At 56.4% G+C, this 205,228-nt stretch overlaps 3 protein-coding genes and 1 long non-coding RNA gene across 16 annotated transcripts; 2 read left to right on the top strand and 2 right to left on the bottom strand.

Annotated features, from left to right (window-relative positions):
* Nucleotides 1–14,903: 14,903 nt before the first annotated feature.
* LOC136792850 (uncharacterized) lies at nt 14,904–19,302 on the bottom strand. Of its 2 annotated transcripts, XR_010837355.1 has the most exons (4): nt 18,635–19,302; nt 17,552–17,793; nt 16,501–16,770; nt 14,904–15,026 (listed from the first exon to the last, which is right to left on the bottom strand). It is a non-coding gene; the product is annotated as an uncharacterized lncRNA (long non-coding RNA). The 2 variants fall into 2 exon arrangements; XR_010837354.1 differs by lacking the exon at nt 14,904–15,026 and having other exon boundaries at nt 15,064–16,770.
* A 1,778-nt stretch (nt 19,303–21,080) lies between these two features.
* GPR20 (G protein-coupled receptor 20) lies at nt 21,081–36,405 on the top strand. 3 transcript variants are annotated; one of them, XM_067018111.1, is made up of 3 exons: nt 21,094–21,172; nt 32,397–33,508; nt 33,751–36,405. In XM_067018111.1, exon 2 carries the CDS (start codon nt 32,456–32,458, stop codon nt 33,503–33,505), a length of 1,050 nt encoding a protein of 349 aa, XP_066874212.1. In that variant the 5' UTR covers nt 21,094–21,172; nt 32,397–32,455; the 3' UTR covers nt 33,506–33,508; nt 33,751–36,405. The 3 variants fall into 3 exon arrangements, with proteins under 3 accessions (XP_066874211.1, XP_058899013.1, XP_066874212.1); XM_067018110.1 differs by having other exon boundaries at nt 21,081–21,172; nt 32,397–36,405; XM_059043030.2 differs by having other exon boundaries at nt 21,081–21,177; nt 32,397–36,405.
* Nucleotides 36,406–64,308: 27,903 nt separating this feature from the next.
* Nucleotides 64,309–142,840, top strand: SLC45A4 (solute carrier family 45 member 4). Of its 2 annotated transcripts, none has more exons than XM_067017587.1 (8): nt 64,309–64,382; nt 104,876–105,533; nt 127,333–127,521; nt 128,872–129,051; nt 129,658–130,688; nt 131,459–131,558; nt 132,667–132,878; nt 142,756–142,840. In XM_067017587.1, exons 2-8 carry the CDS (start codon nt 105,290–105,292, stop codon nt 142,774–142,776), a joined length of 1,977 nt encoding a protein of 658 aa, XP_066873688.1. In that variant the 5' UTR covers nt 64,309–64,382; nt 104,876–105,289; the 3' UTR covers nt 142,777–142,840. The 2 variants fall into 2 exon arrangements, with proteins under 2 accessions (XP_066873688.1, XP_058899012.1); XM_059043029.2 differs by lacking the exon at nt 142,756–142,840 and adding an exon at nt 134,245–134,656.
* A 7,483-nt stretch (nt 142,841–150,323) lies between these two features.
* Nucleotides 150,324–204,461, bottom strand: DENND3 (DENN domain containing 3). Of its 9 annotated transcripts, none has more exons than XM_067017584.1 (23): nt 204,290–204,461; nt 195,410–195,689; nt 194,785–194,900; nt 192,831–192,973; nt 192,499–192,610; nt 186,676–186,795; nt 186,193–186,411; nt 182,922–183,037; nt 179,955–180,110; nt 178,331–178,427; nt 177,837–177,940; nt 177,098–177,297; nt 175,509–176,030; nt 170,269–170,528; nt 168,980–169,150; nt 167,570–167,699; nt 164,716–164,823; nt 162,658–162,797; nt 159,096–159,256; nt 157,691–157,824; nt 152,300–152,426; nt 152,089–152,223; nt 150,324–151,967 (listed from the first exon to the last, which is right to left on the bottom strand). In XM_067017584.1, the coding sequence occupies exons 1-22, from the start codon at nt 204,389–204,391 to the stop codon at nt 152,106–152,108; spliced, it is 3,636 nt and encodes a 1,211-aa protein (XP_066873685.1). In that variant the 5' UTR covers nt 204,392–204,461; the 3' UTR covers nt 150,324–151,967; nt 152,089–152,105. The 9 variants fall into 9 exon arrangements, with proteins under 9 accessions (XP_066873685.1, XP_058898979.1, XP_058898980.1 ...); XM_059042996.2 differs by having other exon boundaries at nt 152,089–152,226; nt 152,308–152,426; XM_059042997.2 differs by having other exon boundaries at nt 150,324–151,964; nt 152,089–152,226; nt 152,308–152,426.
* Nucleotides 204,462–205,228: the final 767 nt, after the last annotated feature.

Here is a 205,228-nt window from a genome sequence, read left to right as displayed (position 1 = left end):
TCCTCCTCTCCTGCCCCAAGTCTCAGAGAGGTTTCTCCCCATGCATGTGGCCTTCCTCACGGGCTGGGGTCCCTTTCACGTCCACATTCTTGGCATCTGTATGGGGACCCGAGGAGGAGGATCCAAGAGTTCCAGTCCCTAAACATTCACTGAACTCCAGCCTCGTACCAGACACTTACGCCCACTGTCCCACCAAGTCTGCACCGCGCCCCGCAGAGGAGAGGCCACCACCCCTATTTTGCAGATAAGGAAGCTGAGGCTCAGTTAAGGCAGAGCCGGGATTCGAACCCAGGTCTGGGGAGGCCAAAGCTGGCACCCCTGCTGTGAGTGGACTGGGCGGGGCAAGAAGGGGTGAGCTGAGTGGTGATCTCCTAGCAGGAAGGGTTGGCTCACAACCGATCTCCTTTACATGGGAAACGGGGCCACAGAGATGATGGCCGAGTGAGGGAAGAACAGAGTCAGAATCCAGACCTGAATTCCAGATGACCGAATCCTCCCTGGGATTGAGGGCCCCACCCCATCTACTCCCAGTCTCTGGACCTGCCCACCACCCCCCAGCATGGCTGAGAGGAGGCCCCCAGCTGGGGAAGAGGGCCCGCGGGGGGAGGTGGGTTAGGAGGATCGGACAGGGGAGCGCCCCGCCGGGGTGACAGGATTAGCAGATTAGCTCCAAGGAGGACAAAGGCGAGGTCAGTGCTAAGTGGATTTCCAGAAAGCAGCCTGGGCCCGGCAGGCCTGGGCCCAGCGGCAGTAGGGCCACAAGCAGGGACCCGGCGCCAGCCGTGGGCAGCAGGCAGCTGCTTCGGAGCCCCCAAGGCCAGGCTGCGCGCCTTAACCTCTCCCTGCCTCCACCTCCTCATCCATAACGGGGTCAGAGTGACAGCTCCAGCCTTGGGGGATGAGACTTGACACCGGCTTGGTTCCACCTGTCGCTGAACACGTGCCCAGTAGATGTTCTTAGGACTGTCCTTCCAGAATCATCTTCAGGTCCCAGCGTCAAACATGAGCGAAGGGAAAAAGAACCTCTGGTTGTCTTTTGGGTTTTTTTATGGCTGTGTCGCGCAGCATGTGGGATCTTAGTTCCCTGACCAGGGGTCAAACCCGTGCCCCCTGCGGTGGAAGTTCAGAGTCCCAACCACTGGACCACCAGTGAACTCCCCTTAAAGAGTTTCTAGTTGAACGTTAAGTCAGGTAAACACAAAAGCTGGGTGCGAGGTACAGGACGAGAAGAGGAACCTCAGGGACTGACTCCCAGTGGCCACGTTACACCCATTTCAGCCGCAGAAGCAAAGGCCCATCCTGAGCGCGGTGGGACCCTCCTCCCCCCGACAGTGCCCCACCAGGGCACCGGGCCCCGAAGGTGTGAACCAGGACAGCCCTCACCTGTGTGCTCACCCAGCCTCCCTCCTGCAGACAGAGGGTGTCTGGAACACCTCCAGAGGCCCTGGTAGCATCGAGAGGTCTCCACAATGCCCCCATGTGTTGGCTTTCTCACCCTCACCTGGGATCACCCGAGTAAACCCCCTGCACCCAAGTCCCGATCTCAGGCTCTGCTATCAGGGGAGCCAAACGCACAACTGTGTTCCAAATAGGAAGAGGAAACTGGGCTTGGAGAACAAGGCCTTGGGGGTTCATCACTCTCTTTCCCAAGTTTCCAATAACACAGTCAAGTTGCTTAGACGATGATTTTATGTGCGCTCGCTGTGCTGCGAAACAGTCACCTCAAACTTAGGAGCTTGAAACAGCAATGACCGTGTGTCCTCTCTGGGCACCTGTGGGGCAGGAGTTCTGACGCTTAGCTGGGCAGTTCTGGCTCAGGCTCTCATGGCAGCTGCAGTGGTGGCCTGGCTGCATCATCTGAAGGCCCAGCTGGGGCGGGAGGACCTGCTCCAAGCTCGCTCACCGCCCCAGCTGGCCAGCTATGCAGGCTGTTGGCTGTGGCCCATCCCTCCTCTTGAGAGCAGGTCTCCCAGGGGGGTGTCCTCACCAGACAGCGGCTGGCGTCCCCCAAGTCAGCGACCGCAGAGAGAAGCTACCATGCATTTGTAACCCAGCCCCAGGAGTCGCTCATGCCCCCGCCACCGTTGTGCATCCGTCACGGGCCAGCCCTGCAGTCAGCGTGGGAAGGACAGGACCCCTTCACGGGCCTGCAATCTGATCAGGAGGCAAAGGCAGCGCAGGATGAGCTCTGGTCCCCACGGGGGAGGCGGGAGTCCTCCCTCCCAGTGCCAGGGTGGAGGAGGGGCAGTTCTTTTTTTTTTTAAGTTTATTTACTTATTTATATATTTGGCTGCATTGGGTCTTCGTTGCTGCGCGCGGGCTTCCTCTAGTTGCGGTGAGCAGGGGCTACTCTTTGTTGTGGTGCACGGGCTTCTCACGGCACTGGCTTCTCACGTCGCGGAGCACGGGCTCTAGGTGCGCAGGCTTCAGTAGTTGTGGCACACGGGCTCAGTAGTTGTGGCTCGCGGGCTCCAGAGCGCAGGCTCAGTAGCTGTGGCTCACGGGCTTAGCTGCTCCGCGGCATGTGGGATCTTCCCAGACCAGGGCTCGAACCCGTGTCCCCTGAATCGGCAGGGGGATTCTTAACCACTGTGCCACCAGGGAAGTCCAGAGGGGCAGTTCTTCAGCCCAGACTTCTGAGACTGCCGATGGGGGTGGGGGTGGGAGCCCCGGGGGCTATTGGAGCCGGAGCACCAGTGGAGCGGAAGGTCCCCAGCTAAGCCTGGAAATCCCAGCCCTTTCACCAATTGCTGGCTCTGACAACCACGAGTGCTATGCCAGGCTGTCCTGGGGGTGCTGCAGGCTGGAGTGGGAGAGCCCACCCAGGCAGCTCCCCAGTTACGGTGGCCAGGAACACCTGGGGAGGCCGCTGGGCCAGGGAATTGGGAGGGTGCGTTCCAGGCATCATCACATGAGGGGGGCCTGCAGGCCAAGCAGCCATTAGGCAAGCAGGTCCCGAAGAGTGATCCGGTGTGTGCCAAGGCCTCCCTGAGGACGGCCACGGCCGGCTGTGTCCCCCACCCAGCCCTGCTGACCCCTGGGTCCATCTACACCCACTGCTGCTCTTGGCGACCTCCGGCTCCATCCCTGGAGCCCCCAGGGCACCAGATCAAGCCCACCTCCTGGCCTTTGCACAAGCTGTGCCATCCACCCGGGATGCTGCAGCAGAGAACTAGCAGCCAGAGGACCCAGTCGACTAGGGCTCCCACCAGTGAGGAGGCCTGGACACCGACACAGCCTGCATTCCCGACACCTCCTGGGATGGTTAGGACCAGAAGGCTTGAGGTGGACACCTCCAGGCGCCAGCCCGGAGCGGGCATCGGGCATGCCTCGCGAGCGCCCCCTCGTGGTGACTGTGAGAAGGGCCAGCTGCTCGCGAGTGAGACCTGGGCCGTCACAGGCCGGAGCTCAGCCACCGGTGCGATGCTCTAGCGTCCCCATCGGGCAGCGCTTATGAAACAGGTGGCCCACAGTTTGGTTTCACGCTGGGCCCAGGAATTACGTAGCCGGTCCTGCCTGGCCCTCCACCCAGCCCCAGTGACCTGGGTTGCCAGGGAGATGGCAACAGGGAAATGTGGGAGCGGGAGCCCCCCCCACTCAGTTCAGAATGAGGCGCAGAGGAGGCAAGCCACACACGCAGGGGCTGGCTCCTAACCCCTCCAGGGACCACCCTGGGGAAGGGAGAAGGGAAGGGACTGGGACGGGAAGAGCAGGGCGTGCCACCACCGCCAGAGCCCGCTGGCAGCCCCACTGAGCTTCTGCACAGCCCTGGGGTAGGTCTCTTATCTCAGCCCTCTGGGGTCCCCAATATATCTGAATCTGTCCCCACCTCCTGTGGGCCCACGGAGGACAGGGTCCCTCCTGCTCGGTCTCCTCTCTGCACCCCAGGGGCCAACAGGAGCCTGGTATAGGCATTGGGGACAGGGGCCAAAACTGTGCCCCAGGAGCAGGGTCTTGGGGCTCCAGGGCCGGGGGTGCCCAAAGGGGGTAGCAGGAGGCTCAGGTTCTCACGGAACCACCTGCAGCCACCCTGGCCTTTCCACCCACCGAGACTGTGGTCCTGGGCGAGGCCTCTGAGTGTCAGAACCCCTGCCACACAAAGCCCCAGAAGTCAGCCCAGGAGGGTCCGTCCTTTCACCCCGACACCATGAGGAGAGCTTGTTTCGGTGCATTGCCCCCCTCAGCAACCGAGGCCCAGAGTGGATAAAGTGGGAACCCTCGCGGGTGCGGTCCACGGTCAGGGGGCCTCAGCGGGCACCGAAAGGGTCATTGCACCCCTCACAGAAGTTTGCACCCAGGAGGTGGGGGTACAGTACTTGCGGAAGGCCGGAGGGCAGTCTCTCCTGGGACTAGGCCAGGAGGCTTCCTGGGGGAAGAAACACCCCCACCGGGCCCTGCAGTGGGAGTGGGGTTAGGGTTTGTCCCGATCGGGATGGGGGATTCAAAGGCCCAGGGGAGGGAGGGACAGCAGGACACCAGCAAGACAGGAGTGACAGGCGAGGGTCCTGCAGCAGGACCACCAGCTGTGTCTCAGCAAGCTCACCCCCAATGCAGAATAACCCCAGTGTAGGTCCCCCCAGCCCCCTACCCTCAGCACTGGACTCCAAGGTGGGAGCTGCTGACCGTCTGGGGAACAGCAGGGCTGACAGCTCGGGAGGGTTGAATGGTACAGAGAGGGTCCAAGGAGACCCCAGGAGACCCAGGGGACGGCAGGGGCAGCTGGCTGGCCATCCAGGCATCCGGGATTGGGTAAGAGCTGTGTGGTGGCCCCAGGGCAGTGGGGACTGTCCGGCCAGGTCTCCCCAAGTCTGGCATGTTCTGACTCTGCATAGGGAGTCCCCTCTTGGGGAGCCTGTAGGGGACAGAGGGCAGCCTCGGAACAGGTGACCCCATGCCAAGGTCATGGGGCCCCCAACAGTGACACTTCCCAGGAGACAGCGGGTCCAGGCCAAGCAAACCTGATGGGTCTGAGCGCCCCTAACCCTCCCATCCACAGGACAAGGCCCACATGGATCCAGGGACTGTGGGCGGCTACCATCAGGCCTCCCCGAGCCTGAAGATACCACATCCTCCACATTGATGTGTGTGTCTGTCTTCTCCAGGGGGTCTGAGATACCCTTGCTGCCCTGTCCTCTGCCTCCTTAGTGGTGGACACTCAGGGACAGGAGCCCTGTGGGCAGGAGAGCTGTGAACCACAGCCACCAGGGGGCAGCACAACTCTCTGTAGCCTGAGCTCCCTGCTGGAGAGTCCCAGGAGGTGGCCGGAGAGAGACCCCACGACTCATCACACACACCATCTCGGGCTGCTGACCGCCGCACGGGAGACTTTGTGGGGAGACTGAGCCCTCGTTCCCAGGAAGCTCCCAGTGCTGAAAATATGGCCTAACAACGTAGTGAGCTCCCTCTCACAGGAGTGTCCAAATATAGGCCACGTGCTGAACCTCTACAATGCTCTGAGCTAGAGGGTACAAACTGCAGAGCACATTGGAGCTGCCCATGCCTCAAGAGTCTGCACCCCACAGAAAGACAAATATCATATGATATCTCTTATATGTGGAATCTAAGAAAAAGGGTACAGGGCAGGGGACACGGGTTCGAGCCCTGGCCTGGGAAGATCCCACATGCCGCGGAGCAACTAAGCCCGTGCGCCACAACTAGTGAGCCTGCGCGTCCGGAGCCCGTGCTCCACAACGGGAGAGGCCGCGGCAGTGAGAGGCCCGCGCACCGCGATGAAGGGTGGCCCCCGCTCACCGCAACTGGAGAAAGCCCTCGGAGAGAAATGAAGAGCCAACACAGCCAAAAATAAATGAATACATTTTAATAAATAAGTAAAATTTTTAAAGGGTACAAATGAACTTATTTACAAAACACAAGTAGAGTCACGGATGTAGAAACCAAACTTATGGTTACCAGGAGGGAGAAACTGGGAGATTGGGATTGACATATACACACTACTATATATAAAAGAAATAACTAATAAGAACCTACTGTATAGCACAGGGAACTCTGCTCAATACTCTGTAACGGACTATATGCAAAAAGAATCTAGAAAAGAGGGGTTATATGTATATGTATAACTGATGTACTTTGCTGTACACCTGAAACTAACAACATTGTAAAGCAACTCTACTCCAATAAAAATTTTTTTAAGAAGGGACTTTCCTGGTGGCGCAGTGGTTAAGAATCCGCCTGCCAACGCAGGGGACACGGGTTCGAGCCCTGGTCCGGGAGGATCCCACGTTCTGCGGAGCAGCTAAGCCCGTGCGCCACAACTGCTGAGGCTGCACACCTAGGGCCCCTGCTCCACAGCAAGAGAAGCCGCCGCAGTGAGAAGCCCACACATCGCAACGAAGAGCAGCCCCCGCTCGACGCAACTAGAGAAAGCCCGCGCGCAGCCACGAAGCCCCAACGCAGCCAAAAATTAATTAATTTAAAAAAGAAAAAGAGTTGGCACCCAGTACCATCCCTTACCAGGGTATAGGCTACGGGTCCCCGGGCTGAAGGAGTGGCTGCCCTCGGCCGGGGCCCCAGTCTGTACCCCCGCCCCAGCATCTACAGGTTCTGCAGGCGATGCCAAAGGCCCCGCCCTCCAGGGGCAGCAGACAGACAGATGCTCACGGTCCGGGTGACATCAGGAGGGTGCCGCGGGCCCCCGGGGTGGGCAGGGCAGCGCAGGCAGAAGAATGGCATACGCAAAGGTGCAGAGGTGCAGAAGCGCGTGGCAGGTTGGGAGCACGAAGGCAGCCGGCAGCACCAGGACCGGGGCGCGCTGTCAGGTGTGCCCAGATGGCAGAGGGTCTCAGATGCCATGCGACATGCCCGGGCTCCGCTCTGCGGTGCAGGACGTCCTTCCTGGGCTCGGCAGGGGCTCATTAGGCACGGTTAGGGCTGCAGCTGGCGTCTACTGAGCACCCTTCACGTGGCAGGCCCTGGCCAAGCACGTTTCCTGCCGCATCTGCTTTATCCCCATTTAACAGAGGAGAAAACCAAGCCTCGGAGAACAGCGGGGGGGCGTGCAGCAGTGGAGGAGGCAAGGCAACCCAGCCCCCACTGCCGATGCTCTTAGCCACCCACCTGCTGAAGACACACTTGAGTGTGGAAGACACATGGGGGGGGCACCCTGTGAGAGACGGGGGAGAGAGCTAGGGCGATGGCCAAGGCAGTGGGGGACAGAGCGGGTTCATAACAGGATGCTGGGCTGAGGAGACTCGCACGTCCCTCTAGGACTTAGAGAAGAACAGTCAAAAGTGGACCCCGCGCTTGGCGCGGCGCTGAGGTGACCCACCGGAGGCCCCTCCGGCAGCAGATGGCCGGGGAGACGCCCCCCGTGTGGGGGAGACCAGCCTGCTGTCCCGGGCACAGCAGCATCTGAAACTCCTTTTGGGGAGTTTTCTTCAGAGCGATTTATGAGGCACAGGAGGGACCAGGCGCCACCCAGCCCCACCTCGCCTGTGCCCAAACACGGGCGTTTGGCAGTGGGCGCCCTCGCTTGGCTCTCGGCCCAGGGGGAGGGGCTGCCCGCCAGTACATGGACCCCACCCCCAGCCCGGGTGCTGGGGGCGTCTGGGCGGCGATGGCAGAGGAAACAGACCAGTACAGTGTGGGGCTCATCACTTCTCTAGCAGCGGATTTCCTTCTGCAAACAGAACTCCCCAGGAAGCCCAAGTTATCGTTCGCAACGAGCTTCAGTAGAACACCTGCTGCGTGCCAGGCCCGCGCCAGGAGGAGCCGGTGACAGGAGGATGCCAGGCAGCTCGGTGGGCAGGAGCCGGGGGCGGTCCCCCCCCCACGCAAAAAGCAGAACGCGTCTCGGCTCGGACCCGCCCTGGGGAGGCGGGGGTTGTGAGCGTCCGAAGGTCTCAGGCAGGAAGTGACTGCGGCGGAGAGCCAGCGTGATGCAGGACCTCTGAGTGACGCCCAGGTACGCGCCCCAAAGCCCGAGCGCAGGGTCTCAGACCAGACCTGCTCGGGAAGCCAAAGGTGGAAGCTGCCCGGGCGTTCACCGTCTGCTCAGAGGACAAGCCCGGCTCCGCCCGCCCTGCGGCGGAGTGTCCTTCAGCCCCAGGAAGGAGGAGACCTGACACAGGCCACAACGGGGATGAACCTTGAAAACATCATGCTCAGCGGGAGAAGCCGGATACGAAGGACTACGTGCTCCTCTTACCTACGATCTCCAGAACAGTCAAACCCACGGAGACAGACAGTGCACGCGTGGTTGCCAGGGGCTGGGGGAGGGGAAGGGGAGTGACTGTTTCATGGAAACCTTTTGGTGGTGGAAACGTTCAGGAACTAGATAAAGGTGATGGTTGCATGACACTGAGTGAACCAAATACCACCGAACTGAATTGTACGCCTTAACATGGTTGACTTTACGTTATGTGAATTTTTCCTGAATAAACACAGAGCGACGGGGTCTCTTGGAGAGACCAAGCGGCCTGGGAGCCCCGAGGCGGAGGTCACTGCTGTGCGTGTCCTCCCTCCCACGCTCGGGGGGGGTCACTGTCCCACCCCCTGGTGTGAGGCGTGGCCATGCCACCGACATCAGCCCTGGGGAACAGGAGCAGAGCTACGGGGGCACTTCTAGGCCAAAGCATTTAAGACCCTATGAGTGATGCTTCCGCCTCCCAATGGCAGTGGATCCTGAAGCCTCATGTTGGGACCGCAGAGGCTTCGTGTGAAGATGGAGTCTCTGTCACTAGGGTCCCCAGGCCAGCAGGGAGCAGGAGCCCCACCCCCACTCCCCTGACCTGCAATGGACACGTGGTGTGAGTGAGAAACATATCCTCACTGTCTGGGCCCCTGGGACTCAGGGCTGTGTGTTGCTATACTGACCTCTCACCCACTCTGGACAGGGGACATCTGAGCAGGGCCCTCAATGAGGCTAAGGGTGAGACTGTGCTGGGAACCTGAGCGAACAGCCAGAGCAAAGGCCCTGAGGCAGATGTGTGCCCAGTGTGGTCAAGGACAGGCATGGGTGGAGCCCAGAGGCCACAGTGGGAGGCCAGAGCCTATGGGACGTGGGGCCTTTGGGGCCTGCAGGAAGCATAGGCTGTCACGGTAAAGGGATGGGAGCCCCAAGCCATTTTAAGCAGGGAATTGTAAGGTTGGATTTAAGCTCTAGGAAGATGCTCTGGGCCTTGTGGAAAACGGGCACTTTGAGCAGCAAGTGATGGAAACCAGGACTACACGGCCTTCCCCAGGAAGGAAGGTTATCTCACATAACAGGAGCCACAGAGGGAATGTGGGCTCCAGACGCAGGTCGATCAGGCTCTGGCTGTGCTTCTCTGACATTCTTCCCCAACCTCGTTCTCCGCTGGGCTCCCCTCACGGTCACAAAAAGGCTGCCTGTTTATCCAGGGACAGAAGAAAGCACAGAACCCACAAGGCCGCCTCTGGTCACCTTTCACTGGCCTAAATCAGCCTAGACTTGCCCACCCCAGAACCAATCACTGGCTAGGAGGGAGGACGGATGATCTGTGATCGGTCAGAGGGTTGCACTGTAAAACCCCCAACCCAGCCACACAGAAAAGCTCCGGGAGCTCAGATCCATGCACTGTCTGGAAGCCTGGCCAGAGCCTCAAGAATCTATCCAGCTCTGGCCCTGCTCAGCCACCTGCCATGGCTCCCCGTCGTCTGCAGGGCGGAGCCCAGACTCACGAGCGTGGCTCCCGCCTGTGTTCCTAGATTATTTCATCCCTACAATGACCCTGCAAAGTCAATACAACTATTCCCTTCCCTCTAGAGGTGAAGAAACTGAGGCACAGAGAGGTCAGGTAATGTGCCCAAGGCCACAGAGCAGGTAAATAAATGGTGGAGCCAGGATTCACAGCCAGGCAGCTGGTCCAGAACTTCCCACACTGCCTGCTTTCTGGCCACTCCTCCCTTGGACGGCCACAGCCCAGCCTCCTCTCTCTGCTAGCGATGCCTTTTTCCCTCCACAGACCATCGGTCTGCACCCCCTCCGTTTTCCCAGACAACCAATTCCGATGTCACCTCCTCCAAAAGGCTTCCTGGGCTCTACTTCTGAGAGAGTAGGGACCTGGTAGCCTGGGGCCAGGACTCAGGTGTGACTCTGGCCTGCTGGGTGAGTCTCTGAGGACTCACCTGTGAAACGGGGATGGTGACACAGCTAGGTCACTGTGTGGAGGGTGTCCTGAAGCCCCCTGCGGCCCCCGCCCTGTCTCCAGCCAGCATAAGCTTGAGGCCTCCCTCCTGCACCTGGAGTTTCCGCGGACACAGCCCCAGTGTAAACACAGGGAGGCTCAGGAGAAGAAGTGTCAGCCGGCCTTAAACAAACCCGCTCGGCGGACCGGAGACGAGGAGCAGGCCAGCAGGCGGCGGGGGCCCTGGCTGGAAGGATTGAAGTGGGATTTAAACAGGATCTGATTTACAAATAGGAAAAAATAATTATCTACAAGGCCCCAGACAAAGTCTGTTCTTGAATGGATGGACGGATGCAGGGAAGGGGGGGGGGGGGCAGGCAGGCGGATGGATGGGAGGATGGACGGATGGACGGAAAGAGATCGTGCCAACCTGAGACTAGCCTCAGGTAGTAACTAAGTGTCGGCCAGGGTCTAGGCTGGAAACTGGGAGCTAAGAGGGCCGACCACCCAGTGCCCACTCTGACCAACGTCTCAGCGTGCTGGCAGGAGCCAAGGCTGGCCGAGCGATAGTCACCCCTGGCTGCAGATCAGAGTCACTGGGGGAGCCTTTAAGATGCTGATGCCCAGGCTCCCACCCAGACCACTGAGGCCAGCCTCCTCGGGGCCTGGCCTGGGCCTCTGTATCGGATCCAAACCCCCAGGTGACCCTCGCCCCACCCACTCAACCCCGCACGACCATGAGGTGGACCCCAAAACACATCTCTCATCTGCTCCTCACTCTAGCAGCGAGCGCTGCTGTCCTCCTCGTGCGGATGGGGAAACGGAGGCACGGGCAGGCTCAGTGACTCGGGGAGGAGGCAGCCGGGCTAGGATGAGAGCCTAAACGTGTCATCACAAACTGTCCCCATCACCTCACCTGAGGACCCATCTCAGTCCCTCCAACCTGCGCGGGAGAGAAATGAGCCCCAGAAGGGGGTCCAGAGCGTCGGGGCAGACGCCCTCCCCAGCAGCTCCCCCAGCCTGTCCTGGCTCCGACCCTCCAACTCTCAGTGTGACCGCGGGGGCCGCCTCCCCGTCTCCAGAGAGGGGCCGGACCACACCCCGCCCCCAGCCCGCACGGGGCCTCGGATCCCTGAAGGCTCTGGCAGACCCTCACGACACAGACAGACAATTTCACGCACAAATTCTGGGGCTTCGTGGATCCACCGGAGCCACCCAAGACTCTGGATCCAGAACCCGGGATCAGCTAAAGGAACCAAAGAGTCTCAGAGCTTCCCCTTACGGAGCATGTTTTTGAATTACCTGATTGTCCACCTGCCCGTGCACACAGGTGCCGGGGGGACGCAAAGGCTAGGCCGGTGGCCCCTTCCTGCCGGTCGGAGAGAGCCACACCCACTTCCCCCTCCCCGGGGCCATATGCCCAGCCTGCCCCCTCCCAGTCACCCACAGGAGGGACAGAGTAGCATCCACTTCGAGACAGGGGGCCTGCTGCAGCCCATCCTCCACCTTTCTCCCGCCTCAGGTGACAGGAGGCCCCACCCGGACCTGGCTGTCAGCTGTGGCCCCTGGCCGGAGCCCTAACCTGAAACCCCACCGCACCAGCGGGGTTCCTCCTCCCTCCCCTCTCCAGGGGCTGACTGGGGCCCATGCAGCCCCAGGGCTCTGCCCAGCCCCTAGGCTATGGCTTATGGAAAGGGGGGCTCTGGTCCCCGCCCCCAGGGCCTCCAGGGCAGCCCCCCTTCTCTGTTTGGCATAGCAATTTCTTCCCACAAAACGTGCCCGACGCTCAAAGCTTTGGGGGACGGTGGCGTTGGATCCACTCCCTTCCTGCTCGGGCTAGGGGTGAGGGGGTCAGTTCTGTCACCCGAGGGTCCTGACGCTGCGGGTCTCTGAGGTCCTGCCTTCCCGGCGGCCTTCCTGTCCCGAGTCAACGGAGAAGAGCCTGGTGGCTGTGAGCTGCTCCTGAATCAGGCCCGTTCCCAGCCCAGCCCTGCCCCATGGTGGCTGGCACTCCGCCATGCTTGTTCCAGCCACAGGGCGGCCGGGGGCGGGGATGGGGGGGGTGGGCGGTGGGGGGGTGTTTTATTTGCCGCAAATGCATTCCTAACCGCTCCACCCGCCACGTTAGGGCTCCCTGTGGAGAGCCAACCCAGGCCCGGCAGCTGGTCCGGGCTCTGTCCACGCCCAACAAACTCGAGCTGCCGCTGCAGTTTGGTCACCGCCTTGATGGTCATCTTAATGCCATTACCGTCAGCACCGTCACCGTCATGTCCACTGGTGCCTGTGGCCCTGACGACCAGTGTCCCTGCCAGATCCAACGCTCTCCCACCTCCCCACAGACGAGAGCCTGAAGTGCAGGGCCTGGGACAAGTGCCCAGTAGGGACACTTGGCTCACGGCCTGAGAGCAGGTGAGGGAGGGGCCCGAGCCCAGAGTCCCCCTCGTTGGAGGGAGAGCAGGCTGGGGGCCCCAAGAGTCAGCCCCACCCTCGTCCCCTCCGCTGACTTGCCCAAAGGTCACCAGCTGGAGAGGGGAACCAGATTCTCAGGCACCAGAAAACACCCTTGACCATGGGCACAGCCATCCCGACAGCCGGAAAACAGGCCTTGGCCCCCGCCCTGGCTCTCTCACTCCTACCCCAAGTTCAACCCACGCCCAACCCCTCCCACCCGTCTAAACACCTTCTAGGTCTGGCATCTGTCCTCCTGACAGGACTCGTAAGCAGGAAGTAGCCAGCAGGCCCGCCCAGGCGGATCCCAGACACCACCAGCTCCACAGGGAGAAAGAGGACAGCTTGGGAAGGGCCTCCCATAGGACCCAGCAAGCCCCCCCGTTCCCCATCGAAAGAGAGACCTCCCTGGTGCAGGGACAGGGCAGGGCACGGAGGTCACAGGGTCACTCGTGATGTGTGAAGACCTTTCTTAAGAGATGCCAGGGTCAGGTGGTGGGGTGGCATGTACCCAGGCTGGGTGCCCTACTACTGACCCCAGCCAGCAAATGAGCCCTGGTCCCACGCTGAGCCCCGACCCCTCGGCCCATGAGCTGGGAGGGTGGAGGGCTCACTGGTCCTCTTCCTGCAGGTGAGCGTATGCCGAGGCTCGAGCCGTGAAGCCCCAGCCTTGGCTCCCATAGCTGTGGTCAGTTGCCGAGCTGGGACCCGAGCCCGGGCCTTGGACTCTGAGTCTGGCACTGTCATCTCCCACCAAATAAAGCTCCTGAGGACATGACCAGGGCCCTGGGAGGGTCACATGAGCCTCTCCTGGGCAAGTGCCCTGAGTCCGGGGGCAGAGCAGGTCTGTGCCCAGCGCTGACAGAGGGCAAGACCCGGTGGGGTTGGGAGCCGGAGGCCTCTGAGAAGACAGCACAGGACAGAACAGCCTGATCTGGGGGGCAGGTGCTTCCTTGGTGGGAGATGACCTCACACCGCACCCCATCAGCAAAGCCAGGGATTCTGGTCTGGCAGGGAGCAGACGTCCCAGCCCCCCATGTAGCCCCCACCCACCCGGGGTCAGTTCTCTGTAAAACGGAGGAGGCTGTCAGATACACGGCTGCTCCTGTGAACCTTCCGGGGCTGCGTGCCTTTCTGGTTGCAACTTGAGAAAGACACTGAACTTACGTACTGTCTATATGACACGACGCCCCAGTGGGGCCCGGGGCCGCCCCTTCGACCAAACACTGATCGTTCTGCAGCGGGAAGTATCAAGCTCACTCTGAGCGGAACCCGTAAAGGTCTCCCAAGACGCTCTGGCTGCTTGTGGCCGAGGGGGTTGGAGCGCCTTCAGCTGTAGCTCACCTGCTGCTTTCCCATCTCGGAGCTGTTTGGTCTTCGGGGCCTTGAGTGGGGGCTCTGGGGACCATCCAGCCTGCACCTCCGCGTCGCTGCCCGTCGGCCGGTGCCTGCCCACTCCCCGACGCCCCACCCCAGCGCCCTCCCCACCCACCAACCCAGAGAACTGGCGCCAGCTTTCCAGAAAGCTCTGTCCTAGCCAAAAGAAACAGCAGCCCTCCCCCCGTTCCCACCAGCTGCCGGCTCTTCAGGGCGGTGGGCAGGGGGTGGGGCTCCATGGACGGGGACCCAGACATCCTCCCACCCCCCTGATCTGGGCTTTGCCCCTACCGCCCAGATGGACGGACCAAGGTCAGGGAGGAGACAGGCTGGGACGTGTCCAGGGCGCCCTCGGGAGGCAGGGGCCAACCCAGGCTCCCGCCACCGACCGCGCCCCATCAGCTGGAGAAACGTGGGGATCCCATCCCCAAGTGCCTGCTTCAAATCCTCGCCCCACAGCCCGTTAGCTGGGTGGCCTCGGGCCCCTGCCCTCTCTGTTTCCTTGCCTATGAGAGGGAGGGGTAGTACTGACAGTGCATCCCCCGCCACCCAAGAGGTGGCTGCCTGGCCCCCGGAGGAGAGGGCAGGGGGAGCCGCCCTAAAACTCAGCAGCAAGAATGAGGAAGCTGCAGCAGGAGGGGAGGAGGTGGGCCACCAGGAAGAGCGACCTGTTTGTAAGAGGGGTAGGAAGCACACTGGAAGACTGTCTGGGGAAGCCTGGAAAGGCAGGAAACGGGTCCGCGTGCCTGCGACGCGGCCATGCCAGGCTGCCTGCCCATTTTCAAAATGAGTGGGCAAGGACTTCCCTGGCAGTCCAGGGGCTAAGACTCCACGCTCCCAATGCAGGGGCCCGGTTCGATCCCTTGTCGGGGAGATAGATCCCACGTGCATGCCTCAACTAAGAGTTCGCGTGCCGCAACTGAAAGATCCCGCATGCCCCCGTGAAGACCCGGCGCAGCCAGAATAAATAAGTAATTTTTTTTTTTTTTTTAATGAGTGGGCTTCGGAATTCCCTAGTGGCCTAGTGGCTAGGACTCCACGCTTTCACTGCCGTGGCCCGGGTTCAACGCCTGGTCGGGTAACTGAGATTCCCGCAAGCTGTGCAGCGCAGCCAAAAAAAAAAAAAAAAAAAAACTGAATGGGCATTTGCATTCGTTGAGCTCCTACTGTACAGCCTCACATACACTGAGCATCAGAGAGAGAGAAACAAGTAAAATTCTGGCCCTGTCTGTGGGGACCTAAACATCCAGTTAGAGACAGAGTTGGCCTGGGGAGATCCAGACAGGTGACCAGGGCCCAAACTTCCCTCAGAATCCGGGGCTAAGAGAAGCCAGTCAAGGCAGGCCTCGTGGAGGAGGTGGCCTCAAAGCTATAGGGTGGATTTGGATCTGGAGAGAAGTGGCGAGAACAGTGGGGCCAAAGGTGTGGTTATGGCAAGGAGCTCAGCCTCCCCCAGAGACAGTGGGGAGAGGCCTCAGGGTGGCATCTCTGTCTCCAGGAGGGGTGTTGGAGCCTGGGGAGAGCCTGTCCCAGAAACTTTAACCCCAGACTCTTAGAAGTGACAACATCTTAGCAGTTTGGAATCGCAGAATCCTAGAATCAGTGATGTTTAGAGTCTGGGGTCTCTGCGTCCCACTCCTCAGAAGTCATCAGTCTTCCTGTCCACCCAATGCTGATACCCACTCAGCAGCTCTGGAATGCGCCCATCCAGGCTCTATGTCGGCCACTTACAGTGACGGGAGCTCACTACCTTCTGGGAGGGAAGGCAGACAGGGCTGTGCAGAGACTAGCGGCGGCCGCGACAGTGTCCCTGCATGGCTGCTGCCCCCTTGCCGGTCCTGCTCCCACTCCAGGGTCGGCAAAGAGAGCCCAGGCACCCGGAGGCACCCCTCTAAGTCCTGCCGAGCGGACAGAGACAGACAGAGCTATTCCGGTCCCGTGGTGCCTTCCAGAGGCCAGGAAAGGCTAAAATAGAAAGCAGGTCCCAAGGCCCTGCAGGGGATGTGGCCAGCCCTTGACCTGAGTGGGCCACTCTGGTACTGCCAAGGGAGCCACAGCCCAGGCCAGCCTGGGGCAGCTTTTGGAGGCCGGCCCGGGCCTCCAGGGCTTGGGCAGAAGGCTGCCTGCGGACAGGGCCCTCGACCTGGGAGAGACCTGGAACCAGCACTCCCCGCCCCGGGTGCGGGGCTTCCAGGATGTGGGGAGCTCTGCACCGGGCCTGGCAGGTGGGTTCCTGAAATTTCCTCAGAGGAAGCAGACCGGCTCAGCAGGGCAGTTTCAGGGCTCTGCAGGCCCCGGGCCGCTGCTGCCTGGGTTCAACCCCCGACTCCGCCCCTTCCCAGCTGTGTGACCTCAGGCCTCGCTTCCCCTCCATCAGACCAGGACGGTTACCAGGGTGGCGCCCCCACGGAGGGCCGTGTGGGGAACCCCGAAATGCACCCCTGCCCCACCTGGCCAGTCGCAGGTAAGCTGTCAGGGGAGCACCTGCCCAGACCTTGGGGAGGTCAGAGTGGGCTGAAGCAGCAGCTGAGCTTGGAGAGCCGAGCCCCACTCCTGGCCTCAGTTCACTCACCTGTAAGAGGTCGGGCCACCTGGGTGGGCGGACTCCACAGCCGAACTGGGCAGAGCCGGTGCGAATCCCAGGAGGGCCGGTGGGACCGGCGACAGGCTCCTGCCCCTCCGCCAGGCCAGGCTGAGATGTTTGACACAGGGAAGACGGCGCTACCAAGTGAGTGCTTCCTGTTCGGAAATTCTTCCTCCTCCGGCCGCCACAGCCCAGCCGGGACACATGCGAGGGGGTTGTACACACGCCTCCCAAGGGGACTCGACGCTAAGCAGGAAGCTGGGGAGAGGCATGTGTGTCACGCGTGAGCGTGCGGGGGTGAACCTCAGTGTGAGTGTGCGTCTTGTGCCCGTGTGTGTACACGCAGGTGCGTGTGTGCGTGTGCGTTGCACTGCGTCCTGCACGTGATACGTGTGCATACACACAAGTGCATATAAAAGCATGCAAGGGCCGGAGCAGGGCTGGCCCCAGGGTCTGGGTGTGCCGTAGGGATGGGGTGAAAGCGGACACTTGTATTTCAGGGCTGGGATGTGGAGAAAATGTGCCGTGGGGTTGAGAGGTCGGCCAGCTCCTCTCTGGCTGGGGACTGGGTCAGTGGCCTAGCTCTGGGCAGCAATTCCCACATCTGTAAAGTGGGATCGTAACCGCACCTACCTTTCAGGGCTGTGGTGAAAATGAGGTGATGTACTTGGAAGCCCTGAAACAGCACGTGGCAGGGGGTAGAGCAAGAGCTCAGGGTGCGACCCTGATGGGGCCACGGTTCCCTCTGTGAACGATACTCTGACTTTCTTTCCCTGAGACCTGCTACCTGGAACCGTGGCTCCTCCAGGCCTGCAAAGACTGCTGACAAGGCCTCCTCCTCCTGCAAGCCCTCCTGGGTTGGACCCACCCTTCAAAAACCTAGGGCTTCCCTCGGTTTCCTCAGGGATGACCCCAGCCCCCCCCATACCTCCCTGCCATTCCCACAGGGTCCCCTCCCCTCACTCCGTGGGGCCTCGGGACCTCTGCCAAGTCCCCAGGCCCCCCTTCAGCAGCACCAAAAGCCCCTCCTCCGTCTCACCCTAGGCTCGCCCAGGGTCAGGTCCACAGTCTCAGCGGACCCATGAGGACGGCTGCTCTCACAGTCCCAGACGCTGTGTTGAACAAATGATTAAAAAACCCTGCTCCGGTCACTCAGGCGGCCCAAAAGTTAGGGCTGCCACACGGAAGCCCAGGCCTGGTTCCCACCAGCATCTGCAGCTATCCATTTGCTGTGTGGCTTTAAGCAGGTCTCTGTCCGTCTCTGGGCCTCAAGTTCTCCACCTGTAAAAGTTGAAGGTGGCACAAGATGAGCTCGGAGGGGCTTCTGGGTAACAGATGAGACCTGGAAGAGTGGCTCAGGGAACTGAGGAGACAAAGCCCAGGGGCGGTGGTCCCCCGAGCTTCAGAGCAAAAGCTCCCACCACAGCTATGCTCTAGGCCCGTCCTCAGGGCCCTGGACATTTCCCCACAATGCAGGTTCCAGCTCTAGTTGGCCCGCCCAAACTAGCTCTGTGCATTTAAGGACACAGGGGTGAGGGACGGGTGGGCATCTGTGCCCATCTGCACCTCCTTCACTCTCCAGAGAGCCGGCCCGGGTTTCTCCAGCTCTCCCACTGGCGGCTGTGGGCCTAGGCTGAGGCCCCACCTGCGGCCTGTTCCCCACGTCTGCTGGGGCTGAGCGCTCCTGTGAAATGTCCCACGTGCAGTGGGCCGGACTCGGCGCTTCCTGAGAGGAGGGGACTTGGCCTGGGGCCTTTCACCGGCCACGCTGCCCCCACTTTATGGGGACACTCTGAGGCTCAGAGCACGCGAGCGAGGGGTCCAACCGGGCTCGAGCACAGGGCTGCCCAAGGGCCCTGCAACCCAGACACACAACACACACACACACACACACACACACACACACACACGGTACCCCAACAGCCTCCCCGGGCCTCCCCTGTGGGTGCCGGGCCCTGCCAGGGAGTCCGGAGCACAGGAGGGTGTGCGTGGCCATTGAGCCACCCACCCAGCCCCGGCTGCCACCTGTTTTGCCAGGATCACCCCTTCTGGGGGCGAGTCTTCCCCCACCACCCAGCTGGCCCGCGTCCCCTCCCCCGCAGCGCCCGTCGCCCCGCCTCACCCGGGCAGACTGTGTGGCCTGGGTCCCAGCACTGTTTACATCCTCCAGCGGCACCGGGATGAGGGAGGATGGATGAGGTCTGGCGCTGCAGGCACCAGGGTGGTGACAGCAGCGGCCTGGCTGTTGCCGCATGTCCCCCGCCTGCCCGCGGCCTCCCTGGGCTGCTCTGCAGCTTCTGTGGTTTAGTCCCTCAGAGTGGCAGGCCGCAGGGGAGGTGCATCCTGAGACACGAACGGTGGAGCCTCACAACCCAGCCGTGAGCGTGGGGGCTTCTGCGGGCTCGGCGGCCTCTCTGCCAGGCTGGGCTCCGGGAGGGGCAGCCCCACCCCAAACTGCTTGCGTCAGACCCACGGGAAGGGGTCTGACCCCGGACCCCAGACACAGACAGCCTGGCCTGACCCAGCCTGTGGAAGTGACAAGGGTGAAATTGTCCCTGTGCCCCTGTCTCCACTGAGGGCCACGGCTGGGGGTGGTCACCCCGAGCCTTGTGGGCTCCGGCACCCACCCCAGGCCCCCTAGGTCCTACAGAGAAGAGCCCCCTAGGGTGAGAGGTGCCCCCCGGCAGTACACGGCATCTGCTGCATTCCAGAGAATCTCCCCGAGGTTTCTTTGGGAACCAGCCTTCCTGTGCCAGCCTAGAGCCCCGCGGCCCTCAGAGTGAGTACGAGGCCTGGCGAGCCCTGCCAGTGACTCAGCGGCCGTGGGCTGCCTCCAGCTCATAAAACCTGACCCTCAGGCGGCCCAGCCCTCCGGCACCCTCCCACATCCTGGCCGCCTCCGGGCCACCCCCACCCCTTTCCCCCCTCCCCACCCCGCACACAAACAACACTGAATCCACACCCCCCCAGCGAGACCCGGGCTGCCCCTGCCTTGCCAGACAGGAGCCAGTGCCAGCCTGGGTCAGGACCTGGACGGGCCAGGGGCTCCTGCACCCCTCTGGGCCTCAGTTTCCCCTTCTGGGACAGATACGACAGTGTTCTAAGGAGACGACGGTAGCCTGTGGGCTCAGCCCCGCATTAGTGGGGAGCCCGGTTGAGGGGGGCGACGAGGCTGCTCCAAGGAGCGCCCTCCCCCAGAATCTTCGATGGCTCCCCACGGCCCTCGGGTCAAGTGTCCCATTCTGGCCCCCACGAGGGCAGCTATAACCCGGTGTGGCAGCCCCCCGCTCCCGCCCAGCTTCGGGGCTCCCCTGCCTTCCGCTCACGGGGACCCTGGCAGCTCCCGCCGCCCGAGGGCCTCCCCTGCCTCTGCCGCCCAGGCTGCCTCCTCCTGCCACCCCTGCCTCGGCTGGCTTGTGCCGCCCTCCTGACCCCACCCCCCCAGCAGGCTGGCCGGCGCCCTGCGGCACCCCGCTCCCTCCCGCTCGTGCACTGCAGCCACGTCCCCCCCGAGGCTCAGAGCGTGGAGGCCAGGGGCCTGTCTCCGGCCCCGTGTCCTCAGTGCCCAGCCCCGGGCCAGCTCGGTAGGTGCTTGGTCGAGGGGTCTAGGGTGATCCAACCGCATGAGTGGGTAGGAGCACAGAGATGGGAGACCAGAGGTGGCACTCAGGCCCAGGAAGCGGCATGTCACAGACTTGGCCCTGAGCCCTGCCTGACCTCGACCGTAAAACCCTGACCCCCAAGCCTCCACCCTGGTCAGGGTGTCTGTCTGGGGAGGGATGTCCCTCTCAGCCGCCACGTGCAGAGCAGGCCTGGGCAAGTGAGGTTTATGACCCACCGCCCCACCCTCCTGGGCTTGGTCACGTCCAGGTCTTTCCTGCGCACCCGACCCTCTGTGTTCCCACACGGTCACCAGCACTCACAGAGGTCATGCTAGGTCATGACGTGGCAGCAGGCCGGAGCATGGCGTCAGGCATGCGTGTGCCCCTCCGAGGCCACATCCACCCCAGGGACACACACGAGGGGACGCAAACAGAGACCCAGACAACACACGTTCGAGACCTCGGTCACGGGCGCACACCCCCACCCCCCAGGGCCAGAACAGGCAAACGGAACCGGAACCGGAGAGCAGCGCGGCAACCCAGACCTGCATCGGGCAGCCAGGATGGCCAGAGGCAGCCCGGGACGCCTTTGTCCCCCCCCCAGGCAGAAAACCGACGTGCGTGTGCCCCCAGCTCCTACAGCACACGTTGAGTGCCAGCCGAGCCCTCCAGGGCCCAGGCAGCCTCCCCGCAGAGGACATTGTGGGGGACAGAGTGCCAGGCTGGAGCGGCTGTACCCCTTCCCCTTCATGGGTGGTGCAGCTTCGGCTCTGCCCTCCGTGCCTCAGTTTCCTCCTCTGCCCGGCCGGGCCTGTGGGCTCCGCTGCCCCACGGCTCCCTCCCCCGGGGCCCGGAACCACGCTCCTCAGGGGGCCGGCGGGGGCGGGGAAGACGCCCGCCCCGCCCCCACCCCGCCCCCACCCCCGCTGCCTTTGCCCAAAAGGAGCCCCGAGCGCGGGCCTGACGTCAGCCCCCAGGAAGGCGAGGTCCGTAGGGAAGCTGCAGTAAGTGGCCCACAGAGCCGCAGCCGCGGCCGTCTCCTCTCCACGCGGGCGAAGGTGCGGTGAGTCCCCCACCCCCACCCCGAGCTGGCCGGGCCTCCCCTCCCTGAGATGAGATGGTCGGTGCCGGGGTCCTCACACCGCAGGCAGGCAGGCAGGCAGGCAGGCAGGCAGGGGGCAGGGGCGGAGAATGACCCGAGCTGGAGAGAACTCAGAGCCCCAAAGTGGCTTTGCGGTCCCACCCTGCAGGGAGCCATTGTACAGATGGGAAAACTGAGGGCGAGGGTGAGGGCAGCTACAGCTGACCAGGCCAAGCGAGGGGTAGGGGAGGGAGAGCGCCGCAGGGCTCGAGGGGGCATCCCCCCACCTGTGCTGCAGCGCTCCAAAGCCCCCTCCTCTGGACTTCCTTCCTTCCTTCATTCATTCAGCACTCTCACTGGTCATCTGCTGGGTGCCTCGATTTCCCCGTCTGGGCGGCCCCAGAGGTCAGGGAAGGGGCTGCGGTACCCCAGTGGCACTTGATGAGCTCTGGGACCTTGGCCACCACCATCCCCCAGGCTGGGGCAGGGCCGGGGGGTGAGGGATTTGTGGGGACAGGCTCTGACCAGGGCACACCTCCTGACATCCCATAGCTCAGGTCTAGGCCCCAGCCTGGCCCTTCCCCACCCCTGTAGGGCCGGAGAAACTGAGGCCCAGGGCCCACCCAGCCCCCTACGTGGACCTCGCAGCTGGCACTGCCCCCGCCTGGCTCGCTGGTGGTGCCGGCCCTGAGAAGGCAGCAGGAACAGGGTCCCGAGGGGGTGGAGGACCAGTTGGGAACTGGCCTGTGGCCAGGGTGCTGGGCAGGGCAGACGAGGAGCAGCTGTGTGTCCTGGGGCAGGACTGGGAACGGAAGGGACTGGAGGCGTGGTGGCAGCGGCTCACAGCCCTCGGACAGGCGGCTGTGGCCCTAACAGTGGCCGCCATGTTCTTCTGCCAAACTGTGGTCGCTCCCAGCCAGAGGGTTACCAGGGCACCACCTCCCCTCATGGCTGTGTGGCCATGGACAAGTTGCTGCCCATCTCTGAGCCTCAAAAAAAGCAAAGTCTGCTGCTTCTACAGCCCCGTTGTGTGGGGGAGGGGACCTGGGAGCCTGCGGGCTGGTCTCCTTTCGTCCTGCGGTAACCTGATGCGATGAGGTGGGTCTCAGCACACCCACTTTATAGGTGAGGAAACTAAAGCTTGAAGAGGCCAGAGGGGGGTCTCAGAATCATTCGTTTGTTCATTGAGCCCCAGCCCAGGCCTTGGCCCTCACGGCACTGCCGGTCCAGTAGGGGAAAAATCAGAAACAAATAAATATGGAGCTGTCAGGTGGTGGGAGGGCTGCAAGGCAAAGAAAGCAGGTGGAGGTGAGGGTGTGCGGGGAGCTGGGTGATCCGGGAGGGCCTCCCTGAGGAGGCAGCCCTGGGGCCTGAAGAACACTGGTGGACCCCAACTCTGCTCTGCCCTGCTGTACTCTGAACACAGAAGACTGTTCCCGCCTCAGGACCTTTGCACTTGCTGTGCTCGTCCCACTGCCTGGAGCACTGTTCCCCCAGGCCCTCCTGCTCCTGAGCAGCCAAAGTGGTCCCCCCAGTCACCTTCTAGCCCACTCCCCCCATCCTGCCCCTGACTGCGAGCTCCATAAGCTAGAGCCAGATCTGCCTGAGACCCTCTGTGCCCCCAGCACCGGGTTCAAGGCCAGGTCTGATGCCTCCAAAGCATGCGGTCCTCATTGTTCCTCTGACCTTGCCACTGGGCTGTGTGCCCTGGACCTCTGAGTCCTCCTCTGTACAGTGGCACATGGTAAACTTTCACTGACGTGGTGCAGGCAGGAGGGTCCACAGAGCAGAGTTCAAATCTCAGCTCCTCCGCCCCCAGCTGGGTGACCCCAGACAGGCCACTTAACCTCTCTGTACCTCAGTTTCCTCCCAGGCAAAATGAGGACAGCAGCACCAATGTGGAGCCTCTTGGGAGGAGTCATGAGACCCTGGGAGGGGTCCTCTCGGATGCAAACTATGAAGTGTGGGATTAGGGCTCTGCCCCAGTGGAGGGGCGTCCAGGGGCCCGGGGAGGACTGTGGGCGTGGGCACTGTTGGTGCCGGGGGCCTTCAGCAGGTGACGCAGGCAGAGGCGGCATGGCAGGCCGAGGCAACGGGCAGAGGCCAGGCAGGGGCAGCCGCAGATCCATGACCTGTGCCCCTGGGGAGGCTGGGTCGGGGGAAGCGCTCAGGTGCTGCAGCAGCTGCAACCATCAGGACCAGGTGAGGGATGAGCGAGGGTGGCAGGGTCGCCGTCTGGCCCCTGGCAGGACCCGCATGTGCGGCGACGCCTGAGGTTGCCCCTCCCAGGAGAGCTTGCGTTTCCATCAGAGCCCGGATCTCAGCCAAGGGCTCTCAGATGGTGGAAGGTGATGCCGAGTCAGCCACGGGGGAGCCCAGGTGCCCGGCACTCCACCCACACCCACGAGTGACCCCTCTCCCTGAGCCGGGTGGAGGGAGCCCTGGCCAGGGTGGGGAGCTTGATTCCAGCTGGCGCCACCTGGGACCTGCTGGGTGACCACAAGCCAGACTGGCCCCCTTGGGGGCCTCAGTAAGGTCCCAGCTGTCCCTGGATGGAACAAGCAGAGACTCAGACTAGCCAAAAACAGCAGGCAATGTTCTAAAGCAGATGCCATGAAACCAAGAATAATCAGAAAAGTAAACACGCAGACGGTTCCCCCAATAATGGCTATTTTGGCCTTGGAAGGCTGTGAGGGTCACCCCAACAGGGGCACAGGCATATGCAGGTACTCTGCGTACCCAGAATCTGATCGCCCACAAACCCCAGGTCCAGAGATGCTCACCCCTCCCTGGTCCCACCCCTGCCTGGGCCAGGAGCCCGTGGACCGGGGTTTGAGTCCCAGCTCCATCGATTTCACGCTGGGTGTCCTAGGGCCTGTCACTCACCTTTCTGGACCTCCACTTCCTTGTCTATAAAACCCACGACTGCCGTGTGGACGCAGAGTGCCTGGCATGGCGGCTGGTTCACAACAGATGCTCCAGGCACCTTGGTCAGGAGAAAGGCTGGGCCTGTCCTCCATGCCTGTCCCTCCCGGCTCCTGATGCAAAAGCAAAACACGGGATCTTGGGCCACACTTCCAGGCAGGTACCTGTTGCCCAGGGCTGAGGCCAGGCCCCCTGGCTGCCCTGGTCCTGTACATGGCAGCACAGGAAGCAGCCAGGCTGCGGACTGGGGGTCTGCCAGGCAGCTGGGCAGCCACAGAGGACACACTGGGGCAGCAAGGTGGTTTCAAGAGAAGCCAAGGAGAGGTCAGGATGCACCCCGACCTGACAAGGAGGGGAGTCAGTGTGGCCCGGGCCCCCCTCGCAGTTCGTGGGCAGGTGCTGGCACCCCGAGCCTCTGGGTCTTGGCCTGTGTCTCCGGGCACACAAGGACCCGAAAGCTGCAGGCGGAGGCAGCAGGGCATGATCCCCCCTCAGTGTTCAGTGGGGAGCTGGTGCGGCCCTCAGGCTGGATGGAGAGGGAGCCCCGGGAGGGGACAGGGTCAGGGGACTTGGGGACGGATGCTCATTCCCAGGGTTTGAGAGCTTCACAAAGGCTCTGAGAAGTCCTGCACTGAGCACCCGTGTGACCCGGGCCCCTCCCCAAGAGGAGCAGGCGGGCCCAGGCAGGCCTCCGTTCAGGCGGGAAAACAGGGGTCTCTAGCACTGCTGCTGTTGTCATTACACACCTTCTTTTGGGGGGGCACCTGCGGCCGTTTGTCCACCCAACGCCCCCAGCTGTTCTGAGCATTTCATTTGTTGGTTTGCTCGCTTATCCATTCAACAGATATCAATCCCAGCATCACAGATGAAGGAACTGAGGCCCTGAGACTTGAAGCAAACACCTCTGATGAGCCAAGGGGAGGGGGAGGGGGAGGAGAGGGGGGACCAACGGACCCCCGACGAGGTCAGGGTGACTGGGCGGGTTTCCCGGAGGAGGTGTTAACCCTGCTCAGCTGGGAAGCCTGGTGGGCAGCGAGGGTGGAGCCGAGGGCGGAAGCCAATTCCAGGTGCAGGGCCCTGGGACACTGGGTGGGCTGTAAAGGGGCTGGGCCAGGCGGGGAGGGCACCGAATGCCTGGGTGAGAAACGGGCCTCGCCCTGCAGGCCCTGCGGGGCTCACTCAGCGGTTCACTCAGCCAAAGAGAAAGCTGGATGCTGCTCTGCGCCCGGCTGTTCTGGGTGTGCTGGAGGAACAGACAGGAGCTCTGCCCCAGCCCCGACCCCACCAGGCCCACCCTGAGATGGAGATGCTCGCAGTCTGACGGGGAGGCACTGTGGGACGGTCCTGGGCTGGACGCTGCTGGGGGAGGAACACCTGGGAGAGGTACTGGGCCAGCCGCGGTGGAAAGAGGCTTCCTGAGGAGCTGAGGCCAAGAGGAATCCCTAAAAGCGGGCAGGAACACTGCAGTGGGGGAGGAGAAACAGCTTGGGCAAAGGCACGGAGGTTGGAGGGTGCCTGGGGCGTCGCCATTCAGTTGGGGCGCGAGGAGACTGGGGAGGGGGCTCCCCCAGCCTTGCTCAGAACCTGAGGCTTTTCCCAGCTAGGACCCCCGCCCCAGCAATCCCACCTCTGAAGACTGGTTGCGACCAGACGCCTGTGAGGAGAGCATATTAGGGAGGGGAAGACATCCTTCACCCCCCCATGCCTCCCCTAGAGGGTCTTGGAGCTCCAAGTCTGCACATCTGGGGGGGCAAGGGGAGACATGCCGCCCTCACCAGGCGCCAGGTGGCAGCAGTGGACCCCCACCACACCCTCCCGCACCTCTCCACACCTGCACCAGGTCCTCCATCTTAGCTAAGTCCCGCAGCAGCCCTGAGGGGCAGCATAATACAGCCGTGCCAGTCCCCACTCCGCACAAGTGGAGACTGAGGCTCAGCGAGAACCCCTGCAGGGTCAGAACCCTCACTCCAAGGCCAGGTGGGGCAATGGGAGGGAGGCCCACAGGTTACCTACGGCCAGAAGCCCCAGGGCCCAGCTGGGGGACCCCAGGCTAGTTGCTGAAGCTCCCTGTCTCTGCATCCTGCATCCTCGTTGATAGAATATGGATTGTGACCCCTCCACAATGATAGGAGGAATCCAGATGTCTGCCCCCAGGACCCCATGGGTAGGGGGCAGAGAAAGCAGACATATTTCTAGGGAGGCCAGGGGCTATAATCTTGTGTCAGAGAAAGCTAATTTATGCTACAATATAGAAAGACCTTTCTTATTTTCAGAGAGTTTTGCATTACAGTGGGCTAACTTGTTAGGTAGTGAGTTCCCCGTCCTTGGAGGAGTGCAAGCTGAGATTTTTTTTTTTTTTTTTTTTTTTTTTTTTGGCTGTGTTGGGTCTTTGTTGCTGCGCACGGGCTTTCTCTAGTTGTGGTGAACGGGGGCTACTCTTCGTTGCGGTGCACGGGCTTCTCACTGGGATGGCTTCTCTTGTTGTGGAGCATGGGCTCCAGGCGCACGGGCTTCAGTAGTTGTGGCACGTGGGCTCAGTAGTTGTGGCTCGCAGGCTCTAGAGTGCAGGCTCAGTAGTTGTGGAGCACGGGCTTAGTTGTTGCACGGCATGTGGGTTCTTCCCGGACCAGGGCTCGAACCCGTGTCCCCTGCATTGGCGGGCAGATTCTCAACCACTGCGCCACCAGGGAAGCCCCACAAGCTGAGCTTTTACACATTCATTCACTCACCCACTTGACGTATACTGAATGTGAATGTGCAGGCCTGTCCTCCAAAAATTCACAGGCTAGTGGGGAAACTGGACAATTGGCCAGGCAATGACAGAGCCACGGGTACAGTGAGGGCCCAGAAGTGGCAGCAAATCTACTTGAAGCAATCAGGGAGGGCTCTCTGAAGGAAGAGGCATCTGAACTGAAGAAAGCTGACAGGTGAATAAGAGGGTAGAGTCAGAATTATTTTAGTCACAAGTGACAGAAACTCCAAAGTAACTTAAGCCAAAGAGAGAGAGAACCAAGTCCCAGACCTCTGGCTTCAGGAAGGGCTGGATCCCGGTGCTTGAACCACCCTGTCAGGACTTAGTCTCTCCTCCTGGTGGGTTTCTTCTAGAGGAATACGGCCATCAGCTGACTGAGTCTCATAACCAACTAGTGTGGCAACCCCAGGGAAGAGAGCTGCCAGCAAAAGTCCCAGGGCTGGTAGTGACTGGCTGGGCTGGCCTCATGAGGCCACCTGTGACCAAGCACTGTAGCCTGGGGTTCCGTGTTCCAGGAGTCCATGTCTGAGGCTAGGAGCTGAGCAGCGCCAAGCCACTGAAGGACTTTATCCCACACATGGTGGAGGGAGGCTGGGACTTCCTGCCCAGAGGTCCCAAGGGCTCCTCCTAGCCTGGGAAGCACTGGGCCTGCGTCTCGCCGCAGTGCCCAAGCTGCTAGGATTCCACGACCATCCCTCTGTCCTGCTCCCTGGAAGAGCCCTCTAGAGCAGTCTTGCGGCCAGGACATTCCCAAAGGCGCAGGCATGTTCAAGCCTTGAAGTGCTTCAGAGCTGGAAGTACCCTCAGAGCCACCTGCCCATTGCGTAGATGGGGTAACTGAGACCTGGGCAGTGGAGGAATTCCTGACCGTTCCTCCCAAGACCCTAGTTTCCTCTGAGAAGGGCGGGAGGGGAAAAAGGAAGGAAGAGAGGTGCAGGAGGAGGGAGGCCCCCAGGGGCCCAAAGCCCTGGGCCCCACCTCCTCCCCTCCCGCACAACTGCACTCCAGCTGTTCAGTCCACCCAGGACCAGCACTCGCCCTTGGGGCCTGGGGCTGTGCAGAGTCCACTCTGCAAGGCCTGCCTGCCCGCCCTGCCGTCCACCTGCTGCCGTTCTCCACAGGACACCCCCCTTCCCTAACCCTCACCTTTGTTTCTTATACTCAGCCCATCTCCCATCCCCCCACCAGCCGAAATCTTCTCAGGACCCTTCCAGGGCCACGTCTTGACAATGTGTCGGTACAGCCTCAGAGATGGATTCCAATTCTGCCCACTTTACAGATGAGGAAACTGAGGCTCAGAGACTTTTAAGGTCACAAGCCGGTTCTGAGATGGGGCCAGGCGTTGGGTGGGGCATCCAGGCCAGAGTCGAGACCCTCAGTGGCTCTGCTCCAGTCCCCCCAACCCACTGTGTGTCTCCCCCTCTGACCCTGAGCCCCCAGAGAGCAGGTCCGCGTGCCCTCCGCTCTGCCCAGGGAAGGGCCTGAGCGTGGGTGGGCGGAGCAGGCCAGCATAGTGGCTGGTAGATGCGTAAAGGCTCCCAGCCTGGGGCAGTTTCCAGACCCTGCGCGCAGCACGGTGCTGGCACTACGAGGACGTGGTCCCCGCCCACTGGGATCCAGCCAGCTGACCCCCGCTGCAGGGTTCGCTGCCCCTCAGCCAGGACCAGGGCACTTGCCAGGAACGGCGAGGGGACAGGGCCACGCCTCCACCCTCAGACTGGCTTCCTCAGGCTGTGGAAAGCACCAGTGACCCCATTTAGCAGATGAGGAGAAGGCTCACTGGCTGGCCAAGGTCCAGGCTCGAACCCAGGTGTCTGGGACTCTTCTGCTTGCCCACCGCCTGGGGCCCATCGAAGGGCCAGGTCTGTGCCGCCCCACTCAGACGGGGTGTGAGGGCCAGCGTCCGGCTACCCCCACAGAAGAGCAGAGGCTTCTCTCGTTTGCCCTCATTCCAGGCTACATTTAGAGGGGAGCAGGGCGGAAGGCAGGCGGGGAGTGGGTGCCCGCCGGGCACCTGCCGGGGGAGGGGACCGTTGCCTGGGTGCCCGCCCTCCCTCAGGCCCAAGGACCCCAGCTGTGGGCTCGCCCTAGGCAGACCCAGGTTCGAGTTCTGGCCCGTCCCTTCCAGAGCCTCGGTTTCCTCTGAGTGAGTGGAGGAGGCCAGGAGCCAGGTGGGTAAGGAGGTACCATCACCAGTGCCTGGATCTGCAAGGGAACCCATGCCCTGAACCCGCTCGGAAGCTGCAGAAAGAAGGTGCTGTTGTTACATCGCTTTGCGGGCAGGGGGGCCGAGGCTCAGAGAGGTCAATCAACAGCCAGGGTGACCCCTCGTGGGTGGGGACCAGCCCCCAGCCCGCACCTCCGCTGGTTACTCTCACCGTTCAGGCGCTCCCCGCAATGCGGGCCGCCCCCAGCCATCACCGGCTGTGACACCCCACACCACACTGAGCCCCATCTCCCCACGGGCGTGTGGACAGGCCCAGCCCGGGCTGGCAGGTGCGGGTATGAGGCCCTGGGCGTAGACAGGGGGAGGAGCGGACACGGAGGACGCGAGAGCCTGTCAGCCCCAGACCGGAGGGCCGGCGGCACCACGGAGGGCAGGGCTAGTGCTGAGAGCATGGAAGGCGGGCGCTCTGCCAGGGGTCGGGGGCCCGCGGGAGACCTCGCGCTTGACCAAAGCAGATTCAGGGGGTGGAGCCTCGAGGAGGACCAGGAGCTGAGGCAGTGGAGACCACGGGGGAAACCGAGGCCCAGAGAAGGAGTGTCCGCCCTGAGGCCGTGTTGGGTGGAGGCAGCTCAGCCCGGACACTCCCAGCCCAGTGCCCTCCCGGGCCTGGATAGCCGAGCGCCCTGGACCGCGGATCCCCGAGGCCATCAGCAGGCCCACCTCCACAGGGCCCAGGGTCTCACGGTTTGAGTTCCTCATCTTGCGAAACAGAAGGGGTTGTGAGTAGATGCCCCCAGAGAGCGGTCAGTGAATACTCAGATCAGTGTGTTATCACCGCGAGAGGTGAGGGGCGTGCTGGGGGTGGCGAAGCAGGGTGGGGTGGCGGGGGTCTTATCATACAGACAGAGACGGCCCGACTCAGCAGAGAGCAAAGGGGAAGAGGTGGTGGTGTAGAAAGCAGGGGGATGGGAGGGCCCGGGCTGTGGCCGTGACCTGAGCTCGGCCTCGTGAAAGATGCCAAGGTTCCTTGTGTTCCGGGACCGACCTCAGTGTGTGAGCAGGGTCGGTGCCCGGGGTGGGGACCAGATCGGGCTCAGACTCTCGGAGCCGAGAGTCACGGTGTGCTCGGCTGACGTCCTCTGTCTTCACCTGCCTGGCCTCTGGGGCGTCCCGCGCACCCCCCTGCTCTGGAGCCCCAGGCGCGCAGCCCTGGCCCGCAGGCCCCTGCAGCGAGGTGCCGGCCAGCGTGCGAGGCTGTCCCCGGGGGGTTTCCTGGGAGGGCAGGCTCCCCCGGGCCCGCCTCATCCTGGGACTGAATGCCAGGGGAAACCTTCTGTGGTGTTTATTATTTGTCTCTGATTGTCACTCGGACGCAGACCTCGCGCAGACACATTGGAAAACCGAAAAGCACGCAGAAGGAAATTCAAAAACCTGTTTGCGCGTGTCTGGCGTCAGCTCCTCTCTCCCTGGGCCCTTCCTCCCGGGGTTTTGCCGGGGTTTTGCCGAGGCATCGTGTTTTCCACAGTAGAGCAGGGACGCGGTGGGAGGCATCCCTCTCCTTCCTGGGGGACCGCGGGGGCCCACGCTGGCTGAGGACGGAGCCCACAGCCCCGAGGCACCAGGATGCCAGCCCCACAGCCTAGCCTCGTCACCTCCCATCGCCGCTCCCAACCCCTCGCGCCCACAGGTCTCTCCCTGCCCCGGCCATCGCTCTCGCTCCCTGTCTCCCTGAGCTGCCGTTGGACAAACGCATCCGAGGACCTGTGTGTTAGGGGCTGGGGACACCGGGCAGAGGACAGCCCTCCCAGAGGACCCCGTGAGCTGAGGCCCGGGACCACTTGCACTGGAGGTGGCCAGAGGGCCCGGACACAGTCTGGGGCAGCATCCGACCCTTCCGCAGCCTTGAGAGTTAGCAGACGCCCAGGGCCGGTGTCCCAGAGACAGAGGCTCAGCCGATGCCACCCTCTCTGAGCTGGAGGATAGAGGCAGCCGCCTGCCCTGCCAGGGGCTCCCTCCCGGCCGGGTTGGGACCTGAGCCTCAGCTAGCAAGAGGTCCCCTGCTGTGCCCACCCCCTCCAGGCTGGCATTCAGTCCCCAGCCCCCCAGCAGGCACGACTTCCACCGGGTGGAAGCTGCCAGAAGGAGGAGCCTGTTGCTCAAGGATGTGCAGTAGCCGTCCAGCGGGGGTGGGCGTGAGGCCCGTTCACAGCAGACGCCTCACTTCGCTTGGTCGCCAGGGAGGGGGAGGGGTCTTCCCTCCCCTTGCGGGTGGGGGAGGGCACACGGTGCCTGGGATGTCCCATGTGCCCTCCCCTCCTCCCTGCTTCTCCCCAAAGCCTTCTCCTTTATCCTGAAAAAGACAGAAATGTCCTTATTTGGAGGACCAGCCTGGCCCAGGGCGGGGGTGGGAGCCTGTTAACCCTTCGTTGATAAACAAAGGGATAAATCTCGCTCGGCAGGAACAGAAACAGGGTGGGCGGCCCCAGCCCCAACCTGCCCCCACCGCAGGGTCTGGGCCACCAGGCCTGGACCAGGCAGGGAGCACAGTGTTTATTTAACTCACATCTGCTGTGCTGCTGCAGCTGGGACCTGGCTCCAGGCTCGAGCCCCACAGAGCCACCCCAGTGAGCCACCCCACGTGGGCCTCCGAGACAGCAAATGTGGCCACCTCTCAGGGCTGGGGAGAAACGCGTGACCAGGGGGCTGACTCCCAGCTCCCCAATCCCAGCCCCTTGGGCCCTTATGAGGACCTTCACCCAGGGCATTGACCTGGTGCCAGCCTTGCAGGAGGTGAGAACAGATGGGTGGCCTGGAGGACAGGGGCTGTGTCGCACCGGTGCGGGAGCTGTGGGCCGGGGTGACCGTGGGCACGGCTCTGTCCTAGCAGAACTGTGGTTTATTTGGCACCAGCTAAGGGTGCGCTGAGCACTGCTGTGCTCGGTTAATCCTCCCAGCAGCTCTCTAGTCCCAATGATATAGATTAGGACGTGAGGCACAGAGAGGTTAAGCGACTTGCGTGAGGTTGCACAGCGAGTGAGGAAGAAACTGGGATTGGAGCCCAGGCTCAGACGCCACACACTTGGCCCATCATCTTACCTGTGCCACACCAGTCGCCTTTGTCATCTTTCAGTCCCGGTGACAGTCTTGCAAGGCTTTTCACCTCCCATTACAGCAAGGAGCAGGCTCAGAGCACTAGCGTTCTGCTAAAGCTCCACACTGGCAAGTGCCAGGGCCAGGCCAGGCAAAGGCACAAAGGTGGGAACATTGGGGTGCTGGGTGGGCCGACGAGCCAGGTGAGGTCCAGCCTCGGGGCAGGGCTCCAATAACCCCAGGGTAACCCTGTCTCCTTCCTTCCAGGCCCCGGGCGTGCGCTGGCCGCTGTCACACCCTCCGCGTCTTCCGCAGGGCCCTCGGCCATGGCTGCCCCCAATGCCACGGCGGCGGCAGCAGCGTGGGCTAACGTCAGCGTGCCGGAGATGCCCCTGTTCCACCTGTTTGCTCTGCTGGACGAGGAGCTGCACGCTGCCTTCCCAGGCCTGTGGCTGGCGCTGATGGCAGTGCATGGCGCCATCTTCCTGGTGGGGCTGGTGTTCAACGGGCTGGCGCTGTACGTCTTCGGCTGCCGCACCCAGGCCAAGACGCCGTCGGTCACCTACACCATCAACCTGGTGGTGACCGACCTGCTGGTGGGCCTGTCCCTGCCCACGCGCTTCGCTGTCTTCTACGGCACCCGCGGCTGCCTGCGCTGCGCCCTCCCGCACGTCTTTGGCTACTTCCTCAACATGCACTGCTCCATCCTCTTCCTCACCTGCATCTGCGTGGACCGCTACCTGGCCATCGTGCGGCCCGACGGCTGCCGCCGCTGGCGCCAGCCTGCCTGCGCCAGAGCCGTGTGCGCCTTCGTGTGGCTGGCCGCCGGCGCCGTGACCCTGTCCGTGCTGGGCGTGACGGCCAGCGGCGGGCCCTGCTGCCGCGTCTTTGCACTGACCGTCCTGGAGTTCCTGCTGCCGCTGCTGGTCATTAGCGTATTCACCGGCCGCATCGTGTGCGCGCTGTCCCGGCCGGGGCTGCTGCGCCAGGGCCGCCAGCGCCGCGTGCGGGCCATGCAGCTGCTGCTCACCGTGCTCGTCATCTTCCTCGTCTGCTTCACGCCCTTCCACGCCCGCCAGGTGGCCGTGGCGCTGTGGCCCGACGTGCCACACCACACCAGCCTCGTGGTCTATCACGTGGCCGTGACCCTCAGCAGCCTCAACAGCTGCATGGACCCCATCGTCTACTGCTTCGTCACCAGCAGCTTCCAGAACGCTGTCCGTGGCCTCTTCCGCCGGCGTGGAGCGGAGTGCGAGCCCAACAGCTGCGACGTGGTCGGCATGCGCAAGAGCTCCAAGGACTCGGCTCACCACCACATCCTGGGCGCCAGACCTCGAGCCCTCACCCAGGCCCTGGCTCACGGGCCTGAGGCTTAGCTGGTAGGACTTTGCAAGGGGGCCAAAGGTCAGGGCTGGACTGGACATGCCAGGTCAGGGACAGCACAGATATCTGCTCTACCCGGGTGGCAAATTGGGTTCACCTGATCCATTGGTGATGGCTGCCCAGTGCACTGCGTGGAGGAAATGTCTAAGGCCACTGTGCTATGATTGATTAGCAAGGTCTGCCATGGGCTCTAGATAGGATGTGGTGGTCTGAACGCTGATAATTTGCCATCCCTCAGGTAAATATTGTGTCCATTGAAAACTCAGAGGGGTAGCCAGGAGCTGCTTCTCACTTGGACCGCTCGGCCTCTAGAAGGGCTTCCTGAGAAACATGGACAAAGATGTTTCAGACACTGGGAATTTCAAAGAGGGTTAAAAAGATAACCTGAAGAGGTTCCCTCCCCACCCCTCCCCCACAAAGAGAGAAGAACAAGAACAGAAAGGAAGTGTTAGAGGACACAGATGTTATGTGAGCGGACGTGAAGGGTTCACGTCTGCAGGGCCTCCATTTGAGGCATCCATAAATCACACAGAAAGACAGCCTGACACCGTGGGGTGCTTTGCTGTGAGTACTGTGATAGCTGGGCTGACACTCGAACCGGAAACTACCCTACAAAGGGGAGACTGTTTTCCACCCACCAGCCACGAGGAGGAGGCTGAGTGGCACGTACAGGTGCCATGAGTGGGAGATGGCCAATCAAAACTCAGCCCCACCTCCTCCAACATCCCCTTGCCTGCCCCACGGGGACCGCTCAAATCTCCCCCAAGCCCCCCACTTTAGGAACCATCTTGGAAGACCCTGCCCGCTGGCCCGGGAGGGCAGCAGGCTCACAGCCCATCCGATGGATGAGAAACCAAGGGCAGAGACACAGAGACTGGACCCCAGGCCTGCTGGCCCAAGGCCACCGTCTCCCCACACTCAGATCCCTTCATTCTCCCTCTCACCTGGCTCAGCATGCCTCCCTGCCTTTCCTGGGGAGGGAGCATTTCACTGGCTTGGGCCTCTGCTCACCTCCTCTGAGCTGGACTCCAGGATAGCCTCTGCGTGCCTTCTAGTCGAACATTCAAGCTCCCATGAGCCCTCTCTAGACTGCTCATGGGGGGAGGGCGTCTGTTGTGAGAGAGGGGCTCTGGGCGTCCCAGGCACCTCTAGCAACCAGGCTCCACCCTCTCACGTGGCAACCACCACTGAAACTGGTGAGATGGCATCTGGGCCCCAGGTTTGCCCTTTGTCTGCAGGAGGAATGCCCTACATGGGACTTCCCTGGTGGTCCAGTGGTTAAGACTCCGCAGGGGACATGAGTTGGATCCCTGGTCAGGAAACTAAGGTCCCACATGCCGCACGGTGCAGCCAAAAAAAAAAAGTCCTACATGCTCGGTGGCTCCAGGCAGAGTATCCTGGCCCCGAGTTCAGGGCCCTAGTGCAAGGCCTGGTTGGGAGGCAGAAAGGCCATTTATATCCCCATGTTACAGACAAGGAAACTGAGGCTCAAAGAGGGAAAGGACCTTGCCAGGGTCATAGAGTACCCAGGTACTGCAAGACAAGTACTATCTGCTGGAGCCTTGTTGGGGGGGCCAAGGTGGGAGATGCTGGAGCCCGGGGGAGTCCAAGGCCTGCTCAGTGAAGTGGTAGGGAAGCTGGACCCAGGGTTGCTTCCTGGGCCCGGGTGCTCAAGAAGCAAGGGGTGTGGTTGTCAGCATCAGGACCACCATCCTTGGCCTTGACTGGGTGCCGGGCACAGTATGGAGCCACCCCCCACCTCCCAGCTCAGAGACGGGCCCAGAGCTCCACGGAACAGAGGACGGGCCTGGCTCTTGGGAAAGGAGGGTGCGGGAGTGGGTTGTCTGTGCCAAGAAGCCCACGGTGACAGCGATGCTGACCCCAGGGAGTGGGACTTACGGTGGGTTTTCAGGCAGGGAGGCTCTGACTGAGCTTTGTCTCCCCCCGGCCTGCAAGCTGGCACCTGGGCAGTCACACAGCGGAGGAGGGAAAGTCAGTGGGAGGCGTTTGTCCCAGCCCAGCACCACGTGTGGGCTTTCCTCCAGGGTCAGCAGCCCTGATTCTATCCCAGGTTCTCACTCTAATTTATACTAAAGAGTGAGTGGCTGACTTGAGCTGACTGCTGTGCTTGGGGATGGAGGGGTTGCAATTCTTCTGGAACAATCCCTTCCTCAAGGAGGAGGGCGGTCTCTAAGGTAGGTGAGCCAGCGTGGATCTCGGCAAACATTGACTGGGCACCTGCTGGGTCCCAGGTCTGTTGGGCCCCGCTTCACACCCAGCGTCTCGTTCATCCCCACCATTCATGGAAGTAAGAGCCCAGGGCAGAACTGGGATCCAGATCCAGGGTGGCCAAGCCCCCTCCCCTTGTCCCACATGTGAAATCCCACCATCCAGCCTGGGTTCCTCAGGGGCTGGAAGAGCCGTGGGGATAAAGGAGGCCAGGGCCCGAGGGAGCCTTCCATCACCCCCCAGAGCTGTCTGATGGCCCCCATGCAGAGCCCTCGCTAAGTGGGCCTCAGTCTCCCCCACTCTCCACTCCTCTCCCTCCTCTCCGTGGCCTTGCAGCTGGTGGGCAGGGGGCTGGGTGCAAGGGATTCACCACACGTGACCCCACAACTTCCCCAGACACTTGCTTCCTCCTCCTGACGGCTGGCTCCTCCCCACTCCCTCCATGGGGACACAGGCCCAGGAGCCTCCAGAGGCCAGACTGGGACTGTCTTTGTTCCCACAGGGGCCAGAGTGTGAAGTCTCTGCAGTCCCCTCCACATGGCCTCCCTTCCCAGATTTTTGAAAAGCCCAAGTGATGTGAGGTGGCTTTTGTATTTATATCTGATGTAAACATTCTCCTTGACGAGGAATCCTCGTCCTGAATTAAAACTGTTTATTCCCTTCATGCCCTTGACTCAGCGCCCTGGCTGGCGGGCAGGGGTCGCCGTGGGGCACTGAGCCAGGTGGGGGCCCCCTCGTCCCCCCAACTTCGCTCACCATCCTGTGGTTGGGGACAGTGGGCTCCACTGTCGTGGGGTCGTGGTTCTGCCATCACTGCTGGGGGCAGGCACAGGGGCCTCTGAAGGGCGAGGGTTGGAGGGGATGCAGGTGGTAAGGTGTGGGCCGTGGGTGGGCACAGTAGCCGGTTAGGGGCACAGACCAGCAGAGTGACGGGTCCTCGCCCCAGCCTGGTCCCAACTCCGCCTGCCCTGGGAGAGAACATAGGCGTGGGCAGGGCAGCCAGCCTGTCCACAGCATCCAGTCAGATCACCCAAAGGTATGATCTGGAGGGAGAGGGAGATGTGTCAGCTGGTAGCCGCCGAGGGAGGGACGATGGCACCTCTACAGGGCGGGCTCACGAGGCAAGCGCCGCCGAGCTGTCCGTCTTCTGAGCTTCCCCATAAGCCTGGGTTGTCACCCCCATCTCCCAGATAGGGAAACTGAGGCTCTGGGCATCCGGCAGGGGCCTCAAACCTGAGCCCCCAGGCCCCCAGTTCCTGCCTCACACGCGGCCCAGGAAGCATGGGATAAGAAAGGCATTGCCTGGGTGGGGCTCGTCACTCTCGCCGTACGGCACCCTCAGAGGCCGCAGGCGCCTAGAGGTAAATATTAGGGCCTGGGCTTCCCTGGTGGCGCAGTGGTTGGGAGTCCGCCTGCCGATGCAGGGGACACGGGTTCGTGCCCCGGTCCGGGAGGATCCCACATGCCGCGGAGCGGCTGGGCCCGTGAGCCGTGGCCGCTGAGCCTGCGCGTCCGGAGCCTGTGCTCCGCAACGGGAGAGGCCACAACAGTGAGACGCCAGCGTACCGAAAAAAAAAAAAAAATTAGGGCCTGTTTAGATTAAGCTCCATTAATAGCAGGAAACGTCCCTGGGCGCCCGCCCCGGCTTCCTGGACGCCTCTGATGCCTGAGCAGAGGTGGCGGCTCTGCGAGATGGCTGTCCCACCCTCCTGTCCTGGTTTACACCCCACACTTTTGCCCACCCCCTGCCTCTTCACACTTCTGCCCTCACCGCCTCCCATTTCTCAGCCCCTCGGGAGGCTCTCAGTGCCCCTACCCCCGGACGCAACCCCCCCCAGCCCCAGACAGGGGAGCTCAGGAGGCAGGTGTGAGAGGGACCCTTGAATGAGGTGAAGACCCCCATGGGACCAGTCACCCCTCACATCCTCCCACCCACTGGGGCCGACCCCATGCCCGAGGGGTCCCTGTTCCCAATTCACAGAGGAGAAAACTGAGGCTGGGCGATGCAATGGGACCAGTCCAAGGCTACCCCATGCCACCTGAAAAACGGAGCTAGAATGCCCCACCCGGACCTGCCTGACCCCAGGGCCAGTGCCACCCCCAACCCCTGACCCCTGGACAGCAGCCAGGAAAGCCGTGGGCCAGGGAGGTCAGGGACCAGTCAGCTGAGTGTCAGCCAACAGGAGGGCGCCCCCAGGTGCAGGAAGGGGGCATGGTGGGGGGACTGGGGAAATGGCCCCCGCCTTCCCCTGCTACCGGCCTGGGCCGCTGCCGTCTCCCCGGCTTGCCCACCACCCCAGCCCCGCCATTTCCACTTGACCGCTTGCCCCTTGGGGCCTCCCCAGCCTCCACTGGCAGGAGGAAGGCACAGGGCTCCCCAACAGCCTCCCCGGGGGTGTCCTGTTCTCTTCTGTGTCTTGGTCTCAGCAGGTCCACCGCCCAGCCAGTCTGCCCAGGACCAGCCCTGACTGTCCTCCTTGCAGGTCCCTCCCTGTCTGCCCGGCTCCCCTGGGGCCAGCACCTACCCCACTGCAGGACAGACCACATGGCCCAGCTGTGCCCTCCGGACTGGATGCCTGCCCCACCGGTGCCCTTGGTCCCTCGCTGATCCCTCAGGGACTCCCCACCCACCCACCTACCCACCCCCATCATCCTGGTTCTTCAGATGATGTTGACGCCCTGTGCTTTGCACTGAAGCATCTTCTCTGCAGGCCCCCGGGAGTCTGCAGCCTGGGGGCACAGCTGGGCAGGTGGGAGCTCAGAGCCCCCCACCACACCATGTGGGACCAGCCACGTAGGGGCATCCGGGAGGACTTCACGGAGGAGGAGGCGTTCAAGGCTCTCCCCTCCTGGTCCTCACCTTATCCACCTGGCTTCCAGACCCCTCGGGCTGGGCCTCTCCTGAGGTTGTGGTGCTGGGAGCTTTTCAAGCATCCAGTGCCCGATGGGATGGCAGGGCCAGGGCATTTCACCCCCATTTTACAGATGAAGAAACTGAGGTCCAGTGGGTGCGTGGACACAAGCCCATGCACTGGGACCATGCACGCAGGTCCCAGACTAGCTCATCTGCTGATTTGCTGACTCTGGGACCCTTCCGAGCATTGGCTCTGCCACTGCAGATGCCCCCCAAACTGAGACAGCCCCCATCCGGCTAGAGACGCAGCCTAGGAGTCCCTCCAAATCCCCATGAGACCGCCACACCCCTGCCCCTCTCTGGGCTCCAGTTTCCTCATCCGTAATCCAGAGCTCAGAACGGCTCCCTGCGCTGTTAGACCCTCAGTACCCAGGTCAGCAACGACTGAAATGTGGGATATGCTCTGTGTGTGTTTATGAACCAACCTGGGGCTCTGTTCCCCCTGCCCTGCAGCCCCTCGGCTTCTCGGGCCCCAGTCCTGGGCAGGGAGGTGTCCTCACAAGGCAAGGGGTCCCCAGTCACACCACAGGGAGGCCTTCCTGGGGCACCCCGGCAGAGTGGGGCCCTGACGGCAGTCAGGTGTGTACCCCAGGGGTCCAGGCTGCACCAGTGGCCTGGGAATCGTTTCATGGAGGAGTCCTGGGACCTCCAAGGGTCTTCTTGCCCCACCCACCCCCACGGGTACGCCTCCGAGTGTCCTGCCGGGGATTGAATGTCAAGTTCTAGTCCACAGGGGTGAGGTCCTCCAGCCTTGAGCAAGTCACACGCTGTCCCCGAGACTCAGTTTCCTTCCTCTCTGTCATGGAGGATAATTACACCCTCTGCCTTCAGGTGCAATTGTGAGAAGTAAACAATTGTGTGCGTGTGTGTGTGTGTGTGTATGTTATGTGTGCATGTATTGGGACATGTGTGTATTTGTTGTGTGCATATATTTGTATGTGTGTGCACATGCGTATATTGTACATACATATATGTTGTGTGCACGTATACATATTTGTGTATTGTATATGTGTGTATGTTGTGTGCAAGTGTATATGTATTTGTTGTGTGTGTTGTGCACATATGTGTATGCATGTGTTGTGTGTGTGCATTGTGTTCTATGTGTGCGTGTATCTGTGTACAGGTATGTTGTGTGTGCATACATTGTATGTATTTGCGTCTTCCCACGGTGCTCCACGGCATATGGGATCTTCCCGGACCGGGGCACGAACCCGCGTCCCCTGCATCGGCAGGCGGACAGACTCTCAACCACTGCGCCACCAGGGAAGCCCAATAAGTACTGATTAAAGTGAGCTAATGAGAGCAATAGGGCTTCCCCGAGGAAGGTCCCAGCACGTTCATTCATTTTCCTTCATTCTTTCAACAGCGTCCTTTACCTTCTTGTGCCAGGTATGACCTGAGGGTCTCCCTCCCAACAGGACATCTGCCCTCCCCTCCCGGGCACACACGCACACACTGGTCACAGTGACTGAGACCCCTCCATCCTCACTCATCCCTCTGGGAGAAGCCCTGTCTTTGAGCTTCCCCCTGATGCCTGCACCCATGGTTGGGGGGGGGACACATCTGGTCTCAGGCGGGCAGGATGCCTGCGTTCTCTCTCGGAGCTGCCAGTGATCTTAGGCCAGCTCCTCCCCGCTGGCGCAGCCCCTCTGGCTGATCCCCTGGCAACGCCGGTTGGATGGAGGCGTCTGGGAGCCTGTGGCCACCAGGTGGCGCTGCTGTCCCGGAAGAGGCGCCCGAGGTGTCTGCCGCCAGCCAGGACCAAGGAGGGCAGGGACCCTCCTGATCACCGCTGCCACCCGCCCCTCGGGGCGGTGGCCCCAGAGCTGGCAATCCTGGAAGGCTGCTCAGAGGAGCTGCAGCTTCCTGACCCTCCCGGAGAGAAGAGTGACACTGAGTCAGGAAGCCCCTGACCCCTTCAACTCGGCCACCTTCTGGGCAGCCCCTCACGCCAGGTCTGTCTCCCCACCCGCCAGAGGGGAGGCCAGGCGGGGTGATCGCAGAGGGACAGCAGCAGACAGTGAGCCAGCCCCTCCCTGCGGGCTGTGGAACGAGGCCTACGACTGACTCCATGACGCGCGGGGACGGTGGGCTCTGTGGGCTGCTGGGGCTCCCCTGAGATGTGCCTCCTCTTCTGGTGCGTGATCTAGGGGAGCTGAGAGCCCCCCACGGCCATACTAGGGCCCCAGGTGAAGAACCTCATTCACCATCTCACGAGCCCAGAGAGGGTCGGACAGCTGCCCTGAGTTACACAGCCTGGCAGCGGAGACTGCTGTGTGGCAGGAGAGAGAAACGCGCCCAAGGGCTGGGATGTCCAGACAAGCGGTGCTCTGTGTTTCCAACAGCAGCGCTGGCACCAGCTCCAGGCGTCAGGGAAGCAGGAGACAGACAGATGGACAGGCGGAAGCCAGGGAGACACTGCCCTGGGCATGAGTCGCTTGGTGGTCCCTGGACCCTCTGCTTACGCAGAAGGGACAGGTCCTGTACTGGACACAGAGGGGAGTGACCAGCAGGCACTGGCCCGCCAGCTGAGGCGTGGCACTGCCCATGCCTCACCTGCGCACCAAACTTCCACGCAGTGGTCCGCGTCGGGGCGGGCTGCAGCCCCCAGCCCGGCTCACAGGAGGGCAGTGTGTTCCCGGGGCTGGCACAGGGCCTGGATTCCTGGAGACGTCAAGTGGGACCGGCCTCCCCCGACGTTCCCCACCGGGAGCCCCAGGAAGCTCAAGTCGAGGGCCCCGGGGCCCAAGACCCCCAGTGGGCCTCCCGGAACAAGGGCCGACCACCCCTCCCTCAGAGGTGCTTCCCCTTCCAGATATTTCCTCCCATCTAACCACCCACTCGGCCTGTGTCCCCTTCCCGGAGCTCCTTGCATTCCCCCAAATATCAGGTGTTCGCTGGGCTGGAGAGATGGACACATCCTAGGACCCTGAACCTCAAGTCTGTACACCAGGACCTTGACATCCTCCCTGCACATCCATCTTCCTTTACTGCGATGGCTCTAGAACCTTCCAGCTGCTCCCGTGTCCCCTGCCTGTGGCCTCTGCCCGCCCCAGCCTCTCACAGGGGTAGCCTCAGACCTCGGTGCTTGCCAAGGAGACAAGAAATGGGGGACCGGGCTGAGGGAGGTGAGAGAGGGAGGTTTGTGGTTCGCGGGTGTTCCCGGAGGCCCCTGAAACGCGGACTTCTTGTCAGTTCACCAAGCACTTGTCTTCCTGTGAAAATCCACCTTTCCTGGTCCCCCTGGTGGCTGCAGGCGGCACCTCACAGGGTCCCTGCAATGCTCTTGGGGCAGCATGGCCCCCCACGCCTGGGAGGGGCCCCTCAAGAGACAATCCAGACCCCACAGAGGGGGTGCTGGCTGTGAGGAAGGGCGTTCAGACGCCACACGTGAGAGCCATCCCAAGGGACGGTGGGCCACAGGGTGCAGGAAGGGAAGGGAGCTGGCAGGCGGGGCAGTCAGAGGCCCGCCCGAGCACAATGCCAGGCACACAGTGGGCTCTCCGGAAAGATCCGTGCTTGTGGGGCCGCCCTCAGTCGCTGTGTGACCTTTGGGTAGGTGAGTTGACCTCTCTGAGCCTCATCAGTAAAGTGGCTGTGTTCATGCTAATTTCAACTTCTCAGGTTGTTGTGATGGAAATGCAGGGGAGGGGATGAGGGGTTTAACTGACGTCCACCCACACGTTAGTAGGAACAATCCATCGTTGAGCCAACTCAGCAAGCACTTACCGAGCACCTGCCACCGTGCTGCCTGGCGCAGAGTGAAGGGGGCAGCCGCAGTCCCTGCCTGGCGGAGCCCACCGTCTGCTCCAGGGTGGCGAGGTCCTGGTGGAGACCGCAGAGGGCTCCACTGCCAGCCAGGGGCCGGGGAGGCTTTCCAGAGAAAGGGACATTTTGCTGCGTTTTGGGGGATGCATAGGAATCTGGCTCTCAGAGAACCAGGCTAGGGCATCTCCAGGGGGTAGCAGAGCCCCGGGGGCGGGGTGGGGTGGGGTGCAGCCACGTAGTGGGAAGCACGGGGTCAGAGGCCAGCTGCCCAGCAGAAGGCCCTCAGGCGGGTCACTTCCCTCCCCAGCCTCGTCTATAAAATGAGGATAAAAATGCTGTCTCCCCGTGAGATAATGGCCATGGAAAGGGCCAGGCGAATGCTAATGTTCCCTGTTTAATTTTCCATGTTCTTTTTTGAGGCCAGGGTTATTTCTGTACACACTTGGCTATTTCCAGGCCAGAGCTCGCCCTTTCCCACAAAGGATCCCCACTCCAAGGCTGTGGCAGGAGGACAGGGCCAGAGGCACAGGGAGGAACAGAAATGGAATCTGTCTTCCCACAAGGGCAGCACAGACCCCCTAATGCGCAGGAGCCCAGGGCGCCAAGAGCCCAGTTTGAGAGCCCCCAGCGCACAGCTCCAATTCCAAGCCCCCCTTTAACAGAGGCGGTGGGACTCATGTCCACAAGATGTCGGGAGGAGGAGACGAGAGAAATTACCAACACCATGTGTGACCTCATCACCCCCCGCCCCAGGACCCCCCCCACCAGCCCATCCCCCACCCAAAGGACAGACCCAGGGGCTGACGCCTGGAGGACAGGTGGGCAAGGAGGGAGCACAGGGTGCCACGTCACCTCCTGGGGTCTTCCCCTGCCCTCCAGCCAGGTTCTCTGCTGCTGGCCAGGGAGCCTGGGCACCCTGGGCCGCCTCCCCCAGCCTCTGGAAAGCCCCCGCTCCCCACCTCCTCTCCCCACAGGAGAGCCTGCAGGACCCTCTCTCGGGGTCCACCCCGGCTGTCCACAGGCCCTGCCTCAGGCACAAGATGGAGGGGGGCAGGAAAGACCAGGGTCCCGCAGGCTAGGAGGGGGCAGGGAGGAGCCTGGGGGCATGAGAAGGGGGGTGGGAGGCCAGGAGGGAGGGAATGGTCAGCTGGAGATGAAGTTTGCTGGAAGCAGGGGCCAACAGGCCTCACCCCAGTTGGGTGGAGGTCCCCAGCCCAGGCCCTTGCAGGGACCCTAAGGCCCAGCTAGCTCGATTAGTGATGTCTGCTGTGGGGCTGGGGGTGGAGACAGGTATCTGCTCAGAACTCTCCAGCTCCTGGAACCTCGGAAGCTGAGTGTTTAAGAATCTTCAGATCCAAGAGCTCTGAGACCCTGGAATTGTAGGATTTGCCAATTCTGGAACCTCAGGCTGAAAAGTTATCTGCAGAATATCTCCTGTGCTCAATCTCAGTCTGGTGGGACCTCACACTCCCCACCCAACCCCTCCCCAGCCCAGCCTGACACCCACCCTGGAGGGGGCAGAAGCCCCCAGCCGCTAGGGGAGGGCAGGCCTGGGGTGGTGAAGCCTGTAGGAGACAGCACAGCCGGGACTCTGCAAAGAGGAGTTCAAACCCTGACTTCAGCACAGTTAAACAGCCATGTAGTGGAATATTATTCAACCATCAAAAAGAAGGAAGCACTGACACGCGCCGCAACACGGATGAAACGTGAAAACATTATGCTACATGAAAGAGGCCAGACACACACACAAAAATCATAGTGCATGATTCCATTTATAGGAAATGTCCAGAACAGGAAAATCCACGGAGACAGAAAGGAGATTAGGGACTCCCCTGGTGGTCCAGTGGGTAAGACTCCACGCTCCCAATGCAGGGGCCCGGGTTCGATCCCTGGTCTGGGAACTAGATCCTGCATGCATGCCGCAACTAAGACCCAGCACAGCCAAAATAAATAAGTAAATAAATAAAAAATAAAATCTTTTAAAAAATAAAAGAAAGGAGATTAGTGGTTGCTGGGGGTGGGGGCAGGGAATGGAGAGTGACTGCTTAATGGATACAGGGTCTCCTTTTGCGCTGATGGAAATATTCTGGACCTAGGACTTCCCTGGTGGCGCAGTGGTTGAGAGTCCGCCTGCCAGTGCAGGGGACATGGGTTCGAGCCCTGGTCCGGGAGGATCCCACATGCCACGGAGGAACTAAGCCCGTGCGCAACAACTACGGAGCCCGCGAGCCACAACTACTGAAGCCCGCGCGCCTAGAGCCCGTGCTCCGCAACAAGAGAAGCCACTGCAGCGAGAAGCCCGCGCACCGCGACGAAGAGTAGCCCCCGCTCGCCGCAACTAGAGAAAGCCCGCGCGCAGCAACGAAGCCCCAACGCAGCCAAAAATGAATGAATTAATAAAAAATATATATACTCTGGACCTAGATAGAGGGGGTGGTTGCACGACATTGTGAATGTGCCAAATGCCACCAAACTGGACACTTTAATGTGGTGATTTCACGATATGTGAATTTCACATCAATAACAAACAAAGAAAAAAAAACTACTAAAAAATCCTTATCTGAAAAACAGGGGTAACAACACCCCACAAGACCGCTGACAGGATTAACCAGAAGTACCATCTGTACTGTTTGTGACCCGCCTAGCACTGCCTGCAGCCCGCCTGGTGCTGGGACAAGGCCGGCCGAGGTGAGTCAGCATGGGGAAGAGCAGCCCTCACCACCAGCTCCAGAGTCTCCAGGGAGACCCCAGGGTACCCCAGAGAGTGGCTAGGAGACTCCAGCCACTTCCGTACCACCCGCCACCCCACCATTCCCATAGGGACCCCAACACCCCAACACAGGGGCGGGGGGTGCCTCCAGAAGGGCCTGCATGTGGCCCGAGGGCATCACAGCCCTGCACCAGTCTGAGCCCAAGCCCACCCCTCCCGATAGGCCTGCGGGCGGGAGACTGCTTAAGGCTCCCGGTGACCGCCACTGGGGGTCCGGGGATTGGCCTGACCCACCCCTGCTCCATGATGGCCACTGGACAGGGCCTGGGGCCTTGGCTGGCCTCTGGGCCTAGAAAGGCAGGCAGCCTTAGTCTCCTAGGGCTGCTGCACCACACATTTAGTGGCTTAAAACAACTCACATTTAACCTCCCACAGTTCTGGGGGTCAGGAGTCCTGCGATCCAGGTGCCAGCAGGGCTGGTTCCCTCCGGAGGCTCCAGGGGAGAATCCCTTGCCCTGCCCCTCCTGGCCCTTCCAGCCAGGACCGCTCCCCTCAGGGCCCCTGCAGGGGCCCCGCAGCCCGGCCCAGGGCCCATCATCTCCAGGCACACTCCCTCCCTCGCCTCCCCCAGCGGACTAGTGCTCCGTGTGGGTGGCCCCCTCGTCCCAGCGCTGGCCACAGGGCCTGCTGCCCAGCAGACCCTGGGGACGGCGACCAGGTGCCCGAGAAGGGACATCCCAGGCGCCGTCCCTGCCCTCACCCCAGCACCCTCCGCCCAGCCTTGGCAAAGCGCTCCTGTCTTCCAAGGCCTCGGCTGCGCCAGCCACTCATGTAAATAAATATTCCCATCACCACTGACTCACGGGTGAGAACTCCGAGGCCCCTGCCCGTGGCCACCCACCTCCGGCCAGCCTGGGAGCAGCCCTTCCCCCGGTGGGGACGGTGCCATGAGCCCGAGAAGCCACGAGCCGTCCGCATCAGGGCCACCTTGGCGTCCTTCCTATTAGAGTTCAGGGTCTTGGTGATCTTGTTCCAGACCGGGGGCCAAGTTCCCTCCTGGCTCTGACCCTGTAGGGAGCTGGAACCGGCTGCTAAGCTGGAGGAGGCTTCCTGGCTCTCCCACCCCGTCCCAGTCCACCTAGTGAGGGAAGCTTCAGCTCAGCCTTCCAGGCCTGGGAGGACCTGAAGGACCCGTCATGGCTCCTCATCTTAGAACAGCCCAGGGGACCTCGGGGACCCCATGTTCCAGGAGACCGCCCCCCCAGCCACGGGGATCTCAGAGACCCTGTGGTCCGGAAGACTGAGACCACACAAAGAACTCAAGAGAGCAGCAGAGCTCCGGACGGCCCCCTCCCCTGGGGGCCGGGCAGCCAGGAGGGCCGGGCTGCAGCCCTTCCTGAGCGAGCGGGGAGGGTGAGCTGTGCTAGCTGAGAGCCCAGAGCGGGCCCAGGCACGGAGGCGTGCTCAGCGGTGGCAGGGCCACGTCTGTTCTGAGGAAGCAGGACGAGAGGGAGTGTGGGGACACCCGGGGCTGACCAGCTGCTGCTCAGACACGGCTCTGGGTCTCGGCGGGGACCTCAGTGGGCCTCCATTTCCCCCTCCATAAAATGGGCGGAAGTGGAGCCGGCGGCACTGAAGGTTCAGAGGGGTGGGAGAGGGCTGGGATGCCTGGGGCTTGACCACCACCAGCAGCAGGAGCCCTCCCTCAGCGGGTCGGCTCCGAAGGTGCGGCTCAGGGATTGAAACCCAGCTCCGGCTGAGCGCAGAGCCCACCCCGAGATGGACGTGGGAGAAAAGTATTGCTACCCAGGCCACCCGGACCAGGGCCTGGGGACCTGGGTCTTTCAGCACGTTTTGCAGACTGAAAACTGGATTAAAAAAAAATTCATATTCTATGAAAATCTATTTGGGGTATGCTCTCATTTTTAATAAGTATTTAAGATCTACAATAGCACAGGACATCTAGGAATGTCTGACTCGGTTAGTTTTAGCAAACATTTTGTATGATCACCTTTGGAATGAAAAGTTCCTGAACATTCAGCAGCAGCAGAGAAGGTGGGACAGGGAAAGGAGAGGGCAGGGAGAGGTGTCTCCCTCCTAATCAAGGTGTGGCTAAGGTCAGGACATCACTTACAAACAACAGTGGATTAACCGGGAGAGGGAGAGTCCCGGAGACAGGAAGCTATCAGGGTTGCTGAAGTGTTAATTACAGCCCTGCCCACTGCTCACTGACGGAGGGTGCTCTTTATCTCTGCAAGCCTTCTCACCTCCGCTCTTCCCAGGCAAGCCTCACCAGGAGGGGGGGGGTGCTGTTTCCTAGGTCACAGAGAGTAAAACAGGCATTAGCACACATGGGTCTCAGGAAATCCCGCCAAGGACAGGGTGGGATGTTTGGCCCGAGAGTACCTACTCTTGGGCTAAGCATTGCCCTCCATTAAAAAAAAACAGAAGTGGGCTTCCCTGGTGGCGCAGTGGTTGAGAGTCCGCCTGCCGATGCAGGGGACGCGGGTTCGTGTCCCGGTCTGGGAGGATCCCACGTGCCGCGGAGCGGCTGGGCCCGTGAGCCATGGCCCCTGAGCCTGCGCGTCCGGAGCCTGTGCTCCGCAACGGGAGAGGCCACAACAGTGAGAGGCCCGCGTACCGCAAAAATAAAAAATAAAAAAACCAGAAGAATCACAGAAGACCACCAACACCCTAGCGATATCACCGTGAAATCCAAGAGGACCAAGTAAGTGTAGGGAGATTTGAGTGTGGTGTGAGGCTGAAGCCCCCAGTCGAAAGGATCGCCTTGATCCGGCTGCAGCCATAGCGGTGAGCCGCTTTTCCCCATCTCTCGGCTTCCTCTGCTGTGCCATGCAGGGTGAGCCTGTGCCCTCCCTGGGCTCAACTTGCTCCCCGCAGAATGAGAGAATGGGCCCCCCTGCCGCAGGGACACGGGCCCTTCCTCAGCTGGCTGGGGTCAGCCGGGATGGTCCTGCCTGAGGCACCTCCTCCTGATCCCCACCCCCTGTTACACTGAATTCTCACAACATATTTTTATATCATAGCTTAGTAAGCTATTTGATAGAGGAGGACACCGTGACTCAGAGAGGTGAAGTAACTTGCCCAAGGGCACACAGCTCTTTCATGGCAGAGTATGAATCCAGGACTGTGGGACCCCCACCCCCACCCCAAGAGCAGACTCCCTTCCCCTCCATGTCAGCTGCCTGGTTAATCAACTTCATTCAGCCTGTTTTCAGGGCTCTGCTGCTCCCATCAGGGTTACGGTGGAGGTTCTAAGGATGAGTCAGGATGCTCCCAGCCCCGCGGCACATTCGGCCACCCCCCCAGCAGGATGGCCTTGGGCAAGTTACCTAACCTCTCTGAGCCGCTGTTTCCTAGTCTGCAAACGGGCTGTTAAGAGGATTTATTTCCTGTATAAATAAGAGATAATGCAAAAAAAGAAAAAAACGAACAAAGCCTGCTACACAGGACACCTTTAATAAGTGTCGGATGCTGGCAGACTCTCATTAGTGTTTGCTTAATGCTGGAAAATCCAGGAACGTTATAGGATCAAAGGGATGGGACCCCAGGGGTGGCGTGTCAAGGCTGTGACAGCAGTCGGGGGAAGGGAAAGCCTGCAAAGGCCCAGGGTCCACGTCAAGGCCCCTCACTGTCTGCTCAGTCACCAGAAAGCTAGCCAAGGGGATTACGGGGCGCTCAGGACAGATCTTATCGGATCAAGTGCTGCCCTCCACTCAAGAGAATTTAGAATGAGTTCTCATTTCTGCTCAGCATGGCCTGTGTCCCAGCGCGGCGTGACACCCTGCCATCCCCCCAGAACTTTGGCTCTGAGCGCCGTCGCCGCCCAGTGACCCCCTCTTCCTTCAAAGTCCTGGTACTGTGGTCGGAACCAGGTGCCGGCTCATAGCCGCACTTGACGCTCATCCCACCCCAGTCCCCTGGTTCCAGCCTCACGCCCATCTGCCCACCTGGGCCCTTGGCCACAGGCCCCAGTGAAACTGAGCAGAACCTGTTGGGCCCTGCTGGACACAGAAGCCTTTCTGTGACCCCATTTCTTCTTCTTTTTTTTTTAAACATCTTTATTGGAGTATAACTGTATTACAATAGTGTGTTAGTTTCTCCTTTACAACCAAGTGAATCAGTTATACATATACACATGTTCCCATATCTCCTCCCTCTTGCATCACCCCACCCCCACCCTCCCTTTCCCACCCCTCTAGGTGGTCACAAAGCACAGAGGTGATCTCCCTGTGCTATGCAGCTGCTTCTCACTAGCTATCTAATTTACATTTGGTAGTGTGTATATGTCCCTGCCACTCTCTCACATCGTCACCGCTTACCCTTCCGCCTCCCCATATCCTCAAGTCCATGCTCTAGTAGGTCTGTGTTTTATTCCTGTCCTACCACTAATCTCTTCATGACATTTTTTTTTTTAGAGTCCATATATATGTGTTAGCATACGGTATTTGTTTTTCTCCTTCTGACTTACTTCACTCTGTATGACAGACTCCAGGTCTATCCACCTCATTACAAATAACTCAGTGTCATTTCTTTTTATGGCTAAGTAATATTCCATTGTATATATGTGCCACATCTTCCTTATCCATTCATCTGTCGATGGACACTTAGGTTCCCCCATTTCTTGTTTGTAGGAAATAGGCTTCATTCAGCCTCCTTGACCTTCCCTGAGTTCCAAAGGGCAGATTCAAAGAGTTGCTAATCAGGGAAGGGAGGGAATGCAGTCAAGAAACAATAGTGCAGGCCCTGGGTAGGGTCCTAGTTCCTCCTCAGGGAATATACATATCAATGCCTGTGAGTTCCTCCTCAGGAGCTAAGGCCCCACCTACCCAGGTTGACGAAGGTAACTTCAGGCGGGAGATCAACATTCCCGGAGCTCCGCGCTGTGACCTCACCACCAACCAATCAGAAGAAAGCCACACACCCTGCAGCCCTCACTCCAAATCCCATCTGTAAAAACTTCTCCCGGAAAACATCGGGGAGTTCGGGGTTTTTGAGCAGGAGTCGCCAGTTCTCCTTGCTGGACTCTGCAATAAACCTTTCTCTGCTCCAAACTCCAATGTTTGGGTTTGCTTGGCCTCACTGTGTGTTGTGCACACGAACTGGTAACACCTGGACCCACAACTTGAAGGCTAAGCTGGTCTGGTTGTTCCGCAGAGTCCCCACCAGGCAGGCAGCTGGGGAAAATGAGGCCGAAGCGGGTGCCCCTGGCCTCACAGGCACAGGAGGACAGGCCTATGGGGCTCCTCCCCTTCCCTAAACGTCCAGCCCTTTCTACCCTATGCCCACAGCCCAGCTGCAGCCAAACCCTGTCCCCCATCAAACAACAGCTCTCCATTGGGTGGTGGATCCATTCTCCTCCACTTTTCCCAAAAGGGCCAGCCTGGCAACAGATAGCTCAGGATAGGGGAATGGAGATGAAATAGAGCCTGATATATTTGAAACTGGAAGCAAAAACCCCAGGGGGAGGGAGGGGCGAGAACGGGGGGTCGGGGGAGGCAGGGCCTGAAGGATGCATCAGGGGTCTACCAGCTTCTAGTCCCAACCTGTAGAATGAACTCTGGAACCTCAGGAGGGAGACAAAGTCCTGGAGAGTAACCCCCATCCCGCCACCACGCTCCCCCTCCAGCCCACCTGCCGCCCAGGTCTGGACCTAGACTTCGGCTCCTCCCCACCACCACCCACCTGTGCGGAGAGCAGATGATGCGCCCCCAGCTGCCCCAACTTAACTCTCAGTGAGCAGATAAAAGAGTAAGGCAGAGAGGCCAATGCCGCCTTTATTCCTGAGTGAGCGGATACTGGAGAGGGTGCTCAGGCGTACGGCCACAGCGGGCTCCCTCTCCCAGCTCCATCCCAGAACGGGGCAAAGGTTGGACCGCGGGGGCACAGGGTAACTGCGCTGAAGGACCGCCGCTTGAGGCCGAGGCTCCCTTGGCTGGGCATGCGCAGTGGGCGCGCCGCCGGTAGAAGGGGGCTCCTGGGCTGGGCATGCGCAGAGGGCGGGCCACCTGCCGGCGGGGCTCCGGGGTTGGGCATGCGCAGAGGGTGCACTGCCTGTGGGCGGGGCTCCCGGGCGGAGGCTCTTGCGTGCCGCACTACCCACTTCTCACTTTTTATGCCCCTGCTGTCGTATCCAGCTCGGCCCCACCCTTGCTCCCTCCAAGCACTGTCCCAGGAGCCGGGCTGATCTTTTAGATCAGAACACACCAACCCTTCTCAGTCCTTCCACGGCTCCAGCCTACCCTAGGAGGCCTGCCAGCTCTGCCCTGCCCTTGCCTTCAGCTCCTCCCCACACCCAGCAGTGGAGATCCGGCCACAGGGCCTTTGCATTCGCTGCTCTTCCCCCATACCTGCCGATCCCACCTGCTTCTCCACGCTTCTTCCAGCCCTCAATAGTCAGTCACTTCCCTGTTCCATCCCTCTGGTCTTCACAATTTTGTGCTTACTCTTTATTTAAGTGACTAGTGTCTGCCCCCAGGCTGTCAGCTTCAGGAGGGCAGGGCTTTGTCTATTTTGTTCCCAGGGAAATCCCCAGTGCAAGTGAACTCCCAGAGCAGCGTAGGGCTCAGGTCCTGGGAGCACAGTTCAGCTCAGGTGAGAGGAGGCCTCACACCAGAAGTGAGGAGGGGCCTGAAACTTCCATGATGTGGCCACAGATAGCTCTCTTGTGGGGACCCACATGCTCACACATGAGCTCATTGAATTCTCACCCTGGCCCATGAGCGAGGCGTCCCAATGCCCCCATTTCACAGAGGAGCAAGCAGAGGCCAGAGAGGTGAAGGGCCTCATCCAGGCCCCACAGCGAGGATGTGCTCCGGACCCCATTCTCTGGTTCCCCGAGTCCTGGGGCAGCTGGCCTGCTTGCATGTTCCCTGAGAGCCCCAGCTGTCTTGTGGGGTTAACCCTGGCATACCCCCAGACCCGGGTGCTGTGGCAGTTCCTCAGGAGCCCCGGGAGCTGGTGCTGGCCCTCCCTCCCTGCTCCCAAGGCCCTTGCCTCCTGCAGCTGCTGGGGGCCGCCCTGGCCGAGCGCCCACCAGCGTGTGAAGTGCTTCCCGAGGGAGTCCCCAGGGAAGCCCCCGCCAGCCCAGCACTCCCCACTTCGGAGTGCATCAAGGAGGAGGCCTTCCTTCCGGGCTCATCCGCCAGGGCCGCCAGGGTCAGGCCTCGGGTCACCCTCCAGCTGCGACAGGAAGCCTCACATTAGTCTGGAGTGGGGGGTGACCTGGCCCGCTGGGGACACCAGCTGTCTGGGCTGGAACCAACTTGTGCTACTCTGTGACCTGCCCGCTGGACACTCGACAGAGATCAGACCTGATGCTGCCTTCTGTGCAATCTTGGACCAGTCATTACCAGTCCCTCCTTGTGTGCCCTGCCTAGGCTGGTGTCTGAGGGTGGAATCCAGAGCCAGCGGCAACTTTCCCCCGGACGGTGGCCTCCCATCGGCCTCCCTGCCTCCGGTCCCCACAGCTCCTCGCCTACACCTGCACTGTCCAAGACGGTGGCCACCAGCCTCAGGTGGCTGCTGAGCACTTGAAGTGCAGCTGGTCTGAACTGGGATGTGCCGTAACTGGGATTTCGAAGACTGAGTGTGAGAAAAATAATGTAAACTATGTCAGTAATTTTTATTATATTAGGTCAAATAAAATATATTATTAAAATAAATTGCATGATTTCCAAATAAACACACCACGTGATTCTAAAAAAAATTGCATGATTTCCTTTTTATAAGATTTCCTTTTCCTTTTTTAAAGTTGCTTATGTGTCTGGCATTTGATTTCTCTGGGAGACCACTGTCCACACCACCAACAGAGGGAACTTTCCAAATCTAAATCAGTCTCCGACTGAAAAGGACTCAGAGACAGTCCTTCACGCCCCGTGTGGACTTTTCTTAAGACTCAGCGTCATTTCTAGCTGCTAACCCCAACTTCCATCTGCCCCACTGTGCCACAGCCCCACCCACCTTGGGGCTGCAGGAGCCATTCCCTCTCCTGGGAATGCCCTTCCCCCTTTGTCTGGAGTGTCAGCCCTTCCTGGACGCTCCCCTGACCACCTCACTTGTCCACTCCAGCCGCCCCTGATGGCTTGGGCGTGAAGCCTAGGTCAAGGCAGGGTACGCGGTGTCAGGGTCAGGCAGGGTCGGGCTGAATAACACACCTCCGAGCCTCAGTTTGCTCATCTGTAAAATGGGAGCACACGAACAGGTCCCACTTCACAGGGCCGTGGCACAGCTCAGAGAGTGTGCTAAGGCGCCCGCACGGGACCGCACACGGTAGGTGCCTGGGAACCTTTGGTTGGAGGTGTTAAAATGGGGAGATCACTGAGGCAGCCACCCTCCCAAATGCAGCCAGGAATTTCACAAACTTCCTGAGTCCTGTGCTGGGCTCCTGGGTGGTGGAGCTGATCCCACCCTCCCCCGCCGCCGCTGCTGCCGCCTCCGCGACCCCCCCCCCAACCCCAGTGTCTCAGAGGTAAACCCTGAGCCCTGCTTTCCCCCAGGGCTGAATACAGGTCTTAACAGTTCTTTTTTGCTTCGTCAAAGGTGTGATGGGCTTTTTGATGTTAATGGAAGTCTCCCACACTTATTGGAGGCCCGCATCTGCCAGACATTGATGTAAATGATCTCAACTACCTGCCTGTATTATCAATAGTTTGCTGGGCTACGCCAGCGAGGGGGTGGGGCTGCTGAAAAGGCTGACTTTTATCGTCTCAGGGCTCTGGAGGCGGAAGTCTGAGATCAAGGCTCCTTCTGAGGCCGAGAGGGAGATTCTGTTCCAGGCCCTCCTCCTAGGCTTGTAGACAGTGGTCAACACAGCGTTCTCCCTGTGTAGCTCTGTGCAAATTTCCTCTGCTTAGAAGGACACCGGTCGGATTGGATTAGGCTCACCCTGCCTCACTTTAACTTGATGGCCTCTGTAAAGGTCCCGTCTCCAAACTAGGTCCCACCCTGAGGTCCCGGGGGTTAGGACTTGGGCGTATGAATTTGGGGGGCACAACTCAACACATAACACCCCCGTTTCCCAGGGGAGGGAGGCCCAGGTGGTTAGGAAGTGGGCCAGGACCACAGCGGGGCGCGCGCAGAGGGGCAGCTGCGTTTCTTGGAGGCAGGGAGGCTCCGGAGAGGGTGGTTCCCAGCCTGTGGGTGGATCAAGTTCACCAGGGCGGTTGTCACAGTCACATTTCAAAGTCTGGGCCCTTGCATCAGCTTCCTCCTCCTCCTCCTCAACTAATTGGCCGTGGGTGCCCAGGGGGCAATCGACGTTTCCCCTCCAGGTCGCAGGTGATGGTTCCCACAGACAGTGTGGGTCCCGGCCTGCCCGTAGAGCAGCCTGGCACCTTCCCTCCTGGCCACCCGACCCCAGGGCCGGGATGCTGTTTTCCTCCCAGCCACGACCCAGGCAGGCATCTTCTCCCCGCACTGTGCCCGTCTGTAAAATGGGCTGTGATGAGGGTGGAGGAACAGGAAAGCCTGCAGTAGGTGCCCCAAGGAGCTTTGTGGGGAGCGGGTCGCTGGAAACCCCACTGCGGACAGCGGTCTCCACTCTGCTGAGCTCGGGCAGTCTCTCTAATACTCAGAGAAACTCCGTGGGGACCTGACCAGCTCGGTTAGTGATCAGGCTCAGAGAGGAGCAGGGGAGGGCAGAGCGGGACTGGACCTTTAGGTTAGGCTGAGCCTAACCTAAAACATTCTCACCCTCTGTCCCTCTTTGTCCTCCAGGCTCTTCCTGGCCCCAAGTCCCAGCTGTGGAGTCGCTCCCACAGAAGCCTCTCCAGCCAGCCTCCTCTCTGTGGATTTGGAGCTGGTCCAAGCCTCTGGCATTACACTCCTGCTCTTGCATCTTGATGGTGGAGAGGAAAGTCCTTGAGAGCAAGGCGGCATCCTTGTTTAGTTTGGACGCAACGTGGTGGAGAGGGTGGGCAGGGCCGGGTGGCACCATGGCAGAAGAACAGCGTGTGTGATTGGGAGTGTGGCTGACCGCTGATCACTGCTCAGGGCACCCTCACAGTGCAGGTGGGGAGCCTCCGGCAGCCCCCTGACCCTTGCCCCGCCCCCACCCACCCTGGCTCCAGGCCTCCCAGGGGCCTGTCTGGCCTTGAGCGGATCTCCAGGCCTCAACATTTTTGCACATGCTGTTCCTTCTGCTGGAATGCTTTTCCCTATCCTGTCTGTTAATAGAGACCAGCCCCTCCTCACCACTTGGCCCAAACACCACCCATGCCAGGAGGCCTCCCTGAGCCCCGGTCACAGTAACACAAGCAGCAGCAAGCTCTGGCTGTGCCCTTGCCCACGCTACAACCCTGCCCCGTTTCCCAGGTGAAGAAACTGAGGCATGGAGACCCAGTCACTCTCACACGGTAGCTAAGAACCCACGTGAACGCAGGCAGGGCCCCACGACTTGCTCTGTGAGTCTCACCTCCTGGAGCTCAGTTTCTTCATTCTCCTGCCCCCCCTCGTCCCAGGAGGTTGTAGGGCCGGGGGAGGGGGGCTGTGGGAGTGGAATCGTCACCAATGGCAGGTCCCACACTCTGCCACTGGATGCTCAGAGCCAGGCCACGGCCAGCGGCAGGGGCCCAGGGTCTCAGACCCTATGGCTATGGCTACTCTGGGAAGCAGGGAATCACACAGAGGACCCCTGGTGTGTGAGCGGGAGGGGACGGGGGTGGGGGGAGCTGGAACCAGGGTGCTTGGTGTTGCGGGTGGGTTTCCTCCACTCTTCTCTTTTTAAAAAATTTTTATTTATTTATTTATTTATTTTTGGCCGCGTTGGGTCTCCGTTGCCGCGCACGGGCTTTTTCTAGTCGCGGCGAGCGGGGGGCTACTCTTTGTTGCGGTGCGCGAGCTTCTCACTGCAGTGGCTTCTCTTGTTGTGGAGCACGGGCTCCAGGCGCGCGGGCTTCAGTAGTTGTGGCTCGCGGGCTCAGTAGTTGTGGCTCGCGGGCTCTAGAGCACAGGCTCAGTAGTTGTGGCGCACGGGCTTAGTTGCTCCGTGGCATGTGGGACCTTCCCAGGCCAGGGCTGGAACCTGTGTCCCCTGCATCAGCAGGCGGATTCTCAACCAGTGCACCACAAGGGAAGTCCCTGAAAGACCTTTGAAAACGTTAAGTTCCCTGTGTCTCCCCGCCCCCCCACCCCCCGGAACTCCCTCCCTCCTGCTTCTGCCCAGCGTCTGCCACACCTCCTCACTGTGTGTTGCCTGTTCACTGTCTTTCTCCCATCTGGGGTGCAGATTCCAGAAGGAGGGATTGTGTTGGTCTGTTTCCTTCACTGCGGCTTCCACAGCCTCTAAGACGGTGCCTGGCACAGACCAGGTGCTAGTCCACATTTATTGCAGGAATGAACGAAAATACGTGGGCCAGCCCTTGGCACCCAGGGAGGTAGCAGTAAGTGGTAGCCATTCGTGCAATTACCCCCCACTTGAGCTCAGGCCCTTCCCTTGTCTCTTAGGTCTCCATCTGCAAAATGCGGACAAAAAAATCTGACTCCGTAGGGCTCCTGTGAGGCTCCAATGAGACCCTGGACAGGAAAAGTGCCTTATAAAGTGTGGATTGCACTGTAAATGGTGATTCAGGACACAATCAAAGCCCAGCTTTGTTTTTTTGTTTGTTTGTTTTTTTTGTTGTTGTTTTGGCCACGCAGCTTGTGGGATCTTATTTCCCCGACCAGGGATTGAACCCGGGCCTTTGACAGGGAAAGCGCCAAATCCTAACCACTGGACCACCAGGGAACTCCCAGCCCAGCTTTATTTTTGCTGTGTGTCGGGGGAGGCAGGGATGACTGTGTGCTGCGGTGGTCTGGGAGGGCTTCCTGGAGGAGGCATGCATGGACGGGCAGGCCCAAAGAGGAGGAGGGAGGGCACTGCTGACAGGAGGAATAAAGGCAGGTGGAGAGGGGAGACCCACGGGACTGAGGGAGCTGCCGACCACGCAGGCGTGAGGGTGGGAGTCCTGGCTGAGGACGGTGACCTGGCTGGAGCACCCCAGAGGCCTGCCCTGCCCTTGTTGACATCAGCAGCTGTGGCCTGTGCCAGAGGCTCTGGGTGGGGTGGCCCCACGCATCACCTGCCTTCACCCTTCGTTCTGACAGCTCCTGCCAGGTGCCCCACTCTCCACCTGCCGTGGGCAGCTGCCTCCCCCCTCCTCTCCAGGTCACCCTGGTCACTTGGTTCATGGCTGAGCTGAAGGCACTCTGACTGCCCCTCAGTGTCCCGACAAGTGGACTCGAGATGCTGAGCGGATGCGGCACGAGGACTCAGAGCCAGGCAGTCTGCGTTCAAATCCGAGCTCGGCCACGTGACCCTTGTGTGACACCGGGCCTGCCACCTTACCTCCCTGTGCCTTGGTTAGACAGGGACGCTGGCATGCTGAGCACAGGGCCGCTGTGGGCGTGAGGGGACCGCGACCAGGCAGGGCCTGAGCTGGCGTTCATCAGCCTTTATTATTCCCCAGGCTCTCGAGTCCAAGCCAGATGAGCACTAGTACTGAGCCCGTGCACCCAATTTACAGAGGAGAACACGAAGGCGTGGAGAAGCAGAGAGACTCCTTCACAGCCACGACCAACTACACAATTTTTAGGCCCCCAAGTAAAAGGAAAAATCGGGTCCCCGTGTTCACAAGTTATTAGGAATTGCAAAATCGAGGTGGCGGCAGCACGTTAAACCAAGTGCGGGGTCTTTCTGAGCGTAGGGCCTGGGTGAAACTGGCAAGGAAGGGCTAAAGCTGGGACTGGAACCCAGATGGGCTGGCGCCCAGCTGTCCCCTCCTGAGGACTCCTGGGTCCCTTTCTGCCAGAGCCCAGGCTGCCCAGGTGTACCCGGGGATTCCTGCAGTAACTACAGGCCCCATAGGGATTTGGACAGGAGGGATCACTTAATAAGGACACCAGTGATTCCTTAGGCCCGGGTGGGGAAGGGGATTGAGAGGCTGGCATTCCAGCTATGGTGTGTATGTGTCTGTGTGTGCTCACCCAGGACACAGAGGCAAGAGAATGGTCTGGAAGGAGCCTGAACTTCCAAGGAGATGCACGTGTGAGCCCAGGTGTCCATATGACCCCGGTAGCTCTATGACTCATGACTATGGGTCACCCTATGACTGGGTAGCCATATGACCCCTGGCAAATGTCTGACCACAGGTGATCGTATGACTCCAGGTAGCCATATGACCCCAAGAAGCTGTATGATCCCAGATGGCCATATGACCCCCAAGAAGCCCCGGGAGGCTGTATGACCCTGGGCAGCCATAGGACCCCAGGCACCTCTATGACCCTAGGCACCTAGATGGCTCCGGGCAGCCATATACCTCTGAGAAGCTGTATGACCCCAAGCACCTCTGTGACCTCAGGGAGCCTGCTACTCTCCTGTCGGTTCCAGCACCTGGAGGTCCTGCCATGGATTTGTCCCCCTTGGGGCTGGGCAGGCACTGTCCTTTCAGGTCTCAGGTTCCATCAGGGGCAATTGGGGGACTTTGCCTCGCTTAAGATCTGGGACCTGTAGGGTGTGGGCCCACCTACCCTGCATCCCTGGAAGTCCACACCCCACTCCCTGGGGGCTCCCAGCTTCTGCTTTCACCTCTGGGCTCAAAGAGATGAGGTCTTTCTCCCAAGGTTACACAAGCAAGTGGCAGAGTGGGGGAGCCTGCTGCTACGCTCTCGGTTCTGGAGGGAGGGTGGCTGTCGGGCAGACAGCTGCAAACCAGCACCCTGAGAACCTGGCCTGGCTCAGAGCAGGTGCTCAGAAATACATAGTGATAAATGAGCTTATTAACTGAGATCTTGGGACTCTGCAAATGAGTCTGTTTTTAAAAGTGTTTGTTGCTGAAAAAAAACAAAGGAGAGGGGACTTCCCTGGTGGCACAGTGGTTAAGAAACAGCCTGCAGATGCAGGGGACGCGGGTTCGAGTCCTGGTCCGGGAAGATCCCACACGCCGCGGAGCAACTAAGCCTGTGCGCCACAACTACTGAGACTGTACTCTAGAGCCCGTGAGCCACAACTACTGAGCCCACGTGCCTAGAGACCGTGCTCCGCAGCAAGAGAAGCCACCACAATGAGAAGCCCGTGCACCTCAATGAAGAGTAGCCCCAACTCGCCGCAACTAGAGAAAACCTGCACGCAGCAACAAAGACCCAACGGAACCAAAAATAAATAAAGTAAAAATAAATAAAATAAAAAACAAAACAAAACAAAGGTGAGGTTTTCAAAGGAGCAGAGGAGGCGTCCACTAAGGGTGTCCAGCTGGCACACGTCTGTGTCAGCACGTAGACCGCAGTCTCAGGAGAGAGCTCCTTGCCTCAGTTCCCTAAAGAGATCTGGTAGGTAGGGAAGGGGCCAGGAGCACAGTAAGCCCACAATTAATGAGCAGGCTTATTGTCTCAGTCACAGTGAAATCTGAGCCATCCCAGGCTACAGAGCTCCAGGAACACCAGCTCCCTTCCCGTCAAGACCCTGGGAAGTGCTTCTCAGGCACGGAGATGCTGCTCACTGACGCCAATGGATGCTAACTCATCCACTTCTCACAACAGCCCTCGAGGCAGGAACTGTCACTCTTGCCTCCTGGAAGCTAAGAATACCCAGGTCCAGGGAGCTGAGGGCAGAGCCAGGCTTTCAGCCCAGGCAGGCAGCTCCCAGGTGTGCTCCTGACTGCCACCTTCTCCAGGTAAGGTCCCCTCCATTTCACAGACTCAGGCTCATTTACAATGAGGTCAAAGTTCCAATCCAGGCCCCATGACCCCCACTGAGCCTGTCTGCGGATCACGGATCACCCCTTCCCTTCCCAAACCCTGACCTGCCCCGAATCTTGCCCCTCCCTCCTACCTCTCCCAGGCCCATGCTCCCATCCCCCCCTGCCTAAGGGTCACAGGGGCCCCATGCCCTCTGCTGCAGGTGTCCTGTACGTGAACTGGGTGGGGTCACAAGATGAAGATGAAAGCTCCTGACCCATGTAGGCATGTGACTGTGGGAAACACACAGAGTGCTGGGTCCAGTCCTCAGCAAGTGCCCAGTCAAGGTTGGCTCATGTTGTTTCAGGGGTGAATGGACCCCCAAGAGTCTCTGCATGGGCCCTAATTAAGAAATTCCTAGGGCAAATTCCCTGGTGGTCTATTGGGTAAGACTCCGTGCTCCCAATGCAGGGGGCCTGGGTTTGATCCCTGGTTGGGGAACTAGATCCCACATGCATGCTGCAACTAAGAATCTGCATGCCGCAACTAAGAAGAAGTCCACATGCCGCAACTAAAGATCCCACATGCTGCAACGAGGATCTCCCGTGCCGCAACTAAGACCTGGAGGAGCCAAAATAAAGAAATTTTTTTAAAAAAGAAATTCCTCTTCTCTCTCTCATCTGTCACCCTCTCCATCCAAACATGTCTGCAGCCATACTGTGGGCAGGCTCTGGGATGTATCAGTGAACCTGGCCTGGTACCCGTCCCTTGGACAGGGCTCACAGACCACTAGAGAGGCAGACAATCCCAGTAACAGTTGGGAATGATTGGTGAAGGGGCAGAGTGCCTCAGAGCTCATGGGAGGGAGCCACTCACTCCTCCACAGCAGGGCATCCTGGTGGGCTTCCTGGAGGAGGTGATTCCTGGCAAACTTCCAGAAATGGTCAAGGTTACAGTTTTATATTGATAGTTCTTAGGTCTTGCGGGGGGGGTGTCCATGGATGAGAGGGACATAGCCCTGCTCCAAGAGTCCCCAGGTGAGGTGGGGAGAAGGCAAGATGTTGTCATGCCCCAGGTTCCCCACAAGTGTCCCTGCAGGTCAATGTGCTTACAAATGAGAACACAGGACTCGCTGCATCATTTGTTTAAGATGATTCAGAATGTACAGAGTGCCAGCTGAGCAGTAAAGCAAAGCAGGTGTGAAGCTCTTCTGAGCACAAGGCCTGTGCAACTGCCCAGGTTGCACACCTGTGACAGGTAGGTGCCCACACACACCCTGCTCTGGAGCCAGGCCAGAGTCCAGGGCAAGAGGGGGTCCCATGTGTCCAGCTCTCTCCCTACACGACTGGGGGGCCAGCCATTCAGGGAGAGTGAGGAGAAGCTGGGTAGGGGCCCTGTTGGCCCCATTCCCAGGCCACACTGGGCAGCTGGATGGTGGGGCCACAGGCCATCGACACATTTTCTGCTCCATCTCGGTCAGCTCAGGCTGCTACAACAAGAATACCATAGACTGGCCGGCTTTAACAGCAAACATCTATTTCTCCCAGTTCTGGATGCTGGGAAATCTGAGATCAGGGTGCCAGCATGGGATTCTGGGGGGGTGTCCTCCTCCAGGTTGCGACCTCACCCAGCCTCCTTTGGTGCGCGCACGCAGAGAGAGTGGAAGAAAGCTCTCCCCTGTCTCTTCTTACAAGGGCACTAGTCCCGTCAGGAGGTCTCCATCCCCATGACATTATTACCGCCCAAGGGCCCACCTCCAAATATCATCCCATTGTGGGTAGGGCTTCAAGATGAATTCTGGCGGGATACGAGCATGCAGTCCACAACAACCTTACTTGGTGGTAGCACCCGGATGAGGACCCAGCTGGTTAGGCTGGGATGGAGAGTTGGCAGAGTGGCCCTGTCCCCGGTCCTCACGCACATGCACGCACGTGTACACGCATATACACACGTACGTGCACACATGCAGTGTTGGGCACGTGCACAGTGGAGCTGTGCTTTTCTTTGACTTTGCTCTCTGTCCAATCTCTGTGTGGAGCTCTGGATTACAGAAGGCAATTCATCTGATGTTTCAGTATCTCATGCATTTATTTACACTTTCAGAAACATTTATGGAGGGTCTGCTGAGGGTCCTATGCTAGGCTCCATAGCTACGGCGGCTAGAAAGCTGCATTGCCATTGCTATCGTTCCATTGCGTGACTACCTCACAATTTATGTATCTATTCTATGGTGGATGGGCATCTGTGTTTCCCATTCCACTATGGGATCCTTAAGGATAGCAGCAGATCTTGCTGCCAGCTCTTGTTCTAGAACCTGGCATGGTACACAGCACATAGCAGGCACTCAGTAATTATTTGACGAATGAAGGAAAATAAAGAAGATTCAATAAATACCAGCATTTAGTGAGTAATTAAACGAAGTTATTAAGTCCTTATGCTGTGCTCCTTATATATCAAGTCTTCTTAAAAAGCATTATTTAATCCTCACGATGACTTGTGAGCTAGGTATTATCAGAAGTCTCATGAACAGATGAGGACTGTGAAAGGTGAAGTAAGGTGCCCACAGGTGGAGTTGCTTCTGCCTCCATCCTCTGGCCGTAAGAGCCAAAACCCAACAGGGCAGGTCAATAGATAGTTATGAGCACTCACAACGTGTCCGGGGCCACTTTGGGCTCTTTATATATACACTCCTGATGTTCTTAGTAACCCCTCATTGAAGTATCACATACACACGCAAAAGCACACACATGATGAATGCGCAGCTGGAGAACATTTCACAAACAGAACACATCCATGTAACCAGCACCCAGATCAAGAAACAGAACCTCACCAGCACCCCAGATACTCCATCTGTGTCCTGGCTCTGGCACTCCCTCCTCCAAGATTAATCACTATCCTAATTTCTGCCACCATTTATACATTTCTACCAATTTATCTACATGGAATTCTGCATGCTTTAGGGTCTGGCTTTTTTCCCCCCTCAAAATCCTGTGTGAGAGTCATCCACATTGCTGTATGTAGTAACAGATTATTCATTGTCATTGCATTATGTGAATATATCACAATTTATGTATCCATTCTATGGTTGATAAGCATTTGGGTAATCTCCACTTTCTGGCTATTACAAACAGTGCTGCTGTGAACAGAAAAAGGATCATATAAGATACGCATCTAGGAGGTCATAGGGTTTACATAGAATCCAGTACTTCTAAACAGATTTCCAAGATGGCTGCACTTTGCAGCCCCACTAAGTGGGGTATGAGAGTTCCAGTTGCTCCACTTCCCCGCCAACACTTAAAGTTATCAGATTTCCCCATTTTACTGCTCCGGAGGCTGTGCAGTGTACTCTTTATGTCTCAATCCCTTCAGCAACCCCATGAGATGGATTTTATGATCTCTATATTACAGATGAGGACACCCAGGCTCTGAGAGGTGAAGTAATTTCTCCAAAGCCACTTAAATCCTGGCATGGGCGCACGGCTGTCTGACCTCAGCCCATTATATCATCTGTTTCTCTGTTTATCAAGCTGCCTTCCCTGACCTTGTCCCCAGGAGTTCCCATTAGCCTCATTCTAGGGGTTACAGCCACTCTGCTTGCTGGCTGATACCGGACCGGTGCCCACGCCATGAGTCAGGCTGTGCAGTGGAAGGCCCCAGGTCCGGGGTCCTCCCCAGCTCTCCAGGGCGCTCATCGACTGGAAGGGGCAGGGGGTGGGGAGCAGGGGCGCACTGAGCGTGGGAGATGGGGGTGGCGCGGGGAGGGGGAGATGGCTCAGGGCGAGGTAGGGACAACCGAGTGGAGGGTAAGAGGAGGGTGTTTGCCGTCGCACCTGGCGGCGGAGCCCACCCTTCCGGTCAAGGGCCGGGGGCGGGGGTTGGGCTGGGAGGAGGGAGTTTGAAGAAGGCTAGTCTGGTGGCGGGCCAAGGGGCTCTAGAGGCCCCTCTGCGAGGAGGGCGTTTGGGGAGAGGGAGGAGCGGGGTGAGCAGGGGAGAGACGGGGGTTGCAGGTTCTCCCTCCCGCGGCTACCGAGAGGCACGCGGCCGGGGTCGGGGGTCAGGGCTCTAGGTTAGGGTCTGGTGCTCAAGCCTCGAGGAGCGGGGACTGGGGGTGGGGTGGGCACGGCAGCCCCTACCCAGAGGCCGGAGGCTGGATGCGGCCAGGGGCGGGGCCGGTCCAGGGGCGGGGCCTCGGCAGGCAGGGCGGGGCAGAGCGGTGGGCGGGGTGCACAGAGACCAATCGGCGCGCGCGACGCGGGCCCCGCCCTGACCCCCGCGGCGGCTGCTGCATAGTCATGAGCGCAGGCCGGCGCTGCGTCAGCGGAAGCGGCGCGCGGCGGCTGTTTCCGACCTGATAAAGCGGCGTTGTCCCTGCGCGCCGGCCACAGCCTCGCAAGCGCTCCCTCCGACCCCGCGTCTATCGCTGACTGACCGCCTGCCCGGCCGGCCGGCCGAGGAGCAGCCGCCGCCGGGTCCCGCCGCCGCCGCCCCCGGAGCGCCGCGCCCCCGCCGCCCCTGCCCGGCCCGGCTCGGCCGCCCCGCCGCGCCGCCGCCCCGCGGCCCCGGCCGGAGGAGACAGGTGAGCGGCCGGCCAGCCGCCCCCGACCCCGCACCTGGGCACCCGACACCTGCTGCTTCCCATGCGCACCCCACCCCCGCGCTGCCGCGGCCTCGAGCTCCGGGTCCCGGTCCCGGCCCGCCTCAGCATCTCTTCCCCGGGGAGGGTGCTCCCACGCTACGGCCGGGAGCCTTCTCCCGCCCAGACTCCCGCCCCCGTCCTTGGCCCTCTCCCTTCTCCCCGACTGCACCTGCCCGTCCTCGTCTCCGTTCCCCCAGCCTCCTGGAATATCCCGGGCCCCTCGTCGCGGTGTGCACCTTCCCACGGACCCTGTCCCGGTCGCATCCCTCAGCGTCCCCCACCCCCGTCTTCTCGGGTTACTCTACCCAGAGGAAGCCTGGCGCCTCGCCCCCTAGGTCCCGACCCTTCCCTGCGCCCTCGGTTTGATGTCGCCAACTTCTGAGAGTTCAGCCTCTGTTTCCTTTGCCTGAACCCCTCCTGCTCCCAGCGCACGCACGCCCTCAGCACGCCTAGCCGGGCTTCCACACTTGGGGCTCCGAGCTGACCCCCGGGGCTGTGCCTGTGTTTTTGTCTTATCTGCAGTGTCCTCTGGTCTGTCCCTTTGAAGACACCTCTATTTCCCGCAGCCAAGCTGTGCCTGGAGGAGAGGGGCCAGTGCCCCGGTGCATCCAGGTCCAGAGCCCCTGCCCTGCAGAAGTCCCCGCACGTTTATCTGCATCTCTGCACCGCTTTCCCTTTTCCGTGCTGCCTCCCCCTCCTAGAGCTCTTGAACTTAACCCATTCCTCCCCAAGGTGTGTTGCTCTTGACTGGGCTCCGGGGGAACACAGTCCAGCAAAGGGCATTTTCAGAGGAGGTATGTCAAAATGGGAGGGGCGGTGGTTTGAAAAAAAAAAAAAAAAAGCATAGCCTCCTGATTAACCATTCATAGTGATTCTAGGTGTGAGTGTGTGTGTGTGGGAGGTGGGACACACACTTGATCTCCTAGGGAGTGTGAGATTTTTTTCCTTTCCAGTGGGGGCACTGATGGGTCAGACTGAGCCACCCAGCCCCACCGGGTACCCCAGTTGACTCCCGCAAAAAGGGGCCTTGTCGCTTCTGGTTTGGGGGGCATCTCGTAGCCTAAGGCCTCGGGCGGCAGGAGGGTGTCGGGGATGAGTGATCGAAGCAGTTGTTGTGGGTTCACATGATTGTCCGAATCGAAGCCTGTTTCTCCTGGGAAAACCCAGGCCGATCTTTGCGGCATTACGTGAGAGAGCCCTGCCCTTCCCTGCACCTCAGCGTCTCTGCTTCTCCAGTCAGTGACGGACAGGTAGGGTTACCCACAGGGGGAATCTTTCATCTCTTCCCTTTTGTGCTTGTAGTAGGAGAAAAAGGAAAAATATTTAAAAACTGGAGCATTGGTTTGCCGATGAAGTGTAGTAAATGGCTGGGCATCAGAAACAGTGACCCCAGCCTCCTTTTTTAAAAAAAAGGAATAATCTTCTCACTTTTCTGCTAGATCTGAATTATGTATTAAAAGAAGGAGTAAGAGTTTATTCAGTGCTTGAGAGATTTTGCAGCATCCACTTGAGGGTGGGGAGGTGCAGTGACTGGCCTGGAGCTATGTAGGCCCCAGGTGGGAAGACCCAGGCAGACTTAAAACGCCAGGGCTTCTGGAGAGAGGGTGGGGAGGAGGTTGTCTTAAAAATCAGGACTTTCAGTCCCATTCAGGCTAATTGTTTTTCATGGGCAGCAGCTGTAAAGGGAAGAAGGGGATCGTTCGAGATGCATTTGAAATGCATATGAGGTATTTAGTGTCGGGTGTTGTGTGGACTGGGTGTCCCCCCGGGGAGGCTGCCCAGGGGGCTCCGGGCCTGTGAGAGTTGCCAGCTTCCCTTGCAGAGATGCGTGCTGCAGCCTTGGCCCTTGTCGCATCGTGAAAGCAGAGCAGAGATTGGACTGGGTGATCTCCAAGGCGGCTTGCAGTTTTTAACGTCCTGGGGCCCTCTCTGCCTTCAACTTTGCTTGTTGGAGAGTGGGACGGGGCGGGAGGAGCCTCGGAACGGGACCCTGCCCTCTCGGAGCCGGGAGATCCCGCCCCGCAGGTCTGCAGGGGAGGAGGGGCTGCGGCTGTGGCAGCTCCCCCAGCCCCAGTGGAGGAAGGGAACCCGGGAAGGTATTTTAGCCAGCGTTTAGGCTATTTGGTGTTGGATTGGTTTTATCTGTGTTATCAGAGGGACGGGTGGGGAGGAGAGTGGACGGGCCTCCCCGGGGTCTGGGCTTTGCTCTCATTTGCTGCCTGTGCTGCCGGTTGGTCCCCGTCCGTCGTCTGCACCCTCTGCCCTCTCCCGCTCGTCCTGTGGGGCCCGGAAGCCCGGCCCTATGTAGCCGGCAGGGGTGGTTCGTGTGACCAACAGCCTGGCACGGAGTGAGGGTGACTGGTGAGCGCCGTAGGTGGCAGACAACCCCAAATTGCTGTGCCCTCCTCGGGAGCACCCCTGGCAGAGCCGTGTCTGTAATTTGTGGAGCCGGAATGCGCTGGAAGCCGCGTCCCTACTGAGGACGGGCGAGGAGGCTGCTCCACACTCGCTTCCTCTGGTTTCCTAGATTTTTTTTTTTTCATCACAACAGAATTCCGTTGATGAAGGTGTACTCAGCAAAACCCCGTTAGGAGGGCCGCTTCGACTCCGAGCCAGGAAACATGAGAGCGTTTTAGCTCTGCTGAGTGGAAATCTGACCAGAGGGAAAAAGCCTCCCAGACGAAGAGAGGCCACATAGAAAGAGGGGGTGGGAGAGGACCCCCCGCCCCCCAGCCAGGGGCTCCCAGGCCAAGGCCAGGCCCGCCGCCCCTCCCCCACCCATGCCTGGACAAGGTCCCCTTGTTTAGATCAGCTTAATTATCCCACCAAAATCAATGAACAAGGATCTTTTTAAACATGGAACTTTCAAAATGTGCTTCGAGTGGCTTTTTTTTTTTTTTTTTTTAAGGGTATCAAATGCTAACTAAGCCTTTGTGAAATAAGGCACTTCCGCGAACGGGGAGATTGTGGACCTTTTCAATGTGGGTGCAAAGGGGAGGCTTCCCTGCCTCTGTTCACGGCAGTCATTTCCAGCCCGCTGCCACTTGGGCAGTGGTGACATTGCTTTGTGTGGCTGCTCCTTTGGCAAGTGACTTTTAGAGGAGGCATCTTAAGAAGATTAAGACCCACAGGCTTGTGGCTCAACAGCATGATCCCCGCTGTTTCTGTGGCACTAAAGTGTTCCTTTCACACCCGGGTCCTGCAGCAGGGCCTGGACACTTGTCGTCCCCACCGTAGCCGGCATGGATGTGCTTCCCGGATGCACGGGCAGTGGGTCTGTCTGGGTCGCTTGTTGGGTGCGCTCATCTTGGGTTAAGCCCGCTGGTAGCTTTTTGAGAGAGATGACGGGAAAGGAAACAGGTTCTGGAGAGAAGGGTTCTGGGTTCTCTTTGGCTAGTTTGGAACCTCACGCAAGACAGAGGTCACCAGGGTCCACGGCAGGGCCCGCAGGGAGCCCCCAGCGAGGGCGCACGCTGTGCTGGGCGTTTTGCCCTCCAAGTGCAGGGTTGGGGTGCCTGGCTGTCCCAAGGTGGGGTCCTCCCACAGCCGGAGGATTTGCAGAGTCTTTTCAAGTTACTGAGCGAGGCTGCCTTGCCCTCACCCCCACCCTTTGCTTGGCCCCAAGCCCAGGTGAGGGAAGCTTTGTTCCACCTGGGTCGTGGGTGTTTGCATCCTCCCAAGCCTGTTGAAGGATTTCGCCGGCAGTGAGGAAACCTGCATTCCTGAAGCAGTGCCCGAGAGGCGCGTTATAGTGCCGCCTTCAAAAAGTACTTGCCAGCGTGGGATTATGTGGCGCAGTTGGTTTTGAGTTTTTGGAGTTTGCTGGAGGGTCTCCTGCGGTTTTGCCTTTAAATCCTGGAGCCAGGTGAACTGGTTGGCAACAGAGTTCTTCCCATTTCAAAGAAAGGAAAACCTTGAGTGCGAAACTCATAGCAAACCCTTAGAAGAGATAAAGAGAGCGCGTTTCTGGTCCAGATGTAGCGGTTGCTGTACTTTTACACGCAGCTCTCACTGCACAATTGTAAGCGACCACTTGGATGTTGCAAGGCCAGAACCCAATAAATAAGCCCCTCGTTGCCAACATTTTAGTCACCGTTTTAAGAAAATGTATTTATCCAAGAGAGTATGAGTTTTGGTTTGGAAAGAGAAAGGAATATTTTCGCATCAATTATTATGAGGGGGGAGGGGTTTGGGATGAACTTGTTTATCCACTGGGCATGGAGGGAGGGGAGAGCACCAGCTGAGGGTGTGGAAGGCTGCGCTTTCACCATTGTGATCACCTGTTAAGTTGGGACTCTTTCAGAGGTATATTGCCGCCTTAAAGCAGAGATCTTCAGACATTTTTGCCCCCGTTCTGTAAAATAACTTTGAAAAACTATGGGCACTTTTTTAAGTTGACATCTAAACTTTTTCCTTGTCGTTTAAAATAATGAAACACTCTAATGACTTGAAAGCCTACCATCACCCTTTGAAAAAAGGAGCAAACTGTTCTGAACAGTTTTAACCTGTGCGTCTTCGTTTCTTCCTGAGCTCCTGTGTTTGCTCCACTTTCCCTCATGGATTTTACTCTGAGGCCACGCACTTTGATACTTGAAGGCCTTTTAGCAATCATTGTTCACCCTTCTCTGTCACCAGAGTACACATAAACCGCAATTTAAAACATTTCTGTGATCGTGAAGCTGTGTTAATCCAGAAGAATTTTTTGTCACTGTAAATATTGTCAGTGCAAAAGTGGTCACAGAAGCAGAAATGTACCTTTGATCTTGATAATTACTGGTTGTACAAAATGAAAACATTGGCAGAGCGTGTCTTAAAGAGCTAGCTGGGTGTGTGGGGGGAGGGTCCCTTTAAGGTGCCTCAGTTAAAGGAATTACCCACCTGTCCTTGATGCCAGGTACAGCCCACCACGGGGACTGAGGAAGGGAGAGTGTGAAGGTGACCTTGGTGGAGGGGGCGGGCACTGGGGCTGCGACTTCAGCACCGGCCATGTCACAGGCAGTTCAGCGCCGCGGATCTGTGAACTCAGACTCTCCAAGTCACCCACGCCTGAGAACCCTGAGGACGCCTTTGCGTTTGCACACCTTACTGTGCTCCGTGGATGGAGGGGTGGAGTATCCGCCATCACTTCCCTAAATGGGGGCGTCCCTGCTGGTCCATGTGTACTTGAATATTTGATTGCATTTTTCCTAGATGGACTGTGTTAAAGGGCCAAAGACAATACAGCTCATAAGTGTGCACATTTTGGTTAGTGGCAATGCGTTTTTATTTGGTTGGGTTAAAATTTAAGCCTATGGAATAGTGCTTTGAGTTGAAGAGGTTTTCGTTCGCCCTGCGGGGATCCTGTCAGCCTGCTCTGCCCGGCTCCCTTCTCCGGCTGCAGTGAGTGTGTCTGCAGGAAGGAGAGCGTGCTCTGCGTGCTCTTTGCTGGTCTCCAGGGCGAGGGCCCCTCGGCTGGGGGAGGGCCCCCGGGGGTGCAGAGGAGCCTGACAGGTCGGGGTTTGTGGAAGTGGGGCCTCTCTCCCTGAGAAGCGGGTGAGATTGGTGTTAGTTCCCAAACCTTCCTCAGAGCTGCTTGGAAGTCCCGGCCTGGTGTTCTCTTAGCTAAGCTGGAGATGCTCTCAAAGCATGGACACTTACTGTGTTTAGCCTAAAAGCCAGTTGAAATTGGATATGAAAGTAAGTTTAGTAATTAAACAACAACAGATTGCTCTGCCTTCACGCCCTGAAACAGGAAGTGCTTTGGCTCCAGGGCTGTAGATCTAGCGCGGTGTTGGGGGGGGGGGCGGTAGCCTGTGACTTACGAGAGATCCTGAGAGTAGCCGGGGGTCTCTGCTAATGCACGTGGTGGGGAGGAGGGCGAGGCTGCTCTCCCAGCTCTGTGGACTTTGCTCATGGGGGTCAGCCTGAAGTCCTACCATCTTTTGTCCTCAGATCCAGCCTTTAGCAATCCACTTAGGAACGCTTCACGTTGAATGCGGTCCTCAGATTGTGAGGCAGAGCCTTTGTTTCTGGAGATAAGTGAATCCTACGTTCCAGGGATCCTGGGGTGTATCCAGGTAGTGAGGAGATGGGCCGCACCGTGCAGCTTCACCCGCCCTGTGGAGGGGGTGGTGGTGAGAAGCCTCCATTTAGCTCTGCGCACAAATCCCAGTTTACACTTTCTTGGCATTTTGGGCCTTGATGCTAAAATCAAGGATTAATGCCCTTACAACAAGGGCTTAGAGACAGGCCTGTGCTGCTCACGGGAGATCAGGGTGCCCAGGTGACCCTGCACAGCGAGGTCCAGTATGCATGTCGTGCTGGGGGAACTGGGATACTGGAGTCACCGTTAGTGGCTTTTTCATATCACTTACGTAAAACTGTCGCATTAAAAGCTTGGTGGACAGAAAGCCTCCCCATCAGGCCCTCTGCTGGTTAGAGCTGGGCCTTCCGGGGGCCTCCAGCGCTGCTTCTCTGTCGTTCCGGGTGCCCACCGAGGGCAGCTGTGATTTGGTGCTGGGGAGGATTGTGGGGCTGAGGCGGCCCTTTTCTTGGATCTGCCAGACGGTGGGCCGGGTTCTCCGCGAGCCTAGTGGGACAGGGCAACTGAGACAAAGCTCAGGGCTGTCTAAAACATGTCTAGCTAGCTCATCCTTGAATTATTCAGATGTTGAAAGTGTTCTTAATTCTTGAGAGGATCCGGAGGGGCCCTGTGCCGTATTCTGCAGCAGAAATGTCGTAGAGCCCGGGGCTGTGCCATCCCTGGCTTGGTGACCTTGGCCCAGAAGCCGCCCACGGCTCGGAGCTTCAGCCTCTGCGTTAGAACCTGGGGAGCGTAAGGCACATTTGTTCCGGGCGCCGAGCAGGCTCGGAGAAGTAACACACGCGGGGCTGGGTCCTGTGCGGAGCGCTCGGCTCACTCTCTAACAACCCTGCCAGGTCTGTGCTGCATTTTGGAGAGGAGAAGGCACAGCGAAGGTTAAGCGACTCGCCTGCAGGCACGCAGTGAGCGGCTGAGCCCTGGAGCTCACCCGTGGGGGCGCAGGGCCCGGGGTCCTGGGTCTCCTCCATGGCACCGTGAGCCCTGGGGGTGCGGGACGCCTCCACCCAGATGAATACACGTGTTTCTGAAGTTTGGGGATCGTGGTTTCCTCTTCAGTGCTGTGACTACGTGTGGAAAATATCAGTACATTTCCACAGAGTGAAATATTTAACACTCACCAAATGTGAAATAAAATTGGGACCGTTTTTTCAACAAGTGAACAAGCCGGTGGCAGTCGCGCTAACACGGCAGACGGTGAGAAGAGACGGAAGGCTTGTGCGGCGTCCTGGAGGTGCAGGTAGACGGGGCACCGCTGGCCAGGGCTCAGGGACGGGCACCGGCTAGTCACCGGCTAGCTATCAGTCCTGGGTTAACTCCTGACCGTTTGAGCAACTTCTGCAGAGGGGCTGTGCGCCGATAAGCGGAGCCCTGTGCCCAAGGCCCCGTGGAAGGTGGCAGTTTGTGGTTGTGAAGTTCAGATAGGCCTTTCATTCAGTCTCGAGGGGCTGGGAGAGCCTGGAAGCCCAGTGAGTGCAGGCCGTGCCGTCTGCCTGGCTACCATATGGTTTGGGGAGAGTTTTAACAATTTTAATATGGACTTCCTCCATATTACGGAGGCCCCCTCAGAACCTGTCCATCCGGGGATTTATTCCTGTCCACACAGCTGGGCCTGGGCTTGGAGCGCTGCGGACGTGGCCTGGGGTTCCAGGCCCGCCCCCCGCACAGCACCACCTGCCCCACTGCCAGGCGGGCTCCCGTGAGGGCTGCAGGAACGTTCCCGCCCCTCTGCCGACCCGTTTGCTTTTGCTGGGGGTCCTGGGTGCACTTGACCCAGGTAGGGACGGGGGCACCTGCAGCAGGCACGCCTTCTCAATCGCCACATGGGTTGTACAGGGAAGAATCCGCCTTCTTAGCGAGGCCACCGTGTGAGCTGAGCCTGGGGGGCTCTTGTCATTAGCTCTGATGAACGGGTCGCCTTGTGGCCCTGGTGTGCCGCGGCATCACCCATGCCCTCTGAGTGTTTATGGGGTCCTCACGGCCCCGGGATCCCCCCAGGCATCTTGGTCAGGCACCTGTGAGTATGGACAGTGGGCCGGGTTCTGTGCGAGGTGCCACCTAGATTCCGAGTTAACTTCTGAATTTGCTGGTCACTCTGCACGGGAGGGGTGGTATCCCCGGGGTATAGATGAGAAAACTGAGGCCCAGAGGCCTTAGGGAGTCCATCTGGAGTTCTATCTCGGGATTGAATACCTCTGTTAGAAAATCTACTAGGGACGGTGGGAGATGCAAGAGCAGTTTTAGCCTAAGCAGAGAGGTGGCAGCTGAAGAATAACACACAAACGAGTGATGACCGTGCTGGCCGAACACACAAGATAATTATCGTCATCCTCAGGTGAGCCTGTTCAGGGAGGGCTTCTTGGAAGTGGAGGCTCTTACAGCTGGCTCAGGAAGAAATAAAGCCTGACTGTCAGGGCCTCAGGACGCAGTTGCTGCTCTGGATGGTGGAGATGGGATGCCCCTTCAACTACATCTACTTTAATCAGTGACGGCCCCGCCCGGGTGGCCACAGTGACGTGACCAGGGAAGGGGCACCGCCAAGCTCGGATGGTGCTGCCCCTGCCGGAGCCTGACCGCCTGGACTGCTGGGAGGGGCAAGGCCTCTGCACCAGAGCCGGGGGCCGGGGCAAGACGTGCTGCTGGCCGGCCTGGAGCCCTTGAACTTCTCAGGTCCTTTCCTCTGTGCCGCGAGTGGCGTCTGTGGGGCCCCGCGGTGCCCTGCCCGCCGCCGTTCGGCTGACGGGAAGGAGCTGCCTTCGGCACGTGCCCGTCGAAGCACGTGGATTGGACGTGGCTTAAGTGCATGTGCTCGTGGATCGACCAAGCCCCCTGCCCCGGTCAGTGCGTGTCCCTCCCCACTCACCCAGCTGCTCTCCTGGCCTGGTTTCCAGTCTCCCCTCCTCAGGGTCCCCGTGTTTTTGCTGCGGCCGGGGCTCCTGGGCAGCTCAGGAGACGGGACTGAAGTGGCATCTGCTTGGTGAAGCCTTCCCCACGTCCCCGAGGGAAGGTGGCTGCTCCAGACCAGCCTCTCTACCACGGAACGCATCGCAGGGTAGCAGGTGGGGGTGATGAGAAAGGGGCTCTGTCCGACCCGGCATCTGCTGTGAGTGCTGGGCCGCTTTCACACACAGCTGCTGATGACATTTAAACTTAAAACAGCCCTTGATGAGTCGTTATCCCCATTTCGATTGATTGATTGATTGCTGTGTTGGCTCTCCGTTGCCGCGCGCAGGCTTTCTCTCGTTGTGGTGAGTGGGACCTACTCTTTGTTGCGGTGCGCGGGCTTCTCACTGTGGTGGCTTCTCTTGTTGCGGAGCACGGGTTCTAGGTGCGTGGGCTTCAGTAGTTGTGGCATGCGGGCTCGGTAGTTGTGGCTCTGGGGCTCTAGAGCACAGGCTCAGTGGTTGTGACGCACGGGCTTAGCCGCTCCGCAACATGTGGGATCTTCCCAGACCAGGGCTCGAACCCGTGTCCCCTGCATCGGCAGGCGGACTCTCAACCACTGTGCCACCAGGGAAGTGAGATATTCTTTTCTTACCTTTTTTTTTTTTTTTTTTTTTTTTTTTTTTGCGGTATGCGGGCCTCCCACCGCCGCGGCCCCTCCCGTTGCGGAGCACAGGCTCCGGACGCGCAGGCCCAGCGGCCACGGCTCACGGGCCCAGTCGCTCCGCGGCATGTGGGATCCTCCCGGACCAGGGCACGAACCCGCGTCCCCTGCATCGGCAGGCGGACTCTCAACCACTGCGCCACCAGGGAAGCCCTCTTTTCTTTAATAATGGGATCGAGGGGCTGGCCGTGGCCCACCTAACTGGAAACTGGTGACTCAGGGAATTCTGGCCGAGCACCAGCCTTGGGTGGTACCTGCCAGTGGATTGCAGTGAGGAGGCTGAGGCCCGAGGCAGTGAGGCACCAGATCCTGCAGAGACTGGACCCCTCAGCCTCCCTTAGGACTCTTGGACTCGGGACACCCTACTTAACCTCTGTGAGCCTCAGGGCCCCTGCCCGGAAACAGGTGTGATTGTCATGGACCAGTGGGGCTCAGGATGTCCGTAAGCCCTGGAGCACCCGAGGGCCCTCTGTGGCCAGTCCACACCCCCTGGTTGCTCCCAGGTGGTGCTGCCCAAGTGCTGTCTCCCCGCCGCCTCGTGCGGCTCACTCGCACTCCGACCGGAGGCTTGTCTCCTGGCTGCTGCGCGGGGGCCCAGGTCTGCTTCGCTCCCTGGGATGCCCGCCCCTTTGCCAGCAGAAGACGGGCTTCTAGGCTTGGTGGCGCCCCTGAAGCCCACGTGCGAGGCCTCAGCGCGGAGCCTGCGGGCCTGTGCCCTGCTCTGCGGGTGACCTGGGTCCCTGCCCACCCCTTACCCTGCTCACACTCCTCACCTGAGAACCGGGCTTCCGGGGGCCCTGGGAGATGAAGCCACGGGGGCCTGGGGATGGCCCGGCCCCTGCGGGGTGCTCAGCAAACAGCTGGCCAGCCTGGCGGAGTAGCTGGCATCCTGCGGATGCCTGGGTGTCCTTGGAGTCTTTGGAGCAGGTCCACACAGGGCCCTGTAGTGGCCCTCCTCTCCAGGCCAACCCGTCCTCTTCTAAACCAGGGCCTTGGGGGCAGTCCTGTTCACCTCGTGTGTGCCATGCGGTGTCTCTTGAGGTCATGGCTGGTGCAGGCTCACACTCAGGCAGCTCCCACGTTAGCGCAAGTCCAGGTGCCCTACGCACAGTCAGGCCAAACAGACTGAAACGTCCGAGTCTGGAGCAGAGAAAGGTTTATTGCAGGGCCATCCGTGCAAGGAGAACAGGTGGCTCACACCTTACAAACCCCGAGCTCCCCAATTCAGCAAAGCATTTTTCTTTTTTTAAATTTAATTTATTTTTATTTATTTTTTTGGCCATGTTGTGTCTTCATTGCTGCACGCAGGCTTTCTCTAGTTGTGGCGAGCCGGGGCTACTCTTTGTTGTGGGGCATAGGCTTCTCACTGCAGCGGCTTCTCTTGTTGCAGAGCACGGGCCCTAGGTGCGTGGGCTTCGGTAGGTGTAGCACGTGGGCTCAGTAATTGTGGCACGCGGGCCCTAGAGCGCAGGCTCAGTCGTTGTGGCACACGGGCTTAGTTGCTCCGCGGCATGTGGGATCTTCCCGGACCAGGACCAGGACTCGAACCCATGTCCCCTGCATCGGCAGGGAGATTCTTAACCACTGCGCCACCAGGGAAGCCGCCAGCAGAGCATTTTTAAAAGCCAGGTGAGGGAGGGGTCACAGGGTGTATTATCGGCTTGTGCACAGTTCTCTGATTGGCTGATGGTGAGGTGACGGGGCAGGGTCACAGGGGTTCACATTATCAGTCCTTAGGCTCTTAGGAGGCCTGGGGGCTGTGTGCTCATGGTCATCAGGTCGTTGACATCTTCCATTTGGTGGGGTGTTTTCACATCTGTAAAACAACTCGGGAAATGTGCATCAGATGCTGTTATCTAGGTAGGTAGAGAGGAGCTACAGCAGAGGATATGGTGCTAGGCCAGCCGCAGGAAGGCCCCCATGGAGTTCTGCTAGGTTCCACGCCTTGTGTGGGGTGTGGATTGTCATATCACAGCATGGCTGTCCCCGCAGTGGGAGTCCTAGAATCATGGCTGGTCACTAAGAGGACCGGTGCCGATGAGCGCTTTAGCTGGAGAAGCCCCTCGGGGCTCCGCAGGTCCCGCCTTGGACCAGCGGGGACCTTGTGCCCTACCTGCCTGTCGGGCCCAGCCTGTCCTGCCCTCTCTCTGCTGCCCCTTGGGACGGCGTCTCAGGACTGGCTCTGGCAGGTACCTCCCCTCGCTGCCTGTGCTGTGTGTCCTCTTCCCTGGCCACCTCCTCAGTCCACGTCCATGAGCTCTTGGGCCGGCGAGGGAGGTGACGGCGGGCAGAGGCCGACAGGTCCCTATCTTTGTAGTGGGCGCGTGAGGCGTGTGTCCAGCGACACTGACCCACTTGCCCACTGCCCGTCTTTGGGGGTGGAAGCAGGCCCGTGCCTGTCGGCCTGGTGGAACACCTTGCTGGTGGCTGGGTGCGGGGGACGGGCCCCCAGGCCCTCGGGCTCAGGGTCTGCCTGGTCAGAGCCTGGCCTGGACGGTTCTTATTTTTACCACAGTCTGGCCTTAAGCCCCAGACCAGGATCTCTCGGCTTTTTTGCAGATCATTCATTCTCACTTTTTCTTCTGCGGATTTTCACCTCAGGAAGATCTTGTCTGGGTTTACGTGTACTTTTTTTAAATTGCAAGACTGTTTTATGCCTGCAGCACCGTGTTCCTTTCCCAGCATAACTGCCTCCCCACCCCTGGAAGCCAGAGGGAAGTGCGCGTGGCCGTCGGCAGTGGCGCCTTTGTGGTTCCATCCTGTACTCTGCAGAGCGTCGTGCGTTTTTTCCAGGTTGTGGGTGTGATATAAATAAATTGCCGTCTTTACAGTGAATTGCTAATTTGCATTAAATAGGGCCTACAAGTCCAGTTTATGTGGAGTTGCCTTTGGGTTCTGTTTTCCTCGCCACTGACCTGAGCGGCTGCGTGCGCGCGCGCGCGCGCGCGCGCGCGCGTGTGTGTGTGTGTGTGTGTGTGTGTGTGTGTGTGTGAACCCGGCTCTGACGAGTCACGTGTAACCTTGGGCCCTTAGGGCGCGCAGGCCTCGGAATCTGCTTGCACTTCCTACTTACTGTCTTGCAGCTGAGGTCAGTTTCAAGGCTGATGGGTTTTGTCTTGATTTGATAGCAAATCGACCAAGAACTTCAGAGAGTCCCTCCTTCATACTTGTGTGGAGGTTGCGGGATTTGCCGTTGCCAGCTTCCGTGCCGCGGGGTCACCTCATGTGTGTCAGTGTCATGGAGGGGTACGCTGGCTGTATCGTTCTCATCTTCTGGTGGCAGGAAGCAGGTGGCCTCCCCAGGCAGAGCCCATACAAAGGGGGGGTGGGCAGGGCTCCGGGACCACAGCAGCCCCCCTGGAAGCCACCCCTGGGCCGAGGGGCACCAGGAGGAGCAGAGACCAGAGCCATGCGAGGGGAGGGGTCTGCAGGAGACAGGGTGGCCTTCCACAGGGGGCCCTGGTCAACCAGTGGTGACCCGTCAGGGCGGGCGGGAGCCTGGGAGCCCAGTGCCCTCGGCTCTCCTGCTCTGCCCGTGGGCAGGGCACGCCTGCATGTGGGACCGGCCTCCTGCCTTCTGCCGCCTGGCCTGGGAGCTGACAGCTGTGGGTTTTATGGCAAGTTGGGGTCCTGGCAGTGTCGCTGAGAAACCCAGGCCCCCGGTGGGCTTGCAGGGATCAGGCCCCTTGTGCACAGGCCACCTTCTCCTTTGCTGGGGCTGCAGACGGGCTCCGCTGTGTGCAGGGCAGCTTGAGCCCCGTGGTGCACGTGCGCTGAGGGCACGGTGAGGGGCTGGAAGAGCGAGGGGAGCCTGGGCTGGGTCGCGGTCTTAGGCCCGTGGTCCCAGCGCCTGAAGGACGGCTCTGGAGCCGGGCACCAAGGGAAGAGCAGGACTGTTCTCTGGGTCTGAGGGAGATGGGCAATGCCCAGACCCCACGTTTAAGTGCAGGTCAGATTAAGGTATTATCTGGAGTACAGCTCGTGTTTGGTTATGAAATGTGAGACCAGTGTTTTGCTGACCTGTTTTTTCTCACTCGTGCCTCCCCAGCTCTCCCTGTCCTGGGTTACTTTTCAAAATGAATGAGCTAATACAATATACAGAAGGTTCAAAAGAAGCTCGTTATCGCCCTGGCGAACCGAGTAAATAACATTTATCCAGGACTCCAGTCCAGACATCAGGGCTTGCCAGGCTGACTTTATTTCATTTGACAGAATGACAGTCATTTTACTTACAGTGGTTTGTATTATTGTCTCTTCCTTTAGGGTCAAGTGTAGAAATTGTGGTTTGATCTTTACTTTCTGATGTCACTGTGCGTGTGTGTGCGTGTGTGCGCGTGTGTGTGCGTGCTCCAGAAAATTCTCAGCTCCACAGTAATCTGGGCTGGCCCTTGTCGGTTTTCCTAAATTTAGAATTGATCTTTCTACTTTTCTTTGTTTCTACCTGCCTTTTTTGTTTGTTTGTTTGAACCTAAATTGCTCAACTGAATTCTAAAGGAAATTACAAAAGGAAGGACTGACTTTAAAAACTCATGAAAAGATGATGTAACAGCCATATCACAGTGACTCTACTTCCCTCCACCTGGTCGGGGTCATAGATTCCTTTGAGACTCTGCTGAAAGCTATGGACCTCTTTCTCTCAAAAATGCAAAGAGACACCGTCTTTTGTGTGTGTTAGGGAGGATTCGGGGGTCCCCTGGCACCCCTGAGAATGGTCGCCCGGGCCCTGCTGGAGGGCCCTGCATGGTGGGCCGCCTGGTCTGTCACATGGAGCGGCTGGCGCTCCCCGATTGGCAGTGCCAGAGATCAGCCCCGAGGGCGGTGGCTCAAGGTGGTTCCCGGCTGCTGTGACTGGGGTGCGGGGCGACGGCCCACCGCACTCGGGGGTCCGTCAGTGGCACTGGAGAGTCTGAAAGCCGTGGTCCGAGCGCCAGCTAGAGCGGCTGTGGGATGCTGTCCTGGCAGTGACACTGGGATGCTCCAGTTCACTTTGTGGGGAATGTAGCCTAGTTAAAATTAGCAGCAAGAGCCTCCGAGAGTCAAGTTTGTCAAGTTTGTCGAAGAGAGCTGAGCAATGTCACAGTGGGTGGCGGGTGGAATTCCCAGCCCAAGCTAAGCCGAGGCGGAAGGGTCAGGCTCACAGCTGCCACTCGCGGGACCTTGGTGTTCGTGCCGAGAAGTCCTCAAGAGGGGCGCTGGGTTAGACCTCTGTCTGCGCTGCCCCTTGTGTGGTTAACCCCAGAGGTGGATGTGGCCGTGGCTTGGGGAGCGGCCGCCCCGCACCTGTGGGTCTCCCGTCCACGGATATGGAGGGCCGAATACACCGTGCAGTTTTATAGTGTAAGGGACTCGAGTACCTGTGGGGAGTCCTGGAACCAGTCCCTCGTGGGTACCGCGAGATGGCTGTATTCATTTACATAAGGTGTAACGTTATAGTACAATATACTCTCTCGTGTGTGTGTATTATGTTATGTTATAGCCAGTTATCTATTATGATATTATTTAACTGTATAGTATAACGTACTGTACATAATACACATTATATGTATGTAACGTGTATAGCAGAGTCTAATATCGTAATATGTACATTTTTTTAACGTTTTGCTCTTTTCTTTTTTGGCCGCATTGGGTCTTCGTTGCTGCGCGTGCGCTTTCTCTAGTTGTGGCGGGTGGGAGCTACTCTGCGTTGTGGTGCGCGGGCTTCTTGCTGCGGTGGCTTCTCTTGTTGCGGAGCACGGGCTCTAGGTGCGCTGGCTTCAGTAGTTGTGGTGCGTGGGCTCAATAGTTGCGGCGCACGGGCTCAGTAGTTGTGCCTCGCGGGCTCTAGAGCACAGGCTCAGTCGTTGTGGCTCACAGGCTCTAGAGCGCAGGCTCGGTATTTGTGGCACACTGGCTTAGCTGCTCCGCGGCATGTGGGATCTTCCCAGGCCACGGCTCGAACCTTTGTCCCCTGCACTGGCAGGCGGCTTCTTAACCACTGTGCCACCAGGAGTGTGTATTTTATTTCAAGTTCTTTGGGGGGATGTCTAGGATTCCAGTCCCCCACCAGCTCCTTTTCATTGATAATGTGAGGGACAGCGTGTTTCTTAGGTCTGAAGCTGCAGTGCCAGGCTCCCCTTGGTGCCCCTGTGTCCTGGGCCTGCTTTGCCCTGAGTCTGTTTGCCTGGCAGAGCAGGAGGGCCTGGGGGGTTTCCTCCGGGCCCCCCCTGCAGAGCCCAGAGCCACCCAGGACCCCCCCCGAGCCCCCCCCCAACCCCAGTCTCTGCCACTGGTCCAGTTAGTTTTTCGTGAGACAGGACGTGTGATCCTTTCCAGCCCACCTCCTCTAAGTGGGGAAGAACCCAGAGTCCCGTCCGTTCCCGCCCCCACCCCCTTATCAGATCACCTCTGCATACTCTTCAGAAAAGGAAGCACAGCAGTTCCTGATAATTCTCAGCAATCTCTCACCCCATCTGCAGCCCTAAAGATTAGAATGATGGGAAAAATCACAAGTCAAATCACATCTTTGTGACTTTGTGCTTCACTCTGATGGTTGTTATTGTGTGTGAAAGGTGAAGTAAAGGTTGTTTTAAACTAAAACTTTTGATCAGGCCAGGTTTTAATTTCTTCCTTGAAAGGAGCAAGCACAGCCCTCGCTTGCTCCGCACCTCCCTCCCAGCAGCCGCTCTGCGCCGTTTCACGCCGCGTTTCCAAAGTGTGCCACAGTTGTAGACACCGGTGTCCAGCTGTCTGCCTGACCTCTTCGTTTGGAGGAGGAGGATTCCCACGAAGAAGCAAGACCAGGATGGGGCTCTCGCCTCTCCCCTGTGATTCCTGGTGTCCCTCCCAGCCCATTAGCAGCAACACTGTTGATTGGCTCATAACAGCACTGGGAGGCGGCGCCGCTGGCAGGGCTGCTGTTCCTGTGTGCCCGCCACTTAGCATCCTTCTGGACAAGTGACCTCTAGTGCCTCAGTTTTCTCGTCTGTAAATTGGGGCTAAGAATAGTATTTACCGCGTTGAACCGTTGTAAGGATGGAGCGAGTGCACATATAGAAAACATCTGCAATAGTAATTGGCGCCTAGGAAGTACTTGCAGAGTTTCAGCTGCAGTTTTGCACCCGCACGAAGCAGTTGAACACCCAGTGTCTGTGGAGAGACTTGCCGGCTCCCGAGAGGAAGGGAGGAGATCGTGTGGGAAGTCGGGCCTTCCGGGGGCCATCCACTCCTGGGCTGGGTGTTGGAGCGCGAGGGCAGAGCCGGCACTCCGGGGCGCAGGGGCGCCGGGCCGAGCTGGGCGGGAGCGGAGGGAGGCGGTGCTGGAGGAGGCCCGCAGGGGCACCGGCAGCTGCTATGCGGCACGCTTGGCTCCGCGTGCTGGAAGCGGCCGTGGAATAGGGCGGGCTCTGAACAGAAGTGAGGTTCTGGTTCCCCAATGCGGCGGGGGGGGACTAGCTCGGGGTCGGGGCGAGGGAGTGGCTGGCCTGTACGCACAAAGTTTTGATCCAGTTGGGAGCGTTGGAATTCTGGGAGCTGGGAGGGGCCCGGGCCTGCACGGGGTGGGGCAGCACTAGAGCCCAGGGGCCCATGGCTTGCCCCCCATGGGACCCTTAGGGCGCTGGTCTGCTGCTGCCCATCTGAGCCCCCAGCCCAGTGGCCGTTGGCCCAGCTGCGCCTGCTGCAGCCCCTGGAGGGTGGTGTGATGGGAGGTGGCACAGTGAGCCTTTTACGGCCTGAAGTCTTTTCTTGATAGACTTATCAGATGCCCCAAAGAAAAAACCTCTTTAACCAAATACACAATTTTCCTATTTGTAGTTAACTGCCTGTAACTGGCTGTTCAGCCAACTCGGCCATCCTGGCCTTGGGAATGTTCCAAGTTCCTTGGGAGGAATTTGGAAATCCAGATGCACCATGCAGGGTTAACAAGGGGGCCAGCCCCGGGGTGGTCAGGGGGCTCGGGGGGGCTCAGGGGGCTCGGAGGTGGGAGGCCGGGGAGGGCGGGCCCGGGCGAGGTGTGCATCCGGCTCTCCTGACCCTGTTTGATGGTGGCTCACTCCTGAAAACACCCATGACACACCCAGGTGACCTCACCTGTCAGGCCATCAGTCAAGGCAGCTGAGTCATGATGCTGTAAACTATATCTCCAAGGGAAGGTTTGTAGCTGTGGTTATGTCTTCTCCCTGTTAAAATTAGTCTTGAGGGGAGAGTGAGGTGTGCTGAGTTCATAGCTTGTCTATTACAGGCTTCCTGCCAGCCCTGCAGGCCTTTCTCCTGTGATGACAGCGCTCTCCACGTGTGGTTTTAAGCGGGATCCGAGCTCGTGGAAGTGGGAGAGGAGGGACGGTGCTTGCGGCCCGGAGAGGACAGTGGCTTCCTCAGATCGGGCAGTGGTCTTGGGACCTGGTTTGCCACTTTGGTGTTCTGGCATCCTCAGTGTAGGGTGATGGGTACTGAAGGCGGAGCCCGACAGCATCACGGGGAGCTCCCCGCCCCCTGCAGCGGGCGGGGAAGGTACCTCGCGTGGGCGGGGCCGGCCACACGCAGGTGTGAGCAGTTTGCAAAGGGCAGTGACTTCCGTTTTGCTGGGGGCAGGTGTGCACAAGCGGGTCGACAGCGGTGTGGAGGGGAGGGCTGCTGCTAAGGCGTGGAGGGCTGGGTGTGGAGGGGAGGGCTGCTGCTAAGGCGGGGAGGGCTGCTGCTAAGGGACGGCGGGAGCAGGAGCCCTGTCAGGTGCAGGATAATGCAGTTTCCTGTGCTCACTGTGCCTCAGTGGGGAAACGCTTGCTTTTCAGCTGTAACTTATTTGGCTTCTAGTTGCCTTATTCCGGAGAGGATTTGAGATGGCTTAGGTAGAGAAGGTACTTCAAAGGCGTTTTTCCAGATGCAGCAAAGGTATGTCTGCAGCCCTACATGCTCGTACCTCGCTCTGCCTTGGTCGGTTTGCAGCGAGCGCACGGGGCTCCGCGCCGGGAAGCATCCCGGGGGCACAGAGGGGCATTTGCTGCAAGCCACCATCGTTCCTCCTTGTCTGTTGCCAAGTCCCATCTTCCTGTCAGGGAGCTGGAAGCGGAGCGACCGAGAGGTCAGGCTCCCGCCTCCCCGGGGGCTGGGAAGGGGGCACAGGTGGAGGTGTTGGGGCCCCAGCCCAGGGGCTGCCAAAGGGCTGGAGCCAGGCCTGTCTCCCTTGTGCCTTTGAGGCAGCTCTCGCTCAGGAGATGCCCAGAAGGGGGGCCCGAAGTGCCCCCCACGGCCCTCCCTCCCTGTGACCCCCTCGTGCCCTCCCTCCCCACTGCCCCTTCCGGCTGACAGCCCTCATATGTGTCCTGAGAAGCAGCGTCTTGTGGACCCCCTGCTTGTGGACTGACGTCAGAGGGTGAAAAGCCCCCTCACTGGTTCTAGGAGCGTTGCTAAAACTCCTGATGGAGCGTCTTCAGGGACTGTTTGGGGAAGACTGAAATCTCACGTTCGCACACACCCTGGGCTCCCTCGGCGGTGGGGGTGGGGGCTCAGGAAGTGTGTACAAACCTGTGCGTTCAGTTGCGCCTTCCTCCGCCTCTTGAGCGTTTGTACCAGCCTCCATCATGGGCCTTCAGCCGAGCGTCCCGTCCCTGCCTCTCCCTCTCCCCCTCGCCTTGCTGGCCTTGTTTCTGGGGCTGTGCAGGTCCTCGGCACATACCTTCAGTGAGCGTGGGCGCAGATGCGCTGCGGGAGAGGCGGGCTCGCAGGGGCTTAAAGACCAGCTGCTCGGGTGGGGATTTACACCCTGGGAGTGTGTGCCCACCCCTCTGAATTGGGTCCCTCTGCGGAAAACTGGGACACGCTGTGGTCCGGGCCGAGCACAGGGCCTGTCACCCCGGAGGGGGCACTCAGCGGTGCTTCAAGTGAAGCTTGAACAGACGTGGGTAACTGCCGGTGTTGCATGCAGCCCAGGCAGGGACCGGCCGTGGCGTGAGGCTGTGGCCCTCAGCTCGGGGTGATAAGTGGGATCGTGACCCAGGAAGGCCTGTTGAGATTTGGGGTGTCGGGTGTGGGCCCAGCGGTTGCCGTTGCAGAAGCCCTCAGGCTGAGGACCCAGGTGCAGGCAGGGACTCGCGCTTCCTTCTCCCTCGCTGGAGGTGGCGAGACCCAGGCGCTGGAGGGGGAGCCGGCCTGGGGGGTGGAAGGAGCCCTGCTGGGGAGGCACGCTGGCCCTGAGCCCCACTCTCAGTCCTCTTCTCGTGCTTCTCAGGCCTTTCTTTCTAGTCACGCGTTCTCCGGAGTTGGCCTTGCTGGGGGCCGGTGCGTGGGGTGGATGCCCAGGAGAGATATGGCGAAGTGGGCACTTACTTTCTCCCGTGTGAGGCCCCGTGGGGACACAGGGGAGTCCCTGGGCGGGGGAGGGGGCAGCGTCCAGGAGGACCCGCCAGAGGGAGCGAGAAGCTTCCTGCATCTCAGCCTCTTTACAGAACTTAGACGGACAGGGGCTGATTTGGTATATTGGATTAGGTTTTTATCCCCAGGAGAGAAACCAAATAAACAGAATAGAGTTACTTTGGGCCACTGGCCAAACGAGAAATATTTTGGATCTGGTGACCTTTTTCTTTGGGTCACTATTCACTGGAGAAGGTTTTGACCCGTATTCCATTTCAGAATAGGAAGAACGGCTTATTTTTCAGAGCGGCAAATAAGGAAAAGAATGAAAGTATCTCGGAGTCTCTGTTTCTAGAGGCTCCCCCGGGAGGAATATTTTTATAGACACCAGACGTCCTCACCAGCCCCGGCCAACTTTCCATCCCGGGATGATGGGCTATGCTGTGAGCTGGCTGGCGCCTGCCGGGCCCCTCCGCCCGCCTCTAAAGCCAGCACCTGCCCCTCTTGTCGCTGCGGCCGGCCGGCCTCGTTGGGGCCCGCGCTCTGTGCCCCTCAGCTCCCCCGTGACTGCGAGCTCTCCTGGGATCTTCGCAGATCACAAACCTCAGCATTTTCACGATTGAGCTGCAGAAGGTCACTGGCATCACTGAATCTCGGGGTACAGCAAGTGCTTATATAGCTGTCGTCAAAAGCCGGGGAAGAGGGGCTTCCCTGGTGGCGCAGCGGTTGAGAGTCCGCCTGCTGGTGCAGGGGACGCGGGTTCGTGCCCCGGTCCGGGAGGATCCCACGTGCCACGGAGCAGCTGGGCCCGTGAGCCGTGGCCGCTGCGCCTGCGCGTCTGGAGCCTGTGCCCCGCAACAGGAGAGGCCACAGCAGTGAGAGGCCAGCGTACCGCAAAAAGGGGGGGAAAAAAAAAATCCAGGGAAGGTGGTGTGACCTCAGCCCTTGTTAAGGCAAGGCTGTGCTGTGAAGACCACACAGAGACGTCCCACGGCTGACTTCCTCAACCTTGGTAACGGGCACAGGGTCCGAGCAGCACGTGTGTGACTTGTACAGCGGAGGCTCTGCCTCGCGTAGACACACGCGTGGCTGGCACGGACTGTGGTGCTGGACCACCAGGCACTGTCGCCTTTGCGTATCCGCCTGCACCCTGACTTCATGCTGCCATCGGGGTTGGAACCGCTCTGCATCTCGGGTCTCGACTGGGGGGCAAGTCGGGGTCTGCGTTGCCCTCCCTCTTCTGTGCCTTTAAGCTACGGAGCGGTCGTAATGGAAGGATCCCTACAGCTGTGCGCTGAGGGACCGAAGCCCCTTTGTTGCCCTTTGTCCCGTGGCCCCGGGGTCCCCCTAAAAGTGTAGGAGGAGCTGGGAGCAGTGTTGACCTGGGTTTTCTGGAGAAGCTGAGATCTTGTAGGCTTCCTCGTCTGTGTTCCGCCCTGCCTGCCTCCCCCGTGTGTCCCTGGGCACTGGACGGAAGCCGGGGGGCGGGGAGGCCCAGAACTTGGGGGCGGGGGCAGCTCCTGTGACCTTAGACACCGACCTGCTCGGAGGGGGCTGCTGCTGGCTCCCCACGGGGAGGAGCGCCAAGTGCCCCCAGCTTTTCTCAGCATAGAGGCCCTTGATGTCCTTGGGGGTCCTAGGCTGGCCCCCCTCGCCCCCGCGGAAGGCTCTGCACACAGCTCAGGACGTGCCGGTTCGTTTGGTGGTGAGGTTGTGGAGTTCGGATGTAACAAGCTGTGAAGTAGCGGAGCTCGGGTGGTTGGGTGGTTTACCGATGATCCCCTGTACCTGCAGCCTGGCCAGAAATGCCTGCTGTCCACCCGGCGCTGGTTCCATGTGCAGCCGGACCCGGGCCCCCTGCACCAGGCCCCGCCCCGCTGGACTGGGCGGAGGCCATCTGAACTTGTGCAGACCCTGTTCTGCCACCTCTCATTCCGGCCTCATCCAGCTTGTGCCACTTGCAGGCGGCCAAACGGTAACCCTGGAGCCTTAGGAGGGGAGGAGACTAGCGCAGGCCCCAGACGTGTGGCCGCTTGTTCAGGCTCAAAGGCGTAGCCACCTCCACAGGGAAGGAGGGCGTCTGTTGTGTGCAGCATGGGCCCTGGGCGATGAGGGGTGAAGCTGGCTGCTCTGGAGGGCGAGGAAGGCGAGATCAGAGGGACGGCAGAGGGCAGAAGTGAGGGCACGGCACCAGGAGGGCTGAGCCGAGACGATGCCCGAGGTGTCCCTCAGTCTGGCTACGCCTTGTGCCGGGGACAGAGGAGCAAAGGGGCTGGAAAGTCAGCGGGAGAGCGGGGGGTGAGTGATGCCCCGAGTGGGGGCAGGACAGCCTAGGGAGGGAGGGGGGCCGCCGGCTGGTCACAGGCTGCATGGCATGTGGCACGCCTGTAGAGTCTTCCTGTCCAGACAGGTGAGCACGCAGATCGGGCTGCTGCGAGATCCCAGAGCCCTCCTCCACGTCCGTTCGGGACAGATGGCCGGGCGTCAGAGCTTTGAGGAAGCCCCGGTATGGGGGCACCTGGGAGGGCAGGAGGGACCGGTGTCTCTGTCGGGCGCCCCTGGCCCCATTTCTCCTTTGAGGGTGGGGGAAGGGCGGCACCATGTCTGGCTCCTCCAAGCCACCACCGTCTCTGACCTGGAGCCCAACGATTGTGGATCCTTGTCCTGCTTCCAGAGGAGTTTCGTGTCCGTCCTCACATTTGCTCCAGGCTCCTTGAAGCCCCACGGCCCACCTGGGTGAATTCCGAGCTCTTGCCCTCCCATCCCTGCGCGCCCTCGGTCTGCCTTGGGGCTCTGGACGGCACGCCTGACCCCCTCCCAGGCCTGCCCGCTGGGCTGTGCCGTCCACACGTGGGTGTCCCCGTGGAGGGTTAGGGCGGGTCGCGGTGGAGGGAGTGAACCCTCCTGCTCTGGCTGGAAGCCCCGTGCCCCGTGGCTGCTGGGGGGCAGGCAGTGCGGACACAGGATAACGCGTGGTCTGGACCAGGGCGCCTCCCCTCAAGGCACCTGAAAGTGGGGGTGGGAGGGTCAGAGGGGAACCCTCACCTCGACGCCCAGTTGCCCGCCCTGCTGTCAGGCACGCCCGCTCTCCAGCACCTGTTTACACACCTCCTCTCTGGTCATCCTAGCGGTGGGGCAGGTACTGCGCAGGAGGCAGCGCTGTGGGGCAGCGGCTCGGGACCTTCCTTGACAGAGAGAGGCTGCACTTGGTTCTGATAACTGAGTGGGACCCTTGACCTAAATTGTTTTTCTAATAAATATTTATCTTTTCCAGTGACCGTTCTGGGTAAAAATCCTCAGAAAACTGACGGTGTCATCATTATTAGATTACTTTTTTATTCTTCTGGGCCATCCAAACCAAACTTAAATTCTCCGTCAGCTGGTTCCCGGTTGTTTTGGTGGTTTGTGTCCTTGAGGGCTAAGTACCTGAACAGTGCATCCTCTGCAATGGAGGCGGGCGAGGGGTTCCGTTCGCCAGGGGGTTTTCAGCGCAGTCTCCTCCGAATGCAATCAGAGGTGCCCGTCCTGCTTCACAGCCCTGAAGCAGCAGCGTTCTTCCGCATCATTGCATTATTCTGCATGATACATCGTGGCATTATTCCATCCCCCAAACCGTGTGTCAGTGTGGCCGCCACCTCCAGGTGTGGGATCTGCAGGCAGAGTGTCCGAGTCACAGATGTTACTAGCGGCTTGGCATCCACATCTCTGCACCGTTTCCTGCCGTCGAGTTCAGAAGCTCAGCTTGTTTCCGGAGCATTTTGAGCTAACTCGTGGGAGGCTGAGACTCTTAAGCCTGCCCTGCTCTGTCTCGGAGGGAGCATGGCATCTGAGGAGCCAGGATGTGGGGGTCCAGGCCTGTGGGACCCCGGCTGAGTCTTCTGTCCCACACCTTTTCCAGCCACTCCCTGAGCCACCTGCTTCCGGGGAGGCTTTCGCGTCCCCTGGCGATCCCTTCGTCCCCTGTGCTGCGGCCGCTGTTGTGAGTTTGCATCCAGTTCCTGCTGAGTTTTAAGCTAACAGCCCCCCGGGGGAAGTCGGGGTGAATAACATCTGGAGCCAGTCTTGGGCACTGGCCGCACAGCTGTGCTGCGCGCCCACCCGACTTGGCCGTGGGGGTGCTGACCGACCGGGACCCCTGGGTGTTGCGTTGGCCTACCCTCCCCTGGCTGCCTGCATTTGGCCACCCAGGCGACCTACCTGCCTGTCAAGAAATTAAGTTTAAATCAAATTTAAGCTGTAACGCTCTTTGTTCACTTTCATGCCAACAGCCGTCCTAAAATCTCTCCTTTTAATTAACTCCATTGTCGGGTCCTTTCTGTCTGCCGGGGTGGTTTGCAGACAGAGTACCTGTCAGGGGCCCAGGAGGGGCGGGCAGGGGCCCCGGGGCCCGGGGCCGGGTGGCTTGCTCTCCCCCAGTGGCCGCTGTTCCTTCTTTTTTTCTTTGTAAAACTGCTTCTTTGGCAGCTTTCACTTCTCATGTAGGCAAGTCCCAAGCTAATATTTATCCTGCGAAGTATCTTAAAAATGCTGGAGGGCGAGTTATTTGCTGAGAGCTTTATCAATCTTTGAAAGAGAGTCTTTGTTACATTGATAAACTGAGGCACTGCTTACAATGGCCAGATTGTGTTTGAACTTGCAACCTTTAACGCAACAGTTAGTTTTTGTTAACAGATGGAATCGTGTTGGCTCTTCTTGTAAAGAGGTCTTTATCCTTGTGTTTTTTGTTTGTTACTGGCGTGCGCTGGGAGAGGGGAGACCTGGCTCCGGGAGCTGGCTTTGTAATACATTCGGGTGTTGCTCATTTTATGATTGGCAGGCTTTTTAGGAATGCGGACTCTTTTGTACTCGGAGCCCTCACTTTTTATGAATTGTCGCTTTTAAAGCGGAGGTGCCTCCTTCCAGAGGGAAAACTGGCCTCGCCGTGCAGTCTTCAAAGACTTAACAGCGTGCAGGAAAGAAAAAGTGATATAAATAACAAGAATGTTCAGTAAGTGGTATTATTTATGAGTGGTCACGAGGTTTCAGGTCTAAAGGAAAGCACACTGAGAGTGAACTTAAATAAAGAGCCTTCCTGAGGGTGTTATTTGTCAGTAAAAGGAACCACATCTGGGTCTTCTCCAGAGCCCGTTTCCCCTCCCTGGCAGCCCCACTCGACTCCGGACTGGGTGGACTGGAGGTGGGGTGCTTCCTGGGGACAGGACGGCGCCAGGGGGCCCCATGTCCACGCGCCCGCCCGGTGGTCCAGGAGTGAGCGTTGGGTGCAGGGGCGGGCGGGCAGAGGTGAGTCCGGAAGTGGGTCCTGCAGCTTGGGCACAGGGACAGACGTGGGGACTCGAGCGTGGCTGGTGGGAGGGTGGGTGGACAAAGACCGGAGACAGAGGTCCGGAAGCGGGTTTAAAACGTAGTTGCGGGGGGCTGGGCCCGGTGAGGGGGCGGGGCCGGGCCGGTGCTGGCCGAGGGGACTCAGGTGGGCTGCCCTGGGGGCCGGAGGCGGGGACATGTGAGGTGGCGCCCGTCGCTGATTGCATGGGCCCGAGCGGCCCTGCCCTGCCCGAGTGGGGCGCCCGTGGTGCCCTGACCTGCGGAGGTCTTAGTCAGCACCCAGCACTTCCTCCTCCTGGGTCAGCCGACTCGCCGCTCCTCCTTTGTCTCTGTCTCTCTGTCTGCCTCTGTCCCTCCCTCCCGACTCCCCCCCTGAGCTGCACGCGGAGCTGCCGTGGCCTGGCCTGAGCTGGGCCGGGAGGCAGTGTGTGTCCTGGGTCTCCCTGCTGCCTCCCCGCGGTCACACAGGGGTTCATCCCTGCCCACGCCCCAGCGTCCCTGTGGGTTCAGCCTCCACGTTTAAAACACTGATGGTTGGCCGAATTATTTGGGTGATGCACGGAGCTTCTACAGGGGAAAATCTGATTTCTTGCTCACATAACTCTCCAGGTCATTTTCTAGGTGTCTCTCAAGCACTATACATCTCCTGAACTCTTTCTTCTCCCCCAGTGGAAACTCTGTACCCCCTTAAATCAATCAATCTACCTACCTATCTATCTATCTATCTATCTATGGAGGGATTCCAGCTTTTCATTTTTCCCCTTTTACACAAAACAAAGTAGAAGAGATAAAGTAGGATTAAAACCGCAAAAGTAGTTAATTGGTAGAACACATATACACAGAAAAAATCCGGATAGGAAGACAAACTTATTTACAATGCGGAAGCACTGTGCCTTGCGTTTATGTTGAATACATCTGGAAAGTCATCGTAAGCAGTAAGGTCCTGTGGTTAGTGCTGTGTGTTCTTAAATTTAACGCCTGTTTCGAGAGGTTGAAACACAGGTCCTGGTATCGGGACGCTGTGCCAGGCTGACCTGAGGGAGGTGTGTGTGTGTGTGTGTGTGTGTGTGTGTGGGAGTCCAGGGTGCAGTGTAACTGATTCATGGGTGGGAAGTCAGTGCTGTGTTTAAAAGCAGTGACTTCTAAGAACATTATCTTTTGTTTTCAGTAGAGGTAAAAAATCTAATCTGTTTTGATCCCTCTCATCTTACAGGCACCTGCGGTGACTGTAATACACGTTCAGGTCATACTGTCATGTGGAGTTTATTACATAAACTAGATACAGTATGTTTATGTATTTGAGGATTCCAGTGTGCCCAGGGAGGCTTGATTTTAACTATTTCCCCAGGTTTTAAATGCTCTTGCGCTTCCCTCTCATGAACTTTTGTCCAGCTTAGTGGAAGGGTATCGCTCTGTGGGTGGTATTGGTGGTCATGCTTTGTATTTATTTATGGTCTTTCTTACCTGTGGCTTCCTGACCCTATTTACATCCCAGTCACCACTGGACTTGCGTCAGCATCAGGCATCCAGGTGGGCGAGCCTGGTGGAGCTTGCTCGTCCCCCAGAACTGTAGAAGGAAGCACTTGCAGCCACATTTGGCAGCCCCTGTGTGGATTTGCACTGTGTGGTGTGGGGTATCGTTTTGCAGAAGGCAGCGTATGTACTTGTGGCCCTTGTGTTAGGTGTGCTAGGAGCCGTCTAGCCCTTCTTCCACCGGTGCTGGCGCTCACCTGGCTGGCAGGTACCTGGGACTCCTGGGCCCCCTTTCGGGCTCAGACTCTATTTCCCGCTGCTGTGGGTTTTTTAAAAAAATAAATTTATTTATTCATTTATTTATTTTTGGCCGCGTTGGGCCTTCTTTGCTGCCCGCGGGCATTCTCTAGTTGCGGCGAGCGGGGGCTACTCTTTGTTGCGGTGCGCGGGCTTCTCATTGCGGTGGCTTCTCTCGTTGTGGAGCACGGCCTGTAGGCACGTGGGCTCAGTAGTTGTGGCGCCCGGGCTCAGTCGCTGTGGCTCGCGGGCTCTAGAGCGCAGGCTCAGTCCTGCGGTGTGTGGGCTTGGTTGCTCCACAGCATGTGGGATCTTCCCGGACCAGGGCTCGAACCCGTATCCCCTGCGTTGGCAGGCGGGTTACTAACCGCGGCGCCACCGGGGAAGCCCCTGCTGCTGTGTGTTTGCTGTGTTCTCAGCTCCGGCAGGAGGCAGCCCCCAGACGGAGGGCAGTGCTTAGTCCTGGGGTGTCGGCACGCATGGTTAATGAATGGGAAAGAAAAGGGGCTTGTTGGTGTCTGCAGCCTTGGGCCTGGGGAGTCTGGTGCCCTCTGGGCTGCAGGCAGGGGAAGACGCTTTGTAACCCCTGGACAAGAAGTAGAGTTCCTCAATCCAAAGTGGACCTGTTTCAGACCTTGGTGCAGGGCTTTTCTGTCTTGCCAGCCACTCTTGGCCTGGAGGGAAAAGAGTTGACCCTGACTCCTTGCTGGTAGTCGAGGCTGACCATGAGTACCCCTGAGTGCAGTGCATTGTGGGCGAATCTGTGATGAACAGAGAAGGCGGTGGTGCAGCGAGGGGTGGGTGTCTGACGTCACTCCAGTGGGGAGAAGGCTAAATAAAGCAGAGCTAAATCTGAGATCCAAAAGGGGCTATAGGCGTCATCGAACGAAAAGCCCCGTGGTTGCGATGGGAAAGCTGGGGTAGCCACCGAGTGAAGGGCCTTGCTGGGGACACCGGGGGGAGCGGGGAGCCTCCACGTACCAGAGTGCTTGGGAGGGATCTGCTGTGTTCCTGGGTGCACTTATTAGAACAGTCTTGAGCCACTTTATTGCTGGTGTCAGATGGGGGAAAGCTTCTGAGATACTTCTTAGTGGTCAGTTTCGAGTCCGTAGCAGCTCTCCGTGGACCTGCCAGCAGCTCAGTGAGTCCACAGGTGGCTTTTCAAACCTGCCATCCCTGCCCCTCCTCTCCCCATCCAACCCTCTCAGGCTGCATGGCATTGCAAGCCTCTCTCTGCACTGTCTTGGCCATCGGAGATTCATCTTCGTTGTAGAACACGCCTGAATATCATTCCACACACCTAGATCGTATGTGATGTTTGGATAGGGCAACCAGAAAAATCTGTTACTTTTCTTTAAATTAGAAAAATAATTTGGGGTTCTACAGAAGCAGTAAGTATAGATAGATAGATAAAATGATGAATCACTCAGAATACCTTTTTCTCTGCATCCACGCCTTTAAAAAGAAAAAACTTAACAGGACCATAATGTGTACTTGACTTATAATCTGCTCCCCCCCCCACACCCCTCACACAGATAAGGTCTTTTATTTGTCACCATTAAAAGTCTGAGTTTTAAACAGACTCTTGGACCTGGTGGCTCATATCCATTAGCTTGTTCAGCTTTAGCACCTGTCTCATCCCCAGGAGCTTTTTTTTTTTTTTTTTTTTAACTTTTTAAATTTTTTTTTAATTTTTAATTTTTGGCTGTGTTGGGTCTTCATTTCTGTGCGAGGGCTTTCTCTAGCTGTGGCGAGTGGGGACCACTCTTCATCGCGGTGCGCAGGCGTGACTCATCCCCCCTGTGTGGAGCCCGTCCTGACCCTCAGCCACGTTCAGGTGTGCAAGGGGTGTGCGAGGGTCAGGGCGGTGACTGCAGAATGCTGGGGGTGGTGGTGGTGGTCTTTTAATTTATTTTGCTTTTATTTATCTTTGGCTGCATTGGGTCTTCGTTGCTGCGCGCGGGCTTTCTCTAGTTGCGGCGAGCGGGGGCTACTCTTCACTGCAGTGCACGGGCTTCTCATTGCGGTGGCTTCTTGTTGCGGAGCACGGGCTCTGGGTGCATGGGCTTCAGTAATTGTGGCACGCAGGCTCTAGAGCGCAGGCTCGGTAGTTGTGGCACACGGGCTTAGTTGCTCCGCAGCATGTGGGATCTTCCCGGACCAGGGCTCGAATCCGTGTCCCCTGCATTGGCAGGCGGATTCTTAACCACTGCGCCACCAGGGAAGCCCCTGTTGTTTGTTTTTATGGTCTCAGAGAGTAAGAATGAATTTAACCCCAGACTAAAGCTGTGTATGTTCCCTTCATTCACCAAAATGTTACCTTTCAGAAAAAAACTAGTTTTGATTTTAACATTCCTCAAATATATTTCGTATTTCCTCTTTAAAATATTGACATTTTGTGTTTACCTGACACATGGACCGTAATTCACATAATCCCATATTGTTAGACAGTTGAGTTGTCTCCAGTTCTCCTTTTGTAGCACTGCATCCTTTTTTGCCTTAGGGTACACGGAGAGTCTGGAAACTGCTTTGGTTTGAAATCCCATGTAAGTACCATCAGAAGGGTTCATTACATCTCGGCAGTCTTTAGTGGTATCCCTTAATTTATACCCCCGTCTTTGAGGTCTTATTCTTTTTCCTTTTCGTTCTGGCCGTGGCTTGAGGCTTGTGGGATCTTAGTTCCCTGAGTAGGGATTGAACCCGGGCCCACGGCCGTGAAAGTGCCGAGTCCTAACCGCTGGACCGCCAGGGAATTCCTTGTTCTTGATTATATGTATGTAACGTGAGGAATCTTTCTTTTCATTTATTAAGAGTACCATTCGGTTGTTAGGATTTGCCTAAGCTCTCCTTAGGCAGCTTGCCTGTCTCTTCCGTATCGTGGATGACGGAGCCTGCGTTTATCGGTACCTGGCCCTGCGCCTTAGATGAAGTGATGAGAAGTGTGGAGAAATACTAGTCTCTCCTAGAACTGTTGGAAGTGGCTGCCCACTTGGCATTTTAGGTGGATCCTGAAGCTCAGTTTTCCTAGGCTAGCTGGGGTTCCGGGAGCCGCCCAGTTTAAAAGCTCCTGTTTCCATGGTAGCCAAGGCTTCATTCTGACCCCAGCGGCTTAAACTAGCAAATTGATGCTAGAAGCATTCAGAAGAAGGGGAAGAAAAAAAAAAAACCTCTGGCAGCTTTTTAATTAGAAAACAAAAAACCTCCTACTCACCTGATTGTGCAAATGAAGGAAAACCGTGTAAAGGTCAGAAGTGAAAAGTTAGGTGGGCAGGTCTTTCTGTATTTTTCAAAGAAGGTAACTGTTGCAGAGAATGTTTTCTTTGGGGACAAAGCACTTTGTCCTTGTTTCAGTGTAATTTCCTCCTAGATGAGCTTTCTGAGTGTTGGATGCTAGGCCTTGCTTTCCTTCATGTGTCAGTAACAGTTTGCTTTAGTAGAAGGTGAAGACGGATATTCTGTTGGGGAGCGTGCTTGATTTCCGTCCTAATGCCGTGCCCTCTCAATTTTAGGAAGTAGGATAGATAGCATGTGCTTTGATAGGATCCAATATTAAACGCGTTTTCTGTTACGTAAGCTGTCACTAGAGTTTGCTGGGTTTGCTCCCACGTACCTTTCTGCTTATTTTAACCTGACACACTGTGCTTTTAGATGGTCCGGAGCGGCAGCTGCCCTGCCCCCGGGGCAGAAGTGCAGGGGCAGCACGGAGTCCTGTATGGTGCTCTCTGTGCGGGGGGCGGAGGGGACGGTGGCTCCCACACACCTGGCATCAGAGCTGACCGGGGCTCCCCGAGGTTGTCTGGTTGGTGGAGGGAGCCGAGCCTTCCTTGCTCCTTCTGGACTGGAGTCAGGAAGGGGGCTGGCTCCCTGGTGCTTGTCGTGAGCTCCACACCACTCACCCCCTCATCCCGCCGTAGGTTCCTTTCCTAAGAGATGACGCAGTCCTCCATGTCTGGGCGGGGCTGCGACCGTGAGGGACCTGCAGCCATGCCCCGTCCCTGGAGGTCCTAGGAATCCTTGGTAGGAGTTCGTGGCAATTCTGGTGTTCCCTTTTTGGATGAAGAAGGGGCTTCTGGAGTTGGGTGTGCTGTCAGAGAAAACCCAAGGCCCCGGGAGCGGAGAGAGTCAAGCTGCCTGGCATCCTTTGCATCAGCGCCCTGCCCTTGGCCGGTTGCTTCACAACTGGAGGGACGTCGTCCTCGGGAGCCTCTGGGTTACCCTTCCAGGAGGGCTCTGCCCCTGACGCGCTTCACCGCTGCGGGCGCGCAGCTGGCGTGCTGGGCACCCACGGACAGGCTCGGGCGCGCCTGCCGGACCCTCTGCAGGGAGCACCGAGGCCGAGGCCCTACCCGTGCGGTTTGGACGTGGCCTCCCTTGTCCTTTAGGTCCATCTGAGCCCCTGCGTCCCAGCCCTCAGGGTCTCTGCCCGCCCTCAGGGTCCAAGCTGTTGGCCGGGGTGGGGGAATCAGAGGTGGTCCTCCTGCCGTCCTGGGGACCAGGAAGCCCAGGGCTGGCGGGAGCCCTTTTGATGCCTGCAGATGACCTCCGAGGAGGCAGGCAGGGCCAGCGCAGGCCCCCCAGCTGCTCGGGCACGAGTCTGCTTAGACGTGTTAGATGTGTTGGCTCTACACAGGGCACCGGGACCCCCGACAGGCAGGACGGCGCTGGTTTGGGGTGCGCTACGTGTCAGCCTCAACAGTGAGAGCCCCTGCTCTTGTGTCCTGTCTCGTTAAAGACAGTGATTCCTGAAGAATCCCACACAGGCATGACATTGCGAGATGCTGTGATCTATCTGGGGGTGGGGTTGGGGGGGTGACTTTTAACAAATAGTTCTGAAGGAGAGTGTGTATTTTGAAAGTTTACTTAAATTGTAGTATGCCAGTTTAAAGGCGCATAAAAAATGATCTCTACTATTCGTTGGCGTTGACACGCTGGTCTCTGCTTCCTGTTCAGAAGAGAAATGGGTTTTCCTTGAGCTCTGTGATTATCCTGCTCTTCTCTCTAAAGGGGGAGGGATTTCTAAAAATGGGTTTGCTTTTTTGAATGCAGTGATCATGCTTAGCCTGGCCCCCTGCCTTCCGTGCTTGCGAGTTCATTATCATCGAGCCATCCGGGAACCTGTGCCCCCCCAGTGTGACCCGAGCTGCTCCTCGGTTGGCCCTGTTGTCCAGCGAGTGGATGGGCGGCCCAGGCCCACTTACCTCCCGCGGGGAGCGCCTCTCCCTTCCCCGGGGTGCCAGCGTGGGAGAAAGGTTGGGATGCTGGTGTTGGGTGCCCCCCGGGTCTGACGGCACCTGAAGGAAAAGCGAGGGCCCGGGCCACCTCCAAGGACGCCACGCTGCCAGGACCTTGACAACCGGGACTGTCCGTCCCGCAGACACGCAAGAGGGGCCGAGTCCCCCGCTCTGAGAGCTCCCAGTGGGTGTGGCGTGTGCCGAGAGCCGTCGCCCGCCTTGCAGGGTGCCCTCTGGTTGAAGAGACCGGGCTCTGTGAGGGGAGCGACCAGGGTGCAGGGCCGGGCCGCGCAGCCCGCAGAGGAGAAGCCCAGGAGAAGCGCGCCTGAGCGTTGGGGGGCTGCTCACCCCTTGAGGAGTCCTTTGATTAGACGGACTTGTTACGGGGCAGCAATAGTGTCATATTCCCCTCACTCCCGGGGGCCCCTTTCCCGATCTCCTCCCATTCAGTCTCTTGATACTCCGAATAGCTGACAGACACACACACACACACACACACGCACACACACAGGCACAAGAACACACACAGGCACGTCCCTCCTCGTCCCCCTTCCCCCCAACTTCACGGCCGACGGATCGAAAGGAGCACAGATCCAAAGGGGCGTCAGGTCTGACGTGGGTCATGTTTGGTCTCTGAAGTGTCCTTGACTCGGTCTTGGAACACAGAGTGCTCAGAGGCTGGGCTATGAAGAGTTAAGTCGTAGATCAGCTCTGGGTCATTTCTCTCCAGAGGGGCAGTGCGCTGTCCAGCCGGGACCCTGGAGAGAGAGGGGGGCCCGGCCGGCGGTGTGCCTGCAGCCGCTGGCTCACGCTTGGAGCGAGCTGGCCTGCTGGTTCTCGGGCCCTTCCCCGAGTTCTGCTGCGCTGCGCCCAGGTGGAACCCGGGAATCGCCTTGTTTCAGGCAGATTCCGTGTCTCAGTCCGCTCGGCTGCCGTGCCGGAACACCACAGACGGGGAAGTCTGTCTTAGGGGCCTGCGTCCTGGTTCATAGCTGTCCCTGGGCTCGCACGGGAGCACTGATCTCTGTTCGTAGGGCTCCACCCTCACAGCCGATCACCTCTCGGAGGCCCCACCTCCTAACCCGTCGCCTTGGAGGTTAGGGTTTCGACGCGTGTACTTGAGGGGGACACGGACGTCCCGACCAGAGCACACACTACCCCGCGTGGGTGTTGAGCTGTGAGGTAAACGTGTCTGGTTTAAGTCTGTGTTCATGTTATCGCTCTTTAGCCCACACACGCTACACGAGAGGCACACTGCAGTGAGTGATCACAGGAAACCAACCTGGGTTTCTGCAAGGGACGCACGTACTACCTGAGGCAGGTCAGTTCGCAACTGGATGATTTCAGGTGCGAGAAAGGGTCCCCGAGTCATGGCGTGACCACCTCTTAATGCCTTTCTGGTCAGATGTTTTTGACTGTGTCTTCTGTTTTTCTAATGTAAGGATACACCATTTTAAAAAAATAAACATTATTTTTTAGCACAGTTTTAGGTCCACAGCAAAATTTAGCATAAGGCACAGAGTTCCTCCTGTAAACCCCCATCTTCAACACACGCAGCCTCCCCCATGATCGGCTTCCCCCCGCCAGCGTGATGTGTTTGGCGAACGGTTGATCCTCCATTGACACGTCCTAATCCTCGAGAGACCAGAGTTGACGTTAAGGTCGCTCTTGGTGGTGTACGTTCTTGGGCTTGGGCACGTGTGTAATGCCATGTATCTACTGTGAGATAGTGGTCGTTTCACTGCCCTAGAAATCTGGGCTCTGCTCATTCATTCTTTCCACCTCACGCCACACGCACTGGGGGTGGCAACCGCCGATCCTTTTACTGTTTCCATAGTTTTGCCTTTTCCAGAATGTCATGCAGTCGGAATCCTATAGCATGTAGCTTTCTCAGATTGGCTTCTTTCACTTAGTAATGTGCATTTAAGGCTTCTCCATGGCTTTCACAGTTTGATGGCTCATTTCTTTTTAGTGCTGGATACTGTCTCATTGATGTATTTATTGATTCACCTACTGCAGGACATCTTGGTTGTTTCCAAGTTTGGGGCATTATGAATAAAGCTGCTGTAAACATCCATGTGCAGGTTTTTGTGTGGACCTAAGTTTTCAGCTCCTTTGGGCGAATACCAGGGGGCACGATGGCTGGATCGCACGGTAAGAGTGTGTTTCGTTTAGTAAGAAAGCACCAAACTGCCTTCCAGGGTGGCTGCACCGTCCTACGTTCCCACCAGCAGCGACGAGAGTCCCTGATGCTCCACGCCCTCGCCTGCGTTTGGTGGTGTCAGTGCTCTGGATTTTGGCCATTCTAAGAGGGGTGCAGTGGTATCTCATTGTTTTAATTTGCATTTCCCTGATGTCAGATGATATGCAGCATCTTTTCAGGTGCTTATCTGCCATCTCCGTGTCCTCTTTGGTGAGGTGTCTGTTCAGGTCTTTGGCCCATCTTTTTTGTTGTTGTTGTTAAATATAAATTTATTTATTTATTTATTTATGGCTGCGCTGGGTCGTTGCTGCTGCGTGCGGGCGTTCTCTAGTTGCGTCGAGCGAGGGCTTCTCATCATGGTGGCTTCTCTTGTTCTCTAGGCGCGCGCGGGCTTCAGTCGTTGTAGCACGTGGGCTCAGTAGTTGTGGCCCGTGGGCTCTAGAGCGCAGGCTCAGTAGTTGTGGCGCACGGGCTTAGTTGCCCTGCGGCACGTGTAGGATCTTAGTTCCCTGACCAGCGATCGAACCTCCGTCCCCTGCCTTGGTAGGCAGATTCTTAACCACCGGACCACCAGGAAAGTCCCGAGAGGAAATAACTTTATAAACAAATTTACCAGAATGTTTTTTCATTCTTATCAAGGATACTTTGACTTTGCTTAATTTGGTTTTATACCTTTTTAACTCTTGGTCCAAAAGCTGGTCTTCTGTGTGGTATGCAGCCGTTTGTCCGGTTTCCCCGGCTTCTGTGTCATCCTAGATTAGTGTTGTGTGCTGCGGAAAGTTAGGAAGGTTAGATGGGCTCAGCTGAGGCTAATAGTTGGCGATGTCTTACGAAGATACTAGCAGTTGGAGTGGATTTTTCGAGGGTAGAGATGGCTGTTTTAAATGGCGTGTGCACAGAGCCACCCGGCACCGCGCAGCACGCGCCGCCCGTCTCCCGCGCCAGGAGTGCTGCACGCACGCCTGCACGTGGGGGCCCGTGAAGGGAACAAACGTGCGTTAACCCCCTCTCCGTCCGTCTTCCAGCATGTGTGGGTCACTGACCTTCGTTACCGCGTTCATATGGAGCAAGTATTGGGATTGTCATGTAACCTCTTCACTGTAACTGAAGCTGGGGTTGCCTGTCAAAAATTATTCTGCACGAAGCTGGGGTTGCCTGTCAAAAATTATTCTGCAGTTAACTTTCTGATGACGTGACCCAGCCAGCATTTCCACACAGCAAACTGTAGGAAGTCACGTGTTTTGGCACCATTTACCCTTAGATTAGAAACAGGACAGTAGGGGAAGTTGTTGATTGGAACAGTTGTAGTTTCACTTGTCTCAGTGCACCTGCAAATCATAACCCAATTGTTGTCAGTGAGAGCCCGGCAGGCCCTGCAGCAGGCTCCGGAGCGAAACCTGTCTTCAGAGGTTGTCTGGTTTCTTTGAAGAGCAGACAGCGGAATAGGTCACAGCGTAAACTTCTCTGCACTTTTCAACAGCTCAAGAGGAGGCCCTTAGGAATACACAACTGCCAGTGCTTTCGGGAAGGAGCGGACTAATCGTCCTTAAATTGCTTCAGCGTGTTGTCATTTAGCTTGGGCATGTTACATTAGGTGCTTCAGAAGAGAGCATTTGCATGGCTTTCGATATTATATACTTAACAACACCGGCCTTTGTATGCAATAGCTTCCTTCAAGAAAACGGTTTGTCTGCTGTAAGATTGCTTCATGGCACCATGTCATGAGCAGCGAATCTGGTTTTGTGGTGTCCCGATCGGTGACGCCCTGAGCGCAGGCGTCTTTACCCCACTCACACCTTACTTTTCTTCTTCTCAAAGCTGCCCTCCTTCCCCTTCCCTTTTCGGGCAGAGCAGAGCACCGATGGGGAGGGGCCGTCAAGACAGAGTAAGGGTGGGAGGCTATCAAGGGAAGGCTTTCAGAGCCCAGGAAAGGTGCACGCACTCCCCGAGCAGGTGCTGTGTTTAGTTCAGACCGGGCATTGGTGGGGGGTGGCGGTGGCGAGTCCCAAGTCTCCATTCAGGTAAGCGGGGGACTAGGTGCATTTTGGTAATGGTTCGATTTGCTGTTAACTTGCTTATAGTCTCCCTTTCCCCCATTTTCACTCAGTTAGAGAACTAGGTTATCAAATTAAAGTGTAAAAATCACCGGCATTCAGTGGATGGGAAGGGACTCCCGTGGACTTTCGGGGCATTTGGAAATGTTCTGCGTGTCTCCACGTAAATGAGTCAAAACGGATTGAATGGTACCTTTTCACCTTGCGCAAATTATACCTGAGGAAATGAACAAGCACTCCTCCTCTTCACATATGCAAACAACCCGTTGGAAAATACAAAGAAAGAGAGAATCCCATCTACAGTGGCCACAAAAAGGGTAAAATGATTAGGAAGAGACTTAACCAGAAATGTGCAAAACTGTAGGAATATTTTGACATCCTCCCGAAAGGCACTGAGGTGGACCTGGATACATGCATGGAGAGACTGCCCTAAGGATGGCAGTTCTCCCTCGGCTAATTTACAAAAGCAGTGGGATCTCACTGAAAATACCAACATTTACCACCCCCACCCCCCCCCACCCCCCCCCGCGGAACTCGTCAAGCTCTTAAAGGTCACGCGCTCGTATAAAGCTCTTGCAAAGAAAAAGGCAGGAGTGAAAAGGAGAGCTCTGGGAAGAGAAGCTACGAGAGGGAAGCGGCTCCCCCGACCTCAGGACCTACCGGCGGCTCCGTCCTCGCCTAGTGCCTTGCCGGGTGCGCGCGGACGGGCTCGCGGGACGGAGGCGACAGGGAGCGAACCGAGACGTACGCACCCAGCGCAGACGGAGTCGGTGCGAGGTGATGAGGGAGAAGTCTCCAAGCGCCGGGAGTGGACTTGTAAATAAATCACGTCGAGACAACAACCGCACGGCCATTGGGAAAACGGGACACGGCGAAGGCCGAGCTCTCCCCACCCCGCCCCCGCACAGCGCCAGGGCAGGATCTGGGTGCTGGACGGGCCCCCCGACAGGCCCCAGCCCCGCCGCAGCCCCGGGCAGTCCCCCCTTTTGAGACGACGGTGCTCGTGGCCGGGGTTGAAGGGGGACCCGTGGGCACGTCTGGAAGTGCAGTCCCTGGGCCGCCAGACGGGCCGGCAGGGCGCCGAGTGTGAAGCAGACTCTGCTGGCAGGTCAGGCAGCTGTGCCCGCCCCTGCCTGTGAGGGCGACGGTCACCCTACCCTGGAGAAGTCCTGCGAGTGGAGGTGTCCGCCCAGGGGCTCCCTCCCTCTCTCCCTCACGTTCTTTCCAGAGGCCGCTGTTGGGCCATTCTTAGAAATTCGGTGGGAACCCCAAACGTGAGGAGGGACTCGGGTGTGGTGACTTGCTTTGCATCGTAGAGGGGACACGCTTGCACTGGCCTGGTGGTCCGTGGGCGTGCGGCTGTCCTAAGGACGCAGGGCCCTTTGCTCCCCGAGGGTTCGGCCTCTACCTCCTTGGCTTTTTCCCAGTGAAATCAATGACTCCTTGCTCAGCCACCTTTAGCCGATTCCGCACGCCCTTCGGCAAGTGCTGCCGTAGGCCTGGGGTTCGACCCGATGGAGGCCAGGCGGCCGACTGGGCTTCCTTTGCAGCCCCTCGCCGGCTCTTACCCACCTTCTCTTTGCAAATAAATACCGGGAAATGCCACCACCTGTGGCCTAGGTGATGAACCGGGAGGGAAGAGGTTGCACCTGTTCCTGCTTATAAACCTGACCCTAGACGCCACCCCTCCTCGTGGAGCCAGTGCCTTGAGCTCACCTGTGCTTCCTGTTCTGCGTTGAGCAGAGGCTGGTTTAGGAAAACAAAGGGAAGTGAGTTCACTTCAACTCAAAAGTGAAGTTGCGTTCGCAGCTTCTGGGCTAGCTGACTGATGCAGAGTGTGGTAAGGGTTTCAGCATTTTTAGGAGAACCTTTTCTGTTTAATAATAACCTTAGGGAACAGTCTTGCTCTGCTGTGGAGGCATCCTGGCTGCGGCAGGGCGCTGAGCCCACCCCTGACCTCCGCCCGGGAGCCTCGGTCGCAACCCCTCCCCCTCGACGTGACGACCCAAAACATCTCCAGGCGTCACCCAGGCTAGGGTCCCCAAGGGTGCAGGTTGGCCCCGGGTGAGACCCACGGCCTTAAAATCATTTGAGGGCACTATTACAGAGCTTTATTGCCTAACTTTTAGCCGTAGCTGAAACGACTCTTGGCGGAGTTCGCTGTCTTTCGGACCTGAGTCTCAGGATGGAGATACACCGTGGTACAGGGGTGAGATGGCACAGAACTGAAGAGTTTGATGATTGTAATTAAGTCCTTAGGATTTCTGAGTAGACTAGTTACAGTCGTTCAGCTGATCAATCAAGATAGGTTTTAAAGACACGTCTGGATATTCTGTCTTCACATAAAAATGACCCCCATCTTATCTAGTGGGAAAAGGCATTTAAAATCATTGACCCTGTTTTGGTGTAAGAGTGACAGGTTGACTCAAGGAAAGGTCCTGAGATTTTTGTCTCAGGATGGGAATCACTCGAAGTGCAGGAGTGGAATGAGAACCGTAGGGTGTTGGCAGGTGTTCGTGCTGGGTGTTTTGTTTTAATACTGTTCTGTTTACATTGTATATGTGAGAGAGTTTCATGGTAATGTTTTGTAAAAAGATTGTAGCAGGGTGCCAGTTTGCAAACACTTTTTTTTCCCCTCAAATAAATTCATTCGTTCATTCATTTTTGGCTGCGTTGGGTCTTCGTTGCTGCGCGCGGGCTTTTCTCTAGTTGCAGCGAGCGGGGGCTACTCTTTGTTGTGGTGCATGGGCTTCTCGTTGTGGTGGCTTCTCTTGTTGCAGAGCACGGGCTCTAGGCGCACGGGCTTCAGTAGTCGTGGGACGTGGGCTCAGCAGTTGTGCCTCGCGGGCTCTGGAGCGCAGGCTCAGTAGTTGTGGCGCACGGGCTTAGCTGCTCCGCGGCACGTGGGATCTTCCCGGACCAGGGCTCGAACCTGTGTGTGTCCCCTGCATGGGAGGTGGATTCTTAACCTCTGTGCCACCGGGGAAGCCCGGAAACACTGGCTTTAATCCAGATACTGATTATACGGTAGAGGACATTCATAAACGTGATAGAAATCTCAGGTGAAGGCTGCAGCTGGGAATTGTCGTTAAACTTGGGGCCTAAGAAGCAAATACGCGGTAGGTAGGATCACTTGGACCTGTGACTCCCTGGGAAGTTTGGGCTGAAGGAAAGAGAGCATGAGGAGACCTCAGCGCGGTGGAGTAGTGAGGCCGGGGCTCCGGGCCCCCAGGGTAGCAGCTCAGTGGTGCCAGCAGTCAGGCCGGGGACCCGCCACCACTTCCAGGGCTCCCTGAGGAGGGCACTCGGCGAAGGCCACCCCTTGATTTCTGGTCCTTTCTGGGGAGAAGGGGAGAAGGAGTTAAGATCATCTTGGGTTAAGTGACTATTAACCAGAAATATTTTTATTTAAAACAATTGTTGAAAAATTTCGGTAAGACCTCAGCTACCGATCTACCTTAATGTAGAATCACATCAAGAACCCCGGCTGTAGACAGCCCACAACAGGAATCGAGCCTCCCGCCTGCCCCTTCCCCGGGCGGGGTCCCCGCACCCATCGGGCTGTCACCGCCCAGGAGCATAAATGCTGAGCTCTCTTTCCGTCTCCCTTTCTCCCTTTGTCATCCCATCTCTATCCTCCCCCCACGATTGATTCCATGCAGGAAAATATTGTTCTTCTAAAAATTGGGTTTTGTTTTCTCCGCAGATGACCTAGGGTAAGCGCCAGGGAACAGAGGTCTCCGAGAGGCGGGGGACCAGCCCCACGGGCGGGGCTCCCGGGTCCCGGGGTGGGAGGCCCCGAGTCCCCGTCTGATCGCGCAGGGCTTTTCCTCTCTTGCAGATCAACCAGTCCCTCGATGGGGAGCGACGGCGGCCTACCTCTGTGTGTCACCTGCGCACCTCTCTGTAGCAAGGAAAGGAGCTTCAGCACTTCTTCAGTAATGATGATGAAACTGGTATTAACTGAATGGCATTTATGGATTTTTAACTCTAATTCACAGTAAACCAGGAAGCCATATGTTTAATCCAACCAAAAATCGTTCTGTTCTGCTGCGTGTCTCATCCGATTGTGAGAAGTTTCGAGATACCTGTTTGTACAAAGAGGAATATAAGTATTATTACTTGCTGGAGGAACACACTGAAGCAGAAAGAGAAGACGTCTTAATTTATCCTTAAAGATATATGATAGAATTATTTATATAGATAGAGTAAATATATATATATACATACATATATATATATATTTTTGGTGGTAATGAAAATGGCTCCGCAGAATGCCGACTCAGAATCTCTGCAAGTTCGGGAGTTGCCGGTGCCCCTGCCGGACCCGCAGAAGCCGGGGAGCGCGGAGGCGGAGACGCACGACGAGACCGTCAGCGAGGGGTCCCTAGACCGCATCCCCGTGCGCCTGTGGGTGATGCACGGGGCTGTGATGTTTGGCAGGGAGTTCTGTTATGCCATGGAGACGGCGCTGGTCACGCCGATCCTGCTGCAGATTGGTAAGTGCCCGCCTGGGCTTCTGGGGGGTCCTGGCACCGGGCCTCACCCACGCCTGTGAGCGCCTGGAACCCGGAGCGAGTGCCGCACACTGGCTGACGGCTGTCCCCGGCCTCCTCTCCCTTCAGCCTCCTCTGATGGGTTTTCCCCGTGTTCCCGGCAGGTGGGGGGTGGGGCTGGGGGTCCTCGGACGTTCACGTGGAGTCAGAGGTTCCAGCCAGGTGGTGGCTGGGCATTTGGGCTCTGATCCAGCGCGTGCCCGTCTACCCCGAGGTGCCTCCAGACGCGGCCACCGGCTGGGCAGGCCCGTGAACCCCGCTGCCCCTGGCTCCTCCTCCGTAAAGTGAGGTCAGTCGCAGGCCAGCCCGGGCTGTCGGGCAGGAGACACGCACGTGCTCGGAACAAGGCCTGGCTGTAGAAAACACCGGAGGATGCTGTTTGTGTGTGTGTTCGTTTTGTTTTACTATCATCATATTGTTGTTATTATCGACTTGAGTTTACTGTGGACTTCAGGTGGCTGAATGATGGGTATTTCCAGAAATACTTGGATGCTCAGAGGTAACACTCAGCTTAGCATTACTCAGCCCGGTATATGAAAACGCTGGCATCCCTTCCAGATTACCAACCGGGGCAACTGGGGGTGCCTTAGGCCCTAAAAATGTGGCCAGGGTATGTAATTTTCCCCGTTGTCTAAGAAAGTTTTAAAATCTGTAATTTTCCAACTGGATGAGGGGCCAAACTCTTTAGAAGCGTGTTTCATTCTAGAATTCCGCATGTGCCTAGTAAAATATCTGAAAGATCTATTTATTGTGGCTGTTACAGGGGAGTCTCTCTGAACGTGGTAGGACGTTTCTTGTTCAGAGAGCACAAGCCTGGGGCCCAGCGTGCTGCAGATCGGTTAGAGAAGCGTGCGGCTCCTTCACTTGCGAACGCCCCCCCCCCCCCACCCGTGCTGGCGCCGGGGCGCTCTGCGGGCAGATGCAGTCGGGCGCTGCACAGCACAGCAGGTGCCGTACCCGTCTCGTCGGGCGCCTTAGGGAAGGGGCAGGCTCGCCACTCTCGGTGTTTAGGTTGCTGTGTCTCAACGTGTTTTCCCTTTGGCATCCCGGGTGTTTTATTTTTCGTCTTGAAAAATATGAGGCCTGAGAAGGCCGGCTGCCCGTGGCCCGAGAGTGGGGCGTGGCGGAGCGGGCGCCACTCTTTGTTCTCTCATCTGTGTGTTGATCGCCTCTCACTTACGCTGCTCACCCTCCTCGGGCGCCCACGTGTGCCAGGCCGTTGGGGGCGGGCAGGGCGCCGTGTGTGTCCCCGCGCGGCTCGGTCCTCGTGCTGGAGGTGGGGGAGTGACCCGCCTTTGCTGGGAGGAGAAGAGCTGGGGTGAGATGCCGGCCCCCAGAGGCTGCGGCACCCGCTCCCGGGTGGGCTGGGGAGGCCTCGCAGGGTGGGCGGCTCCGGGGCGGCCGTGTGGCGAGAGGCGTGGAGACCACCTTTGTGGCCGGACCTCAGGAGGGGGCACATCCGGTGGCACACAGTCTTACCAAGCATTTATTTTGTCCCTTTGATGTGCGGGGATGTGGGTTCGTGGGTTGAGGCCTTAACGAAAGCCATGCGGCCAAGCTCGGGTGGCCAGAGTCGGGCACCATTATTTAACTTCTAGATCATCTCACCATGGTTATGGCGACAAATAACAGAATTCAGAACCTCTGATTACTGAGAAATAAGTTGATACAATAGGTGGAGATTTGGGAGCTCTTATTTCCACATTTCCTTGGTGATAAGTTATGTGTTATTATGGCTCAAAACCCTGGAACCAACACAGCTCCTTGGAACTTTCACACTTTACAGGTTGTGAGTCTCAGTTTCCACACAACGTACATTTCATTGTTTGGTTTTGAGTATTTCATGTATCACGTGAGACTTGTATCTATTTTAGATATTCCAGGGTAATACGTAGTACATATTTTACTATATGCTACGTAGGCTAGACATTAAATGTAGCTTTTGAAAGTCACAGGTACGTCTGTTCCGTATAAACCTCCAGAATGATGATGGAAATAGGAAATAGGATCGTCATCACAGGCGTGGCCGTGACAAACTGACCCAAAGCGGGTGAAGGTGACCCTTGTCATTGACCCTGAACGCTGCACAGGTGTCGTGGTCACGGTCACGGGCAGCGCAGGACGGTGGACAGAGGCTGTCTGCCCAGGTTGAAGGAATGATGCTTAATGAGAGTTGCTCCTAGACGGGCTTAGGTTGCGAACAGACAGCATGCAGATGGCCAGAGTACTTCTCGGGGCTGCACTTTCATTATACTCTCAGGGGCAACGTAGTAATCAGAATTTTCTGATTTGAGTCAGCTTCTTAAATTTGTCTGTCACGCCCGGAGGTGTGCGGTGTTTATTATTGGGTTTTGTATGTTAGTAATTATGAAAGCCGAAACAGTGCTCTCCCACTCAGCGTGGACAGCTTTGATCCCCCGATGGTGTCTGTAGTTGGAACCAGCACCGCACTTAAGACCAGCAGTGTTTTCGTTGTCCCAGGACGCTCCCCGGTGGCCCCTCGCGTCAGTCCACCTTGACCCCCAGTCGCCAGCCGCCCGCCTCTGTCACAGTCCTGCCCTTTCTGAAATTCGTAGAAACGGAATCACACAGGCCGCGGCCTGGCGTCCGCAGCGCTTTTGTGGTTGAGCCATCCTTCCTGCCGCACTGACTGGTGGTCCACTGCACGGACCCACCCCCCTCTTCGCTATTCATTCACCAGCTGATTGGCGTTTGGCCTGTTTCCATGTGGCGGCTCTTTTAAATAAAGCTGCTCTGAGCATCACCTGGAAGGCTCTGCGTGGGCCCGTGTTCCACCTCTTGTGAGTGGAGACCCCGGCGTGGGCGCTGGCCGTGCGGGAAGTGCCAGGGTTACTTTATCAGAGGAGACCGTCCCTCCAGCCTCCGCGTCCTTGACAGCATTTGTGTTTCCCTCGTGAATATTGACACTGAGCCGCTTGCCACGTGCTTAGAGGGCATTCGTGTATCTTAGGTGAAGTGTGTGTTCACGTTCTTTGCCGGTATTTCAGTCAGGCTGTTGGTCTCCTCAGTGAGTCGCGAGAGTTCTTTATTAAAGTGTCCTTTATCAGATAGATACGACGCCCTTGGGCATCTAGTTCCGTCCGAGGGATGATCCTGTCCTGCTCCCCGCTCCCGCGGTGGGCGGCGGTTTAGATGTGAGGACGCGCAGCCCGTCCCCGGGCCAGGCCCTGGTGGTCAACATGTGCGTGTCCTCCGCCCCCGGGGAGGCTCCGAGCAGCGCCGTCTCCCCGTCACTGGCTCCCCGCCCTGCCCTGCCCCCCTTTCAGGGCCGGTTCAGGCGGGCTCACCTAGTGGCCCGTGCCCAGGGCAGGCTCACTGTGCGTGTGTGGAAGGAAAGAACGAGGGACGCGCCTTAGATGCCAGACGTGTCCGCGTGGCCTCGTCAAAGCCCGGACCCCTGGTTTCCTCGGTCCCGGACGGCCTGCCCCGAGCCGGGCACACGAGGCCTCTGGACCTGCTGGCGGGTAGGACACAGAAGGCCCGTGGGGAACTGGGGCACTAGTCAGTGCCCACCCCAGACGGAGCCGTATGCATCGCCTCTCGTTCCAGTGTGCTCGCCCTTGAAGCGGATGTGGCCAGTCTCCGTTAGAGATGCCCAACCCCTCCGATGAGGACACACGTAAATACTGGGGAGACGGCATTAGTCACCGTCCCACGTGAGGAAGCAGAGGCTGGGCTGGCTCACCTGCCTCGCGGGAGCCCACGGCGCGGGAGGTCGGGTGTGTTTAGACCTTGAAGTGTCTGGCCCGCGTCTCAGCGCCAGCAGCCTGGCGGTGGAAGCTGTAGGTGTCACTGTTTGTTACACACCTTTCTGGCTTGTGGTCTTCGGCCCTCCGTGCATAGGGCCCGTTTCTCTGCTTGCTGTGGCAGCTGGGCTGCGTGGTGAGCAGAGCTGAGGGAAGTCAGTGGTTTCAGCCTAAACCCCCAGCCCCCGGCCGGGCCCCTCCCTCTGGCTGCATTCCAGGCCCGCTGCGTTGAGGGCCGGGGGGGCCTCCACCCCACAGCCGCCCGGCGGGAGGAGGGCCAGGGGCGGGCAGTGGTTGCGGCAAGGTGGTGCTCGGGGGGCACACGGAGCGCGCAGGCCCCGGGAATCACGACCGGTTCCCATGCGCTCCTGTGGTCCCAGCGGGCACCGGGGTGGGGGGCTCGTCCCCGCCCTGCTGGCTCCACTTCACGGGGGAGATGCTGAGTTCTGAGTCCTCCTCCGGCAGGTGAGGCACACGCCCTAATCGGGAGGGAGCGGAGCCCCACGTGGTCTTGGTTCTGAGACCCCGGAGATCCCTATAGCTTTGGGTGCCGGGCCCCAGCGGGGGGCGCCAGGGGACGCCTCACCCGCCAGCAGGTTCCCTTCCCCTGCCTCCGCGAAGGTCCCGCCACATCCGCCCTGCGTGGTTCTCCCCTGTGGTGGGCGTCCCAGCCCGCGGCCGCCCATCTCAAGTCGTCTGGGATTCACTTGGTAATTTTGTGGCATACTGAAGGGTAGTGGCTTTGTTAGAGTCTGTATTTTCTGTTTGGTTGGAATAATTCTTTTCATAATTGAGGGTGTTGCTGGAATCGAGACGGCTTCTTCCAAAGGTCGGCAGCCTTGCTGCGCGGGCGTGGGTGCTTCAGGAGCCCGTCTCACGGCGGCCGCTTTGAAGTCCCACCGTCTCTTCCCAGGTTCCCATCGCCTGGCGTTGAGGATGACAGCTGGAATCCGTGTTTAGGTTAGAGTCAACTTCGCGGTCCGTCTGTGAGCCCAGGCCGCAGTGGTGGGGTGGGTACCGGGGAGCCAGCCTCAGCCACGCGCCTGGGCTCTGCACGCGCCCTCGGAGGAGGCCGGATCATTCCTCTTTCCAGCAGTCCCGGGGGCCAGGGCAGGAGCAACCCCGCTGATGACAGGTCAGAAAACCTAAACTGGGCCGAGCAGCTCGTTACCTGGGGCACCCACCACCCAGGGAGCTCCGCAGGTGACAAACCAGGTAACTTCATTCTCATGAGATGGTTCTTTTGCCAAACCAACATCTATTCCTGGTTCCTGACTCCGTGCCGTGTGGTGGCTTCTCTTGCTGCGGAGCATGGGCTGTAGACGTGCAGGCTTCAGTAGTTGTGGCACGTGGGCCCGGTAGTTGTGGCTCGCGGGCTCTAGAGCGCAGGCTCAGTGGTTATGGTGCACGGGCTTAGTTGCTCCGCGGCACGTGGGAGCTTCCCGGCCTAGGGCTCGAACCCGTGTCCCCTGCATCGGCGGGCGGATTCTAGCCACTGCGCCACCGGGGAGGCCCGTAAGTGCAGTTTAAATCGGAACGCTGTAAACCGTTTGTGTTTGCTGGCCCCTGGCGTGAAGTGTGTGCCCCACCACCGAGGGCGCCGCAGCACTCTTGGCCTCGTCCACGGGAAGGCTTTCGTCCGGCCAGTTTGGGACCTGAATCGAGGGCCCCTGATTCCAAGTGAGCACCTCTAGTGCCGGAGCCTCTGGACCAGCAGCGGTGCCATCCCTCGGTGCTAGAAGGCGATGCCGCGTTGCTGGGCTGCGGAGGACGGAAGGCCCACGCGGCAGCAGAGGAGGAGGTGGCTGTGATGCCAGGACAGCCCTCCCTCCCCGGTCCTATTGGCCGAGACCTCTGGTCGGCCGCCGAGGGGGCAGAAGACCGCATGGGAGGAACTCCCACCTCTCATAGGAGACACTGCAGGCCAGCAGTCCCTTGACTGCCGCCCCATGAGCTTGGGAAGAACACAGAGCAGGCCCAGTGCAGCCACCGTGGTTCTAAATCCTCCCTCGCAGGGGAGGGTGCCTTTAAAAACTTCAGTTCTGCTTTCTCGAATATACAGCGTTTTCACAAAGTTGAGCGGTCATGGTAGTGAGACGGCCGCCCCTCCTGCCCTGCAGCACCTCGTGCTGCCTCTGTAGGCAGCCGGTTTCGTGCGCCTTCGTCAGGAGGTTCCCGCACGTGTGACACACGCGACAAGCCCCCAGCAGCAGCAGAGCATCCAGGTCAGAGCAGAAAGCCTGTGGCTTTCTCTCCAGGCCGAAGCTGTGTCCTTCGGGATGGGGGTGGGGGCGCCTTGGCCCCGTCCTCGCAGGAGGCTTCCCGATGACCTCGGGGCTGGCCACAGGTGCCTTCAGCATCAGCGTCATCTCTCCCGCTTCCTGACAGGCCACGTCTGTTACACACTGGATTCCCACCCTTCGGCCAACATTGCAGCTTTTGGAAGGGCCTGTAAAAATATGTTATGTTCTTAAGGCTTCTGGCTCAAAGCGTCAGATAAAAGGAGATCAGAGGGGCACCTATAAAACCTGCTGTTTTGTTAGTGTCGAGGGGGTTCTGGTAAGACCCACAAACTTGAGGCGAAGAAGAGGGTGAAGGTGTGACATGCTGGGGGCTGGGGGCCCAGAGGCCCCAGCAGGCATAGCAGCGTCCGTGCCTGCTTCCTGCAGGGCCGGTGGTCTGAGGGCAAGGGAGGGGCTGCCCAGGAGCTTCTGCAGACCAACTCCTGCTGCATGCCTGGCACTGGAGGTAGGTGCCCGTCATTTGCACGCCACGTGTGTGCATGTGTATAATATGTGCATGTGTGTGCGTGTGTGCATGGGTATAATGTGTGCATGTGTACATGTTAATGTGTGTGTGCCCTCAGGTGCAGCTGGTGAATCTGGCCTCAGAGTTGGGATCAAGTGGGAACGTGGGGTCCCCTCTGAGAGTCTGGGAACAGCCTGCCCAGAGCCCTGAGCAGACCTCCCCGAGGGGCAGGCGCCCTCCTGGGCTGACCCAGGCTGTTCCCAGACAGCCTTTTCCCCTGGGCAGCAGACCCCCTCCCGCTGTTTCCTTCTTGGTTCAGGAAGTGTCCTGGAGGGAAAAGGAGAGTCACAGAGGAATGTCCTGTGGTCTCTCGGTTGACAGTGAGACGCGTCGGGGGTGCCGTGATGGCCTGGGAATGACCAAGTGGTTTGTAGGGTTATTTATGCGGAAGGTTAGGCTTAGTCTTGTCTGCCTCATTCAGGAGGGGTGAAACTTTGTTCATTTTGTTTATGTCTATTTTTCTTCTTAAAACACTTTTCCACTTTCTGTCCCAGCTTAATGTGAATCAGGATTCCTGGGATATGATTTGTCCCAACTTGAACCTCACCTTTTCTTCCTGTGGGAAAAACCTACCCTTTGAAAGCCTGCCTTAAAGAAAACATTCGACGTTTAAGTGCCTTAGGTGCTATAGCCATTGTCCTCCGCTCCCCGGATTGATGGGTTGCTGAGGGAAACTGACCGCGAGGCCAGTGCTGCTGCAGCAGAGTGGGAACGTGACCCGGGGGGCAGCCCCGCTGAATCCCCCGCCGCATCAACACCCTTCTGTAATCCAGGCTCCGGCCCCCTCACCCCACCCTGAGTTAGAGGTTACAGCCCGGCCCGCCCAGTGCCTTCTAGTTCTGTTGACTCAGGCTAGTGTTCAAAATCCACGGGGCAGCGCCGGGGAACACGAGTCTTTGGTGAGAATTGAGCGATGCAGGTTCATGCTGATTCCCAAGTGGAAACGCAGGTCCCCTGTGGCCTCCTTGAGTGAGCACGATGTTGCCCACAGGTGACCCGTTGCGAGTGACCTTTCGCATATGACGCGTCTAACGTCCACCTTCCAACAGGTGTGCTCTACACTCGGCGGCACTTCTGCAGCTCAGGAGTGCCCGCTGCCTTCCTGGGAAAATCCCCTTTGTGTCGAATGACGCCCCGGGGGCCTTCTGCAGCTGGCACTCCTTGAGTTCACTTACGGGCTATTTTCAGAGAATCGGGCCACCATGCCGCCTGAAAGAGGAACAGCTCGAGGAGTCTGGAGGCCTTGTACCAGAAGGTCCGGGAAATGGGCAAGTAGTCGAGGCGCGAGTGGTGGCTCTGGTGACCAGAGCCCAGGGGAAGGACACAGCGCCCAGCTCGCAACCGTTTGCTTTCGTTGCCCAAGCCGAGGCGATGCCCACAGGCCCTGCAGCCCCCCGGGGCCAGAGGCTTTCGGGCCGCCGGCCCGTGCCTGGGACGTGTGAGGACACTTGCTGTCACAGCGGGCGGGGGGTCCTGAGGCATCTGGTTCTGGGCCCGTCCCCCGTGCCGCCGCTGTTCAGTGTGTGCGGATCCGGTCCCTGGGCTGAGGACAGCTCAGAGTGTTGGGGTTTGAATTCTGCATCGAAGCTTCCATTTTTCATTTTCGGCGAAAACCGGCCCAGGCTTGGCCATCCTCCTTCAGGTGGCGGAGGGTTTCTCTGTCGTGCTTCTCACCCAGCAGTTCTTTTTGCATCGCTGGAAACTGGTGCTGTACCGTCCTGGAGAACGTTGTCAGAAGGCCCTCTGGGGACGGCTCTCCCCTGGCCCTGCCCGCCCCGCGTGGCACTTGGCTCAGCCGGAGGCTTATGTTGGGTCGCCCGCCTGCAGGCCCGAGGGCGGGGGCAGGTCTGCTCCGCTCCCCAGGGCCCCCTGGTGCTGGGGGAGGGTGGGTGCTCGAGCTACTCCCCTTGGGACTTGGGGGGCGGTTGTCCAGCACTCGGTCCTTCCCTGTGTGGAGAGTGCTGGGCTCGCTGTCCACGTTGTCCCCCGGCCCCGGAGCGCCATCGAGCAGGGGGGCAGGTGCGCCCTCCGGGCTGGAGGACAGGCCTTGAGAGGCTTTCAGTCGAAGTGAAACGATACAGACGCAAAAGCACAAAGACCGTGTGGTCCCACTCCCATGAGGCCCTGGGGTAGAATGTGGGCCCTGGGGGAGGAGCACGGGGAGCGAGTGCGTGGGGACAGGGTTTCAGTCCTGGGGGGACGGTGGGGATGGCCCCGATGTCACTGAACCCAGCGCCTGCGAGTGGCAACTTCTACGTGATGTGTATTTTCGCCTCCATTTTTTAAATGTGGAAAAATCCTGAATGGGCCTTACAGAATATCTGACTGAAAACTGGATTTCCTGCTGACGAGAGACTGAGGAAGCCTGAAGGGTGACACATGGCCCAGGCTGGGAGGTGGCAGGCTGCCCGCTCTGTCCAGTGGACGAGAGTTGCAGACACACGTGTGTGTCCGTGCCTGGGAGCCCTGACGTGCCCGCCCACCCAGGCCGGGGGACCCTCGCGCTGCCGCCCAAAGCACGGGCAGCGCGCCGGGAGGACCCGTAAACAGGCAGGACTTTGTCAGAGTCTCCTGAATTTTGACTGAGATAATTGGAAAACCGTTGCGTGGGGCTGTTTTGTTTGCGTTGGGAAGTCTGGATTTCCTTGTGTTTCAGATCATTGTATTTTAGAAACAATGAAGTGTCAGCTGCAGTCGTTTTTCCCAAGGAGCTCTGTGCCTGTTGTTCTTGATCAAACACCTATTGAGCACCTACCTGCCGGGTGCCGGGCGTGGTGCCAGGTGCGGGGGGGGGGGGGGGGGCGGGAGCGGCCTGAGGCTTCTGCTTCAGGTGGAGCCGCGTGCACGCGGGGGTCCGTGTGGGGATGCCGGCGGCCTCGTGCCAGCGATCGAAGGGTCCCAGGTCAGGGAAGACCTGGAGGGAGGTCATCAAGCACGCCGGCGCCGAGGCTGTGCCCGGGGCTCCCGGGGCCTGGGGTCAAGGTTGTGACTCATGGTCCGGAGGAGGAAGAGTAGCAAGGGCAGTCAGAATACAGGTCACTGCCTGCTCTGCCAAAGGGGGGCATGCGGACAACAGGAACAGGACAGGAGGCAACCCCCGGGCACAGAAAGGGGGCGGGGAAGCTGTGTGGAGGACGCGGCCCTGGGCCTCCCGGTTGCAAAGAGTAAACGGGTCAGTGAGCGAAGGTGAGTTGGCGCACTCCAGGCTGCGGCACGGCAGGGAGAGGCGCAGAGGGAAGCGTGGCGTGTTCGGGAAGCCGTGACTAAGTCTGCGTGGCGCGAGCTTGGTGCAGAGTCGTTTGAGGAGCTCCGGCCCCTGGTGGGCCAGATCCTAGGAGGCCTTCTATGCCACTCCAGGGAGGTGATTTACAGAGAAACCTGAGCAATTCTGCCCTTTGCCAATAGTGCACACACCAGCAGTGGTAAAGCAAGGATGGTTTTTAGAAGTCTTTTTTAAAAAAAATTTTATTTATTTTTGGCTGCACTGGGTCTTTGTTGCTGTGCGCGGGCTCTCTCTAATTGCGGAGAGCGGGGGCTACTCTTCGTTGCGGAGCACGGGCTTCAGTAGTTGTGGCTCGCGGGCCCTAGAGCGCAGGCCCGGTAGTTGTGATGTACGGGCTCGGTTGCTCCACGGCAGGTGGGATCTTCCCGGACCAGGGCTCGAACCTGTGTCCCCTGCGTTGGCAGGCGGATGCTTAACCACTGCGCCACCAGGGAGGTCCTACTCTTTGCTCTTAAAAGCAATCCGTATAGAATGTGTCCACCAGCAAAATATTTCCCAGATGATGGTAATTTTGTCATTAAAAAACCAGCTATTTAAATCTTACACAAAAGGCATACACATGTATCAATAAATTATGTAAATCGTATATGGATGGCGTTTGTCTTGGGGTGAGTATAGGTTGTTTGTCCCCCGTTTAAGTGGAGAGAGGATGTGGGGTGTGTCTTACAGCTTGCAAACTGATGGAAACATCACAGAAAGAAACTTGAAGGACTGCCACCCATCATGTTGAACTGGGAGTGATTGTTAGAAATACTTTATCTGCAAATCGCAGTGGGAGGTGTATGTAGCACGCAGTGCAAAAATGGGCAGAAACCGAAAGCGTGAGTCTCAGTTCGAGGCGGTCAGGGCCGGACACCTGCGTGCTGGGCTGTTGACCGCGGGTGGAAGAGCCCTGCCCCTGGCCCTGCAGAAGGTCAGCACAGCCAAGTGTCGGCCACAGGCTCCGCTCGGGAGGGGCGGGGGCACCGAGCCTAGCGAGAGGGTGTGAGGCTTCATCAGTTTCAACCAAATTATTTATGTGTCCTTAAAGTCCCTCTGGACTTACACACCCTTGCACTTTGCTGTCATTTCACAGCACGATTATTAGGGGCTCTCGCTGCCTGCTGTGATGGCAGGTTTCTGGGCCCAGCGGCTGCTCCGTGCAGGCCCACTCGCTCTTCCTCTTCCTCAGCCGGGAGCCTGACTGCCCCGTCTCGCTGCCGCCCTGCCCTGCAGGCCTGGCCGAAGGCCTCTGCCCCCCGGGTTCTCTCCACAGTCTCCGGACTGCGAGTACGTCCTCTCATTTTCCTCACCGTTCTCTGGGCTAGACTGGGACAGCAAAGCAGGGTTTAACCACAGCCAGACCGGAAATGCAGTCTGTGTAGACGCGGCCACCACCTGGGTTTGAAGCGCCTTTCCAGGCACCAGCCGGGCCCCCCTGTAATCTGACACTCATGACTTATAAATGGGGCCCGACGTGCCTCTCATGAATTTTAGTCATCGCACCTAATTGAAGAGCAGGGTAGGCGTCTTGCGCCGTTGGTTTCGCCGGGGGTGTGTGTGTGTGTGTGTGTGTGTGTGTGTGTCAGTGGTGTGGCCTGGGGCAGGGCGGGCCAGGCCCAGCCCTTGCAGGTCATCTGCGTCTCTGGGGCCGAGCGTTCCACCTTCCCCGGCGGTGAGGCCACACGCGCCGAGGCAGTGCAGCCCCTGTCCTCGGGTAGGGCGGGCCAGCTTTAAGGGGAGGACACCCACTTTCACAGCGGGTTCCGAGGGCGCCACGCAGGACAGCACCGCAGAGGCCAGGGCACAGAAGCCCCGAGAGCCCGGCTGCCTGGAGGAAGGCTCAGAGGTGAGCCTGGACGGGGAGCCAGACCGCGACCGCTGGCTTTCCCGTGTCACCAGCTCTGGGGCCCTGCTGCGCTGCAGTAAGGCGAGGCCCTGGCCGTGGCCGTGCAGAGGGGAAAGTTCTGGAGGCAAGCTGTCTCGGACCAGCGGAAGGGTGGAGCTGGCACCCTCCCCGACCACCCCTGGAACCCTTTTCTGGCGGGCAGGGTGGAGGGATTCTGGAAGCGCTGACGGAAGGGCAGTGTCGAAACGGGCTCGTGAATAACGCTCCCACGCCGGCCCGGGGATGTGGCCCGTCACCCGTCAGTCCTCCCCAGGGTCCTGGACAAGGCCGTCTGTGCCGAGGGAGCTGGGGCTCAGGAAGGGAGGTGGCTCGCCCAGGGGTCCATGGCCAGAAAGTGTAGAATCAGAATTCGAGCCTCTCCTCTTCTTGAGGGCAGGCCAGGCCTGAGTCTGCAGCGAACTGGGAGAGGAGAGCGCGTCTAACGGTGTTGGTTCCCACTTCCTGCTCTTAGAAGTGAGGTGTGCGGACCCCGTGGTGACGATGCCAGCAGCAGCTGTTCCAGCGACCTAATAATCCCTATACAAATCTACAGATGACGTTATCTTACGGGTTTTTGCAGGTGAGGAAGGAGGCGCCCACAGAGTTACGTCAGTGGTGGAGCTGGGATTTGAACTCGGCCCTCAGCGCCCCTGCCCCTCAGGAGCTGCGCCTGCTGCGCTTGGCGGAGATGTGATAAAGGGAGATGGGGTTAGAGGTTGTAATAGCGTTTTCAGGAGGCGGGATATAATGAGCAGACCCTGAAGGCCCCGGGCCCTGCTTGCAGCCCAGGGGGCGTGCTGGAGCCAACTCCTAAATTTCCAGGAATCCTCTGGGTCTGTCCTTGGCTGAGCACATCCATTATTTAAACGTTAATTACGTGCTTACAGATGACTTGCGTTGACAAGGAAGGTAACACACTCGCGTGCCTAACTACCTATCCGTCTGCACTTCACTGTCCCCGGCCCTTGGAGGTGACTTCTGTGTGTCGTGTCTGCGTGTGGAGATGTCGTGCAAAGGCTCTCTGAAACCCCGGTTCACTGACCTCACTTCAGTATCGTGAGGTCAGCCGGAGGGAGCACTGACTCACACCAGGGAAGTTGGCCGGCGTCTGCAGGAGGGGTCCCCCCACCCCAGCACGTGCTCCATAACCTTGCTCCGCCGGAGCTTTGGGGGTGTTGCTGCCCACGTGTTATTAAAACCAGAGCTGTGAATCGCAGCAGATAGGGTGGTGGCCGGGTTCTTTCCCCCCGACCCTGATTCAGGTCGCAGACTCTCAGAGTTGGGAGAGACCTTGGCTGCCACTGCGTCCAGGCCTTGCACAGGGGCCAACCTGGGCCGGGGTGCCGAGTGGCCGTCGCAGGGCTCGGGGCGGGCTCGGTCCCCCCACCCGTGCCCTGGGCACGCTTGCTCAGTGCAGCATCTGTTTTGAAGAGTGTGGCGTGGGTGGGTGGCGGGGAGGGGCCGGTGCTCCAGTCAGCAGTGGGCTGTGCTCCTGGGAGCTGGGGGAAGAAAGACCCCCGCATCCAGGCCCCAACAGAGCAGGAAGGGCCCCCCCCCGTTTTCCAGAGCCTCAGTGCCTGCCTGCATCTGGCCGAGGGCATCCTGCTGGACCCTGGAGGCTCCTCCTCGTTTCAGCATAGGACCAGCGCTCTCACCGAGGTGCTGGGCAGCCCCCGAGTGGGGCTGGCGGTTTACTCCCTGGAAACTGAAGCCCAGCCTCAGGGCCACCATGAGGGGCTGGAGCATGTTTATTGTACCAGAAGAAAGGCTGTTCGGAACCTTCTGTAATTTGACTAATGGTGCCTTTGGTAAGCGCAAACCGTGCTATTTCCAGGCTCTACCGCCTCTCCATCCGGAATTGCTCAAAGTCCGCCCGCAGGGAGCGCCTCACGCATAACCCGAACGAACGAGCTCTGCGTCATGTGGCTCTCCCCGCAGCGGCCCCTTCAGGCACCCGTCCCTGCTCGTCAGTGCTGTGATGAGGGGCGTCTGTGTCCAGTTCTGGGCTCCCAGGTCCAGCCCGGGGTGAGGGACTGGGCTCTGGGAAGGGGCCTGGGCCGCACAGGAGCCCCCGCGGACGCACCCACAGGGCCCGGCCCGGCGCATTCGGGACGCCAGGCATCTGAGCTGCTTTTTCTTAATCCTCCTTCCTGCCTTCCTGGGATTCTGGAAGGCTCCCTCAGCTCTGTGGCCCTCCCTCCAGCTGGACGAGGGGTTGCCCCCTGCCCCGTGCAGACCCTCTGTGCTCGGGGGGACCCTGTCCTCTCGGGACCATGCCTGCGTCCGGGCCCCGACCCGTTCTTTTTCATGGCTGTGGCCCTCAAGGGGGCTGCTCGGTGCCACGTTCCCCACTGGGTCGGATTCGTTCCGGGGTCACTGCGGGCTGCCAAGCGTTCCCACAGAGAGCGAGTTCTCATGGCTTTAATGTTATCGTGAAGGTTTTGTCTGAGAATACAAGTGTATCTTGATGGGGAAGGCTTTGTCTATTGAGAGAAAGAACGCAGTTCCTATTCCCCTTTCAGATCTTTTGTTAAAGATTTATAGGCAGCTTTCCCAGTCCCCTGGCCCCCTCCCCCCAGAAGGACCAGTTTATCAAAGAAGCCGCAGGCTGTGCTGAATGGGAGGCCGTGCGCGTGACTGAGTGACTGAGCGTGGCCGCTGTCGCCCGTGACCTCACACAGCCCTCGGCGAGCGGTGACACCCTCGGCGTTTCCTGTGAACGGGGAGCCTTTCTGGTCCCACCATTGTTGTTCGTTTTTGCCGGGAAGAAAACAAAAATTATTTACTACACACACCGGTGCTGCGTGTGTTTGGAGCCCTGCTGGGAAATGCCGTGTCCGGGGCGTCCCAGCGGCAGCCACGCCAGGGACGGACGGGGTCGGGGCTGTGTTCTCAGGGCTCGCTCGCTCCTCCGGGGCTGCTCTGGGGACGTGATGGGAAGTGTCTGTCTTTCTTGCCCAGCGCGGGGTGACCCCGGCTGTCCCCAGGCGCTCAGCTCCTGCTGGGCTCGCGCTCCCTGTGCAGCGCAGGGTGACTTTAGGAGAACTGGGGGCAAGGCAAAGGGAACAGAGGCTACCGTCCGACCGGTCGGCCCCTCCTGGGCGCTCCTGCCTCCTCGGCCTGACCAGCTCCTCCTGGCCCTGCAGCCTCTGCCCGGTTCCCCCTCCACGGAGGCCTTCCCTGGCTGTGGGGGGTCCCGTGCCGAGCAGGGAGGAGGAGGGGGTGCGAGTGGAAGGGCCCTCCTGGCAGCGTCTTCACGCAGCAAGCACGCGGCTCTGGCGTCCATGCTCGCCCGGGCTCTGTGCCAGGAGCTGGCACTTGTGCCAGCGCCCTCTGCCCTCCTGGGGCCTTCGGCCAAGTCTAATAAACAGGGGCCAGCTGGGTTGGTAGGTAGGTGGCCTGGTGACCTCCGAGGGCAGTTTCGGGGTGGGGGTGGGGGCTCTGGGGGAAACCAGGCTGCAGTAGGCGGGGGGAATGGGAGATGAGGAAGGAGTCGTTTGCACAGGGTCGGGTGGGGGGCGACGACGGCACCGTAACCAGAGGAAGGTGTGGCCCGGCCGCCTCGGCAGCTGTCGGACGGACAGGCTGGAGCTGGCGGGGGCGGAGGGCAAAGCTGAAGGGGCAGGTGGGCTGAGGGCCTAACTCGCCGCCAGCCCTGAGCCACGTCCCTCGGTCTCCCAGGGTCGCTGCGCTGGTGAAGGCGGCCCGGGCTCCGGGGAGCCTCCGAAGCAGGTAATCCATACATACCCGCAGCCCCTCCAGCTCCCTCCCGAGGTGGCCAGCGCCCGGCTGGTGCGAAGCCTGGCGATGGTGGTGTTTCTGGGCCAGCAGGACGCGGGTCTGGGGTGAATTGCCACCCAGCGCCCAGCTTGACAACTTTGCTAATGTGTTCCTGAGAGGCCGCTTTAAGCCGCGTTGTGCCCGTTTTCATTTCAGTCACGCGCGTGTTTTCAGAGAAGGTGGACAGAACTTGCCGGCTCACGTCTGTGAATCTCGTACCTCACCTCGTACTGTCACACAGGTCAGAGGTCGCCTCTGCGTCTAAGGGGATGCGTCCACGGAGCACAGGCTCCCCCGACAGCCCTGCCCCGAAAGGCCACCTTCAGCAAGCTTAGCACAGGGCACGGCTCGGTGCAAAGGAGCCTTTTTGGGGGGAGGGGGCACTGCAGCCCGAGCAGAGGCTTACGGGATGGAGTGCGACTCCGGTGACGCGCACGTGAACCTCAGAGGCTCCGCGTGCGGGGTGAGCTGCGCCCTTAACCCGGGCAGGCCAGTGTCCCCAGCTCAGCAGCTCCTGGGGGCAAAGTACACACACGATGGCCAGCGGGCACGGGGACCCCAGGAGTGTGAAAGCCGCTGCCCAAGGGGAACTGGCACTGGGTCAGCCTGTCGGGTGCTGAAGCGTGAGCTGCCACGTGAGGGCTCCTTTGGGCTCCTGTCGGGCGCTGAGCGGTCCCGGGGCACTGCAGGCTGCTCACGCCGCGCTCCCTCCCAGGGAGGGGCGAGAAGCCCAGGTTTCCAGGGGGCGTCTTCGGTGAAGATGGCTTTCTCTGTCGCCTTGCATGGCCAGCCTCTCCACGCGTGTCCCTGTCGTAGCATGTACTTGGGAAGAGCACAGGCTTTCCTTCCATCGGCCAGACCCTGTGTGTCCCACATTTGCCGGCGCGGTCGGTTGGGGGTGGGTGGTGGGCACTTAGCAGCCGAGGGCGAACTGGGGCCGGGGCATGTCTCCCGGGCACTCCGGTGTTCTCTGGTCAGTCTTCAGTTACTCCCGTCCGATGCAGAGCCTTGCAGCTCACAGACGTTCACAGAATGTTCGTGTAGGCCAGAGGGAGAGAGTGTGGACAAGCAGTTCTCTTGTGACCAGGCCGTGTAGCCCCTCTCAGCACATGGTCAGCACTGTGGTAATGAGCCCATGGCCAGAAGCAAGCGCTTGGCCACTGTCCATGCCCCTCCAGCCAAGGGGCCGAATCTTCGAGGAACAGTTTTATCCGTGCAGTTTCCCCTCATAGCATCCAAAATAGGAGGAGGGCTGGGCCCCCGGTGAGCTTCTCATTCTTTTATGGCGTTCTCCCTGAAGATTGGCCTCCCGGGATGCCGCCCAGAGGGGCTGAAACACAGCTGGGTATCCGAACCCAAGGGCAGCGTTAGAGCTGATGGGGGACCCCAAGTCCCATTTGTCATCTCTGCTCGTATCTCTGGGCAATTCCTGAAATGGGACAGATTTTTTTAGCTAAAGCTAAAAAAACAGGGGAGACGGTTTTGAGTTCGAGTCCAGCCAAGTCAATTGTTTGTTAAAACAAAAGTATCAACAACGCTGGTAACACCCGCGAGGGACTGGGTAGGATGAGTGCATCTCCTCAAGTTGGCTTCTCTACTTCTTGTTACCTGTTGGCGTTGATCTCATTTAAAACAGACACTCTTGTGTGTTGGATTTGTGAACCATATGGATGTAATCTCATCCCACCAATGTCAGGACAAAATTACTTTTTTATACTCATTTCTTTTTCAGAAAGAGATCCTGAATATATAAGAATAACAGTCCAGCATTTTGTCAGTGTTTTTCAAAATTGACCTATTTTAAGGTCATGTTATTCCTAAGTAATGTTCAAAGAGTGATGGGTAATCTGGATATAGATACTTTTTTCTTGTATTTTCTCCTAGGAAAACTTTTGAAAGGCAAAAGCTTCACCAATAAGAGTATCAAATCAAATGTCAAGAAAGTATTTCCAGTGTTAGGACAATAAACGCATGTGCCTCAAGTTAAACTGCACAAAAATTTGTTATTAATTTCTTGGGTTTTTAAGCTCTGAGATACATATCAAGTTAAACTTAGTCATGGCTGTTCTAAGATGTACTTAAGGAGAGAAGGAATCTCTATGTTCATTTTTTATATGTGTTTTATACCTGCGTATCTGTGCACAAACGCTTTTACCAGAATTATTCATCAAAGTCCAGTTATTGACCTTTTGGGGGGGGAAATATATCGCTGTTCATCAAAGGAATGTAACAGAATACAGTCCCTGCAACACATCGTTTTATAATGTCTATGCTACAACTCAATACTATCAGACATTTGGGGGAGAAAAGAAAACGGAAAACGTGACCTTCACTCCAGAGAAAAGGCCCCAAGGCACCTGACCCCAAGATGATGACTTGTGTTGGAGTCATCAGACACGTTCTGACTCTGCTCGGGGACATAAAGGAAAACAGGCTCTAGGTGGAAAATAGAAAATCTCCACAGAGAAACAGAAGCTATCTAAAAAAAGATCCAAATGGAAATTCTGGACTTGAAAAATGCAGTATCTGAAATAAAAATTAACCTTAGGGATGAGAGAAGATTCAGTGCACTAAGAAATTGGTCTCTAGAAATGACTTAATATGAAGAACAGAGAGAACAAAGGTTGAAAAAAGAAATGAGCAGAGCTTCAGGAAGCAGTGGGGCAGTGTCTAATATACGTGTAATTGGAGTCCCGGAAGAGAGCAAAGGGAATGGGGCATCAAAATGTGAAGTAAGATATAACTGAAAACCTCCTAAGTTTGGTGGAAGCTTAAGTCCACAGCTTCGGGAAGCAGGATGAATGTAAAGAAAGCCTCGCTTAGGCTCACCGTAGTCAAACTGCCGAAAAGCAGCAACAGAGGGGAAATTTCAAAGGCACCAGAGGAAGAAAAGACATGTATGTAGTCATGTGGTCTGTCACAGCCTTCTCAGAAGACAGTGGAATCGTGTCTTCAAGTTCTGGCGGGGAGAGGAGTTGACCCAGAGTTCTGTATCCAGCAAAAATATCCGTTAGGAGCAAAAAGCGAAATAAAGAGAATTTAGGTAAATTCTAAGCATTTGTCCTCAGCAGACCTCTGTAAGAAATGTTGAAGAAGCTAAAAACAGTTCTTCAGGCTGAAGAGAAGTGATACCACACGAACACTGGGATCTCGAGGAAGAAGGAAGGAAGGAAGGGTATGGAAATGGTAAGATGGGTGGGTAAAAATAAAAGACCAGTTTCCTGTTAACTCTTTTAAAATGAATGACTGTTTAAGGTAAAGCTCACAGCGCAGCGTGGGGTTTATCGAGCCTGCAGATGAAACGTATGTGCCACAGCTTCAAAAGGGGCTTGGGGTCAACGGGCACAGACAGTCACTAATTTTCTTATGTGATGTGAACGATATCCGCTAATAATAGACTGGAAGTTGACATGTAATGCAGTCTCTAGAGCAGCCACTACAAAATAATGCTAAAAAGCCAAGGTGTAAATTAAAATGGAATGTGGAGAAATACTCAGTTAACCAAAAGGAGGCAGGAACAAGAGGAACAGAGACCCCAGGAGGGGGCAGACAGGAAGCAAGTATTAAAACGGCAGCCCTGACGTCACCCACGTGAGCAGTTACTCTAAATGTAAGTGATGAAACGCGCCTGCCAGGAGACACACCCGCGTGGATGGAACAGCAAGACCCGCCCATCTTCTCATAAAACACGGTGACTGATGCAGAGGGGCTGAGGTGAAAAGGTGGGAACTGGCAGCCTGAGTCGGCTGGGGGGAGTATTAACCCCAGACAAAGGGGGCTTCAGATGCAGACGAAGCACTGCCAGGGGTACAGAGGGCAGCTCACAGGACGGAAGGGTGGGCTCAGGAGCGAGGTGCGTGTGCTCCCGATGAACAGAGCCTAAGACACGGGTGCGGCAAAGACGGGCAGCGTCCAGCAGTCATTCGCAGTCATTGTTGGGAAATCTCACACCCCTCTTTCCCACGTCGGTTGTAGGGCCGACTGAGCACAACTCAGGAGACAGACAAACCCTGGCCGACACTCAGCCGCGCTGCATCTGGAGCAGGGGTTGGCGGGCGGTTCCTCTTGCGGCCAGAGTGAACGTTCCTGGCGCTCTGGCCACGTGTCTGTAGCAGCTCCAGCTCTGCCATGGAGCTCAAAGCAGCCGTTCATCAGCGGACAAGTGTGGCCTCCTTCCAGTAAAACTTTATTTACAGACACTTTTTACATGTCAGGAAATGTTCTTACTTTGATCTTTTTCGACCATTAAAAAAGCGTGGCAACCTTCTTAACAAGAAGGGGCCGCCGGGTTGCTCAGTCGTGTTCCAGAGCATTGACCTTGAGGGGGAGAGGCGTTGGAACGGACACCTTTCCTCTGAGCAGCGACGGGGTGACAGTGGGGCCCTGCTGGCCGCCTTGCCCGGCAGCCTCTGCGGCCACGCCGAGCTGAGGTGCCAGGAGGGATCCAGTGCTGACTCCTCCCGTGTCCCCGACATCCAGGCAGGTGCGTGGGATGATGCTGCCGGGTCCTGGCACCTCCCGTCCCTGTCCCCTGTCCCCTGTCCCCTGTGAGGGGCCCGGCCGGGGTCGCAGGGCCGTCTGCTCTGTAAAGAGCTCGACCTGCCATGGCCGGAGAAACACCCGCCCCCTCTGCCCCCGCTGCCCGGCACCCCATCCGCTCCTCTCCCTCAGTGCCTGACTTGGACAGCGAACGCCGAGGACCCGGGCCTGCTGTGTAAACCACCGCTTGTCAGCGGGGCACACCCGGCAAGCTTCTCACTTCCTGAAATACCAGCACGCTCTGCTGACTTGAATCAGGAGCAGAATTCGCCCTTCCTAAGGTTCTGTGTGGTGTAAAGGTCGAGGCTGACACCTTGAATTCTAGGCCGAATGCATAAATATTTTAATGGGCACGTTAGCAACGATTCTGAAAGGTGCTTCCCTCCTCCTTTGAAAACGATTTCCTCCTCCTACACAGTTTATTATTCTTAGTAGTTCAGCACAATATTCCATTTCTCGGCGTCTTTGGTAAAACATGAGCTAACAGCCGCTGGCGTGCCAAGGCACGCTTTTTTAAAAAAAATGTAAACTCTTTATTGAAGTGTGACATACAGAGAGGTGCATGATCCAGGTCTCCAGCTGGGCGAGTCGTCACCAGGGACCCCCACCCAGATCAAGATGAGAACCTACCAGCCCGAAGCCCCTGCCCCTCCCACGGGCAACCAACACCCTGGCTTCTGCCAGCAGACACTCCTTTAGCCCCGTCGGCCGTCGTGTAAATGGAGCCCGCGGTGTGTGCCCTTTGCGCACCAGCACGGGCGGGATTCCGCCGTGTCGTCCCGCGCGTGACTGAGCCAGACTCTCGCCGTTCCGGTGGCGACGCGCGTTGGCTTTGTGTTATAGGGAGGATGCGTGCAGAGTGGGGCGGGGGGTACATAGACCCTAAAGTCAGGCGGCCCTGGGTTTAAGTCCTAGGCTCCTACATTTTCGCTGTGACCCAGGGCAGATTGCCTACCTAAGCGTCTTTGGGCTTCAGATTTCCTGTCTGTGAAATGGATACAGGAATCCCGGCCTCCCCGGGCAGTTAGGAGGATTAAGCACCAGACACAACCTCCTGGTTCCAGCTGGACACGCACTGAGGCCTCCCCTCTTGCCGCCCCTCAGTAACCACTCAGAAGCCCACTGCTGGGGTCATTTAGTGCGTCAGTGGCTGTGAGGCCCCTCTGCGGGACCCTCATGATAGATTTCAGCTGTGAGGACCAGGATCCCGGGAGCGGAGAGCGTCAGGCCCTGGCCCGCCTTGTTCTGGGCCCATGGGCCCAGTACCTGGTCCCCGAGGGTGGCGTTGAGCAGCCCCTGAGACCCCAGGCCCTGGTCGGTGCCAGAGGAATGAGAGGGTCTTTGCCCTCGAGCCGCCACCCCTGCAGGTGCCTCTCCACGAGTGCACGGCGGCCCGGGCCCTCTGGGTCCTGTGTCCTGTGTCCTGCACCGTACGCTCTGTGTCCGTCCGTCCGTCCGCCGAGTGCGCCCTGCGCAGGTCCCAGGACAGCGGCTCTTCGGCCCGGGTCTGGCCTCGGGGCCACCTGATGCTTCCCCGTCGGGCTTTGGCTGATTTCAGACACCGGGCCTGGCAGGTGGGGACGTCTGCCTGGGGGCTCTCTAGAAGGCAGGGGTGTGTGCGCGTGGCCCGAGCTGCCCGGGGCAGGTGGCCTGCAGCACGCCCGCCCACGTGTGTAACGGCCCGCGTGTCTGTTGCAGGCCTTCCGGAGCAGTACTACAGCCTCACCTGGTTCCTGAGCCCCATCCTTGGCCTCATCTTCACCCCCCTCATCGGCTCCGCGAGTGACCGGTGCACCCTGAGCTGGGGCCGCCGGCGGCCTTTCATCCTCGTGCTGTGCGTCGGCGTGCTCCTTGGAGTGGCACTTTTCCTTAACGGCTCTGCCATCGGTGAGTGTCCCGCAGAGCCCTGACCGGGACTCGATAAGATGCGTAGGTTTAAAGAATCCAGACTGGCTGCTCCCAGACTGGGCAGCTGTGTGGGGCCCCGGGCGCCCGGGCGGTGGCCAGGCCACGGGCCCCACGTGGGAACGCCGTGGGAACCTGTTCTCAGGGAGCGTTTCCTGTTGTGATCCGTTTGTTTTGAATGCGTATCTGACACCACGTCCTGTTTCCAGCATTATTTCAGAAATTATCTTTTCTCTTTTTTTTCTCTCCCTTTCTTAGGCTTGGTATTGAAAATGTCCAGACCTAGTGTGATACTTTGTTTGTTTCTTTCGTGTACTCGTGGTTTGTTTTGCTTCTTTTCGTTGTTGTTTTGTTTTCAATTAAAGCAACTGCATGTGGGAAAATAGCTTTTGCTTGAGAGCAGCCGTCAGCACTGGTGAAAAACAAAACCCTGTTCTCTGGCAACGACTTTCTAAGTCGAAGGCTTAGTCTGTGTTCTGACATAGGCGAGCCTGCCCCAAGTCTGCATCAGTTCAGGCAGGGCTCACTGACGCTAGGAGGCTCGGGAATTGGGGAGGGCGGCGCAGAAAACGTTGCCGTGGAGCCAGAGCCTCGCTCACCTAGCTGCTCAGAGGCTGCGTGAGGCCGCCTGGGGCGAGCTTAGTGCCAGCTTGGTGGGGGCGGCCGAGGAAGGCCTCCCTGAGCGGAGCGCCCACCCACCTCCCCGCCGTCCAGATGCCCCCGGATCAGGAGTCCGGGGGTGCCGCCCTCCTGGCACCTGCGGGCACAGTTTAGAGGGCATGTTGCGGCTTTCTCGAGGACCTGCGTGTGCAGGTGGGCCCGGCCCACTGTGGCCCAAACGCAGCGGCACGGAGCTCCGGCCCGGTGCCCTCTGTCTTGCTGCGCCTGTGTTGCTCCCGGCCGTTTCAGGGTCCAGGTAGCCAGCAGCTTCCCTGCCCTCAAGCAGGGTGGGTGTGTCTGAGAGCCGCCTCATCTGCAGAGCTCAGGGGCTGGTCCTGGGTTCCAGGCCATGAGCCCAGCGCCCCCTCATCACTTTGGTGCACAGAGTGCCCCTGGGTCCCACGGCGGTGAATCCAGTAAAGCCAGCTTTAGCTCAGCTGTCAGGGGAGCAGGTTGGCCTCTGGGTTCAGGGCCAGACTCACCTGAGGCAGGTGCTTGATCACGGCCCACAGCCTCCTTCCCAGAGCCAGGAAAGACAAAACTCTCCTGCCGTAGGGAGAGGCTGTGCCAAGGAGCACGTGCCCTTCTGGCTGGGGTGGGAGGCCGCTGTCTCCCCAGGAGGTCACTGCCTGCCACTGGGCCGAGATCGGCTGCTCCTTTGTGCCCTGTCAGGTCTGTCTCTCGGCGATGTCCCCACCCGGCAGCCCATTGGCATCGTCCTCACGGTGCTGGGGGTGGTGGTCCTGGATTTCAGCGCTGACGCCACCGAGGGGCCCATCCGCGCCTACCTGCTGGACGTGGTGGACAGTGAAGAGCAGGACATGGCCCTCAACATCCACGCCTTCTCTGCCGGTGAGAGCGCGCCCTGCCCCCTGGCCCGCCCCCAGGCCCCTGTCCCGCGTTCGCCATCGCCCGGTCCTGACCCGGCTTGTCTGCGCTCGGCAGGGCTGGCAGAGGCTGCTCCCATGGCCTCCGCGTGAGGCTTTTGTCTCAGACGCCGGTGGGCGAGGCAGCGAGCTGGGATCCTGGCAGGGCCAAGTGACTGTGGTCTGGGGCGGGGCACGTGCTAGCCGGGCGGCCCCAGTCCAGGGCCCTGTGCTGGCCGCTCCCTGCAGTTGGGCAGCTTTCCCACCCGCCGGGAATGTGGGAATGTGAGCTCGGGGGATGGCGGTGAGCGCGGAGAGCGTTCCCCAGGCAGCCGCCCGTTTCTGCCCTAATCCACGAAGCCGGAACCTGTCAGGTCAGGATTCCGAACCCGGGCTGAGGTGTCGTTCCTCATGTCCTTGTTCCTCCCGTTTTCTCTGAGCGGCGGCCCTGGACCCCAGTGTGTGTGTGTGTGTGGAGCCGGGGGGAGGTGGCGGGGGGGGGTGAACCCCCGTCTGGGTTCCCCCCAGCTCGGCTCCCTCCTTGGGGGCCGAGGCGCCTGCGCGCTCACTGCTGCCCCGCCCCGCCCCTCAGGCCTCGGCGGGGCCGTCGGCTACGTGCTGGGGGGGCTGGACTGGACCCAGACCTTCTTGGGCGCCTGGTTCCGGACGCAGAACGAGGTGCTCTTCTTCTTCGCGGCCATCGTGTTCTCGGTGTCGGTGGCCCTGCACCTGTTCAGCATCGACGAGGAGCGCTACAGCCCCCAGCCGGAGCGCGGCGTGGACGCGGCCGATGCGCCGGCCCCCGGCCCCCGCGCCAGCGTCCTGGACGGCGGCGCCCTGTTCCCGGACGAGGTGCAGTCGGAGCACGAGCTGGCCCTGGACTACCTGGACGCGGGCATTGCGCGCAGCAAGAGCGACTCGGTGCTGCACGTGCCGGACGCCGCGCTGGGCCTGGAGCCCGAGCTGCTCTTCCTGCACGACATCGAGCCCTCCATCTTCCACGACGCCTCCTACGCTGGCACCCCCTGCAGCACCAGCCAGGAGCTCGCCCGGGCCCGGCCGCCCCGCCTGCCCCCGCCGCTCTGCGAGCCCGCCGGGGAGGACGAGACCCTGCTGGAGAACCACCTGAGCACGGCCGGGCTCCCCAACGGAGGCGGCTCCCCGCCCCGCGGCGGCCTCGGAGGCTGCAGCCGCATAGACGGGAAGCCCTCGGCCACGGCGGGCTCCGGGCGCCGGCGCCGGCACATGTTCCGCCGGCAGGCCTCCAGCACCTTCTACTATGGCAAGACCGGGTCCCACCGCTACCGCTACCGGCGCGCCAACGCCGTGGTCCTGATCAAGCCCTCGCGCAGCATGAGCGACCTGTACGACCTGCAGAAGCGCCAGCGGCAGCGCTGCCGCCGCCGCAACCAGAGCGGGGCCACCACGTCCAGCGGGGACACGGAGAGCGAGGAGGGCGAGGGCGAGACCACTGTCCGGCTGCTCTGGCTGTCCATGCTGAAGATGCCCCCGGAGCTGGTGCGGCTCTGCCTCTGCCACCTGCTCACCTGGTTCTCCGTCATCGCCGAGGCCGTGTTCTACACCGACTTCATGGGCCAGGTCATCTTCGAGGGGGACCCCAAGGTGAGCGCCCGGGGACCCCCACTTGGGGCACTGCGGGGGTGGGGGGGCGGAGCCCGGCTGCGGTGACAGCCTGGTGCCCTGGCGCCCAGCAGGCCGCCCCCAAAACTGCAGGGGTGCATAACGGTGCGCCGCCGGCCAGCGCGCGCCCCTGTTAACGCGGTCGGGAGTCGTCACGTGCCCCCGAGAGGGCATTCGTTCACGGTGGGGTCCGCGGCGAGCAAACGGCAGGCTTTGGCAAGTGCCGGAGCGCCGAGGAGCCAGAGGCAGGAAGGCCCACTCCCGCCGCGTGCAGAGGGTTAAAACCGCGATGTTGTTGGCTCGCGGCCAGGCCGGCTGGGCCTGGCTCCCAGTCCCCGTGGCGTCACGACTCGCACCTGCGCCAGTGTCGCCCAGAGTCGGGCCGGGAGGTCCGAGGTGGTCCTGCCGCGGGCTCCGCCCTCCCCGCCCCACGTGGTCCTCACCGTGCTGGACCGTCTGAGCTGCTTCGTGCGGCCTCTGGGCTCCACGGGGGCCGAGGCAGGGGCTGCAAGTCGCGTCTGCCAGACGCGGGGCAGGAGCGAGGCTCGGGGGGGGGGGGGGGGACCGCAAACGCTCTGCCACAGGTCCCGGCCTGGGCCCTGGCCGTTCCTGCACCGTGTGGTGGGTGCCACCACTGTACTATGCGGCTTGCCTGCAGTCGAGATGTAGATCTCGACGTAAATGACCTCCTTTGCCCGGAGGTACAGCGCTCTGTCCCCGCCCCCTGAACCCCAGTCTCGTTTCTGGAACAGGCTCCATCTAACTCGACTGCATGGCAGGCCTACAACGCGGGCGTGAAGATGGGCTGCTGGGGCCTGGTCATCTACGCGGCCACCGGTGCGACTTGCTCAGGTAAGCGGCCCCCAGTCACGTGAGCCGTTTGTCTGGACGTGCTCCACGACTGGGAAGACCGGCGGGCATCCTGCTCTGTGGACGGCGGGCCCTGACGAGACAGGGCCACCCCTCGGGGACAGCAGCGTAGAAATCCACCCATCCTCATCTTGGGAAGAAGCCACTTTAGCCTGATGCCGGGAACCGGTGTCCTGAGACCCGCCGCGGGCTGTCCTCCGGGCGGGCGTCTGCCCGCCCAGGCTCCTCGGGGAGGGGTCTGACCACGGCTCAGGGGGTGGCGGTACTGCAGGAGCTGTGCCCCTCAGCCAGGAGGCCGGGGGAGGTGAGGCCGGCATCCTGGGTCCTGCCTGAGCGCATACGGTGTGTTTGGGCCCTGCAGGAGGTGTGGGTGGCTGGAGGAGACAAGCATCCTTTCCCTGGGGTCAGCTGTGCCCTGGAGGATAGGGGTGCGGGTGACAGGCTTGAGTCCCGGGAGCGACCTGCCGGCACACCTTCTGGAAATGGGGCAGAGCCGCAGTTAGGGGTCTCCTGGCTGAGCCTGGGCCGGGCCCCCTGCCTGTGCTCTTACCTGAGGATGACCAGGAGGAGGATAACGGCCAGGGGCAGCGGGCAGCCTTCATGACGGCCACGGTGCTGTCAATGCTTTATTTAATAGAGCCCTTCTCAGGAGGGCTGGGTCCGGAAGGGTGATCGGGGGTCTGTCCTTCCAGACCCAGAAGGGGTGGGCGCTCGCGAGGAAAACCAGCAACAACTCAGTCTTCGAGGCAGGACCGGGCATAGGGCCCAGGAGGTGCTGAGTGTGCCTGGATTGGTGGAAGGATCAGGAAGGCCTGGCCTTGCAGGGTTGGGGGGCCCCGGGGAGCTGCAGGATAGCACCAGGCTGTGGGGTCTGGGACCAAGAGCGCCGGCTTCCTTCTGAGGTGCGGAGCCCCTGGCGGCCGAGGGGGCCACGGCGAGCTGTGGCCTGTTGGGGAGCAGCCCGTGGTGGCCTGGCGGGGAAGGAGGACGGGGCACCCACCCGTTCTGAGCCAGGCTGCGTGCCGCGGTAGAGGGAGGGGGACGAGTGGGCGGTGCCCGTCAGTCACTGCGGTGGCCCCTCTCTCTGCAGCCCTGCTACAGAAGTACTTGGACAACTACGACCTGAGCATCAGGGTCATCTACGTGCTGGGGACGCTGGGCTTCTCGGTCGGCACAGCCGTGATGGCCATGTTCGCCAACGTCTACGTGGCCATGATCATGATCAGCACCATGGGCGTTGTCTCCATGAGCATCTCCTACTGCCCCTACGCCCTGCTCGGCCAGTACCACGACATCAAGGAGGTGTGTGGCCAGCGGGGCCTTGAGGGGCTGGTGGGTGAGGTCCCGGGGCGGGGTCACCAGCTGTGGGCGGCTCTGGGGTTCTCACCGGCCCTGCTGCATGGGACATTCCTGCTCACGCCTTCCCTCGCACTTGCACCCTCGGCCTGGGGCCTACCTGGGGTAGACTTCGTGTGTGTGGTCTAAGGTAGATCTCAGAACTTTACGGCTTCCTCATGGCCATGTGACCCGGTGTGCCCACCTGCACTGCCGGGCCGTGATCATCGTAAGTCAGGTGTCTGTCTGGGGGGATCTCTGTATTCTCTTCCGTGGCTCTGTCTGTCCTTAGACAGATGATGCTACACTGTCTTAAGTAGTTTTATAATAGGACCTGAAACCTGGTAGCCTTAAGTTCTTCAGCTTGGTTCTTCAAGATTGTCTTGGGTATTCTTGACCATTTAAATGTTAGAATCAGCTTCTGGGATTTTTAAAATTGGAAACACATTGATTACATATATCCATTTAGAGAGAGTTCAAAGTTTATAGTATTGGGCCTTTGTGATATTCCCTAAATATGGTGTATTCTGTTAATTGCTATAGTATATTTATGGATTCTTCTGGCCTTTCTGCATACACGATCACATCATCCACGGATAATGAGCTTTATTTCTTGCTTTCCGATTCTTTTTAAAGACAACACTTCTGTTTCTCATTTGTATTTTTTTTTTAATGAATTAATTTATTTATTTTGAGCTGCGTTGGGTCTTCATTGCTGCACGCAGGCTTTTTCTAGCTGCGGCAAGAGGCGGTTACTCTTTGTTACAGTCCTCGGGCTTCTCATTGCTGTGGCTTCTCGTTGCGGAGCACGGGCTTTGGCGCGCGGGCTTCAGTAGTTGCGGCACACAGGCTCAGTAGTTGCGGCTCGCGGGCTCTAGAGCGCAGGCTCAGTAGTTGAGGCGCACGGGCTTAGTTGCTCCGAGGCGTGTGGGATCTTCCCGGACCAGGGCTCGAACCCGTGTCCTCCGCACTGGCGGGCGGATTCTTATCCACTGCGCCACCAGGGAAGCCCTTCCCATTCTTTTTTTTTTAAACACCTGTATTGGAGTATAATTGCTTTACAATGGTGTGTTAGTTTCTGCTGTATAGCAAAGTGAGTCAGCTATACGTATACTCCAATTCTTAATAGGTTTAATTTATTTTCCTTGCCTGATCGCAGTGGCCAGAACCTCCAATCCTGTATGTCCGATAGAAGTCGGGTGAGGACGGGGACAAGCAGGCTGAGGGGAAGGCAGGTTTTGTGTCCAGGCTTCTGAGCTAATGTTCACACCCTGGGAAGGATGATCGACGGCTTGACCCCCGGCCCTCACGCCTGTGTCCTCCTCTCTTGCAGTACGTTCACCACAGCCCCGGGAACTCCAAGCGTGGCTTTGGCATAGACTGTGCCATCCTCTCCTGCCAGGTCTATATCTCCCAGATCCTGGTGGCCTCCGCCCTGGGCAGCGTGGTCGATGCGGTCGGGACTGTGCGCGTGATCCCTATGGTGGCCTCTGTGGGCTCTTTCCTGGGCTTCCTGACGGCCACCTTCCTGGTCATCTACCCAGAGGGGTCTGAAGAGGCCAAGGAAGAGCAGAAGGGCCTGTCTTCCCAGGCTCTGGGCGAAGGCGGGAGCAGCAGCGTCGAGAAGCCCACGGTCCTGAAGCTGTCCCGGAAGGAGGGCCCGCAGGGGCTCGTGGAGACCGAGTCGATGGTCTGAGCCGCGCCCCGTGCACACACATTCCAGGGTGGGCAGGGAGGCGGGGAGGCGGGGAGGGGCGGGCGACACCGCCCCCTGCAGGCCGGCCGCTGGGGCCTTAGCGGCAGCGCAAACCGCAGTGGAGCCTCGGGAGTTGGAGGGTAGCTCTGCGCCACTAGGCAAGAATACCACATTAATTACTTTTCCCACAATTAAAAAGAATCATTTGAAATCTTTTTTTTTAATCGAAAAAGATCTTTTAATTCCAACTTTGTCTTTTACTCTGCAGGTATATTATTCTGCATGGTTTAAAAGTATAAACCAGATTTACGACGTAGGCCATAAGTGATTTAGGAAAAAAAAATAAGAAATTTGCATTTCTAAAGTTGTAATTGAAAACAAAAATATCTGATGTATTTTGCTATATCTTATCTGAATTCTTCAGATAGTGGTCATGTAGTCAGTGACTAAAACATTTTTATCAAATTTTTTTCCCTGTGGACGCCTACAGGTATTTGGACGTTCTGTCAGATCTCATCACATTTTGTTGGTGCTGCAGCTATTGGAGAGTATTTTTCTCTATGATTACTTTAGAAAAAAAATTTTTTTTTCTTATTTTTTTTTTATTCCCCCCCCCAAAACTGGTTTTCTTGGAAGAACGGCATCTGTCTCCTGTTTTCCTCAGAGTCTGCCGCATTGTGCCCGGACAGCCCCGTTCGTGGGCGGCGGGCAGCAGTAGTAGTGACACCAAAGCCAGGAGGAGGCAAGGCCCCCGGGTTCTCGTGGGGTGACCAGGGCAATTCACAAGGGCCAATTCCAGACACCCCGCCCAGCGGGCTGGGATGGGCCGCCAGCGCCGCGGCAGCCCTTTGCACTAGCACGCCTGCCCCTGCCTGCGGGTCCGCCTGTGTGTTGCTGCTGCCTGTGCTCAGCCCTCCTGCCCGTCGTCCTGTCCGAAGCTCCCCGGAGAGGCTGTGATCCTTGCGTTGCACTTTGATTTGTCTTTAAACCATTTGTGGGGGAAATCACGAGGGCAGAGCTCCCAGCGTGGCTCTGCCCCTGGCGCCCCACCGCCAGGCCCGCACGCCGGACACTCTGCACCCTTCTGACCTCTGCGCCTGCTCGCCCCGCTGGCCGCTGGAATCAGAGCCACCTCACAGTGAAGAAGTGGGTCTTGGGACCGCAGGAAGGTCCGTCCGGTCCACGGGTCAACTCTCGGCGCGGTGTTTCTGGTTTCAGCGGAGGGCCAGACTCGGGCCCCGGGGAAGCACGGTCGCCACATGCTGCAGCTGTTTGGAAATGCTTTTCAAACCACACCCTCTTTATAACTAAGCCGTTTCTGCTTTTCTTCTTTGGAACGGTCAGTCTAGGTTTACTGATCTCAGGAGAAAGAGGGAGGCCTCCCGCCCATCACCCGGATAAAGTGAGAGAGGATTGTAATACTTCGCTGCCTCAAGTTGATGTTTTTTTTAATAAAGTACTTTAAAATGCATGAGAATCATGCTGCAATATGATCGTTCTAAAGCAAACGTATATTTCAAGATGAAATTAAGCAGTTTTTAAATAAACGACTTGAATTTTCTGTGTGTTGAAAGGAATAGCCGTGTTTAATGTATCTGACCAGCCTCTGGTCTTGCCCTGTCTCTCCGTTGCTGGTGGCACTTTGTAGGCTGTGATTTGTGACCAAGGAGCAGCGGTGCCTGTCCATGTCGGACGTGTCCACAGGCCACGTGTCCTGCCTCAGAAGCCCAGGATCGCAGAGAACCGGCCGGAAGATGGGAGTGTTTTCGATAGCATCATAGCTGGAGCGTGGCCTTGGGAGTCTCGTGCTTGGACGGGCAAGTCCTTCCCACCCCTGAAGGCCCTCTCGGTGTCCCCGAGGCCCCCACTGACCCACCGGCCATCCGGTGTGTGCTTCTCAGCACTCTCCCCCTCGCCCCCCTCCCCCGCCAACCCAGCGGGTGCCCCCAGCAGGTCACTTGTATGCAGTTCAGTGGCCTTCATGGCTTCCGGATGGTGGGTCCTCCTACTGTGATTCGATCGCAGCCTGCGTCGAGCTGCTCCTTGAGGGATCTCCTGGCAGCTAGAAAGCGGGGAGGCCAGAGAGCAGACAACGTGGGGGGTGGCGGAGAGGGCCACCCCTCGCAGGCCCGCCCCTATCCACAGCCAGCGCTCCCTTCCAGACCCAGGGCCCCCAGGGCCCGGCTGGGGGCTTGATTTATAGGAGCAAGAGGGGCCTGTGGCTAGACCAGCACCTGAAAAGCGTGTTGACCCTGGAGATCCCAGCCTTAAACTTGATCCGTGATCTGAACCAGCGAAGACATCAGAGGACGTTTGTTGAAGTCACCGTTAGGACAAGAACCGTGCTGGAGCTGCAGAGTGCTTGTGATAAAGGCCTGCAAAGGGAAGGGCGTGGCCGCTATTGGTGGCTCCGCGAGCAGAAGTGAGTGTGCTGCCATCGAGTTTTACAGATTTCAAAGCCCTTTGGATGTTTGTGACCAAAGTGTGTCTTAACTGTGTCGGTCTGGGAGGGCAGGTGCCTTGCGGTCTGGGTCAGGAGAGGTCCTGGAGCCGACCTGCAGCTCTACCCTCCCGGCCCCTCGCCTGGGGGTGAACTTATTCCCAGGTCGCACTGACTTGAAGCTCTGTCGTCGCCTTGTGTCTTTAAGAAAAGCCGAGGGGCAGGGCGGGCGGGCTGCCTGCACGCAGGGTTGCGACCGACCGACTGTGGCTCGGGCTGCGTTCTTCTATCGCCGTACCTCCGGGCGACGTCCCCCGTGGCCTGCTAACTCGAAAGGTCCTCTGTCTGGTGCTCCGGCCGGGGGGCTGGTCAGGCTGTGACCAGTGGGCTGTGAGCACCCCTGGGTGGGCTGGCCGGGTGGCTGAGGCCCTGTGGGCTTGGCAGGGGTTTGCTTGGTCGCCGAGTCGTATAAATGGACTTACTACCAAGACAGGGTAACATAGGTCTGGTTTGCACCCCTGGTTCCCTATGAAAGTCCGCTGAGTGGAGAATCTTCCCAAGCGATGCCCCAGACCCGCGGCGGGGGTCTGCCCCGTGCGGCAGTGCCCCGTGGGGGGGCTCGAGGGGCCGTCGGGGTCGGCCAGGCGGGACCTGGTCCCCGTTCTGTCGGCAGGGTCAGCACTAAGATGTAGCCTGGGTGGCTGGAGGGCCCCTGAGGTGGGGGGGTGGGCAGCAGTGTCCCCCAGAGGGAGGCAGGATGGCTGGGTCGTTGGCTCCCAGTAGCCCTTGGGTGTGTTTTCTTAAAGGGTGAGTGTGTGGAGACGCAGATCGCCGGCCCCCAGAGCCCCTAGGTGGGGCCTCTCAGGCTGCAGAGCCTGTGGGGAAGGGCCGCCTTGTCTGTCCAGCCTTCGCCTTCCGGGCCCCGCAGGCCTCTGTAGCCTGGGCTGAAAGATGCTCCAGGAGGTGCCAGCCGATCCCTTCGGCGGCGGAGGGCGTGCAGCGGCCAGTGACGGGGACAGCTGCGCAGAGCAAGGCTGTCAGACACCAGATTCTCTGGACGTGAGCCACCTTCGAGCTGTTGGGCTTCCACCCGGCCTTCCGTGCACCCTCGGCCGCCCCAGCTGGGAGCGCAGGCACCCCCGTGGGGGGCCTCCTGGGAAGGTTGCTGCCAGAAACGGACGTGCCCGACTCTTCGTGTTCCATCTGCAGGCGGCTGCTTCTAGGACACGCCATCCATCTTCTGCCCGCTTCCGGGCCTGGGGCCTCAGGCCTGCCTGACAGGGCTGACGCCACGTTCCACCCCCTGGGCGTTGCTGGGGCACAGCTGTCAGCGGAGTGGTGTCGATTCAGCGCGGCCCTTGGACGCCCGGTACGTTTGGGGGCTGCTGTCATGACCTCCTCGTGGGCAGCCACCCGTCGCCGTCCGGGCCCCTTGGCCAGCCCGTCCTCGGGAGTGGCCGCCTCCACTGGGCCCTCCACCGAGCTGAGTGCCCACCCTGCCCTCTTGCCCGACCCCAGGCTGCCAGGGGCACGGCTGCACGTGCCGCTGACCGAGACTGTCTCTCGGTGGCAGAATGACCCAATTGTTGGAAATGCCTCTTGCCGCCAGAGAAACTCCCCTGGCATCTCGGAACAAAACTTATTTAGTTCCATTGTGAACTGGCCACAGGACAACTTTTTTTTTTTTTAAATCAACTTAATTAAGTTGGAGCACTGTAATAGCTCTTGCTGATTTTAGCAGTGATATAAGTGTGTGTTAAACACACAAAGTTTTATGAGGAAAAGGGATTATAAAGAAAAGTAATATCGCACGTCACTTAATTTTTTTATTAGGCGGGCACAAGCGGCCTGGTGTTTGTGTGTCTTGATGCAGAGCCCTAGGTCTCGGGGCTTCTCTCCGGTAGATGTGGCTGCATGGCACTCCCCGCCCCATCCCTGTGCGTAAGGTCCTGTCTGTGTAACACGCTCACCTTCCGGTGTAGACCAGGCTCTCCCTATGTCTGTTTCACTGGGTCACGCTGTGGTGGAAACTTAATAAACCTTTCCCTGCCCGGTGACAGCGTGGGTGTGTCTGTGTCACCTCTCCAGAACCCCTCCCTCTGCCTTCTTGTGGCTGGGCTCCTGGAACCTGGGTGGGTCCATCGTGGGGAGGGCAGAGACGCCCTGCTCTGACCCAAGGCTGCCCGTGGGTGTGGACTAGGTAAGGGCTCCTGAAGTGTCCCCAGAGGCTCTCCCAGCCCCAAACCTGGGGGCCCGTGGCAGAACTCCCAGGCCCTCCAGGGCACCTGCCAGAGGCGAGGGGGTTGGGTGGATGGGTGGGTGGGGGTCTCAACTCGGCCCACCTCACCTGGCTCAGGTGGGCTTCGGGCTGAGCCAGCTGGGGATGATAGCCACCCAGCATGCTGGTGGCCTGACACAGCTCTTTCAGGCCAGACCCCGAGCTTGGGGCCCCAGGCCAGGTGTGGGAAATGTCCGGCAGCCCTTCCTTGCCAAGGCCTGTCCTGGTGGTGGGTAATGGGGTGCTGACAGCTGGTAAGAGAGCCTTCCAGGGAAGGGGGGAAAGCTCAGGAACGGCCCTGGGTACCACCAGCCCGGCCCGGGGAGCGGCCAAGCTGCCATCAGGCATGGGCTGGGTGGGACCCTGGGCGGCTGTAAGCCGCCCTGCACTTGGCAACAGAAGGAAGGAAGGGGGAGGGGCTCGCCCAAGGTCACGCAGCCGGTGAGAGATGAACGCAGGATGGGTTGATTTGTTCCGAGGCTGCTGACCTTCAGTGGGGCGCAGGCTGGCTCTGAGTTGGGGCACTGGGGAGGCCTGCCTGGGGGTGGCGGAGAGGCGAAGGGGCCCGCTCGGACCCTCGGCGGGGTGGGGTTGGGGGCGAGATCACCACGGGGTCCCGGGGTTGCGCCTGGGCATCAGGAGGATGGAAACTGGGAGGCCCTGGCCCTGCGCTTGTGCCCTGAGCGCCCCCGCGGGCAGAACCTGGCCACACCTCCCTGCCGCGGGGAGCAAGGGGTCGTGCCTCCCTGTCGTGGGGACTGAAGGGTCCGCGCGCGTTGCCCCTCCTGCCGCTGTGCAGGCAGCGAGCGGCGGGCCCTCTCCGTGGGGAGGGGCTTGGAGCCAGGGGCCCCGCCCTCGTCCTCTTCCCGGCTAAGCGAGCGCGCAGCGCCCCCTGGTGTCCGTCCGGCCCCTGCCCAGGATGAGCAGAGCCCTCGAGACCTGGCGCGGGCCGGAGGTGCTGGGCCGCCCCGCCTCACCTGGCTCAGGTGCAGTCACCCGCCAGGGGAGGCCGCTCCAGGCCGCCGGCTGGAGGACGCACACACACGGGCGGTAGATAACGGAAAAGCGGTGCCCCAGACCCCGTCCAGCCCGCACGCCTCCACATCTGTCCCACGTGTGCTAAAGCAGAAACAATGTTTTTGTTTTTGTTTTTGTTTTACAAAAATTGGACCACACTATGTAGAGTTTGCAATGTACGTTTTTTTGTTTCGCAGACTAGTTGATCAGCTTTCCTTATTGGCACATACTGGTCTACTACATGGTTTTAACAGTATGAACAGAGGTTTTTGTTTGGGGTGTTTGTTTCATCTTTATCGGAAAATCAGAAAAAAAGTTGTATTTATGTCTATTTACCTTATCTATTTTATGTCTATCTAACCTGTCTGTCTATACCTCATCTATTATCATTCTAAAAACTCACTAATTTGTGTTTCTGGGAAGTATGCTTTAGGATTTTCCTGGGAGTGGGAGAAGAAAAATTTATTAGTGAAGAGAGTTAAATTCTTAGGAATCTCACATTTGGTTTCAAACTCAGTCTGGAGGACACATTGGCTTTAATTATAAAGCTTTTATATGCTTCCCATTTGCACAGTTCTCTTACATCATTCTGTTACACGCTTGATTCTGCCAACAAAATGGAGAGACTTATAATTTTTAGATCAGGAAACCGAGCTCTGAGATACCAGAAGGTGGACACACAGTGTCTTTTCCAGGCCCTTAGAAATGATAGAAAACACACATACGCACTCTCAAAGACAAGAGTAGGACTCTTCCCAGGGTCCTAGAAGGGTGGAGAGCAGCAGGGTCCTGAAGAAGGAGACCCAGCCTGAAGGACCACAGAGGACTTTTGCCAAGTGGGGTGGCGGCAACTAGCATACCCACTACACGCCCTCTTGGCGGTAGGTGACAGATCCAGAGTGACACCGTTCCCGGCACAGCTGCTGCAATGCACACAGGAGACTTTGGACTCGGCTGGGTCTGCATGGCACAAAGTGAGTAGACCTTTGGCGTCATCTCGTTAATCTGAGCACTGTGCATCAGGAAAGTGTGTAATTCAGGATTAATCATGATTTGCCTCCTTTTTCTCTTTGATTTCAACTTTTAGTTTTGCTTTAAAATTAGCTTTCTTGAGGTATAATTTACAGGCAGTAAAATTGACCAATTTTAAGTGTGCCGTATGGTAAGTTCTGATAAATGTGGAGAGAGTGTAAGGAGCACTGCAGGCATGATACAGTGCTTCAAAAAGTCGAACACACGTCGGGTTACGATGCAACCCGGCAATTCCACTCCTAGGGATACACCCAGGCGAAAGAAGACACGTGCACATAAAAACTTCTGTACACATGTTCACGGCAGCATATTCTGTCCCCCCAAGAAGTTCCCTTGTGCCCCTCTGTAGGCGTTCCCTTCTCCCACCTCCTATACATGACAATCACTCGTTTGCTTTTGGTCACTATAGTTTTTGCCTTTTCTTGAGTCTCATATAAATGGAATATAATAGTATGCAGTATTTTGTGATAGGTTTCCCTTATTTAGCATATTTTTTTTAAATTTGTTTATTTGGGGCTGCGTTGGGTCTTCGTTGCTGCGCCCGGGCTTTTCTCTAGTTGCGGCGAGTGGGGGCTACTCTTCGTTGCAGTGCGGGGGCTTCTCATCGTGGTGGCTTTTCTTCTTGCGGAGCACGGGCTCTAGGCGCGCGGGCTTCAGTAGTTGTGGCACTCGGGCTCAGTAGTTGTGGAGCACAGGCTTAGTTGCTCCGCGGCATGTGGGATCTTCCCGGGCCAGGGCTCGAACCCGTGTCCCCTGCATTGGCAGGCGGATTCTTAACCACTGCGCCACCAGGGAAGCCCCTAGCATAAATACTTGAGATGCATCCATTATTACTGCAGGGACCATGAGCTTGTTCCCTCTTATTGCTGAGTAGTATCCCATGAAATGAATGTCCTGCAATTTGTTTATCCATTCAACAGTTGATGGACGTTTGGATTGTTTCTAGTTTTTGGTTATTATGAATAAAACTGCTGGGAACTTTTGAGTAGGAGACTTGTGTGTATAGTAATGAAATGTACATTTTCATTTCTCTTCGATAAATACCTGAGAGGGATTGGTGAGTCAAACGACCAGCTGGTGAGTATGTGTATTTTTAACTTTATAAAAACTGCCGGACTCTTTTCTGATGGGTTTGAGAACGGGCTCTATACCATTTTGTGTTACCACAGTCGAACGAATGAGGCTCTGGTCTCTGCACATCCTTGTCAGCGTCCTAGTCAGCGTAGTTTTAAAAAATTTTAGCCATTCTATGGGTGGTGTAATGGTGTCCCATTGTGGTTTTAATCTGCATTTCCTTAGATGTTAAGCATCTTTTCCTGTGTTTGCAATTCGTATATCTTTAGTGAAATGTCTAACCTAGTTTTTTTGTCCTGTTTTTTAGTTGGTTTGTTTTCCTTGTTGAGTTTTACGGATACACGTCTTTTATCAGATGCGTATTTTGTAGAGATTTTCTCCCCATCTGTGAGAGAAGGCAGTCTGCCTTGTTCCTGACTCTGCACGGTGAAAACGTTCGCTCTTCACCAGTAAGTACTGGGTTTGCTGTGGGGTTTTTGGTAGCCGCTCTTTACCCAGTTGAAGAAGTTTCTTTCTATTCCTAGTTTGCTGAGAGCTCTTAACATGAATGGGTGTTGAATTATGTCAGATACTCTTTCTGAATCTGTTTTGATGAACTTGTGTTTTCTCTTTTTGCATTTGTTAAGATGGTGACTTACATCAGTTGGTCTTGAATATTAAAGCAACTTTGCATTCCTGCGATGAATTCCACTTGGTCCTGAGGTAATGTCCTCTTCATGTGTTGCTAGATTTGGTTTTCTAAACTGTTTGTAAAGATTGTAATATTTTCTTTGTAAAAACGTGTCTTGTCTGGTTCTGGTAGCCAGGTAACGTTAGAGTCTCATAAGCTTTCAACTCTTCTGTTTTTATGAAAAAAAAATTATCGTAGAATTTGTATTGTTTATTCCTTATATATTTGGAAGAATTCATCGGTGAATTCTTTATGTCATTTTCTTCCTGTGAAGGTTTTAAATTATGGGTTAAATTTCTTTACCGTAAATAAGCCTATTCAGTTATCTGTTTCTTCTTAAATGAGCTTTGGTTGTTTATATTTTTCACATAAATTTTCCATTCCATCTAAGTTGTCAAATTTATTGGTATCAAATGCAAAATATCCCCTAATTCTTTTTTAACAGCCATAGAATCTGTAGTCTTTGTTTTCTAAGTGAGGTGAATTTACATACAGTGGCCGCACAGGTGCAAGTGTGCAATTCCATGAGCGTTTTGATAAATACCTCCACCTGAGTAACACACTCGCTCTGCATGGAATAATGCCCTCATTCTAGGGAATTCTCTCTTGATGCCTTCCAGCTCAATCCCCCCCACACCCCGTACCACAGGCAACCACTGATTATGAATTCAATCACCATGGACTGCTTTTGTCTGTTTTGAACTTCTATAACTGGAAACGGTTCGTAGCCTTTGTGTCTGTCTACTTTTGCTCGGCGTGCTTTTGAGAGTCATACACATTGCTGTTTAGTTCCTTTTTACTGCTGTATAGAATTCCATTGTGAGGATATATCACACCCATTTTCAAGTTGATGGGTGTTTCCAGTTTAGGGCTGTTACATTCTCATAAGAGTCTCTCTGTAGACATATGTTTTCATTTCTCTTGGGTTAAAAAAACTAAGTGTGGTGTTGTGGAGTTGTAGTGTAGGTATGTGTCTAGAAGAAACTGACAAACAGCTCTCCCAAGTGGTTATGCTATTTTTATGCAGCAGTGTATTAGAGTTCCATTTATTTGCTCAACAGCCTCATCTTTATTTGCTATTGTGAATCTTTAATATTAGCCATTCTAACAAGCACCAAGTGGTATGTCATTGTGGTTTAATACGTATATTCCCCTGATGACTAATGACTTTAAGCATCTTTTCAAACTGGCCAACCATATAGCTTCATTAGTGAAGTATTTTTTGCCTATTTTTTAATTGAATGTTTGTCATCTTCTTGATTTGTAGGAGCTCTTTATATATTTTGGATACAAGTCTTTGTCGGATGTAGCACTGTCAATATTTTCTCCCAATCTGTGGTTTCTCTTTTCACCACATTAATGGTGTATTTTGATGAATCCAATATATTAATTTTTTCTTTTGTATTCAGCACTTTTTGTATCATTTCTAAGAAATCTTTGTCTATACCAAGGTTCCAGAGATATTCTCCTGTGCATGCTTCTAGAGCTTTTATAGCTTTAAATTTAGGTGAACCACCTTGAATTAAATTTTGTGTAGTGAGATAAGGGTTGTACAGTGAGATGAGGGTTGAGTTTTTTTCTCTTTTCCATACATTTATCCACTAATTGCAGCACTGTTTTTTTTTTAAAGACTTTCCTTAGTGAATTGTCTTGAAATTTTTGTTGAATATCACCTGACTGTACACTTATGTGTCTAGGCCCTACATTTTGTTCCATTGACGTGTTTATCCTGAGTCTTAATTACTGTATCTTTTAGTAAAGCTTTGAATCACATAGTGTGAGTCCTCTGGCTTTGATCTTCTTTTTAAGGATTATCGTGACTATGCTACTTGGCATTTCCAAAACTATCCATATATCTGTATCGATATTGTCAAGATGTTAGTTTTCTCTCCACGTCGACCCAGTAGATTCCATTTAATCCCAATCCAAGTCCCAACACAACTTTAATCAATATATACTGACAACTATATCTATTTTAAAGTTGTGTTGGGATTTGGATTGGGATTAAATGGAATCTGTCGGGTCGACGTGGAGAGAAAACTTGAAATATTGAAAACTTGACAATATTTAACCTTCCAGCCCATTAACATGGTGTATCTTTTCATTTATTTAGGTCTTTTAAAATTTCTCTCAGCAATGTTTTTGAATTTTCAGGGCACAGGTCTGATGCATCTTAAATGTATTCCTATTTGATGTGTTATTAATGCTACTGTAAGTAGTATTTTTACATTTTCCAATTGTTTGCTGTTAGAATTTGTTTTACATTGATCTTGAGCTGTGACCTTGCTAAATTTACTTACCTAATTTTAAAAAATAGATTCTTTTCAGGATTTATGTAAGCAATCATAATTGCCTGTGAATAAATGTACTTTTCCCCTTTTATTTTTCTTGCCTTACTGCCATGACTGGAACCTCCAGGACCATGTTGAATAGGAGGGATGAAAGTGAACATCCTTGCCTTGTTTCCAGTCTTAGAGGGAAAGCAATTAGATTTTCACTATTTTTTTTTTTTTTTTGTGGTACGCGGGCCTCTCACTGTTGTGGCCTCTCCCGCTGCGGAGCACAGGCTCCGGACGCGCAGGCTCAGCGGCCATGGCTCATGGGCCCAGCCGCTCCGCGGCATGTGGGATCTTCCTGGACCGGGGCACGAACCCCTGTCCCCTGCATCGGCAGGCGGATTCTCAACCACTGCGCCACCAGGGAAGCCCCCAGACTTTCACTATTAAGGATGTTTTTTGCTGTAGGTTTCTTGTAGATGCCCTTTATCAGTCTGAGGAAGTCCCCTTCTATTCTTAGTTTGCCGAGGTTATTTTATCATGAATGTTTTATTTTGTCAATTTTTTTCCTGCATCTATTGAGGTGATCATTATGGCTTTTGTCCTTTATTTATTTAGTTATTTTTGTTGTTGTCCTTTATTTTGCTAATATGTTGAATTATACAGATTGGTTTTCAAATGTTAACTTAACCTTGTATTCCTGGAACAAACACCACTTGGTCGTGCTATTTTATCCTTTTAAAATATTACTGGATTCAATCTGCTAATATTTTGTTCAGGAATTTTGTATCTATGTTCATGAGGAGAACTGATCTGTACTTTTATTTTCTTGTAAGATCACTGTCAGATTTTAGAACAGGGTTATGCTGGTCTCCTGAAGTGAGTTGGAAAGTGTCCTCCCCTCCTCTATTCTTCTGAAAGTTTCTATGCAATTTTAATATTCCATCCTTAAGAGTTTGTTAGGATTCACTAATGAAATCAACTGGCCCTAGGATTTTCAGAAGGTTTTTGACTAAAGTCAACTTCTTAATAGATACAGGAATATTCAGATTTTCAACTACTTGTCTTGCATTGGTTTCATAAAGTTGCTTTTTAAGAAATTTATACATTTCATCTAAACTGTCAAATATATTGCCATAAAGTTTTTCATGATATCCTTTTGATGGCTATAAGATTTCATCCTGTCTCATTTGTGATATTGGTAACTTGTGTTTGCTTTTTTTTTTTTTTCTTGATCAGTCTTACGAGAGTGTACCTATTATTATTATTATTTTTAACATCTTTATTTGAGTATAACTGTTTTACAATAGTGTGTTAGTTTCTCCTTTACAACAAAGTGAATCAGTTATACATATGTTCCCATTTCTCTTCCCTCTTGTGTCACCCTCCCTCCCACCCTCCCTATCCCACCCCTACCTGTTATTTTTAAGAAACAATTTTTGGCTTTGTTGATTCTGTTTTCCATTTCATTGATATTTGGTCTTATCTTTATTATTTCCTCCTTTCCTTGTTTTAGATTAAATGTTTTTTTCTATATTCTTATAATGGAAATTCAGATTGTTGACTTTAAACCTTCTAGTAGAGGCATTCAAAGCTATAATTTTTCTTCTGAGCACTGCTTTAGCTGCATCCCATAAATTTTGAGATATTGTGTTTTCACTGTCATTCAACTGAAAATATTTTATAATTTCCCTTGTGATTTTTTTTTTAGACCCATGGGTTATTTGCAAGTATGTTGTTTAACTTCCAAGATAATTTTAATATGGAGATTTTTGTGTAATTATTGCCGTTGATTTTTTAACAATTAGAGGTTTTTTAAAAATATAATTTATTTATTTATTTAGGCTGCGCCTGGTCTTAGTTGCAGCATGCCGGATCTTTACTTGCAGCATGCACACTCCTTAGATGCGGCACATAGACTTCTTAGATGCGGCACACAGACTTCTTAGATGCGGCATGTGAACTCTTAGTTGCGGCACGCATGCGGGATCTAGTTCCCCGACCAGGGATCGAACCCGGGCCCCCTGCTTTGGGAGCGCAGAGTCTTACCCAGTGGACCACCAGGGAAGCCCCTGAGTTCTAATTTAATTTTGGCATGGTCTGAGAACATTTTCTGTGATTTAAATCTTTTCCAGCTTGTGGTCCAGCATACGGTCTAGCTTGATGAACACCCCACGTGCACTTGAAAAGAACGGATATTCTGCTATTGTTGGGCGTAGTGTTCTATAATGTCAGGTCACATTGGTTGATAGTGTCGAATCTTCTGTAGCCTTGCTAATTTTTTGTTTGCTTGTTCTATCAGTTCCTGAGAGCGGTGTGTTAAAATCTCCCAGCGTAGATTTGTCTGTTTTCTCCTCCAGGTGTACCATGTTTGCATCACGTTATCTTGAATCTCTATTACTAAATGCGTATACACATAGGACCATTATGTCATCTTGATGTACTGACCATCTCATCCTCATGCACGCCCCTGTTTGTTTCTTGTAAATATACCTTCAGTTGAAGTCTGTCTTTCGCCTGATGTTAACAGCTCTACCAGCCTTATGCTTCTCCCTTGCAGGGTATACGTTTTTCATCCTTTTGCTCTTACCGTTTGCATTTTTATATTTAAAGTGCAGCTCTTGCAGATGACATGTAGTTGGCCTCTCCCCTGTGTGTGTTGGTCTCTTCTCTTATTCCAAGGATGCTTGTCTTTGGGTTCAGGACCATCTCATCGTGAGATCTTAAACGTAGTTATATCTGCAAAGATGCTTTTGCCAAATAAGGTCACAGTCACAGGGTCCAGGGGCTAGGACATGGACAGATCTTTCTTCTTCTTTTAAAAAAAATTTTATAAATTTATTTATTTTTGGCTGCGTTGGGTCTTTGTTGCTGCACGCGGGCTTTTCTCTAGTTGCGGCGAGCGGGGGCTACTCTTCATTGCGGTGCGCGGGCTTCTCATTGCAGTGGCTTCTCTTGTTGTGGAGCACGGGCTCTAGGCGCGCAGGCTTCAGTCGTTGTGGCACGCGGGCTCAGTAGTTGTGGCTCGCGGGCTCTAGAGCGCAGGCTCTGTAGTTGTGGCGCATGGGCTTAGTTGCTCTGTGGCATGTGGGACCTTCCCGGACCAGGGCTCGAACCCGTGTCCCCTGCATTGGCAGGCAGCAGCAACAGCAAGACAACTCTGCCTGGTTTTCCAACTGTGCCCGCTCTAGTCATGTGGATAAAACGCCTCTTCATCTTCTTAAGGAATCCCCTAGAAATGGACCGAAGTCATGCACTTATAATTCAGATGTTACAATCACATCCAGTACCAAGGCTGTCATTTGAGAGCAACCCGTGCATTCGCATCTTCCGAGAACAAATCATAAAAGTATTCCCTGTGGCCAGGGAGTGGGTTGAGCTTTTGACTGTCATCATGGTGCCATGCCAGCCCCCAAACCAAGCTTTCTTGTCTATTGTCTGAAATACGGCTGGAGAGCTGAAATTAAATTAAAGTAAACGAGCTTCTAGTTCAAGATAAACACTTTTTTTTGGGTACCAATTTAATTCCGGTTTCTAAAGCTGAGGTAGGGAAGTCATCATTGTCTGTTTAATGAATTCTGGCTCATTTTTGGCCTTCCCATGACAAATCATTCATCGTGGAATCTCTCCAAAGCACAGAGGAAACACCGAAGGCATAAAAGTGCCCTTATCATTTCCACAAACTCCACTGGCAAGATTGTTTTTACATAAATACAGAACCAAACACTTGCACCAGCCAGTTTATTCCCCTTTTAACTCCATTGTCCACCTCTTCTTCCTCTTGTATATAAAAGATTATTTCCTAAAAGCCTCTGATTTTTCTGTACTCATTTCAGTTGCAATCACTGTCAAATAAGATCTTGGAAATTATCACCAAGAATAAAGGAAATGCAGTCTGCATTAAAGTAACTTGACAGGTGCTTAGAATGAATCAGAACAAATCCATATGATCCTGTATTAATTTTTTTCAGTGTTATTTTTCTTATTGAAGTATAGTTGATTTACAATGTTGTTACTGCTGTATAGCAGCAAAGTGATTCAGTTACACACACACACTTTTAAAAAATATTCTTTTCTATATGGTTTATCATAGGCTACTGAATACAGTTATCCCTGTGCTATACCGTAGGACCTTGCTGTCCACCCATTCTGTATGTAACAAACAGTTTGTCTCTGCTGACCCCAAACTCCCACTCCACCCTTCCCTTAACCCTCTGCCCCTTGGCAGCCACAAGTCTGTTCTGTGTCCGTGAGTCTGTTTCTGTTTTGTAGATTCATTTGTGTCGTATTTTAGATTCTACATATAAATGATATCGTATGGGATTTGTCTTTCTCTTTCTGACTTACTTCACGTAGTATAATAATCTCTAGTTGCATCCATGTGGCTGCAAATGGCATTATTTCATTCTTTTATGGCTGAGTGATATTCCAGTGTGTGTGTGTCTGTGTGTGTGTGTCTGTGTGTATATATGTACCACATCTTCTTTATCCATTCATCTGTCGATGGACACTTAGGTTGTTTCCATGTCTTGGCTATTGTGAATAGTGCTGCTATGAACACTGGGGTGCCTGTCTCTTTTTGAATTAGGGTTTTGTCTGGATATATGCCCAGGCATGGGATTGCTGGGTCATATGGCGCTTCTATTTGTAGTTTTGTAACGAACCTCCATACTGTTCTCCATAGGGGCTGCATCAATTGACATTCCCGCCAACAGTGTGGGGCGGGGCCTCCCTTGTCTCCACACCCTCTCCAGCATTTGTTATCTGTTGACTTTTGAATGTTGGCCATTCTGACTGGTGTGAGGTGCTACCTCATTGTTGTTTGGATTTGCATTTCTCTAATAATCAGTGATGTTGAACAGTCCCGTATTATTTTAAAGTGCCGCCACCAGTTAATGTTGGATAAAGTAAGGAAACTGGACAACAGTGTTTTAGTAAAAAAGAGAATTTATTACCAACGAGGTGAAAATACCTGGTTACGTGTGGGTTGGAATTCAATAATTTATGTGGATTTCTGACAGGCTTCTACTCTCATTTTTCATGTGCTTACAGAAGCAGAATTCCACCTTCCTTCTAGAAGTCAGTCAGGGGAACACACCCTCCCCAGAAGGAAAGACTCTGGGGGGGGGCGAGAGGGGAGGGGGGCCGGATTAGGCCGCCTGGCTGTTCTCCGCACCACAGTCTCAGAACATTCCAAAATGTCAGTCAGTGATCAGACCCTCCAGAACGCTTGGGTTCTGCAGACCCAGCTGGAGGCCCGGCCAAAGCTCTCACCTGGGAGGCAATGCAGATGCCTCTGAAGACTGGCTGTGCGCTGGGGCCTGACAGAGACCCTCACAGACCTCTCAGGGTGAGCGAGGTCCGGCGTGATGTCTATCCAAGTCCCCAGAGCCCAGGGGTGAGGTCCCGGCAGCCAGCCCCCTGTGGCAGAGCGCACCGTGGGCCCATAGGGGACGGGCCTCAGGCCTTCACGCAGTGCAGCCGTGCCAGAACCTCCCTCGCTGACGAATAGGGGACGATAGCTCAACGGTAATGGTAAAAATGTACAAAAGGTCCCTTTTGCAAATATTTATAGCTAGTAAGATAAGAGCATAGCTAGTATTATCCTCAGTTAAATAATAAGGCACCATCTACATATACATACACGCTGTGCACCTAGGATGCAGGTGCAGCGGAAACGGATACGAGTAGCTGGTAAGGGTTTGTGCTATTTTAGATGGAATGCCGACCTTTGGGCGAAAGAAGTCTCTAGGCTTTTTCATTATAAAGAACGTCGCATTAGTTAAAAGGGAAAAGACCCAGCGCTTGCGTCAGCTGGCCCTGCCCTGTCCAGAAAGCCTCAACCCAGTGCAGGCGCCGGTCACCTGCGCTGTCGGGGGACAACAGCAAGGGCAGGCGCAAACCTCTTCAACCACACGTGGTCATTTAAAATACACCCCTTCTCGTGAGCTTTGCTGGGAACAAGAGGTCAGTGTCTGGCTGTCGGGCTTCTGTAAATCTGGTGCTTAGTATGTGGTGAGTGAGTGAAGTGGAGGAAAAGCAAGGCCCGAGCTCTGCAGGTCACGGGTGCTCCGGCTAACGTGCTCCCGATGGCCTGCTGCTGGCCCAGGTCGTGGATTCTGGAGCCGTGTAGACAGCACAGGGCGACTTCTCAGCGGAGGCTGCCTGACAGGGACCCCAGCCTGAAACGGTCCAGTTTAATCAGCTAAGTCCAGGGGAGAAACTGCGACACCATCGGTCTCGTCACTGAGGCCAGACAGCCAAACAGGCCCCGCAGCGGAGCCCCCCAGTGCCCCCCGCCTTCTCTGGGGAGGCGCCAGGCGCCGGCAGAAGCCGCATCCCTCGCTCACAGGGCACACGCGCCCTTGGCTACTCGACCTTCCAGATGGCGATCTTGCCCTCCTCGCGGCCGGACCCGCTCAGCACGTATCTGTCCTCCGCGGAGCAGAGCGTCATCACCGTGTCCGCGTGGGCCACCAGCTCCTTCTCCACCGTCCTCCTCTCGGCGTCGATCACGTAGATTTTCCCCTTGCGTCTCCCCTGCGACAGCCCTGTGCCGCCCACCCAGAGCTGCTGAGGAGACACGGGCACCCCGCGAGCAGCCCCCTCAGCGGCGTGCGGTGCTCCCTCGGGCACCCCCAGACCCACGTCCTTCCCGGCCGGGCCTTCAGCAGCAGCCCCGGGGCCGCCTTACCTGCTTCTTCACCCTGATCATGCAGTTGATCTTGGAGCAGTCCTGCAGGTGGATCCTCTGCGGCGGCTGGGCGAGGTCCCGCAGGCTCCAAATGTAGATGTCGTCGTACCCGGCACAGGCCGCCCAGAGCTGCTCCTGCTAAAGCGGAGTGGGTCACGACGCGGGCGGTGGCAGCCCAGTGGCACGGGGGTGCCGGCCCAACCTGACGCACTGGGTTACCTCGGGCATGAGCTGGAAACCCAGGAAGGAGGTGCTTATCTCTTTAAAGTTCTCGCCGATCTTCAGTTCTTGATGAAGAAATCCAGCCGTGGTCATGACCACGATACTGTTACCGGTACCTGCAGGATGGAAGAGGCAGCATGAGGGGCAGGCAGAGGGAAGTCGGAGCGCAGGGACGACAGCGCCGCGAGAGCTGCACCGGGACCGGCGGGGCCACGGCTCCTGTACCACGTCTGACCACAGTGTCGGCATCTGTCACTGTAGCTGCCCCGTGGCGCCTTCGCCTTCTCTCGCAGGGACACTCAGACCATTAGCCCCATTTTTACCGACGAGGAAACGGCTGGAGCCCAGCGCCCTCTTCTGAGGCTTTCGGAACCCCTCCTGCCGCCGTTATTCGGCATATTTCCTACCACCTGAGGCCGTGGCGTCTGCTTCCCCCGGCGGTGAGGATTAGAACTCCAGGTGATGGTGCCCCGCCATGGGACACGTCTCCCTGTTTAAGCTCTTCTCTGTCTCTTTCTATTACTCACTCCAGCAAACCAAGAGTTTCCACATCATGAGAGCTACAGGTCATCAAAATTAGTACCGCAGGGAGGAGGTCAGATCACGGTTACAGGGGAGACGGAGTCAGGTTCAAGGGAGGTGAAGAGCCGCAGGGCTGTGTCCTGTCTTGGCTTTTATTGCCTGCATCCTCCACCTCCCGCCCTGTGCTGAGGCCACCAGGACAGGAGGACACAGCCCTGCCCTCAGACAGTGCCATCTGGCTCCAGAGGGAGGGGGTACGAGTCCCCAAGGTGGGCTCTGGCTTCCTGTCATGGTGGGTGGACTCCAGGTCTGCAGAGAAATGACCCCTCTGTCCTTGGCTGCCCTCAGGACTCGGAAACTCAGCTGGGTTCTTGGTCACAGGTGGCGAGAGCCCGCACATACCTCTCTTTCCTGCCTGAGACCTCATAAGCAAACCCCAGCATCTCCTCATCCCTGTAGGAAAGGCTTGGTATATACCTTGGACATTCCTCGAAACCCTAAAAAGGGCCATGCTTTAAGAACAAAGACCACATACCAGGACTAAGGTCAAAACTGAAATATACTCACCCTAGAAAAGCCTAAAACCAAGCCTCTCCACAGGATCAAGATGATCTGCTGCCAGTAATTTAATGACCTTCTAGAACAAGACTTAAGGATATAGTCCAGAGTCTCCTCAGCATGCCATTAACAATATCCAGAATGCAGTGAAAATTACTACACATGTGAAGCTTGAAGATGCAACTAAAAACCAACAGGAAACACAGTAGACAGAAGCAGACCCACAGATGATCCAGTATCCAGCAGACAAGGACTTTAGACCAACAATTACAAGTATGTTTTAAAACTTAGAGAAAGATCTGGAGAGGATGAGTAAAGAATATAGGATTTAGGAGAGAAAATCAAAGTTCTTTATAAAATAAATGGAAATTCTAGAACTAAAATGAAAATTTTCTGGATAGGTGTTAACTGCAGACAGGACACAGAAGAAGAAAGGTTCTGGTCTTAGCCAGACTAATATAAGCAGCTACAGAAACCACATTATATTCAGCAGAACAGTGGGAATGACGGCAGACCTCCCATCAGGAACAAGCTGAGCTGCAAGACAATGGAATGATATTTCTAATGTGCTGGGAAAAAAATAAAAACTATCAGCCTAGAATCTGTTTACAACAGACTCATATCATAAGAAATACTACAGGAAATTCTTAAGGCTAAGGGGCAATGATGCAAGATGGAAACCTGGATTTTAAGGAGTGAAGCTCAACCAGAAATGGTAAACATATGGGCAAAAATAATTTTTTTTCTTAATTTCTTTGAAAGACCATTGAGCACTTAGGCAAATTTTTAAAAATAGGTTTATCACAATCATAGAAATAAAATACTGCATTTAACAACAATAGGAAAGGGAGAGAAAGAGGTAAATGGAATTAATTTTACTGCTGTGCTGTGTCCATTATACATGAAGTGGTGTGTAACACTTATTTAAAGTAGATTGTGAGAAGGTAAGGTTGCACACTGAAATCCTTAAAGCAACCACTAAAAAGTGGAACACAAAACACAGAGCTAGGTACTTCCTGGGCAGTCCAGTGGTTAAAACTCCACACTTCCACTGCAGGGGGCGTGGGTTCGATCCCTGGCTGGGGAACTAAGATCCCACATGCTGTGTGGCACGGCCCCCTCCCCCACCAAAAGAAACCGAACATAGAGCTAAAAAGACAATAAAGAAGATTAACTTGAATTTAAGAGCAGTCTAAAAGGAGGCAGGAAAGGAGGAACAAAAGAAAAAAGTACAGATGTGAAAAATGGAAAAAATAAGTAGGGTACACTCAACCTTATGATTAATCGTCTTGAAAGTGAGTAGACTGATTGACCCAGGATATGAATAGGCATTTCTCTGAAGAAGACACACAAATGGCAAGTAGTCCATGAAAAGATGCTCTACATCATGAGCCATCGGGGGAAATGCAACCAGAGCCGCAATGAGATGCCACTTCACGCCCACTAGGATGATTACGATTAAAAAAATAGATAATAACAACTTCTGCTGAGGAAGGGGAGGAACTGGAAGCCTCATATACCGCTGGTGGGGATATAAAACTGTGTGGCAGCTTTGGAAAAGAATGACAGGAGAGCCGATAACCAAGCTGTAGCATTCACGCAATAAAAAGGATGAGCTATTGCTACTCAAACACTGTGGATGAATCCTAAAAACATCATGTTGCCTGAACTGAGCCAGATGAAAAGAACACATGCTGTAGAGCCCATTTATAGAAAGTTCAGGAACAAGCAAAACAAAACCATAATAGAATTCAGAAGTTGTTTCCCTCGAGTGGGGGCCACCTGGAAAGGGGCACAGAGGGACCAGCAGCGGTGATGGAAATGTTCTGTGTCTTGATTGCCAGGTGGTTATGTGGTGTATACTTTCATCAAGACACAACAAACTGAACAGTACGCTACTGGCACAAAAACAGAAATGTAGATCAACGGAACAGGATAGAGATGCCAGAGATAAACCCACACACCTATGGTCACCTAATCTATGACAGCAGAGGCAAAAATATACAATGGAGGAAAGCCAGTCGCTTCAATAAGTGGTGCTGGGAAAAGTGGACAGCTACATGTAAATCAATGAAATTAGAACATTTTTTAACACCATACACAAAAATAAAATGGATTAAGGACCTAAATGTAAGGCCGGACACTTTTATTAAAACTTTCAGAGGAAAACATAGGCAGAAAACTCTTTGACATAAACTGCAGCAAGATCTTTTCTGACCCACCTCCTAGAGTAATGAAAATAAAACCAAAAATAAACAAATGGGATCTAATGAAACTCGAAAGCTTTAGCACAGCACAGGAAACCCTAAACAAAAAAGACAACCCTCAGAATGGGAGAAAATATTTGCAAACGAAGCAACCGACAAGGGATTAATTTCTAAAATATACAAACAACTCATGCAGCTCGATATCAAAAAAAAAAAACCCCAAATAACCCAATCAAAAGAAGAGCAGAAGATCTAAATAGACATTCCTCCAAAGAAGACATACAGATGGCCAAAAAACACATGAAAGACGCTCAGCATCACTCATTATTAGAGAAATGCAAATCAAAACTACAACGAAGTATCACCTCACACCACTAAGAATGGCCATCATCAAAAAGTCTACAGGACTTCCCTGGTGGTGCAGCGGTTAAGCATCCACCTGCCAACGCAGGGGACGCGGGTTTGAGCCCTGGCCCGGGAAGATCCCACATGCCGCGGAGCAACTAAGCCCGTGAGCCACAACTACTGAGCCCTCATGCCGCAACTACTGAAGCCTGCGCACCTAGAGCCTGTGCTCCGCAATGAGAAGCCACCGCAATGAGAAGCAGCCCACGCACCGCAACAGAGTAGCCCTCACTCACCGCAACTAGAGAAAAGCCTGCGTGCATCAACGAAGACCCAACGCAGCCAAAATTAAATAAGTAAACTAATTTTAAAAAATCTACAACAATAAATGCTGGAGAGGGTGTGGAGAAAAGGGAACCCTCCTACACTGTTGGTGGGAATGTAAATGGATACAGCCACTATGGAGAACAGCATGGAGGTTCCTTAAAAAACTAAAAATAGAACTACCGTACGACCCAGCAGTACCACTCCTGGGCATATACACGGAGAAAACCGTAATTTGAAACAAGATACATGCACCCAGTGTTCATTGCAGCACTATTTACAATAGCCAGGACGTGGAAGCAACCTAAATGTCCATCAACAGAGGAATGGATAAAGATGATGTGGTATATATATATATACACACACACACACAATGGAATACTACTCAGCCGTAAAAAAGAACAAAATAATGCCATTTGCAGCAATATGGATGGACCTAGAGATTGTCATACTGAGTAAGTCAGAAAGAAAGTCAAATACCGTATGAAATCACTTACATGTGGAATCTAAAAGAAAAGGTACAAATGAACTTATTTACAAAACAGAAGTAGAGTCACAGATGTAGAAAACAAACTTATGGTCACCAGGGGATAAGGGGGGGAGGGATAAATTGGGAGATGGGACTGACATATACACACTACTATATATAAAATAGATAACTAAGAAGGAACTACTGTATAGCACAGGGAACTCTACTCAGTACTCTGTAATGGCCTATATGGGAAAAAAATCTAAAAAACAAAAGTGGATATATATATATATATATATATATATATATATATATATATATATATAAAACTTTCAGTTTGCTGTAACCTGAAATTAACACTGTGAATCAACTATACTCCAATAAAAATTTTAAAAAAACACAAAAAGTGTACATACATTTTGTGCGTCTCATCATACGTAAAACATGCTTCAATTTAAAAAAAGTGTTCTCGACCATCAGCCGTGTTACCTGGCATACACCAGGGAAGACTTCAAAGTGCAGCAACCTCCGTGCGGTGATGCTCAGAAAATGCAGAACCCACGCCACCAGGCACAGCGTCTGTACCTCCCCGTCACACCCACAGGTGTCCCCGCCCGAGGTCTGTGCTGGGAGGGGCAGAGGGGAGCGCGCAGCGTGGCTGGGGAGACACGGGACCCGCACGCAAACGACTGGGCCACAGAGGGCTGCCGGGAGGAGTGGCAGCCCCCGCCCCCCACCGGGCACAGTGAGAGCAGAAACGAGCAGGAGGGGAGGCCGCACACGGAGCAGGGGCGCTGGGGATGTAACAAACTCAGGAGGGAGGTGGGGAGCCGGGTGCATCAAGGAGCCAGGGTTTCACAGTCGAAGCGTGTGGCAGAGGAAGGGGGCGTTGGCTCCCCTGCCGATGCCGTTTCCTAGCTCAGCCAGGAGCCAAGGGCAGGGACCAAGCACTTACAGCACCAGAGGCGGTCGCCATGCAGTCTGATGGCCGAGAGCCCGTCGCCCGGCAGCTGGAACCTGCTGGTCACCCGCAGAGAGCTCGCGTTCCAGGCCAGGACTGTCCCGTCCGTGCTGCACGAGTACACAGTGCTGCGGGGTGAACACACGTGCAGGCGCTTAACCGGGGCCCTGAGAACACCGTGTGCCTTTTCAAGTTCCCAGCAGCTAAAGCATCCACAACACGGCCAGTGAGAGATGCCAGTGCCATCAGGGTGGCGGGTTTCTGAGCGCCCCCCCGCCCACCCCGGCACCTCCAACACGGCTACTGGCTCCGCCAGGAATTGTGAACAGAACCGTAAAGGACGGTTAACTAAAATCCACCCCTCCCGCCAGGGGCCGGGAATGGCACATGCCCCCTCCAAGCTCAAGTCCAAGGATCAGCACGGCACGGGTGCCTGGCAGCTGTGGGGAGGCGGGCTCAGCCAGTGCCGGCACGGCCCTTCCACCACCTGATGGCGTGTCATCTTCACGCGAGGACCTAGGTCCACCCGACTGAGGACAGGCGGCACCCCTGAAACTCGGGGCACAAGGGGATGGGGGTGGCACCCAGGGAAGCGGCAGAAAAGCTTAGGAGCTGCGGCCTCCTGCGCCCAGGGCTGGGGCTGCCCGTTCAGGGTGGGTGACCTCAGCATACGTCACATACCCACTGAACCCAATTCCTCACAGAGGGAAACGGGGACCCTGCCTGGTTCTCACCTCTCCCCTGGGCACCCGCTGTGTCCAGGCCCCGTCCCAAGCACAGGACACGGCAGAGAGCAGGACAGACACGGGGCTGCCCTTGGAGGGCTGGCATTCTTAACATGGTAAAGCCAGTGAAGGATGAGGTACATACACATCTTACAGGTTGAACTGTGTCCCCCAAAAAAGATACACTGACATCCTAGCCCCCCAGCACCTCGAAATGCCACCTTATTTGGCAGTAGGGCCTTTCCAGAAGCAATTAAATGCCGCTAACAGTACGGACCCCCATCCAACATCGATCGTTGTCCTCACAAGAAGGGGACATTTGGACGCGGGCACACGGGATCCCACGGGAAGACATGGGGTTCGGGTGATGCGTCTGCAGGCCCGGGACGGCGGGCAAACACCAGAGCCAAGGAACAGGCAAGGCAGGCTGGGTGCCAGCTGCTGCAGGCACCCCACACGTGCTGGACTCGGGCTCCAGCAGAGGCCGCTTCTCTGCACCCATGATGACCCCACCACACAGGAATGTCCCCGACTCACCTTCCAGACCCGCTTTGCCCCCCGCGCAGCCCGGGCTCCGCGGGCCATGGCCCACGGCCGTGGGAACCCTTCCCTCTGGGACCCCTGACCCACGCAAGAGCCGGATGGCCCCTCCTCCCAGGGGAGCCTGGCCGTACCTGGGTGCCTGCGCTCTGTCCTGCACGACCAGACCCGTGACGCTGGAGCGGTGGTCCGTGAGCTGCTTGTTGCAGGACATGCTGTGGACGTTGATGATGTAGATGACCGAGTCCTCGGAGCCGACCCACACCTGGCTCTGCTCCGCCACCACCATGCAGTTCTGAGGGGGCCGAGGAGAGAGCGGGAGGGCAGTCAGTTCCCCGCGTTCCCGGCCGCCGGTTCTGTCCTGTGCGCGCACAGCCAGCGCCGAGCTGCCGCTCAGGGACCGGCCGGCTTAGGGTCCTGCCGGCCTCTGGTCTCGCTCTTGTCATTCGATCAACACATCATCTTGCTGTGCGTTCCTGTTTAAGGATATGCCTCTGACCCTTGAATGACACAGGTGTGAACTGCATGGGTCCACATTTTCTCTGTAAAGCACGTTCCAGCCTCTGGCACCTCATCAGCTCTATGCTAGGGCACCATGTCAAACAGCAGAATCACGATAAAAAGCACAAAAATGCGAAGAACATGGCACTAAATAGGCCGTGAATAGGACACATGTCTACAGTTTGAGCTGAACCGAGAAGGCAGAGTCAGTCGTCTTGCCCGGCCTCGGCTGGGAACATGCGCACAGCTCCCATTTCTCCCTGCTCTGTAGACGTGCATGTCTGTGGAGAACCATGAAAGCGCCGTAAGTATTTGCTCTGGAGCTACAAATAAATTTTAGCGGGTAGGTAAGTTTGCAAATGTGGAATCTGCAAATAACGAGGACAGACTGTATATTAGCAACAAACAAAATGCCAGTGCTCTTGCAGCTAAGAGCGCTCTCAGGAATTCCGGCTTAGCAAGTGATTATCTTTAGACTTTCTGAAATTCGAAATTAAGGACTGAAACACTGAAGAGTTAGAAAAGCCACATAAACACATGAAACGCAAATGTGTCTGCCTGTACCTCTCAACCAACCCGACTGCATCCCTAAAAAAAGCGTTCCCAGGCTTCCCTGGTGGCGCAGTGGTTGAGAATCTGCCTGCCGATGCAGGGGACGCGGGTTCGTGCCCCGGTCTGGGAAGATCCCACGTGCTGCAGAGTGGCTGGGCCCATGAGCTATGGCCGCTGAGCCTGCGCGTCCGGAGCCTGTGCTCCGCAACGGGAGGGGCCACGGCAGTGAGAGGCCCGCGTACCGCAAACAAACAAACAAACAAAAGCGTTCCCTAAACGTTTCCTGAGAGGTGTCCGACTTTATCCATGATATGGGCAACATTTTACTGGTAACCGAACAAGGGTCTCAGATTGTCAGATCCAAGCAGCTTTCGAAGAGCCACAGTTACGTCACTGGGGAGGGCTGAGGCTACGTCACTGGGGAAGGAGGGCTGAGGCTACGTCACTGGGGAGGGCTGAGGCTACGTCACTGGGGAGGGCTGAGGCTACGTCACTGGGGAGGGAGGGCTGAGGCTAATCTAATCCTGTGTAATCAGTGCCCGTGGTGCTTACTGTCACTTATCTTTGTCAGAAGAAAAGAGCTCATAAAAATTGACAGCTTTAATTTTACCAACAAACATTCTCATAAGTTAGGAAAAGATGCTACCTTGCTAATTTCAGAATTAATCATCTTAAAAAGCCCTTTCTTTTGAGGCATCTAGCTGAGAATTGTAACATTCTAGTAAAATGTCTTTCTTTAGTGGCCCAAAGATATCTTAGATAAACCACTTGGAACTTCAAATTTCAGATGAGGCAGCATTTTCTAGAGATAATTGCCCCAGTTTCTGTCTTGTTGAAACAGTACAAAATATCCCCGTGAAACCAGTGGGAAGATATTTTCACATAATTGGATAACTTTCTGCTTTAATTAAATGTTACCTGGCCTAACTGGGGAGCAGAAGATTGATACAAAATGCAGCCACGTGATTTTATTTTCACAGGGATTTTTAAAGTTATTCTATTATTAAACAGTCTTTGAAATGCTTGTAACTAAGAATCAACAGGAAAAAAATTAAATTTTAGAATAAGAGTGAAGTCCTTAATTTCTCCTCCTTGTTTTTCATTTCATCTAAAGCGTTATTAGACTTTTGTACATATTTTACTTTAATGTGTCTTGGATTCCGTTCCTTTATCACCTGAGGCTCATCATTTGAATGCGGGGAAAATGGTTTAGCAACTTCTTGAGAATGATCCCGCCACCCTCTTGGCAACATATATTTGAATTCACCGTATTTCTGTTTCACCCCAGCTTTGAAAGCATAGATTGTCACATTATCTTCAGATGGTGGAATGTGGCCATCAAACTTGATGATACTAAGTAATGAGGAACACTTAGGTACGTAAACTTCACGACACCGTGCCTTTTACATTAAACGTGAAAAAAGAAGTTTTGTGTTAAAGGAGTTGGCCTGAGGATTTTCCTAGCAAGAACCCCTTGGGACAGTGGCTTCTTTTGTGCCCTCAGAGGGTCTTGAACAGGATGAAGCCCACCAAGGAGTAGGTGTGACAGCATTTTGAACAGTAGGGTGGTATCGCCAAAGATACCTGGAGTGCCGAGTTAAAAGGCAGCCCCACCGGAAAGAAACCACTGATCACTCCTCATCTGGAAACACGAATTCACACGACCCGTTCCAGGCGTGGAGGCCCTGGGGCACATGGCTGACATCACGTAGTACAGAAATAAGAAATGATTTTCAAAGGGCCGTGCAAGGCCTCAAGAAGTCTCCAGAAAGCAGGGGGCTGCTCCTGGTGGCACTGAGGGATACAGACCTAAAACCTGACCTCGGGTTTGTGGGGGTGGGGTGAGGCTGTGTTTGCATGAATTTAACTTACTTTTTAAAATTTATTTATTTTTGGCTGTGTTGGGTCTTTGTTGTTGTGCACGGGCTTCTCACTGTGGTGGCTTCTCTTGTTGCGCAGCACGGGCTGTAGGAGCGCGGGCTTCAGTAGTTGTGGCTCGCGGGCTCTAGAGCGCAGGCTCAGTAGTTGTAGGTCACAGGCTCTAGAGCACAGGCTCAGTAGTTGTAGCACGTGGGCTCAGTAGTTGTGGCGCACGGGCTTAGTTGCTCCGCGGCATGTGGGATCTTCCCGGACCAGGGCTCGAACCCGTGTCCCCTGCACTGACTGGCAGGCGGATTCTTAACCACTGCGCCACCAGGGAAGTCCCTTAACTTTCTTTTAATTAAAAAAAGTTGGCTAGGCTATCAGTCTAAAAGCTCAAAGAATTGAGGTTTCTCAACCACGAGATAACTATAATATCATGCAGATTTGACTTAAATGGTTCCTAGTTTTCAAACCCAAATGTGTTAAAATCATTCTAGTGTCTGCTTTCGGCGACTGACAATGTAAATGTGAGATTACCACACTGCCCTTTCCTGTTTTAGATTTCAGGGCGGGGGTGGTTAAAGCCATTATCTGCTCACTTAAAGAAGAACATTTAAGTGAGGGATGGAACAAGCTTGCATTTTAAAACTCGAGATAAAAATCAAAGACTCGCGGGATTCAGCGTGTGTCCCGCTGCCTGTACAGGTGGACGTGTTTAGTTTCCAAAATCACAAGTTAGCCTGGAAGCTGACTGAGTACTGTGCGCGTTCGTTTACTCACCAGTTTAGAAGTGCCCACTTTGAAGCAGTGCTGGTGAACTGTCCAAGAGGAAGCGTCGAATACCACCACCTTGCCTCCGTTCAGAGCGCACCATAATTTGGGGTGAGCGTCCTCAACTTTTTCTGCTGGGTCAAGATGCCCTGAAGAGGAAAGCGACCCGAAACGGTGAAACCCTCTGCTGCATCAGCATGTGGTTCATACACGACCCAGGTCCTGCCCGTCCCCTGCTCAGCCCCAGGTGCCACCCCGGGTGCCCAGGATCCAAAGGTGAGCACGGCCCGAGCTTCCGTGCCCCTCGGAGCTTCGAGTCTCGGGGACAGGCTGGCTCCAGCTGGAGAAACACGCAGACAGACGGAGCCCGGTGGGGGGCGTCCCTGAGCCCGGACCCGGAGGAGGCCTGAGGATTCACTCGGGGGCGGCGTTTCAGGCAGAGGGAAGTGGGCGCGGGGACGGAGTTAGGAGGGAGCCTGTGGACGCACCCCCGAGGGCAGCTGGGCTCCCGCGGCCTCATGTCACCGCCAACACGAAGCCTGGTCCTCCGCGCTTTCCGTCTGGGCCTTCCTAACGGCGTGAAGACTTTGGCTTTTCAGGTGCGGTTTATTTGTGTTTCCCTGATGCCGACGAGGCTGCTGGCTTTAGCCGGCCATCTGGATCCCCTCCGTGGTTGAAGCCTTTACGTCTCCTGCCCATTTCTGAATCGGGCTGTCTCATTCTCCTTGACTTGTAGCCGTTCTTTAAATATCCCCAACTCGAGCCCCTTGTCGGTTCTCTCGTCTTGTGAATATCCCTTTCCCGGTCTGCAACCACCACTTTCACTCGCTTGGAAGTTTCTTTTAAAAATCCTTAACTCACCAGCCTGTTCCTTTATGGCTAGTATTTTTTATATGCTATTTGTGAACTTTTTCCTTACCATAAGGTCACAAATACCTTCTTCTATGTTATCGTCTCCAAGTTTCATCTGTTTATGTTTTTGCCTTTCACGTTTAGACTGGGAAGTGATGGCCGCGTGTGGTCTGAGGTGCGGTCGAGCTTCATCTTCTCCACACGGATGCACATCCCAACGCCTTTCAGGATGGAGACCGTCGTTCCCCTCCCCTGCTCTGAGCACCACCTCCGTCATAAGTGCAAGAAGTGTGAATGTGCCAGTCTTTCTGGGGTGTTCATGCCCCGCGAGGTCACGAACCTCGGAGGGTAAAGGGCGGGGGTGCACGGCCGCTGCCGCCAACTCCTGATGTGGACGGGCCGAATACGGGGCGACCGGACTCGAAGGCTCTCTTCTGCCCGGAACTGAGCTCCTTTGCTCCCAACACTATAACCTTGGAGCAAGTCTCTGCTGCAACTCTCCGCAAGTCAGAATTGAGTAAAAGCACTTGGACAGTTGTACGCCCGTGACACGGGGCGGTCTGTTTACCCCTAGGCCCGGGCAGCGACCCCGTCTTCTTGCCGTCGTCACTCTGACGCAGCTCGTAGGGGCCTTGGAAGTCTGTGGGGCCATCTGGCCACCCCAAGCAGGAGGAGCTGTGTGGTCACACGTGCACATCAGCATAGGAGGTGCGGCCATCCCATCCCGGAGAAAACGGGCTTGATCCGACCAAAGACAGAAGCACAGGGCCTTTATCCACCGGACGTGGGGATGGCGAGGCCGGACGGGGACCCGGCCCCGCTCCAGCCTCTTGAGTCCACAGAGAGGCCGCACCTCATCGCTAGGGGTTCCGCCCTCCAACAGTAGAGAACCACCTGGTCCCCGTCTACCCTCATCCTGCCATTGCCCTTCCACTTCAGCGCTGACCTTGACCACAAGTCTTAAGCTCTCAGATTGTTCCAAACACAGCAGCGACATAAACAACAAGGTCCTACAGTACAGCACACGGAGCTATATTCAATGTCCCGTGATAGACCAGAATGGGAAAGAATATGAAAAAGAACGTATATATGTGTATAACCGAATCACTTTGCTGTACAGCAGAAATGAACACAACGCTGTAAATCGACTCTACGTCAATAAAATTTAAAAAAACAAAACAAAGCAGCAGTGACAGAGCAGGGAACGGTCTTCACCTGGGGTGTAGAGCAGGACATCGACGGCGCGTGGGGAGGTCTCTCCTGCGGAAGGGTTGATCTTGTGCTTCAGGGTCTCTGAGGTCGTCTTCGGAACTGCCATGGGCACTGAAATGCAGACACGGGGGGTTAGTTCCCCAGACTCGAGGAGACCCACGTTATCCAACAGCCCTGCACACTCTGCTTTCCTTAGGATATTAGCTCCGGGGTAAAACTTCGTAATTTGTGAAGATGACGCTCTCTTTAAACTGGACATTAAAGTAAAGCCAAGCGTATCCGGCCAGAGGGCGAGCATTTGCCAACGTCTCTCGTTGCTTTTTTAAAACACAGCTCTCGAGCTAAATGATCTGACCTCTGTCCACACTCAACCGTTACGTACGGTCTAGCAAGAGAAGACTTTATACGTTTCTCCATAAACCTAACCCACGAGTGATTTATCACCCTTGTCACACCCCGTGGCTGCCGCGGGTGCGTCCTGTGTGCTGTAGGACATTGAGCAGCACCCCTGGCCTCACCCAGTCAATGCCAGTAGCGACCTCCCCGGTGCCACACACACACACACACACACACACACCCAAATATCTCCAGTCACTGCCAAATGCCCCACCCCGGGGATGGGGTGCAGATTTCAGAAAGTTTCATTTTTAGACCTTCCATCACAAATGGACCATAAGCTATTAACTTAAGCCCAGGATCGTGTATGGTTACCTCACTACGCTTTACACAAGGGAAAACAGTTCTTGATTGCGAACAAGGGATCAGGGACACGGCTTGGACCATCCCTCCTTTGCCATATGGAATTAAAGAGTGTCATTTGTTGGGTGCTGCCATGGTAACTGTGTATGTTATTTCCAGAGGAGTGAGAAGGCTTTTCTGTAAACTCTAGACAAAGATTAGGCATGAACTTGGAGTGGCCTAAACAGCTGAAGTGTAGTGTGTATTTGGCTTTGTTCCTAATTAAGGGTGGGGGGGAAAGCCCAGCAATCGATGTCTGGTTCCAGGACTGTTGACAAGGTGCCTCCAAGTCACTGCAGCAACTGGAGCATCCTGTCTGCGCCCAGAGGGGGGTCCTCAGACCAGGAAGCTCCAGGGACCACACAGTTAGCGACAGACACAGCCAAGAGGAAAATGCACCAAGGGGAAGCGACACATAACTGAGGCTTGTTTTCCCTAATTCTGGGGTGACAGTTTAGACAACAGTGTCTTCCTGGCTGTATATGCCCAAGAGGAGTAAAACACATGTCCAAACAAAAACGTGTATGTGAATGTTTACAGCAGCACTATTCACGACAGCTAGGAAGTAGAAAAACTCAAATGGCCAACGGCGGATCGGATAAACTGTGCTGGATCCACAGAGCAGAAATACATATGCAGCCACAAAAGCAGTGACTCCTGCCACTAGGGTGAACCCTGGAGCGTGATGCTACCTGAAGGAAGCTAGACACACAGGACACCTACCATACGAGTTCACTTAGAGGAAGTGCACAGACTAGGCCAAAATGTGGCAAATCCACAGGGACAGAAAGGAGGTTAGTGGGTGCTTAGCAGGCGAGGGGTGGCTGCTAAATGTATGGGGCTTATTATTGGGGTGATGAAAATGTTCTAAAACCCACTATGCTGATGACTGTACAACTCTGTATCCACTCAAACCAGTAGCCTGTGCACTGTAAAAAGGAATGGTATGTGAACTGCATCTCAATAAAACTGTTAGTGCATACAGACAGAACTAGATGTCATCTTAAAAACATCCTAGGGCTTCCCTGGTGGCGCAGTGGTTGAGAGTCTGCCTGCCGATGCAGGGGATGCGGGTTCGTGCCCCGGTCCGGGAGGATCCCACGTGCCGCGGAGCGGCCGGGCCCGTGAGCCGTGGCTGCTGAGCCTGCGCGCCCCGAGCCTGTGCTCCGCAATGGAAGAGGCCACAACAGTGAGAGGCCTGCATGCCTCATAAAAAAACCAGAACAACACAAAACATCCTACAACTTGTTCATCTGTGTTTCATGAATTAATTTCGTGTTGTGGGTTTAATCTAGCACATGCGACTTCCGGCACATAGTAATATTAATAGCGATAAGTAATCCTCTATTCTCTGCTTCTTTATGCAAAGCACAGGACAGTGGGTTTTAGGAGGTCATTTAAAAGTTGAAACAAAATAGAAGTAGCTAAAATGATGCATAAAGCTATTCTTACCGATTTGCTATTTCCTAGACTTGAAAAATCTTCTAAAAATAAAAAATTGAGCTTGCCACCAGCCTCTCTGTATGGCTTCCAGGATGTGAGAGCCGGATTTGAAGCTACAGGCGGAGATCAGAGAACTGCTATAGGGGGAGACTGACCAAATCGAGAGACAAAAGAGAGACGGCCGTCGGGGGCCCCCGCGCGCTCGCACACTGAGGCCCAGCAGCCAAGGGCAACCGGGCACGGGGGTCCCGGCAGCTCTGCAGCGGGCCTGCGTCTGCCCGCAGAACTCCGGCGACCACAATGGCGATCCCGTGAGTCACTCAACAACCTTCCACAAATTTCTGCTCTGCCTGAACCAGCCAGCAGCAATTCTGTTGCTGGCGACTAAGACTCAGGACCAGTATCATCTGGTGTAAAGCGGACTCTAATAACCCAGACACTGAAACGACGCGGTGCCTCGATGTGTCCTTAGGAGCAGAGAGCTCCACGGTATTATTAGGTGAGAAAAGGAAAGATGCAGACCAACGTGTGATATTCAAAAAGGAAAAGTACAGAAGAAAACCATTTGAGACATTTAGGATTGGCTCTCATTGATAAGACAAAAGTCAACCAGATAAAAATCACTTAAGACATAACTCAAGACACCATGGCTGCACTGCACACATGCTGATCTTACTTTCGTTCTTCATCTTATCAAAGTAAGACAACTTGGAGGCCGCGTAGATGGCGCCGGGCGACTGCAGTGCACCGACGACGGCGTCCATCAGCAGGACGTGGGTCAGCGCCTGCTGGACGTACTGGGGGTCCTGTAGGAGGGACAGTCATCTCAGCACAGCTTCACTGAAATCATTTCACTCTAAGACGTTGTCACGTCACATAAAACAGCACTTTCAAAGATGTGTGTTTTTCAAAGCCACGTGAAGAGTTTAGATTTGGATTTGACGTCATGTAATCATGTCCTCTTAGTTGAGACACACCCTGGCTGTTTATACCAGGGGTCAGCAAACTTCTGTAAAAGGGCCAGGTGCTGAACATTTTAGGGTCTGTGGGCCACGCAATCTCTGCCACGACGACTCAGCTCTGCCATCAAGGGCAAAGGCAGCCGCAGACACTGCAAAGGAGAGGGCGGGATGTGAGCCCGTACGACTCTCCTTAGACGTCTGCCAGCCCACGGGCTTTGATGAGCCAGTGTGTGCTAAATAAACCAAACAGTGAGCCCCAAAGTCATAGAATATTGGAATCTTAGGACCTAGTCCCCGCTTCCTGCTCCAAACAGAAATGCTCCTTCTGTTTCCATGACCTTGGGCTCCTCAAGTGACGGAACTTCCATCACAAACGGCAGCTCTCCTACCACTGAACGTACGTTCTTCCCGACGCTTTCCACTGGGTGCCGCCCTCACCTGCATCTCCCTGAGGATCCGTGGGCACACCTCTCTAGAACCTTCTGAACTGCTCGCTCGTGGGAGTTCCCTACTCGTACTCTTTGCCCACTTTGCTGTGGGTTTTCCTGTCTCGTCTTTGCCGTTTAGACAAGACAGATACCTACCCCGCACCGTGTCCCCTCGTGTCTTACCCTTCGTCCCTGGTACCCTTCATGACTAGGGCGTCTTAATTTGGTGTGATCAAAGCCATCAGTTTGGCCCAAAGTAAATGAAGGTACAGAAGTCCCTAGGATATAAACGTAACCCTGTGGAAGGAATCGAACACCCCCCCCCCCCAACCAAAGCCCTAACGCTGTGAAGGGGAGAGATGAAGAGCTGCTTAGAGCGGGGTGAGCCCGGACATCCGCCCCCGACGCTCCCCTCCCTGGGATGTCACCAGGGGCGGGGGCAGCGCAGAGCGGTCACTCCCACCGTCCGGCCACACCACCCTGCCGGCCCTTGCGTTTGCCCCCAGGGCACCCCCCAAGACCCCAGGGCTTTGCGCCGGGTCGCGAGCACCACAGCATCCTTAGTGCCTTCCGAAGAGACCTCGTCTAACTCAGTGGATCCCGCGCCCAGGCCCAGGCCCGGCCGGCCTTATGCTGAGCTTTACCACAGAGACATGAGCCTCGGGTGAGGAAACGAAGGCAGCCCGGGCCCCAGACCTTGTGGTCGTCGGCCAGCTTCTTCCCCGCCCACATCTCCTTCACCATCAGGTGCCACAGGTCACACTCTGTTTTCAGATTAGCTTCAAAGACTTCTTTCTTGGACACCATTTTGATTTTTAAAGTGGGAATTCTCAGGAGCAGAAAAGCTACTGTGGTGCTTCTGACTTCCTGCAGAGGGAAAGAGAGGCAAGTAAGTGAAATGACACCCTCAGGGACCCTGGAGTCAACAGGACATACATTTAGGGGTGGCGGTCTGCACACACAGGGGACCCACCGGGCCCTGGCTGACATCCCCATGTGAAGGCAGAGCCCTCGGGGCGGGCCTGGGGCTGGGGCTGCCCGGGGGGGAGGTCCAGCGGGACCCAAGAAGGCCCCGAGGCACCCAGAGCCCGGTGCCGGGGGTACAGGGTGAACAGGGGCTCCCTCCAGGTGATCGTGACAGGGAGTCAGGGTCACGGCGGTGTCTGTGGCTCAGCGAGCCTTCCTGGTGGGTCTAAGTGTGACCTGCCAGCCACACGTCGACAGAGACACACCGGTGGACTCGTCCACAGCGTTTAAAGGTGCTTCATTCTTTCAACTCCTTAAATCTCTGGCTCTGGACTTCTGGGAGGAAGCCTGTCAAAGCAGGCTTGGGGGGAGAACTGAAGGAACCAGGGAGGAGGTGCGTCCACTGGCCCAGGCTTAAGCATGGGCCACGGCCGAGTGCTCCTGCCTCTCTGTCTCTGGGAAGATGCAGTAACTGGATTAACACACCTAACACGCCGTTTACAAATTTAGGAAATAAACCTGGGAAAATAAAGGTAAGCCATGAGTCACGATCTCAGTTCAGATTCCCTTAGTGGGAAGATGACATTTGAAGTTGTTATAAAATGAAGTGCGTGGCCCAGCCAGGAACCTGATCGGGAAACGTGAGATGGAGCAGCTCCCAGGGGCTGGCCCACGACCGTGTCTCAGTAAAGCAACTTCTATGCTTCTCCTGCGTTGTCGAATCAGGTCGGCGAAAGGACAAGCCTGCGTTGCTTCTTGCTCTGCCCCCAGATACAGGTCAGCTGAATAGAGAGTCAGCTGTCGGTGCACTTACTGCTCTGAACACATCACCCACTTCACCTACTCAGTCCTCACATCACCGCTATTCGGAGGGTGCACCCTTATGCCCACTTTACAGGTGAGCAAACCGAGGCACGAACGACAAGTGGCTTGTGACTGCCCCACGGCTGGCAGAGCCCGGTGGGCTGCCCCGGCTGCTGCACCTCCCAAGCCCAGGCGGCCTCCAGGGCTGCCCTCACCTCTATGTTTCTGAAGGTGGAAATCTCCACGTAGCCCGGCCTCCCCTCAGTGAGGAGGAACAGGCGCTTCTGGGTCATGGCGATCTTGCCCACGCCGCGATTTGTTTTGACGGAGCTGGACAGCTTATACACACACTCGTTTTTGTCCAGCTGTTCCATCACCGAAAAAGGCAGGTTGACCTCTTGGGCCTCTGCTTCTGCCTCCTTCCAGCAGTTGTAGAAATCTTTGAATGTTTCTGGGTCAATCTGTTTCTGATGTCCTTAGTTTTATAAAGGAAAAAAAAAAAGAGATTCTTACAGCCACGTACACAGGTGCCTCAAGAACGGTTGCTTTACAATCAGGAAGCAGCACGTTACCCGCAGGAGATAGCAGGTGGCGCCAGCACCTAAGTCTGCCTGGATGGAAACCACCTGGAAAGCGCCCCTCCTTCCCCAGCTTCCCCAGGTGCCCAGGTGGGCAGCTGATCTGGGCTGAGCCCATTGCCCTCTCCAGCCCCCACCTAACCAGGTAGTCACAGTAACTCCTTGGGCACCAGGCAGGGACACTGGGACAAAGACAAAGTCCTGTGTCACCTCTAGAGCTGGTGGCAGCCATCTTGGGGCCAGTCCCAGGGTGAAGCTAATGCTGCAGAGACCAGATCCTTAGTGACACTCCCACACCACTGGATCAAGCCTTACCTGAAGCGAGATTTATCTCGGTACTCTTTCGGTATGTGAGCAAATAAATTATTATTTGTAACCATGGTGATCTTAGTTGATGCAGCAACCTTCCCAAATGTCCAATATTCGGGGGCTCTGGAGTCAGAGAGAGACCCGAGTCCGAAGCCCAGCTTCACTACTTTTTTAGCAGTGTGACCATAGGGCAGCTGTGGAACGAACCTGGTTCCCTGCCTGTAACATGGAGCTGGAACCACCCCCAACTCCCACTCGGCCGCTGAGAAGTCCAGCCCGTTCGAATCTCGATGTTTCCCTGTGTCTGGCTCCTGGCACCCTCCATTCTGCATCCTGGATCTGTCTGCCCTCCGTCCTCAGAGGGCCCTTCACATCCTACACAGGAAGAAGCTCCTAAGTGGCCTCCCGCCTTCTAAGCTGCCCCTGCTGGCGGCCTGCTTCACTCCACGCCTAGAATGAGGCTTCCCGTGTTCACCAGGCCCAGATTCCTCCAGGATCGGGAGCCTCCTCCGCTTCACACTCCTGCATCCCAGCACAGTGACAAGCATGTTGTTACGTGCCTCTGCACACGCTGGTCTGGAGTGCTCGGACCAGAAAACTCCTACCCATCCTTCAAGACCCAGATAAAATGGCCCATGGGCAGCCTTCCCGGACAAGGGGCCCACTAAGCTGATACGCTCTTCCCTCACGGCATCTAACAATGCTTGCTGTGCTCTACCCTCTGGGCAGCTTGGTCCTAGATCAGGAGACTGAGGACTGGAGAGGAAAGCCCTTCTAGCGGGTGGGCAGGTGCCAGGCAGATGGCCCCGCCGATGCTGTGCCTTCGTGGGTCTGCCTTTCCCACCGGGGGCCTGCTCGGGACGCAGGAACCTCCCCGTCCCAGCCTGGCTGAAGGCCAGATCTAAGCGGTCAAGAAAGGCTGTGAAAGCTCGGCTCTGGTTCCCTAACACCTGCCAGGTGACGGTTTCCTGGGGAGTTTGATGTCACGGCCACAACTGAGTCTGGCCTCATCCCCACACAGTGCAGGCGCAGGAATATTCAGGCGAAACTCTCCCAGGTGGCAGGATTCTGAGGTGATTCTCCTCTGGCTCACCTGTGTTTTTCTAATTGCTTTGCAACAGTGGTCTGCTACGTACAAATTTGTTTAATGTCCCTGGATCCAAACAGGATCACACCACGGTGGGTTGGGTCGTTTTTAGAAAGTTAAGTTACTGAGGGACTTCCCTGGCAGTCCAGTGGCTAAGACTTTGCCTTCCAGTGCAGGGGGTGTGGGTTCAATCCCTGGTCGGGGAGCTAAGATCCCACATGCCCTGAGGCCAAACAACCGAAACAAAATAGAAGCAATATTGTAACAAATTCACCGAAGACTTTAAAAGTGGTCCACATCAAAAAAAATCTTAAAAAAAAAAAAAAAAGTGTCACTGAAAAAAATGAAGCACAAGGGCCTGTGGGCAGGTGCCCAGGCCGACGGGCCCGGGGGTCCCTGTGCTGGGCAGCGAGGCACCAAGAGGGCACGCATCAGGGTGGTGCCCCTGACCCCATGCAACGGCTCTCATCCCACTTCCATTGTGGAAAGGCTACTCCATGTAGCTGCCTCTGACTGGGGCACCTCCATCTACACCTCCTGGTGGTTCTGAACGATTATGTGTTTAATCAGAAGCACTTGGTTATTTTAAGTGGACGACAAGGACCAGGATGTTTAGTCTGCATAGCAAAGGAGAAGCCCAAGAGTCAGAAGGGCGCGAAGAGGGGAGTCGGGGAGAACCACGAAGCCATTGCTTAATGAAAGTTGGAGCCAAAGATGCTGGGACGTGGAGCCTGGAGCCAAGAGACCCGTCCCTCCTGTCATCAGGACAAACGCTCCCACCACCTGGGTCCCTGCAGAGTGCCGGGGCCAAGCGGAGCGAAGCGCAGGTCCCCAGAACCGGAAACGGCTTCCTCTCGCGGGCGGACGGGAGGGGGGCTCGCGGGCTTTGAGAGCCGGGGAGAAGGACACCAGAGAAGCCGGGGACCCCCAGGCAGGCCCGTGGACGCCGCCCCTGCCAGGGCCGCAGCACAGCTGGACGGTGCACATCCACGGCACTCACACAGCGACAGCCACCGTGCACGTGAGGGGCCACCACGCACCCCCACAGCCACGGACAGAACACTCACTCGTCTCCGATTCTGCACAAAAATGCCAGCTGTTCACCCCTGCCCCTCACCTGCACTCCAACACAACCCCCCCGGCTCATCTTACGGGGGAGGCAGGGTCACCGGCTCCCCGAGCTCCCGTGGGCCACACCGAAGGCCACACACGGCTGACTCCCCGCCCTGGGGCCAGGTCTGAGGGCCCTGCACCTCGAGTACCAGACTCGAACGTGTGTTCTTACATTACATCCGTTTCTTCTAAGATGGTGACCTTCAGCTTTGACCTAATCCTCCTTTTATCAGCACATACACATCCGTCAGGCAGAAACGTACGCTGGATGCTGCACGACCAACGGTGCACGTATCCCAGAATCAAGGCCAACGATGACCTGCTTGCAGTGCGAATGGAGCCTAGGTGACAACAGGGCCATCGATGGCACGGTCACCGTGGTCATCTGAGGATGCCCTCCCGGGTGTCCTTTCACATCCCTGCAAGTCTGGGGCTGCTGGACGGCGCCCACGTGTCCAGCCGTAAGCCACGCTGTCTGGCTCCCGTGGGACACGCTTGTGGCCAAGGAGAGGTGAGAGCTGGGGGCGACAGGCCCTCTCCTCCCAGGAAGAGAGCGCCGCCCGGGCCATCGGCCCCCCCGGGCTGCACAGCAACGGGCTGGGCTGGGTGGAGAGGAAGGAGCCAGCTGCACGTCCAGACACCTCATCACACGAGAACAGCACCCCCCGGTGGATTTCGCCGCGGTACTTCAGGCCCTGCGGCTGGCCTGGTGCTCGTATCCTTGTGTCCTGGTGGGGGCCCCGCGCGGGGAGGGGGTGGGCAGGGCCTCCTCTGAGAGCGCTGAGCCCCGCGGCGCCCGCGCCCCACCTCCCGGTGGCCTGGGTGCTGCTGGTTGGCCCTGTGAGGACCTGTGCCCCCGGCGGGCTCAGCGCATCCCCCACTGCCCTGCCCACGGCAGTCCCCTGGGCGGCACCAGTCGCCCGCAGATGCCCAGGGGGACGAGACTGGCCGGCTGAGACAGGCCACTTCTCCGCGGCCGACACAAGGTGACACCACGGGGAGGGCCCCGGGGGCGCCGGGCCGGCCGCACCCCCATCACACCGACGGAGGGACCGTGAACAAGCGGCCCCCTCCCTCCACTGGGGGGAAGGCGGCGCGCGTGGGTACAGAGAGGCCGGGCAACTCGACGGGAGCCGTGTGACGAGGAAGGACGTCCCGCGCCTGTTACCAGCAAAGCACGGCCTTTCCAGAGGACACGGGGGCTCCAGCACAGGACACGGAAGGAGATCCGACCCGATGGAAAAACGGGCCAGGCTGTGCGGCGCAGCTCCAGGGAGAGAGGCCGGGACGCCCCGGGCCCAGGTACCGACGCTCAGCGCGAGGCCACCTTGCTCACCGAACCGCAGGACGCTTCAGACGACCGCACCCCGCGCTGCCCAGGACGTGGGGCTGGGCAGCTCCCCGTGCTGCAGCCCCGCCTTGGGGGACCTGCTGGGAGGAAGGCAGCTCCCACCCGACGGGGCTGCTCGCACCATCCTAGAGAAAGCCATCCACGCCCTGGGGGCAGACTGCGAGCCTCACTCGTCAGTCAGCATCGGGACAGGCGGACGTGACCAAGGGTGCAGGCCAACACGCTGCGCTGCCCTCAACGTGCGCAACACCGTCGGCCGCAAAGGCACGGCGAGACACCTGCGAGCGCCACGGACGCGCTTTGAAAATGCACATCGACACACACGTACCGCGTGAGTCGGGCACGGTTCACAAACACACAGATCCTACGCTCCGCTTGTGGGTGCATCCACGTGCCGCAGATGCGTTAAGAACTTGCTCAGAAGGGAAAGGTCAAGTTTGGGACAGTGTTCCTCTGAGGAGGGAGGGGCGGAAAGGGTTCTGGACCAACCAGACGACTGCAGTAAACGTGGACAACAAAAGCAGCAGGGGGGCTTCCCTGGCGGCGCAGTGGCTGAGAGTCCGCCTGCCGATGCGGGGGACGCGGGTTCGTGCCCCGGTCCGGGAGGATCCCACGTGCCGCGGAGCGGCTGGGCCCGTGAGCCGTGGCAGCTGAGCCTGCGCGTCCGGAGCCTGTGCTCCGCAACGGGAGAGGCCACAGCGGTGAGAGGCTCGCGAACCACAAAAAAAAAAAAAAAAGCAGGGGGAGTGGAGGTGCCTGAAGCATTCCGGCTGGAGCCATGCGTCCCCACGTGGGAGGAAGGGGTCAGCACGCAGCGAGCAACCCCAGGACGGGAGAGGTGCCATCAAGGGCCGCCAGACCCGCCATCCCCACCCCCTTCCCAGAGCCTCGGCCAGCCCCCGCGTCCGACACGCCCAGGAAGCAGGTAAAGCCCTCGCCCGCCGCGCAAGGCTCTTCCCGGCTGGGCCGACCTGCCCTCGAGGGTCTGCGCTGCCCACCCCGTGGGCATCCTCCTACCTACGGTTAACGCCTCAAAGAGCCGGTGTATGATGCCCGCGTCCTTCACGATGCCCGACTCCTGCACCCTCCTCACGAAGTCGTCCAGCTGCATGTGCTTCTTGGGCAGCTCGAAGTTCTTGACGCGGTCGTCAGCCTTGGGGGCGTCCTCGGGCCTGTCCATGACCTCGCTGATGAGCCGGCGCAGCTCGGGCGTCCGCTCGGCCCGCGCGCGCTCGGGCGCCGGCAGGGACTCCACCGTCCTCTGGACGAGGTCGGCGGGAAAGATGCGCACGTCCGTCTTGTACAGGCTCTGGAAGTCCAGGAGGGCGCCCAGCAGCTGGCCCTGCATCAGCTGGACAAGCCCTCGCAGGTAGAAGTACCTCGCCAGCAGCACCGAGTTCTCGGGGGCCAGCGAGTCCATGGCCTTGCTCAGCTGGGCCACGCAGTCCGCGTGGAAGGCCTGCACACACTGGCCCACCAGCGGAAAGTGGATTTCCGGGATCTTGAAGGTGTATGTCAACTTGGGGGGCACGTCCCAAACTGAGGAGTGAAGGGGAGATGAACGGTTAGCAGAGACCTTAGCAACAGACACGCGTTCCCACCCCATCACTCTGCCCGGGGCCGTTTCTGTGCCTGGGGTGCAGCGTGGAGCAGGACGCCCCGTGCCTCTTCCAGAAAGCTCCACGTGCCCCACGCTGAACGGGGCCCCTCACTGCTCCCATGGCACAAATCATGTTCTTCGTTACAACTGCTGACGCCGAGGTGAAGCACGTGGCGGTGAGCCTTTGCCGAAGGGCTGAGCTAATAACCTAGGCCGAGACGTACCTGCCAGGCAGGGTAAGCCCTCCCCAACAGCTGTTGCGTTCACCTTAACAGCAGCTCTGCGCCACGGGTTCTGTCACCACGCCCATCTCCCAGGGTGGGGGCTGAGGCCTCCCCGGGTCCCCGGTACACAGCTACTGTGTACCCCAGGATCACACAGCCAGGATGCAGCTGTGCAGGGGACTCAGACCCACCAGGAGCCTCCAGAAGGCCAGTGAGGTCTCTTCATTTGAACACACGGCCCCTCCTGGCATCGCCGGCACGATCCCCACTCAGCCTCGAGCTCTCCTGCGGATGCGCCAGGAGGTACCAGCTGGCACTGCTGCCTCAGCTTGAGGCAGCAGCCACTGGGGGCCCGTGCAGCTCACAGCGCTGGCCTCACCGCACTTTCTCCCACGGGCGCTGGCTTCCTCTGTACCCCCAGCCCCTAGGAAGGGCCTGGCAATCACTGGGGGCCCTAAGAGTTTGTTGCACCCCCTTAGACAGTCATACATGTAAACATGTATCTCCTATGTACACATACACGTACGTGCATATACACACACAAGCGTGAAAACAGCGGGATGGGGCGACGGAAAATACAGACGAGAAATCGCTCTCTGTAACGAACGTAGTCCGCAAAACGAATATTCTAAACATATTTCAAATGACTAAACTGCCAGAAAAACAACAGGAACCCCCCCCCCATTCCCTTCTACTGAAACGAGCTTTGGTTTCTTTCAGTGACAGGCGGCATTAGAATCAAGTGAGTGAGGAAAGCCACAGCGCGGGCGTGGCCGGCCCACCTGTGCGGCTGCTCCCACAGTCCTCGGCACGCATCTTCCGCAGCGACGAGTTCCGGGGCGGCGGCTCGGGCACCGTGATGTCCTGCAGGTTGGGCATGCTGACCACCATGCGCCGCTGGGCCCCGTGCGGGGCCGAGGGCTTCCGGCCGGCCATCTTCTCAACTGTGGGTCTTCTTGGGCTCAGAAGCATCCCGTCGGTCCTGCGTGGAAAAGCCCAACACCTTGCAGACACAGCAACGGTTGAGGCACAGGCTCAACTGGGCACCTTCCCCAACGTGGTGACCAGAATCCCGCATTCCCACACCGAGCGGGAAACGGCGGGCACACTCCAGGCTCCCCCACGTGCGGTGAAGGTGGTGTACAGTCCACACCCCAGGAGAAGCCACGACACACAGGACAAACGAGGGCGCCACTGACAGCCGGTGCACGTTTGAGGGGTTCAGGAAAAGCGTCATGGAAGAGGCGGGAAGTGGTGACGATGTGGGGAGAGAACGGGAAGGAAGATGGGGAGAAAGCGGCACAAAGACCCAGAGCTGCCAGCGCAGGTACGTTCAGCGCCCCCCGCGGGGAAACAGAAATGCACGGCGAGGAGCCTGACGTGTCACCCGACTCGTTACGGATTTCTAAACGTGAGACTTCTCCGATCGAATTTATCATTTATCCTTCCAAACAAAACTGTGCTCCTTGAGCACATCGACACCCAAGGAGTCGTGCGCCCTTTAGAACGTGACATGCAAACCTGTCCTCTTCGGACTGCGTGTGGAGGTCCATCTGGGCAAAGGCGTCCACCCTTCTGCTGAGCCGAGCCTTGAGGAAAGCGTGAAACATGTAGGTATCCAAGACCTGGAACAGACGCCGAGGGGCGGGTTACTGCACTTGCTCCACGGTCCTTTCCTCCCTGAGCGGCCGGGGCACCTGCAGCCACTGCACGAGTGACCCTTCCTGACCCACCAAGGCCTCTCGCCAGCACCTGTGGACAAAAGCGCCCAGACCCAGGTAGCTTGCTTAATGTATCATAATCTAAGATTTCCCCTCAATCCCTCCTCGCCAGCCAATCTCAAAGAATCAGCCACTCTTTGCATTTGAAAATCCACAGAAAGTTCAAAAGCCCAAACCACCCCGCCCCCCCACCCCCCCGGGACAGCAGCAGCCACAGTCCCTGTGTTTCGTCATGGATTCTGGCATCTCCCGGATCAACTATACACATGCACACAAACCCCACACACCTCCTACCTGTTTATAAAACTGCTGGTCCCCTGGAGCTCTTGTTTTGAGAAACTCTTCACTATTGAACACCCTATGTTCATAATTTAAGTGATTCTTCACTTCCCTGATGAAGAAAGATAGTCTATTTATTTCTATAATATTTTTAAATACATGAAAAACACATTGCTGTTAGCAGAAAAACAGTAACAAGAAATACACACTTTGAAAAGCCCTGTCTGTAAGAACAGTATTCTGAGCGCTGAGGGACACGGTTTGGATGTATCTTGTGGTCGGGCTTTCTCGCCACTTCGAGCACAGCTTTCCTCCAACTAGAATGAAGCTCAGGGCTGGGGGGTGTCTGTCTTCTTCGAGCCCCCTAGCTCCGTATGCAAATGAAGACACAATCACCCATAATTGTTCATACAAATAAAACTGAGTTCAGGGTGGTGGCACAGGAAGGCACCCGGACTCTGAGCGCGTCTGACCCTCGCCGGCCGCTTCCCCATCCTGCACCGCGGGGACCTGGGCACGTGACCCCGATCTACCGTGACAGCCCACCAACAGAATCGGTAATCCTACAGGGCGTATTCAGGACGTAGCACGTTCGACGTTTTCCTTCTCTTGTGAGGGGAAAAATTACTTCATCTGATATCATATTTTCTTTTTAATGAACTAAACTCGTCAAGTTTGCAGGGTATTAAAAAAAAAAACCCTTAATGAAGATTTCATATTAAAAGAACAAAAGGAAAACTACATTTCTACAAGCACACAAATTATACTGCTCTGAGCAAAGAGCTAATACAACCCATCTATCACATGACATCCCATTTTTTCCCAATAAATCATTTGCTTACATAAATATAGACAGCAAAAGAATACAGCCATTAACATGTTGATTTTGAAAGAATCACACTGAGTGTCATCAAGTCGGCCGGCTCTGGTCTAAAGACCCCTCCCAGGCAGGGTCTGTCCAGATCAGAAGGGGACCTGGTGTCGCCAACCTTCCCTGCTACGCGACCCCGGGGGAGAGGGTGGGAGGGAGGGAGAGAAAGAGGAGAGGCTGCAAGACAAAGCAGAGAAGAGAGAGCTGGAAGAAAGGAAAGGCCTGAAGGCTTTGCCACCAGTAACTTCTTCACAAAGGTGTAATATAAATGTAGGCATATATTTATCATTATGTTCCTTAAATGACGGCACATTTGGGCCAGAAATAGCCACTCGACGCCTGCACTGTATCACACTGAAGTAAACACGCTGTACTGTCTATTTAACCGATTCAGCTCAAGGGCTAGTTCCCGACAGCACGCAATAGATGCTCATGGTGACAGCGACAGGAAGGAAGGAGGAAAGTTTCTAACGGGGGCCAGTCCTGGGTGCTCCAGCCTGGGCTCTCCTGTGGGCGGGCTTCCTTCCCGAAATGATCCGTCTGTCTCCCGACCCGGGTCTGGCCATCCAAGGTGGTCATTCGCAAGAGAGACGAGGGGGGTGGCAAGGCCCCAGGCAAGGGTAAACACACTCCCAGGATCCTCCTGGAGGCAGGGGCCTCTCTCTCAGCAGTCCTGGATTTCAGTCCCTGAGCTTTGGGGCCGTGGCCGTTGTGGAACCGGGAGCTGGCTGGGGACCAGGTTACAGACACTGGAGATGTTTTAAATACCTGAAGATGCAGACGAGCAGCTGCAGGGTGATCTGCTGGATCTGGCAGTTGAGCCGCTGCTGCCAGGCCCGCCTGCAGGCTCGCCCCTCGTTCAGGTCTGTGCTGGCGCAGAGGTGGGCGAGGTCCAGCTCGTGGTGCATCTGAAGGCTCTGGACCCTGGAAAGGAACGGAGGGACACTGACCGCAGCCCAGGCCGCATCACGTGACTGACTGCTGCTTACCGGCCAGCGAGAGCCCTCCAGGAAGAGAGCTAAGTTGACCTCTCAGGACGCTCAGACTCCCTATCAGTAACTGCGGGGGGCGCGGGCGGTGGTGTCATTACAAATACATCCCTGTTGGGAGTTTATTCACCTCCCAGCACAAACGGCTCATTACTGCAGAACTCGCAAAGGCCTCGTCCTTGGACCACGCACGTCTTTACACAAGCTGAGGGTCCCGTCCTCCTTTGCAGACACCTGCCCTTCCATGACGGCCAAAGGGCTTCCAGTGGGTCTGGGAGGGACGGCGCAGCTTCCCTGCTCGGGCAGGCTCGGGTGCACGGGGCACGGCCACCCACTCGTCTGGAGGTTCTCGGGGACGGGGGCTCACAGCGCTTTCATCACACAGGATCCTGGCCTCCCCAACACTGCCCAGGGCTGCACTTCTACATGAGACTTCGGACACCAAGGAGCAAGGCTGAGGCTTTAAATATGCAAAGTAAACCCACCCAACAGTATCCAAAGGCCAGGTGGGGCAGAGGGGACCCGGCGGACACAACTCTGATCGTTATGAGGAAGACAGCTGGGCAGTGGGCGGCCAGGCACAGGGGCGCCTCAGGGAAGAAGGGCGCTGCTGCCCCTCGTCCCTCCCGGCAGGTACCGAGCGTGGGCGCTCGTCACCCCAGACCCCGTGGGGAGACCCACTGCCACAGCCCCGATCACGGTCCCAGAGCCCCTCACAGACGAGCCACCGACCACGCACGCACGGGTCAGTTCACATTTTCAACAGCCCCCCACGGTGAGCCCGAGACCCCACGTCCCACCGTCCGGGGGCCTGGCCAAGCGAGAGTCCAACCCCCGGGTATGTTCTAGAATATTCTAACAACAACACGAGGGCAGAGGTAAGACCCCATCTTACTGGGGACGCGCCACCCAAGCACACTCTTGAGAAGCTGCCCCCAACGCTGGCAAACAGCAGTCCCGGCAAGTCACGCTCCGCAAGCCTGGGGACCGTGGACTTCGCTTATCAGAAAGTGACCGGATGATGAGGAACGTGCGCTTCGCCTTCGGAGTTCACCCAGGGAGACGCTCCCACCCGGACCCCTGGCTGGGTCCCCTGAGCACCGCCCGCCAGCCACACAGGGCTCCACACCCCGAGCCCAGACTCTGCTTGGGGAGTTTTATAAATTTTTTGAAGAGGGAAGGAACAATAATGAAGATGGCACTCCCACGTACTTGGTACAAACCATCCAGATAGAAGAAATCACTGATACCAAGGTGTTATAGGCTGAATTGTGTCCCCCCAAACTCCTAGGTTGGAGTCCTAACCCCCAGCACCTCAGAGTGTGACTGTGTCTGGAGACGGGGCCTTTAAGGAGGTAATTAAGTTAAAATGAGGTCACAAGGGTGGACCTAATCCAATATGACTGGTGTCCTTATAAGGAAAGGGGATTAAGACACAGCAACACACACACAGAGGGACGACCACGTGAGGACACAGGGAGAAGACGGTCATCTACACACCGAAAAGAGAGGCCTCAGGAGGAACCAACTCTGCCAACACCTTGATCTCGGACTTCCAGCCTCCAGGACTGGGAGACAATAAACGTCTGTTGCTTAGGTGGTGTTTGTTACAGCAGCACTCGCTGACTAATACACAGGTAAGAGGCAGAAATGAGAAAAGCCGAGTCAGGGAGCCAACACAGAACCACCCGTCCCTTCCCCTCCTCTCAGGCCCCAGCTCTTCCCACGTCCGACCTCCAGCAGGCAAAGTAAAGGGGAGCAGTCGGCACTGACAAAAGACGGGCTGCGTCACCAGCTCCCCCGGAGCAGCAGAGCCCAGCTGCTTGACGACAGCCGGGAGTAGCTGCTGCACGAGCCCCCCGCCCCCCGCGGGCCCCACCACGAGCTTCGTGCCAGGCCTGCCTGTAGTCCACACGCGAGCCGGAGGACCAAAAGCAGGACCTCTCCCACCACCATCTGACTAGATTCCAAAGCGGGAAACGTCCTGCACGGGCCCGCCTGCCCCAGGTGCACCTGCGTCCCAGCGTAAACAGTAATCACAGCTCCTCGGACCCCCCCCGAAAGAAGTACACGGGGCGGTCCCCGCCAGGCCTCTCCCATCACCACACAGGCCGCAGGGCCTGCAGAGCCTACGACAATTATTATCTGCCCTTTCTGGAAAAAGTTTGTCTTGCCTCATCTCAGCCAATGAAGTGTAGTCGTAGAGCCGGAAAACCACAAAGAGCCACAAAACAGGCATGAAACAATGAGAGCAGTAAGAGAGCGCTGGGCAGGGGGCTGGGGGGGATGAAAGGGGAAGACAGCTTCCTGCCCAGCGAAGCACGGTGGGTCCTGGCCGTCAGGGGCCCCCGACTGACAGGGCCATGTGGGGCAGAGGCCACAGCTGTTTGCTCATTATATACATACTCTGCCCCATGCATTGGACACATATCTGGTGGGTGGATAAATGAACGGATGCCGGAAGGAATGAAGGAAGGACAGAGAAAGAACTTCGGAGATCACAGGCGCAGAAGAGGATCGAGAGGTGTCCCGGGGGGTGTGACCCTCCCCTGGCCTGGGGCCATCGTTAGTATTTAGACAAGACTGGAATGAAGACAGATGACTTTTATTTTTAAATATTCACAAGCAATTTCCAAACTACTATTACATAAACCACCTGTTAATGTAAGATTGGAAGAGATGCTTGAAATTGGCAAGTATGAACCTGAACAAGATTTTTCCAAACACCTACTCTTTCCCCCCTTACCTCTGAATAAAAGTCTGCGCTGCCAGGAGAGGGACGTCAGGGACGTCAATGTCCTCATCGTTACAGTAGGTGATGCTCCCGGTGTCAATGTTTATCAGAATTAATCCATCGGCTTCCTATAAAATAAGTTTGTAAAGATCGGAGTAGGAATCTGAATTTGTATACGTCTTTGAAAACACGAAGATACACTTTGCATTCACCAAGATCGTGTCATCGATAATTAAATTATCGTATCTAATATGCACACAAAGCCTTATATTATCTACCAGAAAAATGCAGTGTGTATCATGAGTTAGGTTAACAAGCTAATTTGATTAAAAATGCCTCTGAGTCAACGTTCCAACACACGAGGTCAGGCCTTCACCCACCCTTGTGCAAACACTCCATGTACCACTTCAGGGAGCCTGGAGAGAACATTCCAGAGCCCCAGTGGGAGCCCTCCGACATTCAACACTCAGGGTACCCGCTGAGCTGCCCAGCCAGCTCCGCCCCCCCCACCCCCGAGGACCAGAGCACAGGCGGTCCTGGGCTCAGGGATCCCACACACTTAAGAGTTCTTGAGATGTGTGGATGGCTTACTTGTTAAGTCTTACCCGTGACAAAACACACAAATAATGAGTCACACTCCTGAGTTCTACACTTCAAGTGTCCCATGAACATGACGCCAGAATCCTCCCCAGCTTTCATGCTGGGCCAGCCTCTCCACACGCGTTTCATGGCACGTGAAATACGCACAAACACGCCTCCCAGGGCAGAGCCCTAAACCAGCGGGGGACAGGCCGCGCTCGTAAGCACCGACACTGAGCTTTTACAAGGACCCCTTCCGAGCTCCCAGCACATCGAGAAGACATCCAGACCCCAAAACACTTTCAGTCAAGACCTGCTGCTTTGCCCTAAAAACCTCCCAGAACAGGTAAAGCGCTAAAACGACTTCCTTTCTGACTGCGGACTGGAATCAAGTAAATATGTCTGCAAGTTTCCCTCCTGAAGGGGCTGAAACAAGACGGTTTTTCCCCTAATGACTGAAAAAAACCCACAATCTTGAACTACAAAGTCTGCCTATTTTTTCCTCATTTGCGAGGGTGACGTTTTTCCATTCCTTCCATGAGGTCTGAATGGCCTTTTCCCAAAGTGTGTTTGTCCCCTGGTGAGTCACAGGTTCTGCCGACAACACAGACATCCAGGAGGGGCGCTGGGCTTGGCCAGGATCTGCTCTAAGACGCCAGGAAAAAACTGGATGATGGCTGAGGACAGAGAGGGGTGCACGGCATCCTTTCCACTCTTCTCTCAGCTTTTGCATACACTTAGAAATTCTCAAAATAAAACGTTAAACACAACATTGTAAATCAACTGTACTCTAATAAAAATTTAAAAATAATAAAATAAGTTAAATGAGAAGCTACCCTGTACCAACTACCGAGAAGCACAAGGAAAAGTGCTGCACATCGCTGGTCATTGGGGAAACGCACATCAAAACTACCCAGCAGGGCTTCCCTAGTGGCGCAGTGGTTGAGGATCCGCCTGCCGATGCAGGGGACGTGGGTTCGTGCCCCGGTCCAGGAAGATCCCACATGCCGCGGAGCGGCTGGGCCCGTGAGCCATGGCCGCTGAGCCTGAGCGTCCGGAGCCTGTGCTCCGCAACGGGAGAGGCCACAACAGTGAGAGGTCCGTGTACCACAAAAACCAAAAAAAAAAAAAAAAACCAAAAAAAAAAAAACCAAAAAAAAACTACCCAGCAGGGGGATTAGAATCGAAAAGACAAAAGACAGGCATTAGGAGGAGGTGCGGAAATCGGAGCGCCCTCTGCTGGAGGGAGGGTGTCTGGGGCAGCCGCGGGGAACAACGGTCTGGACCTTTCTCAAATGGTTAAACACAGTGCTCGCACCGGACCCGGAAATTCCTCTCCCAGGTACGCACCAAGGAAAATGAACGCATGTCCACACAAAAACTTGCACATGAGCGTTCACAGCTGCGTTATGCACAGCTGTGGTCAAAACGTCGAAACAACCCCAAACGTTCTCAGCTCCTGAACGGATAAGCAACTGTGGCCTGTTCATTCAAGGGAATCCTACTCGGCAATAAAAATAACGCGCCGCTACACGGATGAACCTCAAAACGCGTGCCGCTCAGTGAAAGAAGCCAGTCATAAAAGACCACGCGCTGAATGATTCAATGTACGTAAAGTCCACGTATACACAACAGGCAACTCCACAGGGGGAGAAAGTAGACGGTGGTCGCCAGGGTCTGAGGGGGTTGGGGGGTGACTGCTAACGCATGCAGGGTTTCTTTGTGGGCTGACCAAAGAGTCTAAAATTAGTTGTCACAGCTCTACCAAGTTCCTAAAACCACTGAGTTGTACAGCGAAGCCCGGGGAACTCTGAGGTGTGCAAATGGTATCTGGAAAAAAGCCGTTTTAGGAAAAGCCAACCTGCTCTTCCCGCTGGCCATGCCACAGTTTATGACAAACCTGTGGCGTGAGCTCCCCTTCGAAACGCACCCCATCAGCACAGCAGTAAAAACAGCTGCTGCGTTTTACGCACGCACTGTGTGCCAGCCTGCTCTACCGGCCCCTTGACGCTGCCGTAAAGACGCGGCCAGCACGCTCCCTGTCCTTTCACGACCAGGACACACTGAAGGCCTAACGCCCTGACACAGGCCAGCCCCCAAGCTGAATGCAGTAAACGGCCACCGGATGCAGCAAGGCCCACGGACCCCTTGCACACGGAGCAGTACACTGCATATGCACCTGCATTCTTCTAGGAAGTAGGTCCACGGTTTTAATGAACAACAGAGGCTTAATCAAAAAAGTGAACATGGAAAATATGGAGTGATAACAATGGTGGCTCCCAACCACGAAGCGCAGTCACCTGCCAGGCAGGACAGGGGACGTTCCTCAGCCAGAGCCCTGCCTGGGAGGCCGAGGCCATGCCCACTTCACAGATGAGGAGACTGAGGCTCGGCAAAGGCCAGTAAGTCACTCAGGGTCACAGAACTAGTAAGCAGCAGAGGTGAGACTTGGAATCAGTTCCCTCGACTCCAACGCCTGCCCTCGCCTCCCTGAAAACGCTGGAAGCCATGAATTTAAGTGGCCTGAGAAGTGGCATCCGGGTGTGGCCTTGAGGACAAGGAGGTAGCACTAGCACCCCGTGAGGGAGTGACCGCGGGCCTCTGCGCCCGCCCACACCGCAGGGCACCTCCCAGCCACTTCCCACGCATCCCCACAAAGCGCCCACGGGAGTTAATGCTCTGAATCCAGCGGCGGGTGCCTAACCTTGCTGACTTCTTCAAAGTGGTCCAGGTGGCAGCCCATGAGAAAGGACGTGGGGGCCATGACGAAGTCCAGCATCTGTCGCGACAGGATGGGGACGAAGGTGTGCTGCCACTGCAGGGGGTGCAGGTAGGCCATGAAGCACTCAGCCACGAGCGTCAGCAGAGCCCAGCTGGACGAGAAGAACACGACGTGCTGCTCCGTCAGAAGGCAGGTTAGGATCTGGGGAAGAAACAACACGCGAGCAAGCCTGAAACACTGTGAGGGCGCCGCCCAGCGAGGCCGGGCGCGGGGCAGCTTCCACCCTGCCGTCCCCGCGCCACTTGCCAGGACCAAAGCCACCTGACCCCAGAAAAGTGCTGCCTGCAAACAGCGTGCTCTGTGGTGAAGCTCGGCTTTTAGCAAAAAGGTAAGTGTTCTGAGTACTTTTGATGCCCCATTAAGCCAGTTAGCATGAGATGCTCACAGGTGTGGAAGGACGCGTACCTGTAGCACCTTCTCAGGTCTGAAGCACAGCAAGGGCAGGTGAAGGTCCAGGTCGATGAGGGGGCTTTCGGGGTCGGCTCTCGAGGGAAATACGATCTGTAGAGGCTTCATGTTCAGTATCTGCAACGACCGATTTCCATCGTTAGCTCGGGGGAGCTGCTCCCAGAGGAGGCTGAAGGCACTGAAATTCACCACTTTGGCTCGGAAAGCATCTGAATTAGAAAACACTTCTGGAGACTCATGCTGTCACCTTCAATGTCACAGAGATACAAAACAGTCGAGAGACGATAAACAGAACTGCCAGGAATGTTTCATAATGAATTGAGGACTTAATGCCTTTTTCAGCCAAACTCCCTTAAACTCTTTAATTAATTAGGAAACAGTTCCTTGACAAAACAAAGATAAACGGCCTCCAGATATCCATCCCAATGAGCACAAACTCTAAATCAAGCACGTTCAAACTAATCTTAACCAGGATGCATTATTCTCGGTTACTACTTATTACGTATTCGCTTATATTTTCAATTTAACAGTCAAAGCTCCTTAAAGACATGGAATTCACAAAAAAATTTTAACGACACTTTATTTTTCTAAATGAGGGTATTTTTAAATGACACTTCAGGGCTTCCCTGGTGGCGCAGTGGTTGAGAGTCCGCCTGCCGATGCGGGGAACGCCGGTTCGTGCCCCGGTCCGGGAAGATCCCACATGCCGCGGAGCGGCTGGGCCCGTGAGCCGTGGCTGCTGCGCCTGCGCGTCCAGAGCCTGTGCTCCGCAACGGGAGAGGCCACAACAGTGAGAGGCCCGCGTACCGCGAAAAAAAAAAAAAAAAAGGTGGATTCACTTATGTGACTGACATGTTTGTTTTAAAGCAAAACAAAACAAAATAAAGCAGAGTTAAGTATTCCAAGTTCTGATGAATTATTAACAATTATAAATTTTATAATGAAAAACTCTCCTCAGTATTTCAAAAAGACATATGAATGGATAAAGAAGACGTAGTACATATACACAATGGAATATTACTCAGCCATAAAAAAAGAACGAAATAATGCCATTTGCAGCAACATGGGTGGACCTAGAGATTGTCGTACTGAGTGAAGTAGGTCAGACAGAGAAAGACAAATATCATATGATATCACTTATATGTGGAATCCAAAAAAAATGGTGCGAATGAACTTTGTGAAAACAGAAACAGAGTCACAGATTTAGGAAGCAAACTTATGGTTACCAGGGGAAAGCGGGGGTGGGGAGGGATAATCTGGGAGATTGGGATGGACATATACACACTACTATATATGACACACATGACTAATAAGGACCTATCGCATAGCACAGGGAACTCTACTCAATACTCTGTAATGACCTATGTGGGAAAAGGAACTAAAAGAGTGGTATATGTGTATGTATAACTGATTCACTTTGCTGTACACCTGAAACTAATACGACATTGTGAATCAACTATAATAAAAATTTTTTAAAAATAAAAATTAAAAATGACCAAATCAAAAAAAAGGAAATGTATCAGCCAGACACCCCATTAAAGATAAGAACCAGGACTTCCCTGGTGGTGCAGTGGTTAAGAATCTGCCTGCCTTGGGCTTCCCTGGTGTTGCAGTGGTTGGGAGTATACCTGCCGATGCAGGGGACATGGGTTCGTGCCCCGTTCTGGGAAGATCCCACATGCCGCAGAGCGGCTAGGCCCATGAGCTATGGCCACTGAGCCTGTGCATCCGGAGCCTGTGCTCTGCAACGGGAGAGGCCACAACAGTGAGAGGTCCGCGTACCGCAAAAAAAAAGAAATAAAAAAAAGAATCCTCCTGCCAATGCAGGGGACACGGGTTCGAGCCCTGGTCCGGGAAGATCCCACATGGCACAGAGCAACTAAGCCCAGGCGCCACAACTACTGAGCCTGCGCTCTAGAGCCCACATGCCACAACTACTGAGCCCGCGTGTTGCAACTACTGAAGCCCACGCACCTAGAGCCCATGCTCCGCAACAGGAGAGGCCACCGCACCACAGTGAAGAGTAGCCCCTGCTTGCTGCAACTAGAGAAAGCCCACACGCAGCAACGAAGACCCAACGCAGCCAAAAAAAAAAAAAAAGATAAGAACCAACCACATACGTGAGTCACTCTACCGGCAACATTGGTACTGGGACGTTTCAGGTGCTGTGCTAGCAACTTCACAGCACTCAATACTCACGCTCTCTGAGGTAGGTTCTGTTATTCTACCCACTTTACAGATGAAGAAACTGAGGAGGGAGAGAGATTTTAGGTAAATACTTTGCAAATTTCTACTTGATTGGAGCCCCAGAAAAAAACAATAAGCTTGGCACACAAAGCAACATAGAAAGTGACTTGGGAATAGTAAGAAGAAAAACATGTGTGTTTCACTGGACACACCCAATTATGCGTATCATTTGAAAAGCAAGTAACATCTGAGCCTCCAGAGGGCAGAGATAAAAGCAAAGCAGGCCCGGGGAGGCGGGGCGCACCTAGAGCCTTTGCTCCCCTCAGGCCAGAGGTCCAGGTGGTCAGAGAAAGGGCGGGGTCCTCCCCTCCTCACTCCCCACACTGTGGGGCCTCCCATCTCCGCTGTCAGTACAGGTGAGAGCTGACCCCACCCAGAATTAACAGGAAACAGCAACTCAGGGCCCATGCGCACTATTCAAGACACAAGCTGCACAGCTCACGACCATTACCTATGACAACCTCTAACCTGATGTTGGTTTGCGGTGGGTTCTGGAAAACACTGCTGAATCAGCTCCTGCATCAGATGAAACTGGCCTAAACTGACCTCCTGGATTTCTTCACAACAATAAACAGCCACAACACTCCCTAAAACAAATGATGACCATTTATACCAACTTGGACCCGAGAGCTAATTAGACTTGTTAGTGGAGGATCCCAATGACAAGTCTGATCCAAACTCAGCCCGCTGGGACAAACCATGAGCTCCAACATGCAGACCGTGATTGAATGAGCACTGCTGGCCGATGCTGAAACACCCTCTCATTCATTCACTGAACAGCGCTCCATGGGACAGCAGCTAAGCGCTGGACACAGTAGTAAGTCCTGGAAATGCAGTTCTGAATGTGGCCTCTGTCCTCATGCAGCTCAGAGTCTGATGGAGAAAATGGACATTAAACAAAAAACACACACACTCAAGCCCTAACTGCAGGCGTGCTGAACTCTGCAGGAGAGCAGGCTGCTGTGAGAGAGATGGCGTGGGAGATGCTGCCCCGGAGAACTGATGTCTGAGCCAGGCCTGAGAAAGGAGCAGGAGCTGGAGGGAGAATATGGAGAGAGTGGCACTCCCGGGAACAGCACATGCAAGGGCCCTGTGGCAGCGTCTGCAAGGGACCCACAGAAGTCCAGTGTAGCTGGAGAACACTGAGCAAGGGGGTGAGTGGAGCTGGACAGGGCTGAATGGTGACACAGGGGCCAGGGATGCAGGTCTGGGTGAAGGCGACGAGTGAGAAACAAGTGAGGGGTTTTATGCACAAAAGGAAAGTCCAGTTTATAGATCTTAATGACCTCTCCAGCCACAGTGCAAAAGCATGAACGGAATATAAGGTCAAGAATGGAAATGGACAGACCAGTGGTGGTTCCCTAAGTCGTGTAGGTGGGAGAAGCTGGTGGCCCAGAACAGGGGTGGCAGTGGAAGCGTGTAAACTGGAAACAGCTACTGGAGACAGACTGATAGGGTGGATGTGGGACAAAAAGGCATCGAGAACGTCCCCAGTAAACTTTCCCACTGGGGGTGGTAGAAATGGAGGAACCAAATGTTAATTAATCCAAGATTCCAAAACTCATGGGTTACAGAAAAGTCGTGTAAGTACTATTTATACATTGCTTCTGTTCAAAGGTAGAATACAAGGAATCACAGTAAACTGTAAACCTGTTCCTAACTCAGGGAATTTGGTTCACTGCTGCAGCAGGTCCTCAATGAGCACGTGTTGAGTTTCTAGAATAAGAATGTAAACTTTGATGATTTCGCTACACAAAAATACCAGTTATCTACAAAATAAAGATGAGTGCCTGGCACAGAAATCCAACAAATGTTCCCCACAAAGGTTTCTGGGAGCGGGACCAAGGTAGACAGACATCCTGCCCTGCCTCGGGCCGGGAATGCACTTGGCAGGGTGTCCCCCCACCGCCCCCGAGCAGACCGCTGGGGTTTAGGGTAATAGCAAATATATACACTTTAAGTTCATAATCACAAATATCCTAATAAATTATTTTTTCAACTGTCCATAATAATCAAAATATAGGAAAACAAGATTTATATGTATAATCTTCCAGAGGGGATGAATACAGTGAAACTGACTTGACATTTACTGTACATTTCAAGACGTTTATTTAATAGATGTCTGGGGGTTTTTTTGGTTTTTTTTTTGTTTTTTTTGTTTTTTTTTGCGGTATGTGGGCCTCTCACCGCTGCGGCCTCTCCCGTTGCGGAGCACAGGCTCCGGACGCGCAGGCTCAACGGCCACGGCTCACAAGCCCAGCCGCTCCACGGCATGTGGGATCTTCCCGGACCGGGGCACGAACCCGTGTCCCCTGCATCGGCAGGCGGACTCTCAACCACTGCGCCACCAGGGAAGCCCAAGATGTCTGTTTTTTAAAAAGGAAGCATCCCACAGTTAAATGAGTTTGGAAATCGCTGAGTCAAACAGGTTTTATCACACAGCTTAGCTGTCTGACATGTTACTTGACAAAAGGGGAATGAGGTCTTTCTCAAACTTTCCTTAACCCTGAAACCTCCCATCAAAAATAGCCAATAACATTTGAGAACAGAGTTTCACAGAACTCAGTTTAGGGAACGCTTCTTTATCAATTAAAGAACAGAATGGCACTGTGAATAACAACAACAACAAAAAAAACAGTTACTTTTTATTAACCACACTGGACAGGAGAAAACGTTAACAAGTTAAATATAATACCCGATATTCCAGACAAAAAAAAAAAAAGGGAAATTTGTAATTTAAGTAAATTTTATGTGTTTTCTGAATAGCAAGTAATTAACATGTTAACCACTAAAGGGGCCTATTACTAGCTCAACATCTATTTATCATGAGCCACTCTGCAAAACTCAGGCCTAAATATTTGACTTTAGACCGAAATTTTATTTTTAAATTTTTAGAAAATAAATTTTCTAATTTATTTCTAGTTTTCTGACCTTTGGAAACTGTATAAAATAAGCTTCTGTAAGGAACTTGAGAAGCATAATTTTAAAAAAGCTAAAACTTAAAATCATTTAAAACGTTTCAACCATCTTCATTGACGTGGTACATATATACAATGGACTACTCAGCCATAAAAAAGAACACAATAATGCCATCTGCAGCAACATGGATGGACCTAGAGATTATCATACTAAGTGAAGTAAGTCAGAAAGAGAAAGACAAACAGCATATGAGATCGCTTACATATGGAACCTAAACTATGGCACAAATGCCATATCTATCTATGAAACTGAAACAGAATCACAGACAGACAGACAGAGAACAGACTGGTGGTTGCCAAGGGGGAGGGGGTTGGGGGAGGGATGCGTTGGGAGTTTGGGGTCAGCAGATACAAACTGTTATATACAGAATGGATAAACAACGAGGTCCTACTGTATAGCACAGAGAACTATATTCAATATCCTATGATAAACCATAATGGAAAAAAATATTTTAAAAAATGTATATATATGTATAACTGAATCACTTTGCTGTATAGCAGTAATTAACACAACATTGTAAATCAACCATACATCAATTTAAAACAAACGAATAAATTTGCAAAGAAAAAACAAGACAATTCTGGATTTAATTACCAAATGGAGTGGTCCAGGAGGCGGGCTAGGTATTAAAGACAGTTTTGCAGCAAATTCTTTTATATGATTGTCAACTTCGAAATCTTTACAGATCTTCAGATGAGTCAATAAACTGAAATTGAAAGAAAAATCAAATCACAAAATAAATCTGAGAATCCAGTGGTCACCTTCTGCATTGCTAATCAAGGCTGAAATCTCTGTGTCAGGAGTTCCGGGAGTTTACAGCAACAGGAGGAGGACGTGGGTGTGAGACCGCAGAAGCCTGGCTGCCCAGGGCGGGGGGCGTCTGGAAGGGGCAGAGGCAAGCTTTCCAGGGAGTGTGTGCAGCTCACCAGGAGAGGCAGTCTTTGAGGGCGTTGTAATAGGGGAATCTGGAAACCACACACACGGCAAAGGGCACAAAGCAGCCAGCCATGCTCCGGCCCAGACCTGACGCCTCCCAGTGCATCTTGCCGTTGTAGAAGCAGTACTCGTCCTGGAGAGAAAGCAACGGCGCGTCACCTGCCGACCCCGGCAAACCCCAGTCTCCGCTGTCGATGGCGCCGGCCTCTCCAGACAGAAGGGACACTGGACAGGGGCTGGACAGCTGTCCTCAGCGCGCCTGGCCACTCCCGCCCGTTTCACTGCCACGTGCGAGCGAGCACCGGCCTCCGCACCGACACCGACGGGGCCCCGTGGGGAGCTCGCTCTGTCTGAGTGAGGTGCTGGGGTTCCAGAGGCGGGAAGACTGGTCCCTGCCCTGGAGAAGCTGGCCGCCTTCGGTGAGAAGGAACCATGGTTAGAACACAGTGAGACACAGACGGGGCTCTGCTTAAAGAGCGAAAAGGCAATTCTCAAGGGGGCCTGGGAGCCGGGTGGGCGTCACGGGCCAGAGGAGGGGGCAGGAGGGGCCTCGGCCCGTGATGGGGGCATTTCAGGCGGAAAAGAATACAGCAGTGGGGTTCCAGAAGGCACAGCTCTCTGCACAGCTTACAAGGGGCACAATATGGGGGCCCCACCGTATATGCGGGAAAAAACACAATTCGAAAAGATACACGCACCCCAATGTTCTTAGCCGCACTGTTTACAGTGGTCGGGACACGGAAGCAACCTAAGAGTCCACTGACAGGTGAATGGATAAGGATGTGGTGGTACATATACACAATGGAATATTAGCCATAAAAAGAATAAAATAATGCCATTTGCAGCAACATGGATGGACCTAGAGATGATCATACTAAGTAAAGTAAGTCAGACACAAAGACAAATACCATATGATATCCCTTGTATGTGGAATCTAAAAAGATGAGACAAATGAGCTTATTTACAAAACAGAAACAGCCTCACAGACATAGAAAACAAACTTATGGTTACCAAATAGGAAAGCGGGCAAGGGATAAATTAGGAGTTTGGGATTAAAATATACACACTACTATATATAAAACTGATAACCAGCAAGGACCTACCGTACAGCACAGATATTCAACACCTCGTAAAAACCTATAAAAGAATCTGAAAAAGGAATATACATGTATATATATATATATGTATAACTGAATCACTCTACTGTACACTGAAACCAACACAACACTGTAAATCAACGATATTTCAATAAAAATTTTAAAACTACATTAAAAAAATACGTTGGGCGCCCAGGTCCTCTGGGGCTGAAGCAGGCAGCCAGTCACCCTGTACCTTCCGGTCCATCACGTCCCCTACAAACTCCCCAAGGCCAGGCGGCTCACACAGTGGGCCCCGCCCAGAAAACACTCCCCAAGTGCGCGATGACGGAGTCATCCTCTCAAAACCGCAGCCCAGGCACCTGTCACGCGTGAAAGGTGAAAACCACCCAAAGGTCCCCCAGCCGAGGAGCAGAGCGGCGGACCGTGGGCTGTCACTCAGCTGCTGAAAGAGGAGTGAAGCGCTGACGCGCGCCCCCACGTGGACGAGCTCTGCAAGCGCCACCCTGAGGGGCAGGAACCAGACACAGGAGGACACGCGCAGTATGATCCCGCGCATGCGCCACGTCCAGAATAGGCAAACCCACAGAAGCAGAGAGCAGGGGAAGGGCGGCCAGGGGCCCAGGGGCAGCAGCGACCGGGGAGGCACTGCCGGTGAGACGACTCCGCCTTTGGGGTGACGGACAGGTTCTGGAACTAGACGGTGGTGATGGCGGCACCACGTGGGTGAAGCGTCCATTTTTTGATGGCTAAAATGGTGATTGTCATATTATGTGTATTTCACTGCAAAAGGAGAAACCCCACAGCCTAGGCCCAGTTTCAGAGAGAAGTTGGGGGAGTCACGTACGTGCAGGGGCCGGTAGTACTGGGCAACCACGCCGTAGGTTCTATTGCCGCAGACGTCAGTCAGCACCAGAAAGTGGACACAGTCCTCCTTGGGCTCAGAGGCCACACACACGCCCCCTGTAGGCAGAAAAAAGAAAGAAGGAACCTCATTCTGGCCACGTGGCATCCACCGTAAGGCGACAGGATACGCCCCCCTCTGTCTGCTGTGGCACTTTGACGGCCAGATGTGCCAATTCTTCAGGCCAGATGTGCTAATTCTTCAGGCCGTGCACCCCTGCCTCGATCCCTCCCCCTCAGCAGCAATTTCTCTGCTGGCACCCTGTGCTCCGAAGACTTTGAGAAGGATCATGGGAACAGGCCCCCAGAGAGACCCTTCGGGGCACACCCGGGGTGGTAGCTATTTCCTCAGCCCAGTGGGGAAGGGGGTGTCCCAGCCTATCCAGGAGAGCAGGAAACCGCATCAGTTTCTCTGTGGAGCCTCCAGACAGGTCCTTCCGTCAAGCCCTTGGCCTGAGTTTTCTACACCAGGCACTTGAACGTCTCTCAACGAGAGAAATGCAGCCAGAACATAAGCCCGCTCGTCAGCAGGAACTGGCCAGTCTGGGGAAAGGCCGGCCCATGCGCACCTGGGAAGCAGAGCTGCGGCAGGGCGAGCAGGTCCACGCCGTTGGGGACGCTCACGTCCTCGGGGTCCTGACCCCTGGGGCCGCCGGGCTGGCCCTTCGAGGGCTCCACCTTGGGCCTCTCTCTCTTCTTCCGGAAGGAGCGCCTCCTGGTCTTACCCGGCGTCACACAGTTCACGCCGTCGGGCTGACTGTCCTCCTTGGTGACAAACGGAGGCACGAAGACCGACAGGACCTCCGGATCCAGAGAAGACGGGCTCTTGACTCCCTTCTTCTGGGCGGCCTAAAGCAGGTGGAAATAAGAGTCACCGCAGCGGTGCCAGGCCGGCTCTGTCCGACCCTCCCGTCGTAGCATCTGCCGTCCGTCTTCTGGCCTCCCCACCCCCAAACCCCCAGTGGGTTCTGCATCACGTGCCTGGCTTTTCCCACCAGTAGCTCGAGATGGTAAGGAATTGCTTTTAGGAAATCTCAGGCCCTACACTCAGCGAGTGACGGACCCCCTCAGAGCCTGGTCCTTCAGCTGCTAACGGGGATGCCACGACTGGCCCCTTGGCTCCAAGGCCTGGTTCAGGGCCGGCACCGCGGTGCAGACCTGGGTTCGGATCCCAGTGCTGTGGGAGCCACGGCAGCCAGTTACTTGGTCCCTCTGAGCTTCCCTTTCGAGAGGCGAGTGCAGCGACCAGCCCCCGGGGGCCCCCCGCCCCGTCCCCTCAGAGGCTGGTGCGGACGGCGAGCCCCAGGAACGGCTCTGCATCCTGTCAAACCCACACGGGCGTGTTTGCCACCACGTGCCCACCGCGCCAACTGGGCCACCACGCACGTCAGTTCTGTCACCTCGGGCCTGGGAGAACACAAGGAGGAGTGAGGAGGGCCCTGACGGACATAGAGGAGAGCCGCGTCCTCCTGCCAGACCGTCCCAGGATCCGTAAAAGGGGCTTCTTAGCCTCAGTTCTTTTAAACTTCGACTTGGGCCAAGATTTTTTTTTTAACCTTTTATCTTTTCCTTCTTCCCCAAATAACATAGGTCACCTTCTCTCTCTTTTTCTTTCTAGTGAGTTAGGACTAAACAAACACCGGTGCCAGGTTGATTTCAGATCTTCCAAGGAAGGTATTGATATTATGAACTGCAGTCTGTCCACGAGAAGGAAGGGCTGCCAAGCCAGGTAAAGGCGGAAAAGAGTAAAGCAGGATTCTCTGGGTGTAAAAGATACAGAAGGTAAGAGGTGGCCGTCACGGTGGGGAGTGGGTAACCTAGGGTCTCTGAGGACCCTAGAAATGGCATCAGGAAGAACACCACTGTCACCAGAGAAACGTGGTCTTGACTGGCAGAAAAGGAACAGCCAGCACCAACATTTTGGTAAGAATCAGTGGTACCAACAAGGGACTATTACACCTCAAAGGATGTATCTACAATGACAGCATTTTCAGTCAGTAAACACACTCTAAACTCAACATGCTATTTTTATGTGATGTAATGTGAATTCAGAAAACAGTTTCTTTATATTTGGGGAAAAAACTTAATGCCAATAGGAACCAACACCAAACATGGGAAATCCCTACTGCTGTATAATTTAAAAACCTTTTGTGTATCATGCACGAAAGGAATCCCTTTCTTTACTTGTATGAAACCTCTTCTAAAACTTTTCTATCAGAATCCAGCAGTTCGGACCTAATTCTCTATGAAAACATGCTCATCTGTTTCCTCCACAGTGAGATGTTATATCCACAGAGACTGGGCGATACCTCACCTCACTGCGGGACAACTCTTGGTATAAATTACAGTCAGAGGAGCCCTCACTGATCGACCCCTTTTCCTGAAACTTCCCAAGGCCGCCTCCTTTCTGCAATTTCGCTTCTCCATCCTGCTCCTTGGCAGCCCCCTGCAGACAGACCCCCAGGGCCAATCCCTGGCCCCAGTCCCGCCTCACGCAACAGCCTGCCTGCGGGGCAGCCTCTGCACTCCTGTGGTTCCAGGCATGCACACCGGGACGGCTCCCAGGGCTCTGCCCCCAGGGACGGGGCCTCTGTGCCACCCCAGCTGTACCCAACTGCCTCCCCATATACCCGGTGAGTCCCTTAAACTTAAGTTTCAAAAATTAAGCCCACACTCATTTCCAAAAACTTGATCGTCCACCTCTCTGCTCCTCTGTGGACAGGATGACACCACTCGGGTATTGAGAGCTGGACCGGCGCTATGGCCCCTCACTCCCCATCGGGAAACCCACATCTCGACGGTGGGCCGCAGAAAGGCCTCTGAAGAAAGCCCAGCTGCTGCCCCATCTGCACCACGTTTGCAAACCCTTGGCTCAGAGTAGGTACAGATTCACCATGAACTAATCTTCACGGTTGCTGCCGAGAGAAGAACAGCCGCGCCTCCTCCCACCTGGCCCTGCATCCACTCTCCCAAAGGGCGGGGGGAGGTCTGAAGAGCACACATGACTCGCCCCTCACCTGCCCCAACAGCGGTGGGTCCAGCTGCCCGGAGCCAGCCTCTGACCCCAGCAAACCAGCCCTGCAGACCCATCTCTGTCCCTCAGCCAGACCTAAAAAGTGCGTTTGTTTCTACACATTACCATCCTCACACATATTCCCGTGCAGGTATCTGTCACACAGTGCATGTGTCACGTGACAGGCTGACCACCTGCCCTGCTTGTGCACCTGGCAGCAGGCCAGCCTGCTTCCAAAGCCCAAGGGCGCCCAAGCCACTCACGACTGAAGCCCTCAGTCACCTCAACACATGCGCCTTTGTCACGATGCTGTGCTTCTCCCTGGCCTTCACTATGCCTGACACATGCCCTGCCCCCTCCTCACCACCAACCCCCCCCCCAACACTCATTGGAGGGGGCGTTTCCTCACCCTGCAGCCAGGGACACACACCTCCTCCAGCCATCACGCCTGGCTCATCATCTAGAACTTCACCATCCGGAGTCTACCTCCCCATCACCTCCCAGAGCATCGCTGCCGGGCACGGTGGTCCTACATCACCTTCGGAATGGCGGGGTGGGCCGGGGTGAGGCAGGGATTGTGCGGCCCCACAGTCAGCACAGAGGATGGCTCTGAGTGGGTGCTGTTCCTCCACTCCCACCCCGGCACTCGTGATCTCTTGGAGGTATGCTCAGTCTGCATGGAAAATCGGTCATTACGGTAAAGCCAATGAACTCCGTAATTCCCACTAGTTACCTTTAGTCACTGAAAGTGATGTGGCCACAATCCAGCCAACTTGGCCTTTAGCAGTTTGTTACACATGTCTTTTTTTTTTTTTTCTCCGAAATGGAAATCCCTGCTGTCTTTTCTGATTGGATAAGCAATACAGTCTCATTTTAAAAAATTATAACAACAATATAGAAAAAAATAAAGGAAATAATGATAGAAAGGGAATGCCTTCCCCATAATCCTATGACTCAAAGGTAATGTTCTAAACAGCATGGGATACATGCTTCCCATTTAAAAAATGTATACATAAATATAACTTTTTCATAAACACAGTTATACTTAAATGATTTCATTAGCTTTTTTCCCCATTTAACTACACAGTGTGCTGCCTCTCCTGTTGACACTTTAGCATGTCCCACTGTGTACAATTCAGTACCACCCCTGCCCAATCCCCTTCTGATGGACAGCTGGGTTGCTCCCAAGTCTTCATCATACTAAACAACAGGCAGCAATGAGGTCTCACCCAAATATACTTGCACACATCTGACTCTGTAATTAGAATAAACTCCTAGGTATTTTATTCTTTTCATTGTGATGGTAAATGGGATTGTTTCCTTAATTTCTCCTTCTGGTCTTTCATTGTTAGTGTATAAGAATGCAAGAGATTTCTGGGCATTAGTTTTGTATCCTGTGATTTTACCAAATTCATTGATTAGCTCTAGTAGTTTTCTGGTGGCAACTTTAGGAATAAACCTACCTAAGGAGGCAAAAGACCTGTACTCAGAAAACTATAAAACACTGATGAAAGAAATCAAAGATGACACAGATGAAGAAATATATACCATATTCTTGGATTAGAAGAATTAATCTTGTGAAAATGACTATACTACCCAAAGCAATCTACAGATTCAATGCAATACCTATCAAATTACCAATCGCATTCTTCATAGAATTAGAACAAAAAATGTTACAATTTGTATGGAAACACAAAAACCCCGAATAGCCAAAGCAATCTTGAGAAAGAAAAACAGAGCTGGATGAATCAGGATCCCCATCTTCAAACAATACTACAAAGCTACAGTAATCAAGACAGTATGGTACTAGCACAAAAACATAAATAGATCAATGGTACAGGATAGAAAGCCCCGAGATAAACTCACGGACCTATGGTCACCTAATCTATGACAAAGGAGGCAAGAATATACAATGGAGAAAAGACAGCCTCTTCAATAAGTAGTGCCAGAAAAGCTGGACAGTTACATGTAAAAGAATGAAATTAGAACACTACCTAACACCATACACAAAAATAAACTTGAAATGGATTAAAGACCTAAAGGTAAGACCAGACACTATACAACTCTTAGAGGAAAACATAGGAAAAACACTCTTTGATATAAACCACAGCAAGATCTTTTTTGACCCACCTCCTAGAGTAATGAAAATAAAAACAAAAATAAACAAATGGGGCCTAATGAAACTTCAAAGCTTTTGCACAGCAAAGGAAATCATAAACAGGACAAAAAGACAACCCTCAGAATGGGAGAAAATATTTGCAAATGAAGCAACCGACAAAAGATTAATCTCCAAAATATACAAACAGCCCATGGAGCTCAGTATCCAAAAAACAAACAACCCAATCAAAAAAGGGGCAGAAGACCTAAATAGAAATCTCGCCAAAGAAGACAAACGGCCAAGAAGCATATGAAAAGATGCTCAAGATCACTAATTATTGGATAAATGCAAATCAAAACTACAATGAGGCCATCACCTCACACCTGCCAGAATGGCCATCATCAAAAAATCTACAAACAATAAATGCTGGAGAGGGTATGGAGAAAAGGGAACCCTCTTGCACTGTTGGTGGGAATGTAAATTGATACAGCCACTGTGGAGAACAGTATGGAGGTTCCTTAAAAAAATAAAACCACCATATGACCCAGCAATCCCACTATGGGGCAGATACCCTGAGAAAACCATAATTCAAAAGGACACATGTACCCCAATGTTCACTGCAGCGCTATTTACAATTGCCAGGGGCTTCCCTAGTGGTGCAGTGGTTGAGAGTCTGCCTGCCGATGCAGGGGACACGGGTTCGTGCCCCGGTCCGGGAGGATCCCACATGCTGTGGAGTGACTGGGCCTGTGAGCCATGGCCGCTGAGCCTGTGCGTCCGGAGCCTGTGCTCCACAATGGGAGAGGCCACAGCAGTGAGAGGCCCGCGTACCGCAAAAAAATAATAATAATAATTTTAAAAATTTAAAAAAAAATACAATTGCCAGGACATGGAAACAAGCTAAACATCCAATGACGGATGAATGGATAACGAAGATGTGGTATACATATATATATATATATATATATATATATATATATATATACACACACACACACACACACACACACACACACACACACACACACACACACAATGGAATATTACTCAGCCATAAAAAGGAATGAAATTGGGTCACTTGTAGAGAAGTGGATGGACCTAGAGTCTGTCATACAGAGTGAAGTAAGTCAGAAAGAGGAAAACAAATATCATATATTAATGCATATCTACACAATCTAGAAAAATGGCACAGATGGATGAACCTATTTCCAGGGCAGGAATAGAGACTCAGATGTAGAGAACAGACAAGTGGACACGGGGGGAAGTGGGGGTGGGATGAATTGGGAGATTAGGATTGACGTAAATACACGACCATGTGTAAAACAGAGAGCTAGTGGGAAGCTGCTGTAGAGCACAGGGAGCTCAGCTCTGTGCTCTGTGGTGACCTAGATGGGGGGAATGGGGGGGATGGAGGGAGGGGATATAGGATGCATAGAGTTGATTCACTTCATTGTACAGCAGAAACTAACACAACATTGTAAAGCAATGATACTCCAATAAAAGTAAAATAAAATAAAATAAAAAGAATAAACTCCTGAAAGTGCAATGCTGGCCCCAGAGGGTTCATATGTTACTTTCTGATACATGTTGCAACTGCCCCTCACCGTGACCCCCCACCAACCCCCGACCCGGCAAAGATGATGTCTATTTCCACAGACTCTGCCCAGGGCAGTTTCCTGCTCTTCCCTCCCAGACACTGACTTACTAAAAAGTAAAAAGCCACAACACTCTAATTCATGTGAGGCATTGTTAGATGACATAATGGCATTGATCTTCACTATAGGATTGGCTGTCATTTGTGAAATAAAACATAAGTAGATTTTTTTAAATGCCCTAGAAGAGTCCAACACAGCTGCCAGTGTTGTGTGTGACTATTTAAATTAATATTAAATGAAATATAAAATCCAGTTCCTCAGGGGCACTAGGCACACTTCAAACACCCAGTGGCCTCATGTGGCCACAGCTGCTACCATACTGGATGGTGCCAGTGAAGAACACTGGTGTCATCATCTGGAAAGTTTCTGTTGGCCAGTGCTGCTCTAGAAATGGAAAGCCAGGGGCTTCCCTGGTGGCGCAGTGGTTGGGAGTCCGCCTGCCGACGCAGGGGACGCGGGTTCGTGCCCCGGTCCGGGAGGATCCCACAAGCCGCGGAGTGGCTGGGCCCGTGAGCCATGGCTGCTGGGCCTGGGCGTCCGGAGCCTGTGCTCCGCAACGGGAGAGGCCACAACAGTGAGAGGCCCGAAAAAAAAAAAAAAAAAAGGAAAGCCAGGATGCTCTCTCCACTAAAAAACATAACAATGCCTTCACCCACAAGATTTATGCCAGTGACCTACACTATGAAAGGTGCTCTGAGCACTTTTCCACCACCCTGTGATGGATTTGTGATGCATCCCTTCCCATCTATGTGTTTAGTCTCCATAGCAACCAAGGAGTAGAAGGAAATGTAACTGACCACAGTAATTCACTGAGGATTGAACTGTATTTTCAAATTCTTTGTCACTAACCTCAATAAAACAAACACCACCCCATCTAAGGAATAAATAAAACATAAAGTTAGGACACTACACTATCCTAACGTCAAGCTGGATATTTCTCATACCTCTGGGCTTCTGTTTTCATGTGTCACCAAATAGGAATCCCTGAATCAGACAGAAACAGTGACTCTTAAAAGTAAATTAAAAGTAATTAAAAAGTAATTTAAAAGCCTTGGACATTCAAAGTAGAACTGCTATAAAAATAAAACTGAATAAATGATATCCTATGCTTCATTAATTGTAACATTAACATAGGTCTTACAAGGAGGATGTTACTCCATTTCACTACACTCCCTTCTCCTGCTCCTTCAATTATTGTTCCCTCCACCCTTTGCCGAACGCCTAACAGAAGCAGAGTATAGAATAAAGAGGATGATGGCTAAAATGCAGAGTGGCCGACTGCCCACTCGACTTGGGAAATGTCGCAGTCTGTTTAGTTCAGGAAAATAGCACTGTAAATATTCTGGATGATTCATCCTCTTCTCATCACAGCAACGAACAGACGTGCTGTGATCACCCAAGAAGCAAGATGTCCAACTGTGGAGAAGACCAAAACTGAAACCAGGTCATTTCCTATCAGAAGAAAAAGGAGGTAATGCCATTTGGCACTGAGAGGCAGGGAGACAACTCAACTCGATCCAGAGGATCAGAGGAAGCAGAGACCAAAGGGGGACCCATACATGATGGGGGTTCGCAGAGTGAGCGGGGGAGGGAAATGCAGAAATCATCGAAATTGGCCTTATACTAAAGCCACGGCATAGAGACCACCAAGACATTATCAGACATGTATCCGGGTTAACTTTTGCAACATTTAGCTCCTCTTGGAGATGCCCATTCAACCCTGCAGCCTTAAATACTCAAAATGGCTTTCTCTGCCTTTCCTTGCTGTCGTCTGGAACCAGATGAAAGGACCTGTCCAGATAACTAGGCAGTAGAGTCGGGAACTCTCTGAACACACCGAGCACCACCACTAACCAGAGAAAAATGACAGAGTCCCAGACATCTAGGCCAAGGGAAAGAGAGGGCCACAGACCCACTCCAAAAAAAAGCCAGGGTTCCGGAACTAAGAAGAAGTGAGAACACAGGGAAGAAAAAAGAAGGAGAATGTCCCAAGCTGCGGTCCCGGAGGAAGGGACGCGAGCTTGCCACTTTGGCTTCCAGGGTGCAGAGCGGAGAACAGGGGGAGGCGGGCTGCAAGTGTTTTACAGTGAAAAACAGCTCATTTCATCGCATACCAACTCAATGGAGAATATATAAAGGCGGTCCTTAAATCTACCGAAAATATGCTTATGCTGTGCCTAGAACAGCACCGGCCCCTAGGAGACCGTGAATCTGTGGAATGAGTGAAATCATTTAATAGCGGGCAAGGATTCGGTGCTGGAGGCCGCGGAACTCCAGGCGGCCCAGCCGCGTCTTCACCTGACCCAGGTGGGCGTCCTGAGACAGAGAAGCCGAGCGGGGCGAAGCGTTTAGGAAGCGGCCCGACGGACGCGAGCTTCTCCATCACACTTCATCGCGTTGCGACTCCAGCGGGTCCCACCCGAGAGGTGCTCCCGTAAGGGAGGGGAGGGCAGGTGAAGGGGCGGGAGCCCCCAGCCGGCTGCCACTAGCGACTCCACCGCGGCTGCGAGAACAGCTGCTGCTCTCGCCCCGGGAGGCTGGAGGTGGCCGGCCCGGCCGGACCTCGGCGCAGCTTCCCCACCCCGCGGACGCTGGGGGCTCCGTGCGCACCCGGCGGGGTGCCCTGGGCCCGACCCCGTTCCCCGGCCGCCCCGCCCGCTTCGGTGTCCCCGCCGGGCCTTACCTGCTCGGGGCCACGGAGGATGTCCCGGGGGGCCCCCAGCAGAGCGCACAGCTCCAGCAACCCCGAGGGCAGCGCCAGGTACTGCGGGGCGGCCTCCGCCATGGCTGCTCCGCGGCCGCGGCCGGCTGGGCGTACCCCGCCCGGGCGCCTCGGGCCACCCGGCCCCGACCCCACGCCCCGGCCGCAACTTCAACCGCCGCCTGGCCCAGCGCCCGCGATAGCTGCAGCCGGAGGGTGCACGGAGAGCGCCGTCAGCTGGGCGGGACGTGAGTGGCGGGGTCCGGCGGGGCGGGGCCTGAGCGGCTGCGGCGCCTGAGCGGCTGCGGCGCCTGAAAAGGCTGAACGGGGAGGGGCGGGGCCTGGCGGGGCGGGGCCTGAGCGGCAGCGGGGCCTGAAAAGGCTGAACGGGGAGGGGCGGGGCCTGGCGGGGCCGGGCTCTGGGCCCGGCGCGAGGTCGTCATTTCCGAACCGGGCCGGCGGGCTCCGGCGCGTGCGCGGCGTCTGAGCGCCCCAGCCCCCTCCGGCGGCTCAGCCGCTCCTTGACGGCAGCCCCCTCCTCGGGGAATCGGGGAAGAGGTGGGCGGGGTCCTCAGGTGGCCCAGGAGGGCGCCCAGCCTCCAGGGCCGAGGGTGTGGGAATCACCTGCTCCCGCAAGCCTCCGGGCCCAACCTTGGAGGGACTAAGGCCGGAGGCGACCCCTGCCACCGCCGACTCCAGGAAGCCCTCCAGCGAGCAGGGCCGTGGCGTTGGCCGGTCGTGGACGGCAGGAAAGGCCGGTGGGCATAATAACTATGCCCGGTTAACCTAAGGCTGGCCAAGTCTGCTAAGAGGTTGAGTAAAATTCAGCAGGAAACGGGGCGGGGTGGGCGCCGCTAGACTAGAACGCGGGGAGCGCAGGACTGAGGAGGGTCCCAAGAGGCTGATTTCGGTGCCTGGTCA

The sequence above is a fragment of the Kogia breviceps genome, chromosome 17, assembly GCF_026419965.1.
Source record: "Kogia breviceps isolate mKogBre1 chromosome 17, mKogBre1 haplotype 1, whole genome shotgun sequence".
Taxonomy (NCBI): domain Eukaryota; kingdom Metazoa; phylum Chordata; class Mammalia; order Artiodactyla; family Physeteridae; genus Kogia; species Kogia breviceps.
The sequence above is the reverse complement of the archived record's forward strand: the minus strand, read 5'-3'. Positions and strand labels throughout refer to the sequence as shown.

Bases quoted from the DNA above. Each gene is read 5' to 3' on its own strand.
- GPR20 (XM_067018110.1), top strand. From the start codon at position 32,456: ATGGCTGCCCCCAATGCCACGGCGGCGGCAGCAGCGTGGGCTAACGTC.
- SLC45A4 (XM_059043029.2), top strand. From the start codon at position 105,290: ATGAAAATGGCTCCGCAGAATGCCGACTCAGAATCTCTGCAAGTTCGG. The intron at 127,522-128,871 runs GTGAGTGTCCCG...GTGCCCTGTCAG, and splicing joins CCTTAACGGCTCTGCCATCG to GTCTGTCTCTCGGCGATGTC. The intron at 129,052-129,657 runs GTGAGAGCGCGC...CCCGCCCCTCAG, and splicing joins CATCCACGCCTTCTCTGCCG to GCCTCGGCGGGGCCGTCGGC.
- DENND3 (XM_059042996.2), bottom strand. From the start codon at position 204,391: ATGGCGGAGGCCGCCCCGCAGTACCTGGCGCTGCCCTCGGGGTTGCTG. The intron at 195,690-204,289 runs GTAAGGCCCGGC...CACCTGCTTTAG, and splicing joins TCCTCCGTGGCCCCGAGCAG to GCCGCCCAGAAGAAGGGAGT. The intron at 180,111-182,921 runs GTAAGGGGGGAA...GTTCCTTTCCAG, and splicing joins GCGCAGACTTTTATTCAGAG to GGTCCAGAGCCTTCAGATGC.